The sequence below is a fragment of the Adiantum capillus-veneris genome, chromosome 1, assembly GCF_014529385.1.
Source record: "Adiantum capillus-veneris isolate H3 chromosome 1, ASM1452938v2, whole genome shotgun sequence".
Classification (NCBI taxonomy): domain Eukaryota; kingdom Viridiplantae; phylum Streptophyta; class Polypodiopsida; order Polypodiales; family Pteridaceae; genus Adiantum; species Adiantum capillus-veneris.
The window spans coordinates 23542497-23830854 of NC_140931.1; the positions used below are offsets into that span (position 1 = coordinate 23542497).

At 43.5% G+C, this 288358-nt stretch overlaps 1 protein-coding gene and 1 pseudogene across 1 annotated transcript; one reads left to right on the top strand and one right to left on the bottom strand.

Moving 5' to 3' along the window:
- Positions 1 to 32366: 32366 nt before the first annotated feature.
- LOC147464422 (uncharacterized) lies at positions 32367 to 34599 on the bottom strand (annotated as a pseudogene).
- A 1985-nt stretch (positions 34600 to 36584) lies between these two features.
- SCD1 (stomatal cytokinesis defective / SCD1 protein (SCD1)) lies at positions 36585 to 179944 on the top strand. The gene is made up of 31 exons (XM_086514861.1): positions 36585 to 36985; positions 58874 to 58967; positions 59053 to 59254; positions 59581 to 59722; positions 59820 to 59920; positions 60043 to 60106; positions 60191 to 60304; positions 60415 to 60635; positions 60736 to 60790; positions 60908 to 60991; positions 62001 to 62196; positions 96768 to 96897; positions 97510 to 97555; positions 97686 to 97730; positions 149563 to 149638; positions 149721 to 149794; positions 150361 to 150411; positions 150670 to 150827; positions 150939 to 150986; positions 153211 to 153268; positions 153353 to 153436; positions 153519 to 153768; positions 154387 to 154598; positions 176804 to 176868; positions 176966 to 177089; positions 177262 to 177443; positions 177539 to 177610; positions 177698 to 177858; positions 179055 to 179096; positions 179188 to 179384; positions 179540 to 179944. Exons 1-31 carry the CDS (start codon positions 36806 to 36808, stop codon positions 179639 to 179641), a joined length of 3630 nt encoding a protein of 1209 aa, XP_086370987.1. The 5' UTR covers positions 36585 to 36805; the 3' UTR covers positions 179642 to 179944.
- Positions 179945 to 288358: the final 108414 nt, after the last annotated feature.

Sequence of the window (288358 nt, forward strand, 5' to 3'; positions counted from 1 at the left end):
TAGCAAAGAGGAGAGCCTATATGAAGAGTTCATGTCCTGGCGAGCAAACTGATTTTTTATGAGGTCAAGCCGGTAAGAGTAAAGATTCCTGACTATGTGTATGAAGGCATGTTGGTTGGAACTGTGGAGCAGATTGAAGAGCCAAAGTCTGTGAAAGAGGATATGCAAGTAAAAGTGGTGTGCAGTACCCTGCTGGTGGCTGTACTCCTAAAGGTAGCCACACAGTATGCAACAGTGGTGCAACAGGTACCAGGATCCTCTCGTGCAGCATTCCAAGCGAGTTGTTTACATATAATAGTAGGGTAGTTTGAGCTTTTGTCAAGCCCTACTACTAACCAATTATCTGAGATTAGTTGAAAGTCGATGGCTAACTGAGGTGTAAGCCAAGAACTATCAGAAGAAAGCCATTTTCTACGAAGTAGAGAAATTTTGTTAAGGAAGCATTCCTTAACTAACTTCTTTAAGTCCGGTAGGACTGTCATCTCCAGTCAGAGAGCACTGACAAGGTCAGTGAGGCAGCTAAGTAAAGCTGCTAAGGCAAGGTAAGGGTTTTTTGGATAGTTTGGTATGTGATTCAGTCCTTTGGCTAGGAGCTTACGTATTGTAGCATTGTTGATAATGTTGAGGTTCTGAGTACAGACATGGTTCCCACATTCTTTAAAATTCCTACAGAATGAGGAAAATTGAATGCATGTACAGTAAGGGATTGTTTCTTGTCTAAGAAAGTCATTGTTAAGAACTAATCCTTTTATAGGATGATGATATCTCCATCCAATGAGAATGTTGTCAAGTAGTTTATGATTTCCAAAAAATATGTCAAAACACTCACAAAAGAGACTTTTAGGTGGGATCCAATCGAGAAGAATGTTGTGATAAAGACAGTGTATGTAGGTAGCACCAAAATTCGAATCATCTTTGCTGAGAACTTTTCTTCCACATGGGTTTGTAGATACCTGCAATATATTTAAGGGTTAGATTTTAGGGAAGTTTCTGATAGCAAGGAATCTGTCTCTCCCTCTAGTAAAGCTACGAGACTTTCCTCGATTAGATGAGGAGCTAGGTGTAACAAAGGAAGTAAAAGAGTTGGGAGTAGCTAAAGAGTTAGCTCTTTTAAAAGCAAGAGATTCATCCTCTTCAATACACGGTTTTAGCAGATTAGTGATGTATCTGACACCTTTGTAGTTCGCATATGTGGTGAGGTAAAGACCGGGTTCCTCAGCTTTTAGTTCTTTCAGAATATCATGCATCAGTCCTCGGAAGATGTTAAAGGCAATTTGTGCAATCACAATCTGCTTGGCCTGTCCACCTAGCCATGAGCAGATGAGGGATAGATGAAAGTCTACTGGTTTCTCTGGGAATAATAGTTCCAAATGGTTGAGGATAAACCATATAGCATGGTCAAACCACATAATGCTTGATTCACAGGTAGCTTTGGGGTCCAAGATCTGCAAGCACATTTTACATAGGGGGGGAAGATATTCCAGATAGACTCTGTGTAGAAATCTGGGTTACTTTTAGCAAACTCCATGCTACCCTCAGTACGTATGTACAATCCAGTATTTGAGGGGCATTTGGAGTGATCGATTAGGTGTAGGTTAAATGGGGCTTTAATAAGTTCTCCTTTGTCCAAGAATTGTCCACCCTTTAGAATTTTAAGTTTGCAGTCTTCCACTGTTGATGCAGGGAGGTTGGCCAAGTACACCCAGGTTTCACTAAGAATCGGAGCCAAGAAGGCTTTGTTTGGTAGAACCCAAAGTTGATGGTCTACTCCGAGAGATTCAATTTCTATCTGTCTTAATGGTAAGACAGGAAAGACTTTTGAGATTTTAGGGACCATCTCAAGGAGATTAACATCATTGAGAGAGCAGAGGTTAGATTGAAACTCTTTTACTGCCTCTAGAGCAGCACTATCCCGACAGAAGATGCCACCCGTTGAAGGGATGGCGGGGGTATTTGGGGTGCAAATAAAAGAGGGATTAAGTCCACAGAGTTTTCTAAGGAAATTTGACAACTCAGCTCCAGATGAGGAGAACAGGGCAAGCTCTTGCTGATATTGTGAAGCAAGGACGGGAAGTTGGGCAATGTATTCGGAAAGCAGATTAACACCTTCTAGTGGGTCTTTGTCCAAAGATGCTAGAATTTTTACCCAATCATTAAATGATAACATATGCAAGAAAAAAAGTTTTTTTCCCGAAACTAGAGCAGAATCATAAATAAGTTGTGAAGCATCCAGACTGCTAATACATCTGAGGACCAGAGAGGAGGCCACAGAGAGGGGCTCCGAGGTAAGTTCCAAACCTTGAGATAGCGCAAGAGTCTGCAAAAAAAGTGAGGTCAGGTTTATTATTTCTTGCCATAGTATGTGATACATAATTTGGCTTTCCTAGCAAGGAAAGGTCTAGTTCTAGCAGCTAGGGTATCTTTTGGTGCATGGTCTTTCATGAAGAGCTTGATCTGGTCAAGGATCTTTGCGTGATTCTTAGGGTTGTGATTTGTACTCATGCGAGCTGTCAATCTATAATGTGAGCAGTCCTGAAACAAAGTTGATATAAAGATTAGCAAAGTGCCAACGAAGTAAAGTCTTTTTTGGTCCTGCAACCCTTCAACCCGCTGAGTCAAAGACTATGGTAGCCATAAGCAGGGAACCAGAAGAGAGCCTAAAAAGGGCCACCTAACACCAGCCTACCAATGAAGGATTTAGCGACTGTGGGTCCAATTTAGAGCTCTATTCTTATGAAAATTTCCTAGGCCAGCATCCCGGTTTCCTCGGAGAGGGGAGACCCTATGTATAGGATGTGTGTGCAGCTGTTTTAAATCTTACTTAATAAGACATAATTGAACGTTTACATTCAAAAGACAACTGCCAAGGAACAATGCACTAATTTGTACAAAAATAACTCAGTATCAGAATTATCTAAGTACAATGATTGTAAGAAAGAGATCCTCTTTCAGTGAGGTTGGTAGTAAAAAAACTTCCCCGTTCTTCAGTGGATATTTCATAACAGTAATGTTGCTTGCCAAAGAAAAGAAACCCTCCAAGATAAGATAGAGTCCTTACCTGCATCCATCCAAACAAGACAACAATTCAGTTAGCCTTGGATGTGTTTTACAGGTATTAATGGACCATATCAATTGTTATCCATGTCCATCTTATCGGTTTTAGTTTCTTTAGACAAGCTAGGTTATTGGTATTTTTAGAAATCTTTTCTTATTCTTTTTTAATGTACTTTCTTACATGGTGAAGTCCATTAAGAGTCAAAACTATTTCGAGATCCATATCTCAGTAACCATATACTTACCTTCAGATTTAAAACAAATAGTATCAAAGATACTCCTTTAGCTAAGGAGATGTGAAATCCGACTTTTTGTCTATCAATGGTACCAAATGAGGGTGATACCTACCTCACTTTTTTTTAACAAGCTATTAATAAGGTGCTAGCATAACCTATTAGCATGACTGCTAGGTATACTCTTTTTCGAGTTTCTGTTGAAGCCAAAAAACTGTCATATACTTACCTTCATCAACCGTATGAACAGAGAACCACTTCATAAACCATAAGCAAACCCAAAACATTGGGTTATATCCAATCTTTATTTTCAAATATAGATGATGATCCTTTCCTCAGAATGTGAGCAAGCACCGAGATAAAGAGTACTTAGTGCCTCGCTTTTTATACAATCTAGGAATCATTTCATTTTTTTTAAAAAACCAGTTATGCCGGTACTAGGGAATGTGAGAACCCACAGTAAAGCAGTTTTGAACAGCGCCTTAAAACCCCATTTTTTTGCGAAAAAAAACTAGTTATGCCGAAATAAGGTACACCATGCAGATGGTGATGCGCTACAGTGTTTTAATAGGAGACCCATATCATATCGTAGCTTTTCAGCCCTGCTGCTCATAGTTCCTTTCCAAAAGAATAGCAAAAAAAGCCTATCTATCAATGTATGCCAAATCCTTCCAACCAATTCCTCTTTTACTGGCCTATTATGTGCCAACTATACATAGTATGAAGAGCCGATAGGCCCCGACAGTTTACCACATTAATCAGCATCACTGTTTTACCCAAAAAAATACATAGAGAGATGTATGTGTTGCATGCAGTCTCTTTTCAGAAAACCAGTAGGCAGAAACACCTCAACTGTAATCCAACAGTGGATATAAATTCCTTTTAGCAAACAACTCCTATGCAAATAAAATGCTGTAGGTGATGTTTAAGAATAGCCAATAAGCCAAACCACCCATCATGCTTCCATCCACATACTTATTCATTTAAGCATTCGGCTGCTTTTTATAGAGCCATTTACAAAAGCCTGTGGCGAGACCCGGCTATTTATGCAGAAAAAAAACACTTTGGAAAGAACCTGTATATGGTATTCTCCTGCACATGAATTAAAAAAACATCCTTTCCTATGTTTATATGTAGTTAATGAGTTCAACAGTTCCTAGTTACTTTCTTCCACAAAGCAACAGAACACCCATTAATCATCAGTATATGCCATGGTATTACCTCTATTCCTTTTCATTGCCCGGCTCAAGAGGAGCCAGTCAATCCCAAAAAAACCAGTCGGTCTCTGACGGTAAGTCATAAAGGAGGCAAAAGAGAGTTTAGGTAAACCATAGTACCTGAGGAGTTTGAGCTGCAAGCTCCATAGCTTTAGGAAGTTCAAGTAGTAATGACATTGAGGCGGGATACCCACAACTAAAAACTGAATCTCAAGCTAAGTGAGGGCTAAAAAGTGCCCTCACCTTAGTATTTATAGGTTGGTTTGCACGCATCCTGAGCGCCCGAAGTGAAAGAGCAGAGCCGCCCCTTGCTGTGAGAGCCCCTCACGTGTCAGAAGATATTATTGCCTGGGGAGAGAGCGCCAGTACATGGTCCGAGGGTGGACGGAGCCGCCTTCCTATTGTAATGATAGCTGAGGATTTCCTCTTGCTCTTTTATAAAAGAGTCCTTATTGTTTTGTCCCATACCAAAGTCGGTGGCACAATGTAGTAATGAGGGCCCTATTTTGCCAATAGGTGGGTGGGGGGGGGGGGGGGTTCTTTTAATGGAAAAAACCCATATGAGGAGGACAAAATTAACTCCATAGTATTTACCATTGTGTGTGTGTGTGTGTGTGTGTGTGTGTGTGTGTGTGTGTGTGTGTGTGTGTGTGTGTGTGTGTGTGTGTGTGTGTGTGTGTGATTCTATGTGGATAGGGGTGCAGTGGAATCCCTGGACTATGAGAGGCAAACATTATGTGTGCTGGGTGTATTCCCCCTTCCTCCTTTCCATCGTACTCAGCGGTACTCAATGTCTTTCACTAGCTTTGTATGCATCGTAGACTCGTTGAATATCACATGTGAGCTGCGTATAACCTTCTTAGGTTCTGGGTGCTAGAGACGATATACCATCTCTCCGTCCCCATACCATATCCAATGAAAATGCATTTGTGTGATTTGGGGTCCAACTTTTGTTTAAACACTTTTGGCACATGTGAGAAAGCCTCACATCCAAACACACGTAATCTGTCATAATTTTGTTGTTTGCCCATCCACATCTCCTATGGAACCTTGTACTTCAATCGTGTGCTAGGTGACCGATTGATCAAATAAGCAACCATTGTAACAGCTTCTCCCCAAAATGGATGGGAGATTTATCACATGATTGGATGTGTGATATGCAACCTTGCACTTCAACGTGGTATGCCTTGTGATTGGAGCACTGATTGGGCCCAAGCCTTTGCATAAAGAAGGGGATGTAAATAATAAAAATAATTGCTAACGATAATGTTTGGATATCTATGGCAAAGTTGTTTGGGTGCATAATGGAGATAAAATTGAGTGATTGGGCTGAAAAGAATGGCAAGCGTGCAAAAGGACAAGTAGGTTTCTATCAATATCGTAGCACCATTGACCATCTTGTCACTCTTAGAAAGTTGATTGAAAGGAAAGTCATTGCATCATTGCTTTGTGGGCTTCAATAAAGTTTTTGATATGAATCCACGTAACAATTTGTGGAGAAGGATGAAAGAACTCTAAGTGCCAAGTCAGTTTGTGTTTGGCGGTTTCTCGAATCTATGAGAAGATGATATATCAATTGCACATGGAAAGAGGAATTTTAGAATTTTTAACAAGCACTATTGGGATTAAACAAGGATGTCCGTTCTCACCAACCCTCTTTAATCTATGCATTGATTAACTAGAACAAATGGTACTTGACTTTATGCAACACGAAGTCATTGAAGAGGTTACTATTTGTAATGCGAAAATCATTAAAAAAAATTCAAGATGATATAGTGCTTCTATCACACACTTTAGAGGATGCACAAAAGCTCATGGTTGTTCTTGAGAGCTTTTGCTTGCATAGTGGGCTGATTGTGAATGAAGCCAAAACAAAGGTTATGCTTGTGAAAACCAACCACACGGGGAACGTTAAGAGAAAGAGAAGGAGAGAGCTTGAGCTCTTACAAGTGCATGTGCGTGCACGTACACACAAAAACACACACATAAAGGCCAAATTTTCTACTTCTTCTTCTTCTTCTTCACTTACTTAAGATAAGAAGTCTACAAAAGAATAAAAGGGAAAGTACACATAGGAAATAATACAATGGTCTAATGTGAACCGCTAGTGAGTGATCTAGATGGATAAGTGTGCCATCACTCCGGTAGGTAGACCAAGTGGTGTAGTCCAGTTGTAGTAGCGAAGTTATGCGTATCCACCAAGGCATACCAGTGATTGATTTTTGATGATAGTCATTTAAGAGTGGTACATGTTGAGCTAGACATCTCAACATGCCTCCTCAACTTCAATGTCATTTCTCGTATGCAAAGCATCCTTCAAAACCGTCGTACCTTTTGTGCTCCAAGGGCCTTCGTGAAGATATCTACAACCTTCTCAGCTTCGTCACGTACTCAAGGTCGATGTTGTCTACCAAGACCCTCTCTCTCTCATGAGGTGGTAATGCACCTCAATGTATTTTCTCCTCACATGAAACACTAGGTTTTGAGCCAACTATGTGCTACTAAGGTTGTCACAGTAGATAAAAATCGGTCTCTATACCTATACTCCAAAGTTTTGAAGTAGCAATCCCAACCATGCTATTTTACATGCCGTCCCAACAATACCCATGTGCTTTCCCTTTGTCTTGATAGAGAAACCATAGGTTGCTTCTTGCTCCTCCATGTGATAGCATCACTCCCAAGTTAAAACATGAATCCATTAGTAGGCTTATGATGATATGTGCTACCAACCAATCCGTAAATGTTTAACCATAGAGCCACAACTCAACATCAGCCATACAGAAGAGTGCATAATCCAAATTAGCACTCACATAGCACAATGTATGCCTCATTGCATTTAGCAGCTTCCTAGGAGACCGTATAAACTGATACACCAATCCAAATGTGTAGCTCAAGTCTAGGCTTAAGATAATCAAGTATAACAAGCTACCAACTACATGGCAGCATTCTTGAGCTCTTAACCTATATCATTCCCCAACTTCAAATTTTGATCTAAGGGCGCCACAATTTGCTTACAATTAACCATACCATACTTTTCCAACATGTCCAAAGCATATTGTCTTTGTAACAACCATACACCCTCTTTTTGTTAAGTTTAGGCAAGTGGCCCGTGGCCGGTTTGGTAGGGTGCTCGCCCATTCTCATTCTTGGTTATAGAAAGAGTAACGAGAAAGAAGTTCTTCTTCTCTAAGCTCCACCCAAATTGACTATGTTCTTGTCCTTCACCCTTCTCTCCTTCCCTCTCTTGCACTCACCACAATCGCTCCCACAAGTGGTATCAGAGCCCAAACAACTCAACCCTAAGCCCCGGCTACCTCGTGTGTGCAGCTAGCCCAAAGAGGAAGGAATCTTGAGAGCTCAACAAGCTCTACAGAATCAAAAAATTCGGGACATGCTGATGCATCAAGCTGAGAATCGAGCAAAAGATAGAGAGAATCAAAAGCATGGCATGTGTGCAAGCTATGAAGGCTTGAAGCAAGAGGAAAATCAAGCCATTGTAGAAAATCAAGCACAAGCAGCTTGTAATTGACACACACAGTAAAACAGTAGGGTGAGTAGCAGTGGAGATTTTTGAAAGGCTTGGAAAATCGAACTTGAAAGAGGTGGAAATTGAAAGGTCATGTGCAGGGAAGTCGAGCCAGTAGGAAATCTACCAAAGCTTGGTGTGGCGAGCGCTTGCAGCATCAAGTAGCAAGCAATTGAGCAGGTCGGTAGGCCGCAACAAATAGAGAAAAGCTTCATACGAGCAGAATCGAGAGAGAGAGAGAGAGAGAGAGAGAGAGCAGACACACTCACACACACTTTGTTTGCAAACCGACCACACACACACACACACTCACTCACTCACTCGTCAGTCTGTGCAAACCTTTGACAAAGGCAGCATAAATTGATTTTTAGAAAAAAAATTGACTCACACACTTAGTGTGTGCAAGCGGCCTTTCATACGTCCAAAGTGTGTTGCACACACACGCACACACACAAACTCCGTCCGGTATCCACTCTCACACATTTTCAACTTAAAGATCGATAGAGCACGAGCATGAGAGAGTGAGAGAGAGAACCTCTCGGCTCATGATATCACTTGCCCTCCTTTTAGCGAGACTAAGGGCGGGTATAGGCTCCCCTTCTGTGTAGCTTCGACAGTGCCAGATCCTCCACGGCTTTCCACTGAAGGTCTTTTCTCGGTTTGAGACATTCCCATGGATGACACCGACTTCAATGAGCTAGCTCATGATAGCTAGCACCTCTGCCTGATGGCAAAGGCATAATAGCGACTCCGGATTTGACTCAGGTTTCTTCCATGACATCTCATGAGCACTCATAGCTTGGAGAGCCCTCTCACCATCGGAGTTTAGGTGTTCTCTTACAACTTAGCATCGGTTTCAATACCATCTTGGTGGCCACTCGGCTAGAGTGCTTCCATTCGACGACGGAAGGCGACATCGGCTTCACTTTTTTGGCACTCACTTCGCCGACAATCTATCGGCGACTTTTTCTTGGCGTGCATGGGCGAGGTACATCTATCATAGAGGAGTGACACTTGACACCCGCATCGAGCACATTTCCGTCCAGTGACAAAAATCGGCACTGACTTCCATATCGACACCAACAAGACGTTTACAATGGGTTTTTTAAACCCACCTACACCAGTTTCTCCAGGGTTTTCAAACACCTACAAACACAACGATTTTTCAGGCGATTTTTAGCAATCATTTTGTAGTTTCTTTGCAGACAGATGCGTTGAGACAGATGCATGTTTGTTTGAGTACACTTGGTGCTATTGAGATCTTTTGACAGCAGATATCTCCGCAGGGATCCTTTTTATTGCACGCAATAGTTCTTGACGCTTTTTTGTCCGTAGTCACTCACATACATTGAGTTGCAGTTACTGCCTATTGTACTTTGTGCGTAGTCACTCACGTACATTGAGTTGCAGTTACTGCCTATTGTACTTTGTGTGGAGCCATGTTTTTGGCTATTTTGGCAATATTCATGGTCGTTTTTGAGACTCGGATGGGAAGAGCCCTTTTTGAGACTGTGGCTAGTCGTTTTGTGTCTGCTTTAGCCTTTGGAGGGTCGCTGCGTGAGGTTTCTTTGAGTTGGGGTATTCTCGAATGTTGAGATACCTTCAATGATACAGGTAGCTGGAGTTCTCCTCTTACAGTACCCTCACCATAGGATATGTATCTGGATGATTTCTTTAGCTTTTGACGTTGAGTTGGCGGTCACACAGCAATGGTTTTGAGCAGTTTATGCCCAGTGTTTGTTTTGAGTAGTTTATGCGCTTACTTTTGTCATGTTGAGTTTGAGAATTTGCTCCCCGTACAGAGGAGACTCTGTCATATTTTTCCCACAGTCCATTTATGCGTTCTTGGCACCCTTCAGTTGTTCTTACACAGTGATTCTACTACATTTGGTTTGAGTTTTTGATCATGTTATAGGGGAAACTCTGCCAAAATTATCCCAAGAAATTTTCCATAAGTTGAGTCATGGCTGAGAGGAGTGTTTCCAAAAGAGAAGAGTACTACATCAAAAATTTTGATAGCACAATTTGCTATTTGACAGCAGCATATGCAAGATGTTTTGAACAAAAAAGGCGTGATAGCACCCTTGCATGAAAGAAGAGAGAATACATACATTGATAAACAATGGGAAGATTTGAATGAGCGACCATGGCAACCATTCGCTGGCACCTTGGTTGTTGGGGTAAAGGGGGTGTGCCTCTGACCTCGATCAAACACGTCAGAGACGTCGACCAGTCATTACTTGTACACACCTTATTCTTTACTAGATAGAAAAATAAGGAGCTCTCTCACACACATAATGTTGAGTTGCTCCACCCACATCTCGTGTTCTCTCTCTCTCTCCCCTTCTCGCTCTCTGCACATGTACCGCATTCGTGCACTCACTATAGTCTCCGAAAGAGGACTCTAAACCATAAAGCATAACATTACTCAATGTCAATGAGTAGAAATGCCAAAAATTGCTCCACATTTTCACATACAATGGAAATATGCACTCAACGTACATCTACGGAGTGACCACGCATAAACAAGTGCCAAAAGAGTTGCAATCTGAAAACTTGATCAATGCAAAAACAATGCTCTCAAGAGAGCTCACTGGCACTTGAAAGTGCTCGCCAAAATGCATGTACAATGGGCATCAACCATGTGTCATCACCATATGAAAACCCATCCGCAAAGATCATGAATCCAAGCACAAAATCACTGCCAAAGTATCTAGTGAAAACCTGTGAAACAAGCTCCACTTGTGTGCTCCAAAAACCATGTCTCTCAAGAGACTGCTTCGATGGTGTGTAAACGCCTCCGTGACTCTTTGCCCAAATCTATCAAAAAACTCTTAAACCACAAGCTTTGTACAAGTTGTAATTGCATCTTCAATTCAAAATTTATGCATGATTAGTTCTTGGTTTTGACAAAGGGTTCAGCGCTTTATTCGATGTTTGCCATAGTTTTGGTGGCAGGTGTTTCCCGGAGAGGTCACCTAATAAAAATGTAGACTATCACGTGATTTCAACAGAAGGGTATTTAAAGTTCTTGAAACTTACAAAAATATATACACAAAAGGGAATTATTTTTTCAAATTTGAAAAAAACTTACAGATTTTAAAAGAAAAGGATACATTATATTCTTAACAAAATTCACGAATAAGGGGTTTTACAAACATGTCTTGAACGCACGTGATATGGTAGTTTTACATATAGTGAACCCCCCGAGAGGTGTTTGAGCAGCTAGTTTTCTTTTGCATTGTGTTGAGTGGTTATGCTCTTATGGTAGTGCATTTACACTTTGTGTGGTATGACCTATAGACTCATTTTGCGCTCAACTATGGCATCTTGTAGTGGCAGTTTGTCATTGAATACACATGTTGTATCAGGAAGATCTCAAAGGCATAGACATGTGGTTTGCTGGCATTGTGGCAAACCACGACACATGAGGAGACGTTGTTTCAGGCGTTGGAGACATCACAAGTTTCCATTGGTTGTTGGTGAGAGTACAAGTGTGATAGACATTTCTACTTCTGTAGGTTCACCTAGACATGCATGGACTTTGTTTCATGAAACTGCCAATCATGAAACAAAGTCCATGCATGTCTAGGTGAACCTACGGAAGTAGAAATGTCCCTGGAGTCAAAATTGGCGTGTCCATATGCGACTAGTTTTGGTGGTGATGCTGTGAGGATTGAGATACTTAATGCAAATAGATTGGCATAGGGCACTACATAGCATTGATGTGATTGACATGGATATACTGGCAAAGATTACGCATTTGTCATCAGCCTTCGGGACTTTCATGTATGATCTCTTAGTGTCGAGACCTAACATAGCAACTATAGTGGGAGCATTTGTAGTTGAGGTTGTTAGTCGTGCGATGACTGACACTAGCATGATGCATCATGGAGTGGTGCATGTCATTATAAGATACCTGCAGGGTATGCATGCTGATTCTAACAGGGATATACACTTCCACACATCGCTAGAGCCTACACAGCGGCATGCATTATCTTCAAGAGAACCAGTGGGCATAGGTTGAGACAAGTTTCCTCCCTAACCTATTGTACATACTACTAGGGCCTATAGTAGTATTACTTATCGACACGTTTGCCTTTAAGTGGGAGATTGTTGGGGTAAAGGCGGTGTGCCTTTGACCTCGATCGGACACGTCAGAGACGTTTGACCGCCCATTACTTGTACACACCTTATTCTTTATCTAGTAAAGAATAAGGGGGTCTCTCACACACATAGTGTTGAGCTGCTCCACCCACATCATGTGTTCTCTCTCTCTCCCATTCTCGCTCTCCACACATGCACTGCATTTGTGCACTCACATTGGTGAATCTGTTTACTTTACCATAATGGATAAGACCAATGCCAAATATTTATGGGACGCTCTATGTGCAGCATGGGATGGCAACAATGCCTCAAACAAGGTTTTCTTGATGAAGAGGATTATGCACACGAATATGAAAGAGGGCACTAATGTTAGTTTCACTTAAACGAGTTCAACAAAATCTTTTCACAGATTACTTCAAAAGGTCTTAATTTTGGTGATGAAATGAAGGCCATTTTCTTGTCGCTACCATCGTCATGGGATACGTTCAACACAACCATAAGCAATTCTGCACCAAATGGCAAGCTAGTTTTTGGTGGGTGTTGCTAGTGTGTTGTTCATTGAGGAGATATTCGATGTCAATCTCTTTATGCGAGTGGACATGGTGATGCGTATGTGGCTAGTGGCAATCGTGACAAGCAAAGGCAACGTGGTCGTAGCCGCGGTCATTCTCAAGATTGCAGGCAAGGTCGTAGCAAGAATCACGGCAAAGACATGAGAAATGTTGAGTGTTATTACTACCATAAAAAGGGACACTTGAAGAAATATTGCCGCATAATGCAGCGCGATAAAAGCAAGGAGAAAGCAAAGTCTGACAAACCTAAAAGCAACGTGAAAATTGAAGAGCTTAATGTGGTTGAGTCTCCAGCCATTCAGCTAGTTTCTCACATGCCAAATGATGTGTTGATTTTCACATGGGATTTGAGTCCTGATGCATTGTTAGCTCTGGATGAGTGTTATGTGCATGATTGGATTGTGGACTCAAGTGCTAGCTTTCACGTGACTCCTCACAAGGAGTGGTTTTCTACATACACTGCCACACATGGCACAATGAAGCTAGGCAATTCTTATGAGCTTGATATTATACAGTGTGGGTAGCATTAAGTTTTCTATGTGTAATGGCACTGAGTTTATAATCATTTTTGACTTGATACCTTGAAGATCTCTCGCTTTGCGAGTGGCTTACTTTTTAGGCCCGTCGAACACATCCTTAATACTAAAAAAGAAGAGGGCATACATGGGAGTGAACCATAAAATGACATTTTTTTGACGTTTGGTTGCTCATATAGTTGCTTACAATACATGTACATATCTATAAGACTCAAGTTACCAAAACTCTCAACTTGCTTGTCCATCAAGTTTCTCCAAAATCTTCCACATGCACATGCATTTTTTTGGAGTTGAGAAAATTGATGCTTGCTTCCAATGTTCTTCTCTTTTTTCTGAATCAATGCCTTGTATGCATGAAATTACTTTGATGGTTATCTTTGTCCATAATTGCATCTAACTTTATCAAGGACTTTCAAGCATCTTGACACTCTTTATCAAACCACCTTTTACATGATCTACCTTTGTTGATAGCATGGAGATGCTATATGGCAAATCATTCTGCGACACAAGAACAGATAACTTTCTTGAAAGCTTCTCATTTGGTTTCCAATGGTCCATCATATTGGAGCTTTGTCATCCATAACTTTTGCTCAACCATTTCAATGTACATTGGTGAGGGTTTGAAATCCATACAAAGAGATAACTTTTCTTCACTTTGGCTGGGATTTTCATGCTTAGCTGTTTCTCCACATGTAAGGCCAATACATAAAGTTTGATGTTCTGATTTTAGGGTCCATTGGCCAAGTGTAAAACTCTTTATGTGATACATTGTCATAAAATCTAATATCTAACTAAACCAAATGAGTTTCTCATATTGAGCTGATCATTTAATGTGGGTGAATAAATGGGAACAAGAGTTAGAATATAGACATGTGTTTATGGATCAAAGTCAATGGGTCCAAATAGGAGATGGTCTGTCAAAGAGCAATGCTAGCTAATGGAGCTTGAAAGACCTTAGGGTTAGCTTCATTAAAGACTTCCAAAGGTTAGTGTTAAAAGTCCTTAGACCTAGGACCTTAGATTAAGCTAGGTTCATGTTTTAGGTGTTGATAATTAAGATGCTTGACATGCTTGATAGCTAAGGTCCTTGGCCAAGCTGGCCCTGTGCTTGAGGTGTCCAAGTCCAAGTCAAAGTTGAGCCCTAGAAAGAGGGGAGCAAGCCTACAAGCTAGAGAGAGAGAGAGAGAGAGAGAGAGAGAGAGAGAGAGAGAGCCCATGCTCATACTAGGCCCATGCATGCTGACTAAGGTGCTTGAGAAGCTTACACATGCTTGGAAGGTAAGGGCTTGAGGAGCTAAAGTCAAAAAGGGGCCCTACAAAGGAGGGGGCGAGCCCCAAAGCTAGGGACATGCTTGACTTGACCTTCCACTCACCTAAAGGGCACCCCTTACTCAAGGTGCACAAGGACACATGTCAGGTTCTCCCTATGCTTAGCCACATGGTGTGCTATTGGCTAGGATAAAGAGGGGTCCAATGAGAATTTGGATTAAATAATCAAATAACTAGATATTGTCAAGGCCTCTCTCTCAAAGGGGTAAGGAGGACACTTGTCCAAATGCTACCCTTGTTTCTTGATATACACTAAGCATGTGATTGGCTAGGCTTGCAGGGGACCAATCAAATTCAATCATGAGCTACAAGGAGAGGTCAACCAAGGCAAGTTGGGGGTGTGCTTGGGGGTATACTCTCTCTCTCACACACTCACATGCTCTCATTCTCACTTTGTGAAAGTGCAAGAACTTCATCTCCTTCTCCAATCTTGAGAAGTTGAGAGCCTACACCAAAACTCTTGGCTATGGAATGCAAATCCAACCAAGAGCCATGCTTCAATGCTATGCTTGCCATCTTCTTCAGCTCCATTACTATGCTACTATGCTATGCTAAGCTCTATGAGTAATGGTATGAGAGGACATTACTTCTTTCTCATAAGAATACTTCTTCTTCCTCTTCCCTACCCTCATGCTCTGCTAGCTCTCTCCACCTTTGAAGGTGTTTGGAGGTCTTGGGAGTGAGGATGGGGACAAGTTAATGCTGTCATTAAATTAAGTTACAGGTATAATTGTGGTGCAGGAAGCTCTCTATCTTCATTGCACCATCAAGGGCTCGAGGAACACAAAACTTGTATTGTACCAAGTCTCTCTTTATGGGAAAAGCTATAATACAAAATTGGAGGGGGGACCGACTCCATATAAATCCGATCCTCAACTGTTTTCAAGTTCTCTAATTCTCTCTCTTGCAAAGTATTGTTCATGGCAAGATAATTAAGTATAATGGTTATGTTACTACCTCTAATCAAGTTCTCTCTCTATTTTCTCAAAGTACTCATAAAAATGCTCACTACAGTTCTTTAAATTCCACTTTTCTCAATGTTTATAATCCAGTTCCATTACATTGGTAGCAGAGCTACTATTGGTTTCTCTTTTCTTGCTTGAGAAGAGAGGTCCTTAAGTTGCGTTGGGGTAAAGCCCCATGTGGCCGGTTAGGCCAGGTGCCCGCCCACTACACTTATTCATTATGTACATAATAGAATAAGGGGGCTCACATGTAGAGAGTGAGTTTTAGCCCCTATAAACACAAGGTCTCCTCTTCCCCTCTCTTCTCCATTGCTGCACACACTCACACACGCTCTCTCTCGTGCACTTCAACTGGTATTAGAGCTCAGGGATTGGGAGCACCATTGGAGCTCAGCGGTAAAGCACGCAGAGAAGTAGCAAAAACTGTAGCACATTTTGGCAAATCTGTTTTGGCCTACCAAAACGTCTTCATTCAAGCCGATTTTTGCGATTGTTATCCGATTTTTTGTCCTCTTCAACTTTACAGAAGAAAGTTTTTTCAAAATCTTCACCAATTTTGAGATACGTCATTCAGACTCCCTGCACATCTAGGGTACACAGTTGCAGATTTTTATACATTTGTTTGGACCTGTAAAAAAAAGCACATTTCAGGTCCATTCCTATGATTTCCAACCGTTTTTGTGTGGTCTACAACTTTGCAGAAGGAAGTTTCTGCAAATTTTGAGTGGTTTGGAAGATATGGCTGACAGGCTGCAGGGTATTCGGAAAGTTGAAGATTATGTATGCCTATTGTGGTGATTTGCTACATTCGGAGAGCTCGGATTGAGCTTTGTCATTCTCTTGTTTTGCGTGTTGATGCTTTTCTCTCAGTGAAGAGAGTGGGTTGAGATTCTCAACACATTTATTCACATACATTGAGAACATTTTGTGGATGTATGCATTCTTGTGGACTCTCAGGACTTGAGAGTGGCTACATCATAGGTTATGTGCATTGACTTATGCAATTGACTAGATTTTGGAAAGTGTGGTGCATAGATTTGCAGAGTGTTTTGCAAGCATTTCTGGCATGATTGTGAGCTGAATTTTTAGGTGCTTTGCATGCTCATTTGCTACACATTTGGTACATGCTTGATGCTCGTTTACATTGCCATGTGGATGCACATGATGTGCGCTTTTTGACGGATGGTATCCTTTGCCTTGCAATGGCATATGTGGGCTGATTTTTAGCGATTTTTAGCATCAATTTGTGTCATATTTTGGTTGGTTTTGGTTGATTTTTAGCGGTTTTGAGCATCAATTTGTGTCATATTTTGGTTGGTTTGCATCCAAGTTTATGCTAGTATATGCCTCGCTTATAGAGTACGGTTGATGCACTTTTTGTTTCGGATTACAAGATTGTTTCCCAAGCTTACGGAGTTGAGACTTTGGGGCAGCTCATGTATGCTTGAGTGCAGATTTTGCGTATGATTTGCTCATGGTTTTGAGCATGTTTATGGCATGTATGGTTATTATGGTTAGATAACCATATACTATGGAAACTCTGCCGGATTTTTCTTGCGAGTTTATTTGTTTATGCGCATGGTTTGCAATCGTGTTTTGATTGCATTTGGCACTCAGTGGTTGCTTTGCCATAGTGTTTTGGCATCGCATTGTGAGAGTGTTTGCTCACCGGATTATGTCATTTGACATACATGTGGTAATCTCTTCAGGAGGGAGATTGTTGATGATAGTTTCAACGATTACCACATATTGCTCTTGGATTAGAGCGGGTGTTTTGGCATCATTTGAGCGGTTTTGCCCACTTCTTCGTGACATTGATCGCCATATTTACTGATACTTTCTTAGACAGCTTATGCCAGCTTATGCTGTATTTTGATAGTACTTGGTGTATGAGTTAGCCAGGCTTTGGCTATTGCCAGTTGATCGATTTGTGCTTGGTCTTGTCACAGCTTATCGCCATGAATTTGGCATGTACATCATTGTCAGGGTTTGTGCTTTTCCATACAAAGTTTGATGGTTCAAACTTGGAGCATTGGAAAGCAGGTATGCATGATGCATTGACTCAGTTGGGCCAAGTGTTGCCACTACAAGGCATGGATGCTAGGCCAGAGTCTATGACTGACGATGAGTGGGAGGACTTGGATGAGCTTGCATGTTCGATGATCATGTTACACCTTGGTGAGTCTGTCTATCGCATTGGTTTGGATGCATGTACAACTAAAGAATTATGGCAAAGATTGTGCAATGCTTTTGGCACAAAAGAGTCTAGAGAGATGCCTATAATCAAAGGACGATCTCGTAGACATAGAGATGTCGTGTGTTGGCATTGTGGTCATGCAGGGCATGTACGTAGGCGTTGTTTTCGACGGATGAGACAACACAGGAGACAGCACAGGAGGGATGCTATCACTTTGGATGATGTGGGAGCAGATGTAGCGTATGTGGTTATGCATGACAGAGATATCGCCTTTGCTTCCATGTTTACTCTTGACTTTATTATGTCGGTTTTTGATGACACATTACCTTCGCATTGGATACTAGATGTGAATGGTAGATTTCATGTTACGCCGAGTCGTGAGTGGTTTAGCACATATGCTAGTGGTATGCTTGGACATGTGTGTCTAGCTGATGGTTCAATGCATGACATAGTTGATGCAGGAGATGTCAGACTATTGTTGCCGAGTGGTGCATCATACGTGTTGCGAGATGTACGCCATGTGCTAGGTTTGACGCAGAGCTTGATCTCTATGAGTCAGTTACGAGACAGCGGATGCCAGTTAGTGTTGGATGAGCATAGTTTCAGATTTCATCGTGGATAGCTAGTCATAGCGAGAGGTGCTAGTGTTGGCATGATTCATGCGATGCAAGTACGTCATGTACAAGACGAAACAGTCTTCGTGAGTACGCAACCATGCTGAGAGATGAGGCATGTCTCTTTTGCGGATAGGTTGCATGATGCTCTAGTTTGTGAGCATGTTGAGCCAGTTGTGTAGATAGTTGTGCAGCAAAGTATGTCATTCATGGATACGATGACGGATATGGATGGCTTGAGTATTGAGGATTCAGTCGTGATTCAGTCATTCATGGATATGCTTAGTCCAGAGGCTGATGCGTGTGAGTTAGAGCTCGGCATTGCTCTTGCCACACAGGGTTCAGGAAAGATGCTCTTGGTGCGCATGTGACATGCGATGGACACGAGGATGGATTCTAGGGATTGGAGTTCGGGTGTCAGGGTGATTTCCATCAGTGGAGTTCTAAGCCAGATTTGACTGAGATGGTCAGATTGGCAGATATTGCTAGGATTGCATCAACATTTGGGAGTCACATGTATGAGATACTGATCTCAAGACCCGAGATTGCATTTGCAGTAGATGCATTTACAGTGGGAGCAGTTAGTCGTGCACAGTGACTGACGTTGGCCTTGAGCATAGGGGCACTTTGCAGCGTATGGTGAGATACCTGCAGGATGTGTGCGATTTTGGTGAGGAGTATGGTATCGATCACTCTATACTTTCTCTAAGTTTAGAGCTGGATGCACACAGATTCAGTGAGCCAGTGGGCGTTGGCTGAGGTCATACTTGTGATGGCCTTGTACAGGTTATAATAGAATAAGGGGGCTCACATGTAGAGAGTGAGTTTTAGCTCCTACAAACACAAGGTCTCCTCTTCTCCTCTCTTCTCCATTGTTGCACACGCTCTCGCTCATGCACTTCAAGTTGTCCATGAAAGGTTGGACCCGTTCATATTGCCAGAGGGTAAGTGGGACAGGGATCTATTATCTTGGTTGAAAAGGACTTAGTTTGAGTTACATCGTTGGGAATTATACATTTAATAATGGAGTCTCTCGGGGCTTGCCCTTGACTTAACCATTATTGAGGTACTAGCAAGCTCAACAGGAACCATAATCAACTGAGAAATGTTAGACCCTCTCCACTACTCTTTGCAATCAACAGTCTCTAAACCATGGGTGTGGCTACTAGAGAGCTAATTTTTGAAGGTAAATAAGAGTAGCAACTAAGGTTTTTAAGGGTACCAAAGCACAAAGTAGCATATACATAAGTTTAGTTAGCATGGTTGACAATAATAAAGAGAGTAGAATGAATATTGGCAACTTTGATTTTGCACATGAAGATGCTACTGATGATGCCCCAATGTTTGTGAATTATCTAGTTACTAGGTTGCAACAAGCTATGGGCAACCCTGCCTTGCAAGCCAAAGTTACCCAGCAACTTCGTGCTTATGGAACTTCCCTACCTCTCCAAGAAGAGAGAGAGCTTAGGAAGCCTCTTGTTGAGACTTTCAAAAGAAGACTCTCTCCGATAAGAGGAGAGGAGGAATCCAATGAAGGAGAAAGAAGTGAATCTCCGAAATCCTCTAAAGATGTGGCTCCATGAAGACAGCGGTCTTGACGATCCCCAACTCCTCCCAAGAGGAAAAGATCATCCTCTTCTCTCATCACTTTAAAAGGGGAGAGAGAGAACAAAGGAAGGAAAAGGCAAGAAAGAGGTCACCCTCTTCTCCTTCTTCATCACCTTCCTCCTCTTTCGATGAAAGCAGCGACTATTCTCTTAGAGAATACAAGAGGAGAGGACATCGCAAATCTTATCCTGCTTGGAAAAGGTCCCACAAGCTTAAGAAGTTCAAAGAGGAAGGAAAGAGTATCTCTTTTCTCATCTATAATGGCACATTTGGTGCTACTGACAAAGTATTGGCCTTCATCCGGCAATTTGATGCGGCCTTTGGAGATGAGGGCTTCACTAAATCCTCCAAGCTACGTCATGTAGCTATGCACTTTCAAAAATATGCTCGTCAATGGTGGGCTAGCCTTCGTGGCAATAGTGAAGCTCCAAAGGCCTGGAGAACTCTACGAGTTTCCATCATGAAGCAATTCCTTGTAAGCGATGCCAAAGATAAAGTGCTCACAGAATGGCGGAGTTTGAAGTTACTTTCCCCAACGAGTCTATCCCACAAATATGTAGACAAGTTTTAAGATTTAGATCTCAAAGCTACAGTCTTTTAGAAGATAGACTTCGCCAAGCAAAAGCAACAATTTTGTGCGGGATTACCTAAAGAAATGGCTGAGTATGTCAACTCCCAACGGCCTGGTCCTACCATCAAAGTCATCCAACACACTATGGTTGCATCTCGTATCAATTTCCAACAAGGGGCTAAAAGGAATGCCGAGCCCATGGAAAACAAAGCTCGAAATGATGCAAAGGGGAAGAACAATGCTCAAAGTTCTTCCCAAGGCAATTCCAACAACAACAACAAGGCCAAGGAGAAAGGAGTTTACAAAGGTAAAAAAACACTCGCTCCTGAAGAGCTAGAGGATTTTCACAAAGATCACAAATGCTTTAAGTGTGGGGAACAAGGACATGGCTATCATTATTGCCCCAAAAGAAATGCCCGCAATGAGACTCCTAGAGCTTCCACGGTCAAAGCTCCAAAAGAGGATGCTCATTGCAAAGGATCATCCCTTTCATATGCTTGGGGGAAGGTGAGGGAGCATGATACCTTCATCCTATTTGATCCTAGCTCTACTCACTTCATATCAACGAAGTTGGCCACAAAGCTGGGCATACGAGCTTTCAAGATGGGAGATACAGTAAATCCTAATGTGGCTTTCAAGGGACATCAAGCCTTCGTTACTCCCTTGATTGGGAAGTTAAAGCTTCATGTCAAAAGCTATGTCGACAAAGAAGACTTCTTTATCTCTCCTCTCCAACATGAGGATGTTATCCTAGGGGCACCATGGTTCAACCGCATGGCTGCTAACGTGGAGTTCCCTAAAAGGAAAATCTACTTCACCTGCAACGAAAAGAGCATGTATATAGATGTTAATGAGCCTAGCCGTACTATACCACTTGTAGATTCACTTGTTTTTTGATAAGTCAGTGAAAATCTCGGTTTCCTCGTACATGATTTTTGTCAAAGAGTCTCTAAACGATGCTAATATTTTAACAAAACAAAGTGGTAGGAATCAAGAAGAATTAGACTTGTCTAATTTTCTAAGCAGATTCCAAGATGTATTTATCGATGACATCCCTATGGAGTTACCTCCAAAACGAGGGGATGATGACCATAGGATAGAGCTTCTACCTGGGAGCTCACTGCCTAATAAACCTCCTTATAGAGTTTTTCAAGCTCAACAAGAGGAGATTATGAGGCAAGTGCATGAGTTGGTAGACAAGGGAATGGTGAGGCCTAGATCCTCTCCTTTTTGTTCACCAGTCGTTTTAGTGCAAAAGAAAGATGGTACATACCACATATGTGTGGACTATTGAGCATTAAATCGTATCACTATCAAAAACAGATTTCCCGTACCGTGGGTAGAATATATGTTTGATAAGCTACAAGGTTTGACCTACTTCAATAGGATTGACCTTAAAAGTGGCTATCATCAAATAAGGATAGTGAATGAAGATATCATAAAAACCGCATTCCGCACAATGTTTGGTCTTTATGAATATCCTATCATGCCTTTTGGTTTGACAAATGCTCCAGCCACGTTCAACCACCTAATGGAGAAAATATTTAGACCCTACCGCAAGTTTATTGGAGTGTTCTTTGACGACATTATCATCTACTCCAGTCCTTTGGAGGAGCATAAGCAACATCTCGAGGTAGTTTTTCAAGCTATGAGGGTGAATAAACTTTTCATTAACCAAAAGAAGAGTGAATTTTTCCTCCAAGAAAATCAATACTTAGGTCATATTAACTCTCAAGATGGTATCGTATGGATCCAACCAAGCCCGAGGTAATAAAAGGATGGCCTAACCCAAGGAATCTACATGAGCTACAAAGCTTTGTTGGTATGTGTACTTTACTTAGATGCTTCATAGCTAAATTCTCCCAAATAGCAGGACCACTACATGACTCGACCAAGAAAAATGTTAAAGTACATATGGATTGCTAAAGAGCAAAGTGCTTTTGAAAAGCTTAAAGAAACGCTTACCTCTCAACCCATGCTTACACTAACGGATCTCTCAAAACCATTTGAGGTCCAATGTGATGCTTGTGGAGATTGCCTTGGAGCAGTTTTGCTTCAAGAAGGGCATGCCATAGCATATGAGAGTCGAAAACTCAATTCCTACGAGTTAGTATTGGGCATCTACGAGAAGGAGCTACTACTTTTCCTACATGCCCTCGACACATGGAAGCACTATCTTTTGGGGACTCCATTCATCCTACACACAGATCACCAAATTCTTAAGTACTTCATGACGCAAACCAAGTTCTCTGACAAACAAATGGGGTGGGCAAATTTTCTTTTGCAATTCAATCTTCATATTGCTCACATTGCTGGCAAGCACAATCAAGTAGCTGATGCACTATCACGACGGCCAAAAGCCAATGTTGTGTCCATATCAACTCACAATGATCTATCTTCTATGATAGATGAGTATGATACTAACCCCGATTTTAAAGATGTAATTTCAACCCTTGCCTTATGGAAGAAAGAAGAATCATTCACCTTGCAGGATGGTTACCTTCTCTATGGCAATAGGCTATGTCTTACTCACTCTCTTCATGATGAGAAAGTGATTTATGAATCCCATGATCCTCCCTATGCGGGGCATCGAGGGATTCAACCTACCCTTCACGGAGTAGATATGTATTTCTATTGGCCTACTATGAAGATGGACAGACAAGGCTATGTGTTGAAATCTGTGGTATGCCAAAAGACAAAGTATGATAGGGGGAAGAACCCTGGATTTCTCCATCCTTCCTAATTCACCCATGGGAGAGCATATCCATGGATTTCATCTTTGGATTGCCCAAGTACATCCATGGGAATACGGGAATATGGACAATAGTAGACATGTTTAGTAAACAAGCACATTTTATACCTGTCAAAAATACTATTAAGGCACACCAAATGGCAACCCTCTTTATATCACAATTTTTTAAGCACCATGGCTTGCCAACATCAATAGTGTCAGATAGAGATCCTCTAATCTAGAAGATGCTAGATGGATGCAAGGAACACAGCTTAAGGATAGTATGAACCTTGTCAATGCTTACGATGCTACATTAGCGTAAACACCTTTTAAATGAAAAATGTTTTTGTCTTATAAGGCTAGTTCTCTTTTGCTTGTGCACACATTTCAGTAGTATGCATGCTTAGAATCATGTTTGTGATGACGACATCTCTCAAACACCAAGTAGAATTTGTCATTCTACTTTGGGAATATGATATGGACTCAAGAGCAGACATGCTCGCAGTAGCTAAGTCTTCCAAGCACCAAATGGGTTAGTCAATCCATTCTGGAATGATGTCGTAGGGTAAAAAGGGATCCTCTACCCGTTAAGAAACTCTGACTAATGACTAACACTTTATCTTCTCTACCTCATAGTCGAGGACGACTATGATTTCAAAAGAGAGGTAATGTCATAAAATCTAATATCTAACTAACCCAAATGATTTTCTCATATTGAACTGATCATTTAATGTGGGTGAATAAATGGGAACAAGAGTTAGAATGTAAACATGTGCTTATGGATCTATCTCAATACAGGACCAAAGTCAATGGGTCCAAATGGGAGATGGTATGTCAAAGAGCAATGCTAGCTAATGGAGCTTGGAAGACCTTAGGGTTAGCTTCATTAAAGACTTCCAAAGGTTAGTGTTAAAAGTCCTTAGACCTAGAACCTTAGATTAAACTAGGTTCATGTTTTAGGTGTTAATAATTAAGATGCTTGACATGCTTGATAGCTAAGGTCCTTGGCCAAGGTGGCCCTGTGCTTGAGGTGTCCAAGTCCAAGTCAAAGTTGAGCCCTAGAAAGAGGGGAGCAAGCCTACAAGCTAGGGATGAGAGAGAGAGAGAGAGAGAGAGAGAGAGAGCCCATGCTCATACAAGGCCCATGCATGCTGACTAAGGTGCTTGAGAAGCTTACACATGCTTGGAAGGTAAGGTCTTGAGGAGCTAAAGTAAAAAAGGGGCTCTACAAAGGAGGGGGCAAGCCCCAAAGCTAGGGGCATGCTTGAATTGACCTTCCACTCACCCAAAGGGAACCCCTTACTCAAGGGGAACAAGGACACATGTCAGGTTCTCCCTATGCTTAGCCACATGGTGTGCTATTGGCTAGGATAAAGAGGGGTCCAATGAGCATTGAGGTTAAAATCAAATAACTAGATATTATCAAGCTCTCTCTCTCAAAGGGGTAAGGAGGACACTTGTCCAAATGCTACCCTTGTTTCTTGATATGCACTAAGCATGTGATTGGCTAGGCTTGCAGGGGACCAATCAAATTCAATCATGAGCTACAAGGAGAGGTCAACCAATGCAAGTTGGGGGTGTGCTTGAGGGTATACTCTCTCACACACACACTCACATGCTCTCATTCTCACTTTGTGAAAGTGCAAGAACTTCACCTCCTTCTCCAAGCTTGAGAAGTTGAGAGCCTACACCAACACTCTTGGCTATGGAATGCAAATCCAACCAAGAGCCATGCTTAAATGCTATGCTTTCCATCTTATTCAGCTCCATTACTATGGTACTATGCTATGCTAAGCTCTATGAGTAATGGTATGAGAGGACACTACTTCTTTCTCGTAAGAATACTTCTTCTTCCTCTTCCCTACCCTCATTCTCTTCTAGCTCTCTCCATCTTTGAAGGTGTTTGGAGGTCTTGGAAGTGAGGTAGGGGTCAAGTTAATGCTTAAATTAAATTAATTTACGAGCATAATTGTGGTGCATGAAACTCTCTATCTTCATTGCACCATCAAGGTCTCAAGGAACACAAAACTTGTATTGTACCAAGTCTATCTTTATGGGAGAAGCTATAGTAGAAAAGCATTTTGGAGGGGGGACGTGCTCCATATAAATCTGGTCCTCAACTTTTGTCAAGTTCTCTAATTCTCTCTCTTGCAAATTATTGTTCATGCCAAGCTAATTAAGTATAGTGGTTATGTTGCTGGCTCTAATTAAGTTCTCTCTCTATTTTCTCAATGTATTCTCAAAAAAATGCTCACTACGGTTCTTTAAATTCCACTATTCTCAATGTTCATAACCCAATTCCATTACATATATGATGGCTTTGAAGAGTAGCATATAGCCAATCACACTATCCCCATTATATTTTCTACACTATCCCCATTATGTTTTCTACATGCAAATTTATCGATTCTACTCTTTAAAGATACACCATTGGCAATGAGCCTACCCATACTATTGCACATGTGTAAAAGTAGTTTTCCATAGTGATCTGTTGGCACTTTCTCATTTATCAAAATATAATCATATAAGTGCACTTCCTCTAACCCCCTTGAAATATATGCCATAGCAAATTGCGGTGTATCATTTTGCAATGTTTTTGTGTGGGATCCGTATCTCCAAAGGCAATAACATCACATTTGCCTTTAAAATAAGCAATTTCCTACTCTAAATCAACAAATTATTGATCTCTATCCATGCAAGCATAAAAGGGGGAATCTTGATGAGGAATGTACCCAAGGCCTCCACTTGTAGAAGGCCCCCTATATATCACGTGCATTCAAGAAACATTTAAATAACCCATCTTCAAAACCTCTAGATTTCTTCCAAAAGTGATTTTTAAAGTCCCGCTTTGTTGATGTAAACTTGTAACTTTCTTAAAATTAGAAAACCCCTCTCAATGAACTCATGCGCTACACTTACAGATATTAAAAATTAGAAACCCCCTCTCAATGAACTCGTGCGCTACACTTACAGATATTAAAATAGACCCCCCCAGGGGAATATATCAACCAATTACAAAAATAAGTGCTCTTTTTGGTGTCATAATATTCAGCCATACATAATGTTTGTACTTGTAACCTTTTACAATTGAAACAAAATCTTCTAACCCTCTCGTACTCATACATGCTACCCCTCCTTGCCCTCTTCGTCGCTTCAGATTCTTTGACCACATCAATGAATGTACATTGCATTCCTCCAACCAATTAATCCTTTGTGCATCATGCTCCAAAGCTTCAACAAGAATTATAACATCTACTTTGCTAATTAGTTCATCTATGCCAATCCCTGCATTCCATGGGCATCTATTGCAATTTCAAAAGCATACTTTCAATTGTAACTCGACCTCATAGACCACATGTTCCTAGTTGCTCAAGGGACTTGCCTCCTCCTTGGGCACGTTGTCGTCATGAGACATGTCCTTGTTTTTCTTATTCATATCCTCATATGCCTTGCGACATACATTTTGTTGTATGGTAGTGTGATCTTCACATACAAAATATTTTGTATCTCTCAAATAAATCTAAATAGTATTAGGGATAATCTTTCGCTTGGTCTCATCCAACATGGTGCATACAATTGGCTGTTCTCCCAAGCGAAGAGTTCCTTGATTACCTACTCTATGTGCCCCATAAACCATAACTCTTCACACACACACACACACAGACACACACACTCACATAGATAGATAGATTCATTATCGTCCTTGGTCAAATATGACCTATGGGACCAAGAAAACATACATGGTTGGACCTCTAAGGAGTACATGGAGAATCATGACTACTGTGGATAAAACAGAATTGTGACATATGTCACTTAGGGGGAGGGGGGAGAAGGGGAAGGTGGCTTGGGAGTCTTAGTATGGAATTCATTGATGATGGCCTTGCTGCCAGGATAGACGGCCCATTTGCCTGCTGCTTGTGCTTCTCAAACCTTTTGGAGTTCTAGTTTCTTCGCTTTGAGTTGGGCGGGAGTCAAGGCCTCACTTATCCATACTTTGGTGCCCTTGAGAAGTTGTGCTTATTATAGAAGTTCTATGCACACCTCTTAGTCTTGAATGTTGGAATTAGGGTTGCAGAGAAATGCACACAGCTTGGAGAAGACGAAGGAAGCTCAAGGCACACAATAGAGAGTGTGTTACTTAGTATGCAATGGAAAGATAGATAGCCCTAGAGTGATGGGTGTATATACAATGATCGGGGGAAAAAACCTCCTAAAGAGGGAAAAATTGCCCCGGCGGTCCTAGTGTGTTCACACACATCACTACCACATGTATATGGTAACAAATCCCCCTTGGAGTGATGCGATGAACAAGAGCTAGCAGATGAGTAAAGGGAAGTGCCATGCCCTGAGGACATGATCAGTCCACAAAGGGGAGTAAGCCCAAAGCTTTGCCGAAAGCTTCAAGCTTCTCACGAGACAATGCCTTTGTGAAAAGATCTGCAAGGTTGTCCTGTGTTGGCACATAAGCCAAGATGATCTCTCCTGCTCAGAGCCTCTCCCTGACATAGTGGTAATGCACCTCAATGTACTTTGTGCGAGCATGAAAAACTGGGTTCCTTACAACTACCAATGCGCTCTGACTGTCAGTGTAGATAGTGTTGGCAGTGTCTTGTCCAACACCCAAATCAGCCATAAGGCGTCTGAGCCATACACATTCAACCGTAGCTGTGAAGACTGCCCTGTACTCAACCTTACAACTCGAAGTGGCCATAGTAGGTTGCTTCTTGCTCAACCATGATATACATGAACTGCCAAGCATGAAACAAAAACCACTTATGGACACTCGCGTGTCAAAACAACCAGCCCAATCTGAGTCCGAAAAAGCATGTAAGTCTGGCGGCAATGATCGCCCCTTGGGATAAAACAAGCCAAGATGTAAAGTGCCACTAAGGCAGCAGAAAATCTTCTTGACAGCCTGCCAATGCTTAGACCCTGGGCTATGCATAAATCTGCTGACCTGTGAGACTGCAAACTAAATATCTGGCCTCGTCTTGCATACATAAATGAGGCAGCCAACAACAGTTTGGTAAAGAGTGACATCAGCAGGATCACCAGCATCATGTAGACTCAACTTCAAACCTGTTTCCATGGGAGTGGCAATAGGTTTGCAATCCTCAAGTCCAAACTTACATAGCAATGTCTCTATGTAACTTTTCTGACACAAAGATTTTCTCACACTGCTTAAACTGTATACCCAAGTAATGATGCAGCAGCCCCAAATCTTTCATCTTGAAATTAGCATTCAAATCAGCCTTAAATTCAGCAACATGTCTCTCATTTGGTCCAGTGATCAGCAAATCATCTACATAAAGAACCACAATGAGAAGTACATCACCATCACGCTTTACATACAATGTGCTTTCTGTTGGACTGTTACGAAAGCCCCGTTTAACCAAATAAGTGTCAGCTTTCTCATACCAAGCACGAGGAGATTGCTTCAACCCATACAAAGCCTTCTTACATCTGCACACTCTGTCCTCTTGTCCTTTTATGACAAAACCGCGAGGCTGCGTTACATAAACCTCCTCAAATATGTGACCATTCAATAAAGCAGTAACAATATCTGATTGATGTACATCCCAACCAAAATGAGCTGCCAATGCACATAGAAAACACACAATAGTCATAGGACAAGTGGGAGCAAAAGTCTCTTCATAATCTATGCCTTTTTACTGTGCATAACTTTTTGCAACAAGTCGAGCCTTATGGCGATCGATCTCACCATCTGGCTTGCATTTCAACTTGTAAACCCACTTCGTACCAATGGTCTTTTTGCCAAGAGGCAAATCACATAAAGTCCATGTGTCATTTTCTATAAGTGCATCATATTCTGATTGCATGGCAGCCATCCAATTTTTTGAATTATGTGCTTCATCAAAAGACAGAGGCTCCTCAACATCATGTAAGCTAGACACAACCAAAGCATAACAATCTGATGCATAAGATTCATGGCGAGAGCCTGAACGAGTACGACTAGACAAAGGTGCATCCAATTTACTGTCACGCAAAGTGTGCAACAGCCATTTTGGCATACCTCTAGCCTACTCATTTTCAGCCCTTTCCTCATCAAGTACATCATGTACATCTCCATCAGTAATAGATTGATCTGTAACATTTTCAGAAACCCCCATAGGCTGTACATTTGCCTCATTGGAAATTACATTCGTATTTCCACCACTGAAAAGAGACAACAAAGTGTCATAAATGTCCTGCGAGCTTACAGTATTGTCTCTTGTCTCTAGAATACGCTTTGTTTGCGGATGATATAACCTGTAACCTTTGCTTTCAGCACTATAACCAACAAAAATACATTTGACAGCCTTATCATCCAATTTTCTGTGTTGTGTTTGTGGCACCAAAGCATATGCCAAACAACCAAAAACACGCATGTGCTCAATAGAAGGCTTTCTATCATGCCATGCTTCATATGGAGTAATAGACTGCAACGCTTTCGTAGGACACCTGTTAAGTACATAAGTGGAACACATGATGGCCTCAAGCCAAAAAGAATGCGGCAAAGCTTGACTTTTGACCATACATCGTGCCATTTCCGTCAGTGACTTGTTTTTCCTCTCAGCAACACCATTTTGCTGAGGTGTATAAGGCACTGTACATTGGTGTTTTATCCCACGACTAGCCAGAAATGTATTAAATTCATGAGACATATACTCCCCCCCCGATCGGAAGGGAGGGTGCCCATAGTACATTTTGAGACATTTTCAGCCATAGCCAGAAATTGTTTGAAGCACATAAAAACTTCGGACTTCGCTTTAAGCGGAAATACCCATGCATGCCTGGAGTAATCATCAATGAAAGTCACGAAGTAAAGGTAAGTGCCCAAGGACGGAGTTTGCATGGGCCCATAAACATCACTATGCACAAGGTGCAACCTGCATGTGGCTCGAACTGAACCATCCTCTGGAAACATAGAACACTGCATCTTACCCAAAATGCAGCCTTCACAAACATGTTTGACAGGTGCTTCAAGAGGCGGCAAAGAAGCAACCATATTAGATTTCTGCAAACGCAGCAAACTAGCAAAATTCAAATGACCGAAACGTGCATGCCAAAGTTTTGCATCTGAAATAGCCCTTGAATCTGCAACAATATTTGCAAAAATTTGTCCACACTTGTCATACAAAGTGAGCTTATACAACCTACGGCACAAAAGGCCAGATGCAACAATTTCATCACCAAAACTGAGATCATGAATTGTACATCTGTCATTCACAAATTTGACTACAAGTCCGAGTCTAGCAAGTGCGGATATAGACAAGAGATTCTTCTTGATCCCAGGTACATAAAGTGCATCAACAAGTGTGAAGGAACTGCCACTTGCAGCAGTAAGCACAATCTTTCCAACTCCCCGAACCGGATAAGAGGCATTGTTGGCACAAGTGACTGAATTCCCATGACGGACAGACTCGAGAGAGGTAAATAATTCACGATGTGAGGTAATATGCTTTGTAGCACCACTGTCAAAATACCACACATGTGAATCTGCAGCAACTGACAAGCATGCATCAGCAGGATTGTAAGTGCACTCTGCGCTAAAAGCCCATTCTGCATCAACATCAGCAACACAGTCTCCTTTTACAAAAGATGCAACAATGGCTGCATTTGTAGTGGAACCAGCATTTGCAGTGGAACCACCCTCTTTCTTCTTAGCCTCTTTGGCCTTCAACTTAGGACACGACTTGATCAAGTGATCATTAGCTTTACAATAATGGCAATGCATTTTATTTTTGCCCTTATCACCATAATTTCCAGACGAATTGCTGCCATCAGAAGCATTAGCAACAGAAGTTTTTCCACTCGCAGCAGAACCATAAGAAGTGGCCGCATTGCTGTTACCACCCTTTCTATGAGAAGCAATAAAAGCCTATTCAACTGCACGCTGCCTAGTTCTATTTTTTCTGGAAAGTGACTCTTGCAATAGCAATGTGCATAATGCATCAAACTTGACAACTTCATGATTTCCTTGGGTCATCAGTCTCCAAGTATAAGCAAAAGTCTGGTAGGAATCTGATAAGGCATCAAGAACACTCTGCACAAGGGAACTGTCTGAAATGACTTCACCTGCAGAAATAAGTTGCTCATTGATATCCTTGACACCAGCAATGAAAGTGTCCATATCATCTTCCTCATGCATAATCTTCAACTCGAGCTCTTTAGCAACAAAGCAATTTTAGCCTCATTGCAGCTTGCATATAGACCTGCTAGAATATCCCAAGCCTGTTTTGCAGATTTTGCTGAACGAATGTGAGGAACAATGGTGCGCTTCACAGAAAACACAATCTATGCATGAGCCTGCGCATCCTTTACATCCCAACAAGCTTGTTCTGCTGTAGGCAAAACAACTCTAATAGCAGCAATCCTTGCAGCAAGACCTGCAACATCCTCAACATCGCCTACATCCTCAGAACCAGGACGTACATCAATGCCCTGCACAATGTTCCAGACGCCCTTTGACACAAGAACATGTTGCATCATATAAGCCCACATAGGGTAGTTGTCCCTATCCAACCTGTCCTCAGCAACAAACATCTTGAACACATCTGTGTTGTTGTCAGCCATGGTAAATGCTGCACCTGATGTGAAAACTGCCAAAAAATAGGAGAGTTGGAGCGGGAACAACACGTGCTATATAGCACAAACTATAGAAGACTATGAGGCACCTATTATGTAGAAAACGACACTGACAAAAATTCTGCACAAAATGATGAAATAGCCTGTGCAGTACTGCCTGTAGTGGAAACAGAGGGTGAAATGAGCCCGAATCAAAAATCTGGGCAGACCTGCGAACGCTTGCCAAAGCTCACTGAAATCAGAGAAAGTGAGCAGGCGTGTACTGGAGCAGCTGGCGAAAGCCCTGGAGGACGCAACCTGATCTAATACCAATTGTTGGAATTAGGGTTGCAGAGAAACGCACACAAGTTGGAGAAGACGAAGGAAGCTCAAGGCACACAAAATAGAGTGTGTACTTAGTATGCAATGGAAAGATAGATAGCCCTAGAGTGATGGGCGTATATACAATGCTCGGGGAAAAAAACCTCCTAAAGAGGGAAAAAATGCCCCGACAGTCCTAGTGTGTTCGCACACATCACTACCACATGTATATGGTAACATTGAAGACCAGGATGCCTTGGTTGGTGTGGTTGTCATGGGGTGAACCTTCTTTATTGTGTTGGAGTCAAACTCGGTTGGGTGAATGGCTTGGTTGAGCATGACTAGTGCTGAGGCGTAGTCATCACTCTCTCCCCACCAAGTAGAGGGCAAGCCACCGATTTGGACAGAAAGTGTTAGTCCCTCCCGTCGACGACGTTCTTGCATGCACTCTTCTACTTTGGTGGAGATGGCGACGGTTGCTTCTTGAACTTGCGGTAAGGGTGTGCTCGACTTCCTTTGCTTTGGCGAGAAGGTGCTTGTCATTGACTTTCTTTTGAGACTCCAAGGAGGAAAGGCGTGTCTCAAGGACTGCAAGACACACCTTGAGCTCAACGTTTTCATTCTTGAGTTCTCGAATTTGAGAATGAAGGTGGTCCATCGGGTCCACCCGTGGGGTGGGCACGAAAAGACATGTCCACTTGATCGGGGAGAGAGAGACCCCGCGTTGCATCGTAGCTTGGAGAAGCTCCCTTCAGGGGAAAGGCCTCGAATGTCAAATGGGCCTACGCCGTTTAAGGGGGTTCCCTGTGGAAATCTAGCCCTGTTAGGGTTTGCTCACTCGAGACTCTGCCTTTGCTGTGGGAAGAGGCACTTTTTTTTAGGGTTGAAGGAGCGTTTTATTGACTGTGGGAATGAGTTCTTTTCACTTAGTGAATAGGCGGAGCTAATGATGAGCCAAGGCAGGTAGGGCCATCAAAAGCAGGCGGGTTGTAGCTGAATACAAAGTCGCAAGTTGGAGCAGAAGACGCATTGTCGCTATCGAGTATGACTTGGGAAAGGGGAAGCGGGGGTGAAGCTGGGATGTTGTAGGCTCTCTCGCGCGCACACACACACACACACACACACACACACACAAACACAGAGAGAGAGAGAGAGAGAGAGAGAGAGAGAGAGAGAGAGAGAGAGAGAGAGAGAGAGAGAGAGAGAGAGAGAGAGAGAGAGGCCCAAAAAAAGAAAAGTTATCATTTTCTCACATGATGAAAACACATTTTGACGGTTGTTAAAATGAATCACCAAAAAACATCTACCTTGGTATAATCAAAGTTTAATCATTATCAACATTATGTATTTCAAACAACAACCTTCCATATTTGGGGCTAGCAATATACATTTGAAACATCAACTCATCAGCTCCATTTTTTCATCACAATAGAAGTTATAAAAAGTGTAAACACAGTGAGCTTGCTTGGCTTTAATCTTCTTAGAAAATAATAAATGAGTATCTATATCAGTTTCCAATGATGCGTCATATTGGAGCTTTAACAACCATAACTTTTTCTCAAGCGTTTCAATATACATTGGTGCCGGTTTGAAATTGATACAAAGAGATAACTTTTCTTCACTTTGGATGAGATTTTCATGCTTAGTTGTTTCTCCACATGCAAGGTCAATACATAGGTCCGATGGTCTGTTTCCGGGGTCCATTGACCAAGCGTAAAACTCTTTATGCGATACATGATGGATTTGGAGATCGTATATAATCAGTCATACTACCTCTATAGTGAATTCTACATGTAAATCCATTGTTTCCACTCCATAAAGATACACCATTGGCAATGAGCATACCCATGCTATTACACATGTGTAAAAGTAACTTTCCATAGTGATCTGGCTCTTTTCATCCATTGAAGTATGATCATACAGGTGATTTCTCCAAGCCCTTGAGATGTATGGTATATCAAATTATTTGGTATCATGTTGCAATGTTTTTGTGCGGGCATTCAGATAACCAAAGACAATTACATCAAGTTTGCCTTTAAATTAAGGAATGTCCATCTCTGAATCAACAAATGACTCATCTCTATCCATGCAAGCCTAAAGGGGGGAATCATAATGAGGAATGTAATAACCGGATACAAAAATAGGTGCTCTTTTGGGTGTCAAATTTTTCAGCCATACCATAACATTTGTGCTTGTCATCTTTGACGATTGATACAAAATCTTTCAATCCTTCCTTAATTATACATGCTACCCCTCCTTGCCCTCTTCGTTGCTTGAGATTCTTTGACCACATCAATGAATGTACATTGATGTCTCTCACATCCCATGCATGTGAAGAGGGGAGGAGAAGAGTGAGTCTAGGTGAGGAGATTAGGAGGAGAAAGAGAGTGAGGCTCAGAGAGAGTAGTTGCTACCTAATTTTAAGCTACTTGCAATACCTGCACACGCATGCCACAGAGAGAGAGAGAGAGAGAGAGAGAGAGAGAGAGAGAGAGAGAGAGAGAGAGAGAGAGAGAGAGAGAGCACCTTCTCTACAACCCAAGGTATTTTTCTGTCTTGAGAATTGTGCTTTGTCCTCCTATGTCATGCAATCTATCCTTCACCCAAGCTCGAGGTGCGGCCCACTGCACTGTCCACCTAAGTCACAAGAGTGCACGCTATGGCTGGTGTATCCCAAGGAAGCTATCTGAACTGATCAAAAGAGGAGCCACAAGCTACCATCAGTAGATGATCAGAAGAGAAGGGAGCGAGGCCCACAAAAAGCGACAAAAAAGCTCCCAGAGTGGCATTGTTGTACCCTCGGTGCAATAGATGAGGATGTCGCCTACTTTGCACGTGAGGAGGCCCATTCAAGGCGCCACTAGGTGGCCGACGACTTGAGACAATGCGAGATAGTATCTCGAGCCTCTACGACCCACAAGTGGAAGAAATTTGAGAGATGGTAGCAACTTGTACCACGTGGCAACTCAATCCCCGAACTATCTCCCTCGTTATCTTTTTTTTTTCTTTTTCAAAACTCACAATTGTGAGTGGATAGTATTAAGAAGAGAAATATACACCAATCCTCAAGCTCAGACCGATCCTTGAGGGTCAAAGGATTACAAGTAATCTGCTTGGCAGAGAAACCACTCCTACTCCTCGGCTTTACTTATTACAAGATGTTATGTATTGTTCTAGACCAGTCCTCTGAGGCTTGTTTTTATCCGATCATGTGGATCATCAATCTGCTCTCTTGCGTTATTTCACGAAAGCTTGCCACAGCTAGATCCCCTTCAAACACGCGGCGGTTCCTTGCTTGCCAAATATGGTGCAAGAAGTAGTACCTGATTACTTGAGTGCAGACTAGAAGAGCAGGACTTCCCATCCTATTACTACCAAAGAACAGATCATTCTTGAAGCACTTAATTTGCCATGTCCTTTGAATCCACTTGCATATTTTCCCAGCCATGCCCCTGATTGCCTAGCATCCCATGAAAAGGTGGGCTAGGCTTTCACTGGCTATTCTGCACCTCGAACAACGGTCGGACCCGATGCCTCTTTCTTGTACCTTTACGCGCGTCGGCAGAGCACCACACATTACTTTCCACAGGAATATCTTCATATACTGAGGCCATCTTGGCTTCCAGATGTTCTCCATGACTCCCTCCCATAGTTTTTCCGTCCAGTGTCTCTTCCATAATTTGTTGATGGGGCTACACCAATTAGCCTCGTGCATTAATGCATGGTAAATGCCTTTAGAGTGTGGTTTCCAAAAGAGGCTACTCCCGGGCCATCTCCAAGCTTCCCATTCAAAGTTGGATTCACAAATTGGCATCACCACCTTATCAAGCTCTTTCATCACCCTATAGACTAGTAAGATCTCAAAGCCATCCAGTTGAAATTGGATGGCTAAAGAGTCAGCAGTTTTCCAACACTTCCTGTTGCCATCCCAGAATTGCTCTAGTCGAATGAGCCCCTTATTATTCACCTTCGTAGCCATTTCTATCCAGTAAGGGCTTTGCGGTGGCCCAAATATTTTAGAGAGCCAAGGGGACCAGTGTAATATGGAGTTCTTAAAGTATCTGGTTACTTGCCCCCATTCCAGAGCCTCAGCAACACTTTTGTACTTCCGCATTAGCTCCCCTAAGAGTCCACCAGATCTAAGATAAGACCACTTCAGGGTGAGAAGTTTGTCGTGCATCACAACCCCCTTCCACTTTCCCCCTTTTGATCCCAGTTTTGCTGCATCACGCATTTCCTTGGTCATGACAGCCCAAGCTTGGTCCTGTTTAACCAATGAGACCATAAATTTGACACAAAGGGAGATCTATACATGACAATATCTCCCTCGTTATCTTATTATATAGCATATATATAGTTATATAGATGGAAAAGAAAGGCCACTTTAATTCTATATTAACTTGTTCAAAAAGTGACATTCATTTAGTGTCTTTAACAATACGTGGGAACCTCGCTCTCTGTCCCTCTCTTTCTCAGTCTCTCCCCCCTCGCCCACGAATTTGATGCGACAAGCTGGCGAGGGGATCTGATGCGCCTCGTTCGTCTGCCAGGGCATTGGCGCGAGCTTAAGTCTTCTGCAGTAATCTGACTAGGGCTCGTAGGCCCAGTCCTCGGATAAACAGTTGCGCATTCTGGGTGATCTTGATAATCACATCAATGGCACAGGCACGGGTCTTAGAATACTTTGTAGTCTGTGGCTTGGGGCCGGATGTAAAGACGATGGACGGAAAGTCTGGATTTCAAGGGTTTGACCAGACGTACATGCCATCCCTTGTGGATCAGTTTCCACCCACAATATCCTCTGGTGTAACCGCATTGCCTCCTCAGCTGCCTCTGGTACTTAATTCTGACTTTTCATGTTTAAACATATCAGGAAAAGACTGAAAGATAGCTAAGGTAGATGATTGTGTCGCTGTTTTCTCTAGTAATAGATTGTTTGAAATAAGCTTGTTTGCAGCATGTATTCTGCTTGGGAAATAACGAGTAGTGTGTTCACATCTTTGAGACAAATTTCATTGGGATATAGACCGGGCACTCAACATGCGATTTCAGATATAGGTCATCAATTGGATCTCTACCAGGGGGATATAGTTTTAACTACGGTCTGCAGCATCACGCTTTGGACCATGCGGAAGGCTCGTTGTGCTCACATTTTTCTTCTACATCCACCATTTTGGCAGGTATTTGAAACGAGCCGCTTCATACACCTTGCAGCTAGTGGGATATTTAGCAGGCTCCTCCAGGGCATTGGAGAGGTCTAGATACCCCTTTCTTCAGATATGGCGGGATCTTTAGTTCTTTTCAGTCTGGACCATAGTCACATCACATGGCATTATGCGGCTACCCAGTGGTTTCATTTTGCATTCCTCTTATAGGCCACCTTGATATATACATCGGCCTCACACCTTGTTTTGTACATCCTATAGGTGATAGGCCATTGAGCATCTGTAGAGGTCCCTTTGTACATTGTATATAGCTTTCTTGCCATATATATGTGTGTATAAAAGAGAGAGAGAGAGAGAGAGAGAGAGAGAGAGAGAGAGAGAGAGAGAGAGAGAGAGAGAGAGAGAGAGAGAGAGAGAGAGAGAGAGAGAGAGAGAGAGAGAGAGAGAGAGAGAGAGAGAGAGAGAGAGAGAGAGAGAGAGATGAAATGAAATGGTATATTAACGTCTTCAAAAGGCCAAAGTGACCTATGAGACCAGAAAGTTACAATGTGGTGGATTTGATACAAAGTCAGAGTAACAAGATGACAAAATGACAAAATAAAATACTATGGAATCCTAAACTGCTAGGTGTGAACTAAGCAGCTAGCGGGGATAGCTAGATCACAAGAGATCCAGCATTGGTCGTTGGCGGGTCTCATCAATCTCCTCCATGGTCAGTAGTCTGACCGGGCGTCGTGCGTATCGGGCCAAAGTGATCCGAATCCTTTGATGCAGCCTCCGTCGATGCTGTGTAGTCCTCTGCAGTCGTGGGCGTCTGGATCTCCCCAGCTCGGTCGCTCGGTTGATTAGTGTGCCTCTAGTGTGAAACAACGAGCTCTGCTGTGGTAGTAGCTCCTCCGGGTGTCTAGTGGCAGCTCTGAAGAAGTCTGTGATCTTTCTCTGAGATTGGCTAGCCTCTCCTCTCATCAAGCTCTCTCTGTGTCTATGCAGATGGAGCAAAAACAGACCCAGGCATCTCTGATCCTCGTAATGCATGACTCTGGAGAGTGGTCCAAAGCCCTCTCTGAACAAGCAACGGAAGCGGCCTCGTATCTCGTAGTAGACGGGGTAGTGGAATGTGTAGTGCAACTTTGTCTTAGGCATATCCTGGCCTTTGCTGTATCTCCCAGTCTCGATCCGCAGCTGGTGTGAAGATGTGCATATCTGGCCAATAGCACATCGTATCCCATGAGACAAGTGGGTGTCCATGTATCTGGGCCTCGTCACAAATCCGTCCTCCGTAAGCTGGAGAAAATGCTCTCTGTAGAAAGCCATCTTCGTGCCCAGCTCCTGTGCTGGCTGTATCCATGTCCTCTTGGTGTCTAGCTGAGTCAGGTCCTGGCGGATGAGCCTGGTGATCTCGGACTTTGTAAGAGTCAGAGAGGATGCATCCAGTGAGTACTGGAAGGGAGGTAATCTGTCTATGTTGAACCCATGCGCTTGGAACCATGATGTCATCTCCCCATACCAGCATGCTGTATCTCCCTGCATGGCTAACTGTTGAGAGGACTCAAGTGCGAGGTGGGCATATCTATCTCTGGGAAGTTCCCACATGCGGTGTATGAAGGAGACAGATTTGGTGAGCGCCTCAACCACTAGTGGGGGGGCAGCTAGCTCTGCCCGGACAATAGCACGTGGTACTGAAGCCTTAGCTCTAATGAGACGCGAGATCATAGAGACCAGAGGCTTCTCCATGTCCCCCTATCCATGAGTGCGGCCTGTCCTCCCATGATGATCCAATGAAGGTCCCCAAATGTCACGTGACACATCCAACCCTTTGTGTCCGTGGACAAGCTACAGCATGATCAGGGTTCAGTTAGTCCAGTCAAGTCTAGATTAGAAGTGATCTGGCACTTTTGTGAGTCTATTCATAGACCGTGCATGCCCAGTCACTTAGCATAGACGCATATCCTCTGGTTGCACACAGCATGATCATCAGAATCCATTAGAATCAGTTAGGGGAATTTTCCAATGCATTTAGCCTATTTTCCCTATTTTTGACATTTTTCACTTATTATTTTTAAGTGACTTCCCAACAAAAGTAGGTTGGGCAATTCTGCTAAGTTTGTATATAAGCAAACCCAAGTTAGCACTAAATGGTAGAAGAGGCAGCAGGAGCACATGCTCAACAGGCACCTTCTCAACAGAACCCCAGCAGAACCCAAGGACTCTAGCGTTTTTGCTCCTCAGCAGTTTGGCTAGCGTTTTTGGACCAGACACCGCAGATCAGCCAGCGTTTTGCATTTGCAGAGCCACGGCGACAGGAGGACCTCTGATCAGCCCTAGCGTTTTGCATTTGCAGAGCCACGGCGACAGAAACACAGATTTTCAGCCCTAGCGTTTTTGCATCTGCCAGCAACCTCAGCGTTTTGTAGATCTATCGTGACAGAATCAGCCCTAGGACCAGCGTTTTCAGTTTTCAGCAGTTGACAATGCAGATCAAGTCTCGAACCTCGCAGATCTCACCTTCCCCCAGCAGTTCCTCGCCGCATGGTCAGTTTCCGCAAGGTTTACAGTTTCAGCCCGGAAAACGCAGATTTCAGCATCTGCATTTTCAGCGCGTCGTCGTCGCATCGTCGTCATCGCCATCGTCATCGACATAGAGTCAGAATTCAGCAGATAGAAGATTAGCAGATTTCAGCCCATAGCGTTTTTGGACAGCAGTAGAAAGATTTCAGATTTCAGCCCTTAGGTCGACTTCGTCATCACCGTCGTCATCGTTGACATAGCCTAGACTTGCATCAGTCTCATGAATACCATTTGTACCAGATTGTGCAATCATAAGTAGACCACTCTAGTCGACGAGAGTGGGGCCTTCGGAGGAGGGTTTTACAACGTCTCTGATGTCGTATCTCTCTTCTCTCTCTATCTCTCAGTCTCATACACTTGCACACACAGTGTCCATTCACTTTGTTTGTGATCATAGCACTTTCCATTAAGAATGGAGGAACCTTGAGCACAGTTCGGAGCACTCATCTTGAGCAAAGCGCAAACAATCATTCCGCTCCACCTAACATTGGTATCAGAGCTTTGACAGTGTTCAGTATCACTCAAGGAAAGAACCACAAGAACCACATAATTTTTTTTGCTTGTTGAGGTCGCACATACCAAAGTTCGCTTGGGCGTGTCGATTCCTAATCCTGTTTTGTTGAAGAGTGACAGGAATCCCGAGCTTGTCCAGCCTCCCCTTGTGTCTCTTTTCACTCATTGAGAGCGGACTGTGCACTTAGCGGCCGGCCAATCGACGTGAGGTGGGAAAAAGCAACCTTGGTGTGAGCGCAAGGCCGCCAAGGGGTGCGCCCGCGGAAAAGAGTAGAACTCGGGTAAAGAGAAGATCCTTCTCCAACGCGATTTGCAAGCAAAAGAAAACCTCAAGAACCTCAAGAACTCAAGAACCCAGACCCTCAAGACCTCAAGACCCTCAAGAACCCAAGTTCCTCGTGAACTTAAGAACCCAAACCACAAGAACCCACAAGTATCCAAGACTTCAGTAGATGGTCATCACTCGAAGTGGAATGGATACTTCGCTTGGAGGTGATGAGCATGAGAGAGGCAAAGAAGAATTTTCCCCACCAGGAGGTTTTTCCGACCCTCCCCCTTCCCCATCTACGTCAAGGATTGCACTAACTCCTATGAAGGAGTTGCTGCAGTTGTTTATGGACGAGAAGTTAGACCGAAAAGCAGAAATAAAGCGTGAACACGAAGAAAAGATGGCAGCCATAGAGCATCAATACATAGAAGGAGTGGCAGCCATACATCGCGAGAACAAAGCAAGACAAGTAGAATATGACCGGGAGACCAAAGTAAGAATGCAAGAGATGTTGCGACTCTTTTCTCAAATGCAGGCACAGATTCAACAGGATCAGGAAAAGGAGACACTCTCAGTCTCTTCTTCTCCAAAGCAAGACACACATGATTTGCATGATGATTTGAATGACAATGATTTGCATGATGATTTGAATGATAATGATGAGCATGATGATTTGCATGATCTAGATGTGATTTCTCACGAGCATGATGATTTGCATGGTCAAGATGTGATTTCTCACAAGCATGATGAGTTGCATGAAGATGATGTGATTGTTCACAAGGATGATGTGTTAGTGGATGCTTTTTGTAGCGAAGCTAACCTCGTTGTAGATTCAATCAATCACGAAGAACCGATCTTGGCTTTTGAGCCAAGGTCCAAAGAACCCCCACAGGACGATTCGATCATTCAAGAAGAATCGATCTTGGCTCTCGGGCTTAGGTCCAAAGAACCCTCACATGAAGTATTATGTGTTCGCATGATTGCTACGCACGCATTGTTCGAGTGTTTCATTCGTGATCGTTTCCTGTATTTTAGTCAGCATCGTTATGTGATCCCTTTTCCTAGGCATGACATATTGTATGTTGAGCACGTTTCTCTCATGGATGAGCACGAATGTATGCGGATTGTTCATGAAAAGCTGAAAAGTATGTATGTAAGGAAGTCACATTCCATGTCTCTTCCTTGGCATGACACAGTTGTCGACAGAGCACCTGACAGTATGAGCACCAAGCATGGGCATTTCCAGTGTACATTGCCACAGTTGATTGTTTTAGATCAAAAGAGAAAGATTCGATCGCATTGTTTGCGTGTGTGCGGTGAACCGTTTGGCACTCCGTCTCTTTGTTCATCCACATTGCATGCACCGTCTTTGAGGAAGACAAGATTTTTTCCACTCACTTTACATGGAATGGGTATGTTCATGTTTTTTGTGTTGGAATGGTTTCAGGAATTTTCAGCCGTGGAGATTCTTGAACACGAAAGAAGCAGGTCTCTAGACGAAGTTGAAGCATCGAAGGAGCCACAGAAGACTGTCGCTTTCCGCGCGGCCCAAAGAAGCAAGCGTTGCAGACCTTTATGAAGTTCAAGTACCACATGACCCACACATCAAGGTGGGCCGGCGAAGAGTCCCTTCCAGGATTTCGGATGCTATTGGCGATCTCCCTCGACGCCATACAGTTCGGTACCAGTACCTCACTTTGAAAAGGAGGGGATGTCACGTGACACATCCAACCCTATGTGTCCGTGGATAAGCTACAGCATGATCAGGGTTTAGTCAGTCCAGTCAAGTCTTGATTAGAAGTGATCTGGCACTTCTGTGAGTCTATTCGTAGACCGTGCATGCCCAGTCACTTAGCATAGATGCATATCCTTTGGTTGCATACAGCATGATCATCAGAATTCCCATCGGAATCCATTAGAATCAGTTAGGAGAATTTTCTAGTGCAATTTTCCCAACAAAAGTAGGTTGGGCAATTTTGCTAAGTTTGTATATAAGCAAACCCAAGTTAGCACTAAATGGCAGAAGAGGCAGCAGGAGCACATGCTCAACAGGCACGTTCTCAACAGAACCCCAGCAGAACCCAAGGACTCTAGCGTTTTTGCTCCTCAGCAGTTTGGCTAGCGTTTTTGGACCAGACACCGCAGATCAGCCAGTGTTTTGCATTTGCAGAGCCACGGCGACAACAGGACCTTAGATCAGTCCTAGCGTTTTGCATTTGCAGAGCCATGGCGACAGAAACACAGATTTTCAGCCCTAGCGTTTTTGCATCTGCCAGCAACCTCAACGTTTTGCAGATCTATCGCGACAGAATCAGCCCTAAGACCAGCGTTTTCAGTTTTCAGCAGTTGACAATGTAGATCAAGTCCCGAACCTCGCAAATCTCACCTTCCCGCAACAGTTCCTCGCCGCACGGTCAGTTTCCGCAAGGTTTACAGTTTAGCCCGGAAAACGCGGATTTCAGCATCTGCGTTTTCAGCGCGTCGTCGTCTCATCGTCGTCGTCGACATCGTTATCGACATAGAGTTAGAATCCAGCAGATAGAAGATTAGCAGATTTCAGCCCTTAGGTCGACTTCGTCATCACCGTTGTCATCGTCGACATAGCCTAGACTTGCATCAGTCTCATGAATACCATTTGTACCAGATTGTGCAATCATAAGTAAACAATCATTCCGCTGCACCTAACACCAAATCTCAGCTCCATAAAGCAATGCTGAAGTCACCAAAGTGTCAAAGAGCTTCGTTCGAGGCTCCTGAAACTGAACCTGTGAACACATCCTTTCTAATCTACCCAATGTTGCATGGGCTCTAGTCAATCTAGTCTCTGCTGCCCTCCTCAATGAAAATGCTGGTCCACTAAAAACCACTCCAAGGTAAGTGTAGGCATCTGTATACTCCACTGTCTCCTGGCCGTATGTGAATGCGGGTGCTGACCTCCTGATCCACTTTGGGGTGGTATTAAATACCATGACCTTGGTTTTACCAAGGTTGACGGACAAACCACTTTCCTGGGCAAACCTATGCAAAGCATCCAAGTGACGTTGCATCCCCTCCGGAGAGTCAGAGATCAACACAATATCATCAACATATAACAATGGTGGAATCCATGTCTCTGCCAGCTGTGCACCTCTATCACCATCCCTCTCAATGTAGTCAGAAACCTCATTCACATACATACCAAATAGAGTAGGAGAGAGTGGGCAACCCTGCTTCACCCCAATAGTTGAGTGAACCGGTGTGGATACACCCTTTGAGGTGTGTACATGCCCCACTATTGACCTGTATAATGCCATGAACCCCCAAATGAGCTGTGTGGGTACGCCCATCTGCTATAATCTGCGCATCAATCTAGCTCTGGGTACTATGTTAAATGCTTTGCGGAAATCCACAAAGCTACAATAGATCCGTCTCCCATGCAACCTGCCCTCCTCAATGATGGTTCTGAGTGTCAAGATATGGTCAAGAGTAGAAAAACCCCTCCTGAACCCTGCCTGCCCGGCTGCACGTAACCCCTCCCTCTTTGCTCATCTACTCAGCTGCTGCTCAAGAATAGATGCGTAAAACCGTGCCAATGTGTGAACAATCATGATAGTGCGATAATTCCCAGGCTCCATAGGGTCTCCCGACTTGAAGATAGGTACAATAGTAGATAGGCTCCAAGTATCAGGCAAGTCCTCTCACATGGCACGGTTAAACATAACTGCTAGAAGCTCTGCTAGTAGATCTCTGGCATGCGTGAAATGCTCAGCTACTAAGCCATCATGATCATATGCTCTCCCGGTCCTCATCCTGTCAATGGCCTTCCTCACCATCTCAGTGGTGAAAAAAGCACATGTGTGTGGGCATGGATCGGGGGGGTCAGGAAGGGGGGGCTGCTCAGGAACTTTGTACAGAGATGATGCGTATTGGCCCCAGGTCTCTATAGAAGTGATGGCAGAGGGGGGGGGTGTGCTCATGAAAGAGCTTCCATGCCTCACGTGAGTCCTGACTTAAGAATAGCTGGTATAGATCCTGCTCTAGGCGAGCCAAAAATGCCCTCTTCTTCCGCCGCACCAGGCGTCGAAAGTCAATCTGTGATTGTCTATGAGTGATGTCCCCCAAAAGCACCTCCCTCTGAAGTCTAGCTCTAGTGTCCCGACATTCCTCATCATACCAACTACTCTAGGGCATGCTCTCCGAACGGCGTCTCTGCTCAGGCTTGGTATGCCTCTACCGCTGTATCATGTAGTGTATGTGTCAGTATAGTAGTAAGCTCCTTCAGAGGTTGCCCTGGCTCCTCTGTGCACAGGCGTCTGTAGATCCCATCTATGTATACAGAGTCTGTCTCCCACGTGAAGGTGTAGCGAGTAGGGGCTGCTGCCCGTGGCCTGTGTGCTACACTAAACTAAAAAGAGATGGTCAACGACACAAGAGCATGATCCACTGGCACACCAATAGGTCTGGGTTCGACCGTGAGATCCTGGATGCTAGAGATGAGGCTCGGCTGTGCCATGACATAATCCACTCTGTTGGCTCCATGTTTGTGTGGAAAGCATGTAAAACCCCCCGAAGCGGGAAATCTCTGTAGGCCATTCAAGATGGCCAATCCATGTGTAGTCCCCAAGTCTATCAAGTGTCGTCCATACTCAATGTGTTCTCCATCTTGTGATAGTCTGGATAGGCCTGTCTCTGCAGCATCTAGCTCTCTCAGCATCTCCTCTGAAGTATCATAAAATACTGTCTGATGATGGGCAGTCCTAGCATTGAAATCCCCTAGAATGATGATGTCACCATCTCTAGAGAACTCCCATATGTCATCATCCAAAATAGAGAAGGGGGACTGTCCTCTGGGTGGTGCATACACTGACGTGCTCGGGGGAAAGTAGCAAATAGCAATGTAAAGATATCTGCCAGGTTCTGCCTGTCTCTGCTCTCAGTCTCACCCACATGTACCTAGCTTGCTCATCCCTGCGGGCTATATGTATCAGTGGCTGCAAGTCCTCCCTGAATAACACTGCCGCTCCTCCTAAGCCCCGTCGTTTGTGCCTGATGTGTCTCAGAGTAGAAGACGATGTCTCTTCCCGTAAAACTATCCTCAAAAGCACCCACATCAAGGCGCATAGATCCATTACAATTCCAGGTGGCAACTTTTGAGTGTGGTCCCATAGGTCTCGCACCGTCATGTGGAGCGCCGCTCTACAATCACCACCCGATCTCTAGAAGGCTGTCTTTCCCTTCTTTCTTGCCGCTTGAATCTCTGGCATTACCTCTCTCATATGGGCAAGGTGTGTGAGAGAGGTCATCTCCAAGGAACATGCCCATTTTCTTTATTGTAGGATGCCTCTTCAAGAAGTCCTTTGCCTCCATGGATGGGAAATGGATGATTATAGCTCTCTCTCTTGAAGTCTCCCCATTTCCTTGTGTCTTCTTCCCTACCCTCCATGCCTTTGTATGAGTAGCCTCACTACCCATCATGCGGAGAAGTTCTGCGACTTTCCCTTCCACATCATCTCGGTCCTTTAGACCGGTTACTCTTATATGCAAAGCTCTAGCTACTCTTCTTCTAGAGCCATGTTGATGATTGTAGGAGTGGAGGCAGATGTGGTTTCTTTCCTTTTCCCTTTCTTAGCGACTTCTATCCATTTCTTGGCCTCATCCGCCTTCTTCTGTGTCTTCGTGATCACATCCATCCACGAAGACGTCTTTACCACATTCTGTTTCTCCTCCTCTTTGATCTCGAGGTCACCGCTTGCTCTATCACTCAGCTCTCGCTTGAGGGATGAGACCTCTTCTTTGAGTGCTTGTGAATCCGCCTTAAGTGCCTGTACCCTCTGGTTGCAGGTCTTCTTTCTCCCTCCATTGCGTGCCCTCGTTGAGGAACATTTGAAGAAGGTTGGCCTTCTCTTTCCACCATCCTTCCATATGTGCTTTCCATTCTTCCATCTCCCTTTCCATTTGTGTTATCCGCTCGTTTGTACGCATGAAGGTTGCGTTTGTATGGGGCTTGCAAGCTGGTGAAGCGCTCATGACCTCCATTGGTATTCGAGTTATGTATATAGAGTTGTCCTTTGATTACGCATACGTAGCTGTCCTCAGTTATGCATATATGGACATCCTCAGTTATGTGTACATGGACACCCTCATACGTGCATACATACCATAGAAAACCACAGAAAGATATCGAGAGTCACTTCTGCAATTTCAGAATTCTGTCAATTTTAGCCAAATTTTGCAATTTCAAATTCTTTCTGCAATCTGTTTTCTTGGATTTTCCCCCCCTGATTCCTGCAGGTCTAGGTCTGAGTTTTCTGGTTCTTGCAGGGCTAAAATTCTGCAGGTGAAGATTATGAAAAATTGAAAACTCGAAAAACGAAAATAAAAATCCTATGGAGATGTGCTGGCGTGGGGGCGGGGGGCTGGGTGGCTGGGCAGGGGGGGGGGGGGGGGGGGGGGGGGGGGGGGGGAGGGGGAGGAGCGGGGGCGGGACCGACTTGGGGGTGGGGCTCGTTGTCACAAGAGCAGGCCAGCATGGGGCAGCAGGGCCTGTGAGGCCTATGGGCAAGATGGGGGGGGGGTGTCAGAGAGAGAGAGAGAGAGAGAGAGAGAGAGAGAGAGAGAGAGAGAGAGAAATGAAATGTTATATTAACGTCTTCAAAAGGCCAGAATGACCTATGAGACCAAACTGATACAAAAGTGGTGAATTTGTTACAATGTCTGGGTACCATCTGTTACACTTAGTACTAAAGTACTAAGTGTGAAAAGTGTGAAAGTAAATGTGAAAAAACTAAATACAAAGCATTAAATAAACTTCATAGGAGCATTCTGGGTGTCTGGCTAGAATGCTTCTAATCCTTTGTTGTAGTCTCCTCCGGTGAAGTGTGCTTTTGCATCTTGGTCGTGGTCGTCTCGATTTCCTAAATTCAATCGCTCATTCAATTAGGGTGCCTTTGGTATGAATGTGAGTACTCCTTTGTGTTGGCTGCTGGCCTCTTGCTTCCCTTCCACTCCTGCTTCTCTCGATCCGAAGAAATCTGTGATCTGCCTCTGAGGCTGTAGTGCTCTTTGTCTTCTCATTAGTTTATCCCTTTGCCGATGTAGTTCCAGTAGGTACAAGCCTAAGCATCTTTGATCTTGGTATTGCATGATTCTATCTAGAGGTCCAAAGCCTTCTTTAAAGAGGCAATGAAAACGCCCACGTATCTCATAGTATACTGTGCAGTGGCATATATAGTGTAATTCTGTCTCCGGCTCCATTCTGCATAACTTGCAAATTCTGCTCTCAGGTGGGATTCCCCTAAATCTGTCAAATTCAATTTCCAACTGGTGTGAGGATGTACGAATCTGACCAATAGCACATCTCAAACCATGAGACAGGTGGGTATCCATGTAACTCGGGCGAATCACAAATCCATCTTCAGATAGTTGTAGGAAGTTTTCTTTGTAGTCGGCCATCTTCGTGCCCAATTCTTGTGTAGGGTCTACCCATGTCCTCTTAGTATCCAACTGTATAAGATCCTATCGGATGATTTTATTAATCTCCGTTCGTGTAATTGCCAGTGATGGAGCCTCAAGAGAGTATTGGAAGGGGGGTAATCTTTCCGTACTGAACCCGTGTCTCTGAAACCACGAGGACAGTTGCGCATACCAGCATGATGTATCCCCTTTCATTGCCAATTGTCGAGAGGATTCGAGGGCCAGTCTAGTTCATCGGCCATTATTTGTATCCCACAAACCATGTATAAAGGACACTGATCTGGTAAGAGCTTCAATTTCTATCGGAGGGGCCGCTAGTTCCGCTCGGGTAATCGCGTGTGGTACGAAGGCCTTGGCTCTAATCATTCGGGAAATCATAGATACCAAAGGTCTCTCCATTGACTTCCAATTATCCTGATCCACAGATGGTCCCCAAATCTGGACCCCATAAAGCATAGCCGAAGCCACCACAGTATCAAAGAGACAAAGTTTTGTTCGTGGTTCCTGAAACTGTACTTGTGAACACATCCTCTCCAACCCTCCAAGGGCCGTAGAGGCTCTGGATAATCTAGCATCCGCTGCTTTCTTAAGAGTAAACTTCGGTCCTGCAAATACCACCCCAAGGTATGTGTATGCATCTGTGTACTCTACTCTATCCTGGCCATATGCAAATGTAGGTGCCGATCTCCTAACCCACTGCGGTGTGGTGTTAAACACCATAACTTTGGTTTTACCCAAGTTTACCGACAGTCCACTATCCTCCGCGAATTTATGTAATGCATCTAGCTGCCTCTGCATTCCATCTGGTGATTCTGCTATCAATACAATATCATCTGCATACAACAACAAAGGGTGTTAGGGAATAAAGGCCTAAGTGCCTTGTACTTATAACTTATAAGTTAAAAAGACTTATAAGTGAGGGGGCCCAAGTGTGAATGGCCCCCTAGTCACTTACTCATATACTCAAATGTGAAGCCCAAAAGAATAACAGCGTGACTTCTCCCAAATTCAACGTGCTCTCTCTCTCTCTCTCACGTTTTCTCTGCGTGTGCTCTTTCTGCGCCAATCTCCTCTTCTCCTTCACTCTCATTGCATAGGACAGCAAGTGGGCTCTCTCTCTTGCTCCCCCACACATGGTATCACAGCTTTAGGGTTTCCAAGAGAGCCATCTTCGCAACACAGATCAGAATTTTGTTTTTGCTCGCTGCGGAAAGGATATTCAACCGTTTTCGATCAACTCTGTCGCGAAGGAATCCTCTCACCGTGTAGAATTGACCTCCGGTGACAGTTTCCCCAAAATTAGGGTTTCAAAAACTGGCGAACAACAGCCTATTTCTGCTGAAATTGACCAATTTCGGGGTCAATTTGATGCAATTTCATTAGGGCAAGTCTCACAGGTCAATCTTACAGGTGTTTCCACCAACGAGGTTCTGAAAATTCAGCAAAACAGGTGTTTACAGGTCTGATTTTTGACCTAAAACAGGGAATTTCAGCAAGCAAATGATGTATACACCTTGTGGAAACCTTTGGTAAGGGTTTGGCAGTGAATGTACGCCGTTTTGGGGTGATTTCGCGTGAAATTTGCTCGCTGTTTTTCTGTAACAGCAAGCTGTTTTTTGCCCGATTGCGCACATTTGGGCGTGTTTAGGTCGGCAAAACAGGGTTTCAGTGTTTGCAATCACTCAGAATGGCTTCTAGCAGTGAAAGTGGCAAGTGTCTCTTTGTGGCATGGCCGGTTGGGACACATGAGTAAAAGAGGAATGGAAACTCTGTCTCGTTGTGGTTATTTTGAAATACTCTTCACAGCCGCATTACCGACCAAGTATTTCATATACTTAATACTTAAAAAATTAACTGCACATGCACATACAAATTATATGACGTTCGTACAACCGGGTTAATGACTTGAACACCACATATATGCAAAAATATATGCTTCTAACAAACGACATTCTATTAGCCGCGTTACAGATCAAGTGCCGCCTAAATCTAAGGAAAAACAATGGCCTACATACGAACATCTATTAGCCGCGTTACCGTGTTTGAGGTATGCTGATTTTTCTCATTGTGAGCACTGTATTTATGGTAAGCACAGTCAAACACCACACAAAAGGTCACTTTTTTTGAAGTCTGACAGGTTAGACTTAGTGCATTCCGATGTATGTGAAATGCCACAGTTATCCTTAGGGGGAAAGAAATATTTTGTCTCGTTTATCGATGATGCTACACGTAAGGTGTGGGTGTATCCAATACGTGCTGAAAGCGATGTTTTGGATACTTTCAAGAAGTTTCTTGCGTTTGTTGAGAATCAAACTGACAAGAAGCTTAGGTCTTTGCGCTCAGACAATGGGGGGGAGTATGTATCAAAAGCATTTATTGACTTTTGTGCTACTAAAGGTATTAAAAGAGAGCTTACGACTCCTTTTAATCCCTCTCAGAATGGAGTTGCAGAGAGGTTGAACCGGACTATCCAAGAGAAAGTTCGGAGTATGCTGTCACATGCTGCATTACCTCATGGTTTTTGGGCAGAAGCTGTGCAAACAGCTATTCACTTGATTAATCGCTCACCTAGCAAGGCTTTGGGTGGAAAGGTGCCTGAGGAGGTGTGGTCTGGCAAGCCACCCTCATATGCACATTTAAGAGTGTTTGGTTGTGAGGCCTATGTTCACATCCGGAGTGAACTGCGCACCAAACTAGAACCAAAGTCTCATAAATGCATTTTCCTAGGATATGGTGAGGATGGTGAAATGGGGTATAGATTATGGGATCCCGCATTACGGAAAATCATACGCAGCAATGATGTCATCTTCAATGAGAATTGCATGCACAAACAGCCCACAAAGGTCGAGGAAGTGCGCCGGGTTGTTTTTCGTGAAGATGTTACATATGGACAGCCAAGAAGGCCCAATGTTCAGCAGCCTTTACATGCTGAAAATCAGCCATTAGCTGCTGAAAATCAGCCCCAACAAGTTGCCATTGATGCATCACAGGTAGGGGAACAGGTTGATGCTCTTAGACCGCCCGTTGTTGCGATGCAACCGGCTGAACAGCCTGCTGTTTTTGATGGTTTACAGGCTGAAAATCCACCTGTTATGGATCATTGGGTGCGTAGGTCTACTCGGGTGACAAGGCCCCCCGATAGATATGAACCGTCTTTGGACTATGTCATGCTTACTGATTGTGGTGAGCCGTCTTGCTATAAAGAGGCTATGCAATGGGAAGACAGTAAGAAATGGTTCAAAGCAATGGTTTCGGAAATGCAGTCTTTGGAGAAAAATCATACATGGGACTTGGTTGATTTGCCTAAAGGGCATAAGGCTCTGCCATGTAAATGGGTTTACAAGACCAAGGTCACATCTGATGCTTCTTCTAAGTACAAGGCACGTTTGGTTGCTAAAGGGTACAAACAAAAGCATGGTGTTGATTTTGATGAAATTTTTTCTCCTGTTGTAAAGCTTGCCACATTACGTCTTGTTTTAGGCCTGGTTGCTTCTGAAGATATGGAGTTAAAGCAAATGGATGTCAAAACAACGTTTTTGCATGGCGATTTGCTTGAGATAATCTATATGATGCAGCCAGAAGGTTTTGTGTCAAAGAGGCAAGAGAAGAAAGTATGTAGACTCTTGAAGAGCTTGTATGGTTTGAAACAATCTCCCCGTGCATGGTATCACAAGTTTGATACATTCATGAGGTCTCAAGGATACAAAAGAAGTAATTCTGATCATTGTTTGTATATCAAAACGGCAAGTGATGGATCTCTTCTATTGCTGATTTTGTATGTTGATGACATGCTTATTGCGGGTAAAAATGTCACGGCGTTGGATGCATTACAGCAAAGCTTAAAGAATCGCTTTGACATGAAGGATCTTGGTGAAGCTAATCATATTTTGGGCATGCGTATCTCTCGAGATAGACTTCACAGGCGTCTGTATCTATCTCAACGAGATTATGTTAAAAAGGTGCTACATCGTTTTCATATGGATGGGGGAAAGGCACTTGGTACTCCGCTGCCTCCATATGTAAAACTGACTGCACATGACTGCCCAAACACAGATGATATGCGGGCTGAAATGGCCAAGATTCCTTATGCATCAGCCGTTGGCAGTTTGATGTATGCTATGGTTGCTACACGTCCGGACATTGCATTTGCGGTGGGAGTGGTAAGCAGGTACATGAGCAATCCTGGCAAAAAGCATTGGGAAGCAGTGAAGTGTATCTTGAGATACTTGAAAGGCACTAAAGACTTGTGCATTTGTTTTGGGAAGAGTGAGACATCTGTGCATGGCTTTACAGATGCAGATTTTGCTGGACATCCAGATTGCAGGAAGTCTACCTCTGGATATGTGTTTACATTCACAGGAGGTGCAGTTTCTTGGATTTCTAGACTGCAAAAATGTGTTGCTTTGTCTACCACTGAGGCTGAGTATGTGGCTGCCACTGAGGCATGCAAAGAAGCTTTGTGGCTCATGCGTTTGGTAGAAGAGCTTGGCACTAAGTCACCGGTTCCTGTGCTACACTGTGATAGTCAGAGTGCTATTATGCTTGCAAGGAATCCTGTTTTTCATGCCAAGACAAAGCACATAGAGGTGAAGTATCATTTTATCAGGAGCGTGCTTGATGACAAGAGCATTACACTTGTCAAGGTGCACACAGATGACAATCCTGCAGATCTCTTGACCAAGAGTCTTCCAGCAGAGCGGTTTGCATATTGCCGTCAGATGATGGGTGTTGGATGAGTAAGTGCATGATCAGTTGTTGTATCATAGTTAGCTGATTCTTTGATCTCCCAAGGTACATTGCCTTTAGGTGGGAGGTTGTTAGGGAATAAAGGCCTAAGTGCCTTGTACTTATAACTTATAAGTTAAAAAGACTTATAAGTGAGGGGGCCCAAGTGTGAATGGCCCCCTAGTCACTTACTCATATACTCAAATGTGAAGCTCAAAAGAATAACAGCGTGACTTCTCCCAAATTCAACGTGCTCTCTCTCTCTCACGTTTTCTCTGCGTGTGCTCTTTCTGCGCCAATCTCCTCTTCTCCTTCACTCTCATTGCATAGGACAACAAGTGGGCTCTCTCTCTTGCTCCCCCACAAAGGGATCCATGACCCTGCAAGTTGAGCCCCTCTATCACCCTCTCTATCAATGTAATTTGATACCTCATCTATGTACATACCAAATAAAGTAGGGGACAGTGGGCATCCCTGCTTTACTCCAACGGTGGAATGAACAATGTCGGAATCCCCTTCTGGAGTACGTACATAACCAGTTACTGACCCGTATAAGGCCATGATCCCCCAAATAATCTCTTTGGGGACCCCTAACTTTTGCGTCCTGCGCATCAATCTGGCCCTTGGTACTGTATCAAAAGCTTTCCGAAAATCCACAAAGCAACAATACATCCTTCTCCCCTTTGGTGTTCCTTCCTCAATAATGGCTCTGAGCGTAAGAATATGATTTAAAGTGGAATAACCCCTTCTGAATCCAGCTTGTCCAATTGCTCTTATGCCCTCATTCTCTGCCCATCTACTTAATTTTTGTTCAAGAATGGATGCGTACAGTCGGGTCAAAGTGTGACCTACCATAATGGTTCGGTAGTTCCCGGGTATCATAGGATCCCCTGACTTGAAAATAGGTACGATAGTAGATAATTTCCAAGATTCAGGTAATCCTTCACACATGACCCGATTAAACAGACGAGCAAGGACTTCTGAAAGTAGATCCCTGGCATGGATCAGATGTTCTGCTACTAAACCATCATGATCATATGCTCTTCTTGTCTTCATCTTATCAATGGCTTTTTCCACCATTTCCGTAGTAAAGAAAGTACTAGTAGCAGGGCATGGCTCTAGCGGATCTGGCAATGGAGGCTGTCCAGATACCATATATAATGATGTTACATATTGACCCCAGATCTCAGGAGAAGTAATCGTCGGAGGCGGTGAGTGCTCTTGAAATAAGCGCCATGCCTCATGTGAGTCCTGACTCAAGAAGAGCTGATATAAATCCTTCTCCAGTTTGGCTAAAAATGCCCTTTTCTTGCGACGTACTATATGCCGAAGAGCAATCCGAGATTGCTTATATGTGATGATCCCAAGTGTAAGCTCTTTCTGGACCTGGGTTCTCGTCTCTCTGCATTCCTCGTCATACCAACTGTTTTGAGGCATGTTCCCAGCTCCTCTCTTCTGATCAAGTTGACTATGTGGGTATGGCTCTTGTGTTGCTCCATGTCGTATCTCTGTTAACTGAGAAGTAATCTCCTCTACAGTATATACTGGCTCGGCTGCCCACATCCTATTATAGATCTTTTCCACATAGACTGAATCAGTTTCTGGCGTGAAAGTATATCTTGTGTTTGTCTTCTTCCTTTGTACTTGAGAGGCATTGTATTGGAAGGAGACTGATAAGGTCAAGAGAGCATGATCCACTGCAATCCCAACCGGTTTGGGTCCCACCTTAAAGTCCTTGATACTAGAAATAAAGCTTGGTGAAGTCATGACATAATCCACTGTACTGGCCCCATGCCTGTGCGGGAAGCTGGGGCCTGTGCGTGAAGCATGTGAATCCCCCAGATAACGGGAAATTCTCTAGACCATTAAGTATGGCCAAACCATGTATAGTTGCCATCTCCATGAGATGCCTCCCATATTCAGTGTGTTCTTTATCCTGTGAGTTTCTAGTAAGCCCCCTCTGTGATAAATCCACTTCTCTGAGCATTTTCTCAGAAGTATCATAGAATACTGCTTGAGAGTTGGCCGTTCTGGCATTAAAGTCTTTTAAGAGAATGATGTCTCCATCTCTAGAGAACTCCCATATATCATTATTCAATATGGAGAAAGGGGATTGTCCTTTAGGTGAGGAGTAGACTGAGGTACTTGGAGGGAAGTAGCATATAGCGATATATAGAAATCTACCTGTCTTGGCTCTCATTCTCACCCACATATACCTTGCTTGCTCATCTTTCCTGATAATCTGTAGTAGTGGTTTCAGCTCCTCTTTAAATAAGACTGCTACTCCTCCTGAACCCCAGCTACCCTGTAGAGATCTCTTGTCTGGTCGACCAACTGTTTCCCATAAATAACCCTTCACATGTGGCATACGCTGTCCCGGTATCTGAGACACTTTGGACCCAGGGAATTACAGGACTATCATGATCGGCCATACAATGGCCAAGCTATATGGGGCAGTTCTTGAGGTTGAGCTTAGGTCTTACGGAGAGGTTGAGGGCCTATGAGCTCCCGGCCAGGCAAGGTTTAGGCGGACCTTCTCTACTATCAACCACATCTTGATTGTCTGCTGCCTCATTGATGGGGCAAAGGTGCGGAAGAAGAGGCTTTACTGCTGCTTGGTGGATTTCCGCAAAGCGTTTGACATCGTCGCACGGGAGAGGCTTTTTCGACGACTCCAAAGGTTGGGGATAGCTTCGGAGATGATATGGGCCATCTACGCTCTCTATGAGAGAGTGACTGAGAGAATTCGCTGCCGAGGCGGTATGTCAGAGTCTATTGCTAGCACTATTGGTGTTAAGCAAGGATGCCTGCTCTTCCCAACCCTCTTCGGACTCTACATCGACAGATCTCCGACTACATCCTACGAGCAGGAGGGGCATGCGCAGACGTAGCAGGTACCTCAATCCACATCTATATGTTGATGACATTTTACTGATTTCAGAGTCACCATAGGGCCTATAGATCCATCAGAGAGCTTTGAATGAGTTTTGCACATACAGGGGACTCATAGTGAATCTTGGGAAAACCAAGATCATGATCTTGCACAGCTCCAGAGCAATTCGAGAGCAACCACATTCACAGCAGCAGGAGGACCAATAGAGGTGGTAACCTCTTACATCTACCTCGGAGTCACGTTCACCTGCAGATAGGGGCCCTTCTCCATGGCACAGGCCGCCACTGACAGACTAGAGGATACGTAGCACTGGCCATGCTAGAGCAAAGATTCCATCAAGCACACTTTCAGGAGCCTCGCATGAAGGGGTGGCTATTCAACACATTAGTCACTCCAGCCTTGATGTATGCTGCAGCAGTGTGGGCACCCGGATTGATAGATAGCCAATGGGCACGGATTGAGAGACCATAGGTCTATATTATCGCTCGCCTTTTTCGAGGCAAGCACACAATGTCGCCGAACATCATCAAGGCAGAACTTGCCACCTCCCCTATGGTAGTGGATGCACTCTTCCAGACGGTCTGCTTCATCCAGAGAGTGCGAGAGCTTCTGACCGACAGACTCACAGACGAGCATTTGAGTCAGCTATATAGATATCATAGACCGGATACGACAGAGCATTGATCACACAAATGAGAGCATGGTTCGGAGCATACGGCCTTGACCTCGAGAGTTTGCCACCTTTTAGTACGACCCCGACTCCCCCAAGCTTTCATCTCTCACGTAGTGAGAGAAACATAGTGATCCGATAGGATCTCTGGTAGCTCTATATCAGACTTGGATCACATCCCCCCTCCGGCGGAAGATGTCACACTACAAAGACCATTTTCTTACCATACTGTAGGATGGGTTCATACAACGACCATGCTATATGGACACCTACATGCCACATAGCTCACGGGTGGCAATTAGTCAGCTCAAAGTGCCATCACACAGACTAGAGATCGAGGTGGGGTGAGCTCATGACATTCCCATGGAGGAGAGAGTGTGTAGAGTATGCAGAGAGGAAGTGGAGAGCGAGGAGCCTTTTCTTTGCAGATGCAGAGCTTATGCGGATATTAGAGGCCGATACGAGCCCCTATTTAGAGGGCAGCTTACCTTCCGAGATATCATTCACTCTCGAGATTAGAGACAATTGGGGTGCTACTTGCTAGAGATACAGAGGCAGAGGACACACTTCTACAGCCACCTACAGGGACCCGGGGGGGGGGGGAACAATCAGCGAGTCACAACTTACTGATTTCTTTCAGAGAGCTACCCCATGCCAAGACCCACCGAGGGGAGTGGCCCTTCAGCAGGTTGAGGCGAGCCGGGCTTGGCGACGCCTGCGAGCTACCAGAGGCCAGGCTCCATGACTCCACCGCAAATAGATCGAGGAGATCCAGACTCGGGCACATCGAGGTGCCGAGGAGAGACAAGCCCAGATGATGGCTCACCTAGAGGCGTTCATCAGGGCCGCCCTTGCTCTCGATCCTCCCATGTACTACATTTTACACCCCCCATTAGCACAGGATGGAGCTAGCGAGATTGATGCATTTGCATGGCTGTACTACCCTCAACATATAGACATGCACATATCCCTAGTACTAGTGCTCCACCCATCCCCATAGATTTCATCACCCACCAGACGTCCTCTCTCTTTTATTTTGTACCAGTCCGAACTATTTTGTCTTTTCCGATTGACAGAAGACATACACGTTTGTATACTTGATTTGTCTCATAGGCTGACTTCGGCCTCACATAGACGTTAAAAAGCTCTCTCTCTCTCTCTCTCTCTCTCTCTCTCTCTCTCTCTCTCTCTCAAGAGTCATGGGATATGAAGATCAAAGATGCCTGGGTTTGTTCTTGCTCGAGCTGCACAGACACAGAGACAGCCTGATGAGTGGCAAGGCTAGCCAGTCTCAAAGACGGATCACAGACTTCTCCAGAATAGACACGGGACAGCCGCAAGAGCCGCTCCCACAGCATAGCTCCCCCTCGTCTCACACCAGAGGCACACTGATCGACCGAGCGACTGAACTGTGGAAATCCAGGCGCCCACAACTGCGGAGGACTACACGCATCGACGGAGGCTACGTCAGAAGATTCGGAGTACTCTGGCTAGGCATGCACGACGCCCGGTCAGACTACCAACCATGAAGGAGATCGATGAGATCCGCCAATGACCGATGCTAGATCTCCTGTGATTCAGCTATCCCAGCTACCTGCTTAGTTCACATCTAGCAGTTTAGGATTCCATAGTATAGTATTTTATTTTGTCATTTTGTTCTCTTGTTACTCTGACTTTGTATCAGATCCACCACATTGTAACTTTCTGGTCTCATAGGTCACTTTGGCCTTTTTGAAGACGTTAATATAACATTTCATTTCATTTCATTTCTTTCTCTCTCTCTCTCTCTCTCTCTCTCTCTCTTCTGCCCTCGTTCACTCTCACAACTCCACCATCGGGTGCTTGTTGGCACACATTGTGTCTACCAATGTTGCACTGTTTTGGCCAACTCGTGCTACGTTTTGTGTCCCACTTTCACATCTCTTGGCTGTCATGATCTTTTGAAAAGTTAACTCTCTCCTTTCACTAAAGAAAAAACAATGAAGTATCAAGAACCTCTTTTATAAGTGGAAAACAATCAACAAGAAGTCTTGTCATGCATATCTTGGCTGCTGCATGGGCATGTGCCAAAAAATGGGTCTCCTCATCGATGATCATTAAGCCTTGTAAATAAACGATGCTTCATTGGCAAATTGATAAGCCTGCCAATCATGTGCTCTATCGCATCTCCAAATTGCTCATGAGTATTGCGATTGATTTGCAACCATTCAGCATGTCCATTTCAATTAGCAGTATATGTTGGTGATTTGTATGCACATATACATATAACACATGTTTCTTGGATTGAGGTTCGAATGTTTCTCTTCGAAACTTGAGAAACACTGAAATTCTTTACCTTGTTTTTGGTGACTGTCGTTTTCAATAAAGGTGCTCTCAGCTAGTTTATGGCACATTGTGTGTCATGAGACATTACTTTAACATCAACTTTTGTGGGACATTCTTTATGAATGATGTTTCATTGATAGGGCAGTGTGCATTGCCTGCTGGGGTGGAGTTTTATTCATCTGGACCCATCAGTGGAGATGAGTCTAGCCAGCCGCGCAGTTATCCCATTATCTTGACAGGTTCGAAGGTTTTCTTGTGTTTTTTTATGTTCAATGTGCTGGCTAAAGCCTAAAGAAAGATAACAATGTTTACTTGATACAACAGACGGGGAGGGTGCTAAGATCTATGTTAGCTGTGTTGCCTTTCGAGATCCAGTTGATGAGGATGTGGCTCAGGCTTATCGCATTCCATCGAATACTTACGTGGATAAATGTATCTGTATAGTATCACATGCGCCTTGTTTCCAAGTCTGCCGAGAGACACTGGAAGAGCTCCATCGTGTTTGCTTTTCAAGTTCTGGATGCAGGTTAGGAGTTTCTTTTGATCAGTAACTATGCATTCATGAGTATTTAGAAAGGTAATGATGACCAGTGCTAAGCTAAATAGATCATTGAGTAGATAGAACACAGTTTGCCAGTATTTTAATCACTAACTATGCATTTTAATCGCTAAGGATGACTAGTGGTAAGCTAAATATTGAGTAGATAGAACACAGTTTGCCAGTGTTTTAATCACTAACTACGCATTCAAGAACTCCCTCAGTTGATTTTTTGGTACTTTTGGCCTACATCCTGATTAAACTTAAATTATAGGAAAAACGTACTAAAGTGATCGATTTGTTTATATCCGTAGCAAACTTTTGTGGGACATCGTTGGGCACGTGGTATTGAGTGTGCCCTTGCCAAGTCCAGGTGGAGGCACCGTTCTTTTCTCGATAGAGAATCATTTATTATCAATAGAGGTTCCTTCAAAGGCTGATCTTCCACATGCAGATGTATGGCTTGGTATCTTTATGCTTTGCATTTGACTTGGTTCTTGAAGTGTCTTTTTTGGCAAAACTTAAATTTATTCAATCTCTGACAAGCATGCAGCTGTCTTTTCAACCATTGATCCAATGCTTGGACGTGGACAATGTTATTCGTTTGTTCACAGCAGTTTTCCTTGAGAGACACGTTTTGCTACGGGCGTCCAAGTATGTGAACTTTCTCACGGATCATGGTCAATGCTATTTTTTCTGTTGTAGTGAAACAAAGGGGATACTGAGGATTTTTTCTGTCTTTTTTCTCATCTAAACAGTTTCTGATGAACTTTCAGATACTCCCTTTTGACACTTGTAGCTGAAGCTATTTGTCATTTGCTCTATCCAATCAAGTGGCAAGTAAGGTGTTTTATTAACGTAACTCTTGAGATTTCAAGTTCTTTCAAAGAAATGGCTTGACTAATGCTGCTGGTTTTCTAACAGCACGTTTTCATTCCAGTTCTGTTTTATGGAGGAGTAGAGTACCTAGATGCTCCAACTCCTTATATGATGGGCCTTCATTCCAGTGTTGAAATCATTGACCAGAAATTGGATGGGGTAGGATATGTTTAGAGCAAATCTGTATTCAATGCATCCATTATGTAGCTGTTCATTCTAATAGCAGACATGGCATGATAGCAGTTTACTGACATAGGCATTCTTTATAGGTGGCTGTGGTTGATCTAGATCGCAACATAATCACATTAGGAGAAGAGATGCCTTCGATCCCGGAGCCTGAATTGGGGCAACTTAGGGCAGACTTGGTAGAACTACTTCATCCTAACCTTGCTGATATGGATCGAGTACAGGAAAATGCTGGAGTTCTACGAGAGTCTCGCAGCCTTAGGGGAAATAAACCCTGGAGCACAAGTCATGACACTGAATTAAGGTTTATGTACCAAACTATTAGAAAATGGTTTTCAGGGTGTTCATCTTTGTTAATGTAAACATGATCCTCCAAGTTATGAAATCTTCTGTTGGTCTTACAGGTTAATCTTTCTAAAGTTTTTTGCCACGATTTTGTCGGGTTACCGTGATTTTGTGGTACATAGCATTTGAATATGCTTTGTCGTTCTAAATTGCCAGGTTATTTCATATCGACTGTCAAAAGCTGTCCAACAAGAATGAGGAAAGTAATTTTGGGGTACTTTGCTGATGCAGGAGAATACAGCTGCAAACGTTTTCAATAAAGATGCTTTTTTGAGGAAGCGCTCTAGAATCACTGGTGTTCCTCGAGATATTGCGGTAGGTTTAAAAGTGAAACATGTCAAAAGTTTTTAGAGTCGTCTCTGTAAACTATCAGAGTCTTCCACTTGGCTTTTGGTCTGCCGGTTTCCATGTCTTCTAGAGGCTATTTTTCACCTAAAATTTGTGATGCATGCTGCCACTGTTTTTGACCAGCTTTTAGATTGTGGACACCTGTAGCTACATATTGATAATTATGCATGCATCATTTGCCTCTTAACTTTGTGTGTATTTGCTATGTTTTGCACCCTTCTTTATGAATTGAAGCTGTTAATGCAGATAGCTCTGGACCTTTCGTGCAAGTATCGCTATACACCAATGAGGTTGTTTCCTTTGATGGTTAGGTAATGCCACATCATAGCCTAGGAGTCCGCAGCCTTAGTTGGGTGGCTTGGTCCTCACAGGTCTACATCCAGGCCAAAGGTTTCAAGAACTATTTATGGGACGTTCCTTACTAGGACTCAGGCATGAATGTCCTTTTTGAAGATGCCGCGGTGAGTAGGTCGTGCTATGTATACGCAGCTATCCCTATTAATACTGTGGAAAGAGCTCATGTTGTGTAGGTGTTTGTTCTTTGACAATGCCCTATGTTTTGGAGATTGCTATGAACAATGGCAATTACTGTGAATATTTGGCCTTTTACTCAACAGTTTACCCATATATAGCTTACCCTTCACCTGAGATCTGCTTAGATTGCCATTTAAACTCTTCTTTCAGAGTCATGGTTGCATTATGACATCACATGATACCTATTTTCTTATTGTGTATGATCAAGATTTTTAAAATCCTCTTTATTTTGTACTTTGCATTTTTATTGCTCTCTTTATTTTTGTCTGTGTTTATAACTCACATTTTGAAGCAAGTACATCAATTTTTCGTTTTCCCTATTGGGTTGGCTCGCTTTTACCACTGTTTGACCTTCAGGCATTCTCTTGGGCTTAATTATTGTAAGGTCAATGAACTCAGAAATTGGCACTCTTTCTTACGCGTTGACCATGGATTTATACAGGTGGACCAGTTTCTAAGCTCTCAGGGGTTTCTTGAATTTTTGGAGAAAGGCTATGGATCTCCAAATGCAGGGCCCAATCTTATGGATAAATTGCAGCAGGCTATGTCCAGAGGGCAGAATCCTTCTGTTGTTCTTCCTGGTCCAGCAGCTGAGCGCAATATAGTCACAATTTCTGACTATTCCAGCCAAGAAATAGGTCAGTTCTGCAAAGAGAACATGTAATTTACTTGCTCCCTTTCTGCGTTATTAATAGTATCAATAGGTCACTGCCTTGTACGTTTCCACTTTTTATGTAAGGTTCGACAACTGCTGATCAGTCAGGAGTGACTTCTAGCTTCCTGCAAAAGGACGAGGCATATCATGATGCCTTGTTGTTTTAGGGGGCCAAGTTGGTTCTGTACGTAGTGTATACCCATTGTGTTGTGTCTTAGACGAGCTGGCTTCATGCAGGATTTTTTCATGTTGTAGAGTGAAATATAAGGATTTTATTGTTTTGTTTATTGCTTTATTGAAGCTTTGCTCCCATTAAGTGATATTAGTCAGCATTTTTCACTGAAGAATACATACATGTGAGGGTATGTGTCCTATGTTAGGGGCTTTCAATGCTTTGCTAAGTGACGGGATTTCCCCTTCTTTTGGGCATTTTCTTCCTTCCGTACTTTGCTACTCCTTGCTTGCTTTCAGAAAATTTTCTCATATGAAAATGCCCCTCGCCTGCAGGTTTAGATAATAAGCTTTTTCTTATGTCAGTCGGCTCATGTTGTATAAAGCTATGTGCTGCTCTGGGCAAGACTGGTGGTGGCTCTTGAATCACCATTCTTTTGCAGGGATAAACAAAGTCAAGGGATATCAGTTTGTGCTTGTCAATATAGACACAAGAATGGATGGTCCCCGTATGCTTTATAATTAGAAAAGGGAAGCTCAACAAGGAATGTGCTTTCAGACTCCATAAACCTGACTCTACTTTGGTCATATAATATACAAGCATCAAGGCTTCCCTCTTGAGCTGTAATGTATTTATCCAGAGAAATGCAAAGGAGATGTTATGGCGCTTGCATCTGCTAGGTCTTGTGATGAGTGTGGAGATGATGGATTTGTTTCGCATCCAATGTGTAGGAAATAACGTGAAGCATAGGACCCCAATGATAAGCCTAATCATGAGAAATGTCACTCTAAATGAGACGAACATGGTGGACATGAACTAGAGGGAGAATGAGAGTAGACAATCGGGCAAGTATGTGCCTGAAACTGGCCTGTAGCCTCACTAAAGGGCGGTAAACATTGGCTTTCACCTGATCTATACGTCTTACTTTCCCTGTACTTCATGACACAAAGTAACTTCACAAATGTAACTGGAATTCACTACTTCAAAACACGTCACAACTTGGTAGCTAGAGCGCTCCCAAGTAGATAACGACATGTTGCTGGCCTCAAAGGTTGGTGCCCCCTTCTAAAAACGTGTAAACTTTTATAATCTTTCCCACTTTTATCGGGCTGAAATTCCCGTACTCTCGCTCAATTTCAGCAGCATAATGGCAATAGAAGTCTCCACGGACAAAATCCCAAGTAAATGGTGATTTCCCATGCACTTTAGAGCACTTCACAAAACCTGGCGAGAAATTACAGCACACTGAATTCTCTTTTTTTGGCCTCCAATTTGCACCTAAACATCTGTTCGGTGATTCCCTAGCTTCCTGGAAGCTGCTGAGATTTGTAGGCATCAAAACTGGCCAAAACCCTAAACCTGCAAAAAATTACAGTAAGCTGTAATTCTTTAGTTTGGGCTCCGATTCGTGTGCCGATCACTCATATGGGTAGCCCTCGAGCTCTTGCACTTGTAGCATTACTTACCCTTCGATTTGGATGAGATTTCTTGCGAGAAATCTCTCTAAATCGTCCTGTATAAGCACCCAAGGCTTTCCAGAGCCTCCCTTGCTAGTGTTACCTTGCAGTTTATGTGCGAAACCCTAAACCTACAAATAAACACAGTAGGCTGTAATTCCCTGTTTTGCATCATTTTGAGTAGAGCAAACACGTCTACTCGTGTCTTAGAAGCTCTTGCACACAATGGGACAGTTCTCCTTTGGTTTGGACAAGTTTTCACACGAGAAAACTTTCCGTTTTTGCAATGCTTCATGATGGAACTGTGCGTATGTGTGGGGGATTAGCAATTAGCTAATCTAGTTCCCGTACAAAAGGCTCTTGCTATGGCAATTGCGCATAAAATCCCCGGAGCTATACATGGTCTTTCAAGAAGCCCAACTAGTGGGTCACAACTATATGTGCTAAGGGGGGGGAGATGCACGAGAGTAAATCATCGCGCTATGTGAGACAAGGGAGAAGGCAAGCTTTTCATTAAAGCTGTGATCACCTGCACCCACTACTCACACACACAGTGTAGAGCACACATTGAGTAAAAATCAGCCCCTACAGGCGCCCCTTCTTGGGATAAGACTTCTTGAAATGAGAGTTGACGTGCAGGTTGCTCTCCTACTGCCATGTGTCCAATTTGCTCCTTTTGGTTTAATTCCTAGTACCCACCAACTTATAAAGTCTTGCCGAGGGGCCTAAATGACTTTAATTGAGCCTAGCCACTTCTTACTAGTCGGATTCCAGTGTTGATCGGCCCAACCATCTTGTGGCTGCCTGGCCTTGACTCTGCGATTGAAACTATGGGCCAATGGCCGTTTCACACTCGCCATGCAAAGTCCCAGCATTTGTGATTTCAAAAAGAGGGTTTCAAAAATTATATAAAAATCAAGGGAAAGAAACCAACAATTAAAAATAGTGGTTGTCGCAATCTCGTGACATACCCCCCTCTTAAAATCGCAAACGTCCTCGATTGCATGCATCCTATACATGCCACAGATGATTTAGTGTGGTTAGCACCCTTTTATCATTGCATGTATCCGTAAGAAAGACTACCAAACATATTTACAAATGACTTAATGAAACCTTTATATTTTCGTCAAGCAATGTACACTTTTATTGCATTGAATCCTTATGTACATGTGAAGGGCTAACTCGAGCATCACCCCTCTTTTGAGCACGTGTCAAAATCTTTGACCTTCGCTCTATTGAAGTGATCTGAGTTGGAGAATATATGTGGGTTGTAAACCAAAGGCTTCAAGGTAAAGCTGTAATACATTTGGTGGATCTACCAGTTCACTTTCTTCCATCCACTTTGCATCCATAGGTGGATAGTTCTTGAACTTCACCAAATAACGTCTTGCAACATTTCCCTTAACTTTTCTATCTTTTGGCATGCCCTTCAAAAGACTCGGTTGAGTCTTTAGCTTTCTCCACTTTCTTGACCCTTTTGGAAGCTTCGGGAGTCGCTTTTACGAAGGGCTTCTCTACCACATTTCTCTTTGATTGATCCTCTTTCTCGTTGCCCTAGAATCCACTGTCTTCTCCTCTCAACAAGGCATTACTAGTGCTGGCAACCTCCATTAGTTGAGTAAGGGTGGCCACTTTGTTCTTTGTACAATAATTCCTGAGCCCTTTAGGTAGCCTACAACAATACTTCTCTATCTGCTCTGTCAATGGCACAAATCTTTAGGAAGTTACTGAAAGCAGCGCTTTACAAAACTTCTGATTGTACTCTTAAGTTTTTGCATCGAGTTGGTGCCAATCTGTCATGACATCAACTTCAAACTCATTTGACAGCCATGTAGATGCAAACATCTATTTGAAGTAACCCATGTGGCGGGTGCCTGTCCTTGCATCAATCATGTTGTCCACCATGAACACGCATTTCCTTTTAAGAAAGTGGCAGCTTTCCGGATTTCTAAAGCCTCGGGGAAATCCCCCCCCTAAATAGGCAATATCAAACTGTTGGAGTAAGGTAAGAGCTTGCGTCTTGTCTTCAAAACCATTGAAAGTATCAACGTCACGGCTGTACCACCTTCTTTGTATGGTTTCGGCTTCTCAAGCACTGTCAAATTTTCATAGGGAAGTGTTTGCAACATGGGTACAATGGTTCAAATCATCTGTGCTCCTTGGCCATTAGTATCTTGGCTTCCTAGTGCCATATTTGCATGCTGATTAGAAAAACCAGCCATATCAAAATTGTTGTGTGGCATCCCAAATTGGTAGTGGGGCTTGATTACGTTGAAACCCTAGCTGTAAGCCGATATTACCATATATGGCATCACGCCTTGCATACCCCCAAACACTGTTCCTGGCATGTACTACTGATTTCCAGGCGCATAACCAGCCATGCTTTGGAACACAGATCCACCTCCAAAATACTCAGGATGTATCGTGGGTGGTGGAAATACCATATGCATAGCCTAGAAGGTAGTTCCTTGTCCTCTTAGACCAACGCTTGGACGTTCAAAGGTGGTTGGTTGAACTGGAATAGCCAGAGTAATCAGCGTCTTAACCACTTGTTCATGGACAAAACAAGTTTGCCTTGGAGCCTCAAGTGACTCCACAACATGCGAATCCTCCTTGTCCTATTGGGTCACATTAGGGACTTGTGCTTGAGCCTCAATGGGCTCTACTAGATGAGAAAGTTGCCTTGCCTGCTGACACACTGGTGGACCTTGTAGAAACTCCACAAACATAGGATTCTCCATCAATCAAGTAAACACATTCACAGCAGCAACCGACTGTGTCTTGAACCATCCTCATCAAGTTGCCTAGTCATCATCCCTTGAGCTTGTGGCGCATTCACATCAATAAAAGATACAGACAGTGGTGGCCGTGAACTGTCGCCAACCTCATACATTGGAGGAATAGCGTGCCTGTCCAGTGAAGAGGAACCCTCGGGCCTCTTCTCTAGTGTCATTTATACTATCAACCATAGTGGAATTCCAAGTTAGTGTGCTTTGTGTCGATGCCCAAAACAGACCAAGGCTCACTTCTTGAGGAAAAAGTGATGCTTTCCTTTGTAGCCTCACTAAAGGGCGGTAAACATTGGCTTTCACCCGATCTATACGTCTACATTCCCTGTACTTTATGACACAAAGTAACTTTACAAATAAACCTGTAACTGAAACTCACAACTTCAAAACAATTTACGACTTGGTAGCTAGAGCACCCCCAAGTAGATAACGACACCCTATTGGCCCCAAAGGTTGGCGTCCCTTTCGGTATTCTTTATTCTTATTGCACTTGAGAAAAACCTATAAACTTCTACAAGCTGTCCCACATTTACCCAATTTCGATAGCATAACGGCAATAGAAGTCTTTACGGACAAAATCCCAAGTAAACGGTGATTTTCCACGCACAGAGCACTTTACAAAACCTGTTAAGAAATTACAGCACGCTGAATTCTTTGTTTTTGGCCTTCAATTTGCTGCCGATCACTTATGTGGGTAGCCCTCGAGCTCCCGCACTTGTAGAGGGTTACTTGCCCTTTGATTTAGACGAGATTTCTCGCAAGAAATCTTTGTTAGAGTTGAGTTTCCTGTCTGGTGGTAGCTCCAGTATCTCCCAAGAGTAGATTAGGGAGTGGGTTGTTTTGTGGTTGTGCCTGGCCGTATCTAAGGTAGACGTACCTGTTCGCGGTGATGCACTCCAGGATGTTTCTCACCCGGTACGTTGGCATGAGGCGGGACCCCCGTTCCCAGGGTTTCCCAGGGTTAGAGTCTTGAGTACTCTGCAGTTTTGCTACTAAATGTGTGTCAGGTCACTTTCAGTGAGTTTATATATTCATTAGCCATTTATGAGGATCGTGGGGTTTTGCAGTAGGTAGGGCAAATATGGGATTTGCTTATATATGCAAACCATCCCCTTGTACCTTTGGCATATGTGTTGATCATTGCAAAGCTTCAGTGTTTGGGCGCACTCTCACTCTCTAGCGTTTTCTCATTGCTAGCATTTTCACCGTGTGTGGCTTCACCCTTTCTCTAGTGTTTTTGACCACCATCTCTCTCTCTCTCTCTCTCTCTCTCTCTACAACGTTTTTCTCCAGTGATCGCTCTCTCCCTTGCTAGCGCCCCGTCTCCCTTGCCGTGTGCACACATGGCATTGCCTCCTGTGAGTTCTTGTGCCCGTTCGGTGGGTGGTACGCCCTAGGAGCTTGACGACAAAGAGATCCATCGCGATAGATGCGAGATGTATTGGCTGCCTAGTATGGAGAGGAGGTTTGCTTGCGGTTGCAGACAAGTTCACACCCGATGCACCCTTTTCCCCTGCACCTTTGACATGGTATTAGAGCCACAACGTGCTCTTGAATCCGATCTGTTTTTGGTGCGAGTTTTTGGTGCTGAATTTTTGCGACGAAAAGAGACGATCTGTTGTTTTTTCTGCGTTTTTTACTCATTTGGGGTTGATTTCAGCTGTAGTGGATAGATTTGCAGATTTACTCTTCTACCTCGACCTAGCCTTGTCACATGCCTAAGTTCTCCAACACCATGGAGAAGAGTGATGATTCTGACGCAAGTTTGGCCCGTGATGACGAAGTACATCCTGGGGATGACACCGGAGGTCGTGAACCAACCGTCAACGAGGAGTGGGGAGATTGGTCTCAGTTCTACCCTTGTGTATGTGATCAACCAATCAAGATACCACCCTCCCTACCTTCCCTCGGATCGGCAATTGAATAAAGACAACTATGCCATTTGGAAAGAAACAATGATGCCGGTCTTCGACTCTTATGAGCTTGGAGGTTTTGTCTTGAGCAACTTTCAAAAGCCAAAGGACCCTGCGGGAGCAAAGTTATGAGAGCGTGTCAATGCTCGAATCTGGTCTTTCATTATCCTCAACAGTACACCATCAATTATTATTCACATACGATTGATGAAAGATGTGGAGTTGATTTGGGATTGGCTTGCTTCATTTTATGATCGAGTTTCTCCAATGAAGCGGATAGCCCTCCAAGTGTAGTTGAGGACCCTGGATGCGGAACACTTTTCCATGCGGGATCACATGAACAAGATGCAGGAGCTTCAACAAGAGATACTTCATATGGAAAAGCTTATCAGTTTAAAGCACATGGCCATCTAGCCTTTGGCCCAATTACCTCCTCGATACACCAATTTCTATTTTTCATTGATTACGAGTGGCCGGTTGAATACTATCTCTTGGGACGAGATTGTTTCAATGGTATTGGACCAGGACGAGCGGTTCAATACAGGGAAGTGGTCAGGTTCGGAAGCCTTGACCGATTCTTCCAACAACAAGAAGTAGAAGGGTAAGAAGAAAAGCAACAATACCAAAGACAAGAAGAGTGATGCTGAGCGGGAAGCCTTGAAGGCGGAATGGCATTGTAACAGTTGCAGTGAGAAGTGACATTATTGGAAGAAGTGTCCAAAGCGAGTTGGAGATGCTTCGACTTCTTGGGCGGCAGTGGTGTAGTCACCAGCCTTTGTTCATTTGGAGATTCTCTCCTTAAAGGACTCTCTAGGGGCATCGGAGGTTGAGTTGTTTCTTGCGGGTCAAGATGATCGTGATTGGATTCTGGTCAGTGGTGCCTCAGGGCATACGACACCTTCGAAGGATCTTTTGTCCAACATGCGACGACACTATGGTACTATCGTCATTGGCGACAAATCTGAAATTCTTATTCATAGCGAGGGATCTATGGAGCTCTTTCTTGACGGTAGAGGGGGTATGCATACCTCCAAGGTACTTTATTGTCCAAAGCTAGGATTTCGTCTTATGTCTGTGCACGAGGTGTGCAAGCTTGGCATGGAGGTGATTTCAGAGGTTGCGGTATCTATTCGGGATCGGCAATCCTTCAAAGAGGTTAGAGGGGGCTCGATGGAGAACGGCCTCTACAGGCTCCATGCTCTTTCTTCAGCAACACGGATACCCACAGGTATCTTTGGCATTACTGATTTGGTCATTTGAACAATGATGCTCTTCGGCTTACTTTTCGTGAGCATATGCTTATAGGCTTACCAGATGTTGGGAGTAAGCATGGGAAATGCATTACTTGCATTCGTGGGAAGCAACATCGAGAATCTATTTTGAGGCTTGCTACACGCCGAGCCATTGCCATTTTGGAGTTGGTTCGCACCGACCTTTGTGGACCTATAGAACTGGGCTACATTGCATTTTTGGACGTGGTCCCGGTGGTGAAAGATGGTCAGATGACCAGCGAGAGTCCCATGAAGCATCTCATAAAATTTAGGGAACTGCTATTTTGGGGCATAAAATCTGTTCGTGTCATTAGCTCCGGAATGACAAGAAGAACATTTCATTACTTTGCCGCTAAGTCAACTGAGCAACCGGTTGAGATTTTTTTGGACCAGAAGATCCAAAGCAGGGAATTAATGCATGAGTGCCACTTGGCACATTTTTGGGCATTTTAACTTAAGAGTGAGAGAAGCATTAAAATAAAACGTGGGTTGCATTTTTCAACCGTATGGTGGATTGTTGCAAGTACCAAAGCTACTGTATGCTTGCTACCCTCTATGTACAGTGAAGTGCAAGAAGTGAAGCCTTGCACAACATTCACTGCTATCTCTCTCCCCTCCGTGTAGTTATGTGATGCCCACAAGAGGGCTCTTTATTTGACTTATGTACAGTTGTGTGGGTTCATGCGCGATTGCCAAGGCAAGAGCCTCTTGCACAGGTACTAGATTAGCTAGTTGCTAATCCCCCGCAGGTACAGGTGAATTCGGAGAGGTTTCACGTGAGAAATCTCGTCCAATTCAAAGGGCAAGTAGCCCTATACGTGCGGGAGCTTGAGGACTTGCTACGGATGCAACCGGCTCGGGAAACGGAGCCCAAAACAAGACCTGCTGTGTATTTTTGCAGGTTTAGGGTTTCGGCCCTAACCGGTCCCTAATATCCCGAGGAGGTTAGGGGACCGTTATACAGGTGATTTGGCGCATTTTCAGGGCAGAAAACAGAGAATTCAGCGTGCTGCAGATTCTCGCCAGGTGTTGCGAAGTGTCCGTATGCGTTGGAAAAGTCATCTATTGCATGGGGATACTGACCTAGTACAGTTATGTTGCCGAAATCGGGCCAAAACAGCTCATTTTCAGCCTGGATTATCCGGGACAGTTCGTAGGAAATCAGAGGTTTTATTTCCTGTTTGAATACAATAAAGAAATACCGGAAGGGGCTTTGGGGCCAACATGTGTCGGCATCTGCTTGGTAGCGCTCTAGCTTCCAAGTCGTGTGTGTTTGAAGTATCAATTCCCGTTACAGGTTTTCTTTTGGGGAAATTTTCTCTGTGTCCTAAAGTCTAAAGTAAAGTTTCGGTAAAAGCCTACATCTACTGCCCTATGTGCCGGTTTCATAGTTCCGTCGCCGGGACAGAATCACTTTTTCTTCAAGAAGCGAGCCTTCGTTGGTTTGGTGAAGACACAGAGTACAGGAACGCGGGATTATACTATGGCCGACAAAGGGAAGGGTATAATGGAAGAGGGTTCCTCTTCGAAGGACAAACAAGAAATTCCTACAGTGTTCGAGGTTGGCGAGAGTTTACGGCCACGTCTGTCTGTACTTCTTGTTGATGTGAACGTTCCCCCAATGCAGGACTTTATGATTGGGCAACTTGAAGATGATGCGTTCAAGACTCAGTTGGTTGCCGTTGTGAACGTGTTTTCTGGACACGTGTAGAACCCAAGGTCTATGGAGTTTTTGCAAGCGCCACCAGTGCCACAGTAGCCAAGGTGTTAGGTGCAGCGGAATGAATGTTTGCGCTTTGCTCAAGATGAGTGCTCCGAACTGTGCTCAAGGTTCCTTTTGTTCTTATGGAAGGGAGAGCCTTCCGTTCTTAATGGAAAGTGCTATGATCACGGTAAAGTGAATGGACACTGTGCGTGCAAGTGTATGAGACTGAGAGAGAGAGAGAGAAGAGCGACACGACACCAGAGACGTTGTAAAACCCTCCTCCGAAGGCCTCACTCTCGTCGGCGAGAGTGGTCTATTTATTGATTGCACAAAGTGGTACAATGCGTATGCAATGGACTGATGCAACTTGGGACTACGCCGATGACGACGATGACTTTAGGGCTGAAATCTGTGGTCTTCTATCTGCTGAATTTCGGGGCTGTTTCGGTGGCTGGAATGACTGTTTTGGCTGCGTTTTTATGGGCTGAAAATGGGGGTATTTTGCAACCAACTAGGGCTGAATTGTCTGCTGTCCAAGAAGGCTGAAAACGCTGCTGTTCTGCTGCGGAATGGGCTGAAAACCAAAAACGCTGATGCTCTTCTAGCGTTAGTAGAAAACGCTGGCTTTGCTGGGGGAGCTGGCGATCATGGGAGAAAATGCCATGGATGTGGAGTTGCTAGCGATGACTGCAAGGGAAAACGCCAAGCAATAGTGGGGTCTTGATGGTGATGGAAACTGGAAACGCTAGGCTTGAGGAGGGAGGTCGCCAAGGCTTGCGGGTGCTGAGGGTACTGCGGGTGCTGCTGAGAAGTTGCCTGTTGAGCGGGAAGCTCCTGCTACCTCTTTTGCCAGAAAGTGCTAACTTGGGTTTGCTTATATACAAACTTAGCAAAATTGCCCAACCTACTTTTGTTGGAAAGTCACTTAAAAATAATAAGTGAAAAATGTCAAAAATAGGGAAAATAGGCTAAATGCATTGGAAAATTCCCCTAACTGATTCTAATGGATTTTGATGGGAATTGTGATGATCATGCTGTGTGCAACCAGAGGATATGTATCTACACTGAGTGACTGGGCATGCACGGTCTACGAATAGACTCACAAAAGTGCCAGATGACTTCTAATCTAGACTTTAATGGACTGAGTGAACCCTTGTCGTGCTGTAGCCTTTCCACGGACACATAGGGTTGGATGTGTCACGTGACATCCCCTCCTCTTCAAAGTGAGGTACTGGTACCGAACTGTATGGCGTCGAGGGAGATCGCCAATAACATCCGAAATCTTGGAAGGGACTCTTCGCCGGCCCACCCTGATGTGTGGGTCGTGCGGTACTTGAACTTCATAAAGGTCTGCAACGCTTGCTTCTTTGGGCCGTGCCGAAAGCGACACAAAGTCTTCTGTGGCTCCTTCTTTGCTTCAACTTCGTCTGGAGACCTGCTTCTTTCGTCTTCAAGAATCTCCATGACTAAAAATTCCTGAAACCATTTTCAACACAAAACCATGAACATACCTATTCCAGGTAAAGTGAGTGGAAAAAATCGTGTCTTCCTCAAAGACTGTGCATGCAATGTAGATGAACAAAGAGACGGAGTGACAACCCGTTCATCAAACACATGCAAACAATGAGATCGAATCTTTCTCTTATGATCTAGAGCTATTAACTGTGGCAAAACACAATGGAAATGCCCACGCTTGGTGCTCATACTCTCATGTGCTTGTTCGGAGACTGTTGCATGCCAAGGAAGAGACATGGAATGCGACTTCCTTACATACATACTTTTCAGCTTTTAATGAAAAATCCTCATACATTCGTGCTCATCCATGAGAGAAACGTGCTCAACATACAATATGGCATCCCTTATAAAAGGGATCACATAAAGATGCTGACTAAAATACAGGAAACGATCACGAATGAAACACTCGAACAATGCCTGCGTATCAATCATGCGAACACATAATACTTTCTGTGAGGGTTCTTTGGACCTAGATTTTAGAGCCAAGATCGGTTCTTCTTGAATGATTGAATCATCCTGTGGGGGTTCTTTGGACCTCGACTCGAAAGCCAAGATCGGTTCTTCGTGATTGATCGAATCTACAAGGAGGTTAGCTTCGCTAGAAAAAGCATTCACTAACTCATCCTTCTTGTGAACAACCACATATTCTTCATGCAACTCATCATGCTTGTGAGAGATTACATCTTGATCATGCAAATCATTATGCTCGTGAGAAATCACATCTTGATCATGCAAATCATCATGCTTGTCTTTATCCTCCAAATCATTATGCAAATCATTGGCATCCAAATCATCATGCTTATCATTGTCATTCAAATCATCATGCAAGTTATTGTCAATGAAATCATCATCATGCTTTACACAATCATGCAAATCCTTTGTGTCTTGCTTTGGAGAAGAAGAAACTGAGAGAGTCTCCTTTTCCTGATCTTGTTGAATCTGTGCCTGCATTTGAGAAACGAGTCGCAACATCTCTTGCATTCTTGCTTTGGCCTCGCGGTCATATTCTGCTTGTCTTGCTGCGCGCTCACGATCCAATTTGGCTTGTCGTTCATTCGCTTCCAAGCGTGCTTGCTCGCGCTCACGCGCTATGACTGCCATTGTTGCTGCATTTCTTGCTTCGCGTTGTAAATTTTGTTCCATAAACAACAACTCCAACTCCTCCATTGGAGTTAAGTGCAATCGGTGTCGTAGATGGGGAAGGGTCAGAAAAACCTCTTGGTGGGGAAACTTCTTCTTCGCCTCTCTAATGCTCATCACCTCCAAGCGAAGTATCCATTCCTCTTTGAGTGATGACCATTCTGAACTCGTGGGTTCTTGGGTTCTTAAGTTCACGAGGAACTTGGGTTCTTGGGCGTCTTGGTCCTTGAGGTTTTCTTTCGCTTGCAAACCGTGTTTGAGAAGGATCTTCTCTTCACCCGAGTTCTACTCTTTTCCGCGGGTGCACCCCTGGCGGCCTTGCCCTCACACCAAGGTTGCTTTTTCCCACCTCACGTCGATTGGCCGGCCGCTAGGTGCACGGTCGGCTCTCAATGAGTGAAAAGAGACACAAGGGGAGACTGGACAAGCCCTTCTTTCTTGGGATTCCTGTCACTCTTCAACAAAACACGACTAGGAATGGACATGCCCAAGCGAACTTGGGTTCGTGCGATTTCAACAAGCAAAAAAAAATTCTTGTGGTTCTTGTGGTTCTTTCCTTGAGTGATACAGAACACTATCAAAGCTCTGATACCAATGTTAGGTGCAGCGGAATGAATGTTTGTGCTTTGCTCAAGATGAGTGCTCCGAACTGTGCTCAAGGGTCCTTTTGTTCTTATGGAAGGGAGAGCCTTCCGTTCTTAATGGAAAGTGCTATGATCACGACAAAGTGAATGGACACTGTGCGTGCAAGTGTATGAGATTGAGAGATAGAGAGAGAAGAGAGATACGACACCAGAGACGTTGTAAAACCCTCCTCCGAAGGCCCCACTCTCGTCGGCGAGAGTGGTCTACTTATTGATTGCACAATGTGGTACAATGCGTATGCAATGGACTGATGCAACTTGGGACTATGCCGATGACGACGACGACTTTAGGGCTGAAATCTGTGGTCTTCTATCTGCTGAATTTCGGGGCTGTTTCGGTGGCTTAAAATGACTGTTTTGGCTACGTTTTTATGGCTGAAAAGGGGGGTATTTTGCAACCAAATAGGGCTGAATTGTCTGCTGTTCAAGAAGGCTGAAAACGCCACTGTTCTGCTGCGGAATGGGCTGAAAACCAAAAACGCTGATGCTCTTCTAGCGTTAGTAGAAAACGCTGGCTTTGCTGGGGGAGCTGGCGATCATGGGAGAAAACGCTAGGGATCTGGATTTGCTGGCGATGACTGCAAGGGAAAACGCCAAGAAATAGTGGGGTCTTGATGGTGATGGAAACTAGAAACGCTAGGCTTGGGGAGGGAGGTCGCCAAGGCTTGCGAGTGCTGAGGGTACTGCGGGTTCTGTTGAGAAGTTGCTTGTTGAGCGGGAAGCTCCTGCTGCCTCTTTTGCCAGAAAGTGCTAATTGGGTTTGGTTCTATACAAACTTAGCAAAATTGCCCTACCTACTTTTGTTGGAAAGTCACTTAAAAATAATAAGTGAAAAATGTCAAAAATAGGGAAAATAGGCTAAATGCATTGGAAAATTCCCCTAACTGATTCTAATGGATTTTGATGGGAATTGTGATGATCATGTTGTGTGCAACCAGAGGATATGCATCTACACTCAGTGATTGGGCATGCACGGTCTACGAATAGACTCACAAAAGTGCCAGATCACTTCTAATCTAGACTTGAATGGACTGACTGAACCCTTGTCGTGTTGTAGCTTGTCCACGGACACATAGGGTTGGATGTGTCACGTGACACAAGGCAACTCACAAAGCCCATGGAGCCTGTTGAGACTCAAGCCCAAGTACTTCATGCGTCTTAGCAGGATAGGGAGCACTCGCATGTTGCGGAGTTGGGGGCTCCAAAACAGGTTCCTTCCGTCCTTGAACAGGTGGTTAGGACGCCTATTCTACAGGCTTTGCCAGTTCAGCCCGCCACCTTTCAAAGCCGCATGTTGTGTTATAGGGATTGGGAACTAGTTTCCAGGCAAATCATCAGGTTTTTCCACCACCCACGGTACATCATGGGTATTCAGGGGTGGATCTTTGTTCCAAAATATGGTTGGTTATGCGCTTGGAATCCAGCAATATATGCAAGGAACAATGTTTGGGGGTATGCAAGGCATGCTGCCAAACCCCATGTATGGTAGCATCGGCATGTAGCAAGGTTTTCAGAGCAACCATGGCTAGTTTGGGGGCCCGAGGGTAATTTTGGCATGGCTGGTTTTTTTGGATAGCAGCCAGATATGGCACCATGACGCAAATGTCAATGGCCAAGATGCACTGATGATCCCTTCTATAGTGTCCATGTTGTAGGCAATTCGTTATGACAATTTGGGGGAGACTGGCAAAGCCGAAAGCTTACAAATAAGGTGGTGGAGCTGTAAAGTTTAGCACTTTCAGCGGGTTTAAGGATAAGGCAAAGACTCTTACTTTCCTCCAGTAGTTTGATACAACTTATGCAATGGGGAATTTTACAGAGGTCTCTACGGTTAGGAAAGCTGCCATTTTCTTGAAAGACAATGCGTTTACATGGTGGACGACATTGTTAATGCAAGGACACGCACCCGCCACATGGGTATACTTCAAACAAATGTTTGCATCTGCATGGCTGTCAAATGAATTTGAAGCCGATGTCGTGACGGATTGGCACCAACTCACTGCGGCTACTTGCAAGAGCCTACAGGAGTACAATCAGAGGTTTTGCAAAGCGTTGCTCTTTGTAACCTCCTACATGTTTGTGCCACTGATAGAGGAGATTGACAAGTATTGTTATGGGCTGCCTAAAGGGCTTCGAGATTACTGTACAAAGAACAGAGTGGCTACACTCACTCAACTTATGGATTGGGTACTCAACACCCGTTTTGATGTCAGTTTCCTGGTGGGACTTCTCAGTTCTTTCATGCAGAAACCCGCCAAGTCACATTTGGAGTAGGCTCTTTGGACTCTGCAGTATTTTAAGGCGACCAAGTCATTAGGCATTCACTATGCGGCTCGAGGTACAAAATCCTAGATCATTCTAGGAGGATGAAGTGATTCATATTGGGGTGGAGATCCAGGATGGACGACGGTTGATTACAGGTTACAACTTTTCTTTTGGCTCAAGAGCAGTTTTAGAGCAGGAAGAAACAGCCTACAGTTGCCTTATCTTCCTCAGAGGCAGAGTACCCAGTCACTGTGTGCGGCTTCACCCTCTCTAGCGTTTCTGACCACCATCTCTCTCTCTCTCTCTCTCTCTCTCTCTCTCTCTCTCTCGCGTTTTTCTTCAACGATCTTTCTCTCCCTTGCTAGCGTTCCCTCTCCCTTGCCGTGTGCACACCCTCTCGGTGTGGCATTGCCTGCGGTGAGTTCATGTGCCCGTTTGGTGGGCGGCATGCGCTAGGAGCTTGACAACGAGGAGATTCATCGCGATAGATCCAAGATCTATTGACGATATCGAGCAAGGTTACTGAGAGAGAGATGGTCACACACACCAGGAGACACATCAAGAGACATATCACAATGTTCTTCCATCTAGAGATTGAGCAAAGATGAGACCAGCCAGAGAGGAGGGATATAGGGCACACGACTAGCAGAGGTATGCTGAGTGATCGAGCAGCAGAGCTTGGAAGATCCAGGAGGCCTAGGATGAGGGGATGCTTTTATCGACGGAGGAGGTTGTAGCAAAGGATCAGATATATATGGGCGAGACCTGGGAGACGCCCTGTGCAGACTCTCACCTTGGAGGACATTGACACGATTATGCATTGACCGATGTGAGCCATCTCCAAATTCTGATACACATATCCACCATTTTGTATCTGTTCTCTGGGATACACACCCACTTTTTGTATCTGTACCTCTCAGTTCTTGCTACCCACTTTTTATAGCTCTAGTAGTGTTTCTGTTTAGTTAGTTTCATTCTTTCTTTTTATCCAGACCTTGTATCAGATTTACCATGATGTAACTCCCTAGTCTCATAGGTCAATATGGCCTTTAGAAGACGTTAATATAACATTTCATGTCCTCTCTCTCTCTCTCTCTCTCTCACACACACACACACACACACACACACACATTTTTTTTGTAAATCTGTTTCGATTAATTTACTTGTGGGAAACCTCAAGGCGAGGAAAACCCACCAAAAAGATCATATACAAAGGAAGAACATTGAAGTGCTCTACGATACAGAAGCGCTAAAAGCAAACATAGAAGAGCTGCAATGGATATGTCCCCAATGTCAAAGGCAAAATGTAAGAATTGCCTCAGCGAAAACTTGAACCATGGAAAAGGATCTACATCATGCTGGTGAAACACGCGGAGATTGCGGTGGTGCCACAAGGACCATAGCGACCAAAATCTGACCCATGCAAAGAAAATGCAAATTGCTGGAGGTAACTCGGAAGAATGCCAAAAAGCCAGAATCGTTTGTGGAAGACCGTTGAGGGAAATCGAAGGTGCAAACAAACAGAAACGCGGCGAAGGAAAGCCCTGGTGCAGCAACACTCCCGAAGCAGATGTTTGACAGTCTCATTAGTAGGCTGCAGCGGAGCAACCGACGCAACGAGACGAGCTAATACGACGCGCCGCAAGGAGTGTTCCAACTGGAAGAACTCCCAATAAACAACGCCAAAGAAACAAGCACTCCTTAAGAGGCAAGCGTGACTTCTAGATTGCAGTAAGAGCGTGCCTTCACCATTGATCGGATTTGTGTAAATCCCAAAGCGCATTACGATGATCAGCCAGCCAAGAGTCCTGCATGAGAGAGGCATAGATATAGCGAGCAAAAATCGCATCCAAAGAAGAGTCCCATAAATTCCAATCGTGCATACGGCATCCACCGGCTAGCGGCAGAACAGGGAGAAAAACATCCAGCATATGCCGAAGCAAGCTCCAAATCTGACGATTATGTAGGCCCAACCCAAAGCGTGCTGCCGCTTGAGAAAAGGTAAGCAAATTCTTAGATGAATCCACCACATCATCCACTGTGCGTATACTACGACCGGAGAGGAAGTAAGCTTGATGAGGCGACTGAGCAACCAGGGTAAAAGAAAACGCCCTGCTCCAATGAATTCTTTCCAAACGCAACGAATTCCCATCTGTTTGCTGCCTGCCATGCCAAGAGAGATGATCCGTAACAACTTTTCGAGCGGAGAGCAAGCCTGAAGTGATCAAGCAACTAGGAATATTACCGGCCATCTTGCCAAACACAGTCTCCCAAAGGGAAGTCTGCCAATGACTGAAGGCAGGAGTGGCAACATGTCGACATAGACCAACAACGATAACTGTCCATGGCTGGGACTACAATGCAAGAGTGGGCAATAACATAGCCTTCCTTGCCAATGCATGGTGGCGAAGGTCCAAAATATTTAGCCTGCCAAGATGCTTTGAAGTGCAGAGTTTCTCCATTGCTAACAAACGGAGGCCTTTCTTATGAGAATCGTGTGCCACAAGTGAGATACAATAGTAGACATCAGCAATGAGAGGCGGGAGTGAGGCCAGTGCAGCAACGGCAAGTAAAACTGAACATATGCCATCATGATACTTTGCACCATACGAAGTCGAACATGCAACGGCCATGTAGACAGTTTCCAATAGTGCAATTTGACATTCAATCGTTGCATGATCCAATCGATTTGTTGCGTATTAGTAGACATCAGCAATGAGAGGCGGGAGTGAGGCCAGTGCAGCAACGGCAAGTAAAACTGAACATATGCCATCATGATACTTTGCACTATACGAAGTCGAACATGCAGCGGCCATGTAGACAGTTTCCAATAGTGCAATTTTACATTCAATCGTTGCATGATCCAATCGATTTGTTGCGTATCAGTAACCTGCCAACTGATAGGATATCCTAAATGCCTGACCACCACATGCAGATCGAGAATCTCGCCAGGCCACAAAAGATGATGCCAGTCACAAACAGCAAGAGGCAAGAGTTTAGATATCCGAAAGTTAACCTTAAGCCATGTTGCCAAGCCAAATGTATCCAATGCCTACATAATTTCGCGCACATCATCCTGGTTGTCACGAGGCATGAACAACGAATCATCAGCATAGGCCTGTCCTGCAAAGTCTTTCCCATTGGGTAACTTCAGCCCATGAAGACGACTGAGTGAAGTCAAGTGATCCAAATACAATAAGAGAGGGTGAGTGGCAAACACACAGACACACACTTGCACACTTTTTTTTGTAAATTAGATTTGATTAATTTAGAAGTGGGAAATCTCAAAGTCAGGAAAACTCACGAAAAAGAAGACGTACACTGTATTGATGCTCCGAGGGCTAGAAACAGTCAAAAGTAAATTCTGTATGCATCAAGAGTAATATCCCCAGCCTCATAAGCAAAATGCAGCGCTTGGCCAAGCGACAATTTAAAATAGGGAAACAGGGTACCGTCAATGCCTTGAAACATCAAGAAGTTGCGATGGTGCCAGATGGTCCACAAAACCCAAAATCTAACACAAGCAAAAAAGACTACAAACTGAGACTGAAGCGTCCAAAAAAGCCAAAACCGTCTGTAAAAAGTGGCGGAAGGGAAATGGAGTTGAAGAGCAGCCCGACACGTGTTAATTGAAGAATCTGGAGCAACGACAATCCCACAGTAAGTGTGGCACAATCTCCTCCGCTGCACGACATTTGAAACAACAAGAAGGCGCAATATGCCGAGCATGCAATGTGCTGCCCACAGGTAAAGCTCCCACCAAACAACGCCACAAGGAATTACGTTCCTTCAACGGGAGATGACTCTGCCAAATGGAAGACAACTTGTGCCTCCACCATAGGGATGACTTGGAGATTGACCACAACTTGTTACCATGACGCACAATCCACACATCAAATTGGAGGAGAGCGTAGACACTACTGGCTGGAATGCATTCCAAGTTGACATCGACAAAATTCCAATCCAAACAACGGGAATCTTCATCCAAAGGAGGAACAAGAGAGAGATCAGCAAGCATGCCGCGAATTTCTCGCCAGAGAGGAGAATAATGATGTCCCAATCCAAAAAGAGACCTCGTAGCAGAGAATGAACGAGCAAGACCAGTGTCATCAACCACCTGATGCACCTGGCATATCCCTTTTTGAGAAAGAAAATAACACACACACACACACACACACACACTTTGTTTCTTCATCTGGCTATGATTGCTTATTTTGTCTTGTGGGTGATTACCTTGAGTCACTTTTTCTAAGTGGAATACTAGTAGGATATTTTCCACAACTACTCATTTACCCTATATTTAATATATCACTCTTGCGCCTCTGTAGCATTATCACTTTGACCTGACCTTAGCTATGGCTTGGTTGTGACTGTGGCTGTGGCTTTGACATTGGTCACTTTTATCTCAGATATACTAGTGGAAAATTCCCTTGATAATTAGTTGACCCACACTTGGATACTCTTGTCTCAAGCCTTTAATAGCAATCTCATTATGACCTGACCATAACCAATGGAGAGCTACCCACTTAATGCTTTTAAAAGACGAGGCTTTGATTGCACACAATTCCTCTTGTTCCAACTCATAAATCCGTCTAGTATTTGCAAGACTTTCTAAAGCTTGACATGTCGCCTTATCTTCTTGCACTTTATGTCTCAACCGGTACATATACCACGAACCATAATCCTTAATGATTGCCTGGATGCGCATGACCAAACGATACTAGGCCACATCCACATCAATAAACATATGAGAGGCAAGTGGAGGAATCACCACTTCAATCAAAGTTTAGAATGCCCTGTGTGAAAGATATGCATTATTAATGTGCAACAACTGCTTATGGGGAAGCGGGAAATCTACATCCAATGCCTCAAAATAGACCAAGAGCCAAAGAGGGAAATGATCAAATAAAGTAAAAGAAAGATCAATCCTCATATCACAATGCACTTGCAAACATATCATATTGCGGAGTGCCGAGTACATACCACCGATCCAATCGTGCTCTACATCCCGAGTGAGCATCATGAGGAAAAAAAGAGTAAGTACTGGCCCATAAATCCAAAGCACTTGTAGTATTGACCATAGCATCCCAAGGACGTTCAGAGCTAAACTTTTGCGAATGGCCAGTGGTATTGTCCGTGTTTGCAAGTGCATTATTAAAATCCCTGCACCAAAAAGCATGCGAATGCCAAGGGTATTTGACCAGCTCTTGCCAAAGAAGACTTCTTTGTGTCGAGGCAGTATAGGCATATATGCCAACAAATTCTAGAATATTCCCATGCACAAGACATTGAACTACCATCCAACGCCCCGCTGGGTCATTATGGGTTAAAACCGGTTGCAGTTCATGTTGCACCATCATCAAAACACCCGAGAAAGAACCTGTACCAGCATAAGCAATCCAAAATCCCGCATAATAGGATGATTGACCAACAAAATCGTGCTGATTATGCCCCTATAACCCACTACATTTGTTTTATTTGTATGTACATAATGCCAGATTAGCTTCCACTTGTCGTGGTTGCACAATCCGGGCACATTATACGTAAAACATCTAAGAGGAGAATGCATTTTTACGATATTTACAAGAGAGGCACAAGGCATTATCATCAAGTGGAATTGCTCATAGGCACATCTGCTTCCATACTAACAGTCAGTAGAGCGGACTCCATATGCATTCCTTGCGGGGGGGATTCCAATGCAACGGCAAGGACATAGATGTTGACCGAAGCAGAGCATCTTTATATGAATGTACCACTCTATCCCATGCTTCAACTAGCGACTTGTGATCATGAGATACAGATGCAGAAGTTCCACCACGTCTCCCATCCAAAGCAGGTACATATTTTCTTGAAACAGGCAAAACCCGAGGCTTAGCAGGCTTCGTTGGAGTTTGCCAACCATCAATGGAGTCTCCCATTTTGGCTTTACCTTTACCTTTGGTATCAGCCTGTGGAAGAGGATGCGCATTAGCCAAGCTCTTATTTTGATCTTTACCCTGTTTGACCTGCATGCGTCCATTAGCATTCCCCATCTTTGGCCTCACAGACGATGAGGAGGGAGAGGAAGTGTCACGTGACACATCCAACCCTATGTGTCCGTCGACAAGCTACAGCATGACCAGGGTTCAGTTCAGTCGAGTAAGTCTAGAATAGGAAGTGTTCTGGCACTTTAGTGAGTTTGTTCGCAGACCGTGCATGCCTAGACACTTAGATTAGATGCATATTCTCCGGTTGCACACAACATGATCATCATATTTCCATCAGAACCCATCAGGAGCATTTTTACGGTGCATAGACCTATTTTCCCTATTTTTGACATTTTTCACTTATTATTTTTAAGTGACTTTTGTTGGAAAGTAGGTAGGGCAATTTTGCTAAGTTTGTATATAAGCAAACCTAGCGCTAGCACTTTCTGGCAGAAAAGGCAGTAGGAGCACTGCTCAACAGGCACCTTCTCAGCAGGACCACCGATTGCATGACCTAGCGTTTTTGCAACTCAGCATCAAGCTAGCGTTTTTGCAAGGACAGATCAGCCTTGGCATATTGCAGAGGAGCTTCGGTACTAGTAGACACAGCAGAACCACTTGACGACAGCAGATCAGCCCTAGCGTTAGTGGATTTCCTCCAGCAGCAGATTTTCAGCCCTAGCGTTTTTGCAGATTCACCGCGAGGCAACATCAAGAAACACCAGCGTTTTCAGTTTTCAGCAATCAGATACTGTAGTAGACTCCCTGAACCTCGTAGATCTCACCTTCCCGCAGCAGATCCTCGCCGCACGGTGAAATCCATCAAGGTTTACAGATTCAGCCCAGAAAACACAGATTTCAGCATCTGCGTTTGCAGCACATCGTCGTTGCATCGTCGTCGTCATCGACATAGAGTCAGAATTCAGCAGATAAAGATTGCAGATTTCAGCCATTAGCATTTTCAGATTTCAGCACGTCTCGTCGTTGTCCTCATCGTTGTCAACATCGTCGGGAAGTCCAAGCATTGTAGAGATTTGTGCAATCATAACTAGACCGCTCTCGCCATAGAGAGTGGGGCCCTTGGAGGAGGGTTTTACAACGTCTCTGGTGTCGTATTCTCTTCTCTATCTCTCAGTCTCATGCACCTTCACGCACATTGTCCATTCACTTTGTTTGTATCCATTGCACTCTCTCATTAAAGAACGGAAGGCTCTCCCTTCACTAAGAAAAAGGAACCTTGAGCACAGTTCGGAGCACTCATCTTGAGCAAAGTTCAACATTCATTCCGTTGCACCTTACATTGGTATCAGAGCTTTGGCAGTTTTCTCTATCACTGAAGGAAAGAACCACAAGAACCACATAATCTTTTTTTTGCTTGTTGAGTTCGCACTTAACCCAAGTTCTCTTGGGCGTGTCGATTCCTAAACGTGTTTTTAAAGAGTGATAGGAATCCAAAGAAAGAAGGGCTTGTTTAGCCTCCCCTTGTGCCTCTTTTCACTCATTGAGAGCGGACCGTGCACTTAGCGGCCGGCCAAGCGATGTGAGGTGGGAAAAAGCACCTTGGTGTGAGCGCAAGGCCGCCAAGGAGTGCGACCGCGAAAAGGAGCAGAACTTGGGTGAAGAGGAGATCCTTCTCTAACCCAGATTGCAAGCGAAAGAAGACCCTCAAGAACCTCAAGAACTCAAGACCACCAAGAACCCAAGAACCAAGACCCCCAATGAAACGAACGAGGAGAATTGATCTCCCGACTACACAGACGCATACAGATACGCGTTGGACGAACCACCCGACCATAGCCACCATCTGGCGGCTCCCCCATGCTGGGGCCAGCGTCCGAGGACGTAGGTGTGCACCTGTAAGACCGAGCGTCCTATACCACCCGGCCTCACCTCCTCGAGGTGACCTCGCGCACTCCTAGCCACGCGGGCTAACCACTGGCACTTTGCCAGTGGGGGTCGATAACTGTAAATGAGGCCTTGGCCTCCCTTTTATAATAATGGCCGGCCACATTGGCCAGGTTCACACTACGTCCGCCCGGACACTGGACGCCCCATCCCGACGGCATCTGGGCTAGATCCCCTCTCTTGTGAACGGGACATAACATACTTCCCCCCTTAAGAACCATTACGCCACGTACAGTACGTTTGGTGCCACCTTGATATTGAGCTTTCAAAGCTCTAACAGGTTCCAAGTAGCAAACCTTTTAGATTGACCCTTCCATATAATTAAGTACTCGTCATAAGTCTTTTGGCGCGAATGACGGGTACGATGATCTAAAACTGCTTCTGGTTCTCGAGGAATATACTCAGTTTGTATATCTTGCCATACATTTTCCTCGATAGGCACAACAACGTCGGCTTCGCTCAATTTCACTTTAAGGCGGCTGACATGAAACACTGGATGTACACCAACATCCGAAGGAAGAGCCAGTTTGTAGGCAATTTGGCCAATTTGCTTTGTGATCAAGAATGGGCCACAATATCTAGCTGAAAGCTTAAAATGCTTTCCTGTTCGCATAGTCTTGGAATCCTTGGGTATCTTCAGATAGACCCATTGTCCCACATCTAGAGTCCTTGGAGACCTCTTTTGATTAGCATAAGTAGTGACTTGATCACGAGCCGTTCTTATACTATCCTTATCCAATTCGAGCATTTCCTGCATGTCATACAAGAAATCACGAGCTTGGCGTTCCTTGACTTTCTCTAAGCCAACAACAATTGGGGATTTAGGCTCAAATCCATACATCAGCATGAACGGGCTAAATCCAATAGCAAAATGCTTGCTACTATTATAGGCAAACTCTAACTGTGGAAGATACCTTTCCTAGTCAGACTGCATATGAGAGACATAGGCTCTCAACAAGTCCTCTAACGTCTGATTCATCCTCTCAGTTTGTCCATCGGACTCAGGATGGTTAGAAGACGACATACTCAACTTCGTCTGAAGGTGAGCAAAGACATCTCGCCAAAATCGGCCAGTGAACTTAGTATCTCGATCATTGACGATATCTTCTGGGAGACCATATAGCTTATAAAGCTGATCGACAAATAAAACCGCCAACTCATGGCTTTTCACTGTCGACTTCGTTGGTATAAACTTCGCCATTTTTGTGAGTCTATCGACCACAACCCAAATAGCGTCATTGCCCCGACTTGTTTTTGGCAAACCAAGGATGAAGTCCATGGAAATACTTTGCCACTTGGCATCTGGGATTTCCAATGGGTGTAGCAAGCCAGCTTTTCTAAGGCGCTCTGCCTTATTGACCTGACATTGAGCGCATCTCTTCACATAGCTCTCTATGTAAGAGCGCATTCTTGGCCAATAGAAATATCGCTTGACCAAAGCCAAAGTTCTCCAGATGCCTGGGTGCCGAGCGCTAGGAACATCGTGGCATTCACACAAATTCCTTTGCTGAATCTCATCGATTTCCGACACACCGACTTTACCATTTCTGAACAATAGTCCACCTCTAATGGAATATTGTCGCTGTCTCATCCCTCCAGCACGACTCACTTGGATCTCCAGACCACCCAAGCCTGTATGCGAGTCATGCCCCGCTTCGACCTCGTTCCATATCTTGCCAAAATGACCATCGGAACGATATAGCCCTCGGAGAGAGAGATAGAAATCCGTCGAGATTTCAGCCATAGACAAGGCATTAACCTCGGGAATCCTGCTGAGCGCATCGGCAACTCGATTGCTGGATCCTTTTCTATAACGGATCTCAAAGTCAAACTCTTGCATAAGCTCAACCCATCTAGCCTTCCGGCCTCTGAGATCACCCTGATCACAGATATAGCGCAAGGAGTGATGATCTGTCCATGCAACAACGTAGAGCCATACAAGTAGTGCCGCCATTTCCTCAGGGCGTGGACTACAGCATAAAGCTCCTTCTGGTACATTGGATAACGCATCTCAGCGTCAGAAAGCTTCTTACTTTCAAACGCAACAGGACGTCCATCATGGTATAATGCCGCACCAATAGCATAATCACTAGCATCCGTTTCAACCTCAAACGGTTTGCTAGGATCCACAATGTGTAATATTGGCGCAGTAGTCACCAAGTGCTTTAGTGTCCGAAAGCTCTCGTCGAGACGCTCATTCCAGACAACAGGGGGATTACCTTTATGATGAGGACCCGAAGTCTTCGGCCCTTTCACCCCTCCTTTTAAAAGTTGCGTAAGCGGAGCAACAACTTTTGAGTAATCCTTGATAAACTTGCGAAAGAATCCAGTAAAGCCTAAAAAGGACTTCACTTGGCACATTCTTCAGAATGGGCCAATTTCGCACTTTATCCAATTTTTCAGGGTCGACGCGAATTTCATCGCGAGTAATGATGTGACCCAAGTACAGAAGCTCTTTCTTAAATAATTCACACTTAGAAGCCTTAGGGTAGAGCTTCTCAGTTCTCAATACTTCGAGAACAGCGCGTATATGTGCTAGGTGCTCAGGCAAACTTCGACTGTAGATCAAGATATCATCTAGAAATACAACAACGAAGTTGCCTAAAAGTGGTCTTAGCAGATCATTCATCATCTGCTGAAACGTAGCTGGAGCATTGGTCAAACAGAAAGGCAAGACCAAGAACGCATAGTGACCATAACGCGTATGGAAGCCTGTCTTAGGAATATCTTCTAGTTTGATTCGTATCTGATGATAGCCTGATCGCAGGTCTATCTTCGTAATATACAACGCTCCATGGAGCCGATCTATCAGATCGTCCATGCAGGGGAGCAGATACTTGTTCTTGACAGTGAGCTTATTCAACCCCTTGTAATCCACGCAGAAGCGCACTGGTGCTCCCCACGGGGACTTACTTGGTCGGACAAAACCCCAGTCGAGATAATCTTTCAGTTGCCGCTGAATCTCGTCCTCTTCGGTGTTACAAAACCAATAGGGTTGCTTTGAGAAGGGTTGGCTACCAGCCACCAACTCAATGCCATGATCTACTTCTCTCGAAGGCGGCAAGCCAAGAGGTAGATCATCAGGAAAAACATCTTCGAAATCAGTCATGATTTCTCGGACAAGGTTGGATTCGTTGGAATCCCCAAGTTCAACAGAAGAGCATGAAACATTTTTACGAACTTCAGTGAGAGAAGTACCAAGCACTAAGGAATCAAACCAAGCAGATGGTACACATTGATAAAAGTCAACATCAGAAGACTTTATTTCTTTATACATTTCCAAAGCAGTAACAACTGGTATTGCAAAACCATTATTTACAGACCTCTCATTACAAAGCGACACAGATACATGAGGCATGTTTTGCTTAACAAAAACAAGAGAGTGATGTACATAGTCTATATACAACGAGTCTTGTTTATCATAAAACCATGGAATTCCTAAAATAACATCTGCTCTGTCCAAACGCATGATGTGGAAATCCAGGTTCTCTTTGTAATCAGTCAGCTCGAGCGACAAGTCTGGAACCATCCGATTCTATACATCCGTATCAACGCCACGAGCCATCCTCACGCGATACTCATGGTCACTGTCCCGCGTCCGTAGGCTCAGTTTCTGCACCAATTTTGCATCCACAAAATTGTGTGAGCTTCCATTATCAAGGAGTACGGTCACGTCGTGACCATTGATCTTCCCGGGGAAACGGAGAAGATCGTGTTTATCAAACATATTGGTGCTAAAAGTACATTTAGTGTATGAACTGTGCGCTAAATGATGGATTTCAACTTGAACAACATCAGAGTTACCTAAGATCTTGTGAATCTGAACCGAAGGACGACCTTGTGGTTTCTGTGTCTTCTTCTTCTTGGGGCAATCCTTGATTTGGTGACCCGTCTGGCCACATCCAAAGCAAGCCCCCTTCTTCACTGCATCAGCAACTGAAGCATTTCTGGCTTTCTTCTTCTCCTGAGAAGATCTCGGCGGTGATTTGGACTTATGCTGGAATTGGGGTCGCTTCCTCGAAGCACCCTCACCGGATTGATGGTCGGCAGGTCTTTTCTTCTTATAATTCGCTCCATTTATCAAATGGAACGTCCTGGCCTTTGCCACTGCATCCTCGACATCAGTCGGGGCTTTATCCTTAATTAAGGCCCAACGGTAATCCTCATGCAATCCCAACAGATACATGTGCACAACGTTCGTAGAATCCACCTTGTAGAAGGTGAGCGCCTCTTTGAAATCTGTCGTATATTTATCAAAAGACAGAGTTTTCATTGCAAGACTCTGCAGCTTGGCATAAGCTTTCAAAGGGTCCATTTTAGCGAAATTCCTCTTGAATTTCACACAGAAATCAGCCCACGTCGTAGGCTTCTCTGTCATGTCGCGCCACCAGGTAAGCGCCTTACTGCGCAGATAGAGAGGAATCGTCTGAATCCTCCGTTCATCATGCTCCCCATGGAGATCAAAGTATGTGGTCCACTGGTGCAGCCAGTTATTTACGGCCAGTTCCGTACACTCCTTCATCATGCTCCCCATGGAGATCAAAGTATGTGGTCCATTGGTGCAGCCAATTATTTACGGCTAGTTGCGTACACTCCTCTTCGCCTGAGAAATTTGTAGTTTTGTATGGAATCGTGGCAATCGGACCACCCTGTGATGAATGCCCAAAAGCAGCAATCTGCATCCGCAATTGTTCGAGATGCGTTTCGCCCTCGGAAATACGCGCAGTCGTCGATTGAGCCATATTTTCGAGAGTAGAGAGTCAGGAATTGAGCCCCTGCACGACCCCTTCGAGAGAGGCCAAGCGAAGGTTCGTCTGAATATTCGCGTTTTCCAGAGCGGTAACACTTTGGTTGAAACTCTAGAAAGTACTTGTAATCCATGTGTAGAGAGCATGCGTGAATGGAATTTGGATATTACCTGGCGCGTCGTCACGCGACACATCTGAGCTGGAGGAATCCATGGCGAAGTGCGTGAAAAACTGGAATTTTCACGCGAAACCGGGCCTTTTCTGCACTTTTCGGTCGCGAAAAGTTGAAGTTTAAAAAGCTCTATGCGTCAGCGTGAGCGTTTGAAGGCGAGCAGGTGATGGCAGGAGTGCGGGAGTGCGAGCAGATGGGAGAGAGTAGACTCGAGAGAGGAGCAGAAGAGGAAAAATGAAGTTCTCTGTAAACTTTCAAGTCTCTGTAAGTGAGTTTTTTAATAAACTCAGGTTTCAGACCATAATTTAAAAAAAAACCCAAAATGTCCTGGCCACTTTTAATTAATTAAAGTGGTCACTTGAGTTAAATAAACCAAGGCCAAATGATAGCGTAAAAGAAAACTCCAGCGTTGTCTAAAAAAAAAGCGAACGCCCATCTGCCTGCGAGTGACGCGTGGAGGGGAAAATCGCACCCCCCCCCCCCCCCCCCCCCCCCCCCCCGGCTTGTGGGTATGCGTGCCCAGCACACACCAGAGGCTCCACTCTGGAGCTAGCAAGAGTGGAGCCAGCCCTTAAGAAAATGTCCACGTTGGAAAAAAAAACAACAACGCAGGTTCTACTTCATCCTCTGCAGACTTGAGGCTCGCTCACAGAGAGAGGTAGTCTCTCTCTCTCTCTCTCTCTCTCTCTCTCTCTCTCTCTCTCTCTCTCTCTCTCTCTCTCTCTCTCTATGCTTCGCACAGAGGGACTTACAGAGAGATTCAAAAGGATATAGTATGCTGAGTTTTAATCTAAAACCAGCAATTTAATAAGTAATCCTGCAATTTCTATCAAGAATCAATAGAATCCACTGAAACATTATATTTTTCAGCATTTCCGCCTGTCGAATTGCTGAATTTCAGCAAAAATTAGCAAAAAGCACCCTAAATTTCACCTGCAAATACACTTATGAGAAGAAAAACAATTGATTAAATAACCAATTCATAGGGTGCACACGGTCCTTCGTGCAGCTAAGCCGGCTCTGATACCATGTAACGAACGAGGAGAATGGATCTCCCGACTACATAGACCGCCTATAGATATGCGTCGGACGAACCACCCGACCATAGCCACCATCCAGCGGCTCCCCCGTGTTGGGGCCAACGTCCGAGGACGTAGGCGTGCACCTGTAAGACCGAGCGTCCCATACCACCCGGCCTCACCTCCTTGAGGTGACCTCGCGCACTCCTAGCCTTGCGGGCTAACCATTGGCACTCTGCCTGTGGGGGTCGATAACTGTAAATGAGGCCTTGTCCTCCCTTTTATAATAATGGCCGGCCACACTGGCCGGGTTCACACTACGTCGGCCCGGACACTGGACGTCCATCCCGACGGCATCTGGGCTAGATCCCCTCTCTTGTCAACGGGACATAACACCCAAGAACCCAAGTTCCTCGTGAACTTAAGAACCCAAGACCACAAGAACCCAGAAGAACCCACGACTTCAGTGGATGGTCATCACTCGAAGCGGAATAGATATTTTGCTTGGAGGTGATGAGCATGAGTAGGAGGTTTTTTCCGACCCTCCCCCTTCCCCATCTACGCCAAGGATTGCACTTACTCCTATGGAGGAGTTGGAGCAAATGTTTATGGACATGAAGTTAGAACACGAAGCAAGAAAAGCAGAAAGAATAGCAGAATTTGATCGTGAATGCAAAGAAATAAAAGCAGAAATGGATCGCAAACGTGCAGAAAGAAAATCTGAAAGAGAAGCAGAAAGAAAGGCTGCCATAGAGTGTGAGCATGAGCATGAGCAAGCGTGACACATGCAAGAGTTGTTGCGACTCTTTTCTCAAGTGTAGGCACATATGGAAGAGATTCGGGAAAAGGAGACTCTCTCAGTCTCTTCTTCTCCAAAGCATGACACACAGGATTTGCATAATGATAAGCATGATGATTTGAATGATAATGATGAGCATGATGATTTGGATGACACTGACAAGCATGATGATTTGCATGATGTGATTTCTCACAAGCCTGGTGATTTGTATTGATCAAGACGTGATTGTTCACAAGGATTATGGTTTAGTTGATGCTTTTTCTAGCGAAGCTAACCTCGTTGCAGATTCGATCAATCACAAAGAATCGATCTTGGTTTTCGAGTCAAGGTCCACAACACACACACACACACACACACACACACACACACACATCCCCCCCCAAAGGAAGATTCAATCAAACACAACGAACCGATCTTGGATCTCGAGCCTAGGTCCAAAGAACCCTTACAGGAAGTACTATGTGTTCAAATGATTCGTCAGCACGCATTGTTCGAGTGTTTCATTGTGATCGTTTCCTGTATTTTAGTAAGCGTCTTTGATCCCTTTTGATAGGAATGACATGTTGTACGTTAGGCACGTTTCACTCATGAATGAGCATGAATATATGAGGATTTTTCATGAAAAGATGAACTGTTTGCATTTAAGAAAGTCACATTCCATGTCTCTTCCTTGGCATGACACATTCGTAGCAAGAGCACAAGAAAGTATAAGCACCAAGCATGGGCATGTCCATTGTGATTTGCCAGAGTTGAATGATTTAGATCAGAAGAAAAAATTCGATCTCATTGTTTGCATGTGTTTGATGAACGGTTTGGCACACTCCGTCTCTATGTTCATCTACATTGCATACACAGTCATTAGAGAAGACAAGAGCTGTTCCAGTCACTTTACATGGAATAGGTATGTTCATGTTTTTGTGTTGGAAGTGGTTTCAGGAATTTTCAGCCATGGAGATTCTTGAAGAAGAAAGAAGCACGACCCTAGACGAAGTTGAAGCATGGAAGGATCCATAGAAGACTTTGTGTCGCTTTCGACGCGGCCCAAAGAAGCAAGCGTTGCAGACCTTTATGAAGTTCAAGTATCGCACGACCCATGCATCAGAGTGGGCCGGCGAAGAGTCCTTCCTAGGATTCAAGACCCTGTTGGCGATCTCCCTCGACGCCATACAGTTCGGTACCAGTACCTCACTTTGAAAAGGAGGGGATGTCATGTGACACATCTAACCCTATGTGTCCGTGGACAAGCTACAACATGACCAGGGTTTAGTTCAGTCAAGTAAGTCTAGAATAGGAAGTGTTCTGGCACTTTTGTGAGTCTGTTCGCAGACCGTGCATGCCCAGACACTTACATTAGATGCATATCCTCCGGTTGCACACAACATGATCATCATATTTCCATCATAACCCATCAGGAGCATTTTTACAATGCATAGACCTATTTTCCCTATTTTTGACATTTTTCACTTATTATTTTTAAGCGACTTTTGTTGGAAAGTAGGTAGGGTAATTTTGCTAAGTTTGTATATAAGCAAACCTAGCGCTAGCACTTTCTGGCAGAAGAGGCAGCAGGAGGACCTCTCAACAGGCACCTTCTCAACAGGACCCCCGACTGCATGACCTAGCGTTTTTGCAACTCAGCATCAAGCTAGTGTTTTTGCAATGATAGATCAGCCTTGGCGATTTTGCATTGCAGAGGAGCTTCCGCATTAGCAGACATAACAGTACCACTTGACGACAGCAGATCAGCCCTAGCGTTAGTGGATTTCCTCCAGCAACAGATTTTCAGCCCTAGCGTTTTTGCATTTGCAAGACACTTCAGCGTTTTGCAGATTCACCGCGACGGAACATCAAGAAACACCAGCGTTTTCAATTTTCAGCAATCAGATACCGCAGTAGAGTCCCGAACCTCGCAGATCTCACCTTCCCGCAGCAGATCCTCGTCGCACGGTGAAATCCATCAAGGTTTACAGATTCAACCTAGATAACGCAGATTTCAGCATCTGCGTTTTTAGCGCGTCGTCGTTGCAACGTCGTCATCGCCGTCGTCATCGACATAGAGTCAGAATTCAGCAGATAAAGATTTGCAGATTTCAGCCATTCACATTTTCAGATTTCAGCCCGTCTCGTCGTCGTCCTCATCGTCGTCGACATCGTCGGCAAGTCCAAGCATTGTAGAGATTTGTGCAATCATAAGTAGACTGCTCTCGCCATAGAGAGTGGGGCCCTTGGAGGAGGGTTTTACAACGTCTCTGATGTCGTATTCTCCTCTCTATCTCTCAGTCTCATGCACCTTCACGCACAGTGTCCATTCACTTTGTTTGTATCCATTGCACTCTCATTAAAGAACGGAAGGCTCTCCCTTCACTAAGAAAAAGGAACCCTGAGCAGAGTTCGAAGCATTCATCTTGAGAAAATTTCAACATTCATTCCGCTGTACCTTACAGGAAGCATGAGTTCCAGACGTAGGAACAACAGAAGGTAGCAATTTCAACAAAGACTCCTGTCCTGAGACTGCATATGGCCAAATTTGCCACACCCAAAACAGGCACCTGCAAATTTCCCCCATTTGAGTTTGAACGGCCTTTTGACTACCATTGGATCACCAGAGTCTACCATAATTCCTTACAGCGTCGGCTTATCCGTATCCCATAACACACAAAATCTATTGGAATTAGTATCCAAGTTTTGGGGGCATATCACTTTGCCTAATTGAGCAGCTAGAAGAGGCAAGAAATGCTTCCAAGTCCATGGAAATCCGACTATTTCCACCCAAACTGGGCACCTATGTCGTATCAAGCTCTGACAATCTTTAGTAAGCGCCCATGGCAATACATGTGTCACAATCGAGTGACGTGGCGTGCCTAGTACACACACAACAGTCCCAGTGGTTGGCGGCGGAAATGATGATGCTGGCAAGCAATGACAAGGTAGCCCGGTAAAACGCTGACGTGGCATGGCTGTACGGCAGCCCCCCGCAAAATGCGGCGCGAATCCCGAAAAAGCAAAGTACGGAGGCCTGTGCTTTTGGCTGCGTTGGATTCTACGCAAGGAGAAAGCAGAGAGAGAGCTTTTAAAAGCTTTGCTTTATTTTGCCTATCAAAGGGGCTGGAGAGAGAGGAATAAAAAAAGGATAGCTTTATTTTTGGGACAGCTTTTGATTTTCAGCTTTTGGGGCTCTGCTTTTAGCATCCCTTGTAATCTCTTTAAATATGTGGGTAGGCCACTCACAACTGAGAGCATCTGGACGCAGAGTCTGAGTGTGAGCACCTGCCCGCACTCTTGTACTTTGAACACAGATTAATACAAAAAGAAATACCGAAAGGGGCGCCAGTCTTTGGGGCCAATATCTCTAGGCACGGAATTCCGCCGGGCCAATGTCGAATCAATTGTGAACTGTGAACTGTTTGAAGTGATTATTTGCGGTGTCGTGGTAGATTCTCGACTTGGAGTGTCCAAGTCTGTTACACATGTGTCATTTGCATATTGAAAAACAAAGGCGACATTTCCAATAATTGCGAGCGGGCTTCCATGTCTACCAATAACACCTCTTAAAAACCATGGGCACCAAAATACACCCCTCGGACAGCTTGTCTTTTTAACAGAAAATCAACCCATTGACCTACATCTGGTGCTGAGGGCATCTTGCCAGGGAAGAACAAAATAACCACATTCAACGCATATTGTGCAACCGGATCCATAAGCTGCTGAACCGGAATAACCACTTCAGGAGCTGGCTGCTGATCTTCCCAGGCATTCTGAGCATTTGCAAAATCATCAGACAAACACTCTTTAATGATGTTTGTAGCATCCATCGAGGGAAGATCCACCTGTTTCCTATGCTTATATACAACTTCTTCTGCCATAACCAACGGAAACCGCACTTTCTACAGACGAAGGTCTACTTTCAATTAAAGACTACTGCTTGAAACAGACACCGAATAAGTACCCTTTTTTTTTTTTTTTGATTTTTCAAACTTTCTTGGAAAGACTCTGCTGAACACAGCAACTAAGAGAATCTCTTGCTGCAAATATACATACACAGACACACCACACACACTCACACCTCTCAATCTCTCACAACACGACAGGACCGCGTGCATGCAAAAACAAACTTAAACCTCTGGCGCGATGTGAAGGGCCTACACAGCAACTAAGAGAATCTCTTGCTGCAAATATACATACACAGACACACCACACACACTCACACCTCTCAATCTCTCACAACACGACAGGACCGCGTGCATGCAAAAACAAACTTAAACCTCTGGCGCGATGTGAAGGGCCTACACACGGTAGATGTTGTGTAGGATAGAGTCGCACGACAGACGAGTGGCAAAAGGATTCGCACCACACTCAAATACCCCTCACACTCACACACACACAGACACACACAGACACACACATACCTAGACAAAATGCATGCTGAACAAAGGCCTTGAATCAAACTGCGGAGAGGCAATAAGCTGCTCTGTGGACTTCCTGTCACAAAGCAGAGAGTAGCTCATGGAGGTCGAAGAGGCACGCAGTGGGAGAATCTTGCAGAAGCCCAGAGGGCGCAGGGGCAGAATGCACGAGGCTGGAGGGGCGTTGAAAACGCGCAGAGCCCAAAGGGCAGCGCTGAAGAGGCTTGAGCGCGCACTCACGCAGGACACACACACACACACACACACACACACACACACACACACACATGCCCTGTCTATACCTCTTGGTGATCTCTCTTCTATACCATTGTCTTATATGCTTACATCACATTCCAGGTGTTACATGTGGCAGAGGATGTTGCAAACCTTCTTAATATTCAGCTGTACGTGTGAGTGAAAGTTTACTGTGGGTTATGCTGGAGCGTGACCTTATTGCTTTAATGCATAATAAAGATTATTGAAAGCAACTAATTTCCACAACTTAAGAGCCTTTCCTTCTGGTTCTTATCAATGTGAGTTTGTGTACAAGACATGATGTTGAGGGTTTTTAATGAACTCTTCTTTTACTGTACATGTGGACACTATGTCATCAGCAGCTATACATCCTGGTTGGACAATGTAAAGCTGATCTAGTGTTTTTCCTATCTCAGCATCAAGGTCAAAGTACCGACATGACAGATTTCCATCAAGGGCAAGAACTCCTGAGCAACAGGAGGAAAGAAAGAGAATTCTAGAGGCTGCAACTGCCATCATGGATCGTCCAACACGACCCAGCTCAAGGTTTTCATAAATTTTTAGATTTTGTTTTTTGAAGCTTCTAATACAGAGCACTGGTTACTGAGACACCCGTGGCCAGTAAATTTAAGGTCTTTGATGTGTCATTGTTCATTTTAGCATCAATATTTATTGCCTTGGGTGTGCATACTACCTTCATGAGAGATGTCCTTAACTGAGTTGCAAAACATTGCATGATGCCCAGCCAGAGGGGGAATTTTTTGGGGCATAGATTCCTGCTAATGAAGTTCTGCTTAGCCATGAACGATAGTTGTTTTGAGGACAAGCATATGCCTCTAAAAGGAGCTCAAACATACTGCAATCATTGACTCTATGATGTGTATATGCTACTAGATCTTTTATTTGTACACATGGGTAGCACACAAAGAAAGCCAGAGACACTTTTTTTCTTCTAGTCACAACACGACTACTGTCAAACCTTGCACAAAACCCACAGTCAATACAGAACAACAGTGTCCGTGTGCTTGTGCACATACATGCATACTGAGGTGTGCTCCTCTTCTTTTCCTTGTCGCTATAGTATGTGAATGTCAATGTACCTCATGCAATCTCTGATTCGTATCCATTAAGCTGTTGAAATGTGGGCACCCCTTGCAGCAACCCAGGACTCCCACAAACAGGCTTATCTCCACTCGAGAGAGCTGTAAGATATCACCCCATCTTTTGTAATCGATTCATGTTAATTTCTGTTACATATGTTCTATTTAAAGAAGGAACTTCGAAAATTTTTAATGGATTTGTGGGGCTGTACTTATACTTGTTGCTGAATGCAGGCTGAGAGAGAGCGGATGGTTCTTGACATCAAAGTCAAACTACAAGTATGATGTTGACTTTTTTCTTTGAGTAGCAGGTTCAAATGCTCAATTATGGAGCTTTAAGTTCAAACAAGTAAAGCAATAGAGCATTTATATTTTTTAGGAAAGACTCTCGTAAGCATGGGGCACCGCATGTATACAAAAGAATCTCTTTTAACTGTTCATTCTTGACATTATTGCATGTATTTCAATCGTACTTTCAGTAGGTAAGAGTAGGAGTACTATGTCTGCCATTGTACTGTTTACTTTGATCGATAGTTATTTTGGCTTGTAACCTGCTCATGGCCTGTGACCTCGCTGCACCTGTCAGCTTTGTACTTCCCCTGGGACTGAATCATTCTACAGCATCTCCAGGGACTTAGTACTAGTAATACAGCTCTGTTTTCTTTGAAAAAGAAAAGAGCCTGGGCAATCTTTTCACTTCGAGTATTTGAGTGTCTCCAGCTATTCCTCTCTGACCACATGCCTATCCTGTGGCATATCATCCTCTTTACAAGTCACATAGAAGAACTTTTTGTAGAGCAAGATATCCATGACTTTCAGAGCAGCATACGACCTCTTCTGTGCAGAGTAGAGTCATTATTACCCAGCACAGAATGAGCATACCGCGTTGTCAGACTGTACCGATTGACTTCTGTGTAAACTTTCTTGACTGAAATCTCTTTAGCTTCCTTGATGGAAAAATTACATCACCTTGGCTATAAGTCGACTGTTATAAGATTCAAGACAGGACGCTTACATGAGTTTTGAATATAAATGAGCCCATTTGTATGCATCTCTGTTTCCCTCAACAGATGAAATGTTGTTCATTGTCACCCCATTCTTTCTCACTCCACCTGTGCGCACCCTATTGGCGTCTGGCTGTCCCCTCCTGCACCTGCCCTTGCTTCTCTGCTGCTACTGAGTCATTTGAAGCTTGGAGCAGCGCTATGTATGTCATTGTGCTGTTTACTTTGACTGATAGTTATTTTGTCTGGTAGCCTGCTCGTGGCCTTTGGCCTTGCCGTACCTTTCAGCTTTTTACTTCCCCTGGGAGTGAATCATTCTGCATCATCTCCAGGGGCTTTTTAGCACTAGTAATACAGCTCTGTTTTCTTTGAAGAAGCAAAAGAGCAATCTTTTCACTTCCAGTATTAAAGTGCCACAGGCTCTTCCTCTCTCACCACATGCCTATCCTGTGGCAGATCATCCTCTAGAAAAGTCACACTGGAAGAACTTTTTGTAGAGCAAGATATCTACGACTCTCAGAGCAGCATACGACCTCTTCTCTGCAGAGTAGAGTCATTATTACCCAGCACTGAATGAACATACTGCGTTGTCAAACTGTACTGTTTGACTTTAGTGTAAACTGGAATCCCTTGAGCATCCTTGATGAAAAATTACATCACCTTGGCTATAAGTTGACTGATATAAAATTCAAGACAGGATGCTTACATGACTTTTGCATACAGATGAGCCCATTTGTGTGCATCTCTGTTTCCCTCAACAGATAAAATGTAGTTCATTGTCAACCCATTCTTAGTCGTTCACCTGTGCACACCCTATTGGAGTCTGGCTGTCCACTCCTGCACCTGCCCTCGCTTCTTTGCTGTTTTCCGTTTGATGCCTACGCGCCTGCTATGTAGTCCCCAAATCTCAGCTCCATAGAGCAATGCAGAAGCCACCAGGGTGTCAGAGAGCCAGAGCTTCGTCTGAGGCTACTGAAACTGAACATGTGAACACATCCTTTCCAATCTACCCAATGCTGCGTGGGCTCTGGTCAATCTAGTCTCTGCTGCTCTTCTCAATGAAAATGCTGGTCCACTAAAAACCACTCCAAGGTAGGTGTAAGCATCTGTATACTCCACTGTCTCCTGGTCGTATGTGAATGCGGGCGCTGACCTCCTGATCCACTGTGGGGTCGTATTAAATACCATGACCTTGGTTTTACCAAGGTTGATAGACAAGCCACTTTCATGGGCAAAGCTATCCAAAGCATCCAAGTGACGTTGCATCCCCTCTGGAGAGTCGGAGATCAACACAATATCATCAGCATATAACAAAAGTGGGATCCATGTTCCTGCCAGTTGTGCACCTCTATCGCCATCTCTCTCAATGTAGTCAGAAACCTCATCCACATACATACCAAACAGAGTAGGAGAGAGCGGGCAACCTTGCTTCATCCCAATAGTGGAATGAACCGTTGTAGATAGGCCCTCTGAGGTGCGTACATGCCCCACTACTGACCTGTACAGTGCCATGACCCCCCAAATGAGCTCCGTGGGTACTCCCATCTCCTGTAATCTGCGCATCAATCTAGCTCTGGGTACGGTGTCAAACGCTTTGCGGAAGTCCCCAAAGCTGCACTAGATCCGTCTCCCATGTGATCTGCCCTCCTCAATGATGGCTCTGAGTGTCAAGATATGGTCAAGAGTAGAAAAACCTCTCCTGAATCCTGCCTGCCCGGCTGCAAGTATCCCTTCTCCGCCCTTCTACTCAGCTGCTGCTCAAGAATGGATGCGTACAACCGTGCCAATGTGTGTTCGATCATGATAGTGGAATAATTCTCAGGCTCCATAGGGTCTCCTGACTTGAAGATAGGTACAATAGTAGATAGGCTCCAAGTATCAGGCAAGCCCTCACACATGGCACGTTTAAACATAACTGCTAGGAGCTCTGCTAGTAGATCTCTCGCATGCATGAAGTGCTCAGCCACTAAGCCATCATAATCATATGCTCTCCCAGTCCTCATCCTGTCAATGGCCTTCCTCACCATCTCATCCGGTGAAAAAAGCACATGTATGGGGGCATGGATCAAGGGGGTCGGGAAGGGGCGGCTGTCCAGGAACTGTGTATAGAGATGTCGCGTACTAGCCCCAAGCCTCTGTGGAGGTAATGGCAGGGGGAGGGGAGTGTTGATGAAAGAGCCGCTATGCCTCACGTGAGTCCTGACTCAAGAATAGCTGGTATAGATCCTGCTCTAGGCGAGCCAAAAATGCCCTCTTCTTCCGCCGCACTAGGCGTCGGAAGTCAATCTGTGACTGTCTGTGAGTGATGTCCCCCAAAAGCACCTCTCTCTGAAGTCTAGCTCTGGTCTCTTGGCATTCCTCGTCATACCAGCTATTCTAGGGCATACTCCCAGAACGACGTCTCTGCTCAGGCTGTGTGTGTGGGTATGCCTCTGTTGCTGCATCATGTAACGTTTCCGTCAGTGTAGTAGTAAGCTCCTCCAAAGGTCGCCCTGGCTCTTCTGTACACAAGCGTCTATAGATCCGATCTATGTATACAGAGTCCGTCTCCCGCGTGAAGGTGTAGCGAGTAGGACTGCTGCCTGTGGCCTGTGTGCTACACGAAACTCGAAAGAGACGGTCATCGACACAAGAGCATGGTCCACTGCCACACCAATAGGTCTGTGTCCAACTGTGAGGTCCTGGATACTAGAGATGAGACTCGGCCATACCATGACATAATCCACTCTGCTAGCTCCATGTCTGTGTGGAAAGCATGTAAAACCTTCCGCAGCAGGAAATCTCTGTAGGCCATTCAAGATGACCAATCCATGTGCAGTCCCCATGTTTATCAAGTGTCGTCCATACTCAGTATGCTCTCCATCGTGTGATGGTCTGGATAGGCCTGTCTCTGCAACATCCAGCTCTCTTAGCATCTCTTCTAAAGTATCATAAAAAACTGTCTGATGATGAGCAGTCCTAGCATTGAAATCCCCTAGAATGATGATGTCACCATCTCTAGAGAACTCCGAGATGTCATCATCCAAAATAGAAAAGGGGGACTGTCCTCTGGGTGGTGCATACACTGACGTACTCGGGGGAAAGTAGCAAATAGCAATTTAAAGATATCTGCTTGTTTTTGCTCTCAATCTCACCCACATGTACCTAGTACCTAGCTTGCTCATCCCTGCGAGCTATGTGTATCAATGGCTGCAACTCCTCCTTGAATAACACTGCCACTCCACCTGAGCCCCACCCTCTGTGCTCTGATCGTGTCTCCTGTCTACATGCGGTCTCCCATCTGTATCCACTAATGTGAGGCATAGACTGCCCAGGGGCTTGATGTGTCTCAAAGTAGAGGATGATATCTCTCCCACTAAAACTTTCCTCAAAAGCACCCACAACTAAACGCATAGATCCATTACAATTCCAGGTAGGAACTTTGAGTGTGGTCCCATAGGTCTAACACGGTCATGTGGAGCATGGCTCCAATATCACCACTCTTCCATCTCGGTAAAAAGCAATCTTACCTTTTTCCCTTGCCGCTCTAATCTCTGGCATTACCTCCTGCATATGAGCTATCTGTGATAGGGTAAGGTCATCCCCGAGGAAGATGCGTGTTTTCTTAAGAGTTGGTCTCTTCTTCAAAAAGTCCTTCGTTTCCATAGAGGGAAAACGAAGGATGAGTGCTCTTTCTTTCGAGGTTTCCCCGTTGCTCCCATTTTTCTTGTTGCCCACTCTCCAAGCTCTTGAGTGCATCGGCTCATGAATCCCCATCAAAGCTATGAGTTCTTTTACCTCTTCGTCCACATTATCTTTGTCTCTGAGACCGCAAATCCTCACATGTAGAGAGCGCACACGCCTTCTTTGCTCCTCTTCAAGTATCATGTTAATGATGGTGGGTGTGGACGAAGTTGTTTCCTTGCTTTTCCCTTTCTTGGCAACCTCAATCCACTTCTCTGCCTCATCTGCCTTCTGCTGAGTCTTTGTAATAACGTCCACCCAAGAGGTCGTCATTTCTTTGTGTTGTTCTTCCCCCTCTTTGATGGCTCGCACTTGCTCTTTGATCGTGTTTAGCTCTTCTATTATTGAAGGTTGCAATTCTCCCTCTTCCAGTGTATCTCGTGATCGTGCCTCTGCAAGCTCCCTTTTGAGTGACGCAATCTCTTCGTCTTGGGCCATCACCCGATCTCTCAGTGTGGCTATCTTGCTTTCTTGGGCCAACACGCGTTAGAGCATTTTTATTGTGCCCAATAAGTTGCGGTCGATCTTGTTAATTGTTTCTGTCATTTCATCTTTGCATTTTTGAACTGCATCCTCTAAAGGGTCAAGCTTGTCATTTTGTTTCTGCATACTTGGTCGTCGCAAAAAACGAGAGGGCAGTTTGCGATGAGAGAGAGAGAGAGAGAAAAGGATAGAGAAGACCACACTATGTAGACACTTGTTTCCACATTATGTATACGTGTGTATTGCGCTCCCACATCACGCATACATGCTTATGCTTATGCCATCTACATTTTCTGAAAATTTCTGCACTTCTGAAATTACTGGAAGTACTAAAAATCTTGAAATTTCTGCACTTCTGAATTTCTGAAAATCTGAAAACCTGGAAATCTCCTGCCCCTCTAAGATTACTCAAGCTCTGAAAAATTTTCTGGCTAAATTCTTGAATTTCTGCAGGTTCTGCCCACCTGAAAGCTGCACTGGCAAGGTGGGATGAGGGAGCACGTGGGTGGGCAGCAGGGCTGAGGGAGGCGCGAGGGGCAGGGGGACAGGGCTGAGGGGAGAGAGAGAGAGAGAGAGAGAGAGAGAGAGAGAGAGAGAGAGAGAGAGAGAGAGAGAAATGAAATGAAATGTTATATTAACGTCTTCAAAAGGCCAAAGTGACCGATGAGACCAGAAAGTTACAATGTGGTGGATATGATACAAAGTGAGAGTCATAGTAACAAGATGACAACAATGACAAAAATGAAATGACAAATGTCACAATAAAATACTACGGAATCCTAAACTACTAGGTGAGAGGGAGAGAGATGAAATGAAATGAAATGTTATATTAACATCTTCAGAAGGCCAAAATGACCGGTGGCGCGAGGGGCAGGGCTGAGAGAGAGAGAGAGAGAGAGAGAGAGAGAGAGAGAGAGAGAGAGAGAGAGAGAGATGAAATGAAATGAAATGTTATATTAACATCTTTAGAAGGCCAAAATGACCTATGAGACCAAAAAGTTACGATGCGGTGAATCTGATACAATGTCTGAGTACCGAAAATAAAAAGAAAAGGTACTCAAAAGAGAAGTACATATGATACAAGCAGGGGAGGGGTGAGAGTAGTGAATGTGGGCTAATATGACACAATGTGGGTATGTGTGTGGTACAAGATGGGTAGGGTGAACAATCCTCAAAAGAGCTCAATCACAGTAGATCCATCATCGGTCGTTGGCGGAACTCATCAATCTCCTCCATGGTCAGTAGTCTGATCGGGCGGTGTGCATGTCAGGCCATAGTGACTCGGATCCTTTGCTGTAGTCTTTGACGGTATTGTGTAGTCCTCCATCGTGGGCGTATGGATCTCCCAAGCTCGGTCACTCGATCGATCAGCGTGCCTCTGGTACAAGGAGAATGTGAGTTCTTCTGTGGTAGCTGCTCCTCTTGCCGCCCAATGTCCGCTCCAAAGAAGTCCATGATCCGTCTTTGAGAGTGGCTAGCCTCTCCTCTCAGGTTGTTTCTGTGTTTGCACAGCTCGAGCAAAAACAGTCCTAGACATCTCTGATCCCCATATCCCATGGCTCTAGAAAGTGGTCCATAGCCCTCCCTGATTAGGCAGTGAAAGCGGCCTCGTATCTCATAATAAACTGGGCAGTGGCATGTGTAGTGTAACTCTGTCTCCAGCTCTATGTGACATTGGGGACAAGTCTTGGCCTCTGCTGGTACTCCGCTATATCTACTAGTCTCAACCCGAAGTTGGTGTGAAGATGTGCGTACCTGGCTGATAGCGCATCGTATCCCATGAGATAAGTGGATGTCCATGTATCTGGGCCTCATCACAAAACCATCCTCAGTGAGCTAGAGGAGATGCTCTCTATAGAAAGCCATCTTCGTGCCGAGTTCTTGTGCCGGCTGTATCCAAGTCCTCCTGGTATCAAGCTGAGCTAGGTCCTGGTGGATGAGCCTGGTGATCTCGGATTGTGTAAGAGTCAGAGAGGGTGCATCCAATGAGTACTAAAAAGGGGGCAATCTGTCCATGCTGAACCCATGTCCTTGAAACCATGATGTCATCTCCCTATACCAGCATGTTGTATCTCCTTGCATAGCTAACTTTCGAGAGGACTCAAGTGCTAGGTGGGCATATCTATCTCTGGGGAGGTCCCATAGGCGGTTTTAAAAGGAGATTGATCTGGTGAGCGCCTCAACCACTAGTGGGGGGGCAGCTAGCTTTGCTCGAATAATGTCATGTGGTATTGAAGCCTTGGCTCTAATGAGCCGCGAGATCATAGAGATCAGGGACTCTCCATATCTCTCAATCCATCAGTGCGACCTGACCTCCCATGATGGTCCAAAGAGCTCCCCCATATCTGAGCTCCATAGAGCAATGCGGAAGCCACCAGGGTGTCAAAAAGCCAAAGCTTCGTCCGAGGCCCTTGAAACTGGATCTGTGAACACATCCTCTTTAACCCCCCCGATGCTGCATAGGCTCTGGTCAGTCTTGTCTTTGTTGCTCTCCTCAATGAGAGTGCTGGTCCACTAAAGACCACCCCAAGGTAGGTGTAAGCATGTGTGTACTCCACTGTCTCATGGCCATAGGTGAATGTGGGTGTTGCTTTCCTGATCCACTGTGGGGTGGTGTTAAACACCATTACCTTGGTTTTATTAAGGTTAACAGACAAACCACTGTCGTGGGCAAACCTATGCAATGCGTCCAAGTGACGCTGCATCCCCTTTGGAGAGTCAGAGATCAACACAATATCATCAGCGTATAACAATGGTGGAATAGATGTCCCTACCAGCTGTGCCCCTCTATCACCATCTCTCTCATTATAGTTAGAAACCCCATCCACATACATATCAAATAGAGGGGTGGGGGGTTTTGGGGGGGGTGGAGAGAGAGATATGAAATGAAATGAAATGCTACATTAAACGTCTTCAAAAGGCCAAAATGACCTTATGAGACCAAACTGATACAATCTTGGTGGATCTAATACAATGTCTGGGTACAAAAATAAGATGAAGTAAAGTGAAAAACTAAATTCTTAACTGCTAGATGTGAACGAAGTAGCTAGCTGGAATTGTCTAGGATATGAGTAGGGGGGTGAAAGTAGTGACTAGGGGCTATTACAACACAATGTGGTTGGGGTGTGCGTGTGGGAATATAATGGGTGAGATACAAGATGAGAAGAGTGCAATCCTCAAAAGAGCTAAATCACGGAAGACCCATCATCGGATGTTGGTAGATCTTATCCATCTCCTCCACGGTCAGTGGTTTGACCGGGCGTCGTGTATGCTGAGCCAAAGTGATCCGAATCCTCTGATGCATCCTCCATCGATGCTTTGTAGTCCTCTGCATCCGTGGGCATTTGGATCTCCCTAGCTCGGTCGCTCGATCGATCAACGTGCCTCTGTGAGGAGAATGTGAGCTTTGCTGTGGTAGTTGCTCCTCCGGCTACGAGTGGCCGCTCTAAAGAAGTCTGTGATCCGTCTCAGAGACTGGCTAGCCTCTCCTCTCATCAGGTTCTCTCTGTGTCTACGCAACTCGAGCAAATTAGACCCAAACATCTCTGGTCCTCATACCCCATGACTCTAGAGAGTGGTCCAAAGCCCTCTCTGAACAGGCAGTGATAGCGGCCTCGTATCTCATTGTAAACTGGGCAGTGGCATGTGTAGTACTTCCTCTGTCTGAGGGTCCATGTGTACTTCCTATGGGTGATAGGCCATTGTGCATCTCCAAAGGTCTCAAGAGCAACCTTTATCTTTCTGTATGTTCATCCATGTCTTGCACATACTTGTCTGCCTGAAATATCTTGTCCTGAGTTTGCAAAATGGGTGGGACTTTCCTCCTCCTTCCACTATCTTCAATGGTGCCTTGCCTGTTGACGTATGCACAATATTATTGTAAGCATATTCAACCAATGGGAGATGGTGTTCCCAAGTTGCCTTGTTCTCTAACACAAAACAATGACCAGATCTAGGACAAAAGAATTTGCCTCTTCTGATTGCATCAATTTGTGGATGAAACGAAGATGAGAACTTGAGCGTAGTGCCCCTGTTCTCAAACAATGCCTTCCAGAAAAGACTCGTCATACGTGGATCTCTGTTACTGACAATGACTGAGACATCCCGTAATATTTAAAAGATATTGCTCATGAATAACTTGTTCTGGCTTTATCTTCTTCCTAACACGAATGAAATGGGCCTGCTTACTGAACCTAAAAACAAATTCCATCATTTCCAGTTTGCGTTCTTGGAAGATCAAATATAAAGTACAACGCTATGCTTTCCCATGGCCTATCAGGGATCGGCCATGGCTGCAACAATCCCGGTTTCTTTTGCTTGTCAAAATTGACTTTTTGGCATACTAAGCATGATTTTTCAAATGCCCAATAGAAGAATTCCTCAACCCCTTTTACTGTCGCATCAATTCCACAATGCCCAAGGATAGAATTTCCTTGGCTGTCCACTTGACAATAACTCCTTTCCCTTGTAGTGCATGGAGTGGAGAAGCAATCTCGGCAAAATTTCGGATGAACCTCTGTAGGAGGAACATAAGCCTAGAAAGCTTGGAATGTCATGTGCTGCATTCAAGTCAGGCCATGACCTAATTGCTTCCACTTTGGCGGGATCCATACGTACCCCATCCTTTAAAACAATGTGCTCAAGGAAGCAACTTTTCCGAAAAGAATTCACTCTTCTTCGCATTAATGAGTAGCTTGTTCGTGCATAGCTCATTGATAGCTGCGGTCAAGTGATCCCTATGCTCCGCTTCAGACTTTGAGTACACAATCATGTCATCAAAGAAGGTACCCACGAAGTTTCTATGTGGTCTAAATATTCTGTCCGTCATTCTATTGAACATGGCAGGAGCATTTGTGAGACCAAATGGCATGACAAGAAACTCATAGAGACCAAATGTTGTCATGAACGCAGTCTTGTGGACATCTTCCCGTCTAATATGGGGAACGTCTTCTTGATGGTATTCTTATTCAACACGCTGTAGTCAATGCACATGCGCCATGAACCCTCCTCCTTCTGCTCTAGGAGTACATGCGAACAAAAAGGGGATGAATTGGGCTGATTCAGCCCCTTATCTAAATGCTCGTTGACTTGACTCATAATCTCTTTCTGCTGGGCTGCACTAACCTCGTACGGTGGTCTATTGGGTGGACTAGAACTTGGCACAAGATCTATGGTATGATCCTCAGGTCTCTCAAGAGGTAACTCCCTTGGCAAAGAGTCTGAAAAACAATCACTGAAACCACTTAGAAAAGTTGATCCATCTTTATTTAAGGTAGACAAATTAGATAGAACTTTAGGTACTTCTTTTGCAAAGATTAAGTACGCAGAAAGATGATTCCTTATTATATATGAAATAGCAGAAGCAGAAAAAACTCGAACAGACTCGCCTTTAAGCTTTACATCAAGGACATGAGTCTTTCCTATATGTACAAGGGTAATCTTTTTGTTGTAAGTATCCACCATAGCATGCAACCTGTAACACCATGGGATACCCAATAACACATCACATCCCTCAAGTGGCATGATATGCAATTCTTCCGCATCCTCGTAACTCTGAATGTGCAAAGGAAGCTTCCTCAAAATGAGAGTAACAGGCTGTGAATGACGTGGGCATGCCAAACCTGCTTCACCTGTCATACCCATCTTCTCTGCACGAATGTCCAACTTTGATGCCAATTCTTGTGATATGAAATTTTCACGGGCTTCTGGATCAAAGAAAACCATTACTGTGGTCTCTAACTTTGCCCCAAGCTTTTGCACAATTCGGTGGCATCTATGTTTGGCTGGCCTTCAACCAAACCAGGAACAAGTCTTGCATTGGGCTTTGGCTTCTTTCCTTTATGCTGTGACTTGTTATCCTTATCCTTTGACTTCTTTTGCGGGCATTCATTCGTATAATGTCCCTCCTCTTCACAAATGTAGCATTCCTTGGCCTCTCTTAGAGCTTTCCTTTCTTCAAAAGATTTGCCAAACAAAACAAAATGCCTTTTTTGTCCTCGTCATCGCTTAGAAGAAGATTTAGACTGCTGCTTTGACGTGCCAGTTTCATCAGTGGAGGGTTTCTTTGTGGGAGGCACAGAAGGCTTTGTTGTAGCATTGCCCTTGGCTGAAAACTGTTTGCCCTGGGACCCTCTCTTGTTTCTATTAAATCCGTCGGAATCTCCTAACCCTAACCCTAAAAACTGTCATAAACGCTAGCCCTAACCCTAGTAGCAGGCTGAAAACCCGTGAAAAGCGCTGGCATGCTGACGTGGCACCGTACGACTGCTTTTGCGACAGATTTGCCAAGCTTTTGAGCGACGTTAGTTTTCCTGCTTTTCTCTACGCAATTTGTGTCTACGGGAAATCTAATCCCCAATTTCTTTTCCGCGGCACCTATGGCTTCACGCAAGGATTAGTCGACTCCCTCTGCATCCGGAGATGCGGGCAGGGTTCACAACGAAGATTCCGGCAGAGAGTATGGCCCGCCTCGGCCTACTCAGGCGCAGCAACGAGAGATGAAGCGTCGTCAACCGATCAGCGATGCAACAAAGATGATGCTCAGTTTTGCGAAGGATCCGAAATTGGCAAAATATATGAGCGAGACTTCTTTTTAGGAAGTGCATGCGCAGTGGCCGAAAATCCCCCCCCGAAACCCGCTCTCAAGAAACCTTCTGATCACAAGCAATATTCAAAGAAGGAATTAGAACAGGTGGTTGATGCACGGATTGCTCAGCTTTTTGACGCGCAGAAGAAAGCTAAAAAGCACGGCAAAAAGCAGAAGAAAGGCACTGACTTCCCGGGATATTTGGGTTGTTAGTTGACATTTGACAAAGCAAAGAAACGTGTTCGATTTTAAGAAGTACCCAGCTCTTCTTCTTCTTCTTCTTCTTCCGACAGTTCTTCTAGCTCTTCAGATTTGAGCAAAGAAGACAGAAAAGGCAAAAAGCGAAGCAAGAAACAACGCTTCGGAAAGGGCAAGAAAAAGGCAAAGAAGTCTAAATCTTCCCCAGTGAGTGACAGTTCTACAGAGGACTCGTCTACAGACAATTCAGACTACGATGACGGAAAATTTTATGCGAACAAGAAGAATTTTTATAAAGCCAACTAGTATGACTTTCTAGAAGATAAAAGCAAGAAAGTCCGAGAGTTTAAGGAAGGTGGACAATTGATCAAATTTGACACTTTTTCAGGATACAAAGATGCTTCAAAGGCTTTGTCTTTTATACAGCAGTTTGACATCGCTTTCGCGGAAGGACGCTACTCAGAGCACTCCAAGATTCGGAGAGCTGCCTCTTATTTTAAGGGGAATGCTCGAACTTGGTGGTCCAAGTTTTTTTTAAACAAGACTGTGCCAGTTAAATGGGTGAAATTTAAGAAGCTTTTTATTTCTTCTTGGCTGACGCAAGAGTATGAACGCATTATACGAGCTGCTTAGAACCATCTTCGGATGACCAAGAGAGATACAGTGTATGCTTACTGTGAGAGATTTTGGAGCTCTTTTCTACCCGCCTCTTCATTCAAGAAGATCTCGTTTAGAGAACAGATTGAGCGGTTCACCTTGGGTCTACCTACAGAGATCCGAGATCACTGATTGGAACAGAAGTCAGCTTCTATTCAAGAGTTGATGAGTCATGCAAAGCGGGGCTTTGCCATTCACTCTGGCAATCTGACCTACCCCACCGATGAGGTCATGACACAACGAGCCGAACTGACTTCAGGGAATGAAAATAGAAAGAGAAAGCAACCCAGAGAAGAAGGATGCACGACCCAAGCTTACTTCTCAGGAGAGAGCTCGCTTCATCAAGGAGGGGAAGTGCTTTGGATGCGGGGAACATGGACATATCTCCGCGAAGTGCCCTAGAAAGGCACAGAAAGAACATAATGACAAGGACGATGACCGGCCTGAGAGTTCGAGAGCAGCTGAGGAACGTGGAAGAAAAGGCAAGATGAAAACAGGACTGGTTCCAGATTGTGTAGGTACTAATCCCAACACCATGGACGAGAGTACAAAACTTTGCCGAGCTTGGGGCAAAGTGAAAGATCAAGAGGCCCTGATCTTCTTTGATGGAGGAGCCAAGGCCAACTTCATCTCACCGGGATTGGCGGCGCGGCTCGAGATCACTCCCGATCCGATGGGACCACTTGCGGAGGCAGTTCTAGTGGCACCCGACAGGGACGTAGCCATTACACCTGTCATTGGCAAACTTCGGTTCCATTGTCAGGGGTATTTGGGGCATGAGGAGTTTTTCATAATGCCTTTGGAAGGTTGTGATGTTCTCTTAGGGATTCCCTGGTACCACAAGAACAACGCCGTGGTCGATTATCGGGCGAGGAAAGCGACATTGACTACAGAGAAGGGCAGAACCATTGTACTTGATATTAAACTGAAGGGCGAGTCTGTCCCTATTGTATCGGCTTCGGCCATTTCTAAATTAATGAAATCGAGTTTGTTTGTTTACTCGATCTTTATGAAAGAATTGAGCGATAAGGATAGGACAAATATGTCTAAACTTGATAAAGAACGCCAAGATTTTCTCCACTCTCACGCCGATTGCTTCTCAGAGGGCCTACCAGGCGAGTTACTACCTGCTCGTCCTGAAGATCATACCATTGATCTGATACGTGGAAGCACACCACCGAAGCGGCCACCTTACCGTGTGAGCCGAGCACAGAATGAAGAGATTATGAACCAAGTGAAAGACCTCTTGGAAAAAGGTCTTGTCCAGCCTAGTACTTCACCATATTGCTCTTCAGTGTTGTTGGTTTTGAAGAAAGACGGATCTTGGAGAATGTGCATCGATTATAGAGCTCTCAACAAAATCACCTTCAAAGGACAGATTTCCGGTTCCTAGGATCGATGATATACTCGATAGATTACAGGAATCCTCTTGCTTTAGCAGGATTGATCTGAAGAGTGGATATCATCAGATTAGAATCGCGCCGGGAGAGGACTACAAGACAGCTTTTCGGATGACTTTTGGGTTATTTGAGTTTTTGGTGATGCCTTTTGGCTTAACCAATGCTCTTGCGACATTTAACCGGATGATGGATAGGATTTTTCGAGAGTACAGGCTATTTGTTCGCACTTTCTTTGAGGATATCATTGTTTTCTCCAAGAATGAAGCAGAACACAGAGATCATCTGTTTCAGGTCTTTCAAGCATTACGAGATCACAAGTTAGTGCTTAATGCAAAGAAAAGTGATTTTTTCCTACCAGAGAGACTTTTTGGGACACGTTGTCTCAGCAGCAGGAGTGCAAATGGATCCGGCCAAGATAGAGACTATCCATGATTGGCCCGATTTGAAGAATGTCCATGAAGTGAGAAGCTTCTTGGGACTATGTTCGTACTACAGGCGGTTCATTCGAAAGTTTGCAGAGGTTGCTTCCCCTTTGCATATCTTGACATTGAAAGGAGTCCCTTTCTCGTGGAGATCCACAGAGGTGACTGCCTTTCAGACATTGAAAGAGAAATTGACTACTGGACCAGTTTTGACTTTGCCGGACTTACAGAAGTCATTTAATGTATATTGTGATGCCTGTGGTCATAGTCTGGGTGCGGTCTTAATGCAAGAAGGCCATGTCATTGCTTATGAGAGGCGATTTTTCTCAAGGCCGGAGATGAAAACACAGATTTATGAGAAAGAGCTTTTGGCGGTAATCCATGCTCTTCCTCAGTGGCGCCATTACCAACTCGGAGCGGATTTTACTGTCTTTACAAACCATCAGAGTTTGCGGCGTGCGCTACTTCTTGTCACAGAAGCAGCTTTCGGAAAAGCAGATGTGGTGGGTGAACATCTTGTCACAGTTTCACTTCCAAATTGTCCATGTGCAGGGAAAAAAGAATGTGGTGGCAGATGCTTTGTCTCGGAAGCCGTTGGTTCTGGCTATTTCCGCGATACATCATAAAAGCTTCGAGGATATGGTCGACCTGTATGCCACAGATACAGATTTTGCAGACGTTTTCAAACGGATACTAGATAGGGAGGCAGTAGCGGGATATTCCATTCGGGATGGCTACTTGATGAGAAAAACCATGTTGTGTGTTACACAGCCGTTGAGGGAAAAGGTTATGACTGAATGCCATTGTCCACCTTTTACAGTCACCGCGGCATTGCTACCACCATGAAAGGGGTAGAGAGATACTTCTTTTGGCCGAGACTCAAAAAGGATGTGGAAGAGTTTATGTGCAGTTGCTTAGTATGCTAGAAGGTCAAGTTTGACAGGCATAAAGCACAGGGGTTGTTACAGCCTTTAGCCATACCCACCCGCCCCTGGGAAAGTATTGCAATGGATTTCATTTTTGATCTCCCAAGAACACAGAGTTGTCACGATGGTATTTGGACTGTTATTGACAGATTTAGCAAACAGGCTCATTTCATTCTAGTGAAGAAAACAATCAAGTCGGTTCACCTAGTGAGACTGTTTGTGGCCCTGATCTTCAGATTACATGGCATGCGTGAGACGATTGTCTCCGACAGGGACCCCAGATTTACGAGTTTGTTTTGGAAGGCAATTTGGGAGAACATTGGCACGCGGTTGCAGTTCTCGTCATCGTTCCACCCTCAGACTGATAGGCAATCTGAAATTGCCAATTCAGTGGTTCTATATTTATTGTAGTCTTATATCTCGGATCAGAAGACTCAATGGGAAAAGTACCTACCTCTGGTGGAATTTGCCTATAATAACACGTTACACTCTTCGACGGGGAAGGAGCCATTTGAGATTGTTGAAGGTGCTGCGAAGGCTCTACCCTTGAAAGATAAGATTTTTGAAGCGGATGAATCTACGCGAGACTTAGATACGGCTTTTGCCAAGGTTCGCGAGACTTTGCAGAAATCTCAAGAACGACAGAAAAAGGCAACGGATGGCCATCGTCGCGACTTGAAATTGAAGGAGGATGATTGGGTGCTCTTACGTTTTGAGAAGGCACGCCTGAGAAAGAAAAAGGGAAAGGAGAAGTTTTTTCCAAAGCTTAGTATGCGATACTACGGACCTTTCCAGATCATTGAAAAGATAAATGATGTCTCCTTCCGACTGAAATTGCCTGATACTTGGAGGATTCACAATGCATTTCATGTGAGTCTCTTGAAACCTTTTAAAGGTGATGTGCTTGATGACGGGGAGCCTGATGAGCAACCCGAAGTGGAAGAAAACGAGGAGATCTTGTTCCTGAACAGATCTTGGCACATAAGGATACGAAGAATAAAGGTCAAGTCCGAAGGCGGTTCTTGGTTAAGTTCAAGAACTATCCTGCATTGGATGCGAAGTGGATAGAGGAGGAGGACCTAGCAGATACTCCTCAGATTGTGAAACTTTACCTTGATGCTTTTGGTTTAGCATAGTCTACTCCAAATGGAACCCAGAATTCAGCTTGGCCGGAGATCAGGTGCAGTGGGATGCACAAGAGGAGAGTCACTCCGCTCTTTGTCAACAGATGCCTTGATTTCGGAACTAGTCACTGATGTCTCTTTGAGCTTCAGGGATACTGAAAGTTGACAGTATTCGCTGTATGACTTTATGAAATGGAATTCCTGATTATGATACGATTTGTTCTTGACGTCTTTTAAGTGCAGGAACTGATAGACGAAATGACTGCAGCATTTTGGTCTGATTGATCTCGAATAGACATGGTTGCAATAGGGGTTAGTCAATCGGACATTGATGAGGTCCCGATTGGATCTAGATGCGATTGCTAACTACATTGCCGATAAATCATGGTCTAAGATCCGAATGAATATTGAATGTCATGTGATGTCCTGTGATGTCTAGTGATGTCCTGTGATGTGACTGTCGATTGGTACATGTGCTAGATGTGTGTTCCTAGTACATAGGTACTAACAGTCAGTGTCTGCCCGGGAGCCGAAACCATGAGTGCTGTTGAAAACCCTAATTGTGCAAACCCTAACCATAAAACCTACAAACCCTAAAATTTGCTAGAAATGGTAACCCTAACCCTAACCCTAAAAACTGTCATAAACCCTAACCCTAACCGTAGCAGCAGGCCGAAGACCTGTGAAAAGCGCTTGCTTGCTTACGTGGCACCGCAAGTCTGCTTTTGCGGCTGATTTGCCAAGCTTTTGGGAGACGGCAGTTTTCCTGCTTTTCTCTACGCAATTTGTGTGTGTGTGAGAGAGAAAAAAACTTTGTTTTATTAAAAGCCCTACAGAGAGAGAGAGAGCTTGTGAGAGAAAAGAATTCTGCTTTATTTTTAAGCTTTTGGGGCTCTGCTTTTGGCATCCCTTGTAAACTTTAAATAAGTGGTTTGGGCACTCACTCTGCAGAGCATCTGGACACAGAGTCTGAGAGTGAAAGCCTAACCACTCTCTTGTACTTTGAACTGATTAATACATAAAGAAATACCGAAAGGGGCGCGAGTCTTTGGGGCCAATATCTCTAGGCTAAACTCCGCCGGGCCGGTGCAATCTATTGTGAACTGTTTTGAAGTGGTTATTTGGTGCTGCTGTGATTGATTCTTGACTTGGAGTGTCCAAGTCTGTTACATTAGGACCTAGCCTACACCCTTGTGAGCCTCTTGTGGAACGTGCATGTCCAGGCTGGTCATAGTTGCATACCCTCTCTTGCACAGGACAACATTTTCAGCATGTAGGTGTTTTGCCGCATGTGAACCACCCCTAACCTGACAGTTTATTAATAAGTGAATTTTCAGCTTATAATGCCTGGTCGTGGGGTTGCATTTGTCCTTGCTCGACCCAACCTCATGCACCTATATATGCAAGCCATTGGGCGCTAGGATTGGGCAGAAGAGGTAGCAAGAGAAGAACTTGCAGATCAACGTGTGTTGGATCAGATCCAGCCTCCTCTCCATCAGCGTTTTCAGCCTTGATGATCAGCGTTTTCATTCATGCCTAGCCTCGTCATGGTTGCAGACCTTAGCCATCGACGCCGCTAGCACATTCCGGCATTCAGCCATAGCCTTGTCTTCGTCGTCGTCGTCATCGTCGACATAGTACCTCATCGTTGACATCATCGTCATCGACATAGACCCCAACAGTACGTCGTCGTCGACATAGAACCCATCAGTACCCGGTCGTCGTCGTCGATGTCGTCGACATAGAATCCATCAGTACCTCATTGCCGTCGTCACCGTCGTCGACATAGAACCCATCAGTAGCTCGTGGTCGTCGTCATCATCATCGACACAGAACCCGTTAGTACCTCAACACCCTTCAGTACCGTGTAGTACCGTCGTCGTCGACATAGAACCCATCAATACCCGGTCGTCGTCGTCGATGTCGTCGACATAGAATCCATCAGTACCTCATTGCCGTCATCACCGTCGTCGACATAGAACCCATCAGTAGCTCGTGGTCGTCGTCATCATCATCGACACAGAACCCGTTAGTACCTCAACACCCTTCAGTACCGTGTAGTACCTTAGTACCCCTCAATACCCGTAGTACTCCTCAATACCCCGCAGTACCTTTGTACCTTCAATACCCATCAATACCTTAAGTACCCCAGTACCCGCAGTACAAGTACCCAACGTCAGCAACATCAGTACCCATGATCATCAACATTTCAGCATTTAGTCATTGTATCAGCATTGTGCAAGAATAAAGAAAGTACTTGCTCTGGCAACAGAGCAAGGGGGCCGTTGAGGGTTTGGAACTCGACATTCGTCTCTCTCTCTCTCTCTCTCTCTCTCTCTCTCTCTCTCTCTCTCTCTCTATGAGATACGGGGACGCTTTCATTGTCTATTCAGAGATGGTTTTGACTCGTTAGACAGAGTCATGAGATATCAGGATCAAAGATGTCTCGGATTATTCCTACTTGAGATTCAGAGACATAGAGACGCTCTATTGAATGGGCAAAGACAGAGACAATCCCAGAGACGCATCTCAGATTTCTTCAGTCTGAGTACCACAGAGTCAGAGGGGACACCACCACCAGAGAGCTCGGTTCCCACCCATACACACATCAGCGGTACTCTTATTGATCGAGCTATAGAGTTAGGGAGATCGAGACGACCGCGACTGAGAAGGGGAGCCACGCAGCACCGGCGGAGATTGCGGCAGAGGATCCACAGGATTCTAGCACGCCACCCAGAATGTCGATCGGGATAGGCTTCATGCTATTGCTATATTGTATCATGGTGACACTTATCCCCACTTTGTACCTTTATGGCATGATACCATTGCTCAGCCTACCAGCCACCCATAGGAGTCGGTAGCACTCCTATCAGTTCTTTGTTTGTAGTTTTCTTGTTTGTACCCAGACTTGGTACTAGACTCATCATTGTAATCAGTTGGTCTCATAGGTCATTTTGGCCTCTTGTAGACGTTAATATATCATTTCATTTCATTTCATTTCTCTCTCTCTCTCTCTCTCTCTCTCTCTCTCTCTCTCTCTCTCTCTCTCTCTCTCTCTCTCTCTCGTGTCTCTCTTTCTTTGAGTTTAGTTTAGTCATTCAATTGAAGTAAAGTGTCTTGTGTTTGTGCGAAGTACTAGATCCGAGCTAAATCCGTAAACACTTCTGCTACACTTGATAGTTTAAGTATACCAAGGCCTTCCTAGGCTCCCTTGGTTTTCTCTTGGAGTTTAGGTGCAAAACCCTAAACCTGCAAAACAACAAAGCAGACTCTAATTCTCTGTTGTAGATTGTTTTTAGCGGATGGAGCAAACACGTCTACGCGTGTCCCAAGGGCTCCCGTACGCAATGGGACAATCCCTCTTTGATTTGGACGAGTTTTCATGCGAGAAAACTCTCCCAATTCGCAATCTTTGGCGACGGAACTATGCATACTTGTGGGGTATTAAGAATTAGCTAATCCGTTTCTTGTTCATAAGGCTCTTGCCTTGGCAAACGTGTAGAAAACCCCCAAAATTGTACATCATCATCTGAGTAGCCCAACTAGTGGGGTTTTACCATATGTGCAAAAAGGAGAGAGAGATATACGAGAGCAAATCCTGTAATTGACAATGAAGACCAAAATCAACCTCCACCCTAATTTGGGCGCCCCCTCTTGCTGAGGTGTCCTGCAAGTTGCTCTCCCATTGCGAAGTGTCCAGTTTGCCCCTTTGGTTGAAATTCCTAGTTCCCACCAACTTATAAAGTTATAAGTGACTTGCCGAGTGGCCCAAATTCCATTTGGCGCACACAGGCTTGTGCTAACTGTCCAGACCAGTCCCAAACTGACTGACGTAGATTCCCAATGTGAGAAACTCGTTCGGCCACAACCGTTTCACACGGGCCATGCAATGTCCACTTGCACCTTTTCAAGGGTTTCGGGGGAAACAAGTTAAAAAAATAAATAAGGAAATATGTAGTACCTATCTAAAGAAGGCAACATGAAAAATACACCTCCTTGTGACACGCGCCGTATCCCCCAAGATAAATGTGTATCCATGTAACTAGGTCTAGTCAAAAACACGTCCTCCGTCAGTTGGAGAAGATGCTCTCTATAGAAAATCATCTCCGTGCCCAACTCTCTTATCGGCTGAATCCTAGTCCTCCTAGTGTCAAGCTGAGAGAGCTCCCGGTGAATGAACCTGGTGATCTCTATGCGTGTAATAGATAGAGAGGGTGCATCCAAAGAGTACTGGAAAGGAGGCAATCTATCCATACTAAAATTGTGTAACTAAAACCATGATGTCATTTGTCCATACCAGCCAGTAGTATCCCCAGCGAGTACTAATCCCTCATGATCATAAGCTCTCCCAATCCTCATACTGTCAATGACTTTCCTTACCATCTCTGCAATATAAAGCACAAGTATGGGGGCATGGCTCTAGGGGTCTCGAAGCGGTGGTCTAGAGAGAGAGTCAATAGGAAGCGGCGGAGTCTTACTTCCAGATGCACTGGCCCCAAAGTTTCGCGCCCCTTTCGATATTTCTTTCTTTGTTGCTTGTTCACAGTAGTATAATTCCCGAGGGATTTCTTCACAACTTTGCTCTGTGATAGTCTGCCGGAAAGAGACGCAGGGGCACTCTTTTTGTTAGTCCCTCGCCGGATCCATCCTGCACACATGACATGACACAAGCAAAACTCACACCTAGACACGCGTAGTGAGCGGACATCAGGTCACCTCCGAGCCATAGAGCCAGTACGGGCTCACCCTCGAGCCTGGGAGCCTGCAACCAAGCGGGCTAGCCTCTGCCACAAGGGCTGGTGTCCCATACCACCGAACCCACACCAATACGGGTGTGCGGCAGAGATGCCAAGGGCCAAGAGTCCAAGTGTGCTGATCACACAAGATGTCTCACAAATGAGACTCTTAAGTCCTATAACCAAAGGGCCATTCACACTGGCCGGACGTAATTGCAGGCGTCCATGCTGATGTCTGGGGACATAACACTCCCCCCCCCCCCCCCCCCCCTATTTTTAATTGCTGTCCTCATCAATATTCTCGGTTATAAAACTGGGGAAACGATTCCGTAACGATCTAACTGACTCCCAAGTGGCTTGGATTCAGAATGATGCTTCCACTTGATCAAATATTCAGGGTACAAAGACTTGCGAGACTTACGGACACTCTGATCAAGAATCGATTCGGGTTCAAGTCTTCTAAGTTCGGGATTTGCTCATGAGGAATTACTAAGTCATCTTACCCTAGCCGTTAAGACGGCTCACGTGGAACACGGGATGAACAGCAATGCCTGAAGGCAGGTCCAACTTATAAGAAACCCCACTTATCTTCTTAATGATATGAAACAGACCGCAATAACGAGAAGATAATTTCGAGCATTGGCTAGTTCGGATCGTTTCAGAATCCTTCGGTACCCTAAGGTACACCCACATGCCCTCTTGGAGTTCGTGGGGTTGCCGATGTTGCTTTGCATAAAAAGTTGCACAATCAATGCCGTCTTAATGTTTTGTTTCGCAATCTGAAGCATTGCTTGTAGTGGCCCACGGTTAGTTCGGGGTAATCCAACTTCAAAATCCATAGAAATGCTCGACCATTTACCATCAAGAATTTGCAAAAGATGTAATAATCCAGTGCGTTTTTGACTTTCAGCTTTGTTGAGCTGACATTGTGCGCATTAACGCACATAATTTTCAACAAAAGCTTTCATGTGCGGCCAAAAAAAATACCAGCTAACCAAGGCTAAAGTACGGTGTATGCCAGGGTGTCCTACACTAGGTGCATCGTGACACTCAAACAGAATTTACTTGCGGATATCCTCATCAACGGGCACCCACACTTTCCCTTGCTTGAAAAGTAATCCATTACGAATGGAATACTTCTTCGCTACCTTTCTCTCCGTAGCAAGCTCAGAGGCGTCCGTACCGACATAGCTTTCCAGGCTAAACATTTCCTCTTGGACTAGTTGCCAGATTGCACTGAAGTGACAATCATTTTGACAGTGCCCCTCGAGAGAAAGATAGAAGTCAATCGAAATTTCAGCAAAAGAAAGAGTATTGACCTCCGGAATTCTACTAAGGGCGTCGGCTACCATATTGGTAGCACCCTTATGGTAGCGAATCTTGAAGTTGAACTCTTGCATGAGTTCGGTTAACCTTGCCTTTTGACCGCGAAGGTCGGGTTGATCACAGAGATATATCAAAGAATGGTGGTCCGTCCATACCACGAAGCGGGCACCAATGAGGTAATGGTGCCAAACCTTCAAGGCATAAATGATTGCCACCAATTCCTTCTCCTGTGTGAAATAACGTGTCTGTACGTCAGTGAGCTTGCAACTTTCAAATGCGACATGCCACTCATCCTGGTATAGGACAACTCCGATAGCATAATCACTAGCATCCGTTTCCACCACAAAGGGTTTATTTGGATCCACAATGTGCAACATCGGTGCAGTAGTAACAAGTCGCTTCAATGTTTGAAAAACATTGATCGAGCTCATTGGTCCCTCGGACGGACGGACAGAGTAACACTAGGCTTTTTGCTTTTGACGCCCTTTAACAAACGAGAAAGGTGCTCGGCAATACGAGCGTAGTCTTTAATAAATTTTCAAAAAAGCCAGTAAACCCCAAAAAAGATTTCACTTGCCTTATCATGCGAAGAATGGGCCAATCCAACACAACACGTATCTTGTCGGGGTCAATGCGAATGCCATCAGTCGAGATGACATGACCCACATACAACGATTTGGTGGGGAAAAACTCGCACTTGTTTTGCGTCACATGCAATTTTTCTCGCCTCAAAATATGCAAGACGAGATGAAGGTGTTGCAGATGCTCCTCAAGTGTTTTGCTGTGATTTAAGATGTCGTCGAGGAACACATTTACCCACTTTCCCAAATACGGATGAAAGAGATCATTCATCATTTGTTGGAAAGTGGCAGGAGCATTGGTTAACCCAAAGGGGAAAACCAAAAACTGGTAGTGTCCATATCGTGGACGAAATGCAGTTTTGGGGACATCACGCGGATGTATCCGTATCTCATGGTACGCGGAACGTAGATCGATCTTGGTGAAATAAGAAGCACCCAAGACTTGACCATAAGGTCATTCATGCGAGGTAATGAATATTTATTCTGGACAGTGACCTTATTGAGACCTTTGTAATCTATGCAGAAGCGCCTTCCTCCGTCCTTTTTAGCGAGAAGAACCGGAGCGCCCCACGTAGACTTACTAGGTTCAATAAAACCTTTGGCAAGATAGTCTTGAAGCTGCCTAGCTATCTCGTCTTCCTCTTTCGGGCTGAACCTATAAGGTTGCTGAGAGACGGGATGGCTATCGGCGGGCAGAAGCTCTATCTTATGATTGAGACCAAGCCCACGAGATGGTGGAACCCCATCCGGTAAATTCTGCGGAAAAACGTTCGTAGATTCAACCAAAATGGAAACCAAATAACGCTTAACAATTACATCATGATCAGAGAAAGATTCACGAACTTCCAATGCAGTAACGTCACCCTTTGCAAAAAGAGAATTACATTGAGACAAGAAATCAACAAGAGAATCTTTAACCCAACAAACTACAAGTTGCACATTGGAATCATGAGACAACGCATTGAATTCATAAACTGAGAGCAGATAACATGGCATGCCTAAAATAACATCTACATGCTCAAGGCTCATGATACGGATGTCCAAGACCTCATGGTAATGCAGGATTCGGAGGTCGAGTCGCGGCACAACCCCAGTCCATTGATTGCTCCGACGTTCCGCATAACGGACCACATACGGATGGTTTGCAAGTGATGTGTTGAGCCTTAGTGCGTGTACCACACGAGAAGAAATAAAATTATGAGTAGAGCCGTTGTCGAATAAGACCGTCACTGCATGGCCATTGATCTCTCCTTTAACACGGAGAAGATCACGCGGGCCAAATACAGCCTTATTAAGGCGATAACCTGGGCAACTACGTGCATTAATGTGAAAAGTCTCTGAATCAGTAAAAGACAAAGTACATGAATTGTCGACGACGTTTATCAAAATCGTTTGCTTAGGACACCCTTGTCGCCGCGGAAGTGGTTGGTCTGGTGGTAGTCGAACCAACGGTTCTTCTCTTGATCCTCCAGTCGAGTTGCCTTTGATTTGCCGTCATACTTCGGTTTCTTCTTTGCGGAACATCCGTTGACCGACTTGTGACTGTCGAAGCGTTTGAACGCTTGCATTTTGACATGGAGGGACCACGGCGAGGAGTCTCCCCATCCGTCGCGCCACCTCCAGAAGTCGCCAAGGTATTGTCATAGTTCGTGGCGAACTTGGAGATGTCCTATAGTGAAGTGATGGGATTCCGCAATACCTCATTTTGGTAAGCATGGGATAATCCAAACAGATAAAGCATGTGTAGTATACCCTACGGATTCTCCAAGGCTTTCGTCTTTTGGACGAATTCCTTGAATCCTGTAAGCGTCCAGGGTTTTTTTACCCATCTTATCAACTTGCACGAAGCGAGCGCGAAAGACCATCTGGAAGTCTGCCCAAGTTGTTGGCTTTAGTCGTAACCCAACCCACCGCGTAAAAGCCTTGTCTTGGAGCATGATTTGTATTTGATTGATGCGTTGGGCAGCAGTTAAATGATACAAATCGAAGTAGGCTGTCTATTTCGTCAGCCATGAGTCAATGGCGGTCTCCTGACATTCCTTCTTTTCCCCTTTGAAGGGGTCGTGATGGAACTGAAGAGGCAAAGTGCCCATGGCCCCGGACGAAAACAGGACTTGTGTGGCACGTAACTCCCCAAGTTGCCTCTGCATCTTAGTTAATTGTTGCATCATTATAGTGAAGAGAGATGTGTCGGAGGCGGAAAACAGGGGGGAGGAACCCTCGTGACAAAGCCCTTGTGTGTGTGTGGAATCGGAGGAGAAAGAGGCGCCTCCGCCATGGGTTGATGCGTGCTAGAGGCGCCATTCTCGCGCGGAGAAGCGGTGTGTGACGCCATGGCGGGTGACATGAAGCAGAAAGTGAAGCAGGGAGGAAAGATAAGAGTGCTTTGCGTACGAGAGGTGAAACGACGACTAGCAGGTATCGCTTCCTCACTCGTCGACGCGATGGAGTGGAGAGTCCAAGTGAAGAAGGCGAGGGTGGGGGCGAACGGCTTGAGGAGATACGTGGAGCAGCTTCGACAATTGATCAGTGTATCGAGGTGACTAGCCCTTTTATAAGTGGATGTTCTCTGCAAAGGGCCATCTTCACACTATTTTTAAAAACAGGTGGTCACTTCTGGACTTTGGGCGGTCACTTAAGGAAAAGGTGGGTCACATAAAAGCTTAGCGCCTAGCTGACTTCGCGCCGCCTTCCGTCTGGAGCAAACCGCCCCTGCGTTGCTCTAGGGTTGCCTCCCACTCTGCGCACCGCCTTGGACCCGCCGCGCTCTACGCATCGTCCTAGGCTTGTCTCCCTCTCTGCCTACTACGCTAGCGGAGGCCGCAGGAATGCGCACTGGCCTGTCCGCCTTCTACTGGGCAGTGGACTGCGCAGACTGGTCTGTTCGCCTTCTACAAGGCAGTGAACTGCGCAGCAGCGGCTTCACACTCTGCTGAACCTACCACTTACCACAAGGCAGCAGCAGCATATGGGGTGCGAAGTTCCATAGAGCCATCAAAACAGCCCTCACAATTGCATTCACTTCTTGCACAGAACAATCACTCAACACACAACATCCATTACGTGCAGACAATTCATACAGTGTGTCCTAAGTGGCTTTCTAAGCATAAGACCAAAAAAATTCCTCCCTTCGAGCATCCCTGCAAAGCATACGCCTAAATGAATAAATTCCTCTCACCAAATGCATACAAAGGGGTTGCCATGTCCTCAGAGTGGCAGCTCTCGAGGCCACCCTCATGCAATAATCAGTACCGGAGAGGCAAGACGAAGACGTATCCAGCATCCACATGACCGCCACTTGCAAATTAACATTCCACACACAAGAAGACGCACTAGATTCTTTAAAGGCCCTTGGCCCTCTAAAAGTAGTACATGAAAAGGGTACAGCTCAAAAGCATCTGGCTCAAAAGCAGCCAGCACAAATCAAGGAATTTCGTACAAATTGTCACATCAACAGTCGGTGCAATTTGCAGCAGTGCGTACAGTGCCACACTCGCATGTCAGCGTGATTTGCACAGCGTCCGTACAGGAGCCACATCATCTTCCTTTACGCAAGAGAACTTGTGTGTGTCCAGCTTTATTTTAATATTTTAGGCCCCATCGAAATGCACAAAAATTGCATACTCATCCAATGAGGGATACTCAGTGGTTGACATATCACAATGCAACACAAATGCTTACATATGCATGTTACAAGACGCAACGAACGCCGTTGAGCACTTCTCCCAGACAAACGGTCTTATGCATGAAGCTAGTCAACGACTACCTCCTCACTTCTTCCGCAAATAACCTAAAAAGGTTCGGGCCATGAGCAAAGAGGATTGATACAACCAAACGCTCTATAGATTGTAGCATGCATCGCTTGGAGGTTTCAAGCATACAACTAAACGCTCCCCAGACACCTGGTCTACGTTGCTCAGAGGTTTTCGAGCATACAACGAAACGCTACCTAGATACCTGGTCTGTGTTGTTTCAAGGCTCTCTAGCATAGAATGAAACACTTCTCAGACACTCGGTTTGCATCGTTCCGAGGTTCAGACATTAATAAACAAGAATCTTTCAGTATTCTTAATTCACAAATCATTGAAACCATTATTACCAGAGTGAAGCAATTCTGAAATCGGCACAAAGGCAAGCTTAAAACAGATATAATCCATTTTAAGCAATTTCCAAACAGTATCTCCAAACAATTTTTCAAAGACATTGTTAAACAAAATTCAGAAAACTGCTAACTAAAAAAGCATTTTCCGCGTCATTCGAGATCGCTAAGATGATTGGCTTTGCATCCTGAGACCTGCACCATATTTAGGGCTAGTGTCACGAGGACGTGGCAGTTATTAACCATGTCACAGAGATGTGGCAACTGCTAACCTTGGTTGTTGGTTTCTTTCCAATGGGGTTTATTTTAATTGTTTTGAGACCCTCTTTTTGAAGTAGCAAACGGTCGGACATTGTATGGCCAATGTGAACGATAGATTCACCCGCAGATGGGAAGTGGTCGGCACTGGAATTCGTATGGTAAGAGGATGTCTAGGCTCAGAGCAAGATCATATAGTTCCCCCCGTCGCACTTAGCAAGTTGGTGGATACTAGGAAGTGAACTCAATTAAGGCGTAAAGTCAAGGTGGGACTACCAACAAAAAGTATCCGACAGTTGGGCCACATTGCATTTTTGGATGCGGTCCCAATGAGGATAGATGGTCAGAAGACCAGTGGGAGCCCAACGGAAGCATCTCCTAAATTTTAGGGAACTGCTATGTTGGGCCCTGAAATGTGTTCGCGTCATTACCTCCGGTATGACTAGGGGAACACTTTATAACTCTGCCGCGAAGTCAACTGACGCGTCGGTTGGGATATTTTTAAGCGGCGAACCTGGAACGGGAAAATGCTTGAAAATGCGCCAAGTGTCACATTTTCGTGAACTTTCCTCTTCCAGAAAAATGGGCGCTGAATTTTTAAGCTGGGATGAGCCTCATTTGCAATGTGTCACAGGTTAAGAGCTATGGAGTGCTTCCTTTCCCTCTCATGTACAGTGTGGTGCTAGGAGTGATGCCCTGCACACTACACACTGCTCTCTCTCCCCTACGTGCAGTTATGTGATGCCCCACAAGAGGGCTACTCATTTGACTGATGTACAGTTGTGTGGGTTCATGCTTTTGTGCTGAGGCAAGAGCCTCCTTGAGCAGGAACAGGGGTAGCTAACTGCTGCTCCAAAGCAGGCACTGGTGAGGGTCATAACCTCACCGTACAGGTGCAAAATCAGAGCTGTGTATGCGCTGTAAATTCACTGTTTTTCAGCCATACGGACGCCAGGATCATTGGGAATCGTGCCCCACTGGCAGAGGACAGTTAGGGGACTGTTTGGGGCTGAAAACAGGGCAAAAACCAGTAAATACAGCGTGTTGAATTTACTGTTTTTGGACAGGAATCAGAGGGTATACGCCAGTGCAAGCGAGTTCCAGCAGGGGAATTGGTTTCGTGCAAGTTTTGGGGCTGTTATGTTGCCGAAATTTGGCCAAATCAAATGGTATCTAGGTGGATACACGTGAAGGATTCCCAGGACCTTACCTTGTAATTTACCCTCCTAAAGAATAAAGAAATACCGAAAGGGGCGCCAATTTTGGGGCCTACAGGTTGTCGGCGTCTGCTCGGAGCATTCTAGCTTCCGAGCCGTGCGTGTGATTAAGTGTTAATTCCCATTACAGGTTCTCTTTGCAAAGTGCTCTGTGTGTGTGTGTGTATAAAGTAAAGAATTTCGGGTGAAAGCCAACGCCTACCGCCCTACGGGCCGGTTTCAGCTAGGTTTCTTCCAGAAGGTTGTAGCCGACCGCAGCACGGTCCATAAGCTCTTGCATTGTCGGTACTTGTTTGGACAGACAATATTCCTGTAAGGGCGATAGCAGTCCAATGGCATATCGCTCGCACTGGTCCTCCAAGGGAATCAACTTCAAGAAAGACACCGGAAGGTAGACGTCGAAGAGCCTTTGGTAGTAGTCTTCCATGGTCTACCATTTCAAGTTGCTCCATTGTGACAACCTCTGGACCTTAAATAGGGAGGTCATATAACTTCGTGTGAAAATAATCTCGAAAGCTTGCCAAGTCCTTGGAGCATGCGGTTGGGTCGCGGTTGAACTCCACCACTGCATAGCATTATCCTTTAGAATTCTCGCAGCTCGAGAAATCTTTGATTTTTCTGTATAGTTTCCCAAAGCATAGATGTTGTTGAATTGTTGGAGGAACTTGCAAGGCTTTCTTCCGATCTTTCACTCCAAAAAAGGTGAAAAATTTGAGTGTTGTGTCACCATCCTTCAAATCCTTTGGATGGTTCGGCGCAAACCTCGGATGTGGATAGTAGGGATATCCATACGAGCTCCAACCATTGTACACAGGTGGGGGTGTTGGTGGCAGCAACGGTGGCAAAGGCGGTTGCACTGGATCAAGATCCGACGGTTGGACCATGTTCCTAAAGACTCCCCCAATTGGAAGAGACGGCTGAGAAGGTTGTTGATTAAAGGCTCTTGCATTTTTTGGCGCCGAAGGAGGGAAACACTTGTGGCATTAGAGGGGGTAACATGTAGTTAGGAACTGTAGAAAACTTTGCAACATGGGGAGATTCTGTTGAGGGTGTCGTGAAAGTATGTCGCGAAGCTTGTCGAGAAGCAATTGGAGGTATTCTGTAGATGCTCTGTTTGTTCTTGGTAGGATAGGTATGCTTTGAGAAAAGCTCACGACTGGAGCTCTGATACAAATGTTACGAGAGGGCACCATGTGCAAACATAAAAGAATAGACTGAACAACTTTTCAGCACTTCAATAATAACTGAATTGAAAGAGATGCACGACACACGAGATACGGAGTGGAGGAATTCCACCCCAAGAGAGCACTGACCTCAAACCCTGGTGTCCCTTTCGGTATTTCTTTATGTTGCTTCAACTTGGTAGAATGTCTTTACTCTTTGCTCTGCACCTCCATACGTGAGCATGCGAGAGAATGAGCCGTTGCCACATATTTAAAGGCCCTTGGCTCTCTAAAAGCAGTACATGAAAAGCGTACAACTCAAAAACATCTGCTCCAAAAGCGTCTAATCTTCAAAAGCAGCCAGCCCAAATCCAGGAATTCCGTACAAAATGCCTTGTCAGCAGCCAATGCAATTCACGGCAGTCCGTAAAATGCCACCTCAGCATGTCTGCGTGATTTGCGAAGCGCCCATACAGCAGCCATGTCATCCTCCTTTACCCAAGAAAGCTTGTGTGTGTGTGTGTGTGTGTGTGGTGTTTTATTTTATTATTTTAGGCCCCATTGGACGGGGTCCTATAAGTTGGGAATTCTTTTAAAGTTGGGCCGCTTGGCAAGTTTGTAAGTTGATAAAACTTCTTATGCTACTTCTTCTCTTAGGGTTTAGGCCCCTCGGTGGGGATCTGCAAGTCAGCTAGGATTGGGTTTGGGAAACCCTAACCCGCCGGGTCTTCTAATGGCTTGACACATCAACAGTTTGTGACAGCCAATTGGTTGATTTCTCACGACTGCTACTCTTGAAGGAGGATTCTCTTTTTGAGAAAGAGGAATCTTGTGAACGATCATAATGTGTCGTTGAGCTCGATCTCTCTCTCTATGGCTTGACATGTTTATGGTAGCAAAATTCTTCAAATCCAAGAGCGCCTTCAATTACCCGGATGGTAAGGAAGGTAACTCCACTTCGATATCAATGAAATTCTCCTTTGATACACCACATGCTTATTATTGCCAATTAACACTTTGCACAAAGCAGAAATACCAATCTTCAGTTAGAGCTTGTGCGAGAGGGACATATATATGTAGAGATCATCGTAACCGCGAAACGTTTCATACCCGAAACGTTTCACCGCAAAACGTGGCGTTTCACCCCGAAATGTTTCACTCTAGGCTAAGGCCTCACTGTAACGTCTGACTGAAACGCCAATTTTGTGTATAAATAGAGTTATGTATCGACAAAATAGGTGTTCACAGTGCAGTGATTAGGGACACATGCTGTGTTAACCTTGAAGTAGCATATACATAATAAATAAATAACTATTTAATGGCAAAATTCTCTAAAGGAAAATTTTTAATTCAGGCGTTCCACTCCAGGCGTTTCATTTGTAGGTGAAACGTTTCGGCCGTTTCACCCGTTTCGTGTTTCAGGCCTGCTGAAATGCGTTTACGCTGGTAGAGATATAGCATAACAGATGCCTGGAGATATGGATAACTTGACAGACTGAGAGAGAAGACTTGAGAGAGAGAGAGAGAGAGAGAGAGAGAGAGAGAGAGAGAGAGAGAGAGAAAGGAGATTGAGATAGACACAACGTTGACTCGTAATGGGCCCCTTGAGAGGAATGTGTTATTTCTCCAAAATTACAAGCGTGTAGGCTGAAAATTCAGCATGGAATCACTGTCAAACAAGTAAGAAAACAATCTTGTTGGTTTCCACTTGTTGGTTTCAACTTGTTTGCATGTGTTGTCCTAACAAGCGCATACAAGAGTTGGAGAAACTCACCCGTCTGTGTGCCTCCCCAAAAGGCCTACCAATGGGACTGCAACCGCTTCCCTTCTCTTGCACGTCGAATGTGCGAGAGTGATGCTCTTCGATGAAGAGAAATTTAGCAATGGCTTCCTCATGGTTCTCCTTCATGCGATCACTTGGGCAGCATCTCCTCCAATGTCTTCCTTCCTTACATAAGCTTGAATGAGAGGGAGAGGTAGATTGTAGAGCTTGAGACGGAGAGTGATAGCATGTAGAGGCCTATTGGGCTGAATTAGAGAGTAATTTCAGCAATGAGGTGATCCTCAAAAGAGGGAAAAGGGGCTACTTTCATAGATGAACTTGCCTCTTGAATAAGGAGGTATGTGGTAGCATTTACACAAGTGTCTTGCCATTTGTCTAAAAAAGTAAATTATCTTTGACAAGTGTCCTTACATGTCTCAAGTGTCTTGACAGAAGTATCTTGCCTTCTATCAAAAAACGTTAATTGTCCTTGAGAAGTATCCTTACTTGTGTCAAAAAACGTTAATTGCTCCCGACAAGTATCCATACACGTCTCAACTTTCAAGTGTCTTGCCACTTGTTCAAAAAATCAAATTACCTTTGGCAAGTGTCCCTACACATGTTTCAAGTGTCTTGCCACTTGTCAAGAAAGGTGAGAAATAAGCCACACTATGAAAGCCTTGAAAAATGAGAAGTTAGTGCTCAAGAGTCAAAATAGCGTTTAACATAACAAATACTTATCTTTCTGCAAAATACTAGCCACTTGATTTGCAAACAATATTGGTGCATTCAGTGGATGCTTTTATGCATGAATACCTAATGCTCAAGCATTTCCAAAACAACACTCAATGCAGGTCATCATGCAGCGTGCCAAAGGCAGATTCCATCGGTTCCATACACTTGTATCCATCTATATCTCTTCTCCAATAAGGTAAGAGGATATAGTCCTTCATGCTTTTCAAGCATATCAATGGCCATTCATACTTCCCCGCTCAGGGATAGAGGTATGTCTAATCAATCATAGTTTCGTAAACACAAGAACACATGTCCAATTATGTAATCTTTTAATCGGAGGGACAACATTTGTAATATTTCAAAAATTTCTTTGATTCATGGGTTTCAAAGACTGATGACAATCATTATAACATGTTTAGTAATTACATCCAAACTACGTTGATCTTTTCACGGATCTTTTGATCCACTAAATCTTGTCACTATAAGGATTTAGATCGTTTCTCACATTTCAAGCAAACATGCCACCAATCATCTCCACAAGACAGTACTCATACATGCATTCTTCAATTCAATCACTAAGTGCACACTGAACTCTTAGGTACAAATAGTCAATCTAGTCATCTCATCTGAACCAGAAATCTTAATACACCTTGATTACTGTCCAGCCATCTCATCTTTCTGGAACTCTTGATGCACTAACATCAATACCCAGTCATCTCATCCAGATAGAAATCTCGATGAAGTAGAATCACATCCTTGACTCATTTAGCCATCACATCCAGATCTCACCTATCTTTAACAGATGTCTAGATGCACTAAATTCATCAGATCAATCACTAGACAAAATGCTGCAAACATTCATTTTTTCAACACATACTCTATCAATACACACATGAAAGAGCACATGTAAATAAGTTCAATTATCTAGGAAATTTTCAATTCAATGTACATCTTTTCATGAGCCATTTCACAGAGTATTCTCAACCTATCAATACCCCTAAAACATCATGGTGACACTAGTGACTTTATTCAATCTAGGTAATCTCTAACAAAGGAGTGGAGTGGCTCCCCTCTCGTACAACACGCTTTGCACCATATTCAACGTGCTGATTTGACGTGCACTCAAGGAATAGACACTGCCTAAAATCCAAAAGCCTCAAGGTACAACTCTAAAAATGAAGAGAATTTGTGAAGTACTCCTCCATCCCCTTTGCATCGAGAGGTGGAAAATTCTTGCCCTTGACCAAATTATTGGTGGACCTAGCTTACCCTTTTGTTCTTTTTCTTGTGCCCTAGGATGTGATGGTTGCTGCTCTAGCTCCCTCTCCACCGACACATCATTTTAAGTCTTTGGAACTCTCTGATGAACTATCAGCTGTTTCCTTAAGTTCTTTCGTTGTATACTTTGCAAAGACATGCCCTTGTTCACCACAGCAATAACACTTACTCTCTTTGAAGTATGCAGCACCCTACTCGTGTGCCAATTTGGGCCTTGTGGATTTCTTCTTCTACTTCTTGCCCTATTTCTTCTCCTTGATAGGCTCCTTTCGTGTTGACTTGGACACTAGCTTGTTTGTTGGGTAAGTCAAAGAGCTTGAATGGATGGTGTTATACAGATCGTAAAACCTTGCGTATTTACAAAGAGACAAGGAGTGAAAGGTCAATGAATTTATGCGATCTAGCAATAGCTAGGGTCTTTGGACAAGTCTTTGGACAAAGCATAGGTCCTAGAGATAGACCAAGTGCAAGTGTATAAGTAGGCTAGATGGCCAAGTATGCCAAGTGTTATTGCAACACACAAGGACAAAGGCGCCAAGTTTAGCCATGGATAAGTAGCTAGGAATTTAGCTTACACTTGGGGGAGCTTATAAGAAAGAAGCGTTGCAAACGTGGGACAAGAATGCCAAGGGGTACTGGAAAATGCTCATGGAGAACATTGGTATCATAGCTTCTTCTTGCTCGCACATACATCATGGCAACGTGAAAAAAACCATTAGAGCTCATGGGGCCGGGATGGTCTAGCTTGATAGGCTCTCTACCCTCCTACATAGGGTGGTATGGGATGTTCCTAGCAAGAGAAGGGAGCAAGGGGGGCACATGCAAGCCAATGGTGAAAATCTATGGTAAGTCTTTTTTTCTTTTTGTGATTTGCAGATGGATTCTCGTGTGTGGAGGTTGATGCTAACGATAGTCACATGGTTGTTGGGTGTTTTAGCTTATCTCTTGTCTATTGTTCGTGTGAGGGTGTCCTCGTGAGCTGTCACTTTCGGACATGGTAGTACTTTCCGCGTCCACATCATGGTAAGAGTAATTTCACATTTTGGAGTATGTTTATTTTGCAGGCGATTTATGGAGAATAGGGGGCAAGAGATATATATTTTCTCGAATGCTTTTTGTGCCATAATCAAGAAGTTTCTTGGGAAGTTTCCCCTTGAGGCGGCTAAGCACCAAGGACGGTTAAGCTTCATCGCAAGGAGTTTCCCGGGAAATTTCCCCTTGAGGCGGCTAGGCACCAAGGTCGGTTAAGCATCAAGGGCGGTTAAGCTTCCCCACAAGAAGTTTCCTAGCAAGCTTCCTTCTGAGGCGGTTAAGCATTCTGTCTATAAATAGTTGCAGACGAGTGAGAGTTTGATCACTTTGTTCACTGCAAACTCTCATCCGTATGCAACTCTCTCTCTCTCTCTCTCTCTCTCTCTCTCTCTCTCTCTCTCTCTCTCTCGTCAGATAGATCTTTGAGGTCTCTTGGGATAGTTTCCCACGACGTAAAAATTCTCTTCTTCTTCTCTCTCCCACTCTATCTTTTGTTTTCTTTTATATCTATTATCATTTTTTTTATTTACCTAAGTGCTTTGGGCATTTTCCCCAAGCGAGTCTCTACTGTATACTCTCATGTATCACTCTCTACGTGCCTTACGATGCATCTCCACACGAGATTGACGTTGCTAGCACGCATCAACCCATGGAGGAAACACAAGTTTCTCCTCTCGACTCCACACACAGGTATGGGCATTGTCCCGCACGCTTTCCTTCTCCATCTCCCACCGCTTTCGATGCCTCTCTCGTAGTTGTGCTCCAACTCCAACTAGAGGACATGTAGAAGCAACTATTGGGGATTCGCGCCATGCCGATCAACTATTCGCGTGCGGCCACGGGCTCTTCAGTTCCATCATGACCCCTTCAAAGGGGAATGGAAGGAGTACAAAGAGACTATCATTGATTCTTGGTTGGCGAAATGGATGGCCTACCTTGATTTGTATCATTTTACTAACGCCAAGCGTATCGGTGAGATACAAATCGTGGTTTGTATCGGCAGGGCAAGGCCTATGCCTGGTGGGCAAGGTTACGCCCTCAGCCAATGACCTGGGCAGGTTTCAATCGGTCTTTCGCGAACGCTTCGTGCAAGTGGACAACATCGAAGTAACGCTATAGATTTTTATCAGTTTGAATTGCCTCCAGCATGCCAAAATGAGGTAGTGCGCAATCTCGTTGCATATTGAAGGACATCTACAAATTTCCAAAGAACTACGATAATAGTTTGGGCCTGTCTGGGAGTGGCTTGGGGATGGTGAGACCTCTAATCGTGGCACTTCCACATCAAAGTTTAAACGCTTTGCTACATCAACAGCTTCAAATTAGTCAACTTGCACCTCAGCGGAAGAAATTCAAGTAGGATGGAAAAGGCTTTTTCATGATAATGCACGTAGATGCCCGGGATGTCAGGTTGATAAGACCGTGTTTGGCCCGCATGATCTTATCCGTGTGCAAGGACAGATCAATGGCCAAACCGTAACAGTTTTACTTGACAATGGCTCTACTTATAATTTTATTTACTCTCGTGTAGTACAGGATCTTAAGCTCGAGCACGTTTCTATAGACCAACCCTACTTCGTTCTATATGTAGAAAGTTGAACTTTAGATCGAACTGAGGTCACGTAAGGTGCAACGGAAGTGAATGTTGAACTTTGCTCAAGATGAGTGCTCCGAACTGTGCTCAAGGGTTCCTTTTACTTACGGAAGGGAGAGCCTTCCTTTCCTTTAGTGAGAGAGTGAATGGACACAAACAAAGTGGTGAACACTGTGAATGAAGGTGCATGAGACTGAGAGATAGAGAGAGAAGAATACTACACCAGAATGTTGTCAAACCCTCCTCCGAAGGCCCCACTCTCTATTGCGAGAGCGGTTTACTATTGATTGCACAAATCTCTACAATGCTTGGACTTGTTGACGATGTCGACGAAGAGACGGGCTGAAATCTGAAATTGCTAAGGGCTGAAATCTGCAAACCTTGTCTTTGCTGAATTCTGATTCTATGTCGATGCGACGACGATGCGCTGAAAACGCAGTTGCTGAAATCTGCGTTTGCCGGGCTGAATCTGCAAACTACGTTGGATCTGACCGTGCGGCGAGGATCTACTGTAGGAAGGTAAGATTTGCGACGTTTGGGACTTCTTCTGTGATGTCTAACTGCTTAAAACTGAAAACGCTGATGCTTCTTGGTGTTCCGTCGCAGTGAATCTGCAAAACGCTATGCTGATGCAAAAACGCTAGGGCTGAAAACTGTCTTGCGGTGGAAATCTGCTAACGCTAGAGCTGATCTGCTGTCTTGCTGCTGCCGAGGCTGATCTGCTGTGCAAAACGCCAGGTTGTTGTAGGGGAAAAAAGCTAGGCTTCTGCTGTAGCAAAAAACGCTAGGTTTGTTGATGGGGATCTTGTTGAGAAGCTGCCTATTGAACAGAGTGTTCCTGTTGCTCTTCTGCCAGAAAGTGCTAGCGCTAGGTTTCTTTATGTACTTGCTTGGTAAAATTGCCCTACCTAGTTCCCAACAAAAGTCACTTAAAAATAATAAGTGAAAATTGGCTAAAATAGGGAAACTAGGTCTATGCAGTGTAAAAATGCTTTTGATGGGTTTTGATGGAAATCTGATGGTCATGCTGTGTGCAACTAGAGGATATGCATCTAATTTAAGTGCCTGGATATGCACGGTCTGCGAACAGACTGACAAAAGTGCCAGCTGACTCCCTAGGCTAGACTGACTGAATTGAACTGAACCCATGTCGTGAAGTAGCTTGTCCACGTACACATAGGGTTAGATGTGTCACGTGACATCCCCTCCTTTTCAAAGTGAGATATTGGTTCCGAATTGTATGCCGTCGAGGGAGATCGCCAACAGCGTCTGGAGGAATCCTGGAAAGGACTCTTCGTCGGCCCACTCTGATGTGTAGGTCGTGTGATACTTGAACTTCATAAAGGTCTGCAATGCTTGCTTCTTTGGCGTGCGCCGAAAGCGACTCAAAGATTTATGAGGCTCCTTCAATGCTTCAACTTCGTTTATAGTCATGCGTCTACCTTCTTCAAAATCTCGGAAGCTGAAAATTCCTGAAACCACTTCGAACACAAAAACATGAACATATCCATTCCATGTAAAGTGACTGGAAAAAAACTATTCCTTCGAACAAACTGTGCATGCAGTGTAGATGAACAAAGTGACGGAGTGCCAAACCGTTCATCAAACACACGCAAACAATGGATTCGAAACTTGACTTTGTGATCTTAATCAATCAATTGTGTTAAATCACAATGGAAATACCGATGCTTGATGTTCAATCCTTCTTGTGCTCTTTCGGATATTGTGTCATGCCAAGGAAGAGACATGGATTGTGAATTTCTTGAATGCAAATATTTCATCTTTTCATGAGAAATCCGCATACATCTGTGCTGACTAATCATTCTCTCACATAATGCTTCCTTTGGGGGTTCTTTGGACCTCGACTCAAGAGCCGAGATCGGTTCTTCGTGATCGATCGAATCTTCTTGTGGGGGTTCTGTGGACGTCGACTCGAAAGCCAAGATCGGTTCTTCGTGATTGATCGAATCTTCAATGAGGTTAGCTTCACTAGACAAAGTATCAAGTAAACCATCATCCTCGTGAATAATCACATCTCGATCATTATCCTGAAAATCATCGTGCTCGTGAATAATCACATCTTGATCATGCAAATCATCATGCTCATCGTTATCATCCAAATCATGTGTGTCTTGCTTTGGAGAAGAAAAGACTGAGAGTCTCCTTCTAATTCTCTTCAATCTGTGCCTGCACACTAGAAAAGAGTCCAATTTTGCTATTCTTTCTTCAGCCGCTAAGCATACTTGCTCGCGCTCACGCTTTATGGCTGCCATTCTTTCTTCATATTTGCGCTCTATGGCTGCGAGTCTTTCTTCACTTTCTAACTTCTTGTCCATCCTCATCTTGACCAAAGCCTCCATAGGATTTGGTGCAAACCGTGGCGTAGATGGGGAAGGGGAAGGGTCAAAAAAACCTCCTGGTGGGGAAATTTCTTCGTCACCTTCTTCATGCTCATCACCTTCATGCAAAGTATCCATTCCGCTTCGGGTGATGACCATACACTGAAGTCTTGGGTTCTCAAGTCACGAGGAACTTGGGTTCTTGTGGGTCTTGGGTTCTTGGGGGTCTTGAGATTCTTGAGGTTCGGGAGTCTTGAGGTTCTTGAGGTTCTGGAGTCTTGAGGTTCTTCTTTAGCTTGCAATCTAAATCTGTGTGAGAGAAGGATCTTCTCTTCACCCAAGCTCTTCTCTTCCCCGCGTGCGCACCTTTTGGCGGCCTTGCGCTCATACCAAGGTTGCTTTTTCCCACCTCATGTCGATTGGCCGGCCGCTAAGTGCACGATCCGCTCTCAATGAGTGAAAAGATAAACAAGGGGAGGTTGGACAAGCCCTTCTTTCTAGGGTTTAGTGTGACTCTTCAAAAATACGATTAGGAATCGACACGCCCAAGAGGACTTGGGTTATGTGCGACGGCAACAAGCAAAAAAAATTTATGTGGTACTTGTGGTTCTTTCCTTGAATGATGGAGAACACTACCAAAGCTCTGATAGCAATGTAAGGTGTAGCGGAAGTGAATGTTCAACTTTGCTCAAGATGAGTACTCCGAACTACGCTCAAGGGTTCCTTTTAATTACGGAAGGAAGAGCCTTCCGTTTCTTTAGTGAGAGAGTGAATGGACACAAACAAAGTGGTGAACACTGTGAATGAAGGTGCATGAGAGTGAGAGATAGAGAAAGAAGAATACGACACCAGAATGTTGTCAAACCCTTTTCTGAAGGCTCCACTCTTTATGGCGAGAGTGGTCTACTATTGATTGCGCAAATCTCTACAATGCTTGGACTTGCCGACGATGTCGACGACGATGAGGACGACGAAGAGACGGGCTGAAATCTGAAATTGCTAAGGGTTGAAATCTGCAAACCTTGTCTTCACTGAATTCTGATTCTATGTCGATGACGATGTCGATGCGACGACGACGCGTTGAAAACGCAGATGCTGAAATCTGCGTTTTCTGGGCTGAATCTCCAAACTACGCTGGATCTGATCGTGCGGCGAGGATCTGCTACAGGAAGGTAAGATCTGAGAGGTTTGGGACTTCTTCTGCGATGTCTGACTGCTGAAAACTGAGTACGTTGATCCTTCTTGATGTTCCGTCACGGTGAATCTGCAAAACGCTATGCTGATGCAAAATCGCTAGGGCTGAAAACTGTGTTGCGATGGAAATCTGCTAACGCTAGGGCTGATGTGCTGTCTTGCTGCTGCTGGGGCTGATCTGCTCTGCAAGAACGCCAGGCTGCTGTAGGGGAAAAACGCTAGGTTTGCTGGATGGGATCTTGCTGAGAAGTTGCCTGTTGAACAGAGTGTTCTTGCTGCCTCTTCTGCCAGAAAGTGCTAGCGCTAGGTTTCTTTATGTACTAGCTTGTTAAAGTTGCCCTACCTAGTTCCCAACAAAAGTCACCTAAAAATAATAAGTGAAGATTGGCTAAAATAGGGAAAATAGATCTATGCATTGTAAAAATGCTCCTGATGGGTTCTGATGGAAATCTGATGGTCATGCCGTGTGCAACCAGAGGATATGAATCTAATCTAAATGCCTGGACATGCACGGTCTGCGAACAGACTCACAAAAGTGCGAGATCACTTCCTAGGCTAGACTGATTGAACTGAACTGAACCCATGTCGTGAAGTAGCTTGTCCACGTAACATAGGGATAGATGTGTCACGTGACAGGTCGTGCCATAGATCGACCTTCGCATTTCACACTATCACGTTGTCTTGGACTTTCACATTACGAGTTTACAACATGTAGACGTCATTCTAGGCATGACGTGGTTTCATAGCAAAATAGCTTCTCGTTTAGAAGATTATGCATCACATACTATCTTTTTTGAGCATATGTTAGTACCTAGTTTTATACCCTTTGTTGGGCAGTGACGACGTTGGTGGGGATGTCGTGGTATCTAGTCAATACTATGCATGATGGAGCTGATGGTTATATTGACTTGTGGGTGACTACCATGGGTCTACACCTTGCACTTTCTTTTTAACGGGTAAATCTGGGGCTGGGCTTATCGTGGATTGGTCTAGGTATATTTTTTAGTTGTATAGTGGACATGCAGACTTCACATTGTGAATTTTTTGTTTGAGCTATGACTAGCTGATAATGTGCTAATTCTTTCTGTCTCTAGTGGTGCGTATACCCTATCAATCACCTCATTTTTGTGCTAATTTCTCTGATTTAATGCTTCTATTAGTGCTAGGCTTCATTATGGCCGAGTCTACCCTTGATCTCCGAAGTCATGACAAAAACTCAATATGCTGAACTTTGTGTTGATGTATGCTCGTGTGTGTGCGTGTGATGTGTGTTGTGTGTTGTGTGTTGTGTTTGGGAGCGTATGTTAGTTCCTAGTTTTGTACCCACTATTGGGCACCGACCATGTTAGTGGGGATGCCGTCAGTGCCCAATAGTGGGACCACCGATTCTGATGTAAACCTTGTTTCAATCAAAGAGTTTGATACATGGTTTCATGATCTTGTTGTTGAAGTTGTTAGGGAATAAAGGCCTAAGTGCCTTGTACTTATAACTTATAAGTTAAAAAGACTTATAAGTGAGGGGGCCCAAGTGTGAATGGCTCCCTAGTCACTTACTCATATACTCAAAGGTGAAGCCCAAATGAAATAGCGTGGCTTTTTCCCAAAAATTCAACGAGCTCTCTCTCTCTCTCTCACGTTTTCTCTGTGTGAGCTTCTTCAGCGCCTCTCTTCTCTTCTCCTTCACTCTCATTGCATAGGACAGCAAGTGGGCTCTCTCTCCTGCTCCCCCACACATGGTATCAGAGCTTTAGGGTTTCCAAAAGAGCCATCTTCGCAACACAGATCAGAATTCTGTTTTTGCTCGCTGCGGGAAGGATATTCAACCGTTTTCGATCAACTCTGTCGCGAAGGGATCCTCTCACCGTGTAGAATCGACCTCCGGTGACAGTTTCCCCAAAATTAGGGTTTCGAAAATTGGCGAACAGCAGCCTATTTCTGCTGAAATTGACCAATTTCGGGGTCAATTTCATGCAATTTCATTAGGGCAAGGCTCACAGGTCAATCTTACAGGTGTTTCCACCAACGAGGTTCTGAAAATTCAGCAAAACAGGTGTTTACAGGTCTGATTTTTGCCCTAAAACAGGGAATTTCAGCAAGCAAATGATGCATACACCTTGTGGAAACCTTTGGTAAGGGTTTGGCAGTGAATGTACGCCGTTTTGGGGTGATTTCGCGTGAAATTTGCTCGCTGTTTTTCTGTAACAGCAAGCTGTTTTTTGCCCGATTGCGCACATTTGGGCGTGTTTAGGTCGGCAAAACAAGGTTTCAGTGTTTGCAATCACTCAGAATGGCTTCTAGCAGTGAAAGTGGCAATTTGTTGCACATTCGCAAGCTTGAAGGTGCCCATAACTTTGCTATATGGAAGAAGCAATGTTTTAATGTGATGTTGCAGAAGAAACAGGCGAAACCTATTAAGTTACAGGGTGTGAAACCGGTTGATATGGAGGTTGAAGAATGGGAAGAAGTGGACGAGTTGGCTCGCTCTACGATCATGCTTTCGGTGTCTGACAATTTACTCTTCAATGTAGAGAATGAGCAGACAGCATGGGACATGTGGAAGCGTTTAGACGAGTTGTATGCACAGCAGAGTGCTGCCAGTAAAGTGTATTGGCTTAAGAAGCTTATGGATCTCCACATGAAGGAGGGCACGCACATGTCAATGCACCTCAATGAATTCAATTCTATTTTCAGCCAACTGACAGAGCTGAAATTCACGATTGATGAGGAGTTCAAAGCTACTTTTCTGCTATGCACATTGCCCGAGAGTTGGGAAGTATTCCGGACAGCTCTTAGTAACTCAAGTGCGTCACTTAAGTATGCAGATGTAGAGAGTTCTCTCTTGATGGAAGAGACGAAGAGAAAGAACACCACAGGCGGGTCTTCTAATGCATTGCACTTGAGAGACAGGTCTCAACAGAGGGAGAAATCTGACAGTAAGGACAAGGCACGCAGCAAATCTCGTAGGAAAGATGTTGTGTGTCATCATTGTGGAAAGAAAGGGCATTATAAACGGGAATGCTATGAGTGGAAGAAAGAGAAGAACAAGGGTGCTGAAACTGATGCAAAGGACAAGGGAAATGCGAAGAAGAGCACTGTGTTGATTGAGGAAATCAATGTTGCTAGAAGTTGTGACAGTGACAGCAGCACTGACGTACTCGATGCCTCTTCTGTGGATGCACATACCCTTGCTATGGGTTCTGATGTGGACATGCATACTTGGATTCTTGATTCAGGTGCCTCCTTTCATGTAACACCTCATAGGGATTGGTTTACACAGTACTCAGGTTAGGTGCAGGGCACTGTTTATTTGGGAGGTAACTATGCATGTGACATTGCAGGTATTGGCAGTGTCCAGTTTTCTTTTGCTGATGGTATGACTTTTGTTTTGCACAAAGTGCGTCATGTGCCACAACTCAAGAAGAGTTTGATTAGTACAGGGCAGCTAGATGATGCAGGCTATCACATCACTTTTGGTGATAGTAAGTGGAAAATTTGTAAAGGGGCCCGGATTGTAGCCAAGGGTTGTAAATCGGACACTTTGTATCCTTTGCATGTATCTAGTGTGCGTGACCATGTTGTCGCCGTAACCGAGCAGCCAAGTGTTTCTTTGTGGCATGGCCGGTTGGGACACATGAGTAAAAGAGGAATGGAAACTCTGTCTCGTTGTGGTTATTTGCCGTGTTTGAGGTATGCTGATTTTTCTCATTGTGAGCACTGTATTTACGGAAAGCACAGTCAAACACCGCACAAAAGGTCACTTTCTTTGAAGTCTGACAGGTTAGACTTAGTGCATTCCGATGTATGTGAAATGCCACAGTTATCCTTAGGGGGAAAGAAATATTTTGTCTCGTTTATCGATGATGCTACACGTAAGGTGTGGGTGTATCCAATACGTGCTAAAAGCGATGTTTTGGATACTTTCAAGAAGTTTCTTGCGTTTGTTGAGAATCAAACTGACAAGAAGCTTAGGTCTTTGCGCTCAGACAATGGGGGGGAGTATGTATCAAAAGCATTTCTTGACTTTTGTTACTAAAGGTATTAAAAGAGAGCTCACGGCTCCTTTTAATCCCTCTCAGAATGGAGTTGCAGAGAGATTGAACCGGACTATCCAAGAGAAAGTTCGGAGTATGCTGTCACATGCTGCATTACCTCATGGTTTTTGGGCAGAAGCTGTGCAAACAGCTATTCACTTTATTAATCGCTCACCTAGCAAGGCTTTGGGTGGAAAGGTGCCTGAGGAGGTGTGGTCTGGCAAGCCACCCTCATATGCACATTTAAGAGTGTTTGGTTGTGAGGCCTATGTTCACATCTGGAGTGAACTGCGCACCAAACTAGAATCAAAGTCTCATAAATGCATTTTCCTAGGATATGGTGAGGATGGTGAAATGGGGTATAGATTATGGGATCCCGCATTACGGAAAATCATACGCAGCAATGATGTCATCTTTAATGAGAATTGCATGCACAAACAGCCCACAAAGGTCGAGGAAGTGCGCCGGGTTGTTTTTCGTGAAGATGTTACATATGGACAGCCAAGAAGGCCCAATGTTCAGCAGCCTTTACATGCTGAAAATGGTGCTGAAAATCAGCCATTAGCTGCTGAAAATCAGCCCCAACAAGTTGCCATTGATGCACCACAGGTAGAGGAACAGGTTGATGCTCCTAGACCGCCCGTTGTTGCGATGCAACCGGCTGAACAGCCTGCTGTTTTTGATGGTTTACAAGCTGAAAATCCACCTGTTATGGATCATTGGGTGTGTAGGTCTACTCGGGTGACAAGGCCCCCCGATATATATGAACCGTCTTTGGACTATGTCATGCTTACTGATTGTGGTGAGCCGTCTTGCTATAAAGAGGCTATGCAACGGGAAGACAGTAAGAAATGGTTCAAAGCAATGGTTTCGGAAATGCAGTCTTTGGAGAAAAACCATACATGGGACTTGGTTGATTTGCCTAAAGGGCATAAGGCTCTGCCATGTAAATGGGTTTACAAGACCAAGGTCACATCTGATGCTTCTTCTAAGTACAAGGCATGTTTGGTTACTAAAGGGTACAAGCAAAAGCATGGTGTGGATTTTGATGAGATTTTTTCTCCTGTTGTAAAGCTTGCCACATTACGTCTTGTTTTAGGCCTGGTTGCTTCTGAAGATATGGAGTTAAAGCAAATGGATGTCAAAACAGCGTTTTTGCATGGCGATTTGCTTGAGATGATCTATATGATGTAGCCAGAAGGTTTTGTGTCAAAGGGGCAGGAGAAGAAAGTATGTAGACTCTTGAAGAGCTTGTATGGTTTGAAACAGTCTCCCCGTGCTTGGTATCACAAGTTTGATACATTCATGAGGTCTCAAGGATACAAAAGAAGTAATTCTGATCACTGTTTGTATATAAAAACGGCAAGTGATGGATCTCTTCTATTGCTGATTTTGTATGTTGATGACATGCTTATTGCGGGTAACAATGTCACGGAGTTGGACGCATTACAACAAAGCTTAAAGAATCGCTTTGACATGAAGGATCTTGGTGATGCTAATCATATTTTGGGCATGTGTATCTCTCGAGATAGACCTAACAGGCGTCTGTATCTATCTCAACGAGATTATGTTAATAAGGTGCTACATCGTTTTAATATGGATGGGGGAAAGGCACTTGATACTCCGCTGCCTCCATATGTAAAACTGACTGCACATGACTGTCCAAACACAGATGATATGCGGGCTGAAATGGCCAAGATTCCTTATGCATCAGCCGTTGGCAGTTTGATGTATGCTATGGTTGCTACACGTCCGGACATTGCATTTGCGGTGGGAGTAGTAAGCAGGTACATGAGCAATCCTGGCAAAAAGCATTGGGAAGCAGTGAAGTGTATCTTGAGATACTTGAAAGGCACTAAAGACTTGTGCATTTGTTTTGGGAAGAGTGAGACATCTGTGCATGGCTTTACAGATGCAGATTTTGCTGGACATCCAGATTGCAGGAAGTCTACCTCTGGATATGTGTTTACATTCACAGGAGGTGCAGTTTCTTGGATTTCTAGACTGCAAAAATGTGTTGCTTTGTCTACCACTGAGGCTGAGTATGTGGCTGCCACTGAGGCATGCAAAGAAGCTTTGTGGCTCATGCGTTTGGTAGAAGAGCTTGGCATTAAGTCACCGGTTCCTGTGCTACACTGTGATAGTCAGAGTGCTATTATGCTTGCAAGGAATCCTGTTTTTCATGCCAAGACAAAGCACATAGAGGTGAAGTATCATTTTATCAGAAGTGTGCTTGATGACAAGAGCATTACACTTGTCAAGGTGCACACGGATGACAACCTTGCAGATCTTTTGACCAAGAGTCTTCCAGCAGAGCGGTTTGCATATTGCCGTCAGATGATGGGTGTTGGATGAGTAAGTGCATGATCAGCTGTTGTATCATAGTTAGCTGATTCTTTGATCTCCCAAGGTACATTGCCTTTAGGTGGGAGGTTGTTAGGGAATAAAGGCCTAAGTGCCTTGTACTTATAACTTATAAGTTAAAAAGACTTATAAGTGAGGGGGCCCAAGTGTGAATGGCCCCCTAGTCACTTACTCATATACTCAAAGGTGAAGCCCAAATGAAATAGCGTGGCTTTTTCCCAAAAATTCAACGAGCTCTCTCTCTCTCTCTCTCTCTCTCTCTCTCTCTCTCTCTCACGTTTTCTGTGCGTGAGCTTCTTCAGCGCCTGTCTTCTCTTCTCCTTCACTCTCATTGCATAGGACAGCAAGTGGGCTCTCTCTCCTGCTCCCCCACAGAAGTCTCAGTTTGTTTTGTCAAGGATTCCAACGTTGATTTTTCTTTTCATTGTCATTCAGTAAGTTCAAGTGTTGATGTGCTTTCGTTTGGGCATGATGTTCCTTTGTCTGATCTTGATGGTTTTGTTGAAGGATATTTACAATTTGTTTTAAGATAGTTTGCTGATGGATGTACCAGATGGGCTTACACCGTCTTGTGGGCCTGACCTTGATCACAAGATAGAGATTTTACCCGGTAGCCATCTCGTCTCTTCCCAACCTTATAGGTTATGCCTGAGAGAAAAAGACGAGATTGCTAGGTAGCTATAAGCATATCTTGTGAAAGGTTTTATTGAGCCCAGTAAGTCTCTGTGGGGCGTTCCTCTTCTTGTTGCTAAAAAGGACGGTGGGATGCGTTTCTACGTAGATTACAATGGTCTCAATAAAGTCACCGTCAAGAACGAGTATCTGTTGCCTAGGATAGATGACCTTATGGATTGACTCTCGGGTGCGAGATACTTCACCAAGATCGATTCTTCGGCCCGCTAGCTACCATCAAATATGGATACACCCGTGCGATGTCCTGAAAACCACGTTTCGTACATGGTATGGACATTACCAAATTTTGGTCTTACCTTTTGGGATTGACCAACCTTCGACAACTTTCTAGCAGATGATGAATGACCTCTTTCGTGTGTATCTTGGAAAGTGGGTTGTGTTCCTTGATAACATACTTATCTATAGTTGGCGGATACTCGAGGAGCATCTCAACCTCTTCGCCTTGCCTTACATATTTTACAATGATAGAAGTTGTCTGCAAAACAATCCAAGTGCAAATTTTTCCGCACAGAGTTGTTGTATCTCGACCATGTCCTCTCAGTTGATGGCATCCACATTGGTCGCGAAAAGGTACGAGCGGTTCTACAGCGGCCTGTTTTAAGAACCATGTGGCAAGTGAAATCTTTTGTAGGTTTGAACGGATTTTTCAGGAAATTCATCAAAGACTATGCCAAGATTGTTGAATCCTTTACGTGTTTGCTATAAGGTGCTTAGAAGCAAAAGGTGTAATGTTAGTCCATCTATGACGTGGACCGATGAGCTCGATCAATGTTTTCAAACATTGAAGCAACTTGTTACATTTGCACGGATGTTGTAGATAGTGGATCCAAACAAACCCTTTGTGGTGGAAACGGATGCCAGTGATTATGTGATGGGTGTTGTTCTCTATCAAGACGGCCTACCTGTAGCATTTGAAAGTTGCAAGCTCACATATACGCAAACCCTTGCACGGATGTTGTAGATAGTGGATCCAAGCAAACCCTTTGTGGTGGAAACGGATGCCAGTGATAATGTGATGGGTGTTGTTCTCTATCAGGACGGCCGACCTGTAGCATTTGAAAGTTGCAATCACATATACGCAAACCCATTACTCCACACAGGAGAAGGAACTATATTGGCAGTTATCCATGCATTGAAAATTTTGTGTCATTATCTCTATGGTGCCCACTGTCCGCTTCGTAGTATGGACTGAGCACCATTCATTGAAATCTGTGTGATTAGCCTAACCCTCATGGTTGCAAGGCGAGGTGGGCCAAGCTCATGCAAGAGTTCGACTTTGAGATACGCTACCATAAGGGAGCTACCATTACGGTGGCCGATGCCCTTCGTAGGATCTCCAAGGTGAATGTTATTTCGTTCACTAATTGATTTCTATCTTTCTCTCAACGAGCGTTGCCAGATAGATACTTGGGTGAGATTTGGCGACGAGTTTAAGAGAAGGGAGTACGTAGCCTAGAAAGCAACGACGATCCGGACGCTCGTCGGTTGGCTACGGAGAGAAAGGTAGCGGTAAAGTATTCCATTCATGGTGGATTACTTTTTAAGCAAGTTTTTTAAGCAAGGCAAAAGGTGTGTGCACGTCGATGAGGATATCCATAAGAAGATTCTGTTTATGATTATCACGATGCTCCAAGGGCGGGACACCCTCGCATACACCGTACTTTGGCCTTAGTAAGCTGGTACTTCTATTGGCCGCATATGAAACCTTTTGTTGAGAAGTATGTGCGAGAATGTGCGCAGTGTCAGCTCAATAAAGGTGAACGTCACTGGTGTGCTGGACTACTACATCCTCTACAAATTCCTGATAAGAAATGGACTAGCATCTCTATGGATTTTGTAGTTTGATTGCTCCGGACTAATCGTGGTCATGATGCCATTTGGGTCGTTGTTGACCGACTCACATAAATGGCACGTTTCATTTCTACTCGCACCATCGTAAGAGCCATGAATTGGCTTAGCTCTTTGTGGAGCACCTATATAAGTTGTATGGTTTGCCTGAGGAGATTGTTAGTGACCATAGTCCTAAGTTCACTAGCAATATCTAGCAAACAGTTTTTGTGACAGTTTTCACAAAAACTGGAGACGCGCTTGGCTACGTCGTCCTCATATCATCAAGAAACTAATCAACTCATCAAACGGACTAATCAAACCATGGAGGATATGCTACGTGTATGTCTCCTGCCGTCAATCTGATTGGAACGATATCTTCCACAAATTGAATATGCTTATAACAGTACTAAGCATTCGGCTATAGGCTATAGCCCGTTCATGCTTGTATACGTTTATAAGAGAAAACTACCCAACGCTAGTGGAATCAAGGGGGTTAAGATGCAATCTGTGGCCAATTTCTTGCACGACATGCAGGAAATGCTCGTGATTGCTAAGGAAAGCAAAAAGGTGGCACAAGATCGAGCCACCTTTTATGCTAACCAGCATTGACAACCTCGTAATCTCCAGGATGGGATGTGGGTTTACCTGAGTATAATCGACCTCTACACAGTTGAGGGCGATAATAATCCAATTACCTGTTAACTTTACACAGAGGAGAGAGAAGAAAAAAGAACATAGATGCGTCAAGCGACTAGATTGTCTCTGCGCACACGAAGACCGACACCTTGTAGGCCCCAAAGATTGGCGCCCCCTTCGGTATTGCTTTATTCAATTAAGAACAAACGATTCGGACACGTAGATCAAAGTCTCGCAAAGCTGTCCAAACTTGGCGAGGGCTGAAATTGCAGGTTTTTGACCCAATTTCGGCAGCAAATCCCTTGTAGGTAAAAAGTACTTGTCTAGGACGGATTCTCTCGCAATTTAGAAGCTTTCTAGTGAGCTATAACCGAATTTCAGTGTTCTGTAATTTCCTGTTTTGCCACTGTCGGGTGCCCAAAACCTTGTACACGCATCTCAAGGCTTTCTTGGGGCTCCCCTGGTGTTTTCTTGCAGTTTAGGTGCGAAACCCTAAACCTGTAGAAAAATACAGCAGGGTGTAATTCTCTGTTTTGGATCGTTTTTAGCGGAGCGAACATGTCTACGCGTGTCGCAACGGCTCCCGCACGCAATGGGATAGCTCCCCTATAATTTGGACAAGTTCTCACGCAAGAAAACTTTCCAAATTCACATCTTTCGCGATGGTATTGTGCGTACCAGTAGGGGATTAGAAATTAGCTAATCCGGTTCTTGTTCAAAAGGATCTTGCCTCAGCAAACACGCATAAAACCCCCAGAACTGTACATAATCAACTGAATACCCCAACGAGTGGGGCATTACCATATGTGCAAAGGGGAGAGAGAGATGCACAAGAGCAAATCATTGCGCTACATGAGACAAAGGAGAAGGCAAGCTTTCCATTAAAGCTGTGAACCTGCACCCAGTACTCACATACACATTCTGGTCACTTAAGGATAAAAATCAGCCTCCACTCTCAGTTTTGGGCGCCCCTCTTGGAATGAGAGCCTGGAGTGTGTGTGTTGACCTGTAGGTTGCTTTCCTACTACCATGTATCCAGTTTGCTCCTTTTGGTTTAATTCCTAGTACCCACCAACTTATTAAGTTGTAAGTGACTTGTCGAGTGGCCCAAATTCCATCTGATGCACACAGGCTTCCATACTCATCAGAATTCAGTGCTAACTAGCTCGACGAGTCCCAGACTGATCGATCGAGACTCCCGATGTGAGAAACCCGTTCAGCTGCAGCCGTTTCACACTGGCCATGCAATGTTCACTTGCGCCTTTTCATGGGTTGCGAGGAAAACAAGTAAAAACAACATTAAAAAAAATAATATGTAGTACATGTTTAAAAAAGTCAACAAGAAAAATACACGTGATGACATTAAGGTACAGAAGGATTTTGAAACGATCCGTATTGGTCAATGCTCAAAATTATCTTTGCAATATTGTTGAATGTTCCAAATTATCAAGAAGATTAGTGGTTTCTGCTACAAACTGGATCTACTGTCTGACATTATTGTCCATCGTGTGTTCCACTTCAGCCGCTTAAAGGAGCAATTGGGCCAAGATGAACATGCGATTCCCGTGGAGGAAGTCCTGAGTTTGGAGGATACCAGTCGTTATAATTCTACTTGAAAAGGTTTCTTAGCCCACGTATTTGATCAAGTGGAAGCATTGACCCGAGTCAAGCGCTACTTGGGAACGAATATGCTCGGTGAAGAGTCGTCTCCCCGATTTCATAACCAAGTATGTTGCTAAGGACATCAATTAAAAATAATGGGGGAAGTGTTATGTCCCGAGACATCAAGATGGGCGCCTGCAATATGTCTGCTAGTGTGAACCGACCCTGCGTGTGAACACACCCTTAGTTGAAGGGAGGTGAAGAAAGGCGGTTAAGAAGTCCTGTAAATAGGACCGAGCTCTTATTTGTGAGACATCTTGTGTGATCACCACACTTGGATTCTAGGCCCTTGGTAGCTCTACCCACACACCTGCTTGGTGTGGGCTTGGTGGTATGGGACACCAGCCCTTGCGGTAGAGGCTAGCCCATTAGCTGTAGGCTCCCAGGCTTGGGGGTTAGCCCGTATTGGCCCTATGGCTGGGAGGTGAGTCTGAAGGAGGAAGTGTTACGCCCCTAGACATCAGGATGGGTGCTTGCAATATGTTCGGCCAGTGTGAACTGACCCTGCATGTGAACGCACCCTTAGATGAAGGGAGGTTAAGAAGTCGTTTAAATAGGATTGAGGTCTCATATCTTGTGTGATCACCACACTTGGACTTTGGGCCCTTGGCAGCTCTACCCACACACCCGCTTGGTGTCTGCTTCGTGGTATGGGACATGGTGGCACGAGCCCTTGCGGTAGAGGCTGCCTGTTAGCTGCAAGCTCACAGGCCCAGGGGTGAGCCCATATTGGCTCTATGGATGGAGGGGAGTCTAATGTCTGCTCTCTATGCTTGCCTTTGTGTGAGTATGGTTTGTATCATGCCATGTGTGCACGATGGATCCAACAAGTGACTAACACTAAATCTGACCCAAAACTGCCGTTGCTGTTCGTACATGCTACATTAACAACCGGATTGGTTAGGAAATTTCATAGTGAGGTCTCGGTCAAACATTGACTGACCCAGATACGGGCTCAGTGTTTTGAATAATTTTGCATGAAATAGTTGGCTAAGTGATATTAATTTTTGTCATTTGTTAACGAATCAGCTGAAACTTCTATTTCCTTATCTTGCCAGGGGCTGTGGCAACGCCTTCTTGTGCTTGGTTCAACAGAAGACCCACTTGCTTCTTCTGAATATGGCACAATTCTCGGTAAGTGTACCATTGCGGTTTCTTGATTGAAGCATAACAACTAAAACACTGTGCGTGTCTGTTTTGTTGTATGTGGTTTCAGCACTAATTGAATCGGATGCGGAGGGAATAGGTGGGAGCGGGTTTATTGAGTGCATTGGTGAACACATCAACTCGGTAATTGCATATTATTTTTGGTTGTTTTAATTTCTAGTTTCAATGATCTTGAATGTGTGATCAGCTACAGGATAGTCAAGTGTAATCATGCCAACATTTTATGGCAAATACTATGTAAAGCCTTTAGAAGAAGGTAGACCTAGCTGCAGCTAGTTTGTTTCCCTTACGTGACATTGCTTAAAAGTCAAAGGGGGAGGGGGAGGGGGGGGGGGGGGGGGGGGGGTTTGGTTGCCCTCATATGGTGTACGAAGAACATTTCATGCATGGGTTGTACTATGCAACCATATGGTTTGCATTTAACCACTTTTGTACATGATAACTGGCCATTTTAGATGTTTTTGCTCATGGTTCTGGGAACTATCTGAGTGATTACTACCTCTCTTGCTAAATGTTCCGTACTGTCTTGTATTGTATTGCTCTTGTGCATGAACCATAGAAAGGGAGGGGGGTGGGGTTTAGACATTGACTTGCACATATTATGGTTTCTGTGTCCATTTTCCTGGGCACTGTTTGCGGTGAAAGAGTTGAACTAGCGCTTACATTTTCCTACTTGAATGTAATTTCAGGGTTGGACCTGTGTTTTGACCGAAGAGCAGTTTATTGCTGTTAAAGAACTGGTGAGCTGTGGCAAATAACAAAATATTGATGTTGTCAGATCATATTTGTCTTTGTGACCATATACTTGAGGTGTCAAAAGGGAACAAGAAATGAAAGTCTTAATACTCGGCTTTCAATGAGCTAACATGGATTGCTTATATGATCAGCATAGTAAACAAGCATATGGTATAAGATGGGAGGAAATCACAATATAATTTGGAACATACAAACCTAAACCCTTTTTGAATAGACTTGCTTCCGCTCTTTGTTTTTGACAGATTAAAACAACAGTCAGTCGTGCAATTTCTCGGAATGACATGGTGACAATACGCGCAGCACTTGAGTTTTCAGCAGTAGTTTACAGAAAAGATGTGGGCTCTGTTGCGGATTATATACAACGTCACCTTGGTGTTCTTCCTATTTGGGATGAATTGAGGTGTCTTTATTCTTCTGTGATCTCAGCGGACATTGTTGAGCTGCACCATGACCACTACAGAAGCTTTGATAATACTAGCACTTGATACTTACTGTTCTTATGTTGAAACAGGTTCTGGGATGGCTACTTTGATTGTCTCATGGATAGTGTCGCAGACAAGTAAGACTTCAAAAGATTCTTTTTCAAATTTGCAAAAGTCAGTCTTGTAATTTGGTGAACTTGCAAATTGTAAAGAATGAATAGTTACATACTTTCAAGCTTGGTAGGTTGAGTTTTCTTGTCCTTGTTTCGATAAATTCTGATATTTCAATCATGTGATAAAGCCTAATTAATGCAAGTACTTGCTCCTATTTATTATTTGACTTCTGATTGGGATGACATAATGAGGCTATGATGTGGCACATGCAAAAGCTCGTGCACACACAGACAGAGAGCAAGACAGAAAGAAAGATGTTATTATTGTCCTGTTGAGTCCAAGGACAATATGACCATATAGTATCATCTATAAACATCAGGATATGAACTATGTTGAAGGGCATCTTAGTTGCCAAGGGCTGTGAGGTGTAAGTTATGTCCTCTCTATGCATCCTTCTCGCAGAATTTGTGAAGCACTGCATTCCTGTCCCGTCGTCAGAGAGGAATCTGGAGCTTATTATTTACAAAGATGGGGGGTAGATGCTCATAAGAAAATCGTGGAAGTTCGTTTGATCTCATGTCTCTGAGTTGATGAAAAAAGCCAATAATGCAAATAAGGGTTTTACCGTCATGGGTGAAGCATCAAACTCCGCTCCGAGGAGATACTATTCACCCCTTTCCAGTCACAGGTTGTTTCCCCAACATGCCTCCTAACTTACTTGACTTGCTTGTGGATTGTGCTGAGTGTTGGGGCGTCGTTATACCTAGTTTGATATCTACTCGGTCGGGTACCTTGGAGTCCGGGTTTTTGTGCATGGCTCTCTGCCATTTCCCAGGACGATTGACATTGGTTACAAAGCAGAGGTAATACATCAGTGTATGTTGGCCATTGGCTTGCCGGATCAACGCTTAAGATGTCATATGTATGTTTGGCCACACGACACAGGGCTGCCCGACTCTGCCATGTTCCCAACAACAGCAGCAGGTGTCTTGTCAGTAGCAGGCAGCACTCCCTTGAGCCCTTGCTGAGGATTGATAGCCTATTCCGTGATGCTGTGTTTCATTGGCATCCTCACCCCGCTCCACGTTGGCTGCACCATCTTCCCCTCTGCATCTTATAGCATCCCTGGATACTTGACACAGATCATGATTCATCACCAAATGCTTCACACTTATCTTCTACCCTCTTAACTCTTCTCCAACAGGAGGCCACTTCTTTGTCGACAGGATCTGCTTCTGCGTTCACTTCGTAGCACAGGTGCGCCAGGGGACCAAGGCATGTCCTAGTGTACCAGTGTTGGACCAGTACGAAGGTGTATCTGTGTGGACCAGTGTACCAGTGTACCAGTGGATAGACCAGGTACACCTGGTACTTGTGGCCAAACACCTGTCCTTACCCTCAGCCTTTGGTAGCTGACAGTTGCAGCCTGACCACTCATCTAGATATTTTGAGTGGATACATCTTCAGTCGGATGTAATGTAGGGATTATCAGCCTCGAGTCAGTAGTCTCATCTGTCACTTTGAGTCAGTTGTGGTACTCTTCACAGAGTGTTGTACTGATCTGAGTCAAGAGTCGGCATCTGACTGCACCTATCCATTGCACCTTAGCCTTTGCATTCCCATTGTACCTGTATGCTGAGTCTCTGTCTGAAGTTGGGTGTGTTGCCAGCGTCCTCACAGTGCGCTCCTCCATTTTCTCAGTTTGATAAGTGCTCTCCATCCTAGTGTGTCTTGTGGTGTGCCTGGACTTACTTGCTATGTGCCTACCTTGTTAACTCTCACTGCCGCTGCCTTCTTACCTCAACGCCCAGCTGAAGTTCCCCATCAACTCTCACTTCCTCTCCTCTCAACTCGGCCCCTTCCTGACAACTCTTTGCCACCCTAACCACCTGAGTGTCCAAGTCTTAACTCTCCACCTCCACACCCCTCTCCCAACCTATCACAGCCCTTTGCTCCCCAACTCCACCCTCACCATCCGTCATTTCAAACCTTAAGGTTGTAACCATGCCATAACGCTAACAAGGCTAAGGATTAGGTGAGACTTATGTGTGACATATGGATGAGAAGTTTGAGCAGAATATTGCTATCGAGAAGGATGGGAAACCAAGGGCAGAGTTAGAAGAGCATCAAGAATGTGAACAAAATTCTGGAAGCACTTGTTTCCTGGGGTCTCATTGCTGAGCAAAGCTTTGTGTGGGATCATATAGTACTTTTTGTGCATGTCTAAAAGTTGCTTTTTGTTGTCAGGTCAGGAAATTTTGCTACTTTAGTCTCAGAACAATTGGTAATGGTCTCACAGCACATGGTAAATTTGTGTTGTTTTGGTTTCAGATGATTCTCTCACTGGAGATAGGCCTATTTGTTTCTGTTAACAATGTGGCTCTTTCAGGCTGGCGTAGGTCTCCCAGATGCTGAAGCATGGTTTATTCTAGAGTCCATTGCCAAGAAGCACAATCTAGGATCAAAGCAGTTGGTATACGTCACAGAAAAATGCCTGTTTTACAACAGTGAAAGTTTCTAATTGCATATCTGAATTTTCTGAGGTTTGGTTGCAGATCAAGCTCAGGGGTTTACTTGCTTACATGCAACAAGTGCGGATTGGTTATTGGGGTTTTACTCCTGTTCGATCACAAACTACCAATCCAGGTGGAGCAAACCAAAGCCAATTTCATGCCACAGATGAGACGCCACAGCCAGTTGAAGCAGCAGGGGCAACACGGAGCTGGGTCCAAAGCATGTTCAGTAGAGACAAAGCTGCAATTGCTGGCAGAAGTCACCATGGAACTTCAGATAGCAATGTTTTGGGTATAAGCCTGTGCTTTTGCCCCAATTTTGTTCGTGGATTTGCAGTCATGATCATCCAGCATTGAGACCGTAAATGGGTGTCTGTTTACATGTTCGAAACTTGTAGATTTTTGTGTGCTGGAGTAGTCATTATGCTTATGTGGGGAAGATCCATTCTGTAAACAATTGCACTAGGGGAACTAATCCGCGGTCTAACTTCTAGCCTTTTTTTTGGGGGAGGGAAGGTTATCGGCCATGTCCCTTTCCCTCTTCAGGCATCTTATGCCCATCTCTATTTGCTGAGAGCACAGTTTTGGTAACTAGGTTCAAGGAGTGTTGAATAGGCAGGGATGTTCTTTCAAGGACACAGTAAAACATGGGAACAAAAGATTAGCATTAGCTATAGGTCCTGTAGGGGATAGGTTCAAGGAGTGTTGAATAGGCAGGGATGTTCTTTCAAGGACACAGTAAAACATGGGAACAAAAGATTAGCATTAGCTATAGGTCCTGTAGGGGATAGGTTTGATGTGAAAGATTATCGTCAATTGTGTCTCATCTTCCATTGCTTAGATCAGCATGCATTTATCTGTATATTTCTGTAATTGCTGTGGCTAACATATCAGCAATCCTTTTTTGCAGTTGCCAACGATAACATCCAGAACATTCAGCAACCAAAGGTTGTGGATGGTTCAAGTGCTGCTTTGAGACGAGGTCCTTCTAGTGTCCGGACACTCAGAGGTCATAAGGCTGCTGTGACAGTATTGCATGCTGTAACAAAAGCAGAATGTGGGGAACATGGTGTGGATCATGATGACACGGGCCATTTTATCAGTGGTTCTGCTGACTGTACTGTAAGACTTCTTTTGACCTTGAGTTAAGAGTTATGCAAGTACCAAATTTTTGACTGCTTGAAAGAATTTTCCTCCATGCTTTTTCCTGAAAATACTAAGTGGACGAGGCTGCATTCAAAGGTCATGAGTATTTATAGCAGCCCTTGTAGATGTAACATTACCGTTGCAATGCCTAGACATCAAATGTCATGTTCAGTGGTTGATAAACGTGAAAAATGTGAATTATCACACCATCACAATCTCCTTGTTCCTCTTCTCAGAGAATTCCTTTGCTTTTCTGGAGTACATAGATGATAGGGGGAGAGAGAAATGAGATGAAATCGATTGTCCTATTCTAGTGAATGTGCACAATCTGGATGAGGATGTGGATGGGCACAAATGAATGAAAGGTGTGGCAATGGAATTCAGGTTAGGCAACAGGGGCTTACATAAACTTGTAATCGCTCTCCTAATATGCAGTCACTCAACCTGCCAACCCCACCACTTAGAAGAACAAAAGCTAAGCAAAACATGCTATGATGCTTCACTCTGATACGGGAACAGGAATGGCCAAAAGGGGAAGGGGAGAGGCAGATGGTCTAGAGGAGAAGGAAGAAATGGAGATTAATTGAGGAGGCCCCCAAAATGACCAAAAAGGGGTGAACGTTACCTACAAAATCCTTAACAATGACTCTTTGTTAGCCACTTTTGAATCTCGGAATGGGTCTGCAACAACTGTAAAGATAGTGGAACACATTCCGGAGCGGGGTTAGAATGTGCTCCTTGTTTGAAACGCAAATTAATACGGCACCTAGCTAGAACGGTGTATCCACCCCATGGCAAAGGCCTAGCATTCCCTGTTTCCATGATGTTGATGGCATTTGTAGCAACGCTGCTATGTAGAAATTACTTTGGATCTCCTAGTTTCAACAGATATCATTTAGTACTCTATGCTTTCTAATTGCTTTCTCAAATCTAAAATATGAAGCAATTAGCGCTTTTGGCTTTATTTAGAACTAGTGTTATCAAGCATACAACAGTAATATTCACTCACTTCAGGTACTAGACAGATCACATCTGTAGATTGATGGGAAGGCATGTTAAATGCAATTATTAGAAGTTTGGATGGACATGCCATAATCCATCATACAGGTCCATGGCAGATGTATTGCCAATACAGTACCTTCCTTCCGACTCCTTGATACATAAAGTTGCCGTTAACAACTCAACTCTGGAGCCTATTGTTGAGCTTGTGAAAGCCCACAAAATGTTAAGGAAAAGGCCTCAACATAAAGTTGCACTGCTGTAGCACATTAGTTGAATCTTGTACGCTACCTTCCTTCCTCCTCTTTTCATCCATGGCTCGAATGTTTTGAAATTTGATCAGATTTTTGTCAAATAACCTTCGCTCTTGCCTTTGTCTCATCATGTTGTAGAATGGTCAGCCATGTGTCAATTAACTGCTCTTACTACGGAGGCTATCTCGGACTGAATCATATTCATGGCATACTCTCACTCTAAATGTTTGACTCTAGGGTGTTCTGCATCTTTTTACTGTTTCGACACACCTCCACTGCTGGATGTATCAATGTCACATGAACAGAGGTGTGAAAATTGCACGTTGTCTGAAGAATGAAGCGATCAGTCGCGTCATAAATCGCACTGAGATACTCCTATACGGAAGATAGGATTTCTGTTCAGATGGTTGGACTGTACAAAGTGATGGTGTGACACCCTGTTACAGGGTTGTGACTATGTCACAAGGCTGTGACTACTGCTAACCTTAGTTGTTGGTTTCTTTCCTTTGATTTTTATTTCATTTTTGGGACCCTCTTTTTGAAGTTGCAAATGGTTGGACATTGTATGACCAGTGTGAAATGGCCAAGGGCCGAGAGACCTACCCACCCGTCGGGCCGACCGGCACTGGAATCCGAGCAGTAAAAGTATGTCTAGGCTCAGTTCAAAGTCATTTAGGCCCCGCGCGACGCTTATAAGTTGTTGGGTGCTAGGAAATTAACTCAAAAGAGGCAAAGTGGACACATGGTGGCTCCAGGTCTGTTTGCCAAGTCAAGCAGCAAGAGGGGTGCCCAAATTGAGAGGGGGACTGATTTTTACTCAATTGTGAGCTCTACAACGTGTGTGAGAGTAGTTGTTGGAGCAAACTGAAAACCTTGCGTGAACTGAATTCCCTGCGTGTTGCTGGTTCCTGCACGCCTTCACCTTTGTGAACTGGGCGTTCCGCGCGCCCTACGCTCCTCTCCACAGCAGTCCTCTTGCGCGCAGCAATCAGCACCTGCCTGCTCGCGTTTCATCTGCTGTTGCTGGTCTGCTTCAGAGTATGTGTGGGTGTGACAGTGTGTGTGTGTGCACGCGTGTTGCGGACAGCAGTTCAGGTTTGGCGCTTTGTGTGGTACAGACACTGGTGTTGCTAACAACAGTTCAGGTTTGGCGCTCTCTGTAGCACAAACAGTTTCCGAGTATTACTTACGTTAGGCGCAATTCATTTTCAGTCAATAGACTTGTGTACAGAGGACTTTTTTGGGTGCAGTATTGTTGGCAGTGTACATAATTTTGTTATTTTGGCTTCCAGTAGTTAGCAGTACATAACATTAAGCTCTCAGTGTATGTCCGATTCAGCCGTGCCCTTTATCAGCTCATATAAACGTAGAAAACAGATGGCACCTGAGTCTTCGGAAATGGGTGAAATTCAAGCTTGTTTGTCTGAAGATTTTGAAGGTGCTCGGAACGCTTGGGAGGGGCAGGAACGTGCTACTGAAGTGCTCATTCCTGCGCAAGCTTTGATGGACCCAGTGGCGCAATATGCCTTAAATGCAGTTATTCTGTTCTTCTCAGGCAAGATGCCTATTGCACAAGATGTCGGTCAGTGGGTAGACTTTCTTCTTAAACGCCAAGCGGCTCGAGGTGTTTACTTCGGTGCCAGAGGATTCTATGAAGTTTTGTTGGCAGACACTGATGCACGTAATATGTTGCTTGAGTTGTCTCGGTTGTTCTTTGGTACTCATATGACACATGTATTGCCGTGGGCCCTTACCAAGGACTATCAAAGTCTAATCTGTCATAAGTGCCCGGTATGGGTGGAAACTCTCAATTTCCCACGCACTTGGCGCCACTTTCTTCCTATGCTTGCCTCACGTTTGGGAAAAGTAATTTGTCCTCCTAAGCTTGATGCCAATACAAATTGTTTTTGTGTGCTTTGGGATACGGATGTTCCCACCCCTGAAGGTATTACTGTCAATTCGGGAGACCCTCTCATTGGGAAATGCCCTTTTAAGCTCAGATGGGGAAAATTTGCAAATTCATGTTTTCGCTGTGGAAAATTTGGTCACATGCAATCTGAATGTTCTGAGCCTATTTTGCAACCCACTCCTTCCGTTGTTCCTCAGATTGTGATTTCTACTGAGAGAGAAGTCCCTCATCCCTAATTTGCCGCTGTTACGGCTTCTGCGCTGCCTTATGTTTTATCTGTGGATAAAGGCAACGTCAAACCTGCTGTTTCCCACAATCCTCAGGGTAAAGGAAAGTCTGTGTCTACTCCTGAAATCAAAAATAAGGGGGAAAAGGTGGACTCGGTGGATGGATCTCCCTGGGTGACTCCCAAGAAAACTATTAAGATCCGTTCGCAGCTCTCCTCTTGTAATTATGTACCTCCTAAAGTGAAATCTGCGGGGAAAAAACCTCTTCCCTGTGATTATAATCGCACTCTTTCGGATGCATTGAATAAGGTTGTGCACTCTTATAGAGATGCTGTGGTTCATGGTACTTCTCAATCACTTGTAGGCCTTGTGGCCTCTGAGACAGACATGCAGAACACAGCGGTTGAGTCACGAGTTGCTGACGTTGATGTGCTTATGGGCACATCAACTTAGTCCCTTGCTTACTTTGCCTCTGTATATATCTCTTCAATGCATAGTTGTGTTAAATGCAATTCATATAATGTGCGTGGGTTATGTAACCCTGACAAATGGAGATTAACCTGGCACTATGTGCATACGTGTATGGCAGACATTGTGGTTTTGCAAGAGCATAATCAACATGAATATGCTGGGCAATGCTCGTACTTTGCGGAGTACTGGATAGCATATGCTGGATTGTCGGGTTTTTCAGGTGTTTTGATTATGGTTAGGCATGAGTTGCAGCCTGTTCTGGTGTATAATGATACAGAGGGTCATTGGATGGTTGTCCAATGCATGATCAATGGCCAAATTTATGAATTTGGTGGTGTCTATGCGTATACGGCTTCGGGACAACGAGTTGCGTTGTGGCGTGAGATATCTTCTTATCCATGGATTTCCAATGCCCTGCTTTGTGGTGATTTTAACAATGCACCCGCTTTATAACACCACAGGACATTCCCACATGCTTAGCATAGAATTGCAGGCCTGGATAGATCTTGTGGCATGCACACAGATGTTGGACTTGTGGACCTTCTTGCATCCTAATGTTTCGGGGTACACTTTTCAACATAATGCTTTTTCTACATATCGTGCCAGATTGGATCGATGGTATGTCCTCGCATGCAACAATTTGATGAGTTTGTATGCGAAATGCACATAGATCGTTCTTTGCTTTTATCTGATCATACTCCTGTTGTGATGCTGTTGCGCTATGGGCAACAATGCTCTGATCAACCGCTTTCTAAGAAACTCCTGCTGCACATGAACAATGCTTATCTTTCACATGAAGCATTCTGCGAGATGATTTATGATATTATTCCCCCTTTAGTTGCTCAAATGTATCTTGATCCTGATGTTGCTTGGATTTTCTTTGTTGCACGAGTACAGAGTGTAATTCAGGACTATATTAAGCAATACATGTTTCAATTACATGGCGTTGTTGACGACGCCAAAACATCTGTATCAATAGCTCCAACTCTTAGCTGCCACACGTTCATTGTCAGAAAGGGAATTAATAGCCCTTTGTCAGGCCTGGGTGAGTTTGCAGCATAATGATAAACGAAAATTGGTTAAATGGCAGACTCGTGCTCACCATTGAGCTTTTATGGACAAGGGATGTGCCTCGAAACAGTTTTTTAAGCACTTGCATCATTCAAGGGCTTCTCAAACTATTAAGCGGGATATGTTCCGACCGGGAGCCTGGACAACCTCGAAGCGTGAGCTTGCGGATTCCATGGTGTCACATTTTGGGAATGTTTTCTCTGTCCCCCCTCCCTGCGGCATCTGCTGAAGTTATTAATGCACGCCAAATTTTGTTATCTACATTGCATTCAATTGTCCTGTCTCATGATGCTTTGCCATAGAGGCAGATTTTACTAAAAATGAATTGCATTCGGCATTGCTTTGCTCTTGGTAGATGGCGTTTGCCTGGTTGGACGTGCTCACTGTGGAATTTTTTATCGCCTTTTGGGAGTCTCTGAAAGAACCTTTGCTTAACATGATGAACATTGCATGGGCGAAGCAGTGTTTGCGGATGTCTTGGAAAGAGGGTTTGCTGAAGTTATTGCTCAAACAACCGCAATAACTTCAGCAAACCCTCTTTCCAAGACATCCGCAAACACTGCATTGGCGGTCGTTAACTCTCATTGGCGGTTATATATAAAATCTTGGCTAAAATCATTGTGAATCGTATCAAGGAACCTCTTATGGTTGGTATCCATTCTGCGCAGTATGGCTTTATTCCTCGTCGCCAGATTTTGGATAATCTGGCTAATGTATTGATTGGAATGGAATATGTAAAGTATACCCAGCAGGATGTTCTTGTGATGATGCAGGTGGACATTCAAAAGGCTTTCGATACGGTACAATGGGATTTCATTGCTGTCATGATGCGGGCCCTTGGATTTGGTCCTATGATGGCTAATGTGGTATACTTCTTGTATGCTCACAGTACATCTTCAGGCCTCCTTGATGGGGAGCTGACAGAACCTTGGCCTCTTGGATGCTCGATGAGACAAGGTTGCCCGCTTAGCGCCTTGTTATATGCTACTGCCACCCACTCCTTGTTGTTCTATGTGGATCATTTAATTTCGCTCGGTCGTCTTCATGGGCTGAAATTACTGACTGGTAAAGACTTCTCAAGGCAGGCCTATGTTGACGATTCATTGTTCATGCCCCGCAATAACCAGGATGATGTGTGTGAAATTATGTCGGCATTGAATACATTTGGCCTGACAGCAGGCCTTAAGGTTAACTTTCACAAATCTAAACTCTTGCCTCTGGATGTTTGTGACTGGCATCGTCTTTTGTGGCCTGGTGAGATTCTTGATCCGCAGGTGGTGGTCAGGCACTTAGGATACCCTATCGGCTTGCAAGTAACCAAATTACCAATACACATCAAATTGATTGGGTTATGCACAGGCTGAATGTCAAATTGCACTATTGGAAACTGTCTACATGGCCGCTACATGTTCGACTTCGAATTGTGCAAAGTATCATGATGGCATACATTCAATTTTGCTTGCCGTTGTTACATTGGCCTCGCTCCCGTCTCTCATTCCTTATGTCCAATATTGTATCTCACTTGTGGTGCACTAGTGCTCATAAGAAAGGCCTCCGTTTGTTAGCAATGGAGAAATTTTGCACTCTGAAGCGTCTTGGGGTTTGAATATTTTGGACCTTTGATGCCATGCATTGGCAAGGAAGGCTGTGTTATTACCTACTCTTGTGCCGCAATCTCAGCCTTGGACAATTATGGTTGCTGATCTCTGTCGGCACGCTACTACTACTGCTTTTGGTCGTTGGCAGACTTCCCTTTGGGAGATTGTGTTTGGCAAGATGGCTGGTTATGTTCTGGGTTGCTTATTCACCTCTGCCTTGCTCTCCGCTTGGAAAGTTGTTACGGATCATCTCTGTTGGCATGGCAGGCAGTAAGCAGATGGGAATTCCTTGCGTTTGGAAAGCATTCACTGGAGTAAAGTGTTTTCTCTTACCCTCGTGGCATATGCACAGTGGATGATGTGGTGGATTCATCTCTCAATTTTCTTACCTTTTCTCAAGCAGCAACACGTTTTGGGTTGGGCTTGCATTATCGTCAGATTTGGCGCCTGCTTCAGCTTGTGACGGCTGATTTTCTCCCTATTCCGCTGTTGGCAGGTGGTTGCCGTATTCAGGATTGGACTCTATGGGATACTCCTATGGATGCAATTTCTGCCCTTCATATCTATGCTTCTCTTGTGCAAGACTCTTGGCTGGCTGATCACTGTAATGCGCTCTGGGCTTTGCACAAATCTGAACGATGGTGGAGACAGGCTCTCACTGCGATTTGGAAGTCTCGCTTGCCTCTTAAGGAGCGTCTGTTTCTTTGGCGTTGTTTGTTGGGAGTTCTTCCAGTTGGAACTCTCCTTGCAGCGTGTCGCATTAGCTCCTCTCATTGTGTCAGCTGCCTCGTTGCTGATGAGAATGTCAGACATTGTAGCGTGGATAATGTGTCGTCCTCTCTACAGTGGGTGGTCCTCAGTGCAATGTGCGAGACATTCTCACTCAAACAGACTGAAAACAGGAAACAATAGACACACCCTAGCTCACAGAGACACAAGAGCAGCAGTAGAGTAGACCACAACAAGTGACTCGACTATCTCAAAGCATTGATAGAGGCTTTGGCGTGGCAGCACACTCAGTTCCAACCCAGGACTCACAAGTACAATGGGGTGTCGAGGTTCATATGTGCCGGGATGGTGAAGACGTGCTCTGTGTATAGACTCACTGCTCTAGAGGACTATGCTGGACCAAAGGTGAAGACGATGATGATAATGACCCAACGGCTCATAAATGTCAGCCACCTAAGCCAATCTCCAAAGTGAGTGGTGGTGGTGACCTGGCCACGATGTCCACTAGACCACCGTCCGTATCTTGTCACGTGTCACTGCCCAGCCCAGCCCAGAGAGTCCGTCCAGAGTCCGACTAGTGTGAGGCCAGACCAACCGTACTAACTGAGTGTCCTGTGAAAGTGACACTGTAGCCTGCTACAGGTGGCCCGCCACAAGACCGCTCACCGTCTCGGTGAGAGGAAATATTGAAAAACTAGGAGATACTGAAAAAATGTGAAATAAAACCAATAGGTACTGCATGTACATCTTTCTTGAAGCAGGTGCTTGGCCCACCCATCCAAGAAATGATTGCAGCTGGCAAGAGAATTCAACTTTGGAGGAGGAGGTTTCTTTGCTCGATCACAACACAGGATGGCGGATTCTTATGCAGAGATGATGACAAAGAATTTAAAGAAGTTCCAAGTAGAGTGTGAAGAGCTGTAGCAAACTCTTGGCACTTCTCGAGCTGAAAAGGAATGAAGTGTAGTCCCTCTAAAGGAGGCATATGAGAGGCTCTTGAAGGAGTTGCAGAGGCCAATCGTAGTTGTTGAGGGAGAGCATGAAGGGTTCACGAAGCAGATTGAAATGTAGCCTTCTTGACACGAAGCAGAATGAAACGCAGACTCCTTGACGAGAATTTTTGGGTTGCAAAGGGAGCTTGAGGCTACTGAAGATGATCCCGTTTCTTGTTTCTGATATCTACTCTGTGGGTTCTGAAGATGGAAGAATCAAGTTCTGCGCCTCAAGAGATTCAATTAAATGTAAAACTTCTGGCTGATCCATCTCCAGTAACCTGCCGGTAACTTTTCTTGCGTGATCCTGTACTAAATGATCTACAAAGTGGATACAGCTTCTCTCCCAACATCAATCTCTGTTGTTGAGGAGGAGCTGATGCTAAGGCTGATTCCAAAGCTGTAATCGGCATAAAGCCTGTATCAGATGTGCTCAAAGGCATTCCAGCCATTTCATAGCTATTGGCTCCTTGAAGAGATACTTCTGAGCCATTCCTAGACGTCTGAGAGTAGCGTAGTGGCCGGTTCCGCCACGAGAAATCATCTGCTGAGGCAGAAGCGGTTGCTGCTGAGGCTGGGTTTATTAGATAGGGCAGGGGTGGGCAGGGGCGAGGGGCTAGGGACTAGAGGCTAGGGCTAGGGCTAGGGACTAGGGGCTAGGGGCTAGGGACTAGGGACTAGGGGCTAGGGGCTAGGGGCTAGGGACTGGGGACCAGGGACTAGGGGCGAGGGGCTAGGGACTAGGGGCTAGGGGCTAGAGGCTAGGGGCGAGGGGCTAGGGACTAGAGGCTAGGGGCTAGGGAACATGGGCGAGGGGCTAGGGACTAGGGACTAGAGGCTAGGGGGTGAGGGACCAGGGACCAGGGACCAGGGGCTAGGGGCTAGGGACTAGGGATTAGGGACTAGAGGCTAGGGGCGAGGGACTAGGGACTAGGGGTGAGGGGTGAGGGGGAAAGGGGGGCGAGGGCGAGGGGGAAGCGGAGGGTTAGGGCGAGGGGCGAGGGGATGGGAAAGGGTGAGGGCGAGGGGAAAGGGGGAAGGTTAGGGCGATGGCGAGGGCGAGGGGAGGGGGAGGGATTAGCTCAAGGGTGAGGGGGAGATGGGAAGGGTAGGGTGATGGGTAGGGTGCAAATAAAGAGCACGCAGCTATCATGAGCAAGAGAGATATCATGATCTTGGAATTCTTCTTGCAAGACGGGTTCGGTGAAGGGAGTTTGCTAGACACAGAGGAGAGCTTTGTTCTGGTCTGAGAAGCAGACACCAAAGGGGTTGATGTTTGAAGGGGGTTGAACTGCTGTAGAAGAGATTTCTTACTGCTTTTATGCTTCTTCATAGGCTCAGGTGGCACATTAGATTGAGTTGCTGTGGAATCATTTGAAGAGGGTGTTCCTTCAGGCAAAGAGTGAATAGAGACTCCATAACAAGGCATAGATTTGGTAGCCTCCAACCACTCAAGCAGATATTCGTCTGACCCTTCAGGTGTAGTAGGCTGCTCTTGTTCAGGGTTGGTTTCCATTGACAAAGAAACTTGTTGCACCACTGGATCCATACCTCCTTCCAAAAGGATGGGTTGCATCGGGGAGCCAGAAGTTTGTATCCACATTGCGTCGTTTCCCCAATCATGAAGTGCTTTAGTGTGTCGCAGCATGGTCTTCCAATGAGCAAAGGAAATCCGCCCTCAACCTGGGGAAGACGAACCACCACAAAATCCAAGTTAAAAGTAAAGTTTTGTACTTGCAGAGGCACATTGTCCACGATGCCCACTGGGTATACTGTTCGTTGATCGGCCAATGTAACTGTGAAGGGGGCAGGGCGAGTAGGCTGTAGACCTAGAGCTAACATAGTGAACTTGGGCATCAGGTTGATGCCAGATCCACCATCCACTATCACTCCTGAGAATTGCCTACCCAAAACGGACACTGTCAGGCGAGGGCTTCTATAATCAGTGAGTGGAGCAGCAGGATTGGATATCATATAGGACTCTGATGGTCGCACTTGGAGGTGCCCGCCACTAGGACCTGCTCCAGGATAAAGTGATTGAATCATAGCAAGGGTGTCACCTCTAAACTTTGCATCTAGTCGCAGCATGTCATAGAGGGACACTTGTTGGAAAGTGTTCTTCAAGACTGTCTCTGCTGTAAGCTTCTCTTTTTCTACCTGTTGTTCCTCTGGTACCTTGATCTTCTGTAGATCGGAAACTGCTTCCAAGAAAGCTTCATCAATATCGGAGAGCAAAGATTTGGATTCTTTGATGGCACTGGGGGATGGCTTGTTAATAGCTGCAGGCGGGGTATCCACTGGTGTGAGATTGTGTGGGGGAGTTGAACTTGTTGCAATGCTAAGACCGAGAGCGACTCTCTGGGCCCGGGTGAGGACGCGCGATGGCTTCTCTACCAGCTGCGGCGGCTTATTTTTAGGGGTAACCACGTGGGTAGAAGGGGGACATCAAATTGAGCTTGGGAAAGGCAAACTCATTCTGGCTTTGACTTGGGTTCGAAGCCGTGGATGCACGAATTTTAGGGCAATCTTTACTGTAGTGATCCTTCATATCAGGGCAATGCCGGCATTTGCTTTGGTAATGACCATATTCCCTGCATCTTTAGCACAAAATGGGCCGATTCACTGGACGAGTCGAAGGACGAGGTGGTCCTTGCTCTATGGAGTTAGAGGTGGAGGCTTAGAAGCTGTGAGGTGGAGTGTGAGCATGGGTGTGATAAAAGCTCTGAGAGGGAAAAGTGCTTTGCATACCTGGCATTGGAGGGGCTGTCAGCAAAGGTGGCATATGGTGTAGATGGCCACAGGAAGAAACCATGTTGGATGCAGGTGCTGGCCCTTGCTGAAGAGAAGGACCAAGACCTTGTTGTATTTGTCACAATCCCTTGAGGTAGTAACAGTCCTTGTCCTCATGTCGAGATTTTTCACAGAAGTGGCTGTAACCCCGACGGGGACATTCATGTGGAGGGTGCCCTGGAGAGCGGCATGAGCTACACCAAACCGTAGCCTTGGTCTCTTGCTGACACTTGAGCTCTTCTAGCTCGCGCTTAATCCGTTCCAATGCCTCGTGATGTGGAGGCTTCTCTTGTCTAAGAGAGAAGGACCTCTCCTTTTGAAGAGCTCGCTGTAACTTTAGGGCTTCCAGTTCCCTACGTAAAGAAGTTAAAGGATCAGAAGGACTTTCCAAAAACAAAGAGAGGGTCTCCATGTGAGGGGGGTTGGTGAACAGCTTCCTAGTCCCCTCTATCCTCGTAGCAGCTGCGATGAACTCCTCCAGAGTGGTGTCGGGTCGGAGACTCTCTCGTAGTTTTTGCTGAGAACTTTTGGGAAGCGCCTTCTCCACCCACTTCTTAACCATGACTTCACCGGGTTGCTGAGGAAGCTTGGCAGCTAGAGACTTGGTCTTAGTCATAAGCTCTGCAAAAGTCTCCTCTGGCTTGAGCACCATGTTGGCCAACTCATCCAACACCTTCTCCTGGTAGTCACCTGGCCTGAAAGCTGCACCAAACTGCTGTCTTAAGGCTGTCCAAGTTGCAAAATGGTTCTCTGCAAAGTGGCTGTACCATTTGTCTGCTAAGCCGTCCAAGGTGGATGGAAAAAGTACCATATAAGCATCTTCTCTGTTAAGACCACGTCCTCTACAGAGAGATACGAACCTCCGTGCATGGTCGTCAGCATCCTCCGAAGAAAGTCCTCTGAAGGTAGGGAACTTGATATTTACCTTGGCCAAAACACTAGCTAACGGCTCCATGGCCCCTTGTGTAGCCTGTTGCACAATAGCCTGTTGTAGCAGAATAGGAGAGAGCTTTACTGGAGAACGTGATCGAGAAGATGCGGGACCGGATGAAGGAATGGGTGATGTCGTATGTGTAGGTATAGGTGATGAGGTTGATGGACTCTACAAGGTGTCAAAGGTCGTCTTCTGTGATAGTACTTCAGAGGGCTCAGTAGTGTGCTTTGACGCTTGATTGACCGCCTTGTATGGGTCATGCAGCGACCACCAATCGAACCAACTTTGGCAAAAGGGGCCCTTAACTGTGGGCTGAACAACAAAGGTCTAGACTAGGACAAGTGAGGATAAGGACCAGACCACATGGTCCAGGACCACCAATGACTAGACCACCTAGCTGGACCAAGACGAGGAGAACTGTACCAAGGCGAGAAGGACTGGACCAGGACTAGGGACTAGACCAAGACCAGAGACGAGGACCAGAGACTAGGGACTAGACCAGGACCAGAGACGATGACCATAGACTAGACCAGGACGAGAGACGAGGACAAGAGACGATGACGAGGACTGGTTGGACCAGGGCGAGAGAGGACCAGACCAACAAACTAGCAACCCAAATGCAAGCAAAGGGGCGAAGCTCGGTAACAACGAACTAGCTTCACGATTTGTATCTCCACAGAGAGTGAGACTTCATGTGAGGTCCCACCGTGATCGCCAAAATGAGAGCACCTGTAGCGCGGATAATGTGTCATGCTCTCTATAGTGGGTGGTCCTCAGTGCAATGTGCGAGACAATTTCACTCAAACAGACTGAAAACAGGAAACAAGAGACACACCCTAGCTCACAGAGACACAACAACAGCAGTAGAGAAGACCACAACAAGTGACTCGACTATCTCAAAGCATCGATAGAGACTTTGGCATGGCAGCACACTCAGCTCCAGCCCAGGACTCACAGGTACAATGGGGTGTCGAGGCTCAGATGTGCCGGGATGGTGAAGACGTGCTCTGTGTATAGACTCACTGCTCTAGAGGACGATGCTGGACCAAAGGTGAAGACGATGATGATAATGACCCAACGGCTCATAAATGTCAGCCACCTAAGCCAATCTCCAAAGTGAGTGGTGGTGGTGACCTGACCACGATGTCCACTAGACCACCGTCCGTATCCTGCCACATGTCACTGCCCAGCCCAGCCCAGAGAGTTCGTCCAGAGTCCGACTAGTGTGAACCAGGCCAGACCAACCGTACTAACTGAGTGTCCTATGAAAGTGACACTGTAGCCTGCTACAAACATCTGCTTTGGGATTGTCGCTGCACCAGGACATTCCTTCGATGCGTTTCTGCTTGTATAAATCTTCGATTTCCCTCGGCGGCTTTCCACAAACGTTTCTGGCTTTTTGGCATTCTTCCGACTTCCCTCCAGTGTTGTACCATCTTCTTCACATGGGTCGGATTTTGGTCGCTATGGTCTATGAGGCGCAATCTCCGTATGTTTCACCGTCGTGAGGCGGACCCTTTTCCATCCTTCAAGATTTCGTTGAGGCAATCGTTACATTTTGCCATTGACACTTGGGACATATCCCTGGAAATCTTGCAACTCTTCTATGTTTGCTTTTAGCGATTTTACGTCGCAGAACACAGTTGTGTTCTTCCCCTTGTATCTGATCCTTTTGGTGGGTTCTCCTCGGTTTGAGGTTTCCCACTTGTAAATTAATCAAATCAGATTTACAAAAAAGTGTGTGAGTTGTTGGTGCAGGTGATGAAGCTTTAACGGAAAGCTTGCCTTCTCCCTCGCACTATGTAGCGCAATGATTCGGCTCTCGCGCAATTCTCTCCCCTCTTGAATACAGAATCGTGATGCCCCGCTCGAGGGCTATTCATGTGTATGTACAGTTATGTGGGTTCATGCGCGTATGCCGAGGCAAGAGCCTCTTGTCCAGGTGAATTCGGAGAGATTTCACGCGAGAAATCTCGTCCAATTGAAAGGGCAAGTAGCTCAACAGGTGCAAGAGTACGAGGGCTTTCTACGGATGCGATCGACACACGAAATGGAGCCCAAAATAGGAAATTAAAGGCTGTGTATTTTTACAAGTTTAGGGTTTTGGCCTTAATCGATCCCTAATACTAAAACCCCCAGGAGGTCCGGGGAAGCGATGGGATCATTGTACATGTGATCTGGTGCATTTGTGGGGCAGAAAACAGAGAATTCAGCGTGCTGCAGGTTCTCGTAAGGTTTGGGAAAGTGCCTGTAAGCGTCGGGAAAGTCACTCATTGCATGGGTTTTCTGTCTGTGAAGCTTCCTAGTACGGTTATGTTACCAAAATCCGAAATTGGGCCATAACAAGTCTTTTCAACCCCGTTTATGCGGGACAACTCGTGGAGAAACACAGGTTTTGTCTCCATTTTGTTAAGAATAAAGAAATATCGAAAGGGGCGCTAGTCTTTGGGGCCAACAGGGTGTAGGCGTTTGCTTAGAGCGCTCTAGCTTCCAGGCCCTGTTCATTTGAAGTGTTAATTCCATTCACAGGTTTAATGTGAAGTTTCTCTGTGTCCTAAAGTTGAAGTAAAGTTTTAGGTGAAAGCCAAAGTCTACCGCCCTACGGGCCGGTTTCATGGTCCCTTTGCCGGGACCGAATCACTTTTTCTTCAAAGAGCGAGCCTTGGTTGGATTTCGGCGAAGACACAAAGTAAAGGATCTTGAAATTACGCTATGGCCAACAAAGGGAAACGCATTATGGAAGAGGGTAACTTTGCGCAGGACAAGCTGGCAATACCTACGGTGTTTGAGGTTGGCGAGAGCTCTAGGCCACCCCTGTTTGTACTTTTTGTTGATGTGAATGCTCCACCAATGTAGGGCTTTATGACTGGGCAACTTGAAGATGATGCATTCAAGACTCAATGGGTTTCCGTTGTGAATATTTTCACTCGACTGGTGCAGAATCAAAGGTTTATGGAGTTTTTGCAAGTGCCACCTGCAGACAAGGCAACTCATACAGCCGGTAGAGACTGTTGAGGCTCAAGCCCAGGTTCTTCATGTATCCTAGCAGGATAGGGAGCACTTGCACGTTGCGGAGTCTGTTGGGCTCCAAGACGGGTTCCTTCCGTCCATGAATAGGTGGTTAGGACGCCAATTCCACAGGTTTCGCCAGTTCAGCCCGCCACCTTTCAGAGTCTACGTGTTGCATTAAATGGACAGGGAACCAGTTTCCAGGCAATGCATCAGGTTTTTCCACCACCCATGGTACATTCTGGGTACTTCCGAGGTGGATCTGTGGTCCAAAGTATGGCTGGTTATGCGCCTGGAAACCAGCAATATATGCAAGGAACAATCTTTGGGGGTATGCAAGGCATGATGCCGAACCCCATGTATGGTAGTATTGGCATGTGATAAGGGTTTCAGTGCAATCAAGGCTAGTTTGGGGTGCCACGTTGCAATTTTGGCATGGCTGGTTTTTCAGGACAGCAGCTAGATATGGCACCGATGACTCAAAAATGGCAATGGCCAAGGGACGCCAATGATCCCTATTACAGTGCCCATGTTGCAGACACTTCCCTACGACAATTTGGGAGTATTGGAAAAGCCAAAGGCATACAAAGAAGGTGGTGCAGCGATAAAGTTTGATACCTTTAGTGGTTTCGAGGAAAAGACGAAGGCTCTTACCTTCGAGCAGTTTGAAACAGCTTATGTAGGGGGGAATTCTACAGAGGCCTCCAAGGTCAGGAAAGATGCCACCTTTTTGAAAGGAAATGCACGTTCATGGTGGACGACATTATTGATGCAAAAACAAGCACCCGCCACATGGGTATATTTTAAGAAAATGTGTGCATCTGCATGGCTGTCAATGGGTATACTTTTAGAAAATATGTGCACCTGCGTGGCTGTCACGAATTTGAAGCCGATGTCATGACGGATTGGCACCAAATTGCTGCAGCTACTGGCAAGAGCTTAGAGGAGTACAATCGGAAGTTCTATAAAGCGTTGCTTTCAGTAACTTCGTCCAAGTTCGTGCCATTGACAGAGCAGATAGAGAAATACTATTGCAGGCTGCCAAAAGGGCTTAGAAACTATTGCACAAAGAACAGACTGACCACCCTCACCTAGCTTATGGAGGTTGCTAACACTTGAAACGACTTGTTGAAAGGAGAAGACAATGGATTCCAGGGCAACGTGAAAGGGGGCCAGCTCAAGAAAAATTCAGCGAAGAAGCCTTTTGCAAAAGAGGCTGCTGAAGTGTCCCAGGGGCCAGAAAAGGCGAACAAAGGCAAGGATTCAGCGGAGACTTTTGGAGCGCATGTAAAGAAATAGAAAAGGAGGCCTTTTGTGCGCAAGTCGCTCGAGGAAAAGGTCTTGATTGTTGAAAAAAATGCTTTATATGCGAGCAGCCTGGTCACTTCGCTACAAATTGTCCACAAAGGAAAAGACCAGCTGACTTAGATGATAAAGAGGACAAGAAAGGGAAGAAGCCAAAGCCCACAGCGGGTTTCGTGCCAGACATGGTGGGTGACAAGCCAAGCACGGATGCCAACGAGTTATGCAGAGCATGGCGTAAAGTCAGAGATTAAGTGCCAAAGCGAACTTTATCTCACAAGAGTTAGCTATTAAGTTGGGCATCAGAGCTGAAGAGATGGGGTACACGGCACAGGTAAGGTTGGCATGTCCTTGCCACTCAGAGTGTGTTACCCCCATCATTGGAGAGTTGTGTGTGCATATTCAGTCGTATGTGGACACATAAGAGTTCTGTATCATGCCATTGGAAGGGTGCGATCTGCTGTTGGGAATCCCTTGGATGTTTCGAATATATGGCGTGCTGGATGTCTTTGACAAAAAATATCACCCTTCAGCATAGGGGCAAAACTCATGTTCCGGATGTAAAGCTCAAAGGGGAGTTTGTCCCTATTGTATTTGCTTTGGCTATCACTTCTGTAATTAACAATCATCTTTGATTTTTGCACGTGATGTTTCAGATAATTGTCAGTCAAATTTATCTGTGTTATTAAGAAAGGTCAGCATTTTTGTGAGAGTTTAATGACTTTTTTTTATTCATTACCGTCACAATTGCCACCGGAGAGGCTTGAGGACCATGCGATAGATCTGGTGCTAGGGTGTAGCCCACCAAACAGACCTCCCTACAGGGTTAGTGCGGCTCAAGAGAAAGAGATTATGGGCAAGGTTGAGGAGCTTTTAGAAAAGGGGTTGATTCAACCTAGTTCTTCACCTTTTTGCTCCCCAGTGCTTCTAGTGCAAAAGAAGGATGGCTCTTGCCGCATGTGTTTGACAACCGTGCATTGAATAAGAATACCATCAAGAAAAGGTTTCCTATTCCAAGGATTGATGATACTCTTGACTGTTTAGAGGGTGCTGCAATGCAGGATAGACCTTAAGAGCGGGTACCATCAGATTCCTATAAGGCCAGAGGATGTGCACAAGACTGCGTTTATGATGACATTTGGTCTCTATGAGTTTTTAGTGATGCCATTTGGTCTTACAAATGCTCCTGCTATGTTCAATAGAATAATGGACCGGATTTTCTGCTCGCATGAAAAGTTTGTTGGCACATTCTTTGATGACATGATAGTCTATTCGAAGAATGAAGAGGAGCATAGGCGTCACTTGACTATTCTGTTCGAAGAGCTGCGCAATCATAGGTTACTTGTCTATCCTAAGAAAAGTGAATTCTTCTTGGAAGAGATCCACTTTCTTGGCCACATAATTGCCACATAACTTCAAAGGATGGTGTTCGAATGGATCCCACTAAGGTTGAAGCGATCAAATCATGGCTAGACTTAAAAACTGTGCACGATGTCCGAAGCTTCTTGGGATTGTACTCTTACTATAGAAGGTTTATTAGGAACTTTGCAGAGATGGATTTACCTCTACATGCATTGCAAAAGAAAGAGGCCACTTTCAAGTGGACACAAAAAGAGGTTTCATCTTTTAATCTCTTAAAGGACAAGCTGACTTCACATCCAATAATTGTGTTACTAGACCATAGGAAGTCATTTGTGGTCTAGTGTGGCAACAACATTTTGGAGCTAATGCAAGATGGTCCGATAGTAGCTTATGAAAACAGAATCTTGCAAGGGCCATAGAAGACTATGCAAATCTATGAGAAAGAGTTATTGGCCATGATTCATGTGCTTTCTAGTTGGAAGCACTACCTCTTAGGTACTGATTTTGTTGTTCAGACAGACCATCAGACCTTGCGATACTTCCTGACACAAGCATATGCGATGGGCAAACATTCTTTCTATGTTCCACTTCCAGATTATGCATGTGGAAGGCAAGAAGAATGTTGTGGCTGATGCATTATTAAGAAAACCACAAATTTCAGCTGTCTCAATTTCTTATCATCATGAACTTGATGACATGAAGAAACAATATGCAACGGATGAAGATTTCGCGAGGGTTTTTGAACAGTTGCAAGAAGGACAACGCCATGAGCACTACCTCCTCAAAGATGGTTTTATGATGATGCATGGGAGATTATGTGTCACTAGGCCATTGCGACATAAAGTGATGGTAGGAAGTCATGTCCTACCGTATGCAAGACATCGTGGAATTGATGCGACAGTGTAAGCGGTATATATATTCTTTTATTGGCCTACTTTGAGGAGAGATGTGGATGCCTTTGTGCGAGCATGCATGATTTGCCAAAAGGTCAAATTTGACAGGCAAAAGGTACCAGGGTTGTTACAACCACTGTCAATTCCGGATAAGCCATGGGAAAGCATTGCTATGGATTTTATCTTTGATCTTCCAAGAACGCCGACAGGGAATGATGGTATATGGACCATTATCTGCAGGTTCATCAAACAGGTCCATTCCATTTCTGTCAGGAAGCAAATAAAATATGCTCAGATGGCATGGTTGTTCATGTACAATGTGTTTATGTACCATGGTATGCCACAATCGTTTGTCAGTGATCATGATCCTAGCATGACGAGTTTGTTTTGGAGAGGATTGTTTGAGAACATGGGCACTACGCTCAAGTTCTCGTCTTCATTTCATCCACAAACTGATGGGCAGTCAAAATTCTATTGTCTTGGATCTGCTGAAATGTTATGGTTCAGATAATAAGGGCAAGTGGGAACAATATTTGCCTATGCTTGAGTATGTGTACAACAATACGGTGCATTCGTCCACAGGCAAGGCACCTTTTGAGATTATTGAAAGTGAAAAAAGGTTTCTCCCAGTTTGCATACAAAGGACAAGATCTTGGAGGCAGATCGATATGTTGAGAACATGGATGAAATGTATAAGAAAATCAAAGTTGCCTTGGAGAAGACTCAGACAAAGCAGAAAAGGGTTGCTGATCGTCACCGACGTCAACTGTTGTTTTCACTTGGTGATTGGGCTCTATTGAGGTTTGAAAAGGCAAGGTTAAAGAAGAGGAAGGGCAAGGAACGGTTGTTTCCTAAGCTCAATATGCGTTACCATGGGCCTTTTCAAGTGCTTAATAAGATCAGCGATGTTGCTTATAGGCTGAGATTGCCTGACACTTGGAAGATTCATAATGTGTTTCACGTGAGTCTTCTAAGACCCTTTGTTGGTGATGTTCCAAAAGATATGCCGTAGGAGGATCAGCCAGAAGCTGATGAACTTGATGAGATCTGGTACCTCAACAAATTTTGGCAGATAAAGAAAGAAAAGTTAAGGGAAAAGTTACACGACGCTATTTAGTGAAGTTCAAGAACTATCCACCTATGGATGCAAAGTGGATGGAAGAGTGTGAACTTTTGGAATCACCAAATGTAGTGTAGCTCTACCTTGAGGCCTTTGGGTTACAGCCTACATATGCCCCAACCCAACAAGTGCAAAGGAGGGGTTATGACGGAGCTAGCACATCAAATGTACATATGGATTTAGTGTAATAGAAGTGTGCATGGCTCTTCAAGTGTTAAAAGTATAATGCTCTCTTTTAAGATCGATAGAAATGACAAAAGTATGAAGGTCTCATTAAGTCATTTGTATCTATGCTTCATGACCTTTCTTGCGGATATATGTGATGAAAAGAGAGTGCTAACACACTAAATCATCTATGGCATGCAATTGAGGACGTTTGCGATTTCAAGAGGGGGGTATGTCACAGGGCTGTGACTATGTCACAAGGTTGTGACTACTGCTAACCTTAGTTGTTGGTTTCTTTCCTTTGATTTTTATTTAATTTTTGGGACCCTCTTTTTGAAGTTGCAAATGGTTGGATATTGTATGATCAGTGTGAAACGGCCAACGGCCGAGAGTTTCACCCGCAGATGGGAAGGTCTTGTCGCCACGAGTTGGTCAGGCCGACCAACACTAGAATCCGAGCAGTAAGAGTATACCTAGGGTCAATTCAAAGTCATTTAGGTCCCACGTGACGCTTATAAGTTGGTGGGTACTAGGAAATTAACTCAAAAGAGGCAAAGTGGCCACATGGCGGCTCCAGATCAGTTTGCCAAGTCCAGTAGCAAGAGGGGGTGCCCAAATTGAGAGAGGGACTGATTTTTATTCATTGTGAGCTCTACAGTGTGTGTGTGTGTGAGTAGTTGGTGCAAGTGATGAAGCTTTAATGGAAAACTTGCCTTCTCCCTTGCACTATGTAGCGCGATGATTCCGCTCTCGTGCACCTCTCTCCCCGTTTGAATACAGAATCGTGATGCCCCGCTCGAGGGCTATTCATGTGTATGTACAGTTATGTGGGTTCATGCGCGTATGCCAAGGCAAGAGCATCTTGTCCAAGTACTAGATTAGCTAATTGCTAATCCCACGCAGGTCAGTTGAATCGAAGAGATTTCACGCGAGAAATCTCGTCCGATTCAAAGGGCACGTAGCCCAACAGGTGCAGGAGTACGAGGGCTTGCTACGGATGAGATCGGCACGCGAAACGAGCCCAAAACAAAAGTTTATAGTGTGCAATGTATTCTTGCAGGTTTAGGGTTTTGGCCCTTATCGATCCCTAATACCCTCAGGAGGTCTGGGAAGTGAGGGGATCACATGTTCCCCTCGCTGTACATGTGATCTGGTGCATTTTTGGGGCAGAAAACAGAGAATTCAGCATGCTGAAGATTCCCGCCAGGTTTGGGAAAGTGCCCGTAAGCGCCGGGAAAGTCACTCATTGGGTGGGGATTCTGTGTGTGAAGCTTCCTAGAACGGTTATGTTGCGGAAATCGGGCTAGAACAGGTCTTTTCGGCTCGGTTTATGCGGGACAACTCGTAGGGAAATGCAGCTTTTATCTCCATTTTGTTAAGAATAAAGAAATACCGACAGGGGTGCCAGTCTTTGGGGCCAACAGGATGTCGGTGTCTGCTTGGAGCGCTCTAGCTTCAAGGTCGTGTTCATTTGAAGTGTTAATTCCAGTCACAGGTTTAATTGTGAAGTTTCTCTATGTCCTAAAGTTCAAGTAAAGTAAAGTTTCATGTGAAAGCTAAAGTCTACTGCCCTACGGGCCGGTTTCACACCTCTACTTTTGGCTATTGACGTGTCATATCTGTATGGACAATGCCTGTATAGATGACTATTCTGTTATGGCACTGAACGGTCAGCAATGCTGAGATAGTAGTTTATCCATCGCAGATGCTTTTAAGAAAAGCCCCTATGCAGGAAATCTTTGTACAAGTTGGTTTTACTGAATTAAATGTTTCGAGCACCCACCAGGTACATTTGCCGTAGGCCCTATAGGCGCTAATTGCTAAATGCAACTTGCGCGAAGTCTGAGTGTGCTATCTCTGAGCAACGATCAGTTGTATTTTGTGGCTTGAACCTCAATATAACAAAAAAAAAAAAACTGCGGAGGGCACCTACCTTACGGGCCAACGCATCCTACTGTCTAGAGGGGAACTCTGCCATTCTCTTGGCCCTTGCGGGTTTTCTTTTGTGCAGTATTTGCAATTTAAAGTTGTGTTACAGGTCTGTTTAGTCATCTTCTGCCTGTGATTTGAAGAGCCGGTTGGTTTCACATTACCCCAAGATTGTACATCAAGGACTTCTCAGTTTTCACCTAGTTTTTAGTCATGTAAGTTGTTCACTTCTTAAAAATATTGGAAGTTGTGGTTTCATAGTTTTCCTTTGGCCCTTTGATAATGTTCAATAGAAGTTATCTCTTGCTTTCTTTTTTTGCCTTGCATTTTCCTGTAACGAGCAGAGCATAGAGATCAACTTTCCCATGTGTAAGTAGACTTATCAAAAGTAAGTCAATTGTGGTGATTTAATGACTCATCGTTGTAGGTGAAAGTTTGGGATCCATCACAACGTGGGTCAGAGCTAAGAGCGACCTTGAAGGGGCACACTAGGTAGCTATGATATGTTTTTTTTTTTTTCTTGGTTCTCTTTTGTGTTCAAAAAGAGTTTGTGTTGTTTCCAACAAGTGGTTGTTTTCTTTGCTCTTAGGTCTATTCGTGCAATTGCCTCTGATAGAGTTCGCATTGTTACTGGGTCTGATGATCAACGGGTACTTGTCTGGGACAAAGCTACAGGGAAGCAGACAGTAGAGCTAAAAGCACACAATGACAAGGCCAGTAACCAACCAACAAACCACCTCCCCCTTCCCCCAACAAAAAAAAATTATACACACAGCCGGCAAGAGTGTTTAAAATACGAGAATCACAGCCTCCTTGATGTATCTGTTGATACACTTGGCTGTTCTTCTTCTAGTGTTAATGACCAACAACCGTGTGGTTTTTCAGATTAGCTGTGTGCGAATGCTGTGGGAACCTTGTGTGTTGACAGCCTCACATGATGGTACCGTCAAGATGTGGGATGTTCGAACTGATACATGTGTAGCGACTGTTGGGCGAAGTGCCAGTGCTATTTTATGCCTGGATTATGATTACGAAACCAGAATTCTGGCAGCAGCTGGAATGGATGGGTAAATGACTGGAACCATTTGTACTTCTCCTTATTAATGTTTTATTTGAGCAGAAAATAATTAGTGTTTCAAATCTCTATATCATCCACTTACAGGGTTTGCAACATCTGGGATACACAGGCTACGAAGCAAAGGCACAAGCTTCTTGGTCATAGCAAATGGATAAGGTAAAATGTGTCTTTCAGTAATAGCATAGCATTTCTTCCACAATTTGAAGTCTCTTCTAGAGTTGAGTTTTATAACTACACTATCAGGTGTCTGAGAATGGCTGGGGACACTGTTATAACGGGAAGCGATGATTGGACCGTTCGAGTCTGGTCTCTAGCAACTGGAGTCTGCGATTCGGTTTTGACATGTCATTCTGGGGCAATTAACTCAGTCGAATACAGTGCAGCAGATAAAGGCATAGTCACAGGTCTGTCTCATTTTAAACGCTTTGACATTAGGTCCCTATGTGCAAGTCTGTTGTTCACATCTCTGTCTAGACACTTGAGGCCATTCCGATTCTCCTTAGAATTTTTGACCATTCAAGGCCGTGTGTCTGCAGGACCTGTGCCCATAGCTCTCTCTGTCTTTGTGTCTAGGGAGGGGTAGAGCTGGGGGTTGGTGTTAGTTTTTTCTTTTTTGGCCTACACAAGGCCTTAGTAACTTAGAAACAAGTGTGGACCGTCGGATAACGCTTTCAAATAGTGCCATTTAGCAAGTTAAATATGGCAAACTTTTTTTTCTTCCTTTTCTTGTAAGAAGGCTTTAATTGAGCAACGTCTTGTGGATATGTAGGCCACTGTGAGGGATAATTGACATTTGTTTCCTATTTACATAAAGAGGGGTATGGAGTAGTGGGTCACATACACGTTCTCATCGTTCTATGATGGCCATTGTGACTTTTCACCTTGTTCTTAAACCTACTTTTCTCCTAATTCTGGAGGAATCCCCTCCACACACACACACACCCCCCCCCCCCCCCCCCCCCCAATAGTGGTCTCGTACGGTCCCGTACGTTTTGTACACGTACGATGATGTGCGGTACTAAACGAACTAAAAAATATTAAGATGTACGATGACGTTACGTACGTTCAAAATAAAAAAACAAAGAATTCTTACGTCTAAGGCTCAGGCCCTTGGGTTTAAACTTTACACTTAAAGAAACTTGACATTATGAGATCTTCAATGGGAGCTTGAGAGGGAGAGACCCAATGGAGAGGCAAGACTCTAGTCTCTAGAGCATGTCACTTGAGAGCTAGAACATGGGAGCATTGAGCAGTGAGAGCATTGAGAGCAATGAGCATTGAGAGCTTGAGAGCAATGAGCATTGAGAGCTTGGAAGTGTTGGAGAACAAGATGGAGAGGCATTGCTTAAAGAGGAAGAGGCTAGAGCATGAGAGAGAGAGAGTTGGGCTGCTCAATGTAATCCATTCACAATTGTGAATTTTGCCCCCCAAAAAAAAAAAGAAAAAGTACAAAACGTACGAAACGTACGGGACGGTACGTGACCCGCAGTACGGAACGAGACGTTCCGTACGTCGTACGAAAACTACTGAGCCCCCCCCCCCCCCCCCCCCCCCCCCCCCGGCCCTTTTTTTTGTCTTACACTGTAATTGCATTTCACAGGTTCTGCAGATGGCATGGTGCGAATGTGGGAGAGAGATGAAGGTTGCCCAATCTTTCATTAACCGTTCTTTTAGTTCTCTATGTTCTATTGAGGAGAACTCTGTTTTGAACCCTAGAATGTTGTTACTTGCAGGGATGCTGAGATGCACTAAAAATGTTGGAATTCATTCAGCGTCTATCCTCTCGTTGAGAATTGGGGAGAGATGGCTGGCAATAGGGGCAGCAGATAATTCAATGTCGCTGTTTCAGAGATCAGAGCTAAAGGCTGGTGGCGGAAACAGGGCAGCTGGCTGGCAACTTTTCAGAACACCACAGCGCATGGCGACGGTGGTAAGTAGTAGGTGTTCAAGGTGTAGAGGACATTGTGAGCTAATTAATCTTTGACCTTCAAATGGATAGCTGATATAAATTTCATCAGTTATCTTTCTGTTTTTGTACCATTTAGTTCCGTGCTTTGACATGCCCTATGTGGGAGTGTTCTGTAGGTAAGATGTGTTGCATCAGATCCAGAAAAAGGAAGGATATGTAGCGGAGCTAGAAACGGTTTGGTCCGACTATGGGATGCTGCCATTGCTGTCCAGTGCTGAGGAGTGGCCTCCTTGGATGGAGGATTTTTTGCTGGCTTCAAGCTCAGTTGAGATGAGGGGAGGTAACAGCAATAAAAAGGCAATGTAGTATGCCAATTGGACATTATCTTTGGCTACAGCCAGCTGGATGCCTTTTTTATTATTGTATCAAAGTGACTATTTCTACTATTTACACAAGTTAGTTCTTTGTAACTTTGTAATTTCCGTACTCAGACATGGTATCAGATTCACCAGTTGTAACTTTTTGGTCTCATAGGTCACTTTGGCCTTTTGAAGACGTTAATATAAAATTTCATTTCTCTCTACAGGAGATGGGAATACCCACAGAGCTCATTTGGGGGATCAGGCACTGTACAGATCAGTAGTAGGGCATGTACGCACCTCAGAGTGTCTATCTACACCGGTTCACTCCACTATTGGGGTGAAGCAGGGATGCCCGCTCTCTCCTACTCTATTTGGTATGTATGTGGATGAGGTTTCTGACTACATTGAGAGAGATGGTGATAGAGATGCACCGCTGGCAGGGACATGGATTCCGCTATTGTTATATGCTGATGATATTGTGTTGATCTCCGACTCTCCGGAGGGGATGCAACGTCATTTGGATGCTTTGCATTGGTTTTCCCATGAGAGTGGCTTGTCTATCAACCTTGGTAAAACCAAGGTCATGGTATTTAATACCACCCCACAGTGGATCAGGAGGTCAGTGCCCGCATTCACATAGGGCTAGGAGACAGTGGAATATACAGATGCTTACACCTACCTTGGAGTGGTTTTTAGTGGACCAGCATTTTGTTTGAGGAGAGCAGCAGAGACTAGATTGACCAGAGCCCATTCGGCATTGGGGAAACTGGAGAGGATGTGTTCACAGGTTCATTTTCAGGAGCCTCGGATGAAGCTCTGGCTCTTTGACACTTTGGTGGCTTCTCTATTGCTCTATGGAGCTGAGATATGGGGGCCTTCATTGGATCATCACGGGAGAACAGGTTGTACTGATGGATGGGGGACATGCAGAAGCCTTTGGTCTCTATGATCTCGCGGCTCATTAGAGCTAAGGGCTTCAGTACCACGTGCCATTATCCGAGCAGAGCTAGCGGCCCCCCCACTAGTAGTTGAGGCGCTCACCAGATCTGTTTCCTTCCTACACCGCCTGTGGGAACTTCCCAGAGACAGATACGCCCACCTTGCACTTGAGTCCTCTCGACAGGTTGCCAGGCAGGGAGACACAACATGTTGGTATGGGGAGATGATGTCATGGTTCCAAACACATGGATTCGGTATAGACAGATTGCCCCCCTTCCAGTACTCACTGGAGGCAGCCTCTCTTAGTCTTACACAGTCCGAGACCACCAGGCTCATCCGCTAGGATCTGATTCAGCTAGACACCAGGAGGACATGGGTATAGCCAACACAGGAGCTGGGCACGAAGATGGCTTTCTACAGAGAGCATCTTCTCCAGCTTACGGAGGATGGTTTTGTGACGAGGCCCAGATACATGGACACCCACCTGTCTCATGGGATACGGTGTGCCATTGGCCAAATACGCACATCCTCACACCAGCTGCGGATCGAGACTGGGAGATACAGCGGAGTGCCAACAGAGGCCAGGACATGCACCTTGTGTGACATGGAGCCTTAGACAGAGTTACACTACACATGCCACTGCCCTGTCTACTACGAGATATGAGGCCGCTTCCACTGCTTGTTCAGAGAGGGCTTTGGACCACTCTCCAAAGTCATGAGGTACTAGGATCAGAGATGCCTGGGTTTGTTCCTGCTCGAGTTGCGCAGACACAGAGAGAGCATGATGAGAGGAGAGGCTAGCGAGCCTCAGAGAGACAGCATAGACTTCTTTAGAGCATACACTGGACGCCCAGAGAAGCTACTACCACAACAGATCTTGCCGCCTCACATAAAAGGCACATTGATCGATCGAGCGACTAAGCTAGGGAGAGCCCACGACTGCGGAGGACTACACAACATCGATGGAGGCTACATCAGAGGATTCGGATCACTTTGGCCCGACATGCACGACGCCCGGTCAAACTACTGACCATGGAGGAGATTTATGAGATCTGCGAGCAATCGATGCTGGATTTCTTGTGACTTTTGATTTAGCTATCCCAACTAGCTGCTTAGTTCACACCTACTAGTTTAGGATCCCATAGTACTTTTATCTTATCATTTTATCATTTTGTCATTTCATTTTGTTATTTTGACTTTGTATCAGATTCACCATGTTGTAACGCTTTGGTCTCATAGGTCATTTTGGCCTTTTGAAGACGTTAATATAACATTTCATTTCATCTCTCTCTCTCTCTCTCTCTCTCTCTCTCTCTCTCTCTCTCTCTCTCTCTCTCTCTCGTAGAGCATTTGAGGCAGCTATACAGCTATCAGAGAGTGGGCATGAGAGAGCATGGTACTCACAGGTCAGAGCATGGTTTGAGGGACACGGTCTTGACATGGAGAGCCTACCACCATTCCAGTACGACCCCCACTCACCATATGTTCACCTCTCTCGTAGTGAGAGGAACTTGGTATTGAGACAGGATCTGTGGTAGCTATACACTAGGAGAGTCTGGGAGTCACCTGGCTTGGGGACTAGGATGTCAGATTACAGAGACCAGTTTCTCACCATATTGTGTGGGGGGTTCATACAGAGACCACGCTACATGGACACATATATGCCACATAGCTCACGGGTGGCGATTGGTCAGCTGAGAGTGGCTTCACACAGGTTAGAGATTGAGATCGGGAGACATACTGGTGTTCCCAGGGAGGAGCGAGTTTGCAGAGCCTATACAGAGGAGGTGGAGAGTGAGGAGCACTTTGTATGTAGATGCAGAGCATACACTGAGATCAGAGGCAAGTATGAGGCCTTATTCAGAGGACAGCCCACTCTCCGAGAGATCATGGACTCTCGAGATCAGAGACAGCTCGGACGGTTCTTACTAGAGATACAGAGCCATCGGGACACACTACTACAGCCACACACAGCTACACAGACAGAGGGGAGACAGTCGCAGCTCACAGACTTCTTTCAGAGGATTGCCGCCCCTCCCTCACCAGACACTCAGAGGGGAGTGACACTCCCACAGGCGGAGGTGAGCCGAGCTAGACGACGACCACGAGTCACAGGCTACAGGGGCGCGAGCTCCCACCACCGACAGATCGAGGAGATTTTAGCCCGGGAGCGCCGTGCCACTGAGGAGCGAGTGGCTCAGATGAGGGCCGACCCGACAGCTTTCATCCGGGTAGCCTTGGCACCAGACCCGCCCATGTACCACATCTTACATCCGCCCATTAGTACAGGATGGAGCTAGATAGCTTGATGCATTCTCATGATTGTACTACCTTGAGCATATAGACATGCATATACCCCTAGAGATAGAGCTCCATCCCTCCTCAGATACTCCACTACCTACATTCAGTTCAGTTTTGTATCAGTTTTGTTTCATTTGTCTTTCCGATAGACGGATGACATACACACCATGTACATTTGATTTGTCTCATAGGCCAATTTCGGCCTGACATAGAAGTTAAAAATCTTTGTTTCTTTGTTTGTTTCTCTCTCTCTCTCTCTCTCTCTCTGACACAACCGAGCTATGTCCCCTGCATTCAAGATTTCACAGTGCCGAAGCCATGCCAATGGGCATAGCAATAGATCATGCTCTCTTGACACTGTCCGTTAAATTTCAGTATAGTACAACCCAGACATTAGGAGGTAGGTCACACACCCGCTATACATTTACACCAGAGACTGATTTCGTGTATACAGAGGAGATCTGGGACTGTATATTGGAAGGCACAGTTGTCACAAACAGTACAGGCGTCTCAGTGCAGGATTGCACCACTCTACTGACTGAGACACTGCATGGGGCTGCATGAGTGGCATACCCACACACCCAGCCGGACAAGAGACGACATTCTGGGAGCATGCCCCATAATAGTTGGTATGATGAGGAGTGCAGAGAGATGAGAGCCCAGCTTCAGAGGGATCTTCTTTTAGGAGTCATCACTTACAGATAGTCTCGGATTGCTTTAGACGCCTTGTGCGACGGAAGAAGCGAGCTTACCTAGCTCAGATAGAGCGAGACTTATATCAGATGTTCTTGAGTAGGGACTCAGGAGAGGCATGGTGACTCTTCCATGAGCAATCCCCTCCCCCAGTGATTACTTCACTTGATGTGTGGGGCCAATATGCGACATCATTATATACGGTTCCTGGACAGGAACCCCTTCCAGACCCTACCATGCTGTAACATTTAATGGCCTAAAAACTTGTGTGTAGCGGAAATTAGCATGAACATAGTGGGCATAGCATTAGAATAGATTCCTAATGAGAATTACAAGAGTGCTTGGGTGGAGAGAGCAACAAAAAGCATAACACCTAGTTAGATAGCATGAACAATACTTTCAAAAGAGAGAGAAATTAAGCTATTGACAACAATTGAGGACCGGATTTGCATGGAGCCGGTCCCGCCTCCAAAAGGCTTTGTATTATGGTTTCTCCCATCAAGAGACACATTGTACAATACAATTCTTTGTGTTCCTTCAAGAGTAGCTAGTGCAATGAAGATGAATTTTTCATGCACTAACAAAAAACACTTAGCAAACACAACATCAATTATCCCCGGTCTTAGACCCAAGACCTCACACACCTTCGAAGATGGTGAGAGCTAGCAGGGTATGAGAGTAGATTGAGAGGAAGGAGGAGTATCTTACGAGAAAGATGTACATCTTACATAATCACTCATATTAGCATAGCTTAGCTTAGTAATTAGCATGGTAGAGGAGATGAGCATGCCTTGAAGCTTGGCTCTTGGTTGGATTTGCATCACAAAGCCAAGAGTTGTTGGTGTAGGCCTCCCTTCTCACAAGCTTGGAGTAGGTGGTAAGCTTTCCATTAAAGCTTGAGAAGGAGAGAGAGTCTTCCTTACTTCACACATGAGATTGTGTGAGTGTGTGTGTGTGTGTGTGATAATGCCTTGCAAAAATCAGCCCCCTCTCTCTCTTGGGCAACCCCTCTTGCTATTTGCTCTTGTTGTCCTCTCATTGGACCTCCCTAGGGCTAGCCAATGACAATTAAGCAGCATAAGTGATAGCCTTCTGACATGTGTCCCCCTTTCCCCTTTTGTGAGAGCTTTAGGTAATTTAATAATTCAACTAAACTCTCATTGGACCCCTTTGCCTCCTGGCCAATAGGAATCAGACAAGCCATTGGGCTGTTGAATGCTCATTGGACCCCTTGGGAGATTGTCCAATAGTCTTTTAGAGGACTTAATTCTCATTGGTTCTTTTATTAAGTGTTTTTAAATTAATTAAACTAGATTTACTCTAGCCTAATTCTCATTGGTCCACCTCCAAGGCCATCCAATAGGAATTGGGTGCACCTTGTGGGCATCTGGCCTAGGGAGCTGACATGTGTCCCTCATTCCCTTTGTGTAAAGGGAGCTTGTGTGTGTGTGTGTGGCTTTCTCTCTCATCCCCTACAAGCTAGGCTCGCCCCCTCCTATGTAGGGATGTGAAAAGACTTTTTTGGACACACACAAAGCATCCAATTCCCCTATGGTTGACCTTTGGACACAACCTCTGAATTTTGGAACCTTAGCATTTTGGAAGTCTTAATGGGCTGAACCTTAGGGTCTTTTTAGCCCATTGTTGCACATGGCTCTTTTGCAGATGGCCCCCCCTTTGGATCCCTATTTACCCTCCTTTGGATCCCTACTGTGGCCGGTCTGCTAGCTTAACCAATATTCTAGCTTTTTCTCCCCTGGCACTTCCCCATATTAAATGATCAGTTTAACATGAAATAATCATTTAGGAGAATTAGATATTGATTATTATGACACAAGCCTTGTCCAGCTACGAGCACTTTCTTTACATCTGAGATGGTACAAAGGGCCATGGACAGGATGAGGACCGGGAAGGCATATGATCATGACGGTCTAGTAGCGGTGCACTTTATACACGCCAGGGATAAGCTGATGGAGGTTCTCGCAGTGTTGTTCAATCGTGCCATGTGTGAGGGGTTACCTGAGACTTGGAGGTTGTCTTATATTGTGTCCATCCTCAAGGTTGGTCACCCTATAGAGCTTGGGAACTACCGCACTATTATGGTTGGACACACATTGGCACGGTTGTATGCATCTATTCTGGAGCTACACTTGAGTATTGGAGTGAAACAGGGCTGCCCATTGTCTCCTACTCTATTTGGTATGTATGTTGATGAGGTGTTTGATTACATTGACAAAGAGGGTGATAGGGGTGCCTAGCTGGCAGGGGCGTGGGTCCCATTGTTGCTATATGCTGATGATATTGTGTTGATATCTGACTCACCAGAAGGTATGCAACGACATTTGGATGCACTACGCAGTTTTGCAGAGGATAGTGGATTGTGTGTAAACCTAGGTAAAACCAAGGTTAAGGAGATTGTAACAGACTTGGACACTCCAAGTCAAGAATCAACCGCGACAGCACCAAATAACCACTTCAAAACAATTCACAGATCACAATAGATTTGCACTGGCCCGGCGGAGTTCCGTGCCTAGAGATATTGGCCCCAAAGACTGGTGCCCCTGTCGGTATTTCTTTTTGTATTAATCAATCTTCAAAGTACAAGAGAGCGGTTAGGGTTTCACTCTCAGACTCTGCGTCTAGATGCTCTGAGAAGTGAGGCCCTCACCACTAATTTAAAGGTTACAAGGGATGCCCAAAAGCAGAGCCCCAAAAGCTTGAAAGCAAAAACAATTGCTCTATCTCTCTCATAGCGAGTCAAAAATTGAAAGCAAAAGCATTCTCTTGAAAAGAGAAATTCGCGTCGCTCATCATTATAATTTTTTTATTTTAAAAAAAAAATTTAATAATCCGCCTCCGCGATTTCCAGAAATTAGGGTTTCTGGCAGAAATTAGGGTTTTTGCTATCCGCCACGTCATCACTTTGTGACAGAGATTGTGGAGTATACAGATGCATACACTTACCTGGGGGTAGTCTTTACTGGGCCAAGATTTTCTTTGAGAAGAGCGGCAGAGACTAGACTAACTAGAGCTGGTGCGGCTCTGGGAGGAATGGAGAGGATGTGTTCGTAGGTTCAGTTCCAGGAACCTAGGACAAAGTTATGGCTCTTTGATACTTTGGTTGCCTCTACTATGTCATATGGGGTGCAGGTTTGGGGACCTGTAGGCCAAGATGTTTGGAGGCGTATGGAGAAGCCCCTGGTATCTATGATCTCCCGACTATTTAGAGCCAAGGCTTCCGTACCGCATGATATCATTCGAGTGGAATTAACTACTCCCCCTATGGAGATTGAGGCGCTTACCAGATTAGTCTCCTTTGTACACAGTCTGTGGGATACTACGAGAGACAGATGTGCCAGGGTGGCTCTAGAGTCCTCCAGACAATTAGCTCTTAATGGGGATACATCATGCTAGTATGCACAGATGGCATCATGGTTTCACCATGGACAAATTGCCTCCTTTTCAATACTCTCTACATGCACCCTCGAGGTCTCTGACGCGGGTAGAGATTAATAGACTCATTCGTCAGGATTCGATCCAGCTGGACACGAGGAGGACATGGATAGAGTTGATACAGGAGTTGGGCACAAAGATGGCTTTCTATAGAGAGCATCTTCTCCACCTCACGGGGGATGGGTTTGTGATTCGACCTAGCTATATGGATGCGCATCTTTCTCATGGCTTGCGTTGTGCCATTGGCTAGATACGCACGTCCTCACATCAGCTCGAGATTGAGACTGGCAGATTCAGAGGGACACCAGCAAATAGCAGGATATGCCGCTTATGCCATCTAGAGCCAAAGACAGAGGTACATTACATATGTCATTGCACAGTGTACTATGAGATACGAGGCCGTTTTCATTGTCTATTCAGAGAAGGTTTTGGGCCTCTATCTAGGGTCATGAGCTATGAGGATCAGAGATGTCTTGGGCTATATCTACTTGAGTTACACAGCCATAAAGAAACTTCACTGAGGAGAGCTGACGAGAGACAACCCAAGAGACAGATCACATATTTCTTTACACTAGATATTGTACACCCAAAAGAATAGACAGAGAAGCAGCGAACAGAGGAGAGGTCTGCCCGCACTACTGGCATTCTCATAGACCGAGGACTGGAGCTAGGAAGATCTAGACGACCTCGATGGAGAAGAGGAGCTACACAATTTCGAAGGAGGCTACAGCAAAGGATTCGAGCCATACTTTTTTCTCGTCCAGAGTGCAGATGAAGATGGATCTCTACTTCCCTCCCATATTGTCTACACACTGTACTGCTTAGTTCACACATTTCACGCCTTTCACCTTTCACACTGATCAGCTTAGTTTAAGATTCCGCAGTATTCATTTTTTGTTATCCTAGTTTAATTTATTCTGTTAATCTAACTTTGTATCAGATACACCGCATTGTAACTTTCTGGTCTCATAGGTCACTTTGGCCTTTTGAAGACGTTAATATAACATTTCATTTCATTTCATTTCTCTCTCCCCCGTCCCCTCCCCCCCCCCCCCCCCCCCCCCCCCCCCCCCCCCCCCCCCCCCCCTCCTTTTTTTTGTGTCGTGCCCCTCAACCCCTCCCCCCCTGCCTACAAAAATTCAGGGAAGTTCAAAATTCAGGAATTTTGCAGGAAACAGAAACAGGAATTGCAGAAAGAGAAATTCGGAAACAATGCAGAAATTTTCAGAATTGCAGAAATTGTAGACAGGTGTGGAATAAACATGTATGCGTGATGTGGGAACATGTATTTGCGTAGTATGGTTCGGAATTTATGGCCTCAAAGACCAAGATGATGTTGATGAAGAAGGTAAAAGAACTCATGATTATGATGGGGGTTAAAGAGCCAATGCATACGATGGCTTGGAGAGTAGGTAATAAGAAAAGTGGAAACAAGGGGGGAACCTCAAAGGAAAGGGCACTTATCCTTCGTTTCCCCTCCATGGAAGTGAAGGAGGACTTTTGAAGAAGAGACCAACTCTTAACAAGACGGGTATCTTTCTTGGAGATGACCTCACACTCTTGTAGATTGCTCATATGCATGAGATAATGCCAGATATGAGAGCGGCAAGGGAAAAAGGTAAGATTGCTTTTTATCGAGATGGAAGGGTGGTGAACCACGCTCCACATGACGGCGCGAGACCTATGGGACCACACTAAAGATGGAAGCCTAGAATTCTAATGGGTTACCTTGCCTTGTTGTAGGGGCATTTGAGAACAGCTTTACGGGGAGAGACATCGTCTTTTACTCAGAGATACATTAGGCACTGGGGCAGCTTATGCCACAAGTGACTGGATATAGGTGGGAAAAAGCTTGTCGAGCAGAGACGAGATCAGAGCACAAGGGTAGATGATTAGGAAGAGTAGAAGTCCTATTCAGAGAGGAGTTACAGCGACTTCCGCACATTGTTCGGAGAGATGATCATGCCAGATACATGTAGATGAGATTGAGGACTCAGACAGGCAGATTCCTGTACATTGCTATATGCTACTTTGTCCCCATCACATTAGTGTATGTTGCATCTAGAAGACAATCCCTTTCCTTTGTATTAGAGGAGGACATATTGGAGTTTTCGAGGGATGATGACATCATTCTCTTGGGGGACTTTGATGCTTTCATGATAAATCATCAAACGATTTTTAATGATTTCTTCAGATGAGATGCTGAGAGAGCTAGATACCAGTGATATGGGGCTTGATAGACGCTCACAGGATGAGTACACCGAGTACGGGAGATATCTGATAGAGATGGGGGCCTCACATGGATTGGCCATACTTAATGGCCTATGGCAGTTTCCCGCAGCAGCTGAGTTTCCTTGCTATTGGCATAGACATGGAGCGAGCACAGTGGATTATGTTATAGCTCAGCCGAGCTTTATCCCATATATACAGTATTTTAAGCTGACCAAGGCCGATTGGCGTAGCAGTGGATCGTGCTCTCTTAACATGGATCATTTCCTTTCAGTTCACTACTACCCTTCGGCCACAAAGTGCAGTACCTGTTCGATATATTTTTAACTCAAAGACTGATTATGTTTACATTGATGGGATTTACAGACGCTTATGCATTGAGGAGCGGGGCCGCCCTCTAGATGAGCTCCACTTACATATTGACAGAGACTTTGCAATTATGCAGCATGAGACGTATACTCGTACACTCAGCCTCAGCAGAGATGACCTTTTGGGAGTATGACCCAGTAGAGTTGGTACGATCAAGAGTGCAGAGACATGAGAGCACGGCTTTAGAGAGCTATTTTTGGGAATCATCACCTATCGACAATCATTGATTGCCTTCTTGCGCCTAGTGCGACGAAAGAGACTGGTTTTCTTGGCTCAGCTACAGCACGATCTTTACCAGTTATTCTTGAGCCAGGACTTTGGGGAGGCATGGAGACGCTTCCATGAGCACTCACCTCCTCCTGGCATCACTTCTATGAAGGTCTGGGGTTAGTATGCGACATCTTTGTACATAGTTCTTGGACAGCTACCGCTTCCAGACCCCCTAGAGCCATGCCCACATACTTGTGTTTTCTTTATTGCAAACATGTAAAGAAATCCATTGACAAGATGAGGATTGTGAGAGCTTATGATCATGAGGGCTTAGTAGCAGAGCATTTAATACATGCCAAGGATATGCTTGCAGGGCTTCTAGCAGCGATGTTTAACCGTGCAATGTGTGAGGGTCTACCTGACACTTGGAGCTTGTCTACTATAGTGCGTGTCTTCAAGGCAGGGGACCCTATGGAGCTTTGGAACTATCGTACTATTATGATTGGGCGCACGTTGGTACGGTTGTATGCATCTTTTCTCGAGCAGCAATTGAGCAGATAGTCAGAGAGCCGACATGTGAGCAGTGGGACGGGCAGGTTCTTAGAGGCTACTCTTGATCACATTTTGATGCTTAGAGCTATTATTGAGGAGGGTAGATCACATGGGAGGAGGATTTATTGTAGTTTTGTGGATTTTTGCAAAGCATTTGACACAATGCCTAGAGACATGTTGATGTGCAGATTTGCAGGAGATGGGGGTATCCACAGAGCTGATTTGGAGGGTTATGGCACTCTACAGGTTAGTGAGAGGACAAGTTCGCACCCCGGAGGCTTATCTGATGTAGTTCACTTCACTCTTGAATGAAGCAGGGATGCCCACTATCTCCGACGCTCTTTGTCATGTATGTGGATCAAGGTGGTTAGGTACGTAGTGTTCTTTACAAATTCGGTACGTAAGGTACATAGTATAGAATGGATTGAGTTTTTAGGTACGTAAAAATTCTGTCCTTTTTTTCACAAAGCCTAAAACTAAGAGTACGTCATACATTCACCAAGACTTCAAATAAAGACTAGAGTCCATGACTCTTAACGGAACAATGAAAACACAAAGTTGATCAATGTCTACAACGAAACAGTGTCAGATGTCTAATGTCAGAGTCTCATAAAACTAAGAGCATTAAAAAAAAATGCATAGTAATAATCGAAGATTGAATTATGAAGTCCCTACTCTAATAAGTATTGCAAACCGTACACTAATGATTTTTTTTAAATAAAAAAATATCCATACAGATCCCTATCCGTACATATTGATCCGTGTTGTACGGCTGTATTGTATGGATCCTATTCGTACGTTGTACGGATGCAACCTTGACATTGTGGATGAGGTTTTTGATCACATTGAGAGGGGAGGTGACAGAGGAGTTGAGTTGGCTAGGATGTGGGTTCTGTTCGTATATGCTGATGATATTGTCTTGATTTCTGATTCCCCAGAGGGGTTGCAACGTCACTTAATTGCTTTACATGCTTTTTCCCAGGATAGTGGATTGTCTATGAACCTTGGCAAAACCAAGGTTATGGTATTTAATACCATACCACAGAGGGTTAGGAGATCAGCCCCCACATTTTCTTATGGCTAGGAGTTGAGAGCTTATGTTGCCCTAGGCAAATCAGAGAGGATGTGTTTGCAAGTTCAGTTCCAAGAACCTTGACCAAAGCTATTGCTCTTTGATACTTTAGTGACATCAACTATGCTTTATGGAGTCCAGATATGGGGACCTTTAGTGGAGCACCACAGTAGATCTGTTAGCTCTGATGGATGGAGATGTATGGAGAAGCCTTTGGTTTCTCTGATCTCTCAGATGATTAGAGCTAAGGCTTCAGTAACACATGAGATTATCAAAGCAGAGCTGGTTGGATCTCCACTTGTGGTCGAGATCCTTAAACATTTCACCTTATATATCCCACCTACCTTTTAACATCACTCACCCTTGAACATAAGAAATTTTTCTCCCATGTATGTAGGAAATACCACGAAGCCTTTTCCCGATCCCAGCATACTCTTTAAGTATCTCTAGTCTCTTGCCCCAAGTTCAACGCAATCCTAGAGTTTTCAACTCCTCCAACAATTGGCTTTTGTTTCCACTTTAGATGTCTCACTAGGCAAATGAAATGCTGAAGTCACAAAACTAATCTTTTAATTGAAACCCAAAAAGGGTATTGGGCAAACCTTTTTCTTTTGGAATTGGGATAACTAGCCACACTCTGCAATGACTTGTGGGGGTAGATGTATTGATCTATAAATTGACCTCTTGATTAAGTACAAGACTTCTCATCAATTTGAGGTTATAATGTTCCAAAAACGACTAATGTGACTATAAGACCATGTTTCCACCGCATTCACTCTCAGTACTTCCTACCTTTTCATCAGCTCTTCGATTTGTTGATATCAGAACGGACAATTTTGAGTGCACTTATAATATGTAGTTATATGAGGAACATTCACTCAAGATGAGATTATTTGATGCAAACAAAGTAAAAATGAAAAATGTGAGGGAAGCAACTTTGGATGTGACCAAAAGTTGAGCACTTTGAAGTAGTATATGGTACTCATACTTTAGAACTTGCAGTGAGCATAATGTGCACAATGGATTTGACATTTCTTCATTGCCACAACTCCTTGTGCCGCATCGAAGGGAGTGGAAGCTACGCCTAATGGTTGCGATAGTATGTATCGCTAACAAGGGGATAGGCTCAAGCATGTAAGGGTGAATATTGTTCTCTCTTTTAGTGAAGAACATGGTTTTGTAGTTGGGGGCAATATTTGTGGTGTAATGTGTGAAGCAGCGTTAGAAAAAAACCGGGCTACAGTGTATTTTAATCGGTTAAAATCATAAAATCCCGGTTAGATTTTGAGCTTTCCTTTAAGAAAACCGGAAAATTTACACAAGTTTTAATGTAAATACCGGCAAAAGCTTTAAATTTCGACCTAAAAACCGGTAGAATTTGAAGTTTGCCCTTATTTTCTTCGGTTAGGAAAAACGTATTTTTCTAACCCTGGTGTGAAGTGTGACCCATGGGATTCCTCCCAAGCTGTAATACATTGGTGTTCTAGAAAAGCTTCATCCACTTGGGAGTCTATGGAGGCATCATATAGCAAGTGTAATGCATAATATCTCCCGAACCCTTTGTTTATGTCTTGCATGCATCCCGTGTTCAAGATCTTGCTTTTATGCATCTTTTGAACTTTTTTTCTTGCTCCCCATGAAATTGTAGGAAGTGGATGTGAGGGGTTTTGACACATCTTTATTATGTACTTCACAACCCTTTCCATGCCCATAATCTCAATTGGAAGAGATCCGGACTTAAGAACTAGGAGCATGTATGGTGTGGAAGAGAGAGAGAGAGAGAGAGAGAGAGAGAGAGAGAGAGAGAGAGAGAGAGAGAGAGAGGGCAATGCAGATGTGTGTGGAAGTTTAAAGCAGTGTTGTATGGATTTCCTTTAAGGCAAGACTGAGCAATTTTAGGCGGTTAAAATCATAGCGGTTAAAATCATATCATATTTTTTGCAACCACTAATTAGAATCTTATATATATATATATTGCATTCAAGATTTGATCACTAGTGGGAAGCAAATTTTAGTTTGCAAGTGGGGAGTTGCATGATTAAAATTAACTCTACTTGGAGTTGGCTTTTGCCAAAGAGTGGAAGGACCTTTGGATAGTTTTACTTTTGTGGTGTACCTTTGCAGTGATTCTTCAAAAGGAAGGAAAAACCACATGCTTACGATCAATATTATTGAATTTTAAATACAAGGATATAAGCTTGTGGAAATTGACATGGTTTTATGGGAGTTAATAATGATTAAAAAGATAAATTGATTCAACAACGATGATCAAGAAAAAATAAAATTTAGAGACTCGGATCATGTTTAGGGCATGAGGATGGCCTCTCAAACGGAAATCTCATTATTGCTCAGATGATAGAGGAGAATGCAAAAATATTTAGCACTTTTATGATGGTTGTCAAGTTGCAACTATTTCAGAAGTATGTAATGGTATCATTTCTCAAATATAAGTGTTGGAGATCAATTTAAATACGAAGAGGATGGGGTCTAGGAGGGCCTCTTTATTTGCCACGAGATTATGAAGGTGATTAAGTGTTTGACAAATAGGTACACACCATGTGTGCAAGAATTGTGGGTGTGTAAGAGGTGTGTAAGAGTGGTTAAAGGATGCATTTTTTTCCCTTAGAAAGGAAGGGGTAATTTTTGTGATTTTCGATCTTCCATAACTCCTACATATAATCTCCAATTTGAGCAAAGATTATAGATATGCGATCTATGTATCCAACTCTTTCCATAGATATCCTATATGATTTACCCACTAGATTTTAAATTTGATTTTGGGAAAAAATATTGAATTAAAATAAACTAGTCGTTTTACCTGTTTGAATTCAAAACTTGTCTTTTGATTGTTTTTTTAACACTAAAGGTTTGACTCACTTATTTGTTTTGATCAAAACTTAACTTTCTTCCATCCATTTAGTAGGTCATTGGGTCCTCGATTCCCTATACTTCTTTCATTTTTAGTAAGTGAAGGAGTACGAGCGGAAGTGCGACGCGAGAGAGAGTGCGAGAAGAAGAGCACGACGATATGGTGAACTTCTCTACTGTAATGTGTAGAGCATAGTGAGTTCTTATTAGGTTTTAACAAAATAATATGTGTACATACTTGACGGTCCGCCCACTTACCTGGGCGACCCCAACAACCTCCCACTTGAAGTCCAATGTGGTACTTTAAGTGTGAGAGAAGCTACTATACAAGCTAATATACAAGAGATGTGGAGAAGTGATGTACTACCCAACACCTAACTGCTTGCGAAAATGCGCAAAGCTCTCTGAGGGAAGTCCTTTTGTAAGTATATCAGCAGGATTTTCTGTGGTGTGAACTTTGACAAGCTGAAGTTGCTTATCCTCGAGCATTTCCCTGATGAAATGATGCTTCGCATCCACATGCTTTGTCTGAGTGATAAACTGGATTGCAAGCCAATTGTATAGCACTTTGACTATCACAATATAACACGGGCATCTCTTCTTTGATTCCCAAATCTGTTACTAGTCGATTAAGCCAAATTGATTCTTTGCATGCCTCTGATGCTGCAACATATTCAGCCTCTGTAGTAGACTGAGTAACACAATCTTGTAATCTAGAACGCCATGATATTGCTCCACCAGTCAATGTAAAGACATACCCTGACGTAGACCTTCGGTTGTCTAAGTCACCTGCATAATCCGAGTCTGTAAAACCCTTTACACTTAGCTCCTGACTCCCATAGCATATACGCATACTCTTTGTAGCTTTCAGGTATCTCAATATTCCTTTCACTGCCTCCCAATGTTTCTTGCCTGGGTTTGACATGTATCGACTTACTACTCCCACTGCAAATGCAATGTCTGGGCGAGTAGCAATCATTGCATACATCAAACTACCCACTGCAGACGCATATGGAATCTTATCCATTTCAGCCTATTCTTCCTCAGACACAGGACAATCTTGTTTGCTAAGTATCACATATGGTGGCAATGGAACACTCAGTGCCTTTCCCTTCTCCATATTGAAACGTTGCAAAACCTTGTCAATATACTCTGTTTGAGATAACCAAATCAACTTCTTTGATCTGTCTCTCTCAATGCGCATACCAAGTATATGACTTGCCTCACCCATGTCTTTCATGTCAAACGATTTTGCCATCTTTGCCATGTCAAACGATTTCATGTCAAACGATTTTGCCATCTTTGTCATCCACATACAAAATAAGGATCAGCCAACTACCATCCTTAGCCTTCTTTGTATATAGACAGTGATCGAACTCACTACGTTTGTAGCCTTGAGAAAGCATAAACTTGTGGAATTTATGGTACCATGCCCTCGGTGATTGTTTTAAGCCATAAAGACTCTTTAACAACTGGCATACCCAATCTTCCTTGCCTTTCTCAACAAACCCTTCTGGCTGCTGCATGTAAATTTCCACATCTAAATCACCATGCAAGAACGCTGTCTTGACATCCATTTGGTGCAACACCAAATCTAATATGGCAACCAATGCAAGAAAGCATCTCAATGTAGTCATCTTGACCACCGGAGAGAAGACTTCATCAAGGTCAATGCCTTGTTCTTGCTTAAAGCCCTTGGCAACAAGCCGTGCTTTGTACTTTGGCTGACTATCATGAGCGGTGATCTTATATTTGTAAACCCATTTACAAGGTAGAGCCTTTTTGCCCCATGGTAATTTAACTAGCTTCCATGTCTGGTTTTTATGCAGAGCTGTCATCTCGGATTGCATGGCCAATTGCCAATTCCCGGAGTCCTTCATTTGCACTGCTTCCTTGTAACATGAAGGCTCATTGCAATCAGTCAACATGACATAATTCATAGATGGAACAAACCTATCAGGAGGTCGCGTGACACGTCCAGATCTACGCACAATAGGTGGCTCAGGCTCAGCCACAACCTGTGGTTCGACTCTATCCTGTCCTTGCTCCTCTTGAGCCCTGACATTTTGTCTTGCACGTACAGGTCCATCTTCTTGGAAGACAACTCTTCTAATCTCCTGAACCCTCTCTGGTTTAGAATGATATTTGGATTGATTAAAGTGAACATCATTGCTGTGGAAAACCTTTCTGGATTCGGGATCCCAAAGTCTGTACCCCATCTCACCCGAATTACCATAGCCTAGAAAGATGCACTTTCTACTCTTTGGCTCAAGTTTGTTCCTAAATTCCTTTGCAACGTGAGTATATGCCTCACAGCCAAAGACTCTGAGATGCTTGTATGAGGGCACCTTGCCTGACCATACCATCTCTGACACTGAATCCTTCTGCAAAACCTTGCTAGGAGATCTATTTACAAGATGAACAGCTGTTGATACAGCTTCAGCCCAAAACCCATTTGGCAGCTGTGCATTAGACAACATACTTGTGACCTTCTCTTGTATGGTCCTATTTATCCTCTCAGCAACACCATTTTGAGGAGGATTGTAAGGAGCAGTAAGTTCACGTTTTATACCTTTTGACTCACAAAAGTCGTGAAAGGCCTTTGAAACATACTCTCCACCATTGTCAGTGCGTAAGCATTTAAGCTTCTTGCCACTCTGATTCTCCACAAGTGTCACAAACGTTTTGAAAACACTAAACGCTTCATCCTTGTGCTTGAGAAAGTAAAGCCATACTTTCCTCGAGTAATCATCTATAAATGTCATAAAGTAAGAAGCTCCCCCTAGAGATAGGTTAGGCATAGGTCCACACAAATCACTATGAACAAGTGCCAACTGTGTATCTCTTCTACTGCTTCTATGCTTATGCGGTTGCTGTGTTTGCTTACCATACAGACAATGTTCACAGAATTCAAAATCATTAAATGAAAAGCCAGGCACATAACCAGAACGAGACAAGATTTCCATTTCCTTCTTGGACATATGTCCTAACCGGCTATGCCACAAAGAAACGTTCGGCTGCTCGGTTACATTGATTACATTTTTAGAGACATTTGATACATAAATCATGTAAAGTCCTCTAGACTTTACTCCATGTGCTACTGTCATAGAACCCTTGGATATCTTCCACATGTTCTGTCCAAAAGTGGTGACGTAGCCAGCATCATCAAGTAAACCTGTGCTGATCAAGCTCTTTGTAATTGCGGTAACATGTCTCACATTCTTCAACGTGAAAGAAGAGCCATTCTGAAACTTCAATTGAACATCTCCAACACCTAAGATCTCACATGTCTGCCCATTGCCTAGCCGAACATGATCTTTAGTGGTCACATAAGAGGTAAACCACTCCTTGTTTGGAGACACATGAAGTGATGCCCCTGAGTCTATGATCCAGTCACTCAGTGCATTTCCATCAGATGCTGTAAGAAGAGCTGAGTCCATTGTATTCTTCAAGAAGTAGATGTCTCCTGACACTAGACTGTCAGCCTCTGCAACATTGTTTGTCACATTTATTTCTTGAATCTTCACTGAGGACTTGTTCTTCTCACCATGGTCTTCAGCTTTCTCTTTGCCTTTTTCTGCTTTCCATTCTCTGCAGTCTCTTTTCATGTGACCCTTCTAGCCACAATGGTAGCATACTATGTCACTCTTGCCTTTAGCACTGGGGGACTTGCTACGAGACTGATTCCTCTTTCCACCTTTGTACTTTTCTTTGGTCCTTCCCCTGACAACTAAGACTATTCCTTTGCCTTTGTCCATTGTCTTTCTATTGGTTTCTTCAGTAAGCAGACTTCCTTCTACACCTCCTATGTTCAAACCATCTGGAGGTGCAGAATTACTCAAAGCTGTGCGAAAAGTGTCCCAACTTTTCGGCAATGTGATCAACAGGAACATAGCTCTAATAGGTTCATCAAACTTGACACCTTGAACTGACAACTGACTGTAGATTGTGTTGAATTCATTCCGATGATTGGACATAGGTGTCCCTTCTTTCATCTTCAAATCAACAAGCTTCTTAAGCCAGTATACCTGTGAAGCTGCACTCTGCTTCTCATAAAGATCACTCAGCTTTAACCATGCTTGATAAGCCGACATCTCGTCTGCTACATTGAAGTAAACGCTTTCTGCCAAAGTCAGCATAATGGTAGAAAGTGCCAATTCATCCATTTCGCTCCATTCATCTTCATCCATATCTTCTGGTTTTATCCCCTTGAGCTTTATAGGTTTTATCTGCTTCTTTTGTACCAACACGTGCCAAATCTGCTTCTTCCACAATGGGAAATTGGTTCCATCCAGCTTCTTGATATTGTAAAGAGCAGTGTCCTGTGATCCAGCCATAGCTACGCTTCACAGTGGTTCACTTTCCTGGGAAAAATTCGGCAGAGTTTCCCTTGTAAACTGACCTCTGAACCAATATCAACCTGTCAAATGAACCAAGAAAGCTTCAGATTCTGCATAAATTTCGGTAGAGTTTGCTTTGTAAAATTGCTCTGTTGTACTCAAAAAACAGACCAAAAAACAGCACAAAAAACACTGTCTCTCTGACACTGTAAGCTGCGGGTAAACCTGTCCGGCGCCTGTACTGTCTCTCATTGTCCTGTCACTGTCCTATAAGCATAGACTGCGACAATGCCTCAATGGCAGTAAAGCAAAGATGCAATCCCAACTGTCTAACTCACAGTCAATACATCCTAGCTGCCTATATAAAGGTGCTTGAGGGATATCTCCAAGACCTGTATCACCGAAAGGATCTCAACATTCAAGAATCCCCCAGCTCAATAAAACCTCACTCGACCCTCAACAAAGGCTGCAGTAAATCTGACAGTACATAGACTTCCCACAAAGTCATACATCCACAACTTTTCCACTGCATGCTGTAACCGCTGCGGCGGTTGTTTGCTCCGTGACTCACAGCCAGCAAACCCTCAACAGACATACATCATCTCTGACAATACATCCCATGTGGAAGTACCTGCAATGTCAGGATGAAATCTGGAATATCAAGCAGCAAACACAAGCTACCTGATGAACTAGTGGATGTCGCCTACAGTCTGTGTGTAGATGCGCCCGTGTCATATGTGACACGCCTCCAAGAATTGTGAGGCGTCCTTCGATGTGTAGACAACCACAAATCAACACTCTGGGAGTGTCGATATCCTCAGCACCTGCAGTCGTAGGCCAAAGACCCCAAATTTGCAGAGTCGGATCTGCACCCGTCGAGACCACATAGTCGAAAATGGCCTGCGCAGACCTTTGTCGAAGCCGAACGGTGGCCGAGATGACCTCAGAATGAAATTCTGAGAACACCAAGCCCTTTGGGTTTTCCCACAGGATTTGGGGCCGTGTCTTCGCCTATCGAATTTCACTCCAATCTGAGCTGGTGACTCTAGCCTCTTGTAGTGCTGTCCCGAGCCTCGATCTGAGCTCTGATACCAGTTGAAGGAGTACGAGCGGAAGTGCGACGCGAGAGAGAGTGCGAAAAGAAGAGCACGACGATATGGTGAACTTGCTCTACTGTAATGTGTAGAGCATAGTGAGTTCTTATTAGGTTTTAACAAAAGAATATGTGTACATACCTGGCGGCCCGCCCACTTACCTGGGCGACCATATTGGGCTTTATACCCCAACAATAAGTAGAATATCCTTAACATGTTCATAATTTCACACTCGAAAGCAAAAACTAAAGGTTTCATTTAAAATAGAAAATAAAAAATCTTATTGTGAGTTGCAAGTGTTGCAATGTGAACAAGAGAGCTCCACATGAAAGTCCAGTATAAAATCATGTAGACATAGTGACCTAAAAAACTCTTCTGAACTTGCCAAAGGTTAAGGTTATGCTTGCAAGTATAGGTAGTACAATAGAGGGTAATAGGAGCATTTGTCGGAGAAGGAAAGAGAAGGAAAGAATCCGACATGGGAGAGATATGTAGAAGCACAAACCCATGGCAAGTAAAAGAAGAATTGCATACATGGGAATTACAACTGCTACATTGACATATTTGAGCTTCGTTGGATCTAACATATTTGAGCTCACATGCAACGTGGGGCTTCTAAACAGATACCATTCAGTATGTGGAACACGTGTGCAACCTTGCAAAGTTCTACAAGTACTCTTTGAAGGATTCAATTGATTTCAAGTCACACAACAAACCCACCTCCTTGAAGGACCTACAATGGAGTGTACATTTGGGACTTGGACTGTAGTTCCGATGTGTCGCCAAAGTATTGGACAAGCTGGTTAAGGAGGAATAGTATAACAAACAATAAAGCCGAAGAAAATGAAGGACATATAGAAGCAATTAGAATACATCTACCAAAAAAAGACGAGTATCAAAATAGTGAGTGAGCACGGAGAAGTGACTTGATCGATTAGGTCTATGAACTCTACAATTTGTAACTACAGTGGTGAGGATCCTATATGTCTTTGGTATTGACAAATGAGAACTTTATCTGATGCACTTATTGAACTAATTTAATGGCTTTAAAATTATATCTCCTAATGGCTTAAAAAAAATAAAATCACTACCTACATAGTGCAAGGAAACTCTAAAGAGAAGAAAACTTTGAAGGAAGCACAAATATATTATGTATACTAGTTTATATGGACATGAAAATTCTCGCCTTTCCACTTTCATCGGGCTTTTGAAACACAACCTATGTTCAACATAATCCCAATCGTTGCGTACCTTGTAGATCTAGACATATCGCAACAAGATGATCTTGTTTCCTAAACTCACCCTTCACTCATGTATTTAAGATGTTTTAAGAATTTTAATATTTTCGGAGATTGGGAGCACGTATTGGCTACAATTTGAAAAAAATGGGCAATAGGCTCATGTAATTAATCCCATATAGATTACAAATTCTCCTACAAATAGTTTTGAAGTTTATTAGTTATGAGAAAAAGGCCTTTCTATACTACAATCTACATTTAAATTCCAGCATTTGTTTGCTTTTACGATGCTTATTAAAGGGTGGCTTTTGCTAGATGACATGTGACACTTGCTTGACCTAGACCTATGGCTGAGTCCCCCTTCCCCTCGGGGCCTCTGTCATTAAATGACACCTCAGATTTAGAGGGGATCTATGGTTGAAAATTGCCATTGTGTGTCGGTGAGGATCATAACCATTGATCTCGAATGTGAACTAGATGTCAACTAAGTGTAAACATAGGCAAATGTGAACTTGCATGTGAGCTCGATGTGAATTGTATGTAAACTCAGCAAGGTATGTGAACTGCATTTTGGTGATGTGAACTAAATGTGACCTTAGTGTAAACTCGATGTAAATTAAGATTGCAAAGTGTTGAAAGGACTTAATATAATGCTACATTTTTACTTACAAAACGAAACACGTGCACTAGTGTAGCGGTAAAACATTCATTGCATGCCGGGAGATCATGAGGTCAAACCCCACTCAACCCATATTTTTCCACCAAATGGATCGAAGAGTCTAGGATCAACAACGATTTGGGACCATAGATCCCCTTTAGAAAAAGGGTGTAGCAATAGAGAAATAAATGTGAAGAGTAGGGTTGTAGAAGTGATTAGCTGGGGGGACCAAGTTTAAAGACGTGAAATCATGTGCCAGCTTGTGACGACTTTGATTCGCTGCAAAAGGGAGACGCTCTGCTTGGACCATAGTGCGCCATCATTCGGTCATTTCACTTGTTGGCGAGAGCATATTCGTGAGGTACAAAGTGGGGCTCGGCACTAGTCTCTGCCTTTGCAAGCACATACACACAGACAGAGAGAGAGAGAGAGAGAGAGAGAGAGAGAGAGAGAGAGGATGATGCGCATTCTGATGATTGCCTTCCTCTCCAACGTTGCCATGTGCCTTTTCTCTCTCTCTCTCTCTCTCTCTCTCTCTCTCTTCCCAGACCCACCCGCCATGTGCGTCCGTCTACTCCTTGTTATTAGTCCCCTAACATTTGACTTATGTCCTTTGGTTTATTTATGGTCCCAAGTTCCCAACTTGGCTATATCCACCCCCCAATGTCTAGCCTTTTCCTTGCCTATATGAAAATAATGGTCTCTTTCCTTGCAAAAGCATTAAAAGTAAAACCTGCAAAAGAAGCTAGAGTGAGAGGGAGAGTGGAGGCATATTTTCTTGCGTGCTAGTCTCAGCAGTTAAAGGGCAGGGGCACTTTAATGAAGCTCAAGTGGTGGGATCCACGGCAGCGAAGCTAGGACACGGGGAGCGGGACGCGCACATCCGTAAGATGGTCAGGATAAACTAAGACACGAAAAAGTAAACTTGGACAAGCAAAGGGGCCTGTCCAAGTTTATTTATCATTTTATGTTTTGCCCACATGTCAACTTGCCCGTCGCGGACGCATCGGTTAGTGCATTGGGCTCTCATGGCGGTGGCAAGGGTTCGAGTCCGCGTGCCTACGACAACACCCATTTTTTATCACCCTCAATTCGCCTCGAAATCCACCCTTTCGACCTCCACCGCCGATCCCATCTCTCTCTACCCGTGCCCTTTAGTGGTGAAGGTGTACTAGGGCAATCTTGCTTTGAGAGATGAAATTCTCAAATGCATTGCCTGCTTATTCCTTCTCTTTACATTTGAGAGTCTAGTGGTTCTTGGTTCTCAACTCGCCTACTAGGGAGCTATTAGTTTCGTGTTTCTTAGTGCTCTGCGGCTGGTTCATAGCGATCTAGGTCTTGTTGGTGGGGACTCGATTCAATATGGTTCGGTGGCTGTCGTGTCTGCGATTGAGCTCTTGCTGGTGGAGACCCGATTCAATCTGGTTCGGTGGTTGTCGTGTCTGATGTGGTGAATTCTAAAGGTCATTGGGATGCAGGTCTAATTTGTTTTGGCTCTGGCCTCTTGAGCATTGTGTGCACTCCTGCGGTGGCACCTCTTGAGTCTCAACTGAGTGATGGGGACTATGGCCCCCGGTCCCTTCTCGGCATGTAGTTTTCTATCTGGTTTTGTATTGAGGGTGGAACCCTGTTCATCCATGTACGGGGTGGCTCCACTTATATAGCCGATGTACTTGTGGTATTTGATGTTGTGCGGTGTGGCCGCCTCATGTTGTCGTGTGGTTGGTTATATGGGTACCCTAGCTCAGTTCTGAGCAGGGTGTTTTCTTGTAAATTTTTGGTGATTATTAATATAACATCACTCGCATATTGTGAGTTCTACAAAAAAAAGGGGGGGTCGCGCAAAAGAAGTGAGAGTGGAGGCATATTTATTCACGTAGGGCAATCTTGCTTGAAGAGATGAAAGGTTGCTACCCTTTCTCACACTCCAAATTTCCTACTTATTCCTTCTCTTTACATTTAGGATTATTTCCCACAAAAGAACTTTTATGTCACGCAGTGCGGTAGTTGAGTAATTTCAATCATCCACTTCCCACTCAAGTTGACTCTTGAGTCTCCATGGTAGATCATTCACGTCTTGAATTTTTTCCTTCAAAGCTCCTCTCTCTCTCTCTCTCTATATATATATATATATATATGTACATACACACACACACACACATAATTCTCTACCATTGCCCTAGGCCACTAAAAGCTTCCCATGAGTTGCCTTGGCTATATATTTTTCAGTAGAAACAGAGATGAGGTGGCTATGTGATGGCCTCGGTTTGTGGATATACACAACATATTGTGGATAGCAGATAAGAGATTTTTGACATACGCTTTCCTTGTGCGAGAGTCCATTGCGTGTCACATTTGGAGCACTTGCATGCACTCTTGAGCACTAGCCTTTGAGTGCTTTATCTTGATTGTGTGCATGTTGGGCATGTGAGCCTTGTAGTCTTGTTAGCTAGTTACATTTTGATTTCAATTGTGTCTTGTATCTTTGCACCCACGACGCTCTCCATTGCACCTCAACCTCTACATCCTCGTTTCCCTATTACACCTTGTTGTGGTAGTGGTGGACTGGGTAGAGTTGGCCACATCTAGACTCGACTTTGTATGGTCATTTGGTTATGTATAGGTTGTTGCCTTAGAGAGCTTGTTGTTGTCTTGGCTATTGTTTCAATTCTTGATATTTGTCTATTTTCATGTTTTCATATTGTTTGTGGGTTTGAGCTAGCTTGTGAGTCCGCATGCATACTGCATCCAGAGCATCCCACCACTAGAGAGCATTGTGCACCATTTCCGTCTACACTTGGAGCCATTTATTGGGATGAGCTTTTAACTCAACTCATCAAGTCCTAGATTTAAATTGAACCATTAGAGAATACGGACTTCACATGGCCCTACCCATTCAATGATCAAGTTGGCTTTCTTATATTTCACCTTACCCTAGTACTGCAATACTATATCTCGCTTCTCGAACTCCTTCTTGAGACCCTGATCATGATTCTTCTTATATTTGCTTACTTGAATTCCTAATACTAGAGTGCACACTTGCGTACCTCCTCTTCTTGAGTCGGGCACTCTAGCCTATCCCGATCTATATGGGTATCTTTTACACTAAGATTGCAGACATAAATTTCAAAACCACACAATAGCTTCCTAGCCATATAATAACCTAAATGACGTGTTGTGTAGTAGCCTTAAAATCTATCATGAATGTCCATAGTGTGCCTAGTAGGTATGTATCCTAAGAAGTCCCTTTGGCTTACATAATAAATAGTCTTTATTATATATGTGGTAGTGATGTGTGTGAACACACTTAGGACTACCGGGCCTTTTTCCCCCTCACTAGGAGGTTTTTTTCCCCGTGTATTATATATATGCCCATCACTCTAGGGATAACTTATCTTTCTATTTGTGCACTAAGAAATACGCTCTCTATTGTGTGCATTGAGCTTCTTCATCTCCTCCAAGTTGTGTGTGCATCTATGCAATCCTAATTCAAACAATTGGTATCAGAGCATAGTCGCAAACATCATCGACACCCCTATGCTCACTTTCTCCAAATTGGGTAAATTTTGGTAAGCATCAATAGGCGAAGTAATCATTTGAGAAGGCTCATAGATCTTAGTGTGCTTAGAATTTGATTCGAGCTCCGTTTCCACTATATACAGTAGTATTGCGTAGGCAATTTTGTCATTTTGTGCAAATTTTTTGTCACTACAATTTTCTAGTGACAAAAATTTTCTAAGCAATATGCTCTCTATTGTGTACGTTAAGCTTCTTCATCTTCTCCACGTTGTGTGTGCATCCATGCAACTCTAATTCCAACAATTGGTATCATAGCAGGTTGCATTCTCTTGAGCATAGTCGGCAACATCATCGATACCCCCATGCTCACTTTCTCCAAATTGGGTGAGTTTTGGTGAGCATCAATAGGCCAAGTAATAATTTGAGAAGGCTCATAGAGCTTGGCGTGCTTAGAATTTGATTTGAGCTCCGTTTCCACTTTAGACATTAGTACAATGCAAGCAATTTTGTCCTTTTTTGCAAAATTTTTGTCATTACAAATTTCTATAGAACAGGTCCCTTACAATTCTCTTTGAGTTGTGCTAAATAGCACATATAAGTACTACTTTGTTTTCCTCTTTGGAGGTAATTTTCACATTGTGTGCAGTCATTTGCCATGGCTGACAACGACATAGATGTTTTCAAGATGTTTGTTATTGAGAGGACAAGTTGGATGGGGATAACTACCCAATGTGGGTTTACATGATGACACATGTTCTTCTGTCAAAGGGCGTTTAGAATGTTGTGCAGAGCATTGACGTACACCCACCTCCTGTGGATCCACGCTCTATTGAGGATGTCATAGGTTCTAGCACATGTTGTAAAGGATGGTTTAGTAAGTGCTACATGCAGGCTGCAACTTGTACATAGCCATGCTTGTAGACTTTCGCAAACTGCATCCTTGGCGAATTACATGTACTTTGTGACTTTCATTGTGCTGATTACTTCAGGCATGCATGCGTGTATCCTCTTAAAGCTAAGTCTCAAGTGTTCATGTGTTTCAAGCAATTTCTGGTTATGTTTGAAAATATCTCTAAATGTTTTTGGTTATGGCTGAAAATGTCTCTAAATATAGTATGGGCACCCTCCATTCAAATCGAGGGGAGCAGTGTATATCTCATGAATTTAACGCATTTTTTGCTAGTGGGATAAAACACCGATGTATAGTGCCATATACACCTCAACAAAATGTTGTTTTTGAAAGAAAAAACATGTCGCTTATAAAGATGGCACAATTTATGGTCAAAATTCGAGCTTTACCACGTTCATTTTGGCTGAGGCTATCATGTGTGCAACCTATGTACTTATTGTGTTGCCTTTTTTTAAATGGTGGAACCTTGAATGTAAGTTCCAATGAGGTAAATGTATAGCCTATGGGGGTTTTTAAAAATGTTACGAATAAGCATATTACTGATGCAAATGTACATGATGTAATTGATGTCGAAAGGGTTGAGTGAAGAGGCTAGAGGTATGCCAAAATGGCTAGTGCATACTTTGCGTCACAGTAAAGTGGGTGCACCTATGTCTATCCGTACTTGTTCAAGTTCTCACCATGCATCATATCCATCAGAGTGTTATGCTTTGGTTGTTTCTAGTTTGTGCAATGAAGAGGAAGCTCTTTCTTTTGATGAAGCATAAAATTCAAAAAAATGGATCTCATAAACTTTGTGTTTCATCCTTTTACGAAAATTAGGCATGAGAGGATCTAGTTTAGACGGTTTCCGTTGAGACATTGACCTCACAAAACCCCAAAGATGTTTCTTTTCATGAGAATACCCCTTATCTTTTCATGTCTTACATGAAAACGCTAACCCAAGAACTAATCTAACCCTTCCTTTCCCCTGGTGAAAGAAGAGGTTAGTGGAAAGGCCGTACCTTGAATCAAGGTGGCTTCAAGTCTCAAACTATGCAAGGATCGTATGAATATCAGCTCCAAAGATAGGGTACCATAACACTTATCGCATTTCAATTAGTAAGGCTTTACCATAACAAGTCTATAGCTTTTGCATATCAAAATATGCAAGCCTCATTGTGAGACGTAGCCTAGTGGACCATTGGCTACAAGCTTTTGGTGGAAGATAGGGTACTTAGAGGTGCAAGTCAAGGTGTGAGAGCTCCACCCAATTCCTTTTGTATAAGGAGAACGTACCCAAACTAGTCAATAGTTTTAGCGGGGTTAATACTACCCAATCAACAAAATTGGATTTATGGGATGTTACTCCATGCAATTTGGTGGCATAGGAGGGTTTCCTTTGATCTAGTACACACTTCTTGTTTATAGCCCCTCATGGGGTTCCTGGCCTCCAATTGAGTTGGAGACCCAAAAAAGTGGGTTGTATGCTGTATCCGCCTTTACTAGAAAATAGGAGGAGAATTTTCCTTTTTGGGTTGATGGAAGTATTCTTCATTCCGAATTATGAATTCTACACCTAATGGAAACTAATAGCAACTATTTAGATGAGAAGAGGGTTTGTGATGGCCTAGCAGACATGCATGAGGATATAATGAACTGGGTAGGTGCTAATCTTTAAGAGCTCTGATACAAATTGAAGAAGTTATGATAGGTAGGTTAGAATAGCATTTATGATAGCCTAAGGGTGAGTAATCCACACCTTCATTTACTTAATAGAGACTCGACACAAAGAGTGCAATGTTAAAATGTCTAAGTACTCAATAACCTTAAGACATGTTACACCCAATGCAAATGTTTGGGCATGTATAGGAATAGATAGAGAGCTTGAAACCATCTAAGTTTAAGATACAAATAGTGGAATAGGAGTGGCAAACCATGGTGTGGATACTTTGGCTCTAATGCATTTGGACTTGAGTATCTTGGCCCATGATATGGATAGAAGGTAAGGTTCCACAGGCATACATACACATGACATACATCAATTCTAGGTGGAGGTCTCCTTGGGACATGAGCGAAAACAAGGTCTCAATCCCTACGACTTATCATCATACACAATTATGCATTTCTTTCTTTGTCAAATAACCAAACCATGACATTCTTTCTCATATTTTCTCTTTCTCTCGACCAAAGGGGAACAATTGTGTGTGTGTGTGTGTGTGTGTGTGTGTGTTGTGCTATATAAACATAATACTTCTACACAAAAGAAGACTATGTTCACAAGAAAGGTGTTTTTACCTTAACTATTCCGCATTCAGATCATTTATGTACAATATGGTAAGAATGAAGCAACATTCTGGGTATTCTATATATCAGACAAAACATGAAGCTACATATGAAATAGGGGTCGAACTGCAGCAAATCAAACCATCTTTCAACAAAAATAGAATTCTCATCTGCATCTATATAAGCAACACAACAAATTAAAATATGTGGTAGAAGTGAGAACCTACTCATTATGATCCATGTTGTACTAAAAAATTATTAGATTAGCTACCATCCTTCAAAGAAAAATAAAAGTAAAAGAATTTCTTCTTTAAAAAAAGAAGAGTTTCCATATAAGGCCATTTCTCCTTGTGAAATGTTTAAAAGTTTTTGCTCATCAACTTATTTTTCAATGTTTTTATGTTAACAAGAACATGTGTTTTTAGAAAAGTTTCAAATGTTTTATATGAAAAAAACACCAAGAAGGTAGTCTTTGTTTTATAATAAGTCATTTTTTAGATCCATAGATGCTCTAGGGTCTTCCCTTTAAAAATACCATGAGACAATGTATTAAGCTATCACTACACACTAAGATAATCAAAAGAGACATTTCTTTTTGTTGCAAAACTCACAATCGTGAGTGATTATATTAGAATGTCAAAGAGAAGATTAGAGACCAACCTCAAGCTTATGCCAAACCTTGAGGCACTGAAATTACATAGGATTCAAACTATTAACAAGAACGTTGTTAGGGGCTTGTTTGAATGGCACTGGTCACCCTGAGCTAGTCATTCAAGTTGTGACTTTTATCTATGACATATATAAGCTCCTCACTTTCTTGTACAATCATTGAGAAACTAGCCACAGAGAGATCGTTATTAAAGACAAGACAGTTCCTTAACTTCCGAATATTATAAAAGAAGCAAAATCTAACAATTTGAGTACAAACAAGAAGGGTAGGACTTTGATACTATTTCCCCCCTAGACATAGATCCTTCTTGAAGAAACCTATCTTCCATGTTCTTTGTATGCACTTGCATACCTTCCCTACCATTCCTATAATAGTTGGACAATCCATGAAAAGGTGTGTGGAGTCTATGTTAGCCCCTCGACACACTGAGCACCTATCGGATCCAATGTCCCGTGCATGAATCTTGACGCCCATAGACTTCATAGCTTTTAATAGGATTATGAAACTTGGTGTCCCTTTTATCCAAATTGAGTCTCTTTTATACTTCCAAGTTTTTCTTCGGTCAATAGACCAAACATCAAACCACACTCTTAGAGTACTCCCAAGGAAATCATAAAAGCCTTTACTAATTCTTTCAAACAACATAGAGCCCAATTTTTCCAACCTTTTAATCTTATGGAGGTCCTTATAGGTTTTAATTCAGATGAAGCCGAAAATGTGTTTGGAAAAAAGATCAAATCTTTGAGCCATACTACCATGGTTAGGTCGAATTCTAGTAAAATAAGACAACATGGTAAGTGTTTTGACTGAATATTCAAGCCAAAATATATTTCCGCCGATGAATACCAAAAGCAAAATGTTAAAGAATTAGTTGATAAGACCTCAATGAGTATAGTTTATCAATATATACACTCTTTTTTAGTGTTATAGCAGAAGACATATCCAACACAGAGGTGTGCATGAGAGAAGTCATAAGGTATGCTCAAAACACAAACTTTATGCTTGACTAAAGCGGACAAGAATAGGAACCAAATAAAATAGTTCAGAACCATGCCAGGAGGAGGGGAGGAGAAGATAAACAATAGTAAGCAAAGTGATGAATAAAATTGATGAAGCTGCACAACATTAGGTTATAGTGTAGGCGTAGAAAAGTCATGCTCATGTTTGAAAGAAAAATTTGCAAAGAGGTGATAACTTTAGGGAAAGACTGTATGTATCAAAGAAGGAAACAAGTATTTTTTGTCAAATATCATTGAATCAATTTCTTGATGCAAGAGTCTTATAACAAAGCGTGAGACCAACGATCAGAGAGTTTTAAGTTCAGAAGTTCAAAAACTACCACGCTATCATATGCTATAGAGAACACAATAGCAATGCGAGGGTAAGAATTAGTATCACCTAATGTAATACTTAAAAGGTTCACTTTTAACATCATCACTTTAAGTGGAAAGTATACAAAGCACCAACAACTCTATGGTGTAGATTATTTTAGTGCTTCATTGCATTGTTTAGCTTTCAATGAAGGAGAAAAGACTAAGATAAGATGATTCAAATAATTTCCTCAAGAAATCTTAGAGGAAGACCATAATTCTACCTATGAATTAGTTAATGTGTTGTAACAAGAAGTTATTAGTTTTGTGAAGCTTTTTAGACATATGAGGGTTCCCCACAATCAAAAGAGCCACCAAATTATTATAAGGCTATATCAAGAGTGTCAAGGCAGGCTGGGGCCAAACAAGCAAGTGCCAATGTAAAGCAATCAAAACGAGGTAAATAGAATTTCAAAATTCCAAATCATGTACTACCAACCTCCATGCAATCCCTTGAGAATTTGTACCAAAACCATACATTAAGGCTTCAACTAAAAAATAGGAAAACCAAAATTCTCAAATTTTCAATTATGTCAGGCTATCTTCTTCAAGATTCATGCATCAAGCCAAATTTAGGTAAGATTACCAATCTCTTATAAGCCAAATATCCTAGATTTTTCAATTTTTACTAAAGAATTATCGGGTGCATTCTTATCACTAGTTTCTTGTATCAAGGCCATTCTCAAGGACCTCATAGAGATTACTTCAGATCAATCAAATTGGAGTGAAATCTTCAACCCATATCATCAAGAGAGTTTAATCAAGTCTCAACAGCTATGCAAAATTGTGAGAAGGACCCAAAATATTATTGGTTCCAACATTATCGAATGAAAAAGGAAGCACATATCAAAATGAGATCAAGTCAAGAATAGAAAAAACTGCCAAGCAACCCTTTCTTGTCTTCTGTGGGATCACCCAACCAAACAACCAAAGGGTGCTAAGGTACATTCTTGCATAGTCTTTAGAAATTTTTAATCATGGTATCGTTCTAAAGAGTCCCAAGGTACTTTTTTGCATAGTCTTTAGAAATTTTAAATCATGGTATCATTTTTCAAAATGAACTTTACAATATGCTCTGCAAATTGAAATCATTTAAGTTATCAAAATGCGTTCTTATTCCTTTAAGTGCCTTTATTAAACCTCAACGTAAGTGTTCTTTAGCCATCTGAAAAAGACCAAATGCAACTATTCCATGATTGGTAGGAGGGGAATCCAATTGGTCAAAACATTGTTTAGCAATTCAAATTCAGGCTTAGATTACCATAATTAGTTTAGAGCACAACATCTAGGCCATCTCTTTTTATGTACAAGGAGTGGCAAGCAAAACAATGGTGACAAACCCCATCCCACAATAATAAGAAACTATTACCACGTTATGCAAAACTAAGAAGGCATGGGATCACCCAATCACAATAAAAATATAGTATGCTGCCAAGTCTAACCATATTTATACCATATCACTGATCCACAACTTGAAGTGTAATTAACCCATTTATTACCAAAAGGTAAACACCAATTGTACCAAAGGCCAATCAAACCATGAGATTAGTAAAATAAGGATTCAATAAAAAAAAATCAAGTCTTGGAAAAGCACCTATGAAAAGAAGGCTCCATCAACTATTTCCATGAAGCAATGAGAGATGAAAATCACATATGTTCACAAATCAACAAGCCAATCAAAATTGCACCCTGCTTTCACTCTCTTTCTCTCACACATTCTTTCAAGTAGAATAAGAAGCCAAAAAGAACCACAAGGCTAAGTGAGGAATAGAAACTGCAATAGATTTTGGAGCTTTGTATTGAGTTAGCAGCCACCATCAAAACATGTCCAACCATAGTGCAAGCTAGGCCTTGGACAAGGAGAGTGGAGTAGGCTTCCATCCATTCACAAGTTAGTCAAGAACGTACTCATGAGTATTTTCAATTGGAGAAAGGATTGATTTGGACAACCAAATAAGCAATAGGATGGACATACCTTCAAATTTTTAGGAATGGGGGTAAGAGAGATGATACATAAGGTAACTCCAATAACATTAGAGTAGGCTAGCTTACAACAAGGAAAATAGACAATTGATGCTCAATTTTTGGCTAGGCTATATCGACATGCAAGTAATGTCTCGCATATGTATGTATTCAAAAGATGCTCCCATATTTACATCGCGACAACTTAGGAAAGGCATGATCGAATATCTTCTCCTCAAAATGAAAGAGACCATCAATAATTATCATTGGAAGAGGTTTTGGGGTAAAGGCGAGATGCCTCTTATCCCAATAGAATGTGCCAGAGACTCTGATTGCCCATCATTTGTACACACCTTATTATTTACTAGATAGAAGCATAAGGGGATCTCTCACACATAGTGTGATGAGCTGGTCCACACACATCCTGTGTTCACTATCTCTCTCTCTTCTCTCTCTCTCTCTCTCTCTCTCTCTCTCTCTCTCCCCTTTTCCCACTCCACACACGCACCACATTCGCACACTCACAATTGGTATCAGAGTGCATGGTGGTCACGGAGAGCACATAGTGTTTAGAGCTTTGATGCGATAGCTTGCTCGTTGTTGACGGTGGAGAGATCAAGAAGCTTGGAAACTTTGTGAAAACATAGTGGGAGCTTGTGAGCTTAGCTGAGAGTGCTGTATGCTCTTGTGGAAGCTCGAAAGAGAAAGTGGAAGATTGTGTGTTGGTGAAGGTGTTGCCCTAAAACTTGTGTGCGCAACAATACTTCTTCCAAATTCGTAAATTCTCCTTGTAGAGAGAAGATCTAAAATTTTTGTCCCTCGAGCCCCTCCATTTTGACATGCTCTACAACTTTGCAAAAGAAACTTTCTACAAAATCCTCGTCGTTTTGCTGATATTCAGCTCAGACTGAGTGTATACAAAAATTTCAGGTTTCTGTTTTTGTGCAACATGCGAGTTTGATGTACTTTTGGAGGCAAGGTAGGTGCTCAAAGTTGAGTGCATAAATTCTAAGTTGAAGATGTAATGTTAGCTTGTATGGAGATTGTGGTTTTGAGGGTTTTTTGGTAGATTTGGGTAAAGAATCACGGAGGCGTTTACACACCATTGAAGCGGTCTCTTGAGAGATTCGATTTTTTGAGCAAATAATCGGAGCTTCTTTCACAGGTTTTCACATTTTGTAGAGATTTAATGCATATTGAGTGCGGGTATGATGTGAATTTATTGCTTGTGTTTGAGCTTTGCAGCTTGTTGGATAATTGGATTTGATAACCATTTTACTGCCAAAACTCTAGCAAAATTTTCCCAACAATTTTATGCGCATGATTTGATGCGATCCAAGTTGTGATTGCAGGTTGCACTCAAGGATTTTGCACGGTGTTCTTTGTAGGTGGGAGATTATTGCATGTATGCCTCGATACCACACTGGGCGAGCTTAGCAATTAGCTCATAGATTTGTAGTGTCTTGTACAGCACGTACAACTTATGTATTGACATTGTGGGAGCTTTACGCTCATTGATTCTGATTGAGAGATTCTTGGATTTTTTGCCATTCTGTTTGGCATTGTATTTTGGCAATTTTTTATTTCCTCGTTTTCTGGTGACATGTTGCTCCAGTTACAAAGGAGACTCTGCCGTTTTCTCATCAGGTTTAATGCATTTTGTGACAAATGCTAGAGAGATTTTTAAGCCAAGTTTTGGCTTACGCCTATGCACATCATCATTTTTCTTGCACTCTCATTGCGTATGGTCACAATTTATGCATCATTGGTTCTTGGTTTTGGGAGAGGGTTATCCGGAGGGTTATATGCTTTATGCAATATTTGCCATAGTTTTGGTGGTAGGTGTTTGATCATCTAGTTTTCTTTTGCATTGTGTTGAGCGGTTATGTTCTTATAGACAATACATTTACACTTTATGTGGTCTAGTCTATAGGATCATTTTACGCTCAATTATGGTATCTTATGATAGTTTGTCATTGAATACGCAGGTTGGTGTATGAAGAAAATCTCAGAAGCGTAGACATGTGGTTTCTTGGCATTATGGGAGACGTAAATTTCAAAACCACACAATAGCTTCCTAGCCATATAATAACCTAAATGACATGTGTTGTGTAGTAGCTTTAGAATCTATGATGGATGTCCATATATAGTGTGCCTAGTAGGTACTATCCTAAGAAGTCCCTTTGGCTTACACAATAAATAGTTGTTACTATGTATGTGGTAGTGATGTGTGTGAACACACTTAGGACTACCGAGGGGTTTTCCGCTCACTAGAAGGTTTTTTTCCCCATGTATTATATATATGCCCATCACTCTAGGCTAGCTTATCTTTCTATTTGTGCACTAAAAAATACATTCTCTGTTGTGTGCATTGAGCTTCTTCATCTTATCCAAGTTGTGTGTGCATCTATGAAATCCTAATTCCAACAATTGGTATCAGAGCAAGTTGCGTTCTCTCGAGCATAGTCACCAACATGTTACATCATTGACACCCCTATGCTCACTTTCTCCAAATTGGGTGAGTTTTGGTGAGCATCAATAGGTGAAATAATCATTTGAGAAGGCTCATAGATCTTGGTGTGCTTAGAATTTGATTCGGGCTCCATTTCCACTATAGACGGCAGTACTACGTAGGCAATTTATCTTCTCGTGCAAATTTTTTGTCCCTACAATTTTCTACAGAAAATTGTAGTGACAGAAATTTTCTAAGCAATATGCTCTCTATTGTGTGTGTTGAGCTTCTTCATGTTCTCCAAGTTGTGTGTGCATCCATGAAACCCTAATTCCAACAATTGGAATCATAGTAGGTTGTGTTCTCTCGAGCATAGTCAACAACACCATCGACACCCCCATGCTCACTTTATCCAAATTGGGTGAGTTTTGTGAGCCTCAATAGGTCAACTAATAATTTGAGAAGGCTCATAGATCTTGGTGTGCTTAGAATTTGATTTTCGAGCTCCGTTTCCACTATATACAGCAGTACTATGCATGCAATTTTGTCCTTTTTGCAAAAAAATTGTCACTACAAATTTCTATAAAACGGGTCCCTTACAATTCTCTTTGGGTTGTGTAAATAGCACAAGTAAGTAATACTTTGTTTTTCCTGTTTTAGAGTAATTTTCACATCGGGTGCTGTCATTCGCCATGGCTGACAACGACATAGGTGTTTTCAAGATGTTTGCTATTGAGAGGACAAGTTGGATGGGAATAACTACCCAATGTGGGTTTACGTGATGACACATGTTCTTGTGTCAGAGGGTGTTTAGAATGTTGTGCACATCATTGACGTGCACCCATCTTCTGTGGATCCTTAGTAAGGGCTACATGCAGGCTGCAACTTATGAATAGCCATGTTTGTAAACTTATGCAAAGTGCATCCTTGGGTTATTACATGTACTTCGTGATTTTCATTGTGCTGATTACTTCAGGCATGCATGGGTGTATCCGCTTAAACCTAAGTCTGAAGTGTTCATGTGTTTCAAGCAATTTCTGGTTATTGTTGAAAAGATCTCTATTTTTTTTTTGTTATGGCTGAAAATGTCTCTAAATATACTATGGGCACCCTCCATTCAGATCAAGGGGAGGAGTGTATATCTCATGAATTTAATACGTTTTTGGCTAGTGGGATAAAACACCAATGTATAGTGCCATATACACCTTAACAAAATGGTGTTGTTGAAAGAAAAAAATAAGTCGCCATATACATCTTAACAAAATGATGTTGCTGAAAGAAAAAACAGGTCGCTTATGAAGATGCACAGTTTATGGTCAAGAGTCAAGCGTTACCACATTCGTTTTGGCTTGAGGCTATCATGTGTGCTACTTATGTACTTAGTTTTGGTTGTTTGGCTTATGGTTTAGTGTCACAAGCGTAGAGCAAAAAATTGGATGATAAGGCTGTCAAATGTATTTTTGTTGGTTATAGTGTTGAAAGAAAAGGTTACTGGTTGTACCATCCGCAAAACAAATGTATTGTGGTCTCACGTGATGTTGTGTTTGTGCAAGATTCTGTTAGCCTTTGATGTCATGTACTGGAAATAGTAATGTACGCTTGCATGACATTTATGACCGTTTATTGCCTCTTTTCTGTGGTGGAAGTTTGAATGTAAGTTCAAATGAGGCAAATTTACAGCCTATGGGGGTTTCTGAAAATGTTACAGATTAGCATATTACTGACGCGGATGTACATGATGTACTTGTGAGCAGGCTAGAGGTATGCCAAAATGGCTACCATGTGTGACAGTAAATTGGATGCACCTTTGTCTAATCGTACTCGTTCACGTTCTTGCCATACCTCTTATGCATCAGATTGTTATGCTTTGGCTGTGTATAGCTTATGTGATAAAGAGGAACCTCTATCTTTTGATGAAGCACAGAATTCCAAAAATTGGATGGTTGCCATGCAATCAGAATATGATGCACTTATAGAAAATGACACATGGACTTAATTTGATTTGCCTCCTGGGCTCAAAAGGCCATTGCTACAAAGTGGGTTTACAAGTTGAAATGCAAGCCGGATGGTGAGGTTGATCACCATAAGGCTCGAGTTGTTGCAAAAGGCTATGCGTAGCAAAAAGGTATAGATTATGAAGAAACTTTTTCTCCCACTTGGCGTATGACTATGTGCATTTTCTATGTGAATTGGCAGCTCATTTTGGTTGGGATGTACATCAATCAGACATTGTTATTGCTTTCTTGAATGGTGACATATTTGAGGAAGTTATGTAACGCATCCTCGTGGTTTTGTCAAGAAAGGACAAGAGGATAAGGTCTGCAAATGTAACAAAGCTTTGTATGGGTTGAAGCAATCTCCTCATGCTTGGTATGAGAAGGCTGACACTCATTTGGTCAAATGAGGCTTTCGTAACAATCCAACAGAAAGCACATTGTATGTAAAGCATGAGGGTGATGTACTTCTCATTGTGGTTCTTTATGTAGATCATTTGCTGATCACTGGACCAAATGAGACACATATTGTTGAATTTAAGACTGATTTGAATGCTACTTTCAAGATGAAATATTTGGGGCTATTGATTGCATCATTACTTGGGTATACAGTTTAAGCATTGTGATGGTTGTATTGCCTTGTGTCAGAAAAGTTACATAGAAACATTGCTATGTAAGTTTGGACTTGAGGATTGCAAACCTATTGCCACTCCCGTGGAGACAGGTTTGAAATTGAGTCTACATGATGCTGGTGATCCTGTAAATGTCACTATTTACCAAACTGTTGTTGGATGCCTCATTTATGTATGCAGCACGAGGCCGTATATTCAGTTTGCAGTCTCACACGTCAACAGATTTATGCATAGCCTAGGGTCTAAGCATTGGCAGGCTCTCAAGAGGATTTTCCACTACTTGAGTGGCAATTTACATCTTGGATTTTTTTATCCCAAGGGGGGATCATTGCCGCAAAACTTACATGCTTTTTTGGACTCAGATTGGGTTGGTTGTTTTGACACATGAGTGTCCACAAGTGGTTTTTGTTTCATGCTTGGCAGTTCATATATATCATGGTTGAGCAAGAAGTAACCTACTGTGGCCACTTCAAGTTGTGATGCTAATTACAGCGCAGTCTTCATAGATATGGTTAAGTGTGTATGGCTCGGACGCCTCATGGTTGATTTGGGTGTTGGTGGACAGGACACTGCCAACACTATCTACACTAAAAGCCATAGTGCATTGGCAGTTGCGAGGAATCCAGTTTTTCATGCTCGTCAAAGCACATTGAGGTGCATTACCACTATGTCAGGGAGAGGCTCTTAGCAAGAGAGATCACCTTGGTGTATGTGCCAACACAGGACAACCTTGCGGATCTTTTCACAAAGGCATTGTCTCATGAGAATTTCAAAGATTTTCGCAAAGCTTTGGGCTTACTCCCCTTTGTGGATTGATCATGTCCTCAAGGCATGGCACTTCCCTTTACTCTATGTGCCAGCTCTCATTCACCGCATCACTCCAGGGAGATTTGTTACCATTTGTTACCATATACATGTGGTAGTGATGTGTGTGAACACACTTAGGACCACCTGGATTTTTTTTTCGTCTTTAGGAGGTTTTTTTCCCCGTGCATTGTATATACGCCCATCATTCTAGGGCTATCTATCTTTCCATTGCACACTAAGAAAAACACTCTCTATTGTGTGCCTTAAGCTTCCTTCATCTTCTCCAAGCTGTGTGTGTTTCCTTGCAACCCTATTTCCAACAAGAATACCCCTTATCTTTTCATGTCATACATGAAAACCCTAACCCATGAACTAATCTAACCCTTGCTTTCCCATGGTGAAAGAAGAGGTTAGTGGAAAGGATGTACCTTGCATCAAAGTGGTTTCAAGTCCCAAACTATGCAGGGATCGTATGAATATCAGCTCCAAAGATCATAATGATCACATGCATTTCAATTAGTAAGGCTTTACCATAACAAGTCTATAGCTTTTGCATATCAAAATATGCAAGCCTCATTGTGAGACGTAGCCTAGTGGACCATTGGCTACAAGATTTTTGGTGGAAGATAGGGTACTTAGAGGTGCAAGTCAAGATGTGAGAGCTCCACACAATTCCTTTTGTATAAGTAGAACGTACTCAAACTAGTCAATAGTTTTAGTGGGGTTAATACTACCCAGTCAACCAAATTGGATTTATGGGATGTTACTCTGTGCAATTGGTGGCATAGGAGGTTTCCTTTGATCTAGTATGCACTTCTTGTCTATAGCCCCTCATGGGGTTCCCCTCCAGTTGAATTGGAGACCCAAATATCCGGCACCCCTAACCACACAGAATCACGTACACGCACACTATCTACCAACCTTTGCACCATGGACTCGTCTACGAGGAATCACGACTATCCACACTCACACATGAGCACTTCAGTACAATAAATCCATCAACAAACCATCATATCCCGACACCGCTGGATGCATACAACTCCCCAATCTCTAAATGCACTCACACAGGGAGGCGACACACGCCTCAACCACGCGCAAAACAACTCACTCAATCATTCTCTCTCTCTCTCTCTCTCTCTCTCTCTCTCTCTCTGAAAATACACACACACACACCCGTGTGGTCCGGAGCCAACGCTACCACAGACTGATTGCACGAGATTAGAGGGAAACGACAATTGAATTCAAAACACTCAAGACAACTACAAACACATTATTCATCGTATAAAATGCATCGAAATACAATGATGGTATCACTTGGAGACCACTTCCATGCAATGTGATTGTCCTCTCCCTTTACGACCTAGCGGCCTATGATGAGCTTTCTCTCATTCTTTGACTACGGCCCCTCGAGGCCCAGCTTCTCATTTATATGCTTTGGTCGCTTCTCAAACTGCAGCCCTTGTGGCCTTTTCCTCTCACGATATTGCACTAGCTTTCATACCCCACCACACACTCAACTTATTGAGTTCTTCTCTATGCAGGTTTCCCACCTCTTCTATAGCCCTACTTTGTTGTCCCTTGGTTGAACTCGCTATCTTTAAACTATGGCTCTCCTTACCCCCAGTCCCTGTGCTTATGATCCCTTCTAGCTTATCTCCCACGGTTGGCGGCTCTGCATACCCCAAGCGGCCTTACCCTCCTCGGTACACAATCAGTCCCCTTTTTTTATGCAACTGGCCCATGCGGCCTTCCCTGCAATGGCGCCCTTCATACTGCAACTGGCGGCGCTTCAGCCCCTGGCTGATTCCTCTGCAACACTCCTGACGATCCTCCAGTACAGCCCCTACAACCGGCCCTCCTTGTAAGCTGCACCACCCTGTGCTCACGGCCTCCTTGGTGTCCTTGGCCCCCCTCTCCAATCTCTTGCCAGTATTAGCTGGGCTTCGACAAGCCCCTCCCATGCTCTTTAGCCCTGACTTGGCGGCCCTCCTTCTTTGCAACCTGGCCCCTTCTTCACGGTGAGCCCCAACCCAACTGGCGGCCTCTCTTTTGATGGCGCTGCACTCATCCCTCCTTTTTTTGCCCGTGGCGGCTCTGAGTTCCCCTTGGTCGCGGCCTGGCTCCTTCAATTCTCCCCATGTAGCCCAACAGATGGCGCTTCTTCTCCATGCAAACTGCAGCTCGTTTTACTTTGCTTTACTTTTAAAAAAAAATCTCCCTTAGCTCCCCTTCACACGTTCCCCACTGCCGACCATATCCCACCAACACCCATGGCAAGGCCTCAATGTAGATGACAAAAAGAATTTACCTAACTCTCCTTCACTTGTTGAGAAAATGCCATGTAAAGCTGCTCTATCGATTTGAATAGTGCTTCCATTGAGAAGGCAGCATGACCGCAAACCGAACATCCAAAAAACTAAGCCACCATAATAATGGTCCTGCTTGACAATGGTCTTCAAGCACAAGGTAGCTTTGGCATACATATCACGGCAACACTTCGCGATGATTTCCATCGAGCTTCCACACTTTGAAGCCTCCCAACATGGCAAAGCTTCGGAACAGCATTCGACCAACTTAGAGCCACATTTAGCATACACATCATGTAGCACTTGTTCCAAGATGCATCTAGCACTTGCCAAAGTCTGCGACCATCAACCTGCATGATGCCCTATACCTGCTGCTGACACTTCCATGGGTCGATGAATTCTAGGTGCATTAACGTCGTCATCACAAACATGATTCTAAGTATGCTTACAAAGAGAACTAGTCTTATAAGACAAAAACATTGGTCATTTAAAAGAAATTTGTACATTTGCTTACTCTAATGTAGCATTGTAAGCCTTGACAAGGTTCATGCTATCGTTAAGCTGTATTCCTTGCATCCATCTAGCATGTTTAAAAGGATAATTTTTGAACTTAATAAGATACTGTTGGATAATCTTACCATGTCATAGTACCTTGTCTTCATGCCAAAGGATAGCTTTGGGTTGTAGCACCTCTTGTTGGTCTTCAATAATTGGTCCACTTGGTGGCTCTCTTTGTAGGGCTTAAGTAGGCTCACATGAAAAGCATTGTGTATGAGCCAATGGTTGGGAAACTTAAGTTGATAAGCCATCTCATCGATTGGCTTCAAAATTTTACAGGGACCATAGTATCTTTTTGCTAGTTTAGCATAATATTTTTGATGGCCCGTAGGGATTTTGCCCGTCGTTTGCCTCAATCGAGCCTTGGGAAAGTTAAGTAACACCCAATCATTTTCTTTGAATGTTAAGGCCCTTCTTTGCTTGTCAGCAAAAGCTTTTTGCCTTTGTTGAGAGATGGATATAGCCTCCTTAATCTTTTGAAAAGATTCTTGTAGGTCACAGCTATACACATCAGTAGCGAAGATCTTCCCATGTACTTTAAGTAGCAAGGCACTTTTAGGTATTCCCTCAATGATTTCAAAAGGTGCTTTTCCCGTAGAAGTATGGACTTAATATTGTATGCATACTCTACAAGAGGTAAGTACTTTTCCCATTGTGACTATTGACCTACTTTTGTAACATAAGTCTTTAGTAGATTGAGTTTTGTAAGATCGGCTATCTCACTTTAACCATTCGTTTGTGGGTGATAGGCCGAAGAGAAATTCAATTTTATACCTAGATTTTCAAAAAGACATTTCCAAAAATTACTGATCATTCTAGGATCTCTATCTGACACTATGGATGTTGGCAATCCATGGTGTTTGAAAATATGAGATATGAAGAGAGTCGCCATTTGGTGAGGCTTAATAGTCTTTTTGACAGGAATAAAGTGTGCTTGCTTACTAAACCTGTCAACTATGGTCCATATTCCTGTATTCCCATGCATAGACTTGGGTAATCCAAAGATAAAATCCATGGATATGAAGAGAGTCGCCATTTGGTGAGGCTTAATAGTCTTTTTGACAGGAATAAAGTGTGCTTGCTTACTAAACCTGTCAACTATGGTCCATATTCCTGTATTCCCATGGATAGACTTGGATAATCCAAAGATAAAATCCATGGATATACTCTCCCATGGTGAATTTGGGATAGGCAATGGCTGGAGTAATCCAGGTTGCTTCCCTCTATCATACTTGGTCTTTTGGCATACCACACATTTTGAAACATACTCTTGTATGTCCACTTTCATGGTAGGCCAATAGAAGTACGTCTCTACTCCTTGAAGAGTAGGTTGAATGCCTCTATGCCCTGCATAGGGAGGAGCATGGGATTTATACATCACTCTCTCACGAAGGGAGTGGGTAACACATAGCCTATTTTCGTGGAGAAGATAACCATCCTGAAAGGTGAATGGCTCCTCTTTCTTCTCCAAAGCAAGGGCTGACATTATGTCTCTAAAGTCAGGGTCAGTAGATACTCATCTATCATAGAAGATAGATCATTGTTGTGAGTAGCTATAGACACCGCATTAACTTTTGGTCATCGTGAAAGTGCATCAGCCACTTGATTTTTCTTACTAGCAATGTGAGCAATATGAAAATAAAATTGTGAAAGAAAATTTGCCCACCTCATTTGTTTGTTGGAAAGCTTGGTTTGCGTCATGAAGTTTTTGAGACTTTGATGGTCTGTTCGTAAAATAAATGGAGTCCCCATGAATAGATAGTGCTTCCATGTGTCTAGGACATGTAGAACATCTAAAAGCTCTTTCTCATAAATGCCTAAGACTTGTTCATCCGTATTGAGCCTTCATATCTCATATGCTATGGCATACCTTTCTTGAAGCAAAACTGCTCCAAGGCAATCACCACAAGCATCACATTGGACCTCAAATGACTTTGAGAGACCCGTAAGCATGAGGATTGGTTGGGAGGTAAGCTTTTCTTTGAGCTTGTCAAAAGCATTTTTCTCCTTAGTAGTCCATTAATACTTAATGTTCTTCTTTGTTAAGTTATGTAATGGTCATGCTATTTGAGAAAATTTTGCAATGAAGCGTCTATAGTATGCACACATACCAATAAAGCTTCTTAGTTCATGTAAATTCCTTGGATTAGGCCATGCTTTTATTACCTCTAACTCGATGGATCCATATGGATACCATCTCAAGAGATAATATGACATAAATATTGAATCTCTTGAAGGAAAAATTCACTTTTTTTTTTGGTTGAAAAAAAAGCTTGTTCTCCCTCAATGCTTGAAAAATCACTTGGAGATGTTGCTTGTGTTCCTCCAAGGACTTGGAGTAGATGATGATATCATCAAAGAACACTCCAGTGAATTTGCGGTAGGGTCTAAATATTTTCTCCAGTAGATGATTGAACGTGGTTGGTGCATTGGTCAAGCCAAAAGGCATGACTAGATATTCATAAAGACGAAACGTTGTACGAAATGCAATCTTTAGGATATCTTCATCCACTATCCTGATTGGATGATAGCCACTTCTAAGATCAATCCTACTGAAGTAGGTAGAGCCTTGTAGCTTACCAAACAAATCTTCTACTCGAGGCATAGTAAAAAAATAAAATTTGATAGTGATATGGTTTAGTGCTTTTATATAGCAACACATACACACACACACACACACACACACACACAATTGTTCCCCTTTGGTTGAGAGAGAGAAAATATGAGAAAGAATGTCATGGATTGCTTTATTTGAGAAAGAAAGGAATGCATAATTGTGTATGATGATAAGTGGTAGGTATTGAGACCTTATTTCTCTCATGTCCCATGGAGACCTCCACCTAGAATTGATGTATGTCATGTGTATGTATGCTTGTGGAACCTTACCTTCTATCCATATCATGGGCCAAGATACCCAAAACCAAATGCATTAGAGTCAAAGTATCCACACCATGGTTTTCCACTCCTATCCCACTATTTTTATCTTAAACTTAGATTGTTTCATGCTCTCTATCTATGCATATACATGCCCAACCATTTGGACATTGGGTGTGACATGTCTTAAGGTTATTGAGCACTGAGACATTTTAACATTGTACTCTTTGTGTCGAGTCTATATTAAGTAAATGAAGGTATGGATAACTCATGCTTAGGCTATCATAAATGCTACTCTAACCTACCTATCATAACTTCTTCAATTTGTATCAGAGCTCTTAAAGATTAGCACTTACCGAGTTCATTAGATCCTCATGCATGCATGCTAGGCCATCACAAACCCTCTTCTCATCTAAATAGTTGCTATTAATTTCCATTACGTGTAGCATTAATAATTTGGAATAAAGAATACTTCCATCAACCCAAAAAGGAAAATTCTCCTCCTATTTCTAGTAAAGGCTGATACGTCATACAACCCACTTTAGAGAGGCAGTGTAGAGTGTACTGGGTGTCTTTCCCATTTTCCCCTTCCCATCAGTGGTGCCCCTACTGAGGAGCTACTGATTGCTCCTTGGTGAAGTCGAAGACGGTGTCGCAGTTTGAAGAGCAGGGTCTAACAAGAATGGCATGGTCGGGTTTTTTGACTTTTACAGGTGCTGAAAATGCTGAAGTGTGGCTACAGGACTATGGTCTATTTCTGATGGAGAGAGGCTTGTCGAAAGAAGAGGGAGTAGCCCAAGCTTTCCGGCTCATGGTTCGTGGAAAAGCAAAGGTATGGTATGAGAGCTTGCAGGTTGAAGAAAAACAGGATTGGGGCACATTGGAAGCGGCATTCCGAAGCCAATATGTGGCCAACATGAAGTGGAGTGAAGTGAAGCAGATGATCCACAACCTAAAGCAACGCCTTGACGGTGATTTTTGAGCATTCGTGTGGGAGTTCGAGGCCGCATGGAGCAAGTTGGTTAAGGTAACTGTTGTAGAGAATGCAAATTTTTTGAAGATGACCAAGTTTGTGGACTACTTGCATGTAAAAGTGCGAGATAGAGACGAGATGGATGGACCGTGCACGTACGAGGAGGCAGTAGCCTATGCACAGAGCAGGACAAAGAAGGTTTTAAAGAAGCAACATGCAAAGAAGGTTCTAGCGAGTCCATTGGTGCCAAGGCCAATTGCTAGGGAAGAGCTTCAGGTAATCCACCCCTTTGTTGATACACATGTGGTAGCAGCGGATAGGGGTGATAATAGAGTAGAGACGATACCGAGTGGGCCTGTGAGGCCTCAGCAATACTTCTACACAAAAGAAGACTACATTCACAAGAAAGGTGTTTTTACCTTAGCTATTCTGCATTCAGATCATTAGAATGAAACAACATTCTAGTTATCCTATAAATCTAGACAAAACAGGAAGCTACATATGAAATAGGGGTTGAAGTGTAGCAAATCAAAACGTCTGTCAAAACAAAAATAGAATTCTCATATGCATCCATATAAGCAACACAACAAATTAAAATATGTGTTACAAGTGAGAACCTATGTTGTACTAAAAAATTATTAAACTAGCTACCATCTTTTAAAAAAAATTAAGTAAACGAAGTATCTTCTTTTTTAAAGAGTTTCCTACATAAGGCCATTACTTCTTGGGAAATGTTTAAAAGTTTTTGCTCATCAATTTATTTTTCATTGTTTTTATGCTAAGAATGTGTTTTTAGAAAAGTTTCAAATGTTTTATATGGCAAAGACACCAAGAATGTAGTCTTTGTTTTATAATAAGTCATTTTTTAGATCCATAGATGCTCTATGGTCGTTCCTTTAAAAATACCATGAGACGATGTATCAAGCTTTCATTACTACTAAGATAATCAAAAGAGACTTCATAATAACTTTTTTTTTTTTTTGCAAAACTCACAATCGTGAGTGATTATATGTGAGGTCCCCACCCCACCGTATCAAACGGCGGATCTGATGGTCAATCTGGTGGCCACTAGATCTATAACGGAAGCAAACAAAGTGGTCAGGGTTCAACTAGTGGATGATCTCTCATCACAAAGTGAGTCGAGTTCGAGCCTACTAACAAAGAGATCTAGCTCCACCTTGCAGGGGAAGCGTACTTAAACTATCTAGGGATCCCAAGACCCACCTTCCAAGAGGAGAGAAACCTTGAGTGTCTTTTTTCCCATGTTTCAGAGGCACGTACACTTGAGACTTCGCCGCTCTAGGGGCAATGAGTATTACTAGTATCGATTTAACACTATGGGGACAGAGAGTTCTCGACCAATCGGGACCACCCTTCTCATAGGCATTGGCAACCTGAGCCAAGCCCCCACTTTCCACCCCCACACTCACACTTCCTTGTGTTTCCTAATTACTACCACAATGATTATTCAACATAAACATTCCTTGATTAAATTACGAATCACAATGTTCATTAAGACAGCCCTTCAATCAGTATTGCAAAGCAGCACCAAGATAGTATTCTAGTAAAAATTCTACTCAAAATTATTCATTAAAATTCCAATGTTCTGGAGGTACAACATCCCCTCCAGCGAGAGTTTACTCCTCCCGTTGTCGCCTAGCTGCCCATACAACAAGGTATGTCCACCGCATAGAAAGCACGACATGGATATTCCCACCGCATAGAAAGCAAGACGTGGGTTCCCACCGCATAGAAAGCAAGTCGTGGATTCAAGAGCTCTTAATCAGGAACTCCGCCCCCTGTGATCAGTAGGGGGATCAGGACTAATTCAACATTGGAAATAGAATGAACATGTCGAGCTAAATTTTTCCTAGCAGATATTCTTTCCTATTGCAAACAGTATATCCATCAATCATTTCTTTCCTACTTTAGACTTAAATGTACAATGAATTCAAATGCGGAGATTTCCGTCGGATTTTTCCAACATGTTTGGGGATATGTTCTTTCCTAGCTAACGTGTACAATGTTAATTAAACAACTGAATAATATTCTAACCTACCTCTTCCAATTCTTCGTCAATGGCTCGTGAGATGGCCGGTGCTTGTTCGTCCATGGGAGCTTTTCCCTTTCCATTCACATTGCTCGTTCCCGCCTCGCGGTCGTGGGCACCACCGAAGCGAATTCTCTTAATTGGGGCCATTTTATACTCACTACTTTAAATGATAAACTTGAAGAAAAGAGCTAAAGTCCGAGAGCATCATAACAATCCAAATGGCAGATTAGAATCATTGAACAATCCTCCTTATGCAAGAGGGTTAGATTTCTCCTTCGAGACCTAGTAATTTTTATGAGTAATACTTTACTTGTCCTATGGGAACCGGCTCCAAAGTTAATCATTTAGCTTAGATGATTAATAAATTCAGAATTTTAATAATTAGTTTACAAGAGAGATGAAGTAAGCAAGATCAATTACTTTCCTAGTGCAATTAGAAAGAGGAGAATAATGAAGAGAATTAAGAAGAACAGGAATTAAACCATGATTACCGTGATTAGGGACTGAGAATCCTCTTGATTTTCTGATGCAAATGAATCCTCAAGATGAGAATTTCGGCAGCACCTCCCTCCTTGCTTCTCCTTCAAAAATTGTGTGTGTGCCGGCAGCACCTCCCCAAGGTGTGTGTAGGTGTGTGTGTGTGTGTGTGTGTGTGTATTGGGTGTGTGTGTGAGCATGTATGTGTGTGTGTGTGTGTGTGTGTGTGAGCACACCTTTAAATAGGCCCCTCAAGGCTGAAAATCGATCTAGGTTGCTATAAGCATCTGAGTGAGCACTCAACTAATGCATTGGCAAGTCTAGTTGCCTACCCACCAAGTGTCTAGTTGGTCAGTTTAACTCGCTCTCACACCCACTCTCTAGCATGGAAACTCTCCTACAACTCCCTCAAGGAAAGAGCCCCCTAGCTGTTAAAGCTGGCTCAAAGTGGCCTGAAACCTGCTCCCACACAGCCTCGAGCTCCGGTACATCCCTGGACAATTTTTGGAAAATTTGGTTTTAGGCTAAAACGGGTTATACGAGTCGGAATTTGATGCCAAAAATTTCCATACTAAGCTCTAACTAAGGCGTACTGGTCCGAGTACCTGCCATATTTAATAGCCCCCGGGGTCCGAAAATGCATTTTTTCAAATTTGGGGCACGGGTGCAGTTTTTCGAGAGGGTCAAAACTGGACGGGTCGGGTGACCAAAAACTTTCTATTTTTGGAATTGTTTTACAAAAATTATTTTAATTCACATTTTGAAGCTTTAAAACATTCTAAACATCATGGCACTGACAGAATTCGAAAAACTACTAAATATAGTAACTTTTTCTATTATGTTCATTTCATGGTACAATGGTGCTCTTTTTCGGTTGGGTCAGAGACCTTACAACCTCCCCAACGTGAAGAATTTGAGATGTCCTCATCTCAAGAATGTGTTTGGGTAATATTTTATGAGCGTTGGTTCGTCCTCCCAAGTTGCATCTTCTTCAGGGTAATCCTTCCACTTTACTAGATGCTCCATGATAGTTCTGTTGCGTAACTTCCTTTCCCTTGTTTTAAGTACATAATCAGGTTCTCCTTGTGCTGGCATGACTATCTGATCTGAGTCCAAGAATTGATCAGGATTAAGAATATAGGGTTTGAGTAAGCTGACGTGGAATACATCATGAACCTTCAAGTTTGCAGGTAACTTTAGCTTGTAGGCCTAGTCACTTACAACCTTAATGATCTCGAATGGTTCACAATACCTTGGGCTTAGCTTCTTATATCTGCCTAGTGATAAGCTGCTTTTCTTTGGTCGGCGGACTCACATAAAAACCTTATCCCCTTCTTTGAAAGTTCTTTCCGAACGGTTCTTATCTGCATAGTGCTTCTGTCTATCCTGTGCGGCCTGAATGTCTTGGCGAATAGCTCTAGTCTGAGCTTCCATATCTTCTAGCATCTTCCTAGAGGCTTCTACCCTGATGGTTGGATCCGAGAAGCTCAGTGGTGCTAAACAGTCCTGTCCATAAAGAACTTTGAAGGGTGACATTCCAATGCTTCTGTGTTCGGAAGAATTATAAGCATACTCCACCAAGGGTAGATATTGTAACCACTTCTTTGGTTCTTGCGAACAATAGGCTCTGAGAATGTCCTTAATGACTTGATTAACCCTTTCAGTTTGTCCATCTGTCTGCGGATGATACGCTGTACTGAAGGCTAATTGTGACCCAATAGATTGGAAAAGAGAAGTCCAAAATTTTGATGTAAACTTGGCGTCTCTATCACTAACGATGCGCTTGGGTAGACCGTGTAACCTAAAAATCTCCTTGATGAATAACCGGCTAATATCTGAAGCAGTAAAGGTTGTCTTTATGGGTATTAGATGAGCCACTTTTGTGAGCATATCAACAACCACGAAAACAAAATCATAACCTCCTGTAGAAGGTAATCCTGTAACAAAATCCATACTGATGCATTCCCATTTCATCTGGGGTATGTCAAGAGGTTGAAGTTTCCCTGGTAACTTGATTCTTTCGGCCTTTATCCGCTAACAAGAAAGACATTGCCTCACATAGCGAAGTATGTCTCCTTTCATTCCAAACCAAAAATAACTCCTTCTGACAGCATGAAGAGTCTTAGCATAGCCTGGGTGTCCACATGTAGGGCTATCGTGTGCTTCATATAGAATAGCCTTCTTTAAGTCTGGATCTCTTCGTACACAGAGTCCATGTCTGTAGTAAAGACATCCTCCATAAGAGAGTAATCTTTAGCTTCACGCATCTTATTCTGCTGAACTAATGATACTATACGTTGGTACTCTGGATCTACCAAGGATGCTTCTTTGATTCTATCCCATATAGGGTTATTTGGAATAGAGATAGCTCCAAGAAAGGATTTTCAGCTAAGACCATCTGCAATTGCATTTTCCTTCCCTGGTCTATACTTTATGTCAAGGTCATATTCCTGTAATAGCTCTATCCATCGTCGTTGTCGCATATTGAGAATAGGTTGAGTAAAAATCCATTTTAAGCTCTTGTGGTCTGTCACTAGCTGAAACTTGCGTCCAAGAAGATAATGTCTCCATAACTTCAGTGCATGTATAACCACAAAAATTTCCAGATCATGAGTAGGATAATTCTTCTCATGATCCCTCAACTTTCGAGAAGTATATGCCATCGGTCTCCTTCTTGAGTAAGAACTCCGCCTAAAGCAAATTTGCTAGCATCGGTCGCTACTTCAAATTCTTTACTGAAGTCCGGAAGCTTTAAAATAGGAGCTGAGACAAAAAATTCTTTTAGCATAAAGTTGGTTTTTCCGAAGAAGATCAAGTACTTCGCGAACATGATCTTTGTGATCTGCCTCGTTCTTAGAATAGATCAGAATGTCATCAAAGAAAACCAAAACAAAATCATCCAGATAAGGTCTGAAAATATCCTGCATAAGTCGATTGAATCTTGCAGGAGCATTTGTTAGACCAAAAGACATTACTGTGAATTCGTAGTGTCCATACCTAGTGTTGAAAGCCGTCTTTGGAATATCTGATTCCTTGATCCTGATTTGGTAATATCCTGACCTTAGATCAATCTTTGTAAAAAAATTGGCGCCGTGGAGGCTGTCCAAGAGTTCGTCAATCCTTGGAATTGGATACTTGTTCTTGACAGTTACCTGGTTTAGTCCACGGTAATCTATGCATAACCTTAAGGTTCCATCCTTCTTCTTCTGAAAAAGAATTAGAGCACCCCAAGGAGAAGTACTGGGTCGAATGAATCCTTGCTCAATGAGTTTCCTAAGTTGTTCCTTGAGTTCGATGGCCTCTGGAAGTGACATTTTATAAGGTCTTTTTGAGATGGGTTCACATCCAGGAATAGTCTCAATCTCATGATCTACCTCCCTATGTGGCGGAAGATTCGTAAGGTGTTCGGGAAATACATCATCATACTCCCTCAACCAGCTTGGTCGGAGTGAGGTATCTGATTGGTCCACCTTGTTGAGCTTTACCGCATAAATTTGTAAGATAAAAACAAAAGAAAGCGTGCGAAACGACTCCAAGTATAGAGAGAAAAAAGGCGGTGGGACGTTGAAGAACCTTGAAGTAGATAGGGATACATGGGAAGGTTAAAGGGTGATTAAGGTAGAAAAGGGTGGGACACCAAACGCGTGTCGCTCATACTGAGCTCATCAGTGGTGTGAGATTTCATATACAAAAGAAGTAGGTGAATGGGGATTTTATAGAGGGGTAGCTTGAGGTGGGGGATACAAGGGAGTTAATGGTAGTGTACAAATGTACATAGGGAAAGAGCTAGGGTGGAAGAGTTTAGGGACAAGTGAGTTAATGGTAATGTACAAAAGTACAAAGGGAAAGAGTTGGGGTAGACATGTTGTACCCAATAGAGTTATGTTTTTTTTGGGAATGAATATGGTTATTTGATAACCAAGTTAGTGGGGAGATAGAGGGTGTAGAGAAAGGTCTAGATTTAGGGAAAAATTAAAGGGTAGGGGTATCCAAAAAACAGAGATTTCCAATTATTTATTTGTCGAAGGTGTGTGGCAAGCCAAAAAAAGAAAACCTGTAGCTCATTCAAAGATTTATGTGAGTCTACCGGGGTGGTGCAAGGTATGTACAAGCAGGCTATGGAGGTTGGGCCCAGAGGTCCAGCAGATGGTGAGTCTAGGTAGAAGTGAGAGTGAGGGGTTGTATTGGCAAGCCGAAGCGATAGGGTTGCTGATACAAAGGGAGGGTGATAGCCTTCTTGTGGAAGGAGTGAAAGGTAGCTTGAAGGTTATAGGGGGTGGTGGGTACATAGAGTCTATGTCTATAGTAAAGACATCCTCCATAAGAGAGTAATCTTTAGCTTCACGCATCTTATTCTGCTGAACTAATGATACTATACGTTGGTACTCTGGATCTACCAAGGATGCTTCTTTGATTCTGTCCCATATAGGGTTATTTGGAATAGAGATAGCTCCAAGAAAGGATTTTCAGCTAAGACCATCTGCAATTGTATTTTCCTTCCCTGGTCTATACTTTATGTCAAGGTCATATTCCTGTAATAGCTCTATCCATCGCCGTTGTCGCATATTGAGAATAGGTTGAGTAAAAATCCATTTTAAGCTCTTGTGGTCTGTCACTAGCTGAAACTTGCGTCCAAGAAGATAATGTCTCCATAACTTCAGCGCATGTATAACCACAAAAAGTTCCAGATCATGAGTAGGATAATTCTTCTCATGATCCCTCAACTTTCGCGAAGTATACGCCACCGGTCTCTGTCTTGAGTAAGAACTCCGCCTAAAGCAAATTTGCTAGCATCGGTCGCTACTTCAAATTCTTTACTGAAGTCCGGAAGCTTTAAAATAGGAGCTGAGACAAAAAATTCTTTTAGCATAAAGTTGGTTTTTCCGAAGAAGATCAAGTACTTCGCGAATATGATCTTTGTGATCTGCCTCGTTCTTAGAATAGATCAGAATGTCATCAAAGAAAACCAAGACAAAATCATCCAGATAAGGTCTGAAAATATCCTGCATAAGTCGATTGAATCTTGCAGGAGCATTTGTTAGACCAAAAGACATTACTGTGAATTCGTAGTGTCCATACCTAGTGTTGAAAGCCGTCTTTGGAATATCTGATTCCTTGATCCTGATTTGGTAATATCCTGACCTTAGATCAATCTTTGTAAAAAAATTGGCGTCATGGAGGCTGTCCAAGAGTTCGTCAATCCTTGGAATTGGATACTTGTTCTTGACAGTTACCTGGTTCAGTCCACGGTAATCTATGCATAACCTTAAGGTTCCATCCTTCTTCTTCTGAAAAAGAATTAGAGCACCCCAAGGAGAAGTACTGGGTCGAATGAATCCTTGCTCAATGAGTTTCCTAAGTTGTTCCTTGAGTTCGATGGCCTCTGGAAGTGACATTTTATAAGGTCTTTTTGAGATGGGTTCACATCCAGGAATAGTCTTAATCTCATGATCTACCTCCCTATGTGGCGGAAGATTCGTAAGGTGTTCGGGAAATACATCATCATACTCCCTCAACCAGCTTGGTCGGAGTGAGGTATCTGATTGGTCCACCTTGTTGAGATTTACCGCATAAATTTGTTGTCCCTTTCTTAGTCCCTTCAAAAGTCTACTGGCCTTAAGTAGAGTAGCCCGAAGTCTCCCATTTTCCCCTTGGATTAAGGCTTCATTACCCAAGTTATCTGTAAAGGTAAAGTTCCCTTGTCCACAATAGATATGGGCCCTATTTTACTTTAGCCAGTCCATCCCTAGTATCCCATCAAAGAATCCTAAGGGTAGGGTTCGAAATTGGACAGAAGTTGGGTGTCCCCCTAAATCAAAGTCGATTTTTCCTGTAGAATGTTGAGATACTACTTCCTTGCCGTTTGCTAACTCTACAACTAGCTTGCTTGTTGGATACTTATCTAGCTTTAGCTTCCTCATGCATCTGGGTGAAAGAAATGAAAGAGTACTACCTCAATCTATAAGGAAGTTAACTTGCTCACCTCTGAGAGATCCTGGTGTATGAATGACTGCATATTACTCGCAACCATTGGGGTTTTCAATTGCAGCATGCAAGGTTGCTCTCTCCACTGCTTCATCACCCACAGTTGGTTGTACCACTGCGGCATTCACTCTGGCGGTGGCTCCACGCCCTCGCCCTATGTTCATCCTTCCTCGTCCTCCTCTTCCATTAGCTTGGCCACACCCATGGGTATTCAAGGGTATGGCATTGGCATTGGTTGCCTGAGTGTTCCTGTGGCACTTGGATCTGTAATGTCCAGATTCGCCGCAACCATAGCATCGAACATCTGGGAACTCCATGGTTGTGGTGGTAGCCACAATAGGACACTGGTTATATGCCTGATTGGCTGGTTTGTTATTCCAAGCAGTCGTCCTTGCCCTTTTTGCCCAATGATTCCTCTTGTTTTGATTAACCTTTTGTACTTCAAGAGCTAGAGGTTTGGCCCTCAACAAGGCATCCTGTAGTGTTGTCGGCCTGAGAGCTTCCAACCGAGTATTCAAAGGGCCGATTAGCCCTTGGCAAAACCTCGCCACCTGTTGTTCCAAGGTCCTTCGGAGCATATCTCCAAAGAGTGACAAACTTTGCATAATACTCTTTGACAGATGAAGTCAACTGCCGAAGCGAAAAGAATTCATTCATCCTCAAGGTTTTATAGGCAGGTGGTAAATAACGTCCCATTATTGCAGCTTTGATGTCTTCCCAGGATTGGGAAGATCCCTTAATATACAAGTCCTTGCAATGTTTCTTCCACCATATCTTGGCATCGCCAGACAAGCGGAACATCGCAAGCATGGTCTGATTCACGGGTTGGGTTCCCGCAGCTTCAAAGTAATCGTCCACTGCTTCCATCCACACTTCTGTATCTCTCTCCACATTTGCCCCCTCGCCCTTAAAGAGTGGAGGATAGGCTTGCTTAAGGAGGAGCTTCTTCTCTTGCATTGCCGAGTATAAAGCAACAGGCGGTGCCTACATGGGTTATACGAGATTCTTGATACCATTACTTGGATTCCAAAATAGACACAAGAATTTAAATAAAATTCAAGATCCCACTTTATCAAGAGACAAAGATTCAGAGACAAAAATCACTTTATTAATGAAAATTTATTACAATCGAAACCCCTCAAGGTTTAGGATAACTGATGATCAAGTTCTTACATGGCTTTTTGGATTGCGTATAAGATACGCCTAGGAGATTGTGTTCACATGATGTACTACTTTGTTCATGAAGTAGTTCCTGTACTCATCCTTGAGGGCATAATAAACTAAGATATCAAGCCGGGACTCTTCTTTTGGTACTCCAAAAGTTCTGACTCTATTTGCTGGGATCACATCGGTGACCTTTTCCAAGAGCCAGTCGTTGAGGGTTTGATTGGTGTGGCTTGAGACAGTCAGGTCCAATCGTGTAGGCACCAAGTAGAATATCTCCACCACCCTCAACTCTTCTCCCCAACGTATCTTCTTCAAATCGGTAGCGAGGCATCCTAGCTTCCGAGCGTTGATGTAGTAAATCCCTCCTGCAACTTTCTAATCAAGTCCCCATCCTCTATCGATGCGAGTGGAGTGTGGCGTATGAGCCTTCATCAGTATCTCCATGACATCTCGCCTGAATTGGTAAAGTGGGGATCGTCGAGCTTGCTCGTAAATAAGCTCAAACACTTGGAACTTTTGATATTCTAGCACGGGATCTTCCGCAACACCAATGCAAGGAATTCGGATCAGCTACCTATATACTTTTAGTTCCTTTTTAAATGTTCAAACAATACGACTTTACTTTTCAGTCTAAGCTAGGCTCTGATAGCAGGTGTGAGGTCCCCACCCCACCGTATCAAACGGCGGATCTGATGGTGAACCTGGTGGCCACTAGATCTATAACGGAAGCAAACAAAGTGGTTCAGGGTTCAACTAGTGGATGATCTCTTATCACAAAGTGAGTCGAGTTCGAGCCTACTAGCAAAGAGATCTATCTCCACCTCATAGGGGAAGCGTACTGAAACTATCTAGCGATCGTAAGACCCACCTTCGAAGAGGAGAGAAACCTCGAGTGCCTTTTCCCCCATGTTTCAGAGGCACGTACACTTGAGACTTCGCCGCTCTCGGGGCAATGAGGATTACTAGTATCGATTTAACACTATGGGGACAGAGAGTTCTCGACCAATCGGAACCACCCTTCTCATAGGCATTGGCAACCTGAGCCAAGCCCCCACTTTCCACCCCCACACTCACAGTTCCTTGTGTTTCCTAATTACTACCACAATGATTGTTCAGCATACACAGTCCTTGATTAAATTCCGAATCACAGTGTTCATTAAGACATCCCTTCAATCAGTATTGCAAAGCGGCACCAAGACAGTATTCTAGTAAAAATTCTACTCAAACTTATTCATTAAAATTCCAATGTTCTGCAGATACAACATCCCCTCCAACGAGAGTTTACTCCTCCCGTTGTCGCCTAGCTGCCCATACAACTAGGTATGTCCACCGCATAGAAAGCACGACATGGGCATTCCCACCGCATAGAAAGCAAGATGTGGGTTCACACCGCATACAGAGCAAGTCGTGGGTATCCACCGCACAGAAAGCAAGTCGTGGATTCAAGAGCCCTTAACCAGGAACTCTGCCCCCTGTGATCAGTAGGGGGATCAGGATTAATTCAACATTGGAAATAGAATGAACATGTCGAGCTAAATTTTCCCTAGCAAACATTCTTTCCTATTGTAAACAGTATATCCATCAATCATTTCTTTCCTACTTTAGACTTAAATGTACAATGAATTCAAATGCCGAGATTTCCGTCGGATTTCTCCAACATGTTTGGGGATATGTTCTTTCCTAGCTAAACATGTGCAATGTTAATTAAACAATTGAATAAAATTGTGACCTACCTCTTCCAATTCTTCGTCAATGGCTCGTGAGATGGCCGGTGCTTGTTCGTCCATGGGAGCTTTTCCCTTTCCATTCACATTGCTCGTTCCCGCCTCGCGGTCGTGGGCACCACCGAAGCGAGTTCTCTGAACTGGAGCCATTTTATACTCACTACTTTAAATGATAAACTTGAAGAAAAGAGCTAAAGTCCGAGAGCATCATAACAATCCAAATGGCAGATTAGAATCATTGAACAGTCCTCCTTATGCAAGAGGGTTAGATTTCTTCTTCGAGACCTAGTAATTTTTATGAGTAATACTTTACTTGTCCTATGGGAACCGGCTCCAAAGTTAATCATTTAGCTTAGATGATTAAGAAATTCATAATTTTAGTAATTAATTTACAAGAGAGATGAAGTAAGCAAGCTCAAAACACTTTCCTAGTGCAATTAGAAAGATGCAGAGTCACCACATGCATAGGTGAGAGAAAATTCTCTTCTTAGTGGCCTAATGATGGATTAATTTTTGCCTTAATCACATCTTAATGTGTGAGAAAAAATTGAATCTAACTTAACTACATTACTATTGAATGGTAAAAGGGTGAATTTCATCAACTCTACATTATTATCGGCTGACAATTTATTAACTATGCTGCCTAGAGAGAATCTCTCCTAATCATGTATTAATCATTGATTAAGAGTGATGAATGGCTGCATAAATTAGCTAATTAGATGATGATTATGTAATGGAGTATAGCTATGTAAACTTAGAGAGCAGCTATTGGGAATTATGGCTAGGATTAAGCATAGTAAACGAGGAATTTGGAGAATAATGAAGAGAATTAAGAAAAGCAGGAATTAAACCATGATTACCATGATTAGGGGCTGAGAATCCTCTTGATTTTCTGATGCAAATGAATCCTCAAGATGAGAATTTCGGCAGCACCTCCCTCCTTGCTTCTCCTTCAAAAATTGTGCGTGTGCCGGCAGCACCTCCCCGAGGGGGGTGTGTGTGTGTGTGTGTGTGTGTGTGTGTGTGTGTGTGTGTGTGTGTGTGTGTGTGTGTGTGTGTGTGTGTGTGTGTGTGTGTATACTGGGTGTGTGTGTGAGCATGTGTGTGTGTGTGTGAGCACACCTTTAAATAGGCTCCTCAAGGCTGAAAATCGATCTGGGTTGCTATAAGGATCTGAGTGAGCACTCAGCTAATGCATTGGCAAGTCTAGTTGCCTACCCACCAAGTGTCCAGTTGGTCAGTCTAGCTGGCTCTCACACCCACTCTCTAGCATGGAAACTTTCCTACAACTCCCACAAGGCAAGAGGGCGCCCCCTAGCTGCTACAGCTGGCTCAGAGTGGCCTGGAACCTGCTCCCACACAGCCTCGAGCTCCGGTGCCTCCCCGGACAATTTTTGGAAAATTTGGTTTAGAGCTAAAACAGGTCAGACGAGTCGGAATTTGATGCCGAAAATTGCTATACTAAGCTCTAACTAAGGCGTACTGATCCGAGTACCTGCCATATTTAGCAGCCCCCGGGGTCCGAAAATGCATTTTTTCAAATTTGGGGTACGGGTGCAGTTTTTCGAGACGGTCAAAACTGGACGGGTCGGGTGACCAAAAACTTTCTATTTTTGGAAATTTTTTACAAAAATTATTTTAATTCACATTTTGAAGCTTCAAAACATTCTAAACATCATGGCACTGACAGAATTCGGAAAACTACTAAAAATAGTAACTTGTTCCGTTATGTTTATTTCATGGTACAATGGTGCTCTTTTTGGGTTGGGTTAGAGACCTTACATTATATTAGAATGTCAAATAGCCTTGAGGTGCTGAAATTGCATAAGATTCAAACTATTAACAAGAACGTTGTAAGGGGTTCGTTTGAATGGCACAAGTCGCCCTGAGCTAATCATCCGAGTTGAGACTTTTACCTCTCACATATATAAGCTGCTCACTTTCTGTACAATCACTAAGAAACTAGCCACAGAGAGGTCGTTATCAAAGATGCAACAGTTCTTGACCTTCTAGATATTAAAAAAAAACAAAAATCTAACAATTTGCGGACAAAGAGGATGGGCAGGACTTTGAAACTGTTTCCCCCCTATACACAGATCCTTCTTGAAGAAACCTATCTTCCATGTTCTTTGTATCCACTTGCATACCTTCCCCGCCATTCCTCTAATAGTCGGACAGTCCATGAAAAACGGCAGTGGTTGTAACAACCCTGGTGCCTTTTGCCTGTCAAACTTGACCTTTTGGCAAACTATGCATGCTTGCACAAGGGCATCCACATCTCTCCTCAAGGTAGGCAAATAGAAGAATGTCTCTACCGCTTTAACTTTTGCATCAATGCCACGATGCCCTGCATACGGTGCGACATGACACTCTTCCATGACCTAGTGACACAAAGTCTGCCATGCATCATCATAAAACCATCTCTGAGGAGGTAGTGCTCGTGATGTTGCCCCTCTTGTAACTGTTCAAAGATCCTTGCAGGCCTTTTTTGTCTGCTTGAGTTATGGATATGGGCTCAAAAGAGAGCATTATTGTTATAGGTGTGTGAGGTCTTTGCTAGCCCCTCGACACACTGAGCACCTATCGGATTCAATGCCCCATGCCTGAATCTTGACGCCCATAGACTTCATAATAACTTTTAATAGAATTATGAAACATGGTGTCCCTTTAATCAAAATTGAGTCTCTTTCATACTTCTAATTTTTTCTTGAGTCAATAGAACAAACATCAAACCACACTCTTAGAGTACGCCCAAGAAAATCATCAAAGTCTTTACTAACTCTTTCAAACAACATAGAGCCCAATTTGTCCAAATTTCCAATCTGTCCAGCTTTCCAATCTATGGAGGTCCTTATAGGTTTTAATTCAGGTTAAGCCAAAAATGTATTTGGAAAAAAGATCAAATGTGTGAGCCATACTACCATGGTTAGGTCGAATAAGACAACATGGTAAGTGTTTTGACTAAATATTCAAGCCAAAATATATTTTTGCCGATGAATACCAAAAGCAAAATGTTAAAGAATCAGTTGATAAGACCTCAATGAGTATATTTTATCAAGATATACACTCTTATTTAGTATTATAGGAGAAGATATATCCAACACAGAGGTGTGCATAAGAGAAGTCATAAGGTATGCTCAGAACACAAACTTTATGCTTGAGTAAAGCGGACAAGGATAGGAACCAAATAAAATAGCTCAAAGCCATGGGAAGAGGAGGAGAGGAGAAGATAAGCAACAATAATCAAAGTGATGAATCAAAATGATCAAGATGCACAATAGTAGGTTATAGTGTAGGCGTAAAAAAAGTCACGCTCATGTTTGAAAGAAAAATGTGTAAAGAGGTTAGAACTTTAGGGAAAGACTTTATGTATCAAAGAAGGAAACAAGTAATATTTGTCAAATATCATTGAATCAATTCTTGATGCAAGAGTCTTGGAACAAAGTGTGAGCCCAACGAGCCCAACTATGAGAGCGTCTTCAGTATAGAAGTCCAAAAACTACCACGTTATCATATGCTAGAGAGAATACAATAGCAATGATAGGGTGAGAATTAGCATCACCTAATGTAATACTTAAAAGGTTCACTTTTAACATCAGCACTTTAAGTGGAAAGTACACAAAGCACCAAAAAATCTATGCTGTAGATTATTTTAGTGCTTCATTGCATTGTTTAGCTTTCAATGAAGGAGAAAAGACTAAGATAAGATGATTCAAATAATTTCCTGAAGAAATCTTAGAGGAAGACCATAATTCTACCTATGAATTAGTTAGTGTGCTATAACAAGAAGTTATTAGTTGCAAAGCTTTTAAGGTATATGAGGGTTTCCCACAATCAAAAGAGCCACCAAATTATTATATGGATATAGCAAGAGTGTCAAGGTAGACTGGGGCCAAACAAGCAAGTGCCAATGTAATGCAATCAAAACTAGGTAAATAGACCAAATCAAGTACTATCAACCTGGATGCAATCCCTTTAGAGTTTTATACCAGAACCATACATTAAGGCTTCAAACTAAAAAAAATAAGGAAAACCAAAATTCTCAAATTTTCAATTATGTCAGGCTACCTTCTTCAAGGTTCAAGCATCAAGCCAAATTTAGGTAAGATTACCAATCTCTTATAAGCCAATTATCCTAGATTTTCCACTTTTTACTCAAGAATTATCAGGTGCATTCTCACCACTACTTTCTTTTATCAAAGCCATTCTCAAGAACCTCAGAGACATTACATTAGATTGATCAAATTGGAGTGAAATCTTCAACCCATATCATCAAAAGGGTTTAATCGAGTCTCAACAGCTATACAAAATTGTAAATACGGACCCGAAACATTATTGGTTCCAACATCATCGAATGAAAAAGGAAGCACATATCAAAATGAGATCAAGTCAGGAATAACAAAATCTGCCAAACAACCCTTTCTTCTCTTCTGTGGGATCACCCAACCAAACAACCAAAGATTGCTAAGGTACACTCTTGCATAGACTTTAGAAATTTTAAATCATGGTATCATTTTCAAAAATGAACTTTACAATATCCTCTGCAAATTAAAGTCATTTAAGGTATCAAAATGTGTTCTTGTTCCTTAAAGTGTCTTTATTAAACCTCAAAGTAAGTGTTCTTTAGCCATCTGAAAAAGGACCAAATGCAACTATTCCATGATTGCTAGGAGGGAAATCCAATTGGTCAAAAAATTGTCAAGCAATTCAAATCCAAACTTAGATTACCATAATTAGTTTAGCACACAACATCTAGGCCATCTCTTTTATGTACTAGGAGTGGCAAGCAAAACAATGGTGAAAAACCCCATCCCACAGTAATAAGAAACTATTACCAGGTTATGCAAAACTAAGAAGTCATGGGATCACCCATTCACAAGAATAAAAATATAGTATGCTTCCAAGTCTAACCATATTTCTATCATATCACTCATCCACAACTTCTAGTGTAATTAACACATTTATTACCAAAAAGTAAACACCAATAGCAACAAAGGCCAATCAAACCATGAGATTAGTAACATAAAGATTCAATAAGAAAAAATCAAGTCTTAGAAAAGGACCTATGGAAAGAAGGCTCCATCAACTATTTCCATGAAGCAATGAGAGATGCAAATCACACATGTTCACAAATCAACAAGTCAATCAAAATTTCACGCTGCTTTCACTCTCTGTTTCTCACACATTCTTTCAAGTAGAATAAGGAGCCAAAAAGAACCACAAGGCTAAGTGAGGAATTGAAACTAAAATAGATTTTGGACCTTTGTATTGAGTTGGCAACCACCATCAAAACATGTCCAACCATAGTGCAAGCTAGCAAGCTAGGCCTTGGACAAGGAGAGTGGAGTAGGCTTCCATCCATTCACAAGTTAGTCAAGAACCTACACATAGTATTTTCAATCGAACAAAGGATTGATTTGGACAACCAAATAAGCAATAGGTTGGACATACCTTCAAATGTTGAATGAGGGTAAGAGAGATGATACAGAAGGTAACTCCAATACCATTAGAGTTGGGTATCTTACAACAATGAAAATAGACGTTTGATGCTCAATTCTTGGCTAGGCTACATCGACATGCAAGTAAAGTCTCGCATATGTATGTAATCAAAAGATGCTACAAGTAGCATCCCTGCAAAATACCTCGAATAGCATTATAGAAACAACAAAACACCGCAAATATGCATACCTGACGAAGCCTATGAGCATATAATCAAATTGTACATGCGAACAGAGAGGAAAAGAGACCACGTGCAGGTGCATCTCCTAGAGCGGAGTGCTACGTCATCACGACGAGAGAGAAGAGGGAAGAGGAGAGAAGAACAACGCAAACACTGGGTGCAATCTCCCCCCGTGCAAGAGTCAACATTTTCCTCTTGCACGTATCTATTTATAGATTAGTGAATGCTCAAATGAATACATATTGACCGGCCGGGAAATAATTGGCCATGGCTCATAAAGAGAACTTAAAAGATAAAATATATTATCCTTTTGCATAACCCTTGGCCTTTTCGACCTGTCAGTTGTATAAAATATCAAAATATCAATTCCATTACATACCTCTCCGTTGGAAAGCAACTATCCTCAGTTGCAAAGATAAGAATCTGCATACTTGTCAAAAAGCATGATTAGTATTCTCTCTCAAAAAAGATATATATATATATATATATATATATATATATATATATATATATATATATATATATTGCATAGGAAAAGAAAAATTATGAAACTAAACAACATAGCTTATGCATGTTGTCATCCACATACTACCTATTCTAGTGTCCCATACCACTAGAATAAGCAGTATATGTCATACCCTGATGGATCAAGATATCATTGGTCACACTCATCATCATCATAATCAATTCTCATCAATCTCAAATCCAATTTCATAAATAGTGTCGTGACAACCCACAAAAATCCAAGTCCAAATATCTGGCAACATATATCCATTTCAAATCCAAAATCCAAGTATCCAAATCCAAAATCCCCGGGTAACAAAATCATACCAGGTATAGTGGTGGCTAGCCACTGCAGCATGATTTTGTGATCAGTGTGCCTCAAGCGGCGAGGCTACACCAATAAGGCATGCTGCCTAAATCGGCAAATCTGCATTTATATTGTTTAAAAATCGTGAATCTATAGTTGGTTGTTGTGCTGCCTAAATCGGCAAATCTGCACCAGATGAGCATTCACACACTGCCTAAATCGGCGAATCTGTGTCCATGTGACCAATGGACCAGACAATAAAAAGAAAAAAATATTTACGATCTGTTTGACACCACTTTGGAGTATATCAAAGTACGTACAAAGTTCTGGGATTATTGAAGTACCTCAGGTCGTGTGAGTATGGTTATAGCTTAATGTCAAATTATGCTCTCAATAGCAATTTAATTTGGTTCAAAGTGCAAGCCACAATATGAGAGATGGCTGGGTTCATAGCTCAAAAGATAACACGAAAAAAGAAAAGCAAGGAGGTATTGGGTATACGTACCTTGATGATGTACATGGTATTGGGTATACGTACCTGGATGATGTACATCATTTGAAATATATACTAGTTTGTGCGTGGGGAGAGAGGTACAAGTAGGAGAAAGCTGAAACTATCAAATTGACACCAAAGTATAGTTAATAATTTCAAAATGTGTTAATTTTGTGTTAAGATTTTCCATGAAATAAAGAATATGCCATGCTGATTAAGGTATGATAAGTAAACAATGACTTAACATCTAGAGTGTACAACTGTATATATAAAAACTCAAAACTATTACACATGGGATGCTTTTATGACTGTTAATATTAAAATTAAAAGGACAAAAGATATAGACACCTACAAACAAATCTTTGGGAGAAAGGAATGACTTTCAAATCACTAGAATGAAAATATGAATTTTGTTTTATACAAATTGAAGCTCATAATGAGAGGTGTTAGTTTAGGAAAAAAAATCATCACACAAAGTAGCCATGTTTTTTAATTTTTTTTCTATATAAAATAATTATCCTTAATATTAAGTGCTAACATGAGAGATTAAGTGGTCATGGTGTGCGACGGACATAATAAAATAGAAGGGACGTGAATTTGAAACGGTCTATCTGTAACTATTTTAGAGTTAGCAGGTAAAAGAGGAAAAAGTAGTAAACATGAAGTAGTATGTCAGGAGAATGTAATAGGTGGTTTGTTTATGTATTGTCCACCACAGTACTACAAAAGCTTTGCACTCAACTACTCAATGAAAAGAATCAATGACAATATGTTATCATTCAATGTGCACTGGTTATGCTGAGATGAAACAACAAATAAGTAAAATAATCCCTACGAATAGAAACTTAAATTTCCTAGAGCCTAGATGTAATGGGGTAGAAGCTGGCCCTAAGTTGGGAGTGGTAGTGTGTGTTTGGGTTATCCGGTTGTGGACATTGTAGTTTGGACACGTTTTCCATGCTTCTTTAGTATGAAAGTTCAGCTGGAATAAATTGACAATTCTTATGCACCCATTAGTTGTGCCAAGGATGCACTAATGTGCATGAGGTATTGGATATGATTCTCGCAATAGTACTAAGAGAATAGTCAAACTCTAATCGTACGCATGGTAATATGGATAGTTATTACCAGAGTTGAGCTTGCAATACTACTTATGTAGAAAATGGATCGTGATACATCTGCATGACACATGGAGAGTTTGTGGTTTGTGGAGGATTACCAAAATAATGGAACCTTGAATATGGTGAAGTTACAAAGATCATATCACCTATGTGCGAAAACTTAAGGGTAATAATAAGATGTAGATGAAGGTGAACTCAATAAATTAATATCAATGAAAACTACCGCAAGAGACCTACAAGATCTACAATTATTTAGTTTTCTTTTTCTAATTAAGCATTTCTTAGTGTTCTGAGAAGCAACCGCATCTAGTCTTGCGAGCCCATAGGAAATGACACAATTGAACAGAGCGTCGATAGTAGCAGAAGAGTACACTGCTAGGACTGGAAATTACAAGTATTAGTGACCATTGATGCTGCAGCGGTTCAGAAGCGTAGACAGCTAAGCATGAGAACCAACTTAACCACAATCAATGAAGGAAAAATTGGAATTACAAGTAGGAGACCAAATTGACACAATCCTTAATGATCTAATCCAATGCCTAGGTGTTAAAATAAATGAAGGAAGGTGAAAGTCTCGAATTGAAAGGCTAATAATGTCAGAGGAAAATCATTGTTGTCATCAATTCCCGTAATTGCTCAGCATCAAAGAAAGTATTGAAGTGGTCATCAAAGCGCGTCCTCAATGTCCGCCGTTGTAAGGAGTCGTACCGAGAGGGGGAAGAGAGATAGAGAAATGAAATGCTATATGACTCGTCGTCAAAAGGCCAAATTTACATATGAAGCCAAATTGATACAATCTGTGTGAATCCAACACAATGTCTGGATACAAAATAAAGTGAGGTAAAGAGAAAGCCTTAAGTCAAAAAACGTGAAAAATCCTTGCAGTAGTTGCTCAAGAGCTTTGTCAACGGTCGCCCTGACCCCGTTGAGAGGTATGGTTGATGATGACAGCTCGGAGACGGGCGGTCGGAACTGATGCCATGTCGATTGTCTCCTCGCTCTCTTGTAAGCTTCGTCTGAAATTGCCCCTGTAGGTAGTCGTACTAGGAGGGGAGAAAGAGAGAGATAAAAGCTGCCCTGTCCTTCAAGCCCACCTCTCTGCACCTGTAGAAGAATCCCTAATGGTTGTTGTAGTTCCCAAAATCGTCATTAGCATCGTGGTTGTGATTGTGGCCCTCATCCTCATCATGATTCTCTGCTGCGTCTGTTCCTACTTGCGAGACTGCTTCAGCTGTGTCCGAAGCTGCCTCCAATAGATCTTGTCTTTGTGTGCATGGAGAACCGCTTGGGGTGGTTGCGGGCAATTGAGTGCGAGTACAAGGGTGGAGGAATCCAGTTGGTGCGTGTGAGAGATTGTGTAGTAGATAATGATGTTGAAGCAAAATTATTGTGGATGTTATCTGTTTGAGATTGATCCCGGGAGGAACTGCTAAAAATTTCATTTCTGGTTGAGCCACATTCTTGCTGGACAAATATTATGGGGTTGCACTTAGTGGTGGGGGGGAGTTGAGTGCATGGCATCCTGCTCATGGATGAGAGCTATAGCCGTACGTGATCAACATCATCAGAAGTGAACATGCCGATGTGCATGCGGAGTCACCAAGGTGGTGGTGTGTGAGTTGGTTGGCCACTCGTTGTAGGAGGGTGAGGGGTACGTGTCATGCCTATTGCAAATCTGCCAGTAGTTGCATGCAAAGTCAAATGTGAGGAGGGTGAGCAGAGTTGGATGTGTGGCCAAGGTCGGCTGCAGGTTATGCATGGGTGTGAGCAACACCAGTTGCATGCGAAAGCAAAAGTGAGCAGCTACAAAAGGTTAGATGTGTAGTTGGGGGCCGTACTTTTCATTGTGGCGGCTCTTGTGATAGGCAAAATTAAACCAAGAGTCGGTTGCATGGATTGTGTTGTGGGCGTTAGTGATGGCCGCCAATGATGACAAGGGGGGGAGGTGGTGGTTGACGACGATAAAGAGAGGCAGTTGAACTGCAGTCAATGCAAGAGAAAGATTGAGAGACAGAGAGGAGAAGAGCGACTCTGCTTTGTGGGAAAGTGAGAGAAGGAAGTGTTGCGGACATGCAGAATTTTGACTTGCAAACTGGTTGAAAGGGAGGTGCAAGGTAGGCTGCGCCGTAAAAGAAAAGGGTTGCATGCCACCAAAAAAAATGAAATAAAAATGCCACCAAAAAAAATGAAATAAAAATTGCAGGTGCTGCCAACCAGATTGGGGAAAAGCGTTCTGCTAATGCAACCCTCACAGTTTGGACGTGGTCGGGGACGACAAGGGTGCCGTGTTGCCAGTGTCAAAACTGCCGTCTGCTGATGATGTTGCCTCCATGCGCTGGTAGATGTTGGTCCTAGTGTTTCTCCACTGGCTTTTCTACTGCGATAGAGCATTGTCCTGCCAGGCCGTCATTGCCCAAAAACCCTAAAGTTTCCTACTTGAAAGTGTTCAAATATTAATCGCTCTCTTACTTTCTTTGTTAATGGCATGTGCCCCCTTCTACCTTATCTACCCAAATTCTACCTTATCTACCCAAACACTTCAAAGGCTCTTGGTCTCATGGTAAACTGCCTAGCAATGGACATACTACCTTTTGACAGTTTTGAAAGCTTCATTAGGCTCCAGCTTCTTGATCTTTGTCCGTGCTTGGCTTATGCAAGACTAACTAATTCTACTAATCAAACATGACTCTTTTATTAAATATAATTGGATCCTAATTAAACTAGTCTACATAAGATCTAGTTAAGATGAAGATTAAGGTAGTCTTCATAATAAATCTTTTTTTTATAAAAGAAATATGATAAATTACATTCAATTTGACCGATAACATCATGATCAATAGAAGTTGTGAAACAAATAAACTTAGCTCTACGGTATGCTTATGGCGATCCTCTTTGTGGGCGTGATGATCATACCACCAGGAGTGTTTCGCAGGCTCTGATACCACTACTACAAATGTAAGACGTAGCGTCCCTACAAAATACCTTGAATAGCATGATAGAAACAACAAAACACCGCAAATATGCATACCTAATGAAGCTTGTGAGCATATAATCGAATCGTACACGAACAGAGAGGAAAAGAGACCGAGTGCATGCGCATCTTCTAGAGTGGAGTACTACGCCGGCACGACGAGAGAGAAGAGGGAACAGGAGAGAAGAACAATGTAAACACTAGGTGCAATCTCCCCCGTGCAAGAGTCAGCATTTTCCTCTTGCACGTATTTATTATAGATTAGTGAATGCTCAAATGAATACATATTGACAGGCTAGGCAATAATTGGCTAGGGCTCATAAAGAGCACTTAAATGATAGAATATATTATTCTTTCGCATAACTCTTGGCATTTTTCACCTGTCAGCTGCATAAAATATCAAAATATCAATTTCATTACAAAAGATGCTCCCATATTTACATCGGGACAACTTAGGAAAGGCATGAATCAAATATCTTCTTCTCAAACCTAAAGAGATCATCAATAATTATCATTAGAAGAGGTGTTGGGGCCCTCTTACCCTGGTCGGATGTGCCAAAGATATCCGACTACCCATCATTTGTACACACCTTATTCTTTAGTAGATAGAAGAACAAGGGGGTCTCTAACACACATTGTGATGAGCTGATCCACCCATATTTTGTGTTTACTCTCTCTCTCCTTCTCCCTCTCCACACAAATACCACATTTGTACACTCACAATTGGTACGTATCATAGTGCATGGTGTTCATGGAGAGCACATAGTGTTGAGAGCTTTGATGCGATAGCTTGCTCACTTTTGATGGTGGAGAGATAAAGAATGCTTGGAAACTTTGTGAAAACCCAGTGGCACCTTATGAGCTCAGCTGAGAGTGATGTATGCTCTTGTGGAAGCTCAGAAGAGAGTGTGGAGATTGTGCGTAGGTGAAGGTGCTGCCCTTAAAATTGTGTGCGCAACAACACTTTTTTCAAATTCATAAATTCTCCTTATAGAGAGCAGATCTAAAAACTTGTCCCCTTAGCCCCTCCATTTTGACATGGTCTACAACTTTGCAGAAGAACCTTTCTACAAAATCCTCATCGTTTTGCTGATATTCAGCTCATACTAAGTGTATACAAAACTTTCAGGTTTCTGTTTTTGTGCAACATGCAGATTTGATGTACTTTTGGAAGTACGATAGGTGCTCGAACTTGAATGCATAAATTCTAAGTTGAAGATGTAATTTTAGCTTGTATAGAGATTGTGGTTTTGAGGGTTTTTTGGTAGATTTGGGTAAAGAATCATGGAGGCATTTACACACCATTGAAGCGATCTCTTGAGAGATGCAATTTTTTGAGAAAATAATCGGAGCTTCTTTCACAGGTTTCCACATTTTGTAGAGATTTGATGCATATTGAGTGCGGGTATGATGTGCACTTATTGGTTGTGTTTGAGCTTTGCAGCTTGTTGGTTAATTGGATTTGATAACCATTTTACTAGCAAAACTCTGGCAAATTTTTCCCAACAATTTTATGCACATGATTTGATGCGATCCAAGTTGTGATTGCAGGTTTCACTCAAGGATTTTGCATGGTGTTCTTTGTAGGTGGGAGATCATTGTGTGTATGCCTCGATACCGCACTAGGTGAGCTTGGCAATTAGCTCAAGGTTTGTAGTGTCTTGTACAGCGGGTACAGCTTATGTATTGACATTGTGGGAGCTTTATGCTCATTGATTCCAATTGAGAGATTCTTGGATTTTTTGCCATTGTGTTTGGCATTGTGTTTTGAAAATTGTTTATTTCCTCGTTTTCTGGTGACATTTTGCTCCAGTTATAGAGGAGACTGGCGGTTTCTTCATGCCGGTTTCTCATTAGGTTTTATGCGTTTTTGTGACAAATGCTAGAGAGATTTTTTAGCCAAGTTTTGGCTTATGCCTATGCAGATCATCATTTTGCTTGCACTCTCATTGCGTATGGTCACAAGTTATGCACCATTGGTTCTTGGTTTTGGCAGAGGGTTATACGTTTTATGGGATATTTGCCATAGTTTTGGTGGCAGGTGTTTGATCGGCTAGTTTTCTTTTGCATTGTGTTGAGAAGTTATGTTCTTGTGGACATTACATTTACACTGTATGTGGGCTAGTCTATAGAGTCATTTTGTGCTCAATTATGGCATCTTGCAATGATAGTTTGTCATTGGATACACAGGTTGGTGTATCAAGAAGATCTCAAAGGCATAAACCTATGGTTTGCTGGCATTGTGGAAGACTAGGCCACATGAGTAGATGTTCTTTCAAGCATTGGAGACAACGGAGGATTCCATTGGTTTTTGTTGAGAGTACAAGTGTGGTAGACACTCCTACTTTTGCAAGTTCACCTAGACAAGCGTGGAGTTTGTCTCACAATTTGCAACCTGATAGTAGTGCTTTACGTCATGTTACTCCTTAGGGAGTGGTTTAGCATGTTTTCTACTCTGAGACAAGATGGTGTTCATGGTATGGGTGATATTCATTTATACTTTTCCAGTGGGAGTATACTTGTGCTCCATGATGTTCAATATGTGTCGGATGCTCATAGGAGATTGATCTCCACCTTGGAGCTCAGAGGTCATGGGTGTCATGTTCATTTGATTGATGAGTCTTACTTGACAAGGAGAGGTTTTCTTGTGATAGCGTGAGGCCATCGTGGTGCTCGTTTGACTCTTCTCTCCGTTCTTGGTGCCAGATTTTCCATAGTCTTTGTGAGTTCATTACCATGCAGACAGTCACTATCTATGCGAGTATACTTTGCTGATCAATAGCATCACACTTTGTTCGTTGTGCATGCAGGGTTCTAAGGATACACATGTAGAGAAAGATATCTCTTTGAATGCATGACTAGAGTAATCAGCAATGGTGGTGCAGATTTTGATGCTTTGGTCAAGGAGCAAAGAATTGAGTCACATGTGCAAGACGGCATAGACTCAATTACGTTACAGTCATGTCAACGAGAGACTAGACAGATATCTTTCACGAATGAACTCTAGAGTGTTGTGCATGAAATGTTTGTAGATGCATAGTTAGAGCAATAATGTTCTAGCCAGAGACAACATATTGATCCTCTTAGGACAGAGATGCCTCCGACCATGGATATGAGTGATAAGGAGTTCTTTGACATGCACAGGCTAGTATGGTGATACCAAGACATGCGGATACAGTTCCTATGGAGGATGAGGGAGTGATGACTATCCTAGAGTCAAGATTGATATGTCCATGTGTGACTAGTTCTGGTGGTGATGCAGTGAGCATTGAGATACATATTGTGGATAGATTGGCAAAGGTCATTGCACATGGTGTTAATGTGATTGGCATGGATATGCTAGCATAAATTACGCATTTATTATCACCCTTTGGGACTCTCATGTATGACCTCTTAGTGTCAAGACCCAACATAGCATCTATAGTGGGGCTATAGTGGGAGCATATATAGTTGGACTTGTCAATTGTGTGGTGACTAACACTATCATGATGCACCATGGAGCAGTGCAGGTCATTATAGGATACATATAGGGTATGCATGTTGATTCTAGCACGGATATACACTTTCACACGCAGCTAGAGACTATATGACACCATGCATTGAATTTGAGAGATCGAGTGGGCATAGATTGAGATGAGTTACCTTCTAATACCTCATGTACATATGTTAGGTTCTATAGTAGTAACACTTATTTGCACATTTGCCTTTAAGTGGGAGATTGTTAGGGTAACGGTTGTGTGTCCCTTACCCCAGTCGGATGTGCCCGAGACGTCCGACTGCCTATCACTTGTGTACACCCTATTCTTTACTAAGTAGAAGAATAAAGGGCTCTCTCACACGCACATTGTGATGAGCTGCTCCACCCACATCCTTGTTCTCTCTCTCTCTCTCTCTCTCTCTCTCTCTCTCTCTCTCTCTCTCTGTGTGTGTGTGTGTGTGTGTGTGTGTGTGTGTGTGTGTGCACCCACACCGCATTTGCACACTCATAAGAGGAGCATGTTAATAAACTAGTAAGTGAAGTTCAAGAGAGTGAAGCTCAAGAGAGTGAAGTTCAGTGTGGTGTAAAATGCTCATAGAGAGAGGGGGAAACAAAACCCTTGAACAGTGCAAACTTCAAAGTCACCAAGTAGGTACTCTTAATGTGAAATTCAGAGTAGTCTAGGAGGAGTAGGTCCGATCTATGCAAGAAGGAAAGAAATAAAACAAAGGGTGGGCGGTGGGGAAGGGGGGGGGGGGAGAAAGAGAGAGAGAGAGAGAGAGAGAGAGAGAGAGAGAGAGAGAGAGAGAGGGGGCAATTATTTCCACCCGTATTCCCAAGTGACCACCCACTAATACACAAGGTAAGCATCCACCAATTCTTGCAAACTTTAAGAAAAGCAAAAAGTCCCCAAGGGGACACCCCATATAAGAAAGAAAGTGTTTGATTTTGTAAAATAATAAACAGGTCAAACCAAGACATATGCGGGGCAAAAAGTTCACAAAGACTAATCACTCCCTCACACACCCTAATACAAGAAGCCTTTCTAAGGGGAAAGTTATAGTCAATGAATACTCAGTCAAATTATCATATATGCATAACGACAGTAAGGTTTATAGATGAGCTAGGTCCTTGTCTTCAAGGTTGTACTATAGCAAACCTAAACATATTTAATCAAGGATAGACTCTCACGTGCATCTATATAGAGAAGACAACAGATATTGTTAGCCTTGGATTAGTTTTATAGGTGTCAAAGAGCCTATCACTCATTATGTTGTCAAAATGGACACAGTATTAGCTTAACTACACTCCTAATCAATTCAACTATGTGGCGTGTGTGTGGGGGAGCAGGAGAGGGGGGGTGGGGGGTAAATGCCCAAAAGAAGTTAGAAGACATTCCATGCCGTTAACATAGAGAGCAAGCAACTATACCCTTCACCCTCTCCTACCCATAGGTGTAACCAAGCATAAAGCAAGGCATTGTTGCTTTTGCATCCCCCCCCCCCCCTCGCCTTTCATCCCTTCCGTGAGAACCACTTTTGGATGCGATTGCAATTCACCCTTCTTGTGTTATTGTTTCCTTGTTGGTGGACGTGACGGATGTCACTTATCAATTGTTTTTTACCATTGTGTTTAGTGTATTTTTTATTGACTAAAATCACAAAATCTTGCCTAGATTTCAAGCTAACCTTGAACAAAGGCCATAAAATTTTCCACATTTCAGTGTAAGGCTGGGTCTCAGCTATATCACATACACTCAACAAGAGGGTATATTATAGTTCTTGAGAGTTACGGATTTACTCTTACAAGAAAGGAATTTTTACTCCAATTCAAAATCTTGGCATCTTCGTTGTCCATGTGGCATAGGTTTTTAAATGAAAGCACTTGCTTTTTTTATTGACAAAGTAGACCATCAGTGTGCATCGGATTTGCACCAAAGCACAATTAGCATATGACCCCAACTCTCTCTCAACCTTCGGCATGCAGGGTGCAATAGCAACTCCACACACACACACACACACACACACACACACACACACACTCACACACTTCTTTTTCTCAAATTTTTGTTGTTGCACTTCCAAATTCAACCACTTATGCTTGCATCTTGAAAGCCTATGACCCTATACAAAACATTTATATGGGTCAATAGATTCAACCATAGCGTGGTAACCTCAAGAAAGCTCTAGATTGACTTCCTTTCGTGATTGTCATCACTTGAAACATGTTGATTTGCAAGATAGGCCCAAAATTGTTGTGGCAATTACCGAACATTGTGTTGTATTCACTAGATGAAAAGGAAAGGTCTCTTTCTAGATGCAATGACTTATCTTGGACCTTGACGAAATATGGCCTTATGAAAGATGTTAATAGTGGTGAGACCTTTCATGATAATATTGCTTGTTTGGGGCCACTGGAGATCGAAAGATGTCATGCTTGGTAGTGCTTGACCACATCTATTGCAGAAACATGACGATGGCAAGGAAGATTTAGGCTATTTTTACTAGATGCAAAGGGAAGGCCTCTTTCTAGACAAAAGAACTTATCCTTGCACCTTGAAGGCATGTGGCCTTATGCAAGGCCTTCACATGGATGAGAATTTTTTATGAGCTTGCTAGTCTGAAGCTACTGTAGAAAGATGTGATTGGTGGTGCTTTGGTCAATATGTATACCAACGTAGTGACATCATTAGAGCCTCTCAAGAACGTCATCACATAGAGCGTATTAATTGTAGGATATGTTCAACATGGTTGGGGCAAAGAAACTATGGGCTATTTTGATCAAATGTGAAGGGAATTTTTAGGGTTCAGGACAATTGGCCAACCTCCATCACACTGATCGTACTAACCTTATCTATTCTTTGATCATATAGAACAATAAGGAGTAGTGAGGTATTCTAATCCTCATTGAGAGTTCCACCAAGACTCTGTGTCTACTCTTCTTTGCCCTCTTCCTCCGCACACACCATGCACTCTTTAAGTGGTATGAGAGTTGAAGGTTGTGCTACTCCTCTCCCAACATTTCCCTCTTCTCGAGAAGCTTCACATCGGCTACATTGGCAACAAATCAAAGCTCAAAGCTTCCATAGCTATGGAGGAATTGTGATCTTGGCACATAGAGCTTACGTATCAAGGTGGCAAGGGGCTTAAGACCACAAGGCACAATGGGTGAGAGATTGAGCTTTTTGTGAGCTCAGAGACAGAGCGGGGGAGAGAGAGAGAGAGAGAGAGAGAGAGAGAGAGAGAGAGAGAGAGAGAGAATCAGGTTGCTCAGTCTAGGAAAAATTTATATCAGGTCACTATTTTGCTTATAACTTGAGCTACAAAACTCAGAATAAAAAACTTTTCTATCAAAATGGAGTTCTCTTCAAGCTCTCCATATGCGTTCTTGGCATTAATGTAGGTCCTTTCTAGTTTTGAAGACTGATTTGATTGGTCATGCATAGTCGTTGATGACTTCTTGGAGACAAATCTCAAATACAGTTTTATATGCGCAGAGACAATCACAGGTTCACTAGAGACAGTAGATCTAGGAGCATCTTTGGTAGTGATAGCCATTATAATTTCAATTGGAGTTTGGATGCATATTGTTTATGTGTGACTAGCACTTGAGAGTGTCTTTTGAATACTACCATTGTACCTCATTGTGGAGCCAATTTTGGCTTGTTTCGGTAGCCCTAATTGTTTCTGAGACTCGGCTCAAAAGAGCCCGTTCTGAGAAAATGGCTAGTCATGTTTGCATAACTTTTTGTGAGGGTCATTGCATGAGGTTTTTTGAAGCTAAGCACTGGGGGCCAGGTTACCAAGTGTGAGGTGAATTAGGTTTCTAGAGATCCCCATTTGTGGCCTCACCATAAGGTATGCATAGATAGATATAGGTGTTATGATGCCAAGTTCAACGGTTTCTTTGAGCAGTATATACCACGTTATGCCTAGTCAGCACTCTTGGTTGGTTTATGCATTGCTTTTGGCTCAATTTTTGCTTGATATTTTGATCTCTCTACAGAGGAGACTCTATCAAATGTTTTCCATGAGTCCTCTAGCTAAGTATAGCACTCGTTTGCATTGACTTTGTAGTGGATTTTTTTTAGCTTTTCTAGTTGAGATTTTGATCTTTGTGCAAAGGATCTTTCTACTATAATTTTCTTAGAAAATTTTCCATGAATTCTAGTCTCACTCTCTTGCATTTTGCTATTGGCAATCATGGTTGAAACTTCTAAGAAAGAAGTTTGATGGCACATACTTCACGATATCAAAACAGCATATGCTTGATGTCTTGCTCAATAAGGGCCTTTCTATGCCATTGAAAGAGAATAAAGAGGATGTTTTCATTGATGAGATCAGTGGGAGGAGCTTGATACTTGTGCTATGGTGACCATTCACCTATACTTTGGTAAGTCCATTTTCTTTAGGATTATGAACAAGACAACTGCAAAGGAATTATGGGAGTCATTATGCTCGGTGTGGGATGGAAAGAGTGCATTGAACAAAGTATTTTTTAAGAAGAAGCTTAAATGGTTTAACATGAAGGAAGTTAGAAATGCCAGTTCACACTTAAACGTGTTTAACAGTGTTTTTACTTTGTTGCCATCAAACTGGCTTAATTTTGACGATGAAATGAAAGCCATTTTCTTGCTATTTTCTTTGCCTACATCATAGGAATATACATTCAACACTTCCATTAGTAGCTCCATCCCTAAGGGCAAGCTTGTTTTCAATGATGTTATTAGTGCTTTTCTCACAAAAGAGACTTGAAGTTAGCCTCTTGAAAATAATGGACATGGTGATGGAGATATGGAAAGTGGAAGTAACCAAGGGAACAATCAAAGGTTGAAAGGCCATAGTCATAGTCGTGATCATTACTAGGATCACAAGAATGCACGTAGCAAGAGCCGTGGACATTACACAACGAACATTGAATGCTACCATTGTCACAAGTAAGAACACATGAAAAAAGATTGTCAAAGAGATAAGGATAAAGACATTGTTGTAAGCTTTGTACCTCCTAAGATCAATGTGAAGATAGAAGATCTCAATGGCATTGAGATTTCATATGTTGATATTGTTCTTGATGCACCGTATCCATCAGCTGTACTATTATTCACTTCTAATTTGAGTCTAGAGGCATTGGTAGCTCTTGAATAATGCCTTGCGCAAAATTGTATTATTGAGACAAGTATCAATTTTCATGTTACTCCTCACAAGAGAGGTTCTCTAGTTATGATTCTACATAGAGTTCAATTAATCTGGGTGATTCTCATCAACTCGAGATATATGGCATTAGAGATGTGAATTTGTGTGTGCACAATGATACTAAGTTTGTGTTGTGAGGTGTTATACATGTGCCGAAGCTAACTAAGAGCTTGGTTTCAGCAGGACAACTTGATGATATTGGATACACTATAGTGTTGGCAATGGTTTGTTGGATTATAAAAAAAGGTAATTTGGTCATGCTAAAATACCAAAAATCTGGCTCATTATATTCCTTGTAGTTCTCTTCTATAAAAGAGAACTCTATCTATGTAGGTCAGAAGACAATGAAGTAATTACAATGTCTCTAGGGGCATTATACTTCTTGACTTACATAGATGACTTTACTTGAAAGATGTGGATGTACCTCTTGAAGATTAAATACAAAGTTTTTAATGTCTTCTAGAAGTTCCTAGCTATGGTTGAAATCTAGCCAAGCAATAAGTTGAAGGCTTTGCACACTAACAATGCAAGATATAGCATCTCCATTGAGTTTAAGGACTTTTGTAGCAAAAGAATAATTCGGTCATGATAGTTTACTACATTGTACACACTTGCTCGAAATGGAGTTGCTCAGTACATGAATAGGACTATTTAGGAGAGGGTTACTTCGATGATCTATATGGCAAATTTACCTCAAGAGTTTTGAGGAGAAGGTGTTATGACGGCATGCACATAATCAATAGGTCTCTTAGTACACCATTGAACTACAAGATTCCACAAGAGATGTGAATAGGAAAGAAGTCTAACTATGAAAAATTACGTGTATTTGGGTGTGAGGCAATCTCACATGTGCCTAAAGAGATTAGAAAGAAGCTAGACCCCAAGTCACACAAATGCATCTTCCATTGGCTATGGTGCAGATGGAGACATGGGTTATCATCTCTTGAGCTTGAAATCTTGAAGAGTTATTCATAGCTCACAAGTGCTCTTTAATTAATCAAAGATGCATAGATAGCCCATTGAGAGGTTGATTATCGCAAAGTGAGATTTGAGGACATAGTCACAACTCTAGTTACACAAACAACTCGGTCTACTAGTGATGTACCTATCGCTAGTAATGCTCCTCAGAGAGAAAAATGTAGCAGCAGCCACAGGAAGTGAGGAGATTGACATGTGTCTCTTATACCCTTGAACATTTTCAATCAGGGTTAGACTATTTGTTGGTCACTGGCTACGGAGAGCCTACCTACTACAAAGAGGCTATCGAGATGGAAAATAGCATGAAGTGGGAGCAGGCAATGCAATCTGAGTACAACTCGAGTATGGCAAATGAGACTTGGGAACCGACAAAGTTTCTAGAGGGAAAACAAGCCTTGCCTTGCAAATGGGTGTAAAAGAAAAAGTACACATCCAAAGATCTCGAGCCTAAGTATAAGGCTAGATTGGTTGCTAAGGGATTCAAGAAGAAGAAAGGTGTTGACTTTGATGATATTTTCTCTCCAGTAGTAAAGATGACTACATTGCATCTTGTGCTTGGATTAGTAGCCATTGAGGACAGAAACTTGTCCAAATGGATGTGAAGATGGCTTTCCTTCATGGGGATCTTAATGAGAATGTCTACATGAAATAGCCAAAGGGTTTTTAAGTCAGACCTAAAAAACCTACAAGGGTAGAATTGGTGTGTAGATTGCATAAGGCATTGTATGGACTAAAGTAGGGCTCAAGGCACTGGTACATAAAGTTTGACAAGTACATGTAGTCCCAAGGTTATGTAGAAGGACTCAAGAAGATCATTGCTTATATCCCAAAAGGTTGAATAATAGCTCCCTCATCATCCCCATACTCTATATTGATGATATTCTCATTGCCGAGAAGTCTAAAGACGAGATTCTTATCTCAAAGAAGTCACTTAGTACACAATTTCTATCTCAAAGAAGTCACTTCTCAAGTTTGATGTTGAGAAAGTGGAAATGGCCAAGGTTCCATATTCTTTAGAAAATCGGTAGTCTTATGTATGCCATGGTAGCCACAAGATTGGACATTACAGTGGGAGTGGTTAGCAAATTTATGGAAAATCCTAGTAGAAAGCATTGGGAAGCAGTAAAGCACATTTTGAGATATCTAAAAGGAATAGCAAACAAGTGCTTATGCTTTGAAAATAGTGATGCATCCATTGCAGGTTACACGGATGCAAATTATGTAGGTTGTGTGGATAGTGGAAGATCCACGTCTTGCTATGTTTTTCTATTTGCTAGAATACCATGTCATGGAGATCATGTGTCCAGAACTATACATCATCTTCCACCATAGAGATAGAGTATAGGGTGGTTTATGATGCTAGCAAGGAATTTGTGTGGTTAGCTTTCCTAGTAGGAGATCTTGGCATTACTCTCCAGTGTTGCATTATGACAGTGAAGAACCCTGTGTTTCACTCTAAGTCTATTATCAAGCTATTATGATGTGATATGATAAATATTGGCTAGCAAGCGAATTGAGCTACTTAAGGTTCATACAGGTGACAACCCTATAGATGCTCCCACAAAGAGTCTACTCTTAGAGAGGTTTCTTCATTGCAAAGATATGATGGGTGTCAGGTGAAGCCATAGGATTGCTTCATGGTTATACATATGTATATTAGGGGCTAACTATCCAAAAGTATATTCACGTGGGAAATTGGGCTTAGCAGCCTAGGGATATGAAAGGTCATGGGAATTGGGAATTTGAAATTCATAAGACATTGAGCCACTGGTCTTGGATCTCTTTAAAAAAGGATTCTTTCGTATTACGTTTGATGCCACAAGGAGAATGGAAAAGTTAGTGTGTGCCTTTACTTGGTCTTTCTTTCTCTCTTTGAACACTAGTCATCCTGTTGTTGTTTCCTTGCTGATGGAGGATTTGGAGTAGACCTAGCATCTCTGGGAAAGAAGAAGAGTAAGTAGCCAATGTGTGCTACTATTTTGGACCACACACACACACAGGAGCCATGGCAAGAGGTGGATTTTGTAGCAAAGATAAATCATGCCACAGAGGCGGATTTTGCACACACACACACACACACACACACACACACACATATATATATATATATATATATATATATATAGATATATATATATATATATATATATATATATATATATATATATATATAGAGAGAGAGAGAGAGAGAGAGAGAGAGAGAGAGAGAGAGGAGCCATGGCGGGTTGGATGAGGTGGATTTTCGTAGCAAAGATGAACCTTCCACAGAGGCGGATTCCACAACAAGCAAAATGCCCACAATCGGAGGTGCAAGGGGATTTGCACTCTGAGTTTTAGATAGTTGATGGCTCTTGCAGCAATAGAAAGCACAAAAGGAGTAGGGTTGGAAGCGTAGAAATTAAGAAAATATAGCGTATTTGCAAGAAGTTGATTAATGGTGTGAAGATGGCACAATGAGTGAAGAGGAAGGAGCACTCAATCCCAAATCCAAAAACCCCTATTCCTACCACAAATATAATACAAATTTTAAGCCATTCACATTATACATAATGATCGGTAATTGTTCACATTTCTAGAGTATGCTCATGAAGTAGAAGTGGAACATCCATTGTTCACATTGGCCTTCAAGTGGGAGATTGTTAGTGTTCAGGCCAATTGGCCGAACATCCATGACACTGAGAGTACTATCCTTATCTATTCTTTTGATTATATAGAACAATAAGGAGTGGTGAGGTATTCTAATTCTCATTGAGATCTCCATCTACACTTTGCTTTTGCTCTTGTTCTCCCTCTCACTCTGCATGCATCGTGCATTCTTCAAGGTGGCCTTTCTCCAACTTCATTCACATATGCTTGTATCATGAAGGTCAGTGGCCTTAAGAAAGATATTCACATGGATGAGAAATGTTGATGAGATGCTAGTGAGGGCCACTTGATGAAAGATGTTGTGCTTGGCGGTGCTTTGATCAATATGTATTCCAAATGTTGCACCTTCATAGAGGCTAAAAAGTGCTTATTGGGCATCTTTTTTGGGATGTTATCTCTTTGAGCGTGTTAATATGGTGGGATATACTAGACATGGTTGTTGCTGCAAGAAAATTTTGGGTTGTTTAAACTAGATATGCAGGGAATGCCTTGGTCTAAATGCATTCATCTATGCTTGCACATTGAAGGCATGTGGATTTATGGAAAGATCTTCACATGGGTATCAGAATTTATGATGAGATTGCTTGTCAGGGGCTGTTGGAGTAAAAAGTCAAGCATGGCAGTGAATCGATTAATATGTATTCCAAATGTGGTGTCCTCACAATAGCATGTAGAGTTCTTAAAGGGAATCCTCTTTGAGATGTCGTCTCTTAGAGCACATTAATTGCACGGGATGCCAAACAAGGTTGATGCAAGGAAGCTCTTGCTATTTTAACGAGATGCAAAATCAGGTTTCCCACTAAACAAAGTCTCTTGGAGTGCACTTAAAGGAGGATATTCCTAGCAAGGGTAGGTGGAGAAAGCTCTAATCTAGGTAGCATGAGGGCACCTCCTCAACTGTAATTTCTCAGTGTGTTCATTTTATGGATTGCTACTTAAGGTCTCTTAGAGAAATAGGTTGTGGTTGGCAATTCTTTGGCTGATATGTATGCCAAATGTGATGCAAAAAAAATTCTTGATGATCTTTTTGTGTTGGACATATCCTCCTATAAGAGCACTCCAAGAGACTCCATTTGGTGAGAAACCCTCACTTCACTTTTCATTAAAGTATCCTAGAGCTTCCAAAACACAACAAAGTCATGCTATAAGACCACTCCAAGAGAATTTTTCTAATGACAATCCCTCACTCGCATCAAGTAAAATTAGCCTAGAGCTTCCTTGCCACATCCAGGTTGCACATATCCTAGCAAGGGCTAGCCGAGGAAGCTCCGACTATTTTTGTTCGATGCAACACAAAAGCACCTCCCCAACTGCAATCTCTTTTCTTAATTTGGTCAATGGATGTAGTCACTCAGATCTGGTCAATGAACTTTGCAGGATATGTGCTAATGAGTAATACTTATGGAGTTGCTGGCACGCAAAAGGCGCCACAAAATATTGAATGCATGAGGATCAAGAATGGTGCTTGGAAGCAGCCACGACATAGCTATTGGGGTGATGCAATTGGAAAGGCTCAATGATTTGTTGAAGGAGATACCAAGTACTCACAAGGCATACAAATCTAGTTGTTGCAGGAGATCATGCATGCATATTGTTCTCATGTCGGTCCCCTAAAGACATAGCTATTAAAAATACAAAGCATCCACAAAGCAAACAAATCTATTTGAATCTACAAAATATTTGACTTAGTTCATCCTTACAAGGGTCCCAAAAAAAAATTGAGTATCATAAATTTTTTCTTCATTCAAAGATGGTTTTTCTTTTTCAGCATTCTAAGAAAGTGGTCATGGTGCTGGTCCTTGGTTCCTATGATTGACTCCTCTTGGGCACTCCAGATGACAGCGTGGAATAGCAGGTTGAACGTGTCGTTCTATCCTGCGCAGCTCTTGCTGTACACCTCTATGCGCCTCATATCGGCGTCTTCTTGCTTGAGAATTCAAAGATTCACCTGTTGCCCTCCTAGACATGGCCTTTACACGAGTTATCTCTACAAATAGAATAACACCAAAAGACAATTCATTCGTCAGCACAAGGGACTTCAAATTTCAGAAAAGGTCAGTACCAAGCGAATAGGTGCATAGGAAAGAGTTTTCCGTCCCATATTTTCTCGGTAGTGACCTCAGAAAAAAGTAATATTAGAGATCACTTATATTTTCAGAGGTCAGTACCAAGCGAATAGGTGCATAGGAAAGAGTTTGACTTTCCATATTTGCTCGGTAGTGACCTCAAAAAATAGTAATAGCAGACATGACTTATATTTTCTGAGGTCGGTACCAAGCGAATAGGTGCATAGGAAAGAGTTTCCCTTCCCTTATTCGCTCGGTAGTGACCTCCAAAAATAGTAATAGCAGACATGACTTATATTTTGTGAGGTCAGTACCAAGAAAATAGGTGCATAGGAAATAGTTTGCCTTGCCTTATTCGCTCGGTAGTGACCTCAGAAAATAGTAATAGCAGACATGACTTATATTTTCTGAGGTCAGTACCAAGAGAATAGGTGCATAGGAAAGAGTTTTCCTTGCCTTATTCGCTCGGTAGTGACCTCAGAATATAGTAATAGCAGACATCACTTACATTTTCAGAGGTCAGTACCAAGCGAACAGGTTTGCATCCCCTACAACAAAATACCTTATTCGCTTGGTAGTGACCTCAGAAAAGTGTACAAGCAAGCGAACAGGTTTGCATCCCCTGCTACAAAATACCAATGTAAAGGAGACGTTTAAATCCATGCACTCCTAACGGTCATGTCGTTCCCTCCCATCACCTCCCCTAATCTCGGGGGGGTGGTACCATTGATTCTCTCTCCCACGTCCACGTACCTCTCATGAAACCGCATGGCGGTACCACCCCTCACAGAACACTCACTTATAAGCTATAACCCACGCTCTGCTTTTTAGGCATGTCCATATGCTAGCCTGAATCTGCAGTAAATGCTGATCGTCAGGCACAGGGTCCCAATCCTTAAAGACTCTCTAGAAGCAAGAAGGCCTGAAGACATGCAGCGATTGCTCGTCGAGAATGGCTCTGTAGAGGCTATCTTTAATTGGCTACAGGAGATGAAGGATGAAGTGCTTGAGCTACCCAGTAAATATGAGGAAGCCATTAACTTTGCCAATAGGCTTCAAGAAGAGATAGTCTGGCTGTGAAGGAAAAGGACTACATGGTTATTGCAAACCCTAAACCCCCAAAAATTAGTAGGCCACTCTTTGTAAAGTCTGAAGTGTTTTCTAACTCAAAACCCGGTGTTAAGTTGTAATTTTGTTTCTTTCTTATAAATTCAAAACGCGTATTTAGCAAAAAAAAACCCTAAATCTGCAACAAACAGGGTTTACCTTCCCCTTATCTGCTTAGTATTGACCTATGTACTAGCAGACATCACTTAACTTTTCTTTTGGTCAGTACCAAGCGAACAGGGGCATCGAACTAAGTGACCTTCCCTTATTCGCTTGGTACTGACCAAGGATGATGGTCAGTACCAAACGAACAGGTGCAACAAACAGGGTTTACCTTCCCTTATTTGGCTAGTACTGACTACACAAAATACAAATGCACAGAAGGGTAGTAAGTAGCATAGTTACTCGCTTGGTTCCGACTCAACTAACGTCACCTCTTATGACATTAGTGCACAGGAGAGAACCAAATGAATAGGGCCCTTCGGAGATTCTTGGGGCCCCTACTCGCTTGGTTCTGACTCAAATAACGTCACCTCTTATGACATTAACACACGGGATAGAACCAAGACATTGAGGGGTACTCGAGGCTCAATATTCGCTTGGTTATAACACCAAATAGTTTTGGCTTGCTTTTTCTTTCAGTCATGGGGATCATAGTCCTAGAGACAGACGTGAGCAAGGATACATGTGAAGAAAAACTATTCAAGTTCTTATACAACGCCCGTGCTCATCACCGTGCACCAGAACTATCAAGAATGTTCAATGCAAAGTTTTCTATATAGAGGATTATAGATTGCTCATTTGAGTACCTACAAACCCATTTGCAACAGTATGAGGCAGTCACTTGTGGCAATTCCATGACAGCTGATGGCATGAGATATGTACACCCAGTCAACCTTGACCCTGACAAGAGTGCTTCAAGGAGACTGAATCGTTGTCTAGAAAAGTGTCCCTCCAATGCACTGCTTGTACAAGACAGGTGTATGAAGCACTTCAAAAAGTGTCGCTTAGTGGAATTCTATCACGGGTTTGTCTGTTACTTATACTTGCAGACAGATGGTGAGTTAGAGACTTCCCAGTCAAAAACTTTCGGTAGTTGTCCATTGGCGCCGGAGGAAGAGATAGAGGATGTGGAGGTGCAGTTCGACCCAGAAGAAGAGTGGGTAGAGGTACTAAAGGAAACATTTGATGCGGTCTTAACTCTTGTTTCTCTTGCGGATGCAGCAATAGGGTGCAAGCAAGAAATTCCAAGTAAGGAAGTGACTCTGCCTTTGAATTGTGCTCCCAGCTTTGCTATGGCGGGCGACACCCACTATGTTCTACTCACAGATATCATGCATGAGCTCAATATACGGGAGGACTACTGCCTAGCGGCAATTGTGAATTTTTGTGAGGTAGACATGGGGTTTGTGGACGATGATGGAGTGGACCAACATCTTATTGCTGACACAGCTGTCCGCGACTCACAGTTCACTTCAGGGTGGAAACTGATCAAAGATACGTTCAATGAAGCGAAGTCCGGAGAGGCCAATTTGCCAATAGATGAGCAGTTTAAATCAACAACAAAACAACTCGTCTTGGAAAACATGGGTAGGCACGTGGCACCTAGAGATCAGGTAATGAATAGTCAGTCTATTCACTTGTGGGGGAGGTCGATGCTGGAAATGGACGATGGTAACTTTTGTCGTGCATTCAGATAGTATTAGAGATGGCCCAGTGATAAAATATCATGATCATTTTTTTTGCTGCCAGGTGCTACTGTATGACGATAGTTTCCTTAGAAGAGCAGGAGGCTCATGGCAAGGGCTTGTCATTGGAGTCCAAGGCAAGGATGCCGCATTGTCTCACTACATCGGGCGTTTCAACCACAAAAAGGTTTGTAGAAACAATTCAAGTACTTGGCAATTGTACTCATCTCACTTAAGGCCCATAAATTCATTACAATTTTTATGTAGATCATAATATACCACAAGGAATACTCTGATGACAATGCAAAGTTCCCACTGCTTGCAATGAAAGTTATTACAAGATTGTGTGGTGGACACCCCCTCCCACTAAACGCAGAAAGACTAATTCTGATTGAGAAACAGTTTTCTCTACGCGTATTTGGCATTGGGTATGGGTGCCAAGCACTCAGAGCCCCCTATTTCATGTCCTACACAGCTCAGGCTCTGGTTGCAGGGGCTGTTTCTGAGGGAAAGAAGATGCATGATGCCCGTGGGGATGCTTCCATCAACAGAGGAACAAGCTCGTCTACAGAGCTTCCACATCAAAGAGGTACAAAGTGAGGAAGAAGGAGGTGCATCGAAGAGGATAAAAACGACGGGCTCAGGTCCATCTTCTCCCGCTCCTGACTCGTGACCGTTGCCACCTCGCATGGCGTTCCGCCGCATTTGAAGCTCCCCAAGCCATTTGTTTCTTCTCTTTGCGGATGTGTTGTAAAGACCGTGTAATTTCTGAACGCTTAAGAAGTTCCTTCTCCCTTGCTCTATGAATTAGTCGTCTATAAGTCCATTGGTGTAACTCTAATAGGCTATTGGACTTTTCTTTTCCTCCCCCATGTATAGTGTGCTTAAAATAACATGTTCTTGCCATGTAGTGGGTTTTTTCCATGCCTGTGTGGACCATATTGATAGTGAGCCGTATGTCTTGGCAAAATGTAGACCATGGTTGAACAGTATGTGCTTCATTGAAATAAAACAAAATGGTCAGTAGAGTACAATTTAAAATTTTGTTTTGTATACGTAGAATGCCAACCCACCATGTAATGTGTGATATGTGTCCCACCCCACCCTGTAAGGTAAGCCTTTTTCCAATCCAGCAAGGATGCTTGAAATGATGTGAGCTTACTTTGGTCCCAAGAATGCTGCTCAACGTAATGGAAAATTTTATCTAGTGATTTCCACACGTTTGCCTTGTGATTCTGGATTGCCCCACCACGAGCATTGTCTTTAACCACTCTATATAACTGTTTCCATTTGTTGAACAGGTTTCTCCTTTCTTCTCTATCTGAATCTTTGAGGCTAAACCCAAGAAACCTTCTTGCCTTCACTCCGCCTATCGATGTTTTCCTCGGTACCTTGTACCGACTTTGAGACATCTTAGGGTCCTCTTCGATTTTGACATTGCCTCCATGGAAACCAGTGTCTGAGAGCACTCCCTCTAATGCTTTGATCACTCTTTTCGACTCACTCTCTGGCTTTAATGTCCATGCAAAACATATGTACAAATGAACCACCTTTTCAATTAATCGAGAGAGTGCATGAAGTGTACAGACGTGAACTCTACTCAGAGGAATATCAACCACTGGTTTAAAAGTTTTATCTTAAAGATGTCTGTTGGGAGCTCTATTCCATTGCACACTCTCAAGTGATTGTGCATCCACTGTGTAGTCACCAAATCCTTCCACTAAAAGAATGGTTCTGTTTCTTTGTTCACTAATGATTGAAGGAATTTGAGTTTGACTAAAAACCCAATCAAGGATTTCAAAATTTTCCTTATCAACCTGCAGTGAAAAACAAAAACACAAAATCAAAAACCAAATAATCAATATTTTTGGTATCATAGAGTGAACGAAGTATACCTGAAATGATCCTAGAGTTAGAATGTTGTTTTTTGATTGCACGATGAAGTATCGTGGATCCTCTTTCGTTATTGATGGATATAGAGCTCTGTTCATGAGGATAATGGTGACTCTCTCCAGCTTCTTGTTCTTCACGACCTCGCACTTGTCGAGCTTCAAAACAAACTTGAGAACCCCACCGCACTCGTCTCGATTGATGTCAAAGAAGTGACTGCATACCTTTGCAATGCTTCAAGATCAACGAAGAGGTTGTTGTGCTCATTAAACAGTACCTCTCTGCCACCCTTGCCTAAGAACGTTGCTTCAATATGGAATGGTGACCCAAGTTTCTCAAACACCTCATCGTTTACGTGCCGGCGAGCAGCCTTTACATGTGATGGCTTTGGCAGCAATGATCCTCTCTGTAGTTTATTTTGAGACTTTTTAGCTAATGCTTTGAAGAGTGCCTTGTATCCCATCTGTGAGATGCCACTCTCATCAAGTATTGGTTGCACTTCCATTGGTTCCAACTGATTCTCGTTCATGAAGGAGGTAAGTAGCCTCCCTTTCAACTTACGAAATTTTTTCTGAGTTATCATCTCTTCAACTACTTCTTTTGGAACTAGACGACTGTAATGCACTCCGGCATTGAAGCATGCACCGTTCGAGTTTGGATGCAGTAAAGACCTGCCAAAAGAGCACCATGCGTTATGATCATGTATAGGAAAGTAAGTGTATCCATTTCTTAATGAAGCACATTGAAGAAACAAACTTCGAGTTACCTTAAAGCTAGTATTTGTTTTTTCAGGCCACCACTACCAACCTTCATGTTCTCAATGTTTCACAGATCTCGTTTTCTTTTCCGACTACCAAGCACGGTGTCTTTCTCTCGCAAACTTGTGATCTTCTTCTCAAGGCCTTGGATTGTCTCTCTGTTTGATGAAATCTTTTGAGAGCATGCTTCATTAAGTTTCTTCAGCTGCATGTTCTCCATCGCCAGGAAGTTTCTTTGCCTTTCCGCATTCAATCCTCTCATTTCCAAATGTTCGATGTATCCCAATAGCCCATCCTTGCCATCACCTGTGAAATGTAAGAGGTTAGTGATATTAGCAAAAGGAGGTGGCGCATTTGTCATAGGATCGTTTGGATAAATAGACCCATCGGTCCACAAATCCAAATGATGTTCCTTGTTTGTCCTTCTAAGTTCTTTCTCCCATTGAGATAAGAAAGAATCTCCTACGTTTCTGCAACAGTGCGTACTCTTGCAATACATCAACATGAAGATGATGTGTGTTCTTTCTTTGGGTAAGTGTTAAAGATGAAGGGGCTAAGGATTGTAAGTTCAAATTAGTGTTTTCATCAAGAAAAGATGCGTTCTCCATTCCTAGAGTTGATAGAGAAGAAGACGGAGAAATATCTCAGGTTTTGGGAGGGAATGCCATATTCTCAAGTTTAGAGTTGATAGTTCGTGTGGCTTATGTTTCTGGAGGGAACGCTTGTAAGTTGGCATTTCAAATCATTAGTCATACGGTTAGTTGGAATCCTTACAAGAGAACGAAGGATAAGAATGATAAAGACGGCGGCTACCTACCAAAGAATGTCATTTTGGCTTTTTGTTGCGCAGAAAAGTATCACATAAAATGAACAATTTAACATTTTCATTTTCTCTCTCTAATCCGACGTGGCACTTCTTACAGGGCCCAAAAGTGAGTCCAACTTTCTCCTAATGTGTGTGTGTGTGTGTGTGTGTGTGTGTGTGTGTGTGTGTGTGTGTGTGTGTGTAGCAATGTGATGGTAAAAAATGTCACCCTCTCTCTCTTCTTGGTCGACCCCTCTTGCCAATTACTCTTGTTGGCCCCCCATTGGCTCCTGCAGGGCTTGACCAATAGCAAATTAGAAGCATAATTGATAGCCTTGTGACATGTGTCCCCCTTTACCCTTTTGTGAGAGCTTTAGGTAATTAAAATAGTTTATTAAACTCTCATTGGACCTTTTAGTCTTCTGGCCAATAAGAATTAGGCAAGCCATTGGACTGCTTGATGCTCATTGGACCCCTTGGTAAATTGTCCAAGAGTCTTCTGGGGAACTTAATTTCTATTGGTTCTTTTATCAAGCATTTTAAAATTAATTAGAATAATTCTACTCTAGCCTAATTCTCATTGGTCTACCTGTATGGCCATCCAATAGGATTTGAGGGAAAATTGGGGGCAACTAGCCTAGGAGTCTACCATGTGTCCAGTATTGACTTTGGGGAAAGCTTTGGAGTGTGAGTGTGTGTGTGTGTGTGTGTGTGTGTGTGTGTGTGTGTGTGTGTGTGTGTGTGTGTGTGTGTTTCTCTCTCGTCCCCTACTCTTAGGGCTTGCCCCCTCCTTGATAGGGATGTGGGAAGACTTTTGAGTCTTCCCACCATCATCCAATTTTCCCAACTTTGACCATTTGGACTTTTTAATTAAAATTTTGGAACCTTCGCCTATGGAAGTCTTAATGAAGCTAAACCTTAGGTCTTTTAACCTCCATCAATGTACATTTCTCTTTTGCATATTGTCTCCCTTTGGATCCCTATTTTCCCTCCTTTGGATCCCTGTTGAGATCGGTGTAGAGATCGGTCTGACAGTCTTACCAATATTCTAGCTTTTACTCCCCTAGTACCTCCCCATATTAAATGATCAATTTAACATGAGAAAATCATTTTGGAGAATTAGATATTAGTTTTTATGACATTACCTCTCTCTTGAAATCATAGTTGTCCTTGACTATGAGGTAGAGAAGATAAAGCCTAGTTATTAGTCCTTTTGCTAGCGGGTAGAGGATCCTATTTTACCCTACAACATCGTTCCAAAATGGATGACTAGTCCATTTGGTGCTTGAGAGCCTTAGTTGTCGCAATCATGTCTGCACATTAGTCCGTATCAATCTTCCACGATAGAGTGACAATCTCTACTTGGTGTTCGGGAGACGTCGTCTCCACAAACATGATCCTAAGTATGCATACTTATTAACATTTGTGCACAGTAAAGAAAAAGAGAGTCTTATAAGAAAAAAACTTTGTTCGTTTATACATAATTACATTTGCTTACTCTAGGGAATCATTGTAAGCATTGACAAGGTTTAGGTTATCCTTTAATTGTATGCCTTGCATCCATCTAGCATCTTCAAAAGGATAATTTTTAAACTTGATAAGATATTTTCGGATAGTCTTACCACCTCGTAATACCTTGTCTTCATGTCGGAGAATGGACTCGGGCTGCAGCACTTCTTTTGGGTCCTTGATCTCCCTGGGTCTTCAATGGTTTCTTCTTGAGGTGGCTCTCCTTTGTAAGGATTTAGTAGGCTCACATGAAAAGCATTGTGTATGAGACAATGGTTGGGCAACTTGAGTTGATAGGTCATCTCATTGATTGGCCTAAGAATCTAAAAGGGGCCATAGTACCTTTTTGCTAGCTTAGCATAGTACTTGTGGTGTCCTGTAGGATTTTTGCCCATTGTGTGCCTTAGTCGATCCTTGGAAAACTTAAGCAAGACCCAATCATTTTGTTTAAAGGCTAGAGCCCTTTTGTTGTGCTTATCAGTAGCAACAAGCTTTTGCCTTTGCTGAGAGATAGATATAGCATCCTTAATATTTTGGAAAGATTCTTGCAGGTCTCGGTTATATTCATCTGCAGTGAAGATCTTCCCATGTACCTTAAGTAGCAGGGGACTTTTTGATCTTCCCTGTATCACCTCAAAAAGTGCTTTTCCCGTGGAAGTATGTGCAGTGTTATTGTAAGCATACTCCACTAAAGGTAAGTACTTCTCCCACTGAGACTTTTGATCTACTTCTATAACATAAGCTTTTAGTAGATGAAGAATTGTTAGGTTAGCTATTTTACTTTGGCCATCCGTTTGCGGGTGATAGGCTGAAGAGAAGTTTAGCCTTGTACTTAAATTCTCAAAGAGACCCTTCCAAAAATTACTGGTCATTCTAGGAACTATATCCAACACTATGGAAATTGGCAAGCCGTGGTACATAAAGATTTGTGATATAAAGAGGGTTTTCATTCGATGGTCTTTGATAGTCTTTTTGACAGGTATAAATGTGCTTGTTTGCTAAACATGTCCACTATCATCCATATCCCTTTATTCCCATGGATAGACTTGGGCAATCCAAAGATAAAATCCATGGATAATTAGGGATTGGAAAAGATTGAAGCAATCCAGGTTGCTTCCCTCTATCAAACTTCATCTTTTTGCATACCACACATTTTGAAACATACTCTTTTATGTTTGCTTTCATGGCAGGCCAATAGAAGTATGTTTCTATCCCTTTTAGGGTAGATTGAATCTCTCTAAGCCCCGCATAAGGAGGAGCATGAGATTCATACATTACTTTCTCATGTGGTGAGTTAGTAACACATAGTCTATTGCCATAGAGAAGATAACCATCTTGTAGGGTAAATGGTTCTTCTTTCTTCCCTAGTGCAAGGGATGAAATAACATCTCTAAAATTGGGATCAATAGCATACTCATCTATCATAGAAGTTAGATCATTGTGAGTTGCTATGGATACTACATTCACTCTTGGTCATGTTGAGATTGCATCGGCCACTTGATTATGCTTGCCAACAATATGAGCAATATGAAATTGAAATTGAAAAAGGAAATTTTCCCACCTCATTTGTTTGTCAGAGAGCTTGGTCTGCATCATGAAGTACTTAAGGCTTTCGTGATCCGTTCACAGAATGAAAGGAGTCCCTAACAAATAGTGCTTCCACGAGTCTAGAGCATGTAGAACTGCTAAGAGTTATTTCTCATATATGCCTAGAGCTTGCTCAACAGGGCCGAGCCTTCAACTTTCATCGGCTATGGTGTGCCCTTCTTGGAGCAAAACAGCTCCAAGGCAATCATCACAGGCGTCGCATTGGACCTGAAATGGCTTTGAGAGATCCGACAGTGTAAGCACAGGTTGAGAGATAAGCTTCTCTCTAAGATTTTTGAAAGAATTGTTCTCCTTGGTGGACCATATATACCTAACATTTTTCTTTGTTAGGTCATGTAATGGTCCCACGATTTGTGAGAACTTTTCTATGAAGCATCTATAGTATGCACACATACTTATAAAGCTTCTTAGTTCATGCAGATTCCTTGGATTAGGCCATCCTTTTATTACCTCTAACTTTCATGGATCCATTTGGATGCCATCTTGAGAGATAATGTGACCTAAATACTGAATCTCTTGTAAGAAAAACTCACTTTTCTTTCGATTAATATAAAGTTTATTCTCTCGTAAAACTTGAAATATTCCCTGGAGGTGTTGCTTGTGTTCGTCTAGTGAATTAGAGTAGATGATTATATCATCAAAGAACACTCCAATAAAGCTTTGGTGAGGCTTGAATAGCTTCTCCATCACACGGTTAAATGTGGTCAGTGCATTGGTCAAGCCAAAAGGCATGACAATGTACTCGTAAAGACCAAATGTAGTGCAAAATGTGATCTTTACAATGTCTTGATCAACTATCCTTATTTGATGGTAGCCACTTTTTAGGTCAATCCTCCTGAAGTAGGTGGACCCCTATAGCTTATCAAATAGGTCCTCTACTCCTGTAACGAGAAACCTATTCTTGATAGTGATCCTATTTAGTGCTCTATAGTCGACACACATACGATATGTGCCATATTTCTTTTGCACTAATAACACTGGTGAACAAAATGGAGATGAGCTAGGCCTAACCATGCCTTTCTCAACCAAATCATGCACTTGCTGCATAATCTCCTCTTGTTGAGCTTGAGAAACTTGATCAGGAGGTTTATAAGCGGTGAGCTTCCTGGAAGAAGTTCAATTGCATGGTCGTCGTCCCTTGTTTGGGAGGTAGTTCATAAGGGATGTCGTCAATAAAAACATCTTGGAATCCCTTGAGGAAATTGGATAACTCTAATTCCTTTTGATATCTATTATCTTTTTTTACTAAAACATTAGGTTCATTTTGAGAATCTTTAATAAAAAATCATGTACATGGAAATAGAGTTCTTTATTGACTTATTGAAAGCTTGCTTATGTACAATGGGTATGGTGCTACCCAACTCCTTAGCATCGATGTACATATCTTTTTCCCTGTACCTAAAGTAGATTTGCCTTTCAGGGAATTTAACATTGGCAGCCATGCGATCAAACCATAGTGCCCCTATGATTACATCCTCATGTTTGAGGGGAGAGATGAAGAAATCCTCCTTGTCCACATAGCTTTGGACATGGAGCCTCAATCTCCCAATTAAGGGAGTGATTGAGGCTTCTTGCCCCTTGAAAGCACCATCAGCAGGTAGGACATCTCCCATCTCATAGGCTTGGATGCCTAGCTTGGTGGCCAACTATGTGGATATGAAATTGTGAGTAGAAACAGGGTCAAAGAAAATGAAAGTATCATGTTCTCTTACCTTTTCCCAAGCATGACATAGAAAAGATCCTTTGTGATGAGTCTCCTCTTCTTGAATTTTGACCAAGGTAGCTCTAGGAGGATCATTATGTGTATTCTTGTGGGGGCAAGCACGATAGGCATGCCATTGCTCCCCGCACTTGAAACAACGGTTTTTTTTTTGGATAACTCTCTAGAATTTCAGGAGAGAGTTTATTTTTGCATTTATAAACTCCCTTCTCCTTGGTTCTGTTGTTGTTGGCATTGCCTTTGGGAGACTTTTGGACGTTGGAGAGGGGGAATGGGGAAACACACCCGGCACAAACACAAGCGCCTCTCTATACCTCAGGGCATTCACAGCACCCCTATCCTCTCGAAAAACACCTTCAAACACACAACTCACACTAGCAGACCACCGCCTGCTTGATTTCCATTGCTCACACACTCAACAAACCACCACACAAGGTACACCTACTACCACTGCCTGTCTCCACCCTTACACACGCACACAGACACTCAATCTCACTCTCTCACTCAAAACACCATCGGTTCGGGGGGGGCACACACTTCCACACAGCCGGCACCGAGGAGGGACATGAAAGTAGGAGAAAGAGAAGGGGGGAAGGGGAAACAACAGCACGGGACGCAACTGTGGCTTGATTGCACTTCAAAAAACATATACACAGGCTTGCAATGCCATCACCATGGCCATTTTCCAACAAAACTTACAAAGGGGTTAGCTTGCTTGAGAACTCCACTTTGCAGGCTTCAAACAGCACTCCCAAACGCCAAGAAAAAGCCCCAAATTTGATCCATTTTTTACTTTTATAGGGGGGGGGCTTTAATTTGGGAATTTACAATTTAATTGGTCCACCTGGCACCTTGAATTGGCATTTTTGGGAAAGGGGGCACCGCTTTTCTCTATCCCTCTCTTCTTCACTCTTTGCACTTGGGGGGCGGCATTAGCGATGTCGCTATTGCCCCTTGGTATTTTTATTTTTTTAATCTTTTATCCTTCAATTTTTACCCTCTTTGGGCTTACCTTATGGTGCTCAATTTTGACTTTGACTCTATCCATCCGACTTCTCCTCTGCCCCTTAGCCTTCACTTTGGTCGGCCTTGGCTTTGCTTTGCACCCTTTGGAGGCCTCCAGGCCCTCTCTCTCTCTTTGGCTCGCCTACTCTGCTGTGGGACTTTCCCTTTACCTGAGGGGGGGAGGCAATAGCGATGTCGATATTGCCCTCTCCCTTTTCCTCAAAATTTCGGGGGCCCATGGGTCTGTGGGAACTGCCCCTGCCACATCATCAACCAGACCAACAGGCGCCACTACACCTTTCTCCGCCACGGACGCGTCGCCCCGACTTGCCAGCCACCGCCAAAACCTCCGGCGTCTCCACCTACGCAGCAGCCACGGCCGCCAACACCATAGCCATGGAGCTCCAAGCTCCTCTTCGCTTCACACATACCCAGGATGGTGTGCGCTCCAGCACTTGAACCTCGCGGGTTCCGGCTCCTCTCAGCGCATGTGGGTTCATTTCGGCGCCACGTGGCCGCTGCTGGCCCATGGCCTTCAAAGCCTTGTAAAGTTTTTGAAAACACTCCATAAAAAATCAATTTTTCCACATTGCTTATCTGCTTGCCAAATGGCACCCGATAATCGGATTTTGGGGCCATAACGTTCAACTAATGGAGTTGGTTCCCGATTTTGAACCCCCCCGTGCTCATCGCACTCTGACTCTCCCAGGCCTACCAAACAAGGCCGACAAAACACAAGAAAAGCATTTGTAATCACCGCCCAAGTGTAGCCCCCAACTTTGACCTGCAGTATCTTGCGGACCAGGAACTCGATAGGTGAACCGTCAATTTGTGCTAATTCCCCATGATGCACACTGCCACCGAGAACATTGGCGAGGCTAAAATGACGCCAGATGGCACACCCTTCAATGCAACCAAGTGGGCTCATACCCGGCCCCCGAAAAATTCTAATGGCCATAACTTGCCATCCAGAGCTCCGCTTCGCGATCCGAGAAGATAGGCATGCTCCGTAACTCGAGCTCTACACATGTATGCACTGACATCAGCCCGGGCCACTTGTCCCCAGCTGTCCTATCGGTCAGGGATTTGCTACATACTCTTTCTTTAAACTGCAATATCTTGAGCACTGGGGCTCCATTTGACGAGCCATCTGGACCGGCTTCTAGAGCATGTTGAACTCTACATTCTAGAGCTTTGACTCGGCATTGTGGACATCTTCATCTGCCATCCCATCTAGACTATCCCGCAACACTTTTGGCCTAAAAAAACGCTTCAAGCATACATTCTCGCTACCCTTTGGCTGCACAGGGCCTTGGCACCTACCCTAGCCTTCTGCAATGTACTCCACTACACCCTTTTCCTGGCATAGACCACTTGCTAGCTTCGACCAACTTTGGTTGCACCATCATTGCCCAGCCCCCTCGTCGAACATTTATGTTCGACCAAAAGCATACGTACATAACTTTAAAAGTGGCACACCAATTGATGACCCGGGGTCTTCACTAAGGATTACCGTATGATGTGACGTGAGTGTACAATAGGGGGGTTTATAAGGCCAAAAAGGTAGATTTTACAAAGGAGGGTCACGTATATAGGGGATAAAATTGCAGTTTTGGTGCACGCAGGTGACGTCTTCCTAGTACTACTAGCGAATCCCCCGGGACTGATGAGCACTCACAAAACCATAATTGTATGTACAGGCTATGTACAAAGCTTCATCTTCTTTCTTTCACACACCGCATGCTTTAGGTGGGTTGCCCACCCCCCTTGAGTATGATTTGTTGCACTTCAGGCACTAGATTCCTCTCGAAATACAGTTTGACCCTCACACCATTCACTCTGTTCCTAAGAAGCTTTCCATTTTCTCTTACCAACTGATAGGTCCCATTTAGAAAGGCCTTCTGCACTTTATACGGACATGTCCACTTCTTCTTGAACTTCTTCTAGAATGTGAAATCCAGGTAGCTTTCGTACATCATGACTAGGTCTCCTTCCTCTATCTTCTTGTCCGGCAGGTTTTAATTGAATTCTGCGACCCGCTTCTCCCTCTGCTTCACATAGTAATCTGTCGTTGCCTCTCTGTCCATCTGCAAAGCCTCCAAGCTGGCTATCCGATCCTGTAGAACTCCTTGTTGGGTGGCATTAACACGCCACATACCCTTTAAAGCACCTAGCTGTGCATTCACTGGCAACACCGCTTCCTTACCATATACAAGCTCCAGTGGAGTGAAGTTTGTAGCCACTTTATCGGACGTCCTATACGCCCACATACACTTCTCTAGATTTGTTTCCCACTCAGCTTCCTGCTTATACACATACTTTGTTAACATCTTGACGATTTGACCATTAGCACTCTCGACCAGACCATTGCATTGGGGGTGATAGGGTGAGGAGAACCGATGCTGAATCTTTAACTTTTCCACTAATGGGCTCATGAGCTTTCTTCTAAACCCCTGGCCCCTATCAAAAACTAACACCCATGGAACGCCAAAACGGCAACATATTTATCAAACACAAACTGATCCACCACATTAGCATTTACTTCTTTCACTGCCTTGGCCTCGACCCACCTTGTAAGGTAGTCAATGGCTACCACCACATACTTCTTACCACTTGCAGACTTTGGGAGAGGGCCTATGGCATTCAAACCCCACTTCTCAAAGGCGCTTTGTGCGATGATGGTGCCCTGTGACTACCAGTCGTCCTTCACCTCTGACACTCATGGCACGTTTTGCACCAGTAATGCACGTCCTTCAAAATGGAAGGCCACCAAAAGCCTACTCTAAGCACTCGAAACAGAACCTGGTCTTTGCCCTGGTGTCCACTCTCTTCATGGCATTGCTCCAACACCATTCCTATCTCTTTTTTGTATAGCACCCTTCTAAGCACTCCGTCACGCCCATAGTTCATGAGATCCTCACCTACCAGTGTGAATTTGCGGGTCTTTTGTACCACTCTTCTCTTTTGCAGCTTCGACAAACCTTCTGAACATTGCCCTGTACCCAAAAAACCTTCAATCTCTTTAAGAGTCTCCCTACCTGCATAAGTGGTTGGGGCCACATATAGACCTGCAACATGCACCTGCACTTTGCTGCCAGCTAACTGATCCGCCTCTTGATTCTGCTCTCTTCTCACATGCTTGAATTGGACTTCTTCAAAAGACTTCAGCATCTTTTTGATGGAAAAGAACCAATGCTTCAAAGAATCGCGCTTTACCTGCCATTGGCCTAGCAGTTCCTTGATGACTAGCAATGCATCTCCCTTCACCACCATCCTTGAAATGCCGAACTCTATGCACTGCTTAAGACCCAAATGCAGAGTGAGATACTCCGCCTCATTATTGGTGTGGACATCCTCTAAATCATACGCCTTCAAGAATATAATTTTGATGTGTGGGTCGTGTATCACCACACCCCCTCCTGCTTTTTGCACTACCCTTCGATATGCTCCATCGAACCACATAGTAAAAGCATCTTCCAAGTCGGGTTCCTCCTTAGCTTCATCTCGCACCACCCTTGGATAGGCCGGCAAATTGATGGCCTTGCTGACAAGAATGTCTACCAGGTGAGACCGACTCGTGTGATCTACCTTGAACTCGAACTCGAACTTCTGCATCTCCAACACCCACTTCATAATCCTCCTTCCTGGCTTCAAATGTAGCACTACCTCTGGCAATAGAAAATTAGCGGTCAGCAACACAAATAACTTACGCACAATCAAATGGACTTTAAACTTCCTACAAGCGAAGACCAGAGCCATCACCCACTGCTCCACCTCGGTGTAGGTAGCCTCTCCTGGGCTAATCACCTTACTCTCGAAATATATCGGCTTGTAGCTTCTTCCTACCTTTTGCAATAGAACCGCTCCAATAACAACTGTACCCACCATCATAGACACATAGAAGTCGTCCTCTCAATTGGGAGGACACACCGTTGGCAACTGACACAAAATCTCTTTAACTCTATCAAAGGCCTCCTGAGCTTCCTCATCCCACTCATAACCATGCACTTGCTGAGCCCTCTTTTGAAGAGGATCCAAAAGAAACGTGATAAATACTTCAGCTTATGAAAAAATGAAGCCAAACCTTGAGCATCTGATGGCGGCTCCATCAACACCAACGCCTTCACCTTCTCGGGATCAGCCTCTATACCGTTTTGCGACACCACATGACCCAACAACTATGCTCGAGGCTATGCTAGCTTGCACTTTTTGGGGTTCAGCTGACCTCCTTCTTCATCGAGCCTTTGAAAGCATAACTAGAGCTTCGACAGGTTCTCTAATCTTGAACTGTAGCAGCCAATATCATCCATGAAGACCCTAATAAAACGGCCCAAGTATGGACCAAATACCCTGTTCATCCAACCTTGTAACGTGGCATATGCATTCAACAATCCGAATGGAATCCTACGATAAGCGAAACAACCCCATGGAGATATGAATGTGGTCTTCAGCTGGTCTTCAAGTGCAATCCCTATCTGAAAATACCCCAAAAATCCATCCATAATCAAGTATCTTTCATGCCCAGCAACCTGGTTTAGTATCTCGTCTTGAAACGGCAAGGGGTAGTGATTCCTTTTGGTCGCGTCATTCAATGGCTTGTAGTCGACACACACTTTCCATTTCCCATTCTTCTTAGGGGTTATGACCACTGGAGAGACCCACTCTGACTCCTTTACAAGAAATATGATGCCTGCATCCAATAGCTTATTGATCTCCTGCCAAAGGGCTTCCTTTTGGATTTCTCCTAGTCTTCTCAGCTTCTGTGCTTTAGGCTTATGTCTCTCCTTAAGAACAATCTTGTGCTCCACCCCCTTTGCACCTCGCAAATGCTTGTACTTCGTCGCAAACAGATTTTGATAGGATTCACATAGTTGAACATAGCCCTCCTTTTCACCCTTGGTTAAGTCTTCACTCAACATGCTTGAAACCTCCTCTATGCTTAAACCATGAGCTTGAGGCTGCATACCTTCTTCTTTAGGTGGGTGTCGTCTATGGTGACCCCGAATAAGTCTGCATCTATCTTCAACATGTCATCCTCGCTCTCCTCTTCCTCTGTGCTAGTATAGCCTTCATCATAGCCCGTCTTTGTCTCGTACTCATAGCTCGTCGTATCGCCCTCATCTCTAACTGCCATAGGATGAGAATTTCTCTCCTTGGTCTTCAAATCAAGCACAATTTTTTTGCCTCTCTTTGTCAAGCAAAGTGAACACTTTTCTCTCCCAATCTTGCTTTGCACCTATTGCCAAAAGCCATGGCCTACCCAAAATGATAGGGTAAGCATTATCCCCCGCCTTCATCACAAAAAAATCAATCAGGCACTCTATGCCCATCACTTTGACCTTCACATCTTGAGCCACACCCAGACACCTGGCTTTAGTATGGTTGGCCATCCTCATGCACACATTTGACCTGACTACTGCCTTGACTCCCGTCTCTTTCATGGCTGCTTCCGTCATGACACAAACCTATGCTCCACCGTATATGTAAGCTTGTACCTGCATCCTCTTCTCTATAATCGCATCCACAAGCGGAAGGACGTCAGTGGGGCTACCGACCCTCAAAGCCATGTTTTGCACTGCTTGCACATTTCCCTTAGCTCTTGGCAGCATGGTGCTAACACTTGTGGACCACTGCCTCCTTAACTTTGGATTTAAAGCTAACAAGTCACCAAAAGTAATATTTGCCTTTTGATTTTGAACATCACTCACCAGATTGTACTCGGGATAGCCACATCCTAGCTCGAAATCCGCTTGTTTGATCTTGTGACGCCTCCTTCTTTTACTAGGTACAGGCTGCTCTCTACCTTTGTACACCTTCTCTTTGCCCTTGCGAGCTCTAGTTTCCCGCTTTGTCTCTGTCTCCCTCTCAGCTCTTGCCCTCTTATTGGCCAAAACTTTGATATCCTGCTTATCCACCCCTATGATGTTTACTCTTGGAACTTCACCTCCATTTTGTGGAGCTGGCTGCACAGGATTCTCCTCCGTTTTCTCTCTTGGACCATTGTATTTTCCTTGACCTCGTCCTCTACCAAAAAGCGGGTACATACCTCATCTTTCTCTCTGCGGTTGAGGACAATCAGGTGCATAGTGCCCTTCTTCTCCACAATTATATCACCTACCTGGCAGTGGCCGTGCCCTGCCCCTTGCTCCTCTTGGCTATCCTCTATCCGTTACACTGAGCCACAACTCCTGCATCTACTCGGATAAAGCTTGCAGTGTGTGCACCCAATTTTGTGGCACAACAGCTACACCTCGGTTTCCATGATTTTCCTCATGAGCAGTCTCTCTCGGACTCTGCGGTTGAACATGGGCCATCGTCTCGTAGCCTGACACGCCCTGCTCTATCTTCTTCTATTTCTTTTTGCTCTTCGACCGTGCAATGGCTACCACACCATTGTAATTCTCTGGGCTCTCGAAATCAACTTTTTCTCTCACTTTGGGATGCAGACATGCCATGAATTTGTCTAGCTTGAAGTAGTATCCATTAGCCAATTGCATGGCTGCCGCTAATTTTGCCCAACACTCTTCAAAAGGACCCAAAAACAGATTGAATTCTTCGCTTACGTCTTGATTAAGTGCCTTAAACATTGCATCCATCTCGACTGGGGAAGTCTCCTTGCGGAAGTCGTGAAGAAACCTCGCCCGCAGAGCCGGCCATGCTTGCTTCAGCTCACCTTCGAATGCGTCGTACCATGCTTTAGCTCTACCATGCATCACCAAAGGAAAAGTCTGCATTTTTCTATCCTCATTCGGCATACGCAATGATAGCATGTACAGCTCAAAATCTGCCATCCACTCGTCAGGGCTCTCTTCTCCTGTGAAAATCCGTCCATAACTTCTAGCTGCCATGACTTCCAACGCAAAAAACCACTTCTTTTCGATTAACTGGGAGCAATCAGTGTGCTCCTCAGTGGGGGCACCAGAAGATGGAGAGGGGGAATGGGGGAACACACCCGGCACAAACACAAGGGCCTCTCTATAGCTCAGGGTATTCACAGCACCCCCATCCTCTCGAAAAACACCTTCAAACACACAACTCACACTAGCAGACCACCGCCTGCTCGATTTCCATTGCTCACACACTCAACAAACCACCACACAAGGTACACCTACTACCACTGCCTGTCTCCACCCTTACACACGCACACATACACTCGATCTCACAATCTCACTCAAAACACCATCGGTTCGGGAAGGCACACACTTCCACACAGCCGGCACCAAGGAGGGACATGAAAGCAGGAGAAAGAGAAGCGAGGAAGGGGAAACAACGGTACGGGAGGCAATTGTGGCTTGATTTCACTTCAAAAAACATATACACAAGCTTGCAATGCCATCACCATGGCCATTTTCAAGCAGAAGTTACAAAGAGATTAGCTTGCTTGAGAACTCCACTTATGTAGGCTTCAAACGGCACTCCCAAAGGCCAAGAAAAAGCCCCAAATTTGATCCATTTTTTACTTTTATAGGGGGGGGCTTTAATTTGGGAATTTACAATTTAATTGGTCCACCTGGCACCTTGAATTGGCATTTTTGGGAAAGGGGGCACCGCTTTGCTCTATCTCTCTTCTTCACTCTTTGCACTTGGGGGGGGGGGGGGGCATTAGCAATGTCGCTATTGCCCCTTGGTATTTTTATTTTTTTTATCTTTTATCCTTCAAATTTTACCCTCTTTCGGCTTACCTTATGGTGCTCAATTTTGATTTTGACTCTCTCCCTCTATCCATCCGACTTCTCCTCTGCCCTTGCGCCTTCACTTTGGCTGGCCTTGGCTTTGCTTTGCACCCTTTGGAGGCCTTCGGGCCCTCTCTCTCTCTTTGGCTCGCCTAGTCTGCTGTGGGACATTCCCTTTACCTGAGGGGGGGAGGCAATAGAGATGTCGCTATTGCCCTCTCCCTTTTCCTCGGAATTTTGGGGCCCCATGGGTCCGTGGGAACTGCCCGTGCCACATCATCAACCAGACCGACGGGCGCCATTGCATCTTTCTCCGCCGCGGGTGCGCCACCCCGACTCACCGGCCACTGCCAAAACCTCCGGTGTCTCCGCCTACGCAGTGCCCACAACCGCCAACACCATAGCCACGGAGCTCCAAGCTCCTCTTCGCTTCACACATACCCAAGATGGTGCGTGCTCCAACACTTGTACCTCGCGGTTCCGGCTCCTCTCAGCGTATGTGAGTTCATTTCAGTGCCACGTGGCCGCTGCTAGCCCATGGCCTTCAAAGCCTTGTAAAGTTTTTAAAACACTCCATAAAAAACCAATTTTTCCACATTGCTTGTCTGCTTGCCAACTTGCACCTGGTAATCGGATTCCGGGGTCGTAAGGTTCAACTGATGGAGCTCGTTCCCAACTTTGAACCCCCCCGTGCTCACCACACTCTGACCCTCCCAGGCCTAACAAACAAGGCCGACAAAACACAAGAAAAGCATTTGTAATCACTGCCCAAGGGATAGCCCCCAACTTTGACCTGCAGTATCTTGCGGACCAGGAACCCGCTTGGTGAACCATCAATTTGTGCTAATTCCCCATGATGCACACTACCACCGAGAACCTTGGCAAGGCTAAAATGATGCCAGATGGCACACCCTTCAATGCAACCAAGTGGGCTCAGACCCCGCCCCCCTCGAAAAATCTTCTAATGGCCATAACTTGCCATCCAAAGCTCCGCTTCGCGATCCGAGAAGACAGGCATGCTCCGTAACTCGAGCTCTACACATGTATGCATTGACATCAGCCTGGGCCACCTGTCCCCAGCTATCCTGCCCGTTGGGGATTTTCTACTTACTCTTTCTTTGAACTGCAATATCTTGAGCACCGGGGCTCCATTTGACGAGCCGTCTGGATCGGCTTCTAGAGCACGCTGAACTCTACATTCTAGAGCTTTGACTCGTCATTCCAAACATATTCATCTGCCATCCCATCTGGACTATCCCGCAACACTTTTGGCCTAAAAAACCGCTTCAAGCATACATTCCCGCTACCCTTTGGCTGCCTAGGGCCTTGGCACCTGCCCTAGCCTTCTGTAGTGCACTTGACTGCACCCTTTGCCTGGCATATACCACTTGCTAGCTTTGACCAACTTTGGCTACACCAATGTTGTCCTTCTCGTTAGGCTCATTACGATCCTTGTTTTCCGTGGGCTTAGGATATCTCGTAGCCCCTTGTTGGAAGTTGATTCTTGAAGCCACCATGGTATGGTGTATGACCACAGATATGGTACAAGGCCTTTGGGAGTTAACATACTCCACCATATCCTTAGATAAACCCACACAAAATTGTTGTTTTTGCTCTCCAAAATCCATCTTTTTGTAGTAGACAGTGGCTTTGAGATGTAAATCTCAAAACTTGTCTACATATTTGTGGATAGATTCATAGGAAGAGAGCTTCAAGCTTCGACATTCAGTGAGTACTTTGTCTTTGGCATCGCTAGCAAAAAATTTCTTCATGATGGAATCTCCCAAAGCTTTCCATGTTCGTGGAGCTTCATCGTTGGCTCATAGGCTAGACCACCATTGTCTAATTGACTTTTGAAAATGCATAGCTACATAATGTAGCTTAGAGGACTCCATAAATCCCTCATCTCCAAATGCCGCATTGAATTGTTGGATAAAGGCCAAGACTTTGTCCGTAGCACCAAAAGTGCCATCGTAGGTAAGGAAAGAGATGTTCTTTCCTCCCTCTTTGAACTTTTTGAGCTTGGATGACCTTTTCCAAGCGGCATAGGATTTCCTATGGCCTCTTCTCTTGGGTGATTCGAGAGCTGCACCATCACTTTCTTTAGAAGAGGAAGATGATGAGGAGGATGGAGAAGAGGATGACCTCTTTCTCGCACTTTTCTTCCCTTTTTCCTTCTTTTCTGCACCATCACTTTATTTAGAAGAGGAAGAGGATGAGGAAGATGGAGAAGAGGGTGACCTCTTTCTTCCCTTTTTCTTCTCTTGTTTTATGTCTTCCCTCTTTGAATTATAGTGTAGAGAAGTATGCAATGGTCTTCTCTGTTTAGGGGGTGTTGAAGAGCGTTTTGCCCATTGTCTTTGTGGATCCATCTCCGTTGAGGTGGCAGGAGACTCGCTTCTTTCTCGTTCTTTTGGTGGGGGCTCTACCGTTGAAACTTGGGTTCTCCTTTGAGAGGGAGATGCATCATTGAGTAGTAAATTTTGGAGCCCTTTGTACGGATCCTCCTCTTCTTCCCTTATCAGAGAGAGTCCTCTTTTGGAAGTCTCACCAGGAGCCTTCCTAGGTACTCTTTCTTCTTGGTGGGGAGTTTGGAGAATACCATGGGTGCGCAATTTCTGTAGCACTTCACCTTGGAGGGATGGATTGCCCAGGGCTTGTTGAAGCCTAGAAACAAGATAGGTTACAAGCATAGGGGCATCATTAGTTTCTCTATCATTAGCAAAATCAAAGCTATCAACATTCATTTCAATCTCTTTAACCTTGTTAGCCATACTAGCAAATTTTATGTGTAAATTTTTACTTGTACTTTGGCACTTCAAGCCCTATTTTCTACTCCTCTTTACCTTCAAAGATAAGCACTCAAGCATCTATACCTGTGACTCGAATATTATTAATTGCAAGGAATAGAAGAGAGGATTCAACAAAGCCAAGACAGCACCGGTTCCTGTCAAGCTTCTAATAGCTCAATAATGGTTAAGCCATAGGCAAGCCCCGTAGGACTCCATTATTAAGACCATAGCTCTCGACGATATCCCCGTTAACTGCATAAATTAGGCGTGCTTCAAGGATGAAAAATCCCTATTCTACTTACTCTTTTGCAATTAATAACACCAACCATTTGTAGCAAGCTTGAGGACCTCTCTTCTTGAGCAAGAAAAGAGAAACCAATAGCTCTGATACCAATGTAACATTTAATGCACTAGTAACTTGTGTGTAGCAAAAAATGATAACATATTGAGCATTTCATTAAGAACAAGCTCCTAATGAGCATAGAGAGAGTACTTAATTTGAGAAAGCGACATAGAATTTACACCTAGCTAGTTTGGCATAGACAATACCTGAAAAGAGAGAGAAATAGACCAATTGACAAGAGTTGAGGATCGAATTTATATGGAGCTGGTCCCCCCTCCATAAAGGCTTCGTATTATAGCTTCTCCCATCAAAGGAGACTTTTGTACAATACAATTCTTGTGTTCCTTGACAAAACGCGTTGGTGCAATGAAGATGGAAGATTCATGCACCAAATTATGTTGAAAAACACACCTAGTGTCCCTAGCCTCAGTCCCAAGACCTCACACACCTTCAAAAATGGTGAGAGCTAGCAGGGACTGAGAAAATATTGAGAGTAAGAAGGTGTAGATTACAGGAAATAAGTATTCTCACATGGCTGGATTTGCATTCCATAGACAAGAGTTGTTGGTGTAGGCCTCTACTTCTCAATGATTGGAGAAGGAGATGGAGTTCTTCTTACACACATGAGTTGTGTGTGTGTGTGTGTGTGTGTGTGTGTGTGTGTGTGTGTGTGTGTGTGTGTGTGTGTGTGTGTGTGTGTGTGTGTGTGTGTGTGTGTGTAGCAATGTGTTGGTAAAAAATGCAACCCTCTCTCTCTTCTTGGTTGACTCCTCTTGTCAATTACTCTTGCTGGTCCCCCCATTGGTTCCAGCAGGGCTTGACCAATAGCAAATTAGAAGAATAATTGATAGCCTTGTGACATGTGTCCCCCTTTCCCCTTTTGTGAGAGCTTTAGGTAATTAAAATAGTTTATTAAACTCACATTGGACCTTTTAGTCTTCTGGCCAATAGGAATCAGGCAAGACATTGGGCTGCATGATGCTCATTGGACCCCTTGGTAGACTATCCAACAGTCTTCTAGGGAGCTTAATTTATCCTAATAACTAATATCTAATTCTCCTAAATTATTTCTCATGTTAAATTGGTCATTTAATATGGGGAAGTACCAAGGGAGAAAAAGCTAGAATATTGGTTAAGCTAGCAGACCGGCCACAATAGGGATCCACTAGATAGAAAATAGGGATCCAAAGGGGGGCCATCTACAAAAGAGCAATGTGCAACAAAGGGATTTAAAGACCCTAAGGTTCAGCCCATTAAGACTTCCAAAATGCTAAGGTTCCAAAATTCAAAGGTTGTTTCCAAAGGTCAAACACTAGGGAAATTGGATGCTTTGTGTGTACCAAAAAGTCTTCAAAACTCCTAGAAAGGAGGGGGCGAGCCTTGAAAGTAGGGGATGAGAGAGAAACACACACACACTCACAAGCTTCCTTTACACAAAGGGAATGTGGGACGCGTGTCAGCTCCCTAGCCCAGATACCCACAAGGTGCTCTCAAATCCTATTGGATGGCCATGGAGGTGGACCAATGAGAATTAGGCTAGAGTAAATCTAGTTTAGCTCATTTAAAAACACTTAATAAAAGAACCAATAAGAATTAATCTCTCTAGAAGACTATTGGATAGCCTTCCAAGGGGTCCAATGAGCATTCAGCAGCCCAATGGCTTTCCTGATTCCTATTGGCCAGAAGACAAAGGGATCCAATGAGAGTTTAGTTGCATTATTTAATTACCTAAAGCTATCACAAAAGAGGAAAGGGGGACACATGTCAGAAGTCTATCACTTATGCTACTTAATTCTTACTGGCTAAGCCTGGCATGGGCCAATGGGGTGCCAGCAAGAGTAATTTGCAAGAGGGGTTGACCAAGAGAGCGAGGGGGCTGATTTTGTCAAGTCATTATTCCACACACACTCACACTAGCTCATGTGTGAAGCAAGAAGACTCTCTCTCTCCTTGTCAAGCTTTAATGGAAAGCTTATCACCTACTCCAAGCTTGTGAGAAGGGAGGCCTACACCAACAACTCTTGGATTTGTGATGCAAATCCAACCAAGAGCCAAGCTTCAATGCATGCTCATCTCCTCTACCATGCTAATTACTAAGCTATGCTATGCTAATATGAGCGATTATGTGAGGAGATATACATATTTCTTGTAAGACTACTCCTTCTTCCTCTCAATCTACTCTCATACCCCGCTAGCTCTCACCATCTTTGAAGGTGTGTGAGGTCTTGGGTCTGAGACCGTGAGGCAATTGATGTTGTGTTTTAAAGTGTTTGCTAGTGCTTGAATCTTCCATCTTCTTTGCACTAGCTATTTATTAAAGGAACATGAAGAAAATGTCTCCCTTGATGGGGGAAACCTATAATACAAAGCCTTTTGGAGGGGGGATCGGTTCCATATAAATCTGGTCCTCAACTGTTGTCAATAACTTAATTTCTCTCTCTTTTGAAGTATTTTTCATGCCTATCTACCTAGGTGTTCTTCTGTTTGTTTCTCTCTCCACCCAAGCACTCTTGCTATGCTCATTAGGAATCTATTCTAATGAAATGCTCACTATGTCTATGCTATTTTCCACTACATACAAGTTACTAGGCCATTAAATGTTACATTGGTATCAGAGCACAAGGTTTCTCTTTTCTTGCTCAAGAAGGGAGATCCTCAAGCTAGCTATAAATGGTTGGTATTATTAATTGCAATTGAGTAAGTAGAATAGGGATTTTTCAGCCTTGCAGTGTGCCTACCTTCATGCAGATAACGGGGCATCACCGTCGAGATCTATGGTCTTAATAGTGGAGTCCTATGGGGCTTGCCTATAGCTTAACCACCACTATTGAGCTTTTAGAAGCTTGACAGGAGCCGGTGCTATTTTGGTGTTGAAAGACCCTCTCTTCTATTCCTTCCAAGTAATGGTATTTGAGCCATAGGTACAGTAGCTTGAGTGCTTTTCTGAAGGGGTAAAGAGTAGTAGCAACTAGGGCTTGAAGTGCCAAAGTACACCTAAAAAATTTTATACCTAAAAGTTGTTAGAATGGCTGACAATAGTAAAGAGAGTGAAATTAATGTTGATAGCTTTGATTTTCCTACTGATCAGGCTACTAATGATGCCCCTATGCTTGTTAACTACCTTATTTCTAGGATTCAACAAGCGATGCTCAATCCATCCCTCCAAAGTGAAGTGCAACGGCAGCTTCGTGCTCATGGGATTCTCCAAGCTCCCAACCATGACGAGAGAGTACCTAGGATGCTCCCTCGTGAGACTTCCAAAAGAGGCATGTTAGCGGGTCGTCGCGAAGGACGTCTGCAGCATAGCTTTCTGGCACTAACATAATGTCAATACTCAGGGAAAGTGACTCGGATGGGGCACGGTGACTCTATGAGATCATCAATCTCATGAAGTGAACCTTAACAAGCAAACATGAAGTCGCGGAGCGGAGCGTGGGTCGACTCTCTCTCTCACACACACACACAGCTTACACAGTACACAGTACACAGAGATCTGTTAGAAGGGTTATCTCCCAATTCCTTAGTATTCACAAAGAATATGTTAGTATATACAAAGAGTTAGAGGTAAGTGAGTTAGGCGAGCGG

What these genes read in the sequence shown, in the direction of transcription:
- SCD1 (XM_086514861.1), top strand. Translation starts at nt 36,806, where the DNA reads ATGGCACAGGCACGGGTCTTAGAATACTTTGTAGTCTGTGGCTTGGGG. An exon ending in AGTCATGACACTGAATTAAG is followed by an intron (nt 60,636 to 60,735) that starts GTTTATGTACCA and finishes TTGGTCTTACAG; the next exon opens with GTTAATCTTTCTAAAGTTTT. An exon ending in GTGTTCCTCGAGATATTGCG is followed by an intron (nt 60,992 to 62,000) that starts GTAGGTTTAAAA and finishes GGATTTATACAG; the next exon opens with GTGGACCAGTTTCTAAGCTC.